Source organism: Corvus moneduloides, chromosome Z (assembly GCF_009650955.1).
Source record: "Corvus moneduloides isolate bCorMon1 chromosome Z, bCorMon1.pri, whole genome shotgun sequence".
NCBI classification, from domain to species: domain Eukaryota; kingdom Metazoa; phylum Chordata; class Aves; order Passeriformes; family Corvidae; genus Corvus; species Corvus moneduloides.
Genome location: NC_045511.1, coordinates 53,162,007 through 53,385,641, shown reverse-complemented (window position 1 = coordinate 53,385,641; position 223,635 = coordinate 53,162,007). Strand labels below are relative to the sequence as shown.

The window sequence follows — 223,635 nt, the reverse complement described above, 5'->3', positions numbered from 1 at the left end:
GATGACCCTACAGCAGTTATTTAGCCCGCAAGTTGATCTCAAACGACCTTCCTGAGAAGTGATGGTGACCTCCAGTGATCACAGGCCAGTTAATTGATTCTCATTTAACCTCTAGTGACCCCAAGCAGTTACTTGGATCTCATGTTCATCTCAAATGATATTTAGAGCCTCTAACTGTATTACAAGTTCATTTCAAGTGGCCTCTTTGGTGGAAATGGGGGCTGATAATTGGCCTAAGTGACCTCCTGTTGGACATTAAAGAGCAGAGTTACCTGCCTCAAACATTATTAAGGCCACAGAAAGGAGGAATTCGTGTCAGGAAGGTGCTAATTCCAGGCCTGGCAGAGGCAAAATCTGGTTAACACATGCTGGTTAATGCATTCGGACAAATTTTCCTCACAGTGACTGTGTGAAAAAAAGCAACTGCTCATACCTGATCATATCACTGATCAAACAAAGATCATCCCAAGTTACGGGACAGATGGCATCGGCAACCACCAACAAAGCTCCCCAAAAATGCCTCTGTGGATACTGGAACTTGGGCTGTGTAAAGACAGTGTTGTTGTCTGGGTGTTGGGACTGAAGGAGAGGTCAACAATGCTTGAGAAGGATGTATCACTGATAGTGGATACAAAAACCCCAGAATTAACGTCACAAGGACATTCGGCACAACTCCCAAGATAAGGGAGAAACTAAGAAAGCCAACTCAGCAACTGTGCTGAATCACTCTGGCTGGGTGAAAGGCAATTCCTGCAGGGGGATCTGCAACCACCAATTCACAGAACACCAATTCACAGAACACCAACCCAAGAAACCCACTGACTCAAAGAAGAGAAAGAAGAGAAAGACCAAGCATGTAGACTAATTAGCATAAGAAGCAAGGGAATAATTTAATCAACAGAAGATAGAATACTAATTAATATGAGAACTGTGTAGCTTGCCATCAATAAGGACTAATTCCTTTGTTTGCTAAAATATATAAATAGTGAAAAGATTTGATAACCGTTGGCAGACCTTGTATACTCAGCACCCCTTCCTGCACAGAACTTACGAACAGAAGAACAAACCGGATCCCCTGCACCACTGTGGAGATACTTACAGCATTTTACCGGCTACGCTCGTAGTTCAATGCCTTAGAAAGCCTCGGGCAGCCTAGAGAGGCAGCAATAGTAGCTGCAAATATGATACCACCAGCAGAAGCAAAGAGGGAGAAATATAGCTTTCAGCTTGCCTAATTTCTGCAATTAGAAGCTTTCAAACAGAAACAGAAGCAGATGTTCGCAGAAAGGGTTGCAAAGCCAAAGAGGGTGGGCCCCCTCTTGTGCCCTTCTTTTATTCAGAGAAGGGGAAAGGGGAGGACTGGGGGCAGACCCGGGGTGATTGGCCAATCAGACACTGCTGAAGAGTCTGAGTTACATTTGGGTTTGCCCTTGCTTGGAATAAAGGAGTCCAGAGCACAAAGCAGAGGCAAGTGTCTTGGGGAGGGGGAAGGGGAGGGGAAGCTCAGAACAGGCAGCAACACACCACCACTGAGAAGCTGAGGGTGAAGGTGGACCACTGGTTGCTGCTGTATCCACAGGAGGTGACTATATTCTGCTTGCACTATCTTGTTTCCTTTCCTCTCCCTCCCTTTCACTCTTTCTCCTATTCACTTAATATTACAAAATAAAGTTGGTATTGCTAAAACAGTGTTTGGTCTAGTTTGCACCTTAATTTGAGCAGTCATCTCTCGCTAATCAGATCATAACACCTCCAGATAGGTACTTGGCTCTCATGTTGATGTCAATTGACCTCAGGTTGCAAAAGCCTGAAATTACCTCTGGTGATCTAAATGGATCTCAGGCTCACTTCAATTGACTCCTATGCACCACACAAGGACTGTGTTAATTTCAAATAATCCTCTTGTCAACTGTTTGTATATCAAACTAATGTCAGATGACCCTGGAGAAAATATGTGGGATACTTTCATGTTGAACTGATACTCAGGTGGACCTCAAACTACCCCAGTGAAATTGACTGGATTGACTAGACCCTTAGATGTCAGGCAAAAAATAAGGATTGTGATTGACCTTACATGACTTCTTGTATAGATTTCCATCTCTGAGTTTGACCTAACTCCTGGTCAGGCAATGGGAATGTACTGACCTTCAATGACCTTTGTGCTGCTAATTACATTTCTCACTGACCTCAGATGATCCTTGTAGAGTAAATAACACCCAGGGCTATTCTTGGTTCATATAAACATAGATTACTTCAGTTTGTAAGTGTCTTTTGAAGTTCATCTAGTCCAACTCTCTGCACAAAGCATTTACAATTAGATGTCATTCATACCCTTTCCGAGGTAAATTTTGCTTTTTTCCAACAAAGGAGATTTCACAACTTTTCTCAGCAACCAGTTCCAGTATTTGATCACTTTGGTTTTTAATATATCTAACTGTAATTTCCTTTGTTTCAACCTGTGTCCGCTGCACCTCTTGCCCCTACAAGACTCTGGCTACAATTTGTGCTGGCTTCACTCCTGCCTGTTAATTCATTTCTCGCTGCTGACAGCTCCGATTGCTACATCATGCTGCAGTGAGGAGGCAGGTCTGATATCACACCATGAAACAGAAGCTGTAGGTCAGGGTCTAACAAGGCATGGAGCAGCTGAAGACAAAACAGCAAGCTTGAGGGCCTCATCCCTCAAGATAAGTGACAGGGACCCCAAAAGACCCTTTGTCACATGGTTCTCTTCACAGCAACCTGACCCAAGTTACAGCTGCACTGTGTCAGAGCAGGTGCATCTTCACTGCTACAGGAGAGTGGAAAGAGACCACAGAGGCTGAGGTGCAATGGGGGCCCAGACACCCTATTCACCACAAAGTCACTCTCTTAATTCCTTTAGCTTTTTTTTTGACTTAAAAGTAGAATCACAAATCCTTTTTTTCACTAAAAACATCAGGCCATTTCCTGCAAAGCTGCTTCTAATCCAGCTGGCCTCCAGCCTGTACAGCTGCATGGAGTTAGGTCCATCCATCCCATGTGCAGGACTTCACTTTTGTCTCACCTAGAAACGCTCCTGCTCATCCCTTTGTTTTCCAGACTGTGTCTGTCAAATAGCTGACACATCATCTGCTTATCCCGATTTGTTATCCTACATTAGCTGGTAAGAGCACACTCTGCCCAATCATGATGGTTTGTCTATCTCTAATTTCACCCTATTTCTGACACATTTTGTAACAGCTCTAGATCCCAACTTATGTATTTCCCCAATGATATGAGCTGAGACCATGTGGCTGGGCCTGGGACCTGTGGACCTGAGGCAAACTGGGGCTATGGCTGACTTCAAACAACCCCTGAGTGGCACAGAAGGAGAGTGGTTTTCTGCAAAGGTCTATGGTGTGCCAAACTGAGGACAGCAGTTTACTTTGGGCCAACAAAACATGGACAGCACTTAAACTGAGAGAACTTCTGACTGGTAAATTGGTGTTGTATTCTTTTTGATATTCTATTTAAGAAGAAAGTAGAAAGAGAGCACTCCTGCTGGGCATGTGGGCTGATTTTGGCCATATTTAGCTCAATTTTCTTCAGAGTGGCTAGTATGAGGTTTTGTTTTGGATATGTGCTGAACACTGTGTTAATAATATGGAGGTGTTTTTGTCATTGCTAAGCAGGGTTTATACAGAGCCTTTTCTGCCTCTTGTACTGCCATACTGACTAGTAAGCTGGGGGTGCATGGGAAACTGGGATGAGACACAGCTGGGACAGGTGACCCCAACTGGCCACAGGGATGTTCCATTCCATAAGACATTACGCTCAGTATGTAAAGTGGAATGGGAAAAAGGAAAAAGGGAGGAACGCTTAGAGCTATGACATTTGTCTTCCCAAGTCACTGTTACCTGTGATGGAGCCCTGCATTCTTGATTGTGACCTGCCTGCCCAGGGGAAGTAGCAGATTAATTCCTCCTTTTGCTTTGCTTAAATGTTTGGCTTTTGCTTTCCCTATTAAACGGTCTCTATCTCAAGCCATGAGTTTTCTAACTCACTCTTCCAATTCTCTCCCTCATTCCACTGGTGTGGGAATGAGCGAGTAATTCTGTGTTGCTCGGTTGCTGGTTTAAACCATGACAGCATGAATCTTGTCACCAAAACCCACAAAATAAACTCTGTCACCAGTTTGTTAGGTTAGGCAGTTGACATTATTCAATGTTGGGGTACATGGGAATTGTTCCACAAAACACGTACATCAGTTATCAAAACATTTAACTATTTATACATTTTAGCAAACAAAGGAATTGGTATTCATTGGCTTACAGGTTAAGTAGTTCTCTTCATTAATTAGTATTCTATCTTCTGTTGCTCATTGATTTCACATTTCTCATGATAATTAGTCCACATCTTCAGTCATCTTATTATCTCTTTATTGGATAGGGAGAGTCTCAGTAATTGTTGGTTTCTTCTTCATCTCTGGTTTCTGTAATGTGTCTTTGTAGTTTATAAATTCTGCATTCTAGGTGTCCAGGTCTCAACAGAAGCAGGCAGCATAACTTCCTCTGTCTCTCTTGAGCGCTCCCTTGAAATTTCTTCCAGCTGTTTCACTGGGATTGCTATCTTCCAGTCAATACCTGCTGTGAGTGCTGTAACTCCCATTAGAACAAGATCGTTTTCTTGACCAAACTAAACCTAAACTCTCTCTCAGGGGCAGTGACAGGATGACCCAATTGCTCTGGTAAAACAGAGAATCATCTACTATAGAAAAGAAAGTCCCTCTATTCAATGTTCCAAGTGTGACCAAAATACTAAACTACACATGAATGAATGCTTTACTTTGGCAAATATCAAAACATTCTCTCTGTCCTTTATGGAATGGTGTATTTCAAACAGAATCCTTACCCCTGGTAGGTCTGCCTATGTGACCTTCTTTTTGTCAAACCCTGTCCTGGTTACAGACAAAAGGGGTGAATCTTTTAGCACTGTCTGTTCAATACCACCCAGGTCACTGCTGGTGGTGTGGTTTTGGCAGGACAAAGACGGGGCCAGAAGCTGAAGTTTGCCATTTTGCGTGGCTCACTCTGGAGAATGTGTGGGACCAGGGTCAGAATCACATGGCTGCTCAGCACCAGGAGACCTGCAGTGGGAGCGTGTCCTGTGCCAGCCTGGAGAGCCCCAGGCATTGCTGCTCCAAACTGCAGAGACCTGCTGGGAGAACTCTGACTGCCCTCAGCAGTGGGAGAGAGCCACCACACCAGGAGAGCCACAGTGCAGCCCAAAAACCCCAGCTGGAGCAGAAGCAGCTGAGTAACACTGCTGAACACAGCTGAGCAGTGTCTGGAGAAAACAGCGGGCAGCATGGCACAGATGACCTAAGCTCCCAAGGGGGTAGTTTTGTCCTAGTTCTTTGTTGGTTTTCTTTTTTTTTGGAAATGGGGAGATGAGGGGCAAAGTTTGGTGGCGCATACTCTTTTGTGAATAAAACACCCTCTCTCTTTTGTATACTGTTGGGTTTTTTTGCTAGTAGTACTGCTATGGATATTGTGATTTTCAGTAAATTGTTTTTCCAATTTATAATCTCTCCTAGTGTTCCTCCTTCATCAGAAGGGGCAGAGGAAAGGGAACAGCTTGAGTGGGGTTTAATCTTCCAGACTGGTTTTCAACCACTACAGACCCCTTAAATCTTAAAGGAGCAGCACATAAACATCCTTCCAGAGCATGAGGGTACCCTTCATTCTCCAGGGAACCTGCTTTAATTAATTAAACAAACATCCCAGCAAAAACAGTGGAGTGCCCATACTTCAATCATTTCAAGAACCTCTCACATGCTTGTTTGCCACATCTCATTCCTTCTTTCTTTTTTTGTCATTTTTCCTATGCTAAAATTGTTGTAAATAAGACTTAAGGATCAGTCTGGGCTCTTTCTCCATGTAAAGCAGGAGTAAAGAATAGTGCCCTTTGTTTGCTGCTGAAAAATACTAAAAATCTGATGTGCTCTTCATCACAGGTTGCATTTCAATGCTGAGGGAGGCAATTCCTGCACTCAGACATTAATGGTAGGACAAAGTGATTAAATTGTCTTCTGTTCTGGAAAGGTAAACAAGCTAAACAGCCACCTCTAAACTGAAATAATACAGAGGGTAAAAAAACGCATTTTCAGTCAGAAAATTATATCGATATTGATAATAATATTAATAGCATCTGGCAAAGCTTAACCTCTTCATTGGACCGCTGTTTATTTGAGAGTTAAGCTTTTTGGTTCTGTTTTTTTAGGATCAGTCACATAACTTGCACAGCAGTTGCAGTTGGTTTCCAAATATGTGAGGCTGGACTTGAATTATGAGAAAACAGGATGACTTTTTTTTGCAAATCTCATATCCTATAGCTTCTTGGCACCACATCCACTCAGCACTGTTTACACAACCAAGTACTCCAGTAACATGAGTTTAGATTCTTTTTTGTTTTCTTACAAATAAGCAGACTCAATGGCACAGAAAAAAGAAAAGAAAAAAGAAACAAAAAACCAGAAAAAAAATTCCTGTTCCAATGGTTTTCGGAGACTCTTATGCCTGTTGTTAATAAATTAGATTATAAACTGCAAATTTGGCACCTATGTTTTGCTACATTTGGGTACAAAGCCCTTCTTCACAGATTAATCCACCCACCTGTCCATGCATAGCAAGAAAGCCCGTGGCTCAAGGGCTTGTGGAAAGAGAAACTGTGGAAAGGAAATAAAAGGTTTCAAAGAGATCCCAACTCTCTTCTCCTCCGAAAATGTAAATCGAGGGTGCAGAAGTGGCATCCAATTACATCATGCAGGATCCATGAAGATGATGATGAAATTATAGACTGAGCAGGTGCCAGCTTTCCAATTAAGATACTGTAAAACCAGCTACCTTTAACAAGCATATGTGTTAATTAAAAAAAAGAGAAAACCAAACAAAACCCCCCAAAATATCACCCATTCCCAAGCCTCAAAACCAGGCCAAAACCAAAAATCCTTATAGATGTTTACTATCCAGTTGAGGAAAAGACCAAAAAAAATTGGAAAGATTAAGAAAGCAAAGTGTGTGGGAAGGAGAAAGGTGAAGATCTTTTATTTCCAACCCTGCAACATTAGGAAGGACAGCCTTGCAGTTAGCTAATTCCCAAACCGTTATCCTGTAAGCCTGCTGTTTCACACAGGGACATGCTAAAGTAAGTCTTCTGATGTGGTGACAAAATTTCTGTAATGGCTTAAGGAATCAAGTATTTGTATTTTCAGATTACTGCAGCAGCTTTCAAAATGGGGCTACAGAGGTGGGGCTTTTTGAACAGCTGAAGCTCATTGCTTGGCTACTGAGCTCTGAAATGTGATGTATAATACACAAAATAAGTAGATTCCCGTTGAGGAGCAGCTGGTAGGTGTGAAGAGTCTATTTTCTTTTCTTTTGCAGAGCTACATCTGTTACTAGAGCATGCCTGAAGCTGAGAATACAGATGCAATAGTTAAGGCAAGTTTAGATGCCCTGTGAGGACATGCCTGTAGTTTGAATCCAGGCTGAGGTCCCAGAAGGACTGAGATTTTGACAGTCTTCTTGATTCTGGTAGTACTCTCCAGGGCCCTATGACTGTCACAGCTTAGCAACTGCCTCTCAGTGATTCTTGATGTTTGGAAATATTACATCCCCTTCCTCTCCTTGGAAGATCAGAACTTCCCTACAGATTGCAAAATGGCTTATAGAACTCCATGAAGCCTGTTCTAAATATTGTCAGTCTCTACAATTTTCCAAGCTCAAGCTTAAGCAAAAATGTTTTCTATGCATGATGCTCTTTGAATCCATCTAATGAGGAGAGAACTCTAGATGATCACTTCTTATTATAAATATTTTTATATATTAAAATTTATTAGATACTGTATTCCTTTTATTTTTCTATTTTGAATTTGCAGTTCCATGCACTCTACTTCATTAGCTAGTGTAAAGTCCAAAAATGCAGACACTAAGTAGTTATTTCTGGCACTGTGCCCTCTGTTCAAATGATAAGGCAAAAGGAAATATATACTTTCACCTCTTTCTGTTCTAGGCCATGTTGAATTGAAACATCCCATGAAAGAGACTCTTTTTTGTTTATCTAAGTTCTGAATTCCAGTTCCCACCTATATGTTGAAGTGAGGTCAGTAAAAGTATTATGGCACCAAGCTCCCATGCTGGCTCTATGATAGCTTTTCTTTGAATTTCTCCATTATTTGAACAGCTCTGTTTACCAAACCTATTATCCTTCCCCCTTGGTTTTCAAGCTGAGAAAGCAAAAGCAGCTTCTTTAATGGCTCACAGATTGATAATTAACAATTTACATGTCCCTTGTAAAAGCAAGGGAGCAAAAGAACTGTTTTGGACAGTAAAAATACTGGAGAGAAGGAAGTGGGAGTCAACTTATGTTATTAAGTTGTACCGCTTCATTAATTACAATCTATCTTTTATCGCATTGCTCAAAGCCAAATCCATTCTATTTCTTGGGAATGAGTTAGATTAAAATCAAGTGCTCGTAATGCATCTTTGACATCTGGCCTAGCAGCTGGCTATCACTAATATTGCTCTTTAGAAATGTCAGGAACCACATTTACTGTGACCATTCTAGCCCTTCTGATTTAAGCTACTGTAGAGGGCAATGAATTACCTTAAAGGAGCTCCTCTGCAAAGTCCTAAGTTTTATGCTGGATCCCCTGCCAGCCTCACCACTTCATGGGTATGAACAATCATACAATTGAACTGATTTGACTTTGCTGCTCCTGGAGTTTCATTGCCTTTAACCTTGGGATGTAATGATGGTAACGCCATGCTAAGTGCCTCTCCTACCTGGGTTTGTCTGCTCAAGTAGGGCACCCATTCTTGTTAGCTGAAAACTGCACTGATTTGCAGTGAGAGGCGGAATAGATTGAGCATGATTAATACCACTATGAATGCACCTATTTTCTTGCAAGACTTTGGAAGGTGGCCGTCATCCAGACATATTTATTTCTTTATTAATTGTAAGCTTATGACTAAAAAAGGCTGGGATTTTTTCCCCCTCAGTAACATCAGCCTAAAGACCCTGCTCCCTCCTGTCTCCAGACAGACTTACTTGAATATGGACTGCATTAAATTTGGAGGCAATTGTTCCCCTCTAATGAAGGTGCAGTGAGAGGGGAGTTTTCTCTTCCTAGCAATGAAAGGTAAAGGAGTTAGGATTGGTCAGTGAAACTGTCCATCCAACAACTGGGAGGACAAATTAAGAGTCCTCGGCTTTCCAGATACTCTGTTGCCTACCTTATTTCCCAGCTGTTTTCCAGCACGTTCTCACGTTATCTGCTTCTGACTGACTGACTTGGAAAGAATCTAGGGACTGGGATGAGTATGAACAGAATGGTAGTTTAAGAGTCTTTATTATGCTTTGGCCATTCTCAGACTGAAGGCTTCTAACAGAGGCATCAACTTCCTCCACAGATGTTGTGGTCAGAAGAGGCCATCGCTTGGAGCCACAGGAACCCATTATTATGCTCTGGTTTTCATCAGAACTGCTGCTCATTGGGGCACCTGCAAGGGCATTATATACTCTAGGAGGGGCCTCCCTTAACACAGTGCAACCTAAAAGCTGGTCTTTCCTAGCAAATCTCAGTGAGAGATGAGGAAGGCTTTGCTTTGTCAGCCTGAGACCCACAGGTTAAGATCCAGGTATTAAAAGTATTACAGAGATGTCTCTACCAAATTAAAGTGCAAATGAGACCATATGCTGAATCAGTAAGATTTATATTTAGCAATAAATGTGAGGCAGAGAGTGAGACATAGAAAGAAAAAGAGAGGGCAGGGGGAGAGAAAGAGCGTGACAGAGACAGAGTAAGATGGAAAACTATCACCACTCTGTGGATCCTGATGGTGTCAGTCTTGATCCCTTGGGGTTGGGGGAAGCCCAAGAAACAGAGAGACCACCAGGTTTATACTTGTTCGCATTTAGGTGAAAAAGTCCAGGTACCTCCTGTGGGGCGGGGAGTTTTACAGTAGATGATGTTAATACTTTGGATCACAGGACACTTCAGGAACCTTTGATGGTTTGTGACATCTTCAAAGACATTACAGCTGCCTCTTCATCAGCAAAGTTCAGTCAATTATGGCTCATTAGCAGGGATGAATACCTTCAGGCTACATGTGAATGTTCTGGTACTTCTCCAGAGGGGAGTTTTCTCAGCTGAGCTACTTGTGGACAAGACTTGATATCAAGCTCTACCCCACCTTACAGGATTTGCCGCTCATCAGCCTCTCCGCTTATCTTGTTCAACACCCAGCTGTAGCCTCCAGTAAAGGGTGTGCACCCTCTCTGCATCTGGGTGGTTGAGTGGTTGATCGTTTAAGCCATTAACCTCTTAACAGTCCAGTCTCTCACACCATGTGTTATAGGGGCCATCACATATTCACCGCCACATTCCCACATTTAATAACACCCAGCAGTAGATGCTGGCAACCCAAGAGATTTGAATGCATACAGCTCCCTATGTCAAAAGGTTATGACCAGAGACAAAATTCTCTCATTGAAGAGAACAATGAAAGACATGTTGATCCAAAAAATGCAAATCCACCCTTCCCCACTGAGAGAGCATGCCATGTTGGAGAACACAAAATCATAGAATCATTAAGGTTAAAAAAGATGTCTAAGATCATTGAGTCCAGCCAATAACCCAGCACTGCTGTGCTCACCACTACACTGTGTCCTCAGGTGCCACATCCACATGCTTTTTAAGCACTTCCAGGGAAAATGACTCCACCACTTGCCTGTGCAGCCAATGTCTGATCACCCTTTCAGTGAAGAACTTTTTCCTAGTGTCAAATCTAAACCTCCTACGGCACAGCTTATCGTCATTTCTTCTCATCACTTCACTTGTTACTTGGGAGAGGAGATTAACTCCCACCTTGCCACAAGTTCCTTTCAGATAGTTATAGAGAATGATAAGGCCCCACGTGAATCTCCTCTTCTCCAGGCTAAACAGCTCCAGCTCCCCAGGCTGCTCCTCAATGAAGTGACAAACATGGGGGAGGAAGAACAGTGTTGTGATTTATTCAGGAATGTTACACAGTGTCTCAGTGGCACTGATGAGTCACTAAGCCTGTAGCTGACTGAACTCCACGACTCTGACAGCAGTGTGTTAATTCTGGAATTTACCCAGATGTTTCTAAGGGGATCCATCCATACGTTCTAACTGGGCTGCAGCATGTGCATGGAGGTATTCAGCCAGATGGGGTCAATTTTTCTTCCAATGTTTCTTTTAGTTTCAGGGGAATGGTGCTACAGAATCCTATCTTTATGGGCTATCAGGGGTGCAGTAGGTGACTATGAAAACTACTTACTGATGTAGTCTAAATTTCTTAAATAGTAAAACTTAATCCAGGGTCAGTGATGGCTGTCTCAAGGCCTTGTATTTACTGCTCCCTTCCAAGGCTAAAAAGCATTGCCATGAGGGCAATAACAAAGGCCAGCACTCCAAAAGGCTTGTGTTTGATCCATGGGCTGGAAATCCCTGCTTAATCCACAGTTCTCAATAGCTAAAATATGTGCAAAGGATCAGCATATGTGATTGCCACTATTTGCTGCAGAAGGAGAGGGTTCTTGTTAATAAACCCCTTGCAGCAAATTAGAGAAAATGACACTGAATGATCAGTTTTTGTAAATATACATGTAGGGCTTGTTGTAGAACAATTCAGTTGCAAATGAAAACAGGTATTTAGCAATTTGGGCTATTATTACCTACAGTAATATAACCACATGGAAGCACTGCAATATCAAAGTGTAATAACATCACCCAAGGTCATGCACATGGGAAAATAAAGAAAGAGAGAAAAAAGGACAAGAGTACAAAGACCTCACTCCCTGTAGGCCCCATGACAAGACTTGGTTGTGCAGCCCTGGTCAAAGTGGTGCTCACAGGCCAAATCTATCAGGTGGTGGGGTAAGTCTCAAAGAAGTGGTGTAGGAATGTCACACATGAAATCCCTATTTGTGCTTGATCTTTGCATATTAAGTGATTTAATTAATTAATTTTGAGTTAAATATTTTTAAACTGAATGTTAAAATTAACCCATCAGCCCAGGTACAAAAATCCAGTTCCATGATCAGTGTTTTCAATTGTTCAAAATAGTTTATTAAGAGAGTTGCACCCTTCCCAATTAAAAATTCCCCAGTTAAAAATCACCAACTTATGCTCCCATTTCAAACTTCAAACCACTTGTACACCATAAGAGTTACCTTTCCTGTGTTTACTGTATACTTTTACAAGTATTTTGAGATGTGTTGGATGTATTTTAATACTTTTTTGTAGGTGGTTTTCCCTGGCATTCTGATTCCAAGGCCAAAAAAAAAAAAAAACAAACCCCACGCAGTCAAATAGCCAGCAGCTATTTTTAGCCACAGCCATTACTCTGCAGGCAAGCTCCAGGGCAACCTGAATACCTGAATTTTAATGAAGGCATTGTAGTTCCCTTATCTCAACCAATACCACCCCCCCCACCCCCGACAATGATGAACCATTGGTGGACGGAGATGATCCATCAAAGGGAAAGCACCAATCGCTTTGGACCAAAGGGGCGGGCTGTGGGGGCGGAGCAAAGACACTATAAAAAGGATGAAACATAGAGGTTGGGTCTCTTTTCCCCTCTTGCTCTCTCCAGACTAGCTGTGGGAGACGTCGGTCCTGGGTGTTAAAAGCCTACTCCTATTAAGGAGCCTTTAGTAATTTTTTTTTGACTTTGGACCAGCTAAAAGTCAGCCCAGCACTGCAAGTTCTTTTTCTCTACCTGAGGTCCAGTGCTGTCTCAGCCAGAAGATCTCAAATCCCTGCGCTCCTGGGGCATACCATCTACTGAGCTATAGGATCCCAAATTTTTATATTTTTCTAATTTCTGTAATTTTTCAATTTTTCTGTTTTCAATAAATTAATCTTTTTAAGAGTTGTCTCATTTCTCACAAGAAACATCCCAGGGAAAATCTGCAGAACACACTATCTATTGGGTTTATATTAACCCAGGTTCAGGTGGGAAGGACCAGGTAGCTCCCCATGGTGGGGAGCTTCACAGTGGATGATGTAATATTGTGGATCATGGGACACCTCGGAAGTCCTTTACACCTTCTAAGACAGCACAGCTGCCGATCACACCAGCTCAGTTAGGTCAATTATGGCCCACTATGGCCCCATTGGCAGAGATGAACACCCTCAGGCCACACATGAAGGTCCCAGCACTTTGAGAGGGGAGGTGGAAAAGCCCCAAAACACAGTGGTTTGTGCAAGGGAGGATAACTTAGCATGACAAGAGGCACCATCCTGTCTCTACAGTATCCATCTTTTATCTCAATCATAGCCCATCTTTCACTTTCTGTCTTATCAGATCAGAGATTAGCCATTAAATACCCAGCAGCTCACCTCCTCCATTTCAACAAAGCACACAGCCTCCAGTAACTGCAAGAATGTTTTGAGTCATTATCCCTCAGCACTTCAGTCTCTCACAGTGATGAGGGAAGATAATGAGGTAAAAAAATTTCCCCCTGCTCTGAATGATTCTTTGGCATCACACCAATCTTCAAGATGTATGGCCAAAGGCAGATGAGTAATAAAATTAATCAAACAACCTTCAAAAGATAGAGATGTTCTTTTGTTCACTCTGTGAGTTCGTGCAACCACTATCTGGAGACTGGACTTCAGTGGGAGGTTTTAGCTTAAAAAATTGAATTTATGCAGAAAATCTTGAATGTTTGGTAGCAGACATAAACACGTTCTAGCCTGCCATTATTTTAATTGACACTTATAAGTCAGTATGCATTTACTTAAGTAAACTTATATTCATGAGGATTTTCTGTCCCCAGTTCCATCACCATCCATTAAATCTGCTGATTTCAGAGTAAATATGGGTTAGTACTCCTGTAGAAGGATAGCTCTTGACTCAAGTATGTCAACCTTTCCTTGTTTTTCTGCCATTTCTATTATTCTGCAGTTTACTTACAAAGGTTTTCTAAGGGAATCCAAGTAAAACTGAATTGTTATTGTTTTTAAAACTCAGTAAACTCCACAGTGATGATGTCTGAGGCTTATTATTGAATGGGTACTTTTTCTACTTAATACTGGAAAACCACAATTTGTCATGGAATAAAATGGGCCTCTTCAATGGGAAGCACTCCTACCTCCATTGCTTTGCTGGACACAGGATGAAATAAACATTTTTACTATGAGTTGAGAGTAACGTGTCAGCATCTTTCTATGTTGCAACACTGCTCTGTATTGAAACAAACATTACAGCAGCTCAGAGATCCCAGTTCAACACAGTACTGGAAACAGGATCTCTTGAAAAACAGCCTAAAAAGATACTGGCGAAAGCTTTTAATGTCCCAAATTCAGTTAACAAGAGACCAGTCTTTAGTTCAAGTATGTAAATTGAAAATAGAATCAGACTTACTATCTGTGCTTTGGAGCAGGCACTTGATGGGCACATTTTGGTTCACGTTTAGTAGTAAATTATGAGTTGTATACAGTCATCAAGTGACTGAAGAAGTTTAAATAGAACCTCTTTTATTTGTCTTCTGTGGTGTGTGCTGATTCCTTCCATAAAAGATACAGTTTTATTTTAAATTTAATTAAATAATGCATAATTTTTGTATAATTTTCTTTTTACTTTCCAATTTCTTTTACTCATAGGAAAACCGTGCCCACAGGAGAATTTTGAATGCTAGATACAATACTAATTGCATTTTTAAAAATCTTTTGACTGTATACACTTTTACTAGCTTCTGTCACAAATGATCTCAGGCACTTTTTGGTGGATAATATCTTGCTTAGGGGGCTTAAGGTTCAGCACCTTCAAAAGGGCAAAGCACATTTTTATTGCACTCACTGAATGTGATCAAATTAAAAGAAAATGAACAAATTTAGATTTCCTATTTCACACAAAGATTTTTACATCTATTGATTTGGTTCACTGGTGTGTAAAAGGCATGATACCTCTGTATTGCTAGTGTTTGGAGAAGGTGTCAATGGTGCATGTTTTAGAACAGCTGGATATCCTTTAGCATGCAGCTTTGAAGGTTAGGAGTGAGGACTTTAAATCCTGATTTGCAAACAGCCATAGCTTCTCAGCATGTTGTTTCAGTGAAATCACAGGATTGAAGGATTTTCCCTTAATGATGTAAAGGTTGTTACTAAGTTCTGACTAACCTGCACAGAATAAGTCACTCTAAGACACTGGAACAATTACTGTCCTCAGAGAGAAGAGTGGATTTCATTAATAACCCAGATGGAACCAAGAGAACGAGGTAGTAATTGCCAAGACAGTATGTGTTTATGAGATGACATCTGAAAACCTTACAATAAAGATGTAATCAGTGCTTATCCCTCAAAGATGACAAGAAATAGCTAAATATATATACAGATGTCAAATTATCTGTTTGCCTGGACATGAGTAATCCATGACTGGAATCAGTATTCCCATAACACAGTGTTTAAACTTGGTGGTGGTATCATTTCCCAGTAGGCTTCTCAATTATCTATATAAAGGTATTTTGATTTAGTTTTTGGACATAAAATATAAATTCCGTAAGGCAGCACTTTTCTGCACAACTTTTGGCTGCTAAAATGTTCTGCGCTTGCCGAAGGTGCATGGATAGCTACACTCCGACAGTTACTTAAGCACAAATCTTTATTTTCATGGAGGAGGTAGTGATTTCTTTTTATGTGGTATGAGCTTAAAAAGCACACACAAGCGAATACCACTGACTTTCGAGGACATCATTTGATGACCTTCCATTTCATGTAACCGTGGTTCTGAATGCATTGCTGCAAGGAAAATTGGGAGAGGGGTGGAAATTACAAGCCCAGTAAACGACAGACCTAACTTCTAAGCCAACAGTAAATTTTTACTGGTAAGAAAGGAATACCAGCATGTATTTGCTAAAACTTTATAGTGTTTGGTCATCAGCTGTCACAAAGCAGCAAAAGATATATTAAGTCTTGCCTGTGTCAATCACTGAGTCATTTAGAGGAACGATGCAAAGCTGATCAACTACAACTGCAATTTTAGTGATGCTGTCTTTATAACTGAATGCATTTTTGAATGCCAAAATGCAAAAACACCAGCAGGATAGAGGAAGCAATTTTTAAAGCCCTGTGATAAGGCTCCTTTTATTAGTCTGAGGAAACTCTCGACTAATTCAACATTTGCTCAAATTTGCTATAGGTTAATTAGTGGAACAATATGTTACAAGACACTTTATTAGCACTGGCCTGAATCTACTGGTCATGGAAGTGCTCTTTTAAGCTCCGTAATGCAGATACTGTTGTGAGGATTCTGAAGGAAAATCACAGCAGTTATTTCTAAATCACTGTTAGTGACCAATCTGTTTATTTTCATTCATGCAAAATTCCAGGCGTTCATATTAAGTATGGATGTTGAGCACCTACACATTCTATGGACATCTGAACACCAGCACACAGCTACACTGGAGCTGCCCTACAATATTAAAAATGTCCATGTACTGGAGAAAGCTATGAGGAGCAGCAGGAGAAGGTCATGCAAGGTGCCCAAGAGTAATGCAAACAGGATCAATGCACCTCTCTGGCCAACTGAATTGAGCCCTTACAGGTAGAATGCTCAGGTGAAAGACTTGCTAAGATTTCTTAAGAATCATAGCACACTTTTAATGCGTATCTGTAGGGGGAGATAATGTTTTTATTAGACAGTTCACTATAATTGGAATAGAACCCTCCTGTGATCAGAGTCCCTTCAGCAGGACTAACCAAAGCTCTTACACCTTCTATAAACTTCACTTTTCTCATATCTGCAGACCATTAAAACCACAATTAAACTCCTGCATGCATAGGAAGGTAAACAAACACTTTCCAGAAACAGAAGCATGGCCTTTAACACCAACATTACAGCTACACTTGCACCAGAACAAGTCAGAGTTTGCCCTCCCAAGGCAATCTGCAGTCCAGTTTTCAAAGGATTTTTTCAAGATTTCTCCTGAGTACGAGGGTGGGAAGTGAGATGAACAATAAAGGATAAAGAATAAAGAGAGGCAGAAAAATTATTTAGCCAGACTTTGACTTATCCTATACAAATTCTGGACTGTTTTTAGAATGTTGATCACATTTCATGAGACAGTTTCTGTTACAAAGATACTGCTTGAAGTGCATGGTAAGTTATGATTGAATACATCTATGATACATCATGATCCAGAAGGCTGCATTTGCATGGGTTTGTAAATAACTGAACACCTGTAAGTACAGAATTTTCTGGGACTGACAACTATCATTATTTCATGTTGTTTTGTGTAATACATTTCAACATTGTCTTTCTAGAAAGCTGTATTCATCCATCTACCTTCAAGAACCTGCAATGAGCAAAATCTACACAATAGTTCATACTTGTAAATCTGTTGTGGGCCTGCACACACTGAAATTTAAAATGACATTTAACCAGTGCAATAGTGTAGTAAGTATGTCCTTCATGTAACTGTGTCTCAAAATAGTATGTTTAAATACAACACTCCATTTATTTCATATGGCTAGCAAACTCTTCAGCTTCATGATACCTGAAATATAAATGGTTATATATAAACTCCCCATTACACTTGTCTGAAATTTTTTCAGATTGATGTGAAACCTCCAAATGAACCTTAAATATCTGGGATTTGAAAATCTAATCGAGCTAAGCTGTACTTGCTGCACTGCATAACCCAAACTAGCTTACCTGTATTGTGACGCTGTCATATGAAAAGGGGAGGTTTACTCAAGCCCTTAGTATGTGATTATCTGTCAGTGCCCCAGGAAAGCCATGACCTTTGTGCCTGACCAGTCTGTCAGCATCCCGTTATGGGCACCCTTCACTGAGCAGCTCACTAGATCGGGGTGGTTCAGGGTCCCAGACCAACAGAGAGACCCCTCCTGGATCTCCACATCTTTGCCCATTGCTGGTGACTGCCACCACCCTTGAAGGATTCACACTCACAGTTTACAGAGTAACACTCATAATTAACAAAATTGTGACAGGTAAGGTTCGAGGATTGCTAGGGATGGTATCTGACTACAAAAATGTATTCAAAGCATTGCACTAATTCAAAGCAATATACTAACAAGCTCTAATTCCCAGTAAAAGCTAGCTGGAGTTAATGATCTGGTGCACCCAGAGCATGAGCTCTTACCCAACAGGCATCCCTATGGGAAAGACAGGTTTAGCTTGTCAGTTGATTCCAGCAGTTACACTGGAGTCTTCCCGAAGTTCTTCCCATTCTTACCTCACTTTTATACTGTTTAAGTTCAGGTGGAGCTTGAGTGACTAAGATACACATCTTACTCAGTGGGGGGTAGTTGTATCCTGAGGGCAGATATCTCAGGATAGCACCAGAGATAACCCTGGCAGGGGAACCTGTGTCAGTGATTTCCTCCACAGCTGCTCATTCAAGAGCAGGACATCTTCCTTTATCTCTCCTGGTTTTAAGCTGCTGTGAGGGTTATCAGCAGGACTGAGTTCCCCTCTCTGCAAGGGTTTTGACAGAGCCTGGCCCTAGTGTCTCCACTCTGCTCCACCATCCATTGAGACCCTCCCAGACTGTGTGTGTCTGGCAGGTCGGGTATGCCGACTGCATTCCACCTGGGAGCAGCAACTGTATTTCCCAAGGTAATTTCTGTACTGTTAGCTTTATACTCTCAGTCATTTTCCCATAGATGTAAAGAACATTTAAACACAGCTGGCTTTAAGTGTAAGCATTGCACTAAACCTGTTGGGGTCAGTACACTAATAAACATGTGCCTAACAGTTTGCAAAATGAGGCCTTTTGATACTGTCTTTTTAAATTTACTTGTGATTTAAATTTAGCATCCTAAAAATGAAAAGTTAGTATCATTGAAAGGTACTGCTTAGAGCTTTGGCAGGTAGACATACAGACTTAAAAAATATTTGACATACGTATGATTTTAAATACAGTATCTTCTTTTAAGTAAGGTAACTTTCTGTTACACTACTGTGCAGTTTGCTGTCAGACAATTGCTTCTATGTTGTTTTGCTTTTCTACTAGCTGAGGCTTTCCCCAAAACGAACAGAGAAATTAATAAGTATAGCAATTGCCATATTCAAAAGTCACAGCTCTAACTTAAGTTGCAAACAGAGACACTGTTATTATCAGTTGATATCACAACATGCTATATACCTAATTCTATTGGTCAAGAAAAAACCTGAAAATAAGTACAGGCACCTGATTACAGAATTTCAGAATGGTTATGGCTGGAAGGAGATCTTGATCTAGTTAAAACTCCCCTGCTGTGGGTAGGGACACATGATGTTAAGGATTATTTTCTCTTCTGAAAATGCACACGCTGTACCGACAGATACAGGGAATTTAAAGGGACAGAAAAAAAAAAAAGCCCAAACCAAAACCCACAACAGAATTTATTTTCTTATAGGTTTTTTTTTTTTTAATTTTGCATTAAAGAAAGGAACTTCATCAACATTGATTGTCATTTACAGAAAACATTCAAAAATCATGTGTGCATTATTATGAAATGCTAACAGTGTTTAACTAATAATTTACAGGTCATAAAATAAGACAAAAATCTATTACATTCTAAAGTAATATAGAACCTCTTCATTTAACAAGGATGCTGGTCCTACAAGATTCATGATAAAAAAATCCTCAGTGGTCACTTTCTAAATGAATCAGGCTGTCTTTTTACTCACATACACATAAATTAGGTCAATTATATTAAACAAGGGAGAAAGATCAGAAGAGAATTACAGATGTAAAAATGCTGGATGAACTCCTGGCACAGTTGAAATCAGTGAAGGGTTTGCTGCTGGTTTCAATGGAGCCAGATTTTTACCCAGTGTGTCATGATTCATTTGCAGTTCTGCTTTTTGCATCTACAAGCCAGTTAAGATACATCACAGTTATTACACAGTTAAGCTTACAAAAAAAGAAATCACTGTTGACTCTATGAGGCATTTGATTTTAGAAAGGAATTTTTATTTCTCTTTTGAGAGTGATTAATTTTGAGTGTTACTCATTATTTTATTAGATTGTTTATTATCATACTTCTTGACAGGCAGTGCAACTCTTGTGTGTTACCAACAGTGGTAAACATGCTTACCAAATAAAAAACAACACACTCTTAAAATTCAAATTAAATTGATTTACAACAATATAACTACAGCCAAGCACCAAATATCTCAGGGCTTGGATCCTGGGTTTTAACATCTCATTTCACTCTAACAAAATGAACTGGAAATAGGATAAAAACATTAGATATTTGAAAGTGGGAAGTATATGAAAAATCATTTCTTCTCATAATCCTAAAAGCATTTTCAGGGATATTTCAAAAATATTAGAAAGCTTCATTTAAATCTAAATATCTATCTTAATTATGTTTTTTTTTTTTTATAAATTGGTAATCACAAAATACTAGCCATTAAAGTCACATTTGGATGCCAGAAAAGCATCTAAATACTTAGCTCATTATTTATGCTCCTGCCTGTATTACATTACAGCTGTTGACAAACTGGACATAGTTTCTTTTTCCCATTATGATCTCTAAAATGTGCATTTGGTGAAGATCAGTTATGGCTTCAGATTACAGCTAATGAGTGACCTGACCTCAAATTTGAAGAAGAAATTAAAGGCATACAAAAATATTTTGCTCATTGGAAAGAGAGAAATGTTTCTATTAATATAAGTCATGTCAGAAGAATTCATAAAAGCCATATGCTTTAAGGAAGCATTAATTGCTTGAACAACTTTTCTTCAAATCATATTAGTCAAATGCAGTCTGCAGGAATTATTATAGTACTCACTGTACAGACTTGTTGGGATCATGTTCCACTGACAATCCCACATTTTTTTTCCCAGTTACGAACAGAAGCATACACTAAATATCAACGGCTGGTCAAAAGGCTTTATCTATTACAATCAGTTTCCATAAAAACTGAAGAGTACATTACCCTTACAGGAAGCAAGTACATAATTTGCTCTTTGATGTTTTTCCTCTTTAAAAAAAAACCATTACAAAGTCTTATGTTTAAACAGAGACATAGAAAAAATCAGTGTATTCACTGTCCCAAGTTATTTACAGCAAAAATTACAGAGACAGCATACATAGTATTGGACCTTCCACAAGCATATATTAAAAGTAATTACATATGAAAAAATATTTTATTTGTCTTCTACATTTCTACAATACATACTCAGGTTTCTTTCTTCTTGTTTTGTTTGTTTAGTTTTTAAGTAACTTCTTTAGTGTTAATCAAATGAGGCAGAGAATGCAGCTGTAAAATAAGGGATTTTGTTGCTATTATGTTTCCTATATTATTTATATCATCCATTCATTACAACTGAAGTAATTAGTTTAACATGGGAATTATCTCATAGCTATTTGTGTAAATCTCAAAATACCCAATGTATTTGATTTAGCTGAGTGTTGATAACAGCCTAGAGTTCAGTTGTGCTTTATTTGTTGCCACAAGTACAATCACAGAGCCGCTCCCCATAGTGTACTAGAGGTCACACAAGAGGCAAAGACTATCATGGCTAGTTCACTGGCTATGCTACTCAGTGGCTTTTTAAAAATAAGTGCACGAATAAATCCCCATATACTGCAAGAGAATGTGTGGTCCACACTCTGTAGGGTTAAATGATTATTAGCTTTTTTTACTAACAACAAAACACCTTTTTTGCCTGATTCTGACATTGAAGTGACACATTAAAAAAACCACAAATGTAGTGCATCTGAATCTGAATCCCCAAAGTCAACAGCCTAATGTAGTTACTTTGACTTATTAAGCTGCGTGTCTAATCAAGACAAGTATAAGTGCTTTTTTTTTTTTTTTTTTTAAAATAAGCTGGTTTTATCTGAAACAGTCGTCAAGGTAAAGCCTGTTCTTTCCTTTTCTTGGTGGCTAACCATCTGCTCCTGCTTGTGTTTCAATGCAGTTGCATTCTTGTTGCCCAAATAAGGGGCCAATGTGTTCCTAATATTGAAAACTAGGAGCCATTTTTTTAAATTCTCTCCAGACAGAGTCTGATAATAAACATACTTTACTGCTGTCAATGTATAGTCATAAACAAGGACCTCAGCATTTTCTTGTAGCACAAAAAATTTTCTCAACAGCAGTATCTTCATTCATGAATTAGCAGCTATATCCAACAAATCAAAAAAATATGCAAAATCACTGTGATATCTACATTAATTGGAACTTTTATGCTGTTGTACAGAAGACCACGTGCAAAGCAAACAATTTCTGCAAGTACAGTTACAAAGAAACACTTATAATTTACTTATTGCTGCTATATCAAATGATGTTTTCTTTCACTTTCCCTATGTGCTGTGCTTGAATTGTGAGGATGATGAAATTATGCAAATGTAGTACATCATGTTACTGAACTCACTGTGAGCAGTATTATCCTCACTGCCTGCAGTAACACCCAGGAATACCTCTCCTTTCCCAGAGCATTTTGTTCATTGCCTTATCCTCTCAACAGAAATGCAATGCAAGAGTCATTTGGAGGACACGGACGCAGCCGCCACCTCATTGGACATTCAGCCTGCCCTTTTAAGAGAGTTACTGATCTATGAGCTACCACAGTAGAAGTTTTAGGCCTCTTCTTTTCACAATGACTTTTGTCTGCAGACTGTATACACAAGTGACTTTTATAGCTGCAAACAACTTCTGGGATGGTAAATTACTGAGGTGTTGGGCTCACTGTCACACAGTCATGCAGGGACAACACATGCAGGGACAATGCATGCAGGGACAACACAGCTAAGTGAGATCATGAAGGAAGAGGAGGAAGGAGCTTGCTTCCTACCATCTGCATGGAGCCTCCCTTGCAGGCCACAAGGACAGATAAAATTTGAGAAAGAATGAAGATGAATCATTTACCACTCCAAGCCTCGTTCACTAGGAGCTAGGAGTAAAAGGAAAAGGAAGGAGAGGCAAGGTCCTCTGACCACAAAACGGAACTTTTTAATCACGCTAACAAGACCTTCAGTCACTTGGACATGGCTCCTAGCAACCTGTAAGATTAAAATAAAAATTGCAACAGAACGGTTGGCAAAGAATATGATTGTGAAAATCTTGATGCATAGAGAGGCTGGCTTCTCCACCTCCTGAAGCTGTCCATCAGTCTTCTAGGTGGAGGGAATTCAGAGAATGGAATTAAAAAATACATATATTCACTGTGACAATAGAAGCAATGATCACATTCAGAGCTGAGGAGAACCTCTTGGTTGAAGACATGGAATTAACTTAATGACTGGCAGTATAACCCACCGCAATTTATCCTTCTGTGTGTGTTTTTGTAATGATAGGAAATATGTGGTGTAAAGCTAGGGATAAGCACACTTCAAAACTCTTGGAAATGGGAGTACTTTTCACTAGCACAGTATAAAATGGGGCAATGTTTTCTTGATGTGAGAAAGGGACTTATCATGCCATGGAGAAGTATTGCTACAGAGTCGTGGGCTAGCTATAATTCTGTGCATCCCTGAGAGAAAACGGTAGCTGTTAGCCACTTGCTCATGTCTACTTGCTCTTCACAGTCACTTCTCCATGCCGTAGCTTGGTGCTCTTGTCACTGCTGACATACTATCGCTTATTCCACGTCTTAACCTTTCCTCTTACATGCCTGCAGCAAGTCTGAATATAAGCTCACATTAATGGTACATAAACTGAGTACTTCCAAACTTTGTCAGTTGTCTAAATTCAGTAATCTGTACAAAGCTCGCTTGCATTTCATTCCCAAAAGGACCTTAACATCATGAACTGATGGGTCAATTGGACTCCACTGACTGTGAAACAACAGGCAAAGTCAGATCAAGCTGAGGAAATGCTGACAGTGAATTCAGTTTATACCAATGTTACTTCTAATCATTGGCTTGAAAGCCTTGTCTGGGTCATGTTCACTTGGGCAGCTCAACCCATGCCCTTCAAAGCCTCTAACATTCTCTTCTGTATTATCACTGTTATATTTATAGAGTTATTTTTATTAATGAAACATCCCTGAGTGGCATAGAGTGCAACATTTGCATCAAGCAGTGATTGTCATTTACGAAGCGTGAAACTTAAAGAGTAAAGAGGAGGACGGGGCCTCCAACACACTGTTCCTAATGGATGTCAGAGATTTAGTTTCTAGAGAGGAGGCAGAAGGTGCTGGGACAGGCTGGTAGGTATAAATACACTACTATTTTATGGCCAGGGAAAAGCAAGCTGTTCTGTCTCAAGGTTCCATTTCATACATCCTTAGACATAATGAACTGGACAAAAAAAAATCTTCCATGTTTCAGTTTGATCTTATGTGCTATATTCCTGGGATGTCCAAAAGACAATGACTGAAAACAGGAACCACCTTCCAGGCTGGACCGTAGCTATTTTGGAAAGAGCACAATCAATGCAGAGTCAGGAGGGAGGAGGAGTGGGGAAGCCTGAATATCTTTAAAATGACCTTTGAAGCACAGCTTCAGAGGGGTAAAAAAGTCAACAGGGAAAGGAGCCATCAGCTGCACATCTGTAACTAAGCTGCCTGACTCATTTGTGAGACTCCTGTGATCTTACAGAAGCTTGAACAGCCTGGAGGTGGGACACAGAGAGGCTAGCATACAGGAGCAGCTTTGCATCCTCTTTGTGTAGAAGCTGTTACATCGGAAGTCCTTGCAAACTGTCCCAAAGGGAACCACACCCGCGTGCAAGCTGCCAATGTGGAACTGAACAAAGAAAATCACACAATAAAGCTCATCTTCATGGGCAGCTCTGGTAGCTGCTCCACCTCAGCACCATAACCTGGCACAGGTATCAAAACAGCTTTGGTGCCCAAGGTGCAACAGGAGAACAAACTGACCCCTGTGAAACTGAGCTGAAAGGAACAACACAAAGCCTGAAGACAAAGCACTTATGAGGATAACATCTGTCTTCTGCTCAACAAAGCTCAAGGGGGACCTCTTAACGCCAAGGGCCTCCAATCTTGTGATGTGTTGAGCACCTTCCATGTGGTGCTGAAATGCCTCAATTTTTAGTGACTCCGGTTAGAACTAAGTGTCTGACAACTTCCACAATCAATTCCTTAATGCTGCCTATTACAAGCTAATCAATAAACATATACTGCTTTTGGAAACAAGTCTGCTCAACTGAGGAGCCTTCTACTACTATGCTTCTTTTCTAGCAATTTCCTTTAGAAGGAAATATGAATCTTGGAATTAAGTCTTTATAAAAAGAGCAGGTAAGAGTGATATTTACAGCAAAATAAAGTCTTTGTGATAGTATAATGAACACTGTACATCTGCTTCCTCAATGCCAAGGGTAATTTAGCATAATATGGTTGAATTATCAGAGAGCAATGCTAGAAGTAGTAGATTCAATATGTGCTTTAAATATATGCTTTAAATATCCTTTTGTTATAGGTCCCAGGTTAATCAATCATTAAAAAAAAAGTGTCTCATTTGAAAAGCTTGTCACTAAAAAAGTCAACAAACATATTATTATTCAGTTATTACAGAAAGATGATGTGACAAATTCTAGTTTTAGAGACTAATTGAAAAGCTTCAGGTTCTACTGTGAACTACTGAAAGCCAAAACAAATTAAAATGAAGAACTAATACTGTGAATTACAAAATTATTTACTAAAATTCATGCTATTTTTTCCTTTAAAGTCTATGGATAACTTGAACATGTGAAATCCAATATCAAGAATTTGAAATTTTGAGTGTAAATGACTATGTGGGTGAAACCAATCACAAAAATTCAGCCTGTAGCATGTGATCATTATGTGTTGCTCTACACACAGTCAATGAAGGGCAAAAGAGGTATTATACCTGTGTGGCCAATTCCAAATGACAGAAAATTAAATAAAATATAATTGCAGTTACCACAGCACAGCTCCATAAATAAATAATGTTTGAAAATGAATTTTCATTTTCCAAATAAACAACAATGCTATTTGCTCAAATTTTGTATGAATTGTAACAAAAATTTGTTTGGCAATATTTGAAATTCTTGGTAGAGGTTATTGCCTATCAATGGCAATGAAGATCTTGTATGCCAGAGTATTAGAAGTTTTAGGACAAAAGGCAAGAATCAATTTTTATTTCTAAACTGGTTATTGCTACCTTTGTGGTCTCTGACAAGTCACTTAACCTTTTTTCTTCCATTTCCACATCTTTAAAATGTGATGGTAATCACTACTGATTGGAAAGGTCATGATATTGTAGTGATATAAGAACAGTGCTTTAAGGATTAAAAGCCCTGCAGATAATGATTAGTGTGTTTTTCACTGGTGATTTCCATTTAGCTATCTTGCCTGAGAAGTACTTCAAAAATCCCAAGGAGCGATTAGCTTATTTGAGAAGAAGCAACATTTTCAAGATGTAACACATAATTGTAAAGGACTATTTATAAACATGATGAACCTCTTTATTATGCAGCACTATGAACAGTAGTATTTATCACTTCATCTGTATTTCTATGAGTTGGCTGAATATATGCTTTTGATATACTGAAAATGGATTTACAAAATATTTCAAACAATATGTGTGTATTCTCGTGTTGGGAAAGACAACGAAAACATGAATCCCCTGCAATTAAAACGGAGCACTTCAAGAGTTCAGTTTGACTCATTTTTTCCCCGATAAATCTGCACAAACAGTATGTAGACATTAAGTTTTTTTGATATAGAAATATTGAAATTTGAGATATTTTTCTTGGATTTGCCATGCAAGAAGGGCTGCAAATAGGTAAATCACCTTATAAAGAAATGTCAGTCTTAGAGTGGTATAAAGAAGCATCAAGAGCAATGCTTTATTATGTTAATTGAAGACATTTTAATGTAATCACTTGAGAAATGTGCTCTGAATTTGGAGCAAAAAAAGGTACTTCAGTAATCGCTGTTCTATAGGATTAAGCAATTTTGAAGAGTATGTTACATTTGCAACAAAATTCTCGGCACAACTAAATTTGATGGGCAGATTTTTTTCTTTTTTCTAAGTTGTAATGTACCTACACAGAAACATTTATTAGCTGAGAGTTTGTAACTACTCTTGTACCTGGTTCTGGCATTGCTAAAACAGAACAAATAAATAGTGATATTCTCTAGACTCAATTCTACCACAAAATATGTATGCAAACTTGCAAACTGACTGATGGAAGTCAAGGGAGAGCTCCAAAAAGTACTTGAAATAGCCCATGAATTATTTGCTCATGCAGAAAAGAGAAGCTTGAGACCAGAGCTGCACAAGGCATTAAGTTATCCACAAGAGACCCAGTTTCTTCACCCACCGTAGGGCCCACCTGTGTCCTTATGGGCTCCCTGTGGCACTGCCTCTCCATGAGCCCGGCAAACAGGCAGGTCCTTTGGCCTCCCTGCCAGCATGCCTCCCCTTGCCTTGCCTCAGACTGCACTGGCTTCTGCATGGTTTGAAATAAAGAAACGGATCTGCTTGTGATCCTGCCTTCACTTCCCTTCTTCTCTACTGCCTGCTTCTTCTTATTTCCACTCTATGCCCTCTGCTGGCATCCCAGGAGGAGACTTCTCTGGAAAAGTTCACAATGGGTAAAAGTGGTGGTAAAGAGAGATGTAGTGGAAACAGAATCCCTCTTTCATAGCTAAAACGTCTGTGTTTTGTAATACTAGCAGAATGCAAATACATTATTAATGACTGCTGATTAAACCTAATCTATAAGATTAAGTCCATGGCAGCCTTCCACTCCCCTCTGTGTTTGCCTTTGGTTTTGCAAACAAATGCACATAGAGTCAATTCAGAGACAGACAAAAAGAAAAGAAAGCTCCAATCCTTTGCTCCACTCCTGAAATGCATCTAAAATAAATCCTATATATGCATATATATATACAGTTATATACATACAGATAAACATACATATATGCATGTGTTTAAAACATACACAGATGTATGTACGTAATGGAAACCAGCAGTCCCATCTAGATGATGACTGTCAGAAACAGTGACAATTATACTGTCCTTTGTAGCCATGGACTTCACTCACTTTTGACTTTCCTCCTCCTTCACTCCTTTCCTTCCTCTTCAGAGATACATTTTAGGCTTGCTATGGTTTTCACTGAGTTTACTGCCTATCTTTCTAATGAGTTCAGCAAAAACAAACCAAGACTTGAAGCTACTTTTCAAGGCAGTGTCTATGTAAAACAAAATCATGTGTGGAATCAGAAAAATGTACATATGGGATTGTCTGCATTTTTACTCCATGTTTCAGATATTTTACTGAGATCAGGTCCTACTATATTCACTTTTATATATGTTCTATCCCTGTAACAGTGAGAAAAAAAAAACCCAAACCCAATTCTATTCCTCTTTTCACTAAAACCATCCAGACAAGGCTTTTGCACCACTGATACATTCCTGATTTTTGATTTACACACAGCACACATGCACTACATTACACGCATCTCAGAAGTGATCCTGTCATTACACACTGACAGCTGACAATTTAACTCCGTCAAAGCAAATCTTGACTGCTTTGCAAATCAAGCAAATCTTAAAGTAATTCTACTACATTACTTGGAGAGTAAGAAATATATGACAGCTGGGTTGAGCATCCGTTAAATGTAGGCATGTGATTTTAAGTTACAGCATGTATGCATATAATACATACATACATATATACATACATACATACATGTATGTATATGTATGTATATATATATGAGTGTGTGTCTTCCATATATGCACCATAATTTCCGAGACAGCTACAAATTTCCACGTGCATTAAACTATCTAAAAACATAGAACTAGGCAGTCTAATAAGTGGAATTTTCTTAAATTATATTTTAACAATAAACAGCAAGAGTAATACTGCAAAGTACTGCTCTATTATCATGTATATCTACAATAAAATTCTAGGAACAGTTGTCTCCCAAAACATACCCCAATAAAAGTAAATTAAAAAAAAAGGTAACACCCAGTGTCCTATATCTGTATGTTCATTGTCAGTTCAAAAATGAGAAAAAAAAAAAGTAAACAAAAGAGAAAAAAGACATCCCCACTCAGAGTTGCATATTTACATTCTTCAAACTGTAGCGGTGAAAAATAATTCTATTAAGTGCAGGACATTCCTAGTGTTGCAGTAGTGACATTTTTAATAATTTCTTCATGAAAACATTTCTTTTTGTCTTACTAGTGATGCATTCCATGACTACGTGAAAATTCTATTATCCCCTTCACTTGCAGCCAGTGGTTGAGTCTGGATTGAAAAGCTCCTTGTATAATGGAGGAAACAGTGTGTTCACTATGTCTGGATGAGACTGCTTAAATACCTGCAGTTTCTCTCCGTGCAAGTTGCAAAGTGCAGTAATTGTTGGTATCTTGGCTATTAACTGTAAGACATTGAAACAAAAAAAAAAAAGGAAATAGGTGGAAGCAAATTTTTGTATAAATTACACTTTCCAACTATGTTAGTATCTTGCTGAGTAACTGAAAATTATACTCTAAGCTTCATCAAAACCCATCCAAAGGACCAGACATTGTTCTTACCATAAGAGCCTAAAAAGACAGCTGCCCCCAAAGTTTTAGCCAAGGGCCAAAAATGCATTTAACAAAGAACAGCCTTAATGAGTACTTTTTTAAGGCAGTTTCATTCTTTACAGGGTATAAATTAAAATTATTGGGTATACTGAACGAAAAATGGAGTAAAAGGAAACAGGGACAAGAGTCAAACAAGCTTATTTTCTACACACGGCAAGCACATAGTGTGTTACTTTTAGCTTACATTAATGTGGCAATACATAGGGAAACTCCTGCAGGAAGAGAACAGTCATGCTTGAGGGAGTGCTTGGCATTTAGTTTTAAGAACTTACTTTTGTCAACGTCTCCTCGTCGAGGTGGTTCTTCTGGATAACATGTTGAAGTGCAAAGTAAATCTTCTCCTGAAGCTTCTGGACCTTCCTTGGCTCTATTAACCAGGCTCGATCTGAGAAAAAGGAAAACAAAAGGTAGAGAATGCACAGATGTGGGGCGTGCTCATGGTGCACACAGGGTACTGTGCTGGCAAGTATTCACAGGAATCATACTTCTCATGAGGAAAGACTGCATGGTAATTAAAGACATGGTTCAGAGGCAAAGTGTCTTAACCCATTAAAGGATCACCTGAGCACTTCATTAACACATACAAAACATACAGGAACACAGTGTTGGCCCTGCATCTCTTTGTTTAAAACAGGATGTTAGGCATAAAGATGGAAATAGAAGTGAAACATGGCTCAACCATTTTATTATTCTCTGTTGGTACAATCAGTGTTCTTCTAATTTCAAACTGGCTACGTGATAAACATGTCATGTTATCTGTGTGTTAATACATAAATAAACTTACTGAGCAAAATAGTTCTTTGAAAATAAGAATATAATTAAACATCAAAATATATCTCATTATTTATTAGGCTAACATTTTGAGACAAAATGTATTCTAAATAAAAAGAAATGGCTTTCTTCAAAAGAATTTCTTTAATAATTCAAAATAATTGCAAAGTGCAAATTTATCATTATTTAAAAATGTTCTCTTTTTAAACAACACAAAATGTAAGATTATCTGGAAGAATAACAGCAACAGACACAGCTGTTTTAAAGCCTATATGGCTTCTACTGGACTCAAACCCCAGGTGCAGGAGGTTGTCCTTAAGATCTATATTCTCACAAGTCATAGCTCTGGAGACACACACACAGAGAGGTAGCAGAGCCCAAGACAATCCAAACCCACGTGTGCTTGCAGCACCATTGAACCTTCTGTTTTCCCAAGCTGCAAACTGTTTTTTCCCTCCTTCAATTTTCTCCTTCAATTTCCTCCTCAGACCAATTCTTGGGTATAGATTTGAGCTTTCATATGGGAAATAAGGAAATTTATTTTATCACAGGCATGAATTTTCATGTACAAATTGAGAAGTTCGGGAAAATACCCTTTCACTTTTTTTTCACCCATCACTAAAATAAGCATAGAAATTATTTAAGTTAACCGCTTCAGTGAGCACATGCTACACAGGCTGGAACTGAACAACATTTCATCACAGGAGTAGCAGAATTCTGGCATTTATCTCACTGTCTCTGGGGAGGGGTGTATGAAAAAAGAGTCAAGTACTGTGGAAAGAGACACAAACAAACCTCAACTACTTAACAGATGATCAGGAAAAGAAAATATATTTTGCAAATATTAGAGAATCGTGTTCCCAGAAGGTAAGCCAAAGGATCCTGTGCCATCAGTGGCCGTAGAAACTGAATTAGCTGAGAACACATGCACTTTCCACACAACAAGCACACAGTAATGTTTAGACTTCACAGGTTAGGTGCCAAACTTTATGTTATTGTAAAACCTGGTCTTTCAATAGTGTTAAATTAATGCCTATTGGGGTAGACTTGGGCTAGAAGGATTTCATCCTAGAGACCAGTCCCTAAAGGTTTACCTTTCTGTCACAAGAATAAGCTTAAAAATAGACTGAGGCAGTTGAAGGACAGGTTTATCACTCACCTGTCATGAAGCATGCTGTATATTACACAAGAGTTCTTAAATTCATGACAAGAGCTAGGTAAAACTTTTGTAATGGATGCTGAGTTTGTCTCCCAAAGTGTGGTTTCTACCACCTGAACACTGTCTGTAAATTTGGCTAGGATTTCACAGGTAAGTCTAGCTATATACACAGAAGTGCAGGGAAAAGTCAATAGATCAGTTACTACCTATAAAGGATATAAGAAGCAGTGATTCAATACTGTACTTTTCCTCTTGGGTTTTGAACTTGTATATCTTCAAAGAGTACAGTCCACTAGGCTAGAGAATAGTGTAGGAAAGAAGATGAGAGACATCCCAGAAACAGACAAGATCTGCTTCTGCAAAAAGGAAGATGGAAAGAAGAACCATGGTAAGTCAGACTTTCAGGAGACAGACTGGCACATGTGGGAAGCCATGTTCCTGTCTTGCCACATGGCTCTTTTGCATGTTTGCAGGCGGAGATGGCTCTGCAACCTTTACAGGATTTGTACAACGTTTCAGCTTTTGAAAGCAGAAATCAAGTTAGAGAATCACCTTCAAGCAGTGGGGTTATGTCCACCATTAAATGGAAAATCTGGATTTGTCCTCTGAATTAGATGGAAAATGGAGGTGACACCGGCCGTTGCAACCTTTGCAAAACTACTGATGGATGTTACTCATGGATATTCTTAGGTGCCTCTACTCCCAGTGGACTGCTCTGGTTTGTGTAAGCTGCCTAAACAGAGCAAGGCTGCATGAATCACCTTTCAGGTGGTGACTTCTGCAGAAAAGAAACCGGAATATGAGTACTTCCTAGTGGAATCTCTGTAAGCTTGTATTAATCGATGAAAGGACTGGTGCAGGCACTTCTGTGAAGCAGTGCTTTATTTTTAAATTTTTACATTCGTTGCCATGATGAAACTCTTTATTGTGAAGGAACCAGAACATCAAGTGTGGAAGAAAATATTTCTTTCTCTATTGTTTACTGTTATTGTTTTTGTAAGAAAATAAATGGCACATTTCAATATCAGTTCATTCTGAACTATTTTCTCTGTCTCAACGTAGCAGCTCAGCTGAAATAGGAGTTATTTACACAATCCAAATGTAGAGGTTTTTTATGGAAGAAAGATTGCTTTCACTCATGCACATGCTGCTGCAGCCCATCATTTCTTTCTTGTTGTGTCTTATGACTAGTTACACATGCTCACAGACTACAGAAATAAGCAGCTTGTGTGCACCAAAACCTTTTGTTCCTTTTAAAAATTTTTTTTTAATGGAACAGGAGACACTGCATGTATCCTCTTGCTTGCAAACTAAAGGGACATATGCAGAACTGCAGAAATTAATCAGTGTTTTGATTCCATCTAATTTTTTCCAGGAGCTAGCACCCTCTGCCACCCTCCCATCTTTGGTCTTTTCAGATTGAGGGAGGAATGATGCGCAGAGACCCATTGGGACATTCCAAATCCCCTGTCCCAGAGAAAGTCAGGACATCTGGGGGGTAGTGCAGAGGCAGCTCTCACCCCTGTACACAGTTGAGACACCTCTGAGGTGGAAACTGATGATGTTTGGAGGGTTGTAGTTGCAGTATTTGGCCTAACACCATGAAGAGTCACTGGCTCAACTATTTCACCTCTGAGCAGATGATGGCAAGAACTGCTCAAAGTCAAAATAAAAGTAGTAGAGTCCTTTCCATAGGTGTTATTAATGATGAGAATGAATATTGACACCATCTGTGACAGTCTAATTCTGACTAACATAATCTCTACCACAGATGTGCAAAAGTGTAAAGTGACCTAGAAGTCTTCAGCATAAAAAGATGGAAAAATAATTCATAGTGGATTTTTTTGTACGGCTTTTCAAGAGGTTACCCTTAGATGAAACTGTGTGTCTACATTCTCTGAGGCATATTTAAAAATCCCACACTAAACTGTGAGTTTGTATACTAGCTCCACCTTCTCAGTCAACCTAATCATGGAAGTCTCCTCTGGGGTCAGCCAGGCATCACTCACTTAAATGCATGCTTGCCTGTGCAGAGTTATGATATATGAATACATGAAAAAGAGCATGTTGCACTTCCAATCACTACCTCTCACCTGGAACTAAGTTCAGACAGGACTGCATACTAGTTTTTACTGCTTATGTTCTCATTCCCAAGAAAAAGCGCATCATAGTTATGGACTATATAACCTACTCAGGGTGGTGAATTTTGTGCTCCCTGAAAAACCTAGGAGGAACATGCACCTGTTGAGTAACATGCTTCTCTTCATGTGGTCTGGAGAAAGGCCAGCCTGCACTCCTTGTCCACACAAACCCGATCCATGTCTGTTACACTTTGAATCTACTTCCAGTATATGTAATTCCTGATGGTATACTTGGGTAATTCAGGTATTCTTCCACTGCTTAATACATGCTTAACGTTATTTGATACAGCTTAAACAGCTATTTAAGTATGTAGAACTAGAGGTGGATAAAGAGGAAGAAAAAATCAGTGTGGTGTTTGGAATGAAAAATTACCTGGTGAAATCAGAACAGCAGATGAAAACAAGGCAATCTCCTCCTCAGTCAGCTGTAAGGAACATAAATTCTTTGCAAAGTCAAATGCTTCATTTACCAGATCATCAGAACCTGCAGACAGAAGGGGACAAAACCAATGCTAGAAATCAGCTCTTAAACGTGCAGGGATTGTTTTGGTGTCAGAAAAAGTTGTGACTGAATTTCTGTACTGCCAAAGCAAGTGCTTTTCATAAACTATTAAAATTCCACCTAACCTGAAAATGGCACTAAAATGTACATTGAAGTCAAAAATCATCAAGAGTTAGGGTCAAATACAAAAAGTGCACCGACATCTTAGACGAGCGTACTCTTTTCTCAATGAGGAAAGAATTGCTATCTCTAAACAGATATTAAATCTAAGGAGGAGGAAGAACCAGCCCTAAAAACCCTTTATATGTAATTTTACCAATTAACAGAATAAATATTTAATAAAATTTGAAAAAACATCATAAAGATAAATATAAATCAACCAATATGCATTCATAAATGGTTTAAACTTGCCAAGAAGTATTATATTTATGATGCACACTAGCAAAAATATGTATCTATATGATAAATATATACATTTGAAGGAAATATCTCTCTTTGACTTTGGTCCTGAATCAATTTCTGATAATATCAGTCTGATGGATGTGCAAAACACAAACATTTCACTACTAACACTTCAGATTGCACTCAACAACATGTTGAGAAACAAAGTAATTTTTTCAATAAATGATTCTAAATGCACTTACTTAAAAGTTTTAGGCAAAACCGTATTTTAAGCAAGTCCTTATCTATATTTCATACCAGTTCATTATTTTAGTCTCCTCATTGCTGGGGCTAAAATTGCCTTCTTCGGGACAACATTAGTGGGAGGGATTTGATACATCAAGTATAACTGAACAGTAAACAGCTTGGCTCCTGCCATAAACTCATGGTTTATCAAAACCATGGCAAGATGGCAAGAAATCTATTTGAAAAAACCTCTTGCTGGTTTTTTTATTACAGAAAAACACCGATCACTGCTAGCACCTAATGGAGTCACCATTTTTTTATTTTTCTGTTCCAGCCTAGACATTTGGAGACTTGAGGATTCTGCATTTACTGGAGATTTCCATTGTGAATCACAATTCACTCAATGACAAATCTATTGCTATGTGGCTCGATGCAATTCATTGAAAAAAAGAAGTGCAACATACCCAAAGCTTTAAACATTTGCATCCCTCCATACTTTCCTTCAAACAGAACAGTATTGTTAAGTGGGTTGAAGGCACGGCACATTCTCACCAAAACCACTTCCAAGCAGCCTATGAGACAAAAAAAAGAGCAAAGGTACCAGATATTACTGCCTAACATCAGAGTACAGGAAATCTCAAGAAGATATTTAGGAAGCCATCAGTCATTAAAAACATCAGAAGGGACAGACACTCTTTGAAGACATCTAGATTACACATCTATGAATGAGAGAAAAAAAGTCTTTCTCTCTGCTTTGAGTATAGAAAGGATCATTTCTGGTCCAGTCTAACCACCTTTTCTTTAGATTGACTTTTTCACCCTTTGCAGAAAATTGGCACCCTGGACTGACTCTGAATTTAGATCCTGGGCCAATAATTCTAGTTTGAAATACTTTATCCTGAAAAATACTCATTTATTGAAACTCCTTTTTAATAATTAAACTTTTTTTTTTTAAATAACAACAAACAGCTTTGTTTAAGACATATGAAAATCCCAGCTTATTTCAGCTGGAGAGGGAGACATCACAAAGCATTTTTAGAGAGAAAATAAAAATTAAAGTGCTGTCAACAGCACCCCTAAAATAGGTTTTACTTCTTGTTTTTCTCTTTTTTATTGGTTGTTGAATAGAGAAAGGAATGCTTCTTTTTTACTCCTTATCTTTGCATATTATTTCCTAACCGCAAAAATAAGCAGTTGGAAAAACGGAAGGAAAAATTTTAAGATCCCTTAACTAAATCCAGATCTCCTGTAAGATAAACTCTGAATCTGAGGATTCTTCTGCAGACATGCTTTTGAGAGAAAAGTCCTAATTTTCTAACTCCTGGTCAGCATTGACAGCAAGAGAAAATAAAACCTGACATATTTTTACATGCTACAGCTTAACAGTGTTTTCCAACAGCAGAGTGAAATAAATATTTTCCTGATGGTGCAGTTGTGTTGTTAGCTTTGCCAGTCACACAAAGTTTCCTAGGGATGCACTGGCATCTACCAGTTTTTGTGCTATAACCCCCTTTTCGCAGGAAACTGTCGGTGTGCTCCCCTGCCTCTCTGTATCACTTCTCTTTGCACCTGTGCCCATCATCAGAGCCCAGTCACAGACTGAGACACAGTCATGGTGCTTGTAACACCAAGGTTGTGGCTTTGGTTCCCCTATGGGCCATTCACTGAAAAGCTGGACTCGATGATCCTTGTGGATCCCTTCCAACTCAGAATATTCTGTGATTTCTGTGTATGGAGTGCTGGATCACACAGGCTTTCAGCCTTAGTGAAGAGATCTCTCTTCAAATAGAAGCAGTTCTTAAGTTTTAACAAGCTGCCTCACACAGCATCCTACCTTTTACACATGGAGGGAGCAAGAAACTGATATGACAGGGTAAATGTAGTTAATTACCAGTTGTGGTTCTTGTGGTACACTCAGTCATACTATTTTGTCCTCCTGGCCTTGGCAGTGTTACTGCATAGTCATGATAAATCTTGTAATGATTCTTTTGGAGGACAGAAATTACTGAGTCTCTTGATAAGAAGCGAAAGCCTTTTTCCCCTGCCTTTATGCACACACATGCAAACCTGGCATGCACGGACAGCATGGCTGGAGCACATTGCTGTAATCCACTCTCATTTATTCTGAAACCAACTGGCCACCAGCAGGAACTTTCCCTCCTGTGCATTGGCTGTAGAGTATTTCTGCAGTCTCATTAAAAAGATTAAAGATGACCACAGAGACAGGCCCCACTGAGCCTGCGTTTGTTTCATTAACGACAAGTGAGGATTTTACAGGGTGGCAGATGACTGATTTTACCAGCTCAATTTGCAGGCTCCTTCCACCACATGTCAGGTTGGAGACTGCAGTTTCTGCAATGGCTATGTGTGTGTGTGTACTTAATAACCACAACTGACTGTAGAGGGAAGGGGATCAGAAGGCAGTAACATGATTAATGTGGAAAAATACAGAAAGGTTAATGTACCTAACGAAACAGACTGAAATTAGGGCTCCTTCAAAATTAAAATGATTTGCAGGAAAAGACAGGAGAGCACATTTCTAGGGTGCTGGGTGCTAAACCAGTCTCAAGCCTCTGGTATTTACCCACCTGACTTAAGAAGAAGAATTTGGTCATTCTGGCAGAGCTCCATGAAGCCTGTTATGCGCTTTGCAAACTCCACCACATACTGGATAGCATGGGTGATCTGAATGGCACACTGCTGCCACAGAGCTTCTCTCGTCTTCCGGGAAAACACACATGGAAAAGCAAAGCGGTCAGCAAGCAGGTACATGAGTGTTTTAAGTTCTTCAGGTGGCCTTGCATAGAGGAGGACTCCCCACACTCCATCCCCACACCCAGGCAGAGCTAGCAGCATCTCTTCTTCTCTAGGTACCCAACATTCTCATTAGAAGGCTGTTTTCACAAGCCATTGCCCCAGTCATTTGAGCCCTGGCATTGCCTCTGCAAAGGAGCAGAATGCACTGCCCAGTGTTAAGATGTGGTTCTAATGTTAGCTTTTGTGCAGGATGGATTAATAGTGGCACAAGGAATGTACACATTCCATAGCATTCTTAGGCAAGAAGTGGCACGATGCTATTACTTTATTCAATAGAATACTTTTCCTAGTTTGAAATTTAAAATATTATGTAATTAAAGTATCTGAACACAGATTACATAAAAATTTTGACTTCTTGATAATCATTTTCCTTGCACACACATGTGTGTAAATGTAAATGGATGTTCTTCATTTCATGGCTCTGCAAGCTGCGGTGTGTTTTTGTTCCTGCTGATACTGCATAGCCCCTCAGATTTCAAAGAACAAGCTGGACTCTCTCCTGTCTCTTACATGACCAGCTAATGTGCCAACTGAAGTCTGACCGAAGACTCATCGCTAATGAAGCCAGTGCAAGAGGCACACAGATTCCTGTTGACTGGACTACATCTGAAGAGGTGCCAGTGGAAAACAGACTGAACTTGACCTGAGAATCGCAGAAGCAGAACAAAAATGTAGTGTAATGAGATCATTCTTCCACCCAATACTGAACAGCTTCAATTTAAGGAGTACTTTCTGTTTGTTATTATCTATTGTCCATTGTAAGTGACAGGTATTTGTTATTCACATAAAAAGCAGATGTGGTTTTAAAATTATAAGGAAACAAAAGTTATGTTGTCCTATATTCTTAAAATCCTTGCAACAGAGGATTTTATCATAATCACATGGAAGTTAACTGAATTTCTGCATGAGGTTTAAACCTGTGATAAGAAGCACAGAAAACTGGATTCCATGACCATATCTAAGCTTTAACATTAGCAAACATCCCAATATGCTGGAATGCTGCTGCTTCTTTTTATGAAGTGTCACTGCTTTGCTTTCAGCAACCAGTTCCTCAAAGATATTTAGAAGTGTATTTTGGCTTATATGAAACTCATCAGTATATTCTTGTCAAATAAATTACTCTGTTAACAATTTCAAGCAGAAGAAAAAGCGTATTATAGGATTGTACCTTGCTCTGGTAAACCTTTATTTCTTCATATGTGTGGGTCTGCCATGCTAGCTGATGTAATTCCTCCATTGTATACTGACATGTCTCCAAATGAGATTTAATGATATTCTGTGCAATTCGATCTGCAAAAAGGAGAATAAAAAGTAGCATGCATGAAACAGTGAACAGTGATCTTCAACAACAAAATGCTGAAAACACTGAAGTTGTTGGAAAACACATATTTAAGAAAATTAATCTTTTCTTTTTGATGCTACCTTTCTCATGTTTTTATTTCTGAAGATGATTGTTGCAAAATATTTCAGTATTCAACCCAAAACCAAATGATCTTGATAAAACAGTGGATCGGTAGATGAAAATAACAATGATTTTTGTGAAACTACACAGAATCTTCGTTCTGAAAGTGATTTAATATGTTTAAATAAATTTCATTTGGAGAACCTGTTTACCCAATTGCTTTTGTCTTCTCCAAGTCTGCGCAGTTAACTGGTAGACTCTTCTAGCCTGGAGAAGGGGAGGAACACTGCCGCTGATTATCACCCCAGCAGGGTACCTCTTCAGGCTTTAAGCCACAACCTCTGCATGAAGGCAGTATCTCTCCTCCTGCTGTGTGTAGGTGTTTGCTTGCTTTCCTCATTGTCCACTTCCGCCTAGTTCTACTAAAATAATTGATCTGCTGAACTCAGTGGTCAGCATGTTTCAGAGCTGCCAGGTCTCTCAGAAATTGACTGACTGCTTGAACTTGACATCAACATTTGCATTACCTTGGTGTGACTCATAAAAGAAGCGGAAACAGGTCTTTTTTCGCAAGTGAGTTTTAAGGTGGATCAATTTCTGATTGAATGTGATGAGCAAGAACACGGAGACCGGTTTTAGCAGAGGGCAAAAGCTAAAATTAGTATCCTAGGTTTAGGAGGAGTGATGGAGGACACAGATCTTACATACAGCACTAAGCCTCCCTTGAAGTTATGCTGAAATTGCAGCCTTAGAAACTACTTCACAACATGGAATGCAGGATGCAAGCAGAAAGAGAAGCATTCAATGTTGCCCTGGAAACACACTGAAATTATGAGTAAACTTCTTAGACTTCTTTGCCCTTAAGGCCACTTGAGTGAATTAAAAAAAATTTTTACAAGAACTTTTAACATGAATTCATTAGCATTAGGAGTTGAAATGTTGTGATAAAATATGTTAAAGAAAACTGATTATTTCCTATTTTGTGACTTTGGGACCTACACATCTAATGAAGCTCAGTGCTTCAGCCTGAAAACTTTGCTTAAGCCAAGAAACTTTCAAACAAAGGAACAAAGTTGAAGCCACAGAAGTGAACTGAAGCACTTGTGGCAGAATGGGCATTGCACAGAAAACGTTTGTCAAAAAAGGGAAAAGGACATTGACAATGCATTAGCCAAACCCAAGCATGGGGAGTAGAAAGAACTAGGTATGCCATCATTTACTTGTTCAGATCAACAGTTTGCACAGAGTGTAAGGATCTGGAGCCTGGAGTTCCAAAATCAGACTGCTTCTTTGGCCAAATACTGACTGAACTTAGAAAGCCAGCAAGAAGGAAAGCTGAAAAAAGAACATAGAAGCATATGTTCCCTGTAAACACTGCTAGAGGAGTGCTGTTTGAAAGACAGATGCCTGTGCTACTCTCACAGTTAATAAACTGAGACTCAGTGGAAAGGCGCTGAAGATAAAAAAGTTGCAGGTCTGTATAGGAAAAATAAAACCTGCTTAATTGAATTCGTACAGGTATCTCTTTATAGGTCAACACTATCTTTAGGCTTCCTGATGGAAGAATTGACTCCGGCCTAACGATAACTAAGAATGTATATTAGTACAGTGATCTACTCACTGTTCTTTCATGGAAGGTTAGATGCAAGTCTTCACCTCTGATGGTAAGGTGTTGCATTTTGTAACAAAAATCTTGAGGATAAATGGGCATCTCGCTTACAATGAATGTCTCATGTAATTTTATATGACTGCATAGACAGATTTCTAACCTGATATCAACAATCTGAAAACAAGACCTTTTGATTTCACTCACTTCAAAATATATTTGATTAGCAGTTCTACATTACTGTGAAGCTCCTCAGCTCCCCACCTCTTCCTAGCATTTATGTATTTACCTTAGGAAAGAAAAGCTGAGAAACTCTCCAGGGCTTTCTAGGGATGGTATCCTGTGTTTTACCCCATGCACCTATTCCTTACGTACTTATGCTTATGTTGAGATGACATTAAAACCAATTTAGATGTGCAAAGGCCTGGGGCAATCGCAGCAAGCAGCAGCTCTGAATGCCAACATCCAAAGAGGAATCAGGTGCAGGACAAACTTGAAACTCTTGTGCTGCAGGCTAGGCAAGGCTGAGTGTGTGATGGAAAGGGTACGCCGGGTCTCTGATGAGAAGGGAACTGCTCTTTCAGCAGAGGAGGCTGCTTACTTATATTCCATGCTGGAGTCCCTGGAAGAAGCTTTATACAAATATAGCATACACTGGGTGGCAGAGCTGACATGATGCAAAAGGAAAAAGAAGTATACACTTGTCTTGGCTTCTCAGATGGTCCAGCAACAGAAGTTCCAACACAGGCAGAGCAAACAATGTCACTCTTAAAGGGTTTCACAGCCCATGGCCTTTTTTTTACCCCTGAATTTCCCCCTAAATTTTCAGATTTTATCATAATTTTGCTAATGAAGTTGGAGTTCAGTAGACATCTTGGCAAATCCCAAGCAGAATGACATTCCTAAACCACTGGGAACAATATACTGCCATCTGATGTAAACCTCCCCTATCACACGTACTGTGCTGTACCTAAAATATATGAGTTTCTGTGAGACCTGGCAGCTCTGAAATATGCTGACCACCAAGTTCAACAGATTAGTTCTTTTAAGAGAACTAGAAAGAAATTGACAACAAGGAGAGCAAGCGACACAACAGGAAAAGAGATACCACCTTGATGCAAAGGCCTAAAGCCTGTGGAGGTACCCTGCAAGGGTGATCATCTAATAGCTATGTTTGTCCTCTTCTCCAGGCTTAGAGGAGTCCACTACAATTACTTCACGTATCAAGTCTTGACTTTTAGTTGATTTTGTTTTCAAAAATCTTGGACCATAGATTTCAAGGGTCCCCTTTCACTGGGTAATTGCATGTACACAACTAGAAATCCTGACTGGATGGACTCTAAGGACTACAAAAGACAACTGTGTTCTTGTGACTTCAATGTGAACTGCATTCCTATTTGAATTCTTGTCAGCTTCCATTTCACATAAATTACAGCAGGCTTGCTGTATGAAAAGGAAAACAAAAGAGATGATTCTGGCCACATCGGTGTGAGAATCAAAGTCTGCAACATTTTATTTTCTAAGCATCAACTGCTCCAACTGTTGAGTGAAAATTAATAATTCTAATGGAAAGAATTCCTGAGCCGGCATGACAGTACACCACCAGCCTGTAAACTGCAGGATTTGTAAAGCTTATCCATCTGCCACAGTATGTAAACACAAATGCAGGTGCTTTACTCCTCCCCTTTTGCCTACATACTGGGTTTTAGTACATTAGGGCTAAATCTCCTACCATGATCACTTGATATTACATGATACCTGAAAATCACAGCACATCCTGGCAGATGACTCTGTCTGGGAAAAATGGTCCACAGAAAATAATGTTCCCAGTTTCCAAACTCTGGTGTACACTGGGATATATTTGCATTAGACAGCTTGATTCTAAATTTGATGATTTCTTAGTATTGGTACCTTGAAATTTTTTCTTGAAAAGCAGACACTTTTTCTACAAATGCTCTGCTTCATTAAAAAAAAAAAAATCTAGAAGAAAGTATTGCTTCCATAGAGATAAACCAGAAACAACATACTCAATCAAGGAAACTGTCAATAATTGTAAGGAATAGGAGGGTTTCAAAAACCAGAAAGGCTCAAACAAAATACATCATGGAATGTCCACTTAACGTTTCATTATTGTCCTGCATGTCTCTGACTGGCTTTCTCTAACGGCCCACTATTCTAGCTGTAGAGACTCATCTGTTCTTAGAGGACAAGGAAATCCAGATGGTGTTTGTTGGCATGGCTGGAGAGCAGAAACCTGAGAGGTCAGGCTGGCCCCGGCTCTGTGCAGTACAGGGCGTGCTGCCCATCCTGGTGAGGCCTTGACAGGTGCCAGACCGATGGGTAGATAATTTAATTGGGGTTTGGCAATGCAGCAGTTAAAAAAAAAAAGTCTAATGCATAGTAGGGGATGTCCAGAAGAAGCTGAAAATTGTACATCAGGAAGCTAAAGAGGACCATGAGAGATCAATGTTGTTTCAGGAAAAGAAATGGCTTTTACATTTGGCCTGGCCTACCTAAAACAGAACACAGAACCAAGAGCTTTGAGGGCTGCCCAGTGAAGTACACTATACAGTGAAGTTAGTGCAGCAAACCTGGATCCCTACAGATGCATCGAGTATCACTTGCCACTTCCCCTCTGACCTTCCACCCCCAGAGTCTGGGTGGGTAACTGGCATCATGTATGTGCATGAGCGACCGGTCTGCTCAGTTTGACTGGTCATCAGCCACTGCCTTCGGGGGTGAACATGGGACTGGGCTGTGGCTTCTGCCTTTCCCTAAAGCTGTCTGTCTCCTTTGCCTACTGAGTAGTCTCTTCTCCGAAACTTGTAGGAACTCAAGTGTCTGAGACTGCTGCTTCATTTCACTGGAGCTGGAGAGTAGCTTAGAGAATGACTGTACAGCCCTGACAGAACAACTGGGGAGACAGAAAGACTGCAAAAGCCCTATTTCATCAGTAAAACAGGCCAAAAGCATGTGTTGCAAGAGAAGAGAAGCTGCGCATAAACCTGGGACTACAGCTCACCACTTCCAGAACAGTAAATAGCCTTTTCTGTTTCTAGTTTTGCTTGCTCTGGCAGGCTCTTTTTTTCTCTCCCTCGTTTTTTTTTTTTTTCCTCCTACTGTACTTTCTTATTTTAGATTTCAAGAGTTACCTCACAAAAGGCACTCTCTCCAAAGACTACAATTGCTCAAACATTTATTGCATCAGTGGAGTAGAAATTGCTTAAATACCAGTACATACAGAAAACTGAACACAGCAACCTAGATAGTAGCAATCAAAATCAGCATACCACAGACCCACAAGGACCTACCATCAGCTGATAAATCAGTCCTGCTTTTTTCAGGCATTTCCTTGCAATAATTCAGAGATCTCCAACTAAAATACTGAGGAAAAACTCCATCTTGAGGTCAAATACAATGCTGGTGGGGAATGGATGTAATCCATGGAGTGCACACAGCATTCACCAGCTATGAATTTGGCCTGCTAAGTGGAAATTATCCACAGCAGCATTTGTTTCCTACAGGCTCCTTAGTTCTTTCATTTGTCTCTCTTTTCTCAGGAGAGACTCTAGTTTTTCTCAGCATTCCCTTCTTTTGCACAGGGAACTGAAAAACTTTGAAGTGTGCCTCCTAAAACACTGATAATCTACTTCAATTAAAATGAATAATGAATCTTTAATTTGCCACTTACCCTTAGGATCCAGTTGGGTAGCTAAGAGCTTATCTCAGCCTATATCCTAAGTTGAGCTCTTGCAGGGATCCACTTTGAATTAATGCTGCAGTAACATCACAGCTTTGGCTGGCTGCTGTAAGCATACATATCAATTCGTACACCTACTAAAACTCCAGCCAGGCATTCTAAATAAAATCTCCGTTCTAGAACCTGTTCAAAAACTTGGCAAGACAGCATTGGATCAACACGTTTTTTTTGTATGCTAATTCAAGGGTACGCTATTTTTGTACACTAATTATGACTACAAAATGAAAATTTTTGAAAACTGAATCATTGAAAGATTATTCTCAAGAAATTCTTTGACAGTTGTAGAGACATTGACACAGGTAATAAGGTAAAAATACCTCTGTGGTTGCTGTTAAACATGAATAATAAGTCTCAATTTTTCAAAATGAACTGGATATAAAGCCTGATACCTTTTTTTTCAGAAGAACAGGAACATTTTTTCCTTAGTGGCTGCAAAAAGCTCATTCCATTTCTCATCTGTCTGTGGCATTCTCAATGCCATAATGCAAAAAGTATTTCCCTTTAAAAAACAAGCAAGTTTCATAACCCCTATTTATTTAATAAATTTGTAACATTATACAATATGCATCCTAGAAAGATAGTAAAAAACATAAAACCACTCATATGAGACTAGAAGTGCTAGAATTTAGTTCAGGAATAACCCTTCCTTATGTTTAAGTTATTGAATGATCAATGTCACTAACAGATTGCACAAAGAGTAAACGTTACATGTGTGAATTCTCTATTTCCTCCCTCTCCTTCAAAATAAATCAGTGCTTCATTTGCCTTTCAAAAAAATGCTAATAAATTAGTAGAAATGACAATACAATGGAATGAAGTCCTTATCTTAAGGAACCTAGAGGATGGACCCAGAATTCTGTTAGATCCTAGAGGTTTTTTATAAATGCTTCATGGTCTCTACTTAGTAATATTTCTCCCGGGACTCAGCCAATTTAGCAAAAATTAGAAATCATTTAACTGGCAGCAAAAGCACTAACCAAGGAAATAATTAGAGTTCAAATGGACTCTAAAGGCACCGTATAATTATCACAAATTTATTGAGATGAGCTGTTTCTTAGCTTCTTCCAGCACAGGTTGCACAGAGATCTCTTTATATTAAAATGAAACTGTTCTGAAACAAGAAAGTGGTTCCATTTCTTATAGTTAAGCAAACATTACTTGGACATTGTTCTCTATTAAACTGAGAAATATGTATGGAATAATTAGAATATTACTAGTTTCAAACCAGGTTTGTAAGTTTGCCCTGTCATAGCCTGCAAAACCTGGGAGAGGTTAACATATCTTTTAGCACTTGTTTCACTGCCACAGTCTTCAAATTAACTTTTTACAAAGATTTTAAGCAATCTATCTATTGAAACATGTTAAAAAGTAATGACAAACATTCTACAACAGTTCTATTTTCCTGTAGTGTGGCAAATGAGTTGGATGAAAGTGATGCTAGTGTATAGTGTCAGAAAGTGGAATAATTTAGTTATCATAAGCAATGCCAGAGTCTTCACTGATCAAAAGATAAACATCCATGCAGTCAAAAAGGAACACAAGACAGGTCTCCATGCCTTAATATCTTGTATTAATTATTCCCATTTACATGTGACTTTCATTCCTCAAAGACTACTGCACTATAAAATCTGTGTTCTGATAATCAGTTTCAGCATTTGTCTCTAAGCCCTATGTCTTGTCACCTTGAATTTTTTCCTATGCACATCTATGTTACTCTCTCAAGCATTTCACTTGAATTCTTTCTCATATCTTTCCACTCTTGTATAAAAGAATTGTTGCTGTTCTGTGAAATAAAATATCAAAAGCTGAATGGACTGATGAAAGACATCATTACCTATGAAGCTAGAAACAGCATCACAAAATGCAAAACAAGCAGAATTACCTTGTTCTCAGGAATAAAGTGGGAAATAGTGAAATGCATGAAGTGAGTGATGAAATCTACCAGACAGAAAGCACACAGTGTGAAAAACTGGACTGTAGCCTTGGAAAGGCAAACTTAGGATGTTGCACGTGTACTGGGAAAGAAAAAAAATTGTAACCGCAAACTTCTGACCTTGCGCCTTAGGATTACAGAACGATCAATCAGTGTTGTCGAGGACGACAAAGAAATACAACATGGACCCCAGGTTAAGCTCTCAGAAAGTACAATTACCTTGTAATTGTTGGTGCTGACCGCCCAGAAACACCAGACAAAAACATTGACAGGAAAGTTGACACTAAATCCATAAAGGAACTTTAGATGAGGAAGAAAGCAACAACTAACCACTAATTCAAACCATAGCAATTTTGGCAGATAGTATTCCACTTCCATACACTACAGTGATTCCTAAACCATCACTGGCTTGACCTCTTGATTCTCATCCGCAGTTTGACTCTTTGTGGGTTGTGTGTGAGCCACAACCCTGGAAGACAACATACTTCTTTCACACATCCCAGGCCCTCTGTGCTCTGGCACCTGCTCCAGTCCTCCTTTTTTGACCGTTTCTTGCAGAAAGATGTTTCTTCTGCAATTGACATTGCTGCTCCAAAGCATACACATGGAACCAGCCAAAAGTCTATTCTTAAAACTGGCAGCAACAGCAAGTCTCAGTACTCATCACACCATAAGATTTACATTGATCTTTCTGTGTGATTTCTAATCTGACAATATTCACAGCACAATGTTACTCCTGAAAAGATTGCCATGATATATGGTAATATATGGGTGTTCCGGTTTGGCCAAATTTAGAAATATATATATACTCTGAGAGAAGGCACAACCACCCCTCCCCCCCACCAGGTTCGGGAAAAAAATAAATTTTCCTCGAAGGAAAGTGAAGAAGATAAAACTATTTATTTAACAAGCACACGGGAAAGGAAAATAATGTTAAATGGTAAAATCTTTCGCTGTAGAGGAAAAACCTGAGAAAGTGTTCGAGTCCTCCCTTTGGTCTCCTCGGAGCTGGGGCTTGGGCCGGGGCCAGGCCCTCCGCGCCCGGTGAAAAGTCCTCCCGATGTGCTCTGATGTTACAGCAATCAGGCAGTCCAGTAGAAAAGGGAGAAAATCCGAAATTCCAGAGAAGGAAAAGTTCAGCTCTCAGCCTCTCTCCAGAGAACAAGGAACTGCAAAAAAACTGGCCAAAAGCTGACTGGAAAAGCTGCCAGCCGGGTGCTTCCTCGCTCCCCCCTGCCCCAGCTGAAAAAAAAAACCTGCTATCTTTATGTGACCTTGAACAAGTTTCAAACTGCTTTGAGAAAGTTTTGCTCAGTTTTTTCTTCCCCCTCTCAGGCTCAGTTCAGAGGCATAGAAAGGCCAATAATTAATTTCTGGGCATAGGCAGCGATATGGGATACACATCATAAGGTCACCCCAAGACATTCCACCCCTTATCCCATATTGTTGGCTCAATGTCCAAACTAAGATATTCTAATTCTCCACACACATTAATACATATGTAAATATATATATGCAGCTATGTATAAACAGTGACAGTGACAATCAGCAAGCAGGGGTATACTGGCATTTCACACTACAGGTGGTTTTCACACAACAATCAGATCTCCCTGTGGTACACAACGTGTTGTTCCATCTTTCTGCATTACCCACCATGTGCAACCAGGTCCCTGAGCAAAGACAACCCCACGGATGGGTTTGTCTGTACTCGAGGCAGAATTTATCCACACAGTCTTTCCTAACAGACCTCTGACATGCACTACTGGGACCTTATCTCCATCTACTGTATGCAGGGATTCAGACTGGGCTGGACCAGCTCTATTGGTGGAACCTCGGGTGTTAACTAACCAGGTGGCCTTTGCTAGATTCTGTTCCCAATTTTTGAAAGTTCCCCCACCCAGTGCCTTCAAAGTGGTTTTCAACAATCCATTGCACCGTTCCACTTTGCCTGCAGCTGGTGCATGGTAAGGGATGTGGTACACCCACTCAATGCCATGTTCTCTAGCCCAGGTATTAATAAGGCTATTCTTAAAATGAGTCCCATTGTCAGACTCAATTCTCTCAGGGGTGCCATGCCTCCAAAGGACTTGCTTTTCAAGGCCCAGGATGGTGTTCCGGGCAGTAGCGTGAGGCACAGGGTAGGTCTCCAGCCATCCTGTGGTGGCTTCTACCATTGTGAGCACATAGCGCTTGCCTTGGCGGGTTTGAGGCAGTGTGATGTAATCAATCTGCCAGGCCTCCCCATACTTGTATTTGGACCATCGCCCACCATACCACAGGGGCTTCACCCGCTTGGCCTGCTTGATCGCAGCGCATGTCTCACAATCATGGATAACCTGGGAGATACTGTCCATGGTTAGATCCACCCCTCGATCTCGTGCCCACTTATAGGTGGCATCTCTGCCCTGATGGCCTGAGGCATCATGGGCCCATCGAGCTAGGAACAACTCTCCCTTGTGTTTCCAGTCCAAGTCTACCTGTGACACTTCTATCTTTGCAGCCTGATCTACCTGCTTGTTGTTTTGGTGTTCCTCATTAGCCCTACTCTTGGGGACGTGAGCATCTACATGGCGGACTCTCACAACCAGCTTTCTTACTCGGGCAGCGATGTTTTTCCACTCTGCAGCAGCCCAGATTGGTTTTCCCCTACGCTGCCAATTAGCTTTTTCCCACTTTTCCAGCCATCCCCACAGAGCATTGGCTACCATCCATGAATCAGTGTAGAGGTAGAGCTTTGGCCACTTCTCCCTTTCAGCAATGTCCAGGGCTAGTTGAACAGCTTTGAGTTCAGCGAGTTGGCTTGATCCACCTTCTCCTTCAGTAGCTTCTGCAACCCGTCGTGTGGGGCTCCATACGGCTGCTTTCCACTTTCGTTTCATCCCTACGATGCGACAAGAACCATCGGTGAAAAGAGCGTAGCGTGTGTCTTCTGATGGCAGTTGGTTGTACGGTGGAGCTTCTTCAGCGCGTGTCACTTGTTCTTCATCAGCAAGACCAAAGTTTTCACCTTCAGGCCAGTTGGTAATTATTTCCAAAATCCCAGGGCGATTCAGTTTTCCGATTCGGGCGCGCTGTGTGATGAGAGCAATCCATTTGCTCCATGTGGCATTGGTGGCATGGTGGGTAGAGGGAACCTCTGCTTTGAACATCCACCCCAGCACCGGTAGTCGGGGTGCCAGGAGGAGTTGTGCCTCAGTGCCAATTACCTCTGAGACAGCTTGGATTCCTTCATAGGCTGCCAAGATCTCCTTTTCTGTTGGGGTGTAGTTGGCCTCAGACCCTCTGTAGCTTCGGCTCCAGAATCCCAGTGGTCGACCTCGAGTCTCACCAGGCACCTTCTGCCAGAGGCTCCAGGACAGGCCATGGCTTCCGGCTGCAGAATAGAGCACGTTCTTCACTTCGGGTCCTGTCCTAACTGGGCCAAGGGCTACCGCATGAGCGATTTCCTGCTTGATTTGGGCAAAAGCTTGTTGCTGTTCAGGGCCCCAGTGGAAATCGTTCTTCTTGCGGGTAACCAGGTAAAGAGGACTCACAATCTGGCTGTACTCGGGAATGTGCATCCTCCAGAAACCTATAGCGCCTAGGAAAGCTTGTGTTTCCTTCTTGTTGGTTGGCGGAGACATTGCTGTGATCTTATTGATGACCTCAGTGGGAATCTGACGCCGTCCATCTTGCCATTTCACTCCTAGGAACTGGATCTCTCGGGCAGGTCCCTTGACTTTGCTCTTCTTAATGGCGAAACCAGCTTCCAGGAGAATCCGGATAACTTCCTCTCCTTTCTCAAACACTTCTGTTGCAGTGTTCCCCCACACAATGATGTCATCAATGTACTGCAAATGTTCTGGAGCCTCACCCTTTTCTAGTGCAGTCTGGATCAGTCCATGGCAGATGGTGGGACTGTGCTTCCACCCCTGAGGCAGTCGGTTCCAGGTGTACTGCACGCCCCTCCAGGTGAAGGCAAACTGAGGCCTGCACTCTGCTGCCAGAGGAATGGAGAAAAATGCATTGGCAATGTCAATAGTGGCATACCACTTCGCTGCTTTGGACTCCAGCTCGTACTGGAGCTCCAACATGTCCGGCACAGCAGCGCTCAGCGGTGGAGTCACTTCATTCAGGGCACGATAGTCCACAGTCAATCTCCATTCTCCTTCCGATTTGCGCACAGGCCAGATGGGGCTGTTGAAGGGTGAGTGGGTCTTGCTGACCACCCCTTGGCTCTCCAGCTCACGGATCATCTTGTGGATGGGAATCACAGCATCTCGAGTTGTCCGGTACTGTCGGCGATGCACTGTCGAGGTAGCAATTGGTACTCTTTGTTCTTCCACCTTCAGAAGGCCGACTGCAGACGGGTTCTCTGATAGCCCAGGCAAAGTGTTCAATTGCTTAATGCCCTCTGTCTCCACAGCAGCTATTCCAAAAGCCCACCTGAGTCCCTTTGGGTCTCTAAAATACCCGTTCCGGAGGAAGTCTATGCCCAAAATGCACGGGGCCTCTGGGCCAGTCACAATGAGATGTCTCTTCCACTCATTTCCAGTCAGGCTCACCTCAGCTTCCACCAAGGTCAAATTTTGTGATCCACCTGTTACACCAGAAATAGAAACAGATTCTACCCCCACATGCTGCGATGGAATTATTGTACACTGCGCACCAGTGTCAACCAAGGCATCATATTTTTGTGGTTCTGATGTACCAGGCCAACGAATCCACACAGTCCAAAAAACACGGTTTTCCCTGACCTCTACCTGGCTAGAGGCAGGGCCCCTCTATGCCTGGTTATCCTTCTTTCCCTGGGCCTGTATCTTAGAAGTTCCTTCATGGGAATTGGACATGCCGTCGTCTTTTCCATCATTTCCGGCAATTTGGCTACAGGCAACTGGAGCTACTTCCTTTTTGGTAGATCCTCCTTTCTGAGACTTGCGCTCCTTCAATTCACTCACTCGTGCTGCCAGAGCAGAAGTGGGTTGTCCACCCCACTTCCTCATGTTTTCCCCACTGTCACACAGGAAATTCCACAGCTCACTTCGTGGGATGTACCTTTTCTCTGGGGAACGTCCGCGGAGAAGGCACTCTTTAATCTCCTGGTGATTCCTTTCCATCTTATCTTCCAATTTCTGCATACGTGTTTCCACAGCTGCAATTCTTGCATGTGTTGGGCCATGCACAGAGTCTGCATATGCTCGGAGCTTCACTGCCATATCTTTCACAGTCTCATTTGCACCGTAGTCTGGTTTCATTATTGCTAAAGCAGAAGCGTATTCTGGTGGCCCAAGCTGTATGAGTTTTCGCCACATGTATGGAATAACTCTGGCCCTGTCTGGACTCCTCAATCCTGGGTCATGTGTGAAGACAACCTCTACCACCCCTAGTTCTCTCAGGCGCTGGATCCCTTGTTCTATGGTCTTCCACGGGGTTTGCTGCATGTAGAGATCATCTCCACACATATATCTTTCCATCACGCCTGTCAAAACTCGCCTCCAGAGACTGGTAGAGTTAGCCTCCCTTTTCATCTCTTGGTCGATCACTGGATCTTGTGACAGGGATCCCAAATGCCTCGCTTCAGCACCGTCCAGCATCACATCATCACCTGCCGCATCCCAAATACGGACCATCCAACTTATTATGGATTCATCGGACCGTCGGGTGTAATCCTTTCTTAGGCTGTGAAGGTCCTTTATGGACATGGACTCAGTAATGGTTTCTGTGCCTGAGTCCGCTGGTGGTTTTGAGGTTCCTTCCCCTGTATCTTTTGAGGTTCCTTCCCCTGCATCATCATCATCTTTCACTGGGCGATCAGTTTTGGTTGTGTGCTTTTTCCTCGTGACAGGAGCCACTGTCAGTGGCTTAGACTCTCCATCTGTTTTGGGCTGGCTGTCTGGTTTATCTGCAGCCTGAGTGACTGGGGTGTCTGCAGGCTTTGCTGATTGATCTTCTTGCCTCTCTACCTTTACTTGCTGCTGCAGTGTGCGATAGGCATATGCCAAAGCCCAACATATTGCAAGGAGCTTGTTCTCATTAGAATTGTCATTGTATCTCTCTTTCAGATATTTTCCCACCTCAGCTGGTTTCTGAATTTGTTCAGATGGGAAATCCCAAACTATCGGGTCAGAGAATTTCTTTAGGGTTTGGCCGATGTCCTCCCATTCCCCACACCACTCAGGATTTTCCACCTCTGGGTCAGGTGTCTCAGCAGTCACCCTGGAAATCTGAGCTCTTATTCTAGACAAGCTGCGAGACATACAGAGCACATAGAGGAAGCTTACCAGATTAAATACCAGGAGGGTGGTCTCTTTAACATCCAGGGGATACTGAACATTCTCAAAAGATAACCTATCAAATTTAAAGGCAAGGGAAACCCCATCTCCTCCTCCTCTAACAATCTGGGTGCAATTACTAATAAATTCCCAAAACAGGCTACTGAAGCTAGGACTGGGGTTAGGACGGAGAAACCACTTATCATACACACGTCGAACAGTTGCCTGTACCTCTATCAACTTCTTATAAATCATTATCACTGAGCACAGCAAAATAGAAATCCTGATTCGTCTCCCTTCTCTGTAAAATTTACATATCAAGGACAAGATTGGAGCAAGTTGTGGATAGGCAAACAACCCTAGGGACCAAAAAAGCACTAGTACCTCAATGAAGCCTAAGGACCAGAAAGACATGAGTACATCGAGCCAGAGTGACATTATGAACTCAGCCAGCATGGTGACTACTTTACTCCAACACAGAATAAGTAAATTCAACCCAAAATGTAATTAGCACAAGTTTTTTCACTGTCCTTCGAGCCACACAGTTGGGCGCCACTAAATTTGTTCCGGTTTGGCCAAATTTAGAAATATATATATACTCTGAGAGAAGGCACAACCACCCCTCCCCCCCACCAGGTTCGGGAAAAAAATAAATTTTCCTCGAAGGAAAGTGAAGAAGATAAAACTATTTATTTAACAAGCACACGGGAAAGGAAAATAATGTTAAATGGTAAAATCTTTCGCTGTAGAGGAAAAACCTGAGAAAGTGTTCGAGTCCTCCCTTTGGTCTCCTCGGAGCTGGGGCTTGGGCCGGGGCCAGGCCCTCCGCGCCCGGTGAAAAGTCCTCCCGATGTGCTCTGATGTTACAGCAATCAGGCAGTCCAGTAGAAAAGGGAGAAAATCCGAAATTCCAGAGAAGGAAAAGTTCGGCTCTCAGCCTCTCTCCAGAGAACAAGGAACTGCAAAAAAACTGGCCAAAAGCTGACTGGAAAAGCTGCCAGCCGGGTGCTTCCTCGCTCCCCCCTGCCCCAGCTGAAAAAAAAAACCTGCTATCTTTATGTGACCTTGAACAAGTTTCAAACTGCTTTGAGAAAGTTTTGCTCAGTTTTTTCTTCCCCCTCTCAGGCTCAGTTCAGAGGCATAGAAAGGCCAATAATTAATTTCTGGGCATAGGCAGCGATATGGGATACACATCATAAGGTCACCCCAAGACAATGGGATATATGATATGGTATTTTACATATTTTGACTGCTACAAATGGTTGATTTCTAACTGCTTTTTTGTGATTCTCAGTAGAATGAACATATTTTGTCAAGTTTGTTCATGCAAAAACACATTCTCATCTTTGCAGAAAAGGAGCCATTTTATACACTTTTAAGGATTAGAAATTCTCTTACTTTAAAGAACTATATTATGATGCTTTCAAAATGTAGGCTACAGATACGGTTGTTTTTAATACCGTTCTATGCATATTTTTAGTTCATTTGTAAAACAAGCTGAAGTTCTAAGTTTTGTCACGTGAACTGAGCACAGAATTGAAATTTGAATGTATTCTGATTGTCATTTTTAAGCAGGTAATGATGGTAAGATACAGTGTCCCGATGGTATGTGCACAGAAATGCACATGTTGCATATTTTAAATGCTCACTAGATGGCAACATTGCTTCTCTTAAATACAGCTGCCAAGGTGTAGACAGCAGCCCCATAAATTTTGACTGTCACGTTTGTAGAAGGAATATTAAACCATGGCCTAGAAAAAAAAGTGAAAGAATGTTACAGACGACTACAAAAACGTAGTTTCTGTTTCACTGCGGGGTGGGTGGTGGCTTTGTAAAGGGAACATAAACACACACGCTATTGTCACCTTAGGGTATGGGCTTTAATTAGCAAGCTCATTGCATTTTGAATGTGATTTGGAGTGTACCTTTAAATAGCATCTAATTGACCAATACATGTTCAGTAAGCTGTCTGTTAACACTTGATCTGGCACAGGGAACAAACCCTGGAGATAAATAGAAGGGTGTTAAAGAATAAGAAATGCTTATCACATTGGCAAAATGCTTTTGAAGTGCTCATCACATGGAGAAGTGGTTTCCATACCAAAGCACAGAGGACTTTTAAAGACATCAGTCTGATACTGATACATATTTATATATTGCATATCCAATACTAAGTGTTGTGGACATCCATGAAGAGTATAGACATGGAGGAATAAACTAAGTTCTTCTAAAATTAGTAAAAATATTTTTGCTGAAAGAAGAAGGGTGTGGGACTGGCTTTTGTACAGATCTTCAGCAGAGGACTTTAGAATGTTTACAGGTGAAGATTTCCCTTCAAGGAGAGAGAGTGAAATAACTCCTGCTTGTACGATATTGAAGGAATGGAAATTAAGTAACTTCACAGAATATAAAGATGAACCCAGCTAAATTATAACTAAATTACAAATGCACAGAATGTCATTTGTGGTCACTAAGAGGACTTTTCTTTTACATACCTATCCTGAATCAGTCTTTAAAAAAATGTTAAGGTTTTCCTTTACTGTCATTTTTCAGGCTATGTGCCCAGGTCAGAAGAGCTGTGCCTTACAATATAAGACTGGTGATGCCTCCTCCAAACCACATTTGGCGTCTGTCCTAGAGAGTTATTGCCCACCCTAAGATATACAGAGCAGACAGGGCTTAGAAGGACTGGGGAAAGGGAAGATCAAACCGGAGCTCACCAACCTTACTTTAATTTTGGTAGAAATGTAAGCTCTCCAATGGGGTACCTTCATACAGGCCTGATGGTGAAGAAATGTAAATATATGTAAACAATACTTCCATCTGTAACTATAGAGGCTGGGCTATGTGACCTCCTGTACACCCTAGAGGTATCTTAAGGACTACCTACATATACACAGCTACAGGGCACCCTTCAGTTTGACTTGCAGTGACAGTGAACCCTTAACCAATCTGTTTTCTCCACAACAGCGTTTGCTTAATAATTTTATCTTGTCCCTAAGAAATCATAGCTGATAATCTCAACTGCAGTTAAGGCAGGGAAGCGTTTCCATTAACTTTTACAGACCAAGATTGGAGCCACATATTTAGTGAGGAAAATGCAATGTTCAGCTCAGTGACAGATAATATTATGCACATATATTTAAACAAGGTAGTCTTTTAATTTCACCAAGTCTAAAAATAAGCCTTTGATGCCTCCCAGTTTAAAACCACACTTGGGAGCAAGCACTGCCATCAGGAACTGGAGCTTCCTTCTCACTTCAGAATTTCCCACCCACCAGCTGACCTCCGTGGTTTGCTGTGTCACGAGAAAGCCATTCTGCAAATCACCAAATTCTTGCTTTTGACATGACAAGCAGATTTCACCCTATAGTTTGAGCTCCCACGGCACAATGAGAAATTTCTGTCTTCCCAGATGTGTAGATGGCACAATGGTCATGGAAAAACAGGAGCATGCTGCCCAGTCCCTGGCACATGTGTCCTCGGGACATGGGTGTTTCCCATGCTAACAGCATCACTGGTTGACAGAACACACCTGGATTATGCCACCCATGGACAGCAGGACAGGCAGTGACAGAGCCTGCCGAACCCATCTGCTCACTGCACCTCACCTATTTTGTGTTCTGCCCACCCAAATGTATATCGTGTCCAACAAGATGCCTTGTGTTAAGGACAAAAATACCTTCCTTTAAAGAAAAGAGATCTGGACTGGAAATGCAGTTGATGCCAAGTTGAGGTTCTGCCCCTGTAAGTGTATTTATGAGCTTTGGAGTGATTTCTTTATGCTTTGCTTTTTTTTTTTTTTTTGGTAACAGGAACTGGAATACTGACAAGGGCTGTGCCTAATGGGGCACTACCTGATTTTGTACAACTTTTCTCCATCATAAGCTCTGACAGCTACATGAGGAATTTGTGACTGTATCTGAAAATGCTCTTTGTTATACTTAACCCTCTTGTCCACAGGAGACATTGCCTATCCTGTTTCTCATAGTGATCAGATAATGTGCAGCTGTATCTTGGTCTATTCAACTCATTTGGAGAAATATAATAATCCTAAGTATGTGCAACAGAGCCCTATATAACTTTAATTGGTCAGCATGTCTTTCTCCCACACCTATTTGCTTGCGCAGTATATAGATACCAGTAAATATGCAATACAAGATAAGCTATATTTTGCTTGCTGTTCCATTCTAATACTGTGTGTCAAAACAGTTGCTGTGTAAAAAATTTTGCATTTCAAAACTGTTAAGCTGAACAATTTCCATTTCCACTACAAAGTCTTCTGTAGATGAATGTACGTTCATGAAAAAGAACACTTTCACATTCAAATTAAAGCACAGAACTGTAACAGATCAAAGTAGCTCTAACCATTTAGATTACTTTTTGGTGGAACTAGAAAATTACCATGTGAAGAAAAGCATGTCAATGATGTGTAAATTATGTCATAGAGTTATCTTAGAAAATATTATTGTTATAACTGAATCAAACTGACAGGGAAAGGAAGACTTGTTACTTGGATTTTAAAGAGAACTTACTGTTGGATAGCAAGCCAAATGTAAATACTAAAGTAATATATGCAATTGCAGCAAGTATTTTAGTCAGGTGCAGCAGGGACCATTGTTAGGACTTGTTTTACAAGCATTTAACATTTTCATAATAATCTGAAAGAGAAGGTTCATAGCATGCTAATTAAGAGACAATTCTAAACTGAAACAAGTCACAAAGCATCAATGAAGACTGAGGCATAATGCGACAGGATTGAAAAGATTAGAAAAATAAGAAAGAGAAAATGAGATTCAAACTTGGAAATGTGCAGTCAACTATATCTTAATAAAAAAATGCCCTACACAGGAGAGAAGTGAGTTTGAAACAAGCAAAGCATTAACACCAAAGGAGTAAGTGAACTGGATTTTGGTTGACATGTAATGCAGAAGCTGCACAGACTACTTTCGTTCTGAGTGCCTGTGAAGAAGTCTGCTCCTTGGAGAGCTTACAGCAACTTCTAGGAAGTCAAGGATGAAAGGAACTCCCACACATTCATTCACGAGGAAAAAAATAAGATGGTTGCACTCAAGATCACGCAAGTGGCAGGTGAGGTTGTGCTTAAATACATATATTTATTTGAAGAATATAAAGGCCAGAAGAAAGCTAAGACTGGAAATTTCTATCTGGTAGAAAATAATCAGTGCAGAAAAGAACTATCATGATCTGGCATACTTAGTGGTTCACTAGATCACTAGACATGTTGGTACAAAGAAACTTCTATCAGCCACAAGGATCAATGCAGTACAGCTTTTCTATCTCCTACATATTCTGTATGATTTCATCTAACAGTTAAAAGCAGCAGCTTCTATTTAACATGAGTTGAGTTTATTCCTAAATGTCACTGGAGTGAGATACAATTCTGCAGTGAAATTCAAGCACACTGTAATATGAAATCAGTACATCTCAGTGCTTAGAGTTTTCCTACTTTGACTGCAAGACTGCAGCTCTACAGATGGTCCAACAATACGCTTCAGCATCAAGAGGCATTTTCTATTTCTTTTTAAACATTGAAAATATCATTTGCCTGTGCACTAATCCAAATATTTTATCGTGCATCTCTTCCAGTTGTGTCAGCTGATTTGTTACACTACATTATCTCTCATCATCACCCTTACCCCTCTGCTGCAGGTGCCACAAATGACAGAGCACAGTACTTGTGTAAAATCATAGCAATTTAGGAGGCCTAGTTTTGATTTCAAAAGGAAGAGAGGTAAATCCCAGAGCCTCTGAATTTTGCTGCCAGCCCAGAGATAGGCCCTTTGCTATGCTGTGCTCCCTCTGCTCTGGGGTTTTTCCTGCTTTGTGTGGTTGGGAAGAGGAATATTGGCTGGATGACATAGAGGATGAAAAACTGGGAAATGTGAAGTGAATTTAGGGCTGGAGGGTTTACAGCTAGGAGAGAAAAAAAAAAACGGGTGAAAAATTAAGAATGATGCATTATTCCTAAGTGAACCAGCAAGAGATAAAATTTAAATGATTCTCTAAAGTCAAAAGGTCCCTTTGACTTCAGGGGGACTCTTTGGCCACTAAGGATATAGTCCCATGGCCATAATCTCTCTTTGCACTCATTTCCATAACTGAGCACAAACCCTAATTCATGGACTATCACAACTCCTGCATTTCTGGACCTCCTCTGCGTCTCTCTGGAAACATTTCCCTGCGGTACTGGCTCTGGTCTGCATGGAAACAGCTTTTAAGGACTGTTTAAATTGTCTCTCAGCTGGTTTGCAGTATGGTGATCCCCTGTTGCAGGACTGAGGTATGCACAAGCCACATGTGAGTAATATTCATGTGGCCACGAGAGCTGAGAGGGAAGCTGGAGCAAATGTTCCTCTCTAATCCTACACTGCAGGTGTATAGTTTTACTGGACAGTGGCCAAGGCCAAAGGTGGTAATAAAACATGTCCTAATAAACAGTGCCAGAAGTTTAACTTTCTCCTGCATAATTTGCAACTAAAGCTTACCATGTGTTATAGAGCCTCCTGCAAATGAGCACCCATGGGCAGAAAACATGCTACCAATTTTAGCCACTACTTCATTTTTTCACCAGACAGTAACTACTATAGATACCATTACTGCGATCTATATAGAGCGAAGGCCACACCTCCAGGGTCCTCAGTCAGTTTGAGTACACACACAAATTTACAGATCTCAGGGTACATCCATGTACATGAGGGAGCAAAGTCAGGCCACAACTGCAGAGGATTTTTCACAATTTGAAATTTATTAATTTGCTAGGAGTGCTCTCGAAGACAACTCTTTTTCCTTCTTCTTTCTTTTTAATTAAATTCCACTGAGAATTACCTTTGATTACATTCTCAGCCACAACCAATCCAGCATATTTCACTTCTTGACGTACCTAATTAGGATGCCAATCTTTTTTCATATAATACCTTTGTAACAGAAGTAGTACTTCTAGTGGCTTTGCTGAAATACAACTAGAAGCATTAGATGAACAGAAATCCTCCTTAGACAAAAATCACCATTAGTCATTGTGTTTATAACAGTCTCACCTCACAGAGAGGTCTCTGTCACTTGTCAAAGATGAAAGCAAGGGACAAGTTCTCCAAGGCCTTCAGGCAGAGAAGTGGGGATATCCACACAAATGCTTTCAGAGTTTGTGCACTTTAATGAATTTAGTGAGCTTGCTCTGCATCGACATCCTTGCAGCCAAAGTATGACTGGTACTTTTTCACAATAAGTACCCTAGAATTAGCTGCTATGGGGATTCTGGGTGTTGACAAGAATACGGATGGATGGCTGAAAAGATCATTTAACCCTGCTAGTAATGAGCTCATTTGAAACAAGCCCCTTCCTAATTATCACTTGGTTATGATTGATTCATCACCTGCTTTGATGCTCCTATTTAATAAACAGAACATGAACTGCTGGGTTTAAGAACTGCATAATTTGCAGATTTTGGTAAAAACAGAGCTGCCTTAATATTATGTCAATTAGTTCCAGACTGATTTTCTTTCCTTTACTTTCTGTATGTGTGTGCACACACGTGTGAACATGCAACTATTGCGTATCTGTGTATGGAATGCAGGTATGACATTTTAATAAAGACAGAACCGGAGCTTAGCTTATATATACACATTTCACTACAGGATAGGAGTTTTCCTTACCTATTTCACTCATGGATATCCCTGGAGCTAATTGCCCGTTGTTGAAAGAGCTATAGGTAAACAAGTTTGGTACAGAGGCGAGGTCATAGATAGGTTCCTGCTTTATCTGTTTGATTCCAGTCATGTCTAACCCAGACTGGTCTGGGGAGGGCTGGGCAGAATCCACGTTATAATAACCCTCAGACTTCGGCAGATCGATGACGTGCCCGTTTGAGTAGGTGCTGCCAGTTTCGTTATTCAGATTGTTCAAGCCATTGCTGATGCTGCTGCTGTAAACCCTGGCGAGGGCTTCTGCCTCACCACTCTGCTGCTGCTGCTGTTCCTGCAGTCGCTGCTGGTGCTTCTGCACTTCAGCATACAAGCTATCCCTCTGCTTTTTGGACATTCTTCCAAATTTCACAGCTGAAAAGCAAAGCACAATGAGAACCATCGTCTTTAAATTTCTCTTGATTCTCCTCAACCCCACCCTCTTTTGGTATTTACTTCCAGGGTTAATTTTGCTGTGGAAACATCTTTTTCTGTGGAAACAGAGAAAGAACACAAAGCTTTACATCATATACATCTCATGAAAGAAAAAATATTGTGTACTTGAATTTACCAGGTGACAACGACTCCTATTTGACAGGAGGGCCTCAGTCAAGAAATTCACTTCCCACTCTGAATGTTAAAAAGACCATGCATCTGTTTATATCTCTGTGTTCACTGAACAACAACCCAGAGCTGTATGAAATGTACAGTCTTGTAAATTCACATCCATTTACTAACTTTCCACAAACCTTTACAAAGTACACTAACAAGATTAATATTCTGGGTGAAAACAAGCCCTAAAGCCTTATTATCACATACTTTCAATGGGGTGTTATCTTCCCACTTAAAAAAAATAATCTTACAGGTTAGAACCTAGAGGAAAAGAACAGATTTGAAGGTAAACAGCACAAATGAATGTCATCTTTCCACTAAGCAAAGTCTTAGGGATTTATGCAATCTCCATTTTAACAATCTCCCTGCACAAATCCATGCACTCCTCCTGATGAGAAAGGGAGAAAAATATAGGAGGGCAAACCATTTTCCCCGGAAAGAGGGTTCACTACACCAAGATTGACATTTTCAAAGGTGAGATGCTGATTGCTGCGGAACTAGGAGGAGTAAATTCACAGCCTGCATATACAGTAGATCAGAGCTGATTATCACTCTCCACCCCCATCTCTCTATAAATTCTGGTCTTCTATTGGGCTAGATCTTGGGATCTTAGAGCAGAGAGGCAGTTGTTGATTGTGCTCTAAAACAAATCAGAGACACATTCAGCAGAATTCGTCAGAACAGGTAAGAGGACATTGCTCCAGAAATACAAACTTCTACGTATTATGAGGTGTATTTTCTATACTGTGTATTTCCAGTCCATCTGAAATTTGGATCAATTCAGAATCACATTTATTAGCACAGGGCTCTCATGTAGCCCTTGAGAACAGTTTGAACCCGTATGTGGATAAATGTGAAATTCTTCAATCAGGAAAAAGAACTGAAAAAGCAGAGCATAATATGAAAATACAGTGCCAGAACAAGGTGACAGCCACTTTGATTTGTTTTCCTTTTTTTTTACACCAAGAGAGTTTTTTTCTTATTGTCAACCTCAGTTTATTTGCAGTCCTACACTCAGGCTGCAAGCTACCTCACACAAACTCAGCCTGTCCCTGGAATCAGTTCACGGTATGCTGCATACCCTTATGGACAATATACAATGACTGTACTTTAAATAATTTTCTTCAAATTTTGGGCCTCAGTAGTATAACCAAACATCCACTGTTTATCCTCATTATATATTCATTAATTGGATTCTCCAGCTGCTGTCAATTAGCATCCTGGCTGTGTATGATAAAAATGAATTTATTACATGGCTGGGAGGTAAAAATCATATTAAAGTTTTCTGTCAAAAAATTCACACAGCCAATTTTAAATTTGTGAGAGCTCTTAATATTCTTAATCATAAACAATCATAAAGACCCTTACATAAACCATGAGAGAACAAAGTAGTGCTGTTGGAAGAATCACTCATTTTGTCTGTCTGCAGTGGTCTCTGAATTACTGGTTGGGAAGACAGGGCTGTGAGCCACATTAAAATGCCCCTGTGATACCTTAAATCATTGGAAGATACTACTTTCAGGAGGAAAGCATGTGCTGTTAAATTGCTGAAATGTTACTATTTTAATCACCAGGAAGAATTAGGAACTAAGGTGTCAAGTATACTGGATCCTAGGACCAAAAAGAATTCACGGATTAAAGGCCAGATTGCAAGGCTCCTCCCAGATTGGTGAGACTGGCAAACAAGGCATTTCAGTGAGACAAAAGACACGCTGAGATAGAAGAAGACCTATTATGGTCCAAAATTCAAAAAAGTTTATAGCCTGTGGACTGTCTAAATAAATAGCTCTTTGAGGAACTTCTCCATCAGTAACTTAATTTCAAAAGACACATTTTGTGTAAACCTTTTAAGACAGAAAACTGCTTCCAGGAAAATAAAATTAATATAAACTGCTTTTAAAAAGCAGAACATTTTCTTCTAATACTTTCTCACTACATAAAACATGTTTGTGAGCTGGAAATCCCCTGCACGAGGAGTGGTGCCTACGGCATGTGAGCTGTGGACAACCTTGCCCAAGCCTCCCATTGTCTGCAGTTTTGGTGTGATGTATGTTCTCAGCCTGCTGACCTTGGCTGATCACACCACAATTTGGAAGATCAGAGCTCTACAAAGACCAAAGGATCCTGAGATGGCATAGACTGTGGAGCTTTCTTCTGGCATAGGATCCATTTTCAGCGCTAAATTAGGAAATGTTCTTCTACAGACCCAGACAGGGACAGGAGGCAATATGCAAGTAAAAGAAATGGGGTTTCTTCCAGAGCAAAATACTTGGTCAAGTGATCAGAATAAAACAAACAGAAAGCCCTAATGCTAGAAAGGCGTAAATTTGTGTAGGTGCGCCTCCTCACTACCACAGACCTTTAGAGATCTCAGGGAAATGGATGCTTTCACATATCAGTATTTAATATTAAGATAAATGCTAATGTTTAATATAATGCTTAATATAAACCCATCTCTCCAGAGGTGACCTTTTTGTGCTCTGTGCTTTTGATTAGAATAACATATTTCACTTCTGACTCTTTCTGTTCTAAACTAATACTGCTCTCCATTTTGTGATTTTCCCCACCCCTCTCCATGAAAATAGCCTTCTTTGTTAACCGGATGGCAAAGATCGTCTCACAGTGCATGCATTACAAAGCCTGGAGCTTCTCCTCTCTCTTTTTGCAGAAATCTACAGGGAGTTTAAGTAAGTTAGCAGTGAAGAAAAGTTTCAAAGGGCTTAGATGTGAAGTACGAATTTGACTCCTTACCATCTCGAGACATTCCCAGGGCAAGACATTTCTGCAGTCGGCAGTGCTGGCAACGATTTCTGTTGGTTCTGTCAATTAAACAGTTTCTCTGTCTTGGACAGGAGTAGGATGCATTGTTCTGCTGACTCCTCCGAAAGAATCCCTTGGGGCAAGAGAGCAGGGAAGACCAAGCATTACCATGAGAATACACATGTACATACGCATGCGTGGACACACACACACAAAAAAAAGCATGCAAACAACTATAGCAAACTCTTACTTAGTGCACTGCTACTTATGCTGTGGCTCTGCAGATAGGTAGTATTGTATTAAAGAACATTTATTTATAATAAGGAGAACTGTGCATTATTCTGTAAAGAATATAATTCTACTTTGTTAAAACCTAAATGATGTCACAGAATGCATTTTTATTGTGCAATAATGACCCTGTATCATCTAACACTTGTTCCTAATAGAGGAAAAACTTGTCAGCATTTTTAAGAGATGACATAAAAGTACTTGTTTTGAGTAATTTCTTCCTTTAATGAAGAGACTGGTAATAACTGTTACTGGTACGCATAGCATGAGAAGCTGAAGTCTGCTGTTCACTTTAACTTGGCAAATGTTGATCTGGTCTGGAGTGGCATACGATTCAGGAGTGAAGTAATTCAAATTCAAGCTTCACAAAAGCACTAGGATATAATGACTGTATCAAGTAAAGCCAACACACAAAGGAGAAAGCAACACCTTTAGATACTACCATGAGAATGTAATGGCATTTTCCATGGGCTGTTTGTCTAGAGACCTGAGGGCTGGAGGGGAAGTATACATACACACACCTAAATCCTTACGAGCTTCCAGCTGCTACGAGGTGGTGCCAAGAGTGGCACCAAAAGGTACGGTTATGGTAGAAGTGACATGAAGTATCTGAATGACAAGAAGAATGAAACCACAGGGTGAAGAGAAACAAAAATAAATAGATCTATACCAAATAAATAAATAAATAAATAAAGGTCAGGAGGATCTGCAAGTCCAGAGAGAAAAGAATGAAGCAGAGAAGTTCCTTAACCAATCTGGCAACTTTAAATGCAAGCAGCTGCAGGTTGTGTGGTGGGAAAGCTGAAGGATACCTGGCCACTGCAGGAGGCTGTGAATAGTGAAACAGCAGAAATATCATTACTGCAGTTAGACCAGTCACCAGAAGTGATACCAAAGTGCTTGTGCCTTTCTGGGCCAGCTTGCAAGCTTGCAAACACCCTGGAATGAAGCCAGAAAGCAACAGCTGATTTCATTTCTCAGGAAGAAATAGTGTATCTCTGCATAGGTTGATGGATGTTAATACTGAGCAATGGAAAAAGTCACAAAGTGACAGTGCTACAGGGCTCAATTCACTTTCTACAGGTTATCCATGAATTCTCACTTAAGTCCTGGAGAATTGCATGAGGGTGTTGTGGTGTGTCGGTGACAGGCATGGTGTTCCACCAAGGACACTGGCAGTGCTAGTTCTGAAGTCAAGCATAAAGAGACCCACTTGAATTGGCTAAAGCTTGTTCAGTGTATCAGTGATTATAGTGTATCTAAAATATAAATTAAATTCTATGATTTGTACTTTTCAGAAAACAGATGTCCTTTGGGGAAATCTCAGAAAAATTCTGGTGGAAACTTAACTGATTTCAGCTGACCAGAACTTTCCTGAAATGGTAGAAGTGTGTTTAATTTAAGACTAAATGGATGCTAATTGCAGATCACTTTGCTGAACTTTATAGCCAATCTTGGTTTTGACTTGTGAAGAGTTTTCTGTTTTCAGGTTTAGATTTTAGCAGCATCTATGTTGATATGGATTTCAGAGAACAAATTAATTAAATAATGTTAAAAAACCACATGCAACCATTAGCATTGACAGTGCTTTCTCCTGCAGTACTTTTTGTTCCCATTAAGGCTGATCTCATCTCAGAAGAATTTGTTTTGTCTTTGCCATCCTTAGGAAAAAAGGACCATATTATGTATCAAGGGTTACATAACAAAATTAATTTACAGCAGGTAGTTAATTTTTCTGAGGAGAATTTAATGCTCTCATTCTCCTGCATAAGATGTCTTATAAAGTAGCAATAATCCTTTCATTTCATTTTTATGGTATCTTTATATAGATTTGGCTATATTTGCTCAGAATAGTTCCATTTTGCATGAAGGAAGATGTATTTCATTACTGAAGAGCTAAAGAGTTAAAGACAGATTTCCCAGTACCTCCAACATGGACAACAAATCTTTCTGCACCTTGAACAAATCACTTGACCCACCACCCACAGCCAGTCCGAGAGAGGAAATGGTTAAATGAACTACTTTCTAATTTATGACAAAACAGTGGTAGAAAGTACTTTGCTTTTGGTGTAGGCAGTAGAAAAGATAAAAGGCTTCTTAGCAAAGAAGGAGCCGCAGAGACAGATGTGGTCCAAACTCATCTTCAGGTTTCACCCTTTCCGTAGGAATAGTGTCAAAGCTGCAAGTTCACTCAGTGGGTCCAGCAGGTCCACTGCCTATGCACATTCAGCCTAGGCAGGCATGCATACAAACCAACAGCAATATTTAAGACGACCCTTAAGCACTTACAATATGGATTTTCAGCAGTATAACTAATGTAGGGACATTGAGTTAAAGGATTTCCTGTTCCTTGAAGTCTGTAGCATCGCCACTGCACTGTAATTCTTGGATGCCGTGTTCTGAAATGCTGCAGCTGCATGGTGCCTGGCTCAACACATGTGCATGCTTGTGGGGTGATTCTACCCTGTTTCTTCCACACATGGCCTCCATTCTTAATTATTTCAGGTTTGAGACACATTGAGACAAAAAGAGCCAGAAATGACCAGTATGCAGGCTGAGTGAATAGCTATTTAAATGCTTAAACGGAGAGGGCATTTAAATGGAGAGCAGAGCTGCACTGTCACAAACAGTGCTTACCTTAACAGGGAGCTCTGACAGGCTGAGATGCCTTCCAGTGGAACTGATGTGAAAAACTGACACGTTTTTTTCACACAGGCTCACAAAACAAGATTAGACTAATTGATCTGATACAGCAGAACTGGCACAAACCCAGTAGGGTTAAAACTATTATAAGTGGAAGAGAATCTCTTTATCTCAATAAGCAGTCTACTCACAGAGCACAGGGGTATCATCTCCTCTTGAGGCACACACAAGGGTGCATTAACCCTAATTACTTCTACGGGAGACTATACCCCTAGACACTCTGTGGGCTCTGAGTACTGAGAGAAGATGCTCTTTTTCTGCTTAAAGTAATTTTCTTCTGTAGCTTTTGTGCCAATTTTGAAGCATCAGATCAATTAGTTTAATCCTGTTTCATGTGATCGTCATAAGAAGATGCTTATTTCTAGTCCAGTGCCACAGTAAGACAAAGACACACTGCAAATTGTTCTGCTTACAATTGCTAACGTTCCTGAAAAAACTCCTGATCTTTACCAGTATATTGGCTCTCAATGTGTTGGCATTAAAATATTTCTTTTGCAAATGGGGTGCACCCAAATTTTCAGATTTTTCAGCTGTTCTAATACTTTGTAAAGCATTAAGTATAGACTTGTGATTTCACTCTGCAAAGGGGCACGCATTTTCAAATGTCCCAGTTTGTGTGTTTCCAGCTAGAAGAAATCAGAGATGCTGCCTCTCCACCTTTGCAATTTCCCATTTACAATTAAAACTGAAGTACCAGCATGTAGTATGGAATTCTGGTTTGTCACGAGTAATAATGTAATTCCTTAGATAATAAAATCGCAGACAATTTTAAAATTGAAAATTGAAGTCTTTCTTCTCTTTGCATGGGGTCTGATTTGTGTTATTTGAACTAATGCTTGAGATAATATGTTAATATGTCTAAGCAGCATGGAAGAGCTACATGCATCTCCCCCCTCTGCCCTTTTTTATTAGCCTCCAATTCCCAGCAATTGCCCTACACTGAAGCCTATGCGGAAGAAGACAAAGGATCCTTTTATACTGCTCATAATGTAAGGCATTCTTTCTTTTGGAGATTACCATTTGCCCTGCAGATTATGCAAAAGAGATAAAAAAGGACCAAACTCACACCTGTAAGTGCTTAAAAAAGACCAGAAGTAACATGCTAACTGTAATGCTACATGGGTTGTATACGAAACAAGAAATCCACCTCTCTCAAAGCTGATTTAAAGTAGAACAGGTGTGACTTACAATTGCCAGCCTCTGTTGGTGTCAGCACTTACACTGCATCAGATGTAATTAATTCATGTTTCAAACAAGGAGGTAGCTCTAAAGACTATTTGACAAAATAGAAAGCAACTAGGAAAACTAGGCATGAAATGCATCTTTATCAGCAGTAGGCTTTACAGCCTGTAGCACCACTTGTTTGAAAGCTTCTAAGAGTGTATCATTGTACACAGGTGCCTGAGGCTAATGCGAATGATGATGACTATGCTGTATTAAAATCCCATACCTTGCAGCCTTCACATGTGATGACTCCATAGTGTATTCCAGAGGATTTATCACCACAAATTTTGCATGGTATCACTTCAATTTGTGCTGAAAAAGAAAACAAGACAGATATTTTGGGTATATAATTGTATTCAATTTCTTTTTTTCTCGAAAGGAGATCTTTCAAACTGGAGAGCAGATAACCAGCTGACCCCCAACAATACAAAACTGCTTTGTATTGTATGTCTGGTTTTGAATGCTTTGGTTTGGCAAATTTTAAATGCTTCACATTATGTAGTTTCTGCCACACCCCATAAAACTCTTCAACATTTTAAGATGTCTCTCAATTATTAAGTTTTTCCTCATATTACCTTTTTTAAGGTATTTTTTTTACCAGTTTACTTTATAATCATTATTGCTAATGACAGTCATTAGGGATCCTAAACAACAATCTGGATTGTTCCTTCCTACATACTTCAAATATTTGTGACTTTCCATTTTTCTGAGGTAGAAATACACGGTGTATTTTGATGCCTTTTTTAAAGCAGAGTAGAGGTGATGAGTTTTCACTTTCTTCAAATTATGTCTTCAAGACACAAAGATAGTAATACCACTGTCAGAGACAGGCTGGTAAAAGCTTGCTTAACCTCCCTGTCTCCTCAAACTTTTTAACACTGGGTCATTGGCAGGCAAGGCGTACAGATGGGGTTTAGGTAGCCAGTGGCTGTGTACTAGGAGAGTCAGGTATGATCTGAAAATGTTTAAATACGGACATGCTTTAGATCCTTTTTTAAACATAGTGGTCTTTTAATTCTGAGAAGGAAAACATATTTCACTATCTTCCTTTTTTTTCCACTAACACAGCTGTTTGATTCTCTCAATTATTTCAAATCGTGTGTCTCTCCTCTTATGACACTGTAAGAGCACATACTTAGACATGTAAGGAAGAATTGTGCCTGTATTTTAGTCAGATAAACTGAGAAGAAATGTTAAACTTATTTTCTTTCCCTTTCATTTGTTCTTCTACATAGGATGTGTGCCGCCCTGCTATTCTCCTGCTTGGAAGTAGAATCATGTTTGGAAAGTAATCCTGGCAGATGTTGTTTCTCCATACCCAGGGCAGGAACAGCAGCAGCTCTCTGCAACTCAAGTCACTCATCGAATTCTTGGGCAGAAAAGCTTTTTTAGTAGAGCTACCCAAAGCACAAGGATAGATAACTGTTAGTACTTTAACAAGACACGTTTAACTCTAAAATGGATTGAGACAGGGAAACAAGATTATTGTCCAGAAGCTAATCCTAAGAAGAGCATCCCATTTCAAACTTTTAGGCAGTTGAAAAAATTAAAAAAACTGGAAAAAAACCATACTTAAAAATGACTGCACATTGTAAACTAAGCACTAAACATGCTTGCACAGTGGATGCTGTGAAAATATAATCATATAGACTGGATTTTGCCCCATTTCTACTTACGATTATCATTTGTCTCTTTTAGCAGAAGTTGGAAGTTTCCTTCCTACCACTTCCTTTTTCCTACCACCTTGTAGTTAAACAACCAAAACTCAGTACTGTGTCCCAGCAAGTCACCACCACATTTCCCACTGAAAGGCACATTGCACACCCTACTCCCTTATCCTCCTATTCAGTGTAGAGGCTCGTGGGGTAAACTGCACATGATGAACACTAGCAGGCCCCACACTTTGGAAAGTCAAATAACTCTTCCCTTGGGACAGTATATCGAAAGGCAACCATGCAAGAGGAACTTACATGGACAGCTGAAGACACTTTAGCTCACCATTGTGAACTCATTTTCCTGATACAGTGTTTCTGATCTAGCATAATTTTAGGCATTGGTCAGGCAACCAAATCAGTTTTAAAAGTGCTCCTAATCTGTGTTGTATAGAGGGAATTCCTTAACAGAGAAGCACCTGCAGTTGGAAATTTTTCCAGGTTGATCCTGCTCAAGAATTCCTATGCCTCAAACCCCCTGAGCTAATAAAAACATTTAAACATGAGCCTCCAGGCACTGCTGTTTGTGAGGTTAGTTTGAGCAACTGCTCACAGGTCTCTGCTTGAGAATCATGTGGCTGGAGAAAGACTCAGCTCTGGGACCATGTGCTGCTCTATGCTTCAAAGACGTATGTCAATGTCAGAGGCAGGAACTACAATGAGAATGTAAAGAGATCTGCAGAAAAAGACAAGACAGAGAAAAAAACCACAACAAGAATATGAAGGTACTTTTAATGTGACTTGCATCTACCATTTGTAACTCTGATAGGAACAGATAGAATAATTGATCCTGTGACACTAATTGCATTTAGCACAGTACTTTTCACTGTAAGCAAATAAAAATTTCATGCATGAGTTTCAATTATGAGCTCTACATTCATGGTATTTGTGGGTCAAGTCCGTAAATGCTAAGGCTCTGGGTTTCAATTAATATGTAAAAAGTATTTTAGACTTTCGACTCTTCAGTTAATCCAAACCTTTATTCAAAAATAACCATTCTATAAATTAGTAAGTACAGGTTCTCTAGGAAATTGCTACCACTTCTCCTTAGAGAACTCACAGAAAAGATGTCCTTAGGACACAGAAGGCATTTGAATAAGTTTGGAAGGGTGTATTTTGCTACTGTTCCCCAGATATTTCTTTTTTTCATAAAACAGCAGAGCAATTTTAGGAGTCGTAACAGAAATCTTGATTGTATAGGCCAGATAAAAAAGAAACCACTGTATTGTCAGAAGGGTCTTGAGATACTGTTACGAACCTAGAGTGTACTATGTTTCTCTTGCAGATATAATCACAGGTCACAGACTGCAGAATATTCTGAGTCGAGAAGGACTCCCAAGAATCATCAAGTTAAACTCCTAAGTAAGTGGCCCATATGGGGATTGAACACACAACCTTGATATTTTTAGTTGACACAGGATGCTACACTTTTTGCACATTCCATTTTTGTTTGTCCACCTACGATCTTATGTTGTTTTTCTTATTCCTTTCACCTATTAGACAAACAAACAGTTCAAGGACCTGTATATCAGAATCTCTTTACAGCTATTATAAAATAAGCAGTTTTCTTCTGAACTCCTTAAAAATAAAAAATTCATTGACAAAGTACCACTTCCTAAATATTGATGCAAAAATTGAATGAACAAACAGTAATGGGGTTGCCACAATGATAACTTTCAGCAGCACAGGAACAGAACTTATTTTCTCCCAATGTAGGAAACATGAGGAAGGAATAAGAGCAAAACTACTTAGCACCACTTTGAAAGTCTTTCCACTTGCCTTCTCACTCACTCTGATACCATGAGCAGGAAAAATGGCTCCTGCCTCTTTTCAAGCAAGCCTCTACCTGAGCTCACTTGCCTGATTTTTCAGTAAGCACATTGAGATACAAAAGCCTGCAAACCCACCATCACCCTGATGTCTAAGAAAACATAATGGTTGGATACATGCTGCATGATGATTGATCCCTACTACCAGCAGTAGCTTCTTTCCTCAGTACCACAGGGTCATGCATGTCTCTACAGTATTTATCTCTTATTTTATACTTAGGTTAAAGTTCTTTAGGACGGGGAATTGCCTCCAGTTTTACAGGGCACTCTACAAATTGTAATGCCACAATGGAAATTAATTAATACTACATGACCAGTAATTATAATCCACAGATGATGGGATAACCAGCTGGAATCTAATTCATTTTCTCACGACTACAGAAAGTAGGGTGGAATTCTATCAAGGAAGCAAGTCCAGAATTGTCTCACATATTTGAAATGAGCACTTAAATATAAACAAATAGGTAATTATAAACATCTTCAAAGAAAACATTAGCTCAAATGCTGCCCTAAGAAAAATCTGAGCACAAAATTCATTATTCTAAAAGTAGGAAAATAATCAGGTTTCAAAAGTTGCTATATGGGTGAAATTAGGAATGAATCTCTAATGGGAGGCACAGCTAATTCTCTGAATTCCTCTTGAAAGAAAGGTAAGAGTCAACACGGCAGCTAATGTGTCTGATGTGTATTTGTGTGGACAGTCACATGCACATGATGTCTAGTAGAGAAAAACAAAGCTCACATTTTATATAATTTCAGTTTAATATCTAAAGAACTTCACTTGGGAAAGACAGGATTATAATCTCACAGAATTGTAGCTTTGGTTCAAGGGGGAAAAAAGACTCGAGCTTTCAGTATTTAGTTCTTGATCAAAAGATGATAATAAAGCATGCCAGGCATAAACTTTCAAGAGGAAGTCCTCTCTTTAATTTGTTGATCCAGGAGGGATTGCACTTGGAAGCATCATGGCTAATTAGAGAACTGATAGTGAAAAAACCGGTTGCTTCACCTTTCAAGAATTCCCATCATCCTTTGTTGCATTTCCTTGAAAAATGCTGGTACACTGGCCTAGTTCACTTTCATGTTTCTATCCCTAAGTGATTTCAAATTAAGTACATTCAGCACTTTTATCTACTTGCCAATTATACCTTTTTTATCCTGACCTCTGGGAGAAGGAAATGCTTTTTTTCCTTGCATGTTACTGTCAGTAGAAGTTTCCATGGAAAGTTAGGCTACCAACTACATCCCCTTTGCTACTGGAATAGATGTTCTCTGGTTTCACAGCAAGACTTCAGGTGCTCTGCATTTGTATTTAATAATCTGAAAATATACAGCTGAAGGTACTAGTTATGTTTACAGCCTCTGTCACACCTCATGCAGTGAGACCTATATAGTTAGTAATATCTCAGCAAGTTAATTAATTCCAGATAATGTTAATTAATGTCTGTAGACACATTAGCTGTCAATCATACCCCAAATGAGCCATTAGACTAAAGGAATATGGTGCAATTCACCCAGGAAAGTAATGTTTTCATAAAATCTTAGCACTTTCAGACAGTGATACCCACACCAGACTGTGGGTCTGGCCCCTGGACTTTGTTACAGCAACAAAGACTCTCTGCAAAGCTGATGGTTCTCAAATAAGCCAGTCCTGCATCTCATGAGCACAGATAACCGAACCCCAAAAAGCAGAAGTTCTTGTGTATCTCCATGTTTCACTGGGCACACATATTAGATGTCATCTGCACATGAGATGTAAAAACATGTTATGAATATCAAGGTAAGTGATAGTCCTGGAACCTGGATATTGAGAAATCTGGTAGATCATTGCTCAAAACAGAAATGGGGTACATTTGTGCAAAAAAGATTTTTCCCATAAATGCATGCAATTTTCATGTCTGATTTCTTTCATCATCTCACACTCTTAGCAGAAGTTCTTTTAGTTTATAACCAATGTCACTTGGAAGGTTATTTGGTAACATGTTTTCTTTTTCCCTTCCTCTTTCATGACATTCCTGTCGGGAAAAAATGAACAAAAAACCCCCCAAAACCCAACCCAAAACATGCTGAATTGCACACCAACTCTTCTTACAGATCAACTCTGCCTTTTATTGCATGGAGAGTCTAAAGACTATTGGAAAAGAGTATTTTAAAACCTCAAGTTTTTTTCATTGCAAGTTTTTATTTAGTTACCCTGTGCATCCTTACTGTGTACATTTAAAATCTATTAAAACAAAAGATCAAACCTTAGAAGTATGTGTGATAATGTCTGTAGAGTGATGAAAAGTTTTAAACTTTTTTTTTATGTGCTGTATATTAGCCCTTTTGCATGTGAAGAAATATGCTTATACCTGCCATGTAAATACATACTTTGGAAGATGTCTTCATGAGTTCCATGGCCATAGGAATGTTTACTGACCATTGTCAAACGGTTTGAAATAGATGAAGTAATATGAGTTCAAATGATTATGGCTGTTCCACAGCCAAAGGTAATTTAAAATTCTTCATGTTATCTCATCTTTTTGTATCTTATTGTTACATAGAAATTTTGGAACAAGTCTGGAAAGAATGATATACACAGATTACCTGCCTTTACATTCAGCAGAGAAGGTGAAATTACAAGGAGAAAAAATGTGTACAGTATAGCAACCTTTTCCCTAAGTGCTAAGAAGCACTGAAGTAAGAAAAAATGTTTTGTTCAAATACTGTTTCTTTCATTTCCTAGGTGTAACTACACTGGACCTAGCACTATTATTTAACAATTTATGTATAGTAAAAAGTTGTTACATTTATGATGGTCCTGGGATACAGATGAGACAAGATTTTCACACAGATTTAACATTGTCTATTAGACCAAGAAATACATTCTTTTAAAAAGAAATGCTTTTGGACCCCCAGCTTTGTATCTTACCTTAGACAGGAGCAAAGGACTTCAAGCTTAAAACAGGTTAAGAATAACTGCTCCAAGCTGAATTTCATTGTAGTGGTCAACTAGAAAAGCTGCAAGATGTGCAAGGCTGTATGCTTCTCTGTGAAGCAAAAGTAGTTGTGAGCAAATAAAAGTAACAATTTTAAGAGCAGTGATATAATGTTGTGAGATGATGCTAGATTTTGGATCACAAGTCTTTTTTATTTTTGGCAGACCTGATTATTTCAATTAATTAAAATAATTCGTAAATTGACAGAAAATCTGGATTTTCATTGGGTCATTACAAGATAGCAGTGGTGATGCAATTTCCTGGACTCCAGAAAATTCTGCAGCATTGTTGCCAAGGATGTTAGCCCAGCACTCAGTGAAACACTGAGATTAGGAATCTGACAAAGGTACACAAATTGCTACCTAGAAGCTTGTTTGTTTCTTTAATTTGGACAAAATGGAGTGGCTGAAGTGTATAACAAGCACAAGTGTTCAGGGCTTTTCCAGACTTTTTTGAATGGTTCACAAGCAAGGAAGACAGCAGAAGAGAAGAACTGCCTGTATCCTCTGATGACTAACACAAAGTAGAGCCCATTGTCCAGATCCCAAAAGACAGAACTCATGTCCCTCGCCAGAAGCTATGGCTCAAAATTTGATCCCTAAAAGTCTCTGCTCATAGAGGTCAGAAAGTGCCAAAGGATCAGTAAACTCTGATAGCTCACCTAGCACTCTGTAAATCTGTATGGAAGCACTTTCATTGCCTCTCAATGTGGACTTCTCTGTATTCATCTATGAACTTTTTCCCGTAGCAACTCAAATTCATGGAAATTATGTGTGTAACTTCAAAGGATGGTGCTACAGTAATATAAGTTGTTACACAACAAAAACACGTTGCCACACTGATGATTTGGGCTCCAGGTGTGAGTTAAATCAGAGTTATTTAACTAAATGATCAAGGCCTTATCCTGGGCCCCATAAATGAGCTCAGAAACTTGCCCTATTCACAGGGAAAGATTTAAGTATATAATATATGCTGAATTATTACTGTACAGTTTCTGCTTCCCTCAAAGACTCAAGCAGTGGTTCTGCTGATACTGCACACTTTCCCTAAAGAGATTATTATGGTAATCCCAAATATTATACTACCCAAGCTATCTTACATTTGAGCTCATCAGATCCAATGTTCTGCAAATAATCTCTAGCAGCTTTAGCTAAGTGTTTATATAAGCTGGTCAGGATGACTGAGTAGTGGTGACCATGTTTTCTGTGCAAGTCTCTAAAACAGTGAAAGTGCACTCAGTCAAAAAATAGCAACCCATACAAAAAATACGTTGCTTATGCAAAGTTCTTTCCTATGAGAACTGTACTCAGTATTTACTCTGCCAAACTGTCACAATTTTCGAATGTTTAACTTAAAATGTTTTATAATACATCAGGTATTTAACAAGACAAAATATTTTCTGTCCTTACTTCTCCTTACTCAAAAAGCTACTTAGAATGTGCCAAGTATTTCTGACCTATTGTTTCCTGAAGACAAAAATCCACGGCTGTATTTTTTTCCCTTCTTGATAAATAGAGTAATGAACTTTGCAAAGGAAGAGTTCAGATACTATGATAAATATTTACAGTCCATCCTGCTTGTCGAAGCTGGCTGATATGGTCATACAATAGTCAGGACCTTAAGTTAATTCTTTGTGTTAGATATGGCACAGATGTCTGCCATATAGTTACAAAGCTGAGCAACACAGAGAGAGATGCTGCAGGAACATGCTGCGAAGACCTGGCTGTGGGATCACACACAACCTTATCTTTCCTCATGCCCAACCGTTACTGTTTGCTGGAGTTGCATGGAAATGAACTTAAAACTTAATTTATCTTGTAGTAGAAGGAGGGTGTAGTGGTTATTCTTAACTCTGTCTGTGGCAGTACCCTCTTCTCCAGCTCTTTACTACTGGACTGCAGCTGCAGCACACCGACAACCTTTGTACCCCTCCTCTCCTCCCCCCTTTACCTGCACAGATTCATTTGAATGTCCACAAATTCCTATACTTTCAGTAACACTCAAACCCAGAATTCTATGCCATGCAAAATCTTCAAGGGAAATGAGGGCTGTTGCACTGTTAGATTTCAGCAGTGCAGCAAAATGAAGATCTAACTTGCATTATCTGGGACTTTGTGTGACTACCATCAAAGTCAAGGGAACAATTTCCAATCCACTTTCCCGGACTACTTTTCTTGCAATACCTGACTTTAGACACAATGTAACTCCTACAAGGCAAAATTATAAGAGACGAAGGCAATAACAAACAAATATTAATAGTGATTTCAACCTGAAATGACTCTGAAATCACTCTGATATTGCCTTCTTAAAACTTTTTGAATTTCTTCATATTTCTCCGTATTTTTGATAATCACTATGGATTTTCACTTTTGCACATTCCTATTTAAATCTTTGCTCCATCTTTTGAAAAGTATTTAAATCAGCTGGAGATATTCTTGGATTTGCATCTGTTGCTGTTTGAAAAAATGTTATACTTACCAGCTGTCTACTTACCAATTTAATTTGCCATCTTTTAAACACAGTAGGAAAAATTATCTTTAGTAAAACTCCAAATGCAGTTGTCTCAAGGGTAGACTTGTACAACATGTTTAATATTTCCCTCTTTATTATTCCCTATTTATTATTTTTCACTGTAATGTCCCATATTGTTAAGGAAGTGAAGAATAAAAATATTTCAACTCACCAGTTGCATCAGGTTTTATTTCGGTTTGAATATCACACATTTCGTAAATAAATAAGACTTCCAGGAGCAGAACAGTAGCCTTCCTACAAGCCTACTTATTCACAGTTACACCTGTGCTGTTGCAAAAGTGGAGTCTTAACAGACTGCATTAACAAGATTAAATGGAAGAAGTAATAAGGCACAGACGGTTCCATTTCATTAAAGAAGGGAAGAAGAGCGCTGGAGGCACTAAGTAATGAAACAATATTTTCTTTTGATACCGTATTAATGTATGCATTTCCTATTTCAGTCCAATGATTTAAATTTTTTTTTCTGGAAATTCTGAAAATAAATCTCAGCTTTCCTATGTCATCAGTTTTTGTTTCAGACATATGTAACACATGGAGAATTAGAGTGGCAGATGTAAGATGCCAAATTATTACAGATAAAATCTCCATGTTGTGAAATGACACCTATGTCCTGCCTAATTTCAGCCAGAGCTAAAAAGTAAATTTTCTTCCAGTGTCTTTAGATGTCATGTGACAGACCTGTCTGAATTGCCCCTGCTGAACATCCATTACATTAAAGGAATATTAATTGAATCCCAGTTGCCCCGAGGCTGTACAGAAAAGAGGAACTTAGGGGCAAGCTCACAGTATCAATTTCTAACAGAACTGCTCAGAGCCTGGAACTGCTATGTTTCTCCCCCCCCCCCCCCCCCCCCCCAGGCTTCTATACTGGCTAGAATTGCATCCTGGTTCATAGGTTACACTTGCAAAGGCATACAGTAGCTGTTATGCACCAAATGTGGTGCAGCTGAACACGAAGCAAGATTCACACGGGCTTTCTGTCAAAAATAAAACAAATCAAAACAGTACCCAAAGTACATAAGAAGAGCATTTCTGCAAGCCAGCTAATACATTACATGTATTGCCTCTCACTCACTCACTTTTCCCTTTTGAGTCTTTGTGGATTTCCTGTGCTTTGAAAGAATTCCTCCCACCTCTCTGTTACACATCCCCAGGCTTCTCTGCTGCATCGTTACTGCACTTCCAGGTAACATTTCCCTTTTAATCTATTTTCTCATGCCCTAACCTTTTGCATAAAGAAGTTGTTGGAGTAAGGGATGATTCAGATTCTAACAGTTCTGTCTTGCTAACCCTGCATATTAATTTCCTTGGAATTTGTGCCAAAGTTAAAACAGAGAGGACTTAACTTTCAAGATTCAGTTAGCCTGATACATACAGGAGACTGTTAATTCTACATGCTACTGGGAAAAACAAACATTCAGAATTGCCATCTCAGCCACTTTGCTTTGAATGCTAGCTTGGTTTAGATAAAAACAGTTCAGAAATTTTCAAATAAGAGACCACTGCAAGAGGAAATATTAGGGGAGAGTTCTGAAGTTTATGAAAATAAGCAGAATTATTGGAGATTGGGGAAAGTACAGAAAACAAACAAATACATGAGCTGGGAATAGTCAGGCTGAAAAAATATTTTTCCCAATAATACGGAAAACATTATTTGAAGGACAATAAGGAACAGGATGAGTTAATTACCTCCAACAACTCATTTAAATCTGCATAAGCATTACACAGTTATTTTTTTCATGCCTGTTCCTAGAACCAGTCACATATAGACAACATGTGTTGCTCTGGGTTTACAATCTTAAATAGAGTCTCAAACTCTTGGCCTGTGGCATTTTGATGAGTAAGTATTTCCTGGCTTGGTAAAAAGTAGTTTGCTCTCTATTATTTCATTAATCGAAGCCCTTTGATGTTATGGAGCATAATTTTTCTTGACTGGGTAAATAACTGGTGTATAATTTTCCTTCTGTTGCGACAGCATTTCATTCTGCTGAAGTACTGATTGCCTAACAAGACTTTAAGTCTCACTGTTTCACAAAATATAAGAGTTTCCCATTAGACACACTGCTTTCCTTTCAGATAAAAAACCTGGACCAAAGAAACGGCCAAAAGAAATGAACAATATTCAAGGGGTTTTCCCCCCCTCTTTTCCCTCTCTAATTTGTGTAACTGACAATTAGTTCTGCATGAGTCAGAAAGAAATCAATAGATTGTTGCCAAATACTGCATACCCTTCTGATGCATGATTTAGTACCAAACTAGTACTTAGCAATGATTCCAGACACACTGGCTTTCAAATCAAGAACTATCATTGACTAGCAGCCTAATAAATCCCACTGTATGTCCTGTTGTATGTGCTCTGTCTCTACAGGCATTAGGGTGTAAGGACTTAAAGAGCACAATGAACTGCCTCAAACACTGTCAAAGAATGAAGTTCTCGTAAGATAAGCCACCACAACAGGAACTTAGGAAAAGCACAGATGGAAAATAGGGAGGCATTAATACCAGACCTAAATGGAGGTGAAGGTTTGGAATTAGCACATCACACAAATTCCACTGTGCAGACTGTGGGAAAAATGCAGATGGCAACAACAGGGAGATGCCAGGCCTGGTGAGGCAGATCTGGATAATCCATCCAGATAAAAATTCCCACCATGGCAAACTGTGAGAAAGGAAACAGCTGCTTGCACACATGCCATTCCAAGTTATGGGAACAGCATCTATGCCTCATGGATACTGGGGATGTGGACCTGGAAAAGAGTGGTACCTCCAGAAGAACACTTAGGGACTCCCAGCACCAAGCAAACCAGCAAGAAGAACGACGAGCAGGATGCCAGAGGAATGAATCCATGTGGTGGTGATAACTTTTGCCGAATCTTGCATTCTGTCTTCTCCTTCCTTCCTCCTATTTCTATCTCTGCCTCTACCCCACATTTATGATTAAATAAAATCCGTACTATTGATTTTGATGTATGGCCTTGTCCGCACCTTAATTCAGGCAGAGGCATCTCTTAACAATCGGATCCTAACATAGGGCAAGCAGAATTTGGATGCAGAAGTATATGCAATATTTATGTTTGAAATGAGACCTCAGTTCCAGAAGAAAATGGAAGTTCTTTAACTCTTACAGAAATGTAATGATAAAACATCATTTTCAGTTTGTGTTTCTAGAAATCTACCCCACTGATTCTCAGCTGAAAAAAACCGTATATTGAAAAGTAATTTCAAGAGCCAAACAAATACAAAGTGAAAACTTCATTCATCTACAGCCCAGGTTAAAGTAAGCTCTGAAATCCAGGTATTATAAGCTTCCTTTTGACCACGAAGCTGTCCTATGAGCTGGCTTAATAGCCTGAACCAACAGACAATCTCAATAAAAGGCATCATCATACACCTAGCTTTCTTTTTAACTGTTTGAAGACAGAGATCATAGAAACATAGAAGAGTTTGGGTTGGAAGGGACCTTCAGAGGTCATCTAGTTTCAGCCTTCCTGCAATGAGCATAGAAAGTCATATTTTCACATTAATAACAAAATATTGCCCAATTGTGTTCAACAGGAAAGAGATGTTTTTTTAGTTGATAAATATTTTTGAGGTAAGTGGTTATAAAGAAACAGGGCAGAGTTTCTAGCACTGTTTAATTCTGTACCACCCATATCATGGTGCGGTTAAGTTTTCAGGAGGGAGCCAGGTCCAGCAGTGGCAGCACTGCCATCCTTTTGTGGGCTTGAAAGAGGAGGTGTGCAAGTTTTTGGGTCAGCCTGGCACAGCCAGCCCCTCTCTGTCACTGGCAGCCTTTTCCCTGTTCCTCTGAGGAGAGCCTTTTCTGGGTTGGTGGTAGAAGACACAAAATGAAGAGAGCAGCAGCACTGAGAAGTGGAGCCCCGCCGAGCTGCTTGGGGCCTAAGTGCAGCCACAGCAACTGCTACAGCAACCACAGCTGCAGCCAGAACTGCCGAGTGCTCCACTCCTGCTCCCACAGAGCCAGCCCAGCAGAAGGGTCCCCTGACCTGCTTCAGAGCCCACTCAGGTCCCACCAGATCTTGTCTTGTCCCCGTTTTTCCAGTGTTTTTGTGATGGGGGAGGGAAGTCAAGCTGTGACTCTCCCTGACATATACTGCATTTGTTTTCCCAAAAACCACATGGCCCAGCATGCGACCACTCACCATTTTTGCCTTTGTCTGGGAAAACCACATTGAGCACTGTCTTTGGGAAGTGTTTTTGTTTGTTCAGTGATGAACACCCTTTTTTGTGCAAAACACTCTCTCTTTTGTATGCTCTTTTATTAATTTTTTTTGGTTATTGTGATTTTTCACTTAAGTGTGATTACAGTTTATAATCTTCTCTAGTATTTCCTCCACTATCACAAGAGGGTGGAGGAAAGGGGGTAGCTTGAGTGGGTTTAATTTTCCTACTGTGTTTTAAACTAGTACATTAAGAAAGGAAAGAATTTGACACTGAACACTTTGGAATATAGCCCTATTCCTAAATGAGTTAATTCTCTCATCAGTCCAATTTGCTGAGCAGTTAATAGTATGTTATAACACCCACAATCACAGAATGAACTACGGAAATGAAGAATGCAAACAATTTATCCCGCAACTACCATGGACAGGGAGTATAGACTGCTCCAGATACACCAGTCATGAGCTTGTGATGAAGCTTGCAACCACCTGACAGCACAGCAGCCCTCCTGCCCTGGAAGACATCTAGGATAAGCAGAACCCGCAGTCATGGACTCAATGAACTCGACAGAAATCTAGGAGGGACAGGTATTAACTAGGGAAATTGTGCTTGTGCATATATCTCTGTATATATGTATACAGTTTGAAGATGTAGGAGCAAGGTCTGATGTTGATGGCATAGGATAAGGGCTGGATAATGTCTTAGTTACGGTCAGGACAGCTTTAATTATTTGCAACAGTCAGCAGGGGCCATGGCTAGGATCCAGAAGTTATTCTATACCACCTCAAGCCATTGCCAGGGGCAGGAGTAAGGAAGTCTCTTCTGCGGAGAATGAGTTCCTTCCAGTCAAGTAAATAGGGCAGAGGGAGTGGTCCTGTAACTCTGGTTCGGAGGCTGAGAGTAGTTGGGAAACATGCATTCTGAGCAATCACATGTGAACTGTTTGCCAGTCTTTTACACTTCATTATACTGTTGCTATTTCTGTTCATTTTCTTATCACATTGCTGTTTCCAGTAAATTTTTCTTATCTCAACCTGTGATCTTTACTTTTTGTACCTCCCATTCTTCTCTCCATCTTGCAACAGGAGAGCGGGGAGAGTGAGAGGCACATGCTTTGGAGAGTCTCAGTGGAAGCACTAAACTGGGAAGCACTATTCCTAAACCATGCCACACCTATAGATAGAACTATTTTTCTTTTGCTGCTCTTGGTAGTTGTATCAAAAAGTATCCAGCTGTCTGGATAGATCTCTGACTAAGAGAAATGAAAAAACAATGTGTATCTGTGCACAGGCAAGACTACTGGTTCAGAACCTCATTTGCTATGGACTGATGAAGTGTTGCCAAAGCCAATGAAGCTGTGTAATTATACTGACTGTGGGTCAGCTCCTCTTTTCATTTATTCCGATGTTACACAACAGTTGAAAAATAAAAGAGAGTGTTAGAAAAAGGCTGTAATTGTATTATTCTCTTTCTGAAGGCTGCATATGATATATCCCCCAGTCTTAACTGCCAGAACTGCAGAAAATTGAGCAGCAGCTTCTAGGTTGTGGCCCTGCACAATTACGAAGAAGGTGCTTCTGTTCATTTATTTTAGGAAGTAGGTATTGTCCTTGGAGAATATGATCAGATGAACCTTGCTCTCTCTTTTGCTTTGTATATTCTTCAGCCATGCAAGCTCTGATCAACCTTGCAAGTGCCCTTTCAGATGCTGGCCTTTCTCCTTTGCAGATATAGAACAGAAAGAAAAGTCTTACTGTATCCTGAAATCCTTGTGATCTGTAAATCTAAGTCTCTGCAGCCCTAGGGACATTTCAACAATGTGAATTAAGTTCTATTCCACTTGCAAGCTAAAGATAAAAAAATGGTGATGGCTACTTTCTAGATTGAAGAAGCATGAACAGAAACATATCAAGAATCCTGGCGTTTTAATCAGAGCTGCTATATATGATAATATATGGATAGCATAATATATATGCGTTTACCCCAATCACAGCAAAAGGATCAGCACAAGAAGTTGGTAGCAGGATTTTCTGTCAGCTCATTTTTTACTCTGTTTTACGTTTTCTGGTGAAAAGTGATCCCAGCAGACTGCATGAAGGGGAGCCATGAATGAGACAGAGCATGCTCTAAAGGTCTATTATTCCACTGTGCAGTACATTTTATGTTAAAAGACTTCAGAAATTATAAGATAGGCCATACCTCTATGTACAGAAAATAAGTATCTTTGGACAACCTTGTTATGTTGAGGTGACGAGCTTCCTCTGTTGATATGAACTCTTTAGGTCCTTGCAAAACACTGAATGAGTATTAAGAACTAGGGACCAGAGTATCATCCATGGAAAAACTGGAAAAGAAATTATGGATATGTACGAAATAGTATCTTTGAACCATACTGGAAGTGGTGAGCTAATAATAGAGTGGTCTATTACTACACTTCCCCATTTAAACTTGCAGGATCTATGTGACTTCTTTTGACTGACTCTTTTGTCTCACCGCTTACTTATTGTTTTACCTTCCAAGGAGTGACTGACCTCTTGATAAAAAAAAGTCTCTTCCCTAAAAGGGATGATACGTGTCCCAGACACATCTAAAGAGAAATTCACAGCTAAATACACTCAGGAGCAAGTCAGGTATTTTAAACTCCTACAGTCCAGATGTTCACACACCACCTAATCAGGCTACCAAACTTTGACTGTAGGAAACCACTGACTTTCCAGAGAAATTATTGCTGTTTTCATTATTTCAAACCCTGTGTGTCACACATCGTGTGTGTCAAAATCTTGCTACTGGATGATAGTACTGGACAAAATTGTTTGTAATGGGCTATTGCCTGTGAAACTATCAATTATTTCTGTAGGTCAACTTAGTTTTTCTAGTGGCCAACATGCTTTGCTCCAATCTTCACTGGTTGCCCAATTTATTGGTATTTTTACTAAGATTTAAAAAGCCAGTAAATATCTAAATTGCGAGTCACCTTCTGAGAAGGAATACTTTGATAGCTGCTTTCAAGTTGAAGGCACTGATCTCTATTACACACTTTCTGCTTTATATTCTGAATATGAATGCCATAGTTTGGACATTTAAAAGTAAATTTATTTGCCTGCAGAGGATAAATAGCTACAACCCCCACAATTTTGAACATTAAGGGAAATTATTTTGATATAGCTCTTTTCTTTTTTTTGTGTGTCAACAATAAATTTCAGTTTTCTGCAGCAACAGAACCATGGTTTCCTGAGCACTTGGCCTGACTTAAGAAAGCTGTGCTTTACACAGACTTATCTCTCACAAGAGAAGCAGAGATAAATCTAAGGTGGCATTGTTTTTTTTCTTTAAGCAAGATGAAATTGCGTTCTATAGTTTTTTATAAACCAGAAAAATCAGCAACCCAAGTATTTTGCTATACTTACTGAAGTGATCTGTCAAGAAGAGTAGTGACTACACATTGAAAATAAAAAACCAAGCCAGAAGGATTTATGCAAGTTATATAATTAAATAAATTAAAAGAAAGCTTTTTCAAGAGTTTTCTGGTATCTAAATGTAAGCCTTGCTCTTTTATACTTTAACCAAAATGTGAAATGAAACCTCTTGGTTTTATTCCTATAAACTGCTGTAACCACACTCTGCTTCCGATGTGTTCCAATTTAAGCTCTAGACTCCCTATAACCATAATGTCTTGTTGGAAACCTAATAAAGTGGGACAATTTATCTGTCAATGACCACAACCACTATGCATAATTCAGTGTGAGACTTCTGTATTTCCACTTTACTGTAAGGAAACAATAAATTCTCCCTGAGACCTCTTCATTATATGCATTAGCAAATGGTATTTGACTAGCAGCAATGCTGCTTCTGAACTGTGCTTGTATCATGTCCCTTCAGTCTGCCAAACCCAAACACCCAAAATGGAGAGGTGAAACAACAAACACATCAGAAATATTCCAGTGAGCATCCTGAACCTAGTGAATTTGTGCTCCATCTAGCTGGGAGGAGAATGGGGATCTTGTGTCTAACATAAAACTCACGCAGTTTTCACAAACAAAAACACTGTCTGCCACATTATAAGGTCAGTCACAAAGAAAGCATCACTGCTGGGCTCCTAATCATGAATCTCAAGCTCATTAATAATACACAAAAGAACATCAAACCTTTCTAAAACAACAAGCCCAGAGCTTTGCTGTAATACCTCTGCTAGCACTTCTGCTCTGCACTCCTGAAGACACATATTGTGCTTTTGACAGAAAGAGTGAGTGCTTTTAAGTCACTCTTCTAAATACTACCACGGGCTTGTTTCCAAGCACAGCATGTGAATAATAGATGCAGAATTCAACTGATTTAAAAATAGTGAAAAAATTATTAACTGAAGATCATGGTTGCAGGCAGAACACAGGTCATAGAGTGAGCGTGAGCCACTCAATGTTCTGTGCTGCTATTTTAGTTATTGTGTTCAACAGAATCTTCAAGCACATGACAAAGCCTGTGGCATTGTCCTTCGATGTCCTCCATGGAGGCACGAAATGGAGAGAAACTCCAACCAGTATGACAGCTTTATTCACACTGGTGACATGAAAAAGATACTCATCCACACTGAGATACATTAGCAAAAAACAAACAAAAAAACTCTGAAGAACAGAGACCCCTAAGACTTCAGTACTTGGACACCTGCCTCTTGAGACACTTAAAGTGGGACTAGTAAACCTGTATGTACTAAAATGTTTCTGGCAGAGTATAGGCAGTCCAGTGATTTGCCATTGGGTCTGGGTTTGTGAACTGCTAACACACAAAAGCTGGAGAAGAGAAGACAATATCTTAGGTGCCTTGGGAAACACATATAGGGATGTTTTTCATTTTGAAAATTTGCCTAATTCTCTTCTCAACAGCAACTAACTAATAAAACTGTACTAGTGACATCAGAATATAGGGGAAGTAGCGAATGAGCTATTCTTATACAATCATTAGATACACCAAATGCAAGCATTTGCTTACAGTGATGTTTTTATCCCTTTGCCCAAAGTACCTGACATTTTTTTCTGACAAAACTTTAATGAACATAGTTGCAACTTCATTAAAGCTAAATGGAACACAGCTTTGTCATCCTAGCTGTATAAAACATACTGGGTGGGTTTTTGTTGATTTGTTTTGTTATAGCTACAGAGCAAAGAATAACCTGTCTGTAAGCCCATGCCTAGCAGCCTTTAGGATGTTGCCACATCTGAGGCAAAGCACTACGGCTTCTAAGTCCCAAACAGCCGTGCAGAAGTGCAAAATGGTTGCGCCACATAGAACTTCAGGGACATTTAGGTAATTAGGCAAATGTGTACTGGTGTGCTAGAAGCAATGTATCAAAACACTTTCACAAGACATGGTGAGAGGCCTCAGTAAGAGCCTTCCTTTCATCAACTGATAAAGCCTATCACTAGCTGTGGAACAAAGGGAAAGAGTAGTATCAAACTAACCACAAGTACAGCTTCCTGCCACGCAAGTGAAATAATACATTATTGTCAGAAGCCTTTCATCCAGCCATTTTATAAGAAATGAGAGCAAGCTGTAAGAAGAGAAGAGACCACTAGGAGAACAGTGGTGTTATTGTAACTTTTTATCGCTGTCACACTACTTTGTCATTATGTTGGGTATACTTTTCTAGTTTCCCCTTCCGGGAGCTGCCAATGAATTTAGAGAAGTGGAATATAAACTTTTATCATCTACCTCTTAAATTCAAAAAACCTGTCCAAATAACCAAAGCTAAGGACAAAAAACAGCTGACTAGCAGCATTTGTCATCTTCATAAAACATAAAAGTGTACAGCAAAAGGATTCTGGTTTCCAAGGCCATGCAATATAACTCCTCTTCACTGGTTTATGCTGATTGTTCTTGAAGACAATACAAGATATAACTTCCTAATGAGATAGAATAGCTGATGAAATCTAAGAACCTAGTAAAAAAAAAAGTACAATAAAAATATTTTATTGGTATTTTTTGTTCTGATATGTATCTAGACAAGACATATCTACTTGAAAGTGAAAGACTTCCCACTCTGTGCTGAGACTGAGAACTTAATTTGCTTTAAAAAGTTAAGTAAGTGGTACAGCACAACAACCATAGTTATCAATGTTACATACTACAATACTGTCTGTTGCATTCTTAAAAATGGAAGTACAGTTGTGTTAAAGATGCCAAAAATGGAATTGCTATTAAAAATGTCTTAATGGTACAGTATGCTCAGGTCTGTCTATTATCACCTTTCTACCCATTTTTCTTCTCCCCACAAACGCTATTTATAAAGAGAGAAAAGTGTGTATCATCTATCCTTTGCACAAGTGCCATGCATAATGTTAATTACTATGATTTTCTGCACCTCAGAAGTGCAACCATTTCCCATAACTACACAGAGGAAGAAAATAACCCTAACTCAAATTACTGTACAAGAGACAGTCCTGACTAATATAGCTCTTATTACCTAAGATGACATTGAATAGCTATGGATAGCACTAGTATTTTCAATTCAGGTGGTTCTACACTCAATTATTAACCAACCCTACCTCATTTTCCCTTGGACACTAATTACTTCTGATCATGTGGCTCAGGAAATCTGAGCAAAACTGTAATAATGGTCCCACTGAGAACTACCTACCTAGGTTAGGGGAAACAATAAGCCAAGGGATTTATGCCATAAGTGCAGCCCACGCTAACATCCTACTCACTGTAGCTTTAGTTGTTAGAGCCAAGAAGTCAAAATAAACAAAATTCTGCAGTATTTGGATGTTTTTCTCATACTGTCTTAGCAAGTATTACTAAGCAAATCTGGCATTCAAACTAAAATGTTTTGCTTTGCAGAAAAATGCCGAAAAAACATTATTAAAAATCGCATGAAAATTGTTTTATCTGGTAAAAATTTTAAGTATTAAAAAAAAAAAAGGTAAGAAAAGCAATTCAAACCAGATGTTTTCATTATGTCTACATGAAACATGTGGTAACAAATTTCTCTCTCTATAGGTATAAAGCTTTAATTGGCAGACAGTAAAGTCTGATGGGAAAATAACTGTCTTTTAAATAACTAGGAATGAAAAGCAAATTGAGTTAGCACAGTGTAAGATGCAAGTAATTACATAGTGTCAATCCTGTTTTATACAGTTCAGTCTTTAAACAACATGTCTAGGAGAAAATATGAATCTCCTTTCTTCAAGTGACTCAAGCTCTTTTCCCAAAAAGTACTCAGGGCTATTACACGTAACAGCAGGCTCTTTGCTTAAGGGTTTCTCAAATGTGGATGATACTCACCGTTAGTATGCAACAACGCACAATTTCCTCTTCCGCTTGTCAAACCTAAATATCAGTAACTAGCTATGAGAGAACAAGTCTTCATTGGGCAACTTCCAAAATTATCTTTTCTGCAGAAAGAATTTCCACTATCTCCGAGAAAATGACCCCACAAGGAAACATAAAAGACTTACTGAAGTCTCAACAATATGTACTATGCAACTGTATATTCTCATTGATACATTTAAAATTCTGCTCAAATGCATCTAATTCACTGAAAAGAAACAAAAAAAGGATTTTTAGATGGCTCGTGTCACAGTCCTGACTGATGTCACTTCTCAATTTCCCACGTGCTGTTTTTGTACCATCACTTGTCCCTATGGCATGTACACTGCTTCAGCTGTATTTCACCTAACAGAATCAACAGCAGAGAAGGCTTCTATAGAAGGGGGCAAGACAGGAAGCCAGAACTTGGCTCTCTACAACTACCTGGCAGGAGACTGTAGCCAGGTAAGTGTCAGCCTCTTCCCCAGGGAACCACCAAAAGGATGAGAGGACCAGGTGTAACTATGGAAGACTCAGGCTGGACATCTGGAGGAATTTCTTTATGAAAAGGGCTGTTAAACATTAGAGTAGACTCTCCTGGGAGGGGGTGGAGTCACCATCCCTGGAAATGTTCAAGAAATGGCTGTATGTGGCACTTACTGCTGTGGTCTAGTTGACTAGGTGGTGATCATTTAAAGGCTGGACTCAATGACCTCAGAGGTCTTTTAAAACCGAAGTGATTCTGTAGCTCAGTGTCAGATAACAGCTAATTTTTTTAAGCAAGACGGTCATGTGATACTGTAAGGATTCTAGGAAACATAACCAATTCATTTAACTTTGACTAATTTGCACTTATAAAGTTTTATCTTAGATCATCCCAGGTGTAAAAATTATCCAACAGCAAACACTCATCTCCATTCTGTGTAGGAAAGACAGATGATCCTGGTCCACAGTGGTACATTTACACAAGCAAACTCTGATCGTCTGCAAAGACATGGCATCTGAATCCTTTGTGTAAGTAATGCACCTAAGTATATTCTCAGTAGGATCACAGACACTGAGCTGATAAAAAAATTATTTAAGAACAGCTATTATGATCATTATTATCTTTTATTATAGGCCTCCACTCTTACTCCTAGCAGGGTGCATGCATTAAATTACAATGTGTTGGGTATCATGAAAGATGATAATCTTTGACCACTTAACCTCTCCAAAAAGGGATGGATTACGTGTTTCTCCAATTTAGGCTGATGGTGGATTTGAGTCTTTTCTTCTGTCAGGGTATCTACAAGCATCTGGAGAACAGTATTTGGGGCTTCTTTTGCTTTTTCCTTTCTCCTCTTCCTTACTGATTTCAGAAGAAGTGAACTCAGCCCTGTTGCTTGCTACTCAGTCTCCTTTCCCAAAAACTGCGTTAAGATGTCTCCCTGTTAGCTTCCCAACACTTCAACTACCCATCTTATTCTCAAATCCTACTTGTTAACTTCTTTCCTGAAAGTACTAACGGATTTTATACAGCAATATTTATTTGTTCACAGCAAATAACTGCAGCATCAGGGCTCAGATCTTGCCACGTGGAGCTGGCACAGAGAGAGTCCTTGGTAAATACTTTCAAATGAAAATTACCTGGCCACACCCAGTTAGAAGAAAAACAACAGGCTACTGGAAGATATCAGAATTGCAAAATCATTAGCATCCACCCATGGTGCTTTGTAGCCAAAATGTACATACAAAATGTAAATATAGAGAGACTTGTAATAGAACCTTCTATAACAGAATTGCTTCAGACTTAAAACACAATTTATTTTGAAGCAAAATTAATAATAAAAATCACATGAAGTGCAATAAAGGCATAAATGTCACGTTGTGAAAGACAATTTTCACCCATCCCTTAGAAGAGAGCATCTGTTACACCGACTTAAATGAAGAGTTAACTAGGGATTTTGAAGTAACAATTATGTTACATTTGGTAATTATGGTTTTGTTAACAGAAAGCACCTAAAAGGATTTCTTTTCCAAAGCTAATACACTAGTTATAGCTTTTCTTTATAGAAACTTCAAAACAATTCAAATCAATCAACTGAATAACCCTTCTAGAGCAGAACTATGTTTATGTGGTATTTAATAAGAAGTTACTGACATATTCAAGAAAAATATCCTGACTCACGAGTACCTGAAACTGCCATGTAATCACTGTAAGTATTTCAACTCTGTATGTCTCCAGAGTTTCTGAAGTGTGTTGATGCAACATAAGACACGCATGTTTCTTCTGATAAAGACATTTGGACTGTAGAAAAGCAGACCTATTACAGACAGAACAGTATTGAGGTCTAAGGAGTTTGCAATTTAGACTACTTTCCCTGGTACATAATCAAAACCATATTATTAATAGTACTAGCCCTTCCCGAAAATGAACAAACTGTGATCTCTTCTACTTCAGGGTTCTTGTTTACTAGGTGTTTGTTTACAATAAGAAACCTGTTCTGGAACCATAAACAATTATTTCTTCTTAGGAAAAAGTGTTTATGGATCTGAATGCAGAATCAGCAAGGAAACAGAGATGCTGACACTTCCTTTTACCCAATAGATCAGTTAATGACTGTGGCAGGTTAAGTATTTCTTGTTGCCTAAGGGATTTGAAGGCACATCTCTTTGTAAACTACTTAACATGCCTCAGCAAAGTCTAAAATGGGATTTCTATCTCACTCAGAACTGAACTGTATAAATTCTGGAGCTGAAAAACCTTTCTGCTATTCCAGGACATGGGAATTTTACAGTATATGAGAGGTTTCACATGACCAAAACCACTAGGTGCAAGAACAGTAATTTACTTGTATTTTCCGTAAGGAAATTTCAGTTTAGAAGACACAAGTACAGAATGTAGTATGACAGACTGCCCTTGTGTGCAGAATGCCTTTAATAAGCCAGTCAGTGTGGGTGCAGAGGAATCACGTGCCTGAGTCACTCCTATCTGCACTCCATACACTAAAAGTTGCAATGCTTCAGTTTTGAACATTTAGGGGAAAAAACCTTTTTTTCTGAAAAGGACATTACTAAGTCTAGCCATTTTGAGGGTAACAAAGAACTGGCTCATTCAGAGATTTTAGCAAATCAGTAAAAATTGTTACTGTTGTCATTAAAACAGGGAGTTAGAAAAAGCTAATGAGACTCTGAGCTCTTTCTGACATGAGTATTCAGAATAAAGTTAAGAGAGAGAAGGTAATTGGAGAGCAGAAAGGCAGTAGTTGGTAGAGGAAGGACCAGTTTTTATTTCAGGGATGATGCTGATACACAAGAAAAAACACTTCTCCTGAGAAAACATCTTATTCGAGCATATTTTTCTATTCAGCCCCTCTGGATTACATTGCCATTCATCGCCACATGAAGCCATAGGTCCAGTTTTTCTTAAACATGCACTGCATTAACAGAGGCTTCTATGAGCTTTCTGATTTCCAGGCAAGCTTATCAGGTGCTATAGCTCTATGTGAGCTCTGTATCAGCCACTCCTCCCCGTTTTGTATCATCACACTGCATGCATTTTTCATCCATTGAGGAGATCCAAATACAAAATTCACTGCTCCAATGCTGGTTTGTGAGTGTCCAAAGTTCTCTGGACCCATAAACAAATGAATGCCATATGACTATCTGTAAGCAGTTTATCATCCTTGACATACACACATGGGCAACTTTAAAGAGGTAATTCAGCTAGTGTCTGATGTAGGTAACTTACGTAAATTAGACACATTACACATGGAAAATTTCAGCTCCTGATGCAGATTTATTCTGCATTGACAGGTACACTTTTTGTCTCTGGACATCCTAAGTGTAAAACTCTCAATTAGACAAAATGTCAAGCTTGCACACTGTAAATTTTGAGTACTGAACTCCGAAAGAACACAAGCAATGCAGGTAAAGCAAGTATTATATAGTTTGAAGGTTGTGGTGTCACACTAAAATAATGTATTTCTATGTCAATTACCTATTCGCTTTATCAGCCCTGTATTATAGGATGAACTAACATAACATGGGGACAGCTAAAGGTCTGTTCGCACAAGCTAACAATGAAGAATAATTTTATTCATAGGACAATCACACATCTCTGTATACCAGAACAGTTAGGGTTTTTTCCCAAGTATTTTTAAACAAACGCTTAGTGCATTTAGACAATCACTTGTACTGTGTTTAGAAATGGTGTTCTCCAGTTTAGTACACCCACAAAAACCACTCTTGCTTCCCTTCTCCACTCCCCTCCACCCCAAGTGCACCAGAGTAGGGAATGGGAGGCACAAAAGGTAAGGTTGAGGTAAGAACAATTTACTGGAAAGAGCAATGAGATAAGAAAACAAACAGAGCTGCAACAATACCATGACAGAGGGTACAAGAAAAGTAACTATTCACAAGCATCCCTCCACCCAACAACAGACAATACTGGACAGTTTTCCGCCTTGTTTATTTGTCTGGAACAAGCCCCTTCTACCTGGGAGACTGTCCTTTTCCCCAGCCCCTGGCAATGTTTGAAGCGGTTCAGAATAACCTCCATGTCCAAGGCACGCCCTCTCCTGGCTACTGCTAAAATGAATCCTGTCCTGGCCAGAACCAGGGTAACTTTTCATTGATATTGTTAGTGGATGAGGCAGATTCATCACACAACATGGTATACTGTATGATAAGCATATGCATCCCAAGCAAAGAAATAACTATGACCCAGGTAATTCACTTTTTTCTTTAAGCAAAGATTGTGATGTAAGTTTGCTGGGGAGTAGCGACCAAGACCAAAAACTGTGTAGAAGTTGCAGCTGGTTTCTTAGACAAAACAACACAGCAAAGGGAAATATTAATGGCAATTGTAAAAAAAAAATTGAGCTGGAGCGGTCTGCTCAGCACCAGGGTACTTAGATGGAGTGTAAATGAACAGCATTTTCATAAGGAATACGTGCCCAATGTTTACCATGGAAACCTGGCACTGGCCCAGTATGGAAAATTGACCCTGAGGGAACAAGTCCACAGAGATACTCTTCCATTATCTGAGAAAGCACTGTGTGCCTGGGATTGGTGTTACACTAAGCTGGCAAGGGAAGGTTTTAGAAATATCCATGCGTAGCTACCAATAAAATATACCTAGCATGAATTTTTCTGCAATATCATGAAGAGTCATCTACTTAACTCGTCTTGCACGGCTTATTTCAATCTCCACCCTTAAAGACAGTCTTTACAAATAAACTATCTTCCCAAAGAACGAGTGACTAATGACAAAACTTGATTTGCAGGGAATATGGATAAAGTAACAGGTTATCCAGCTTGAATAAGATACCTCAATAGAACCCATATGAGTGGGTACATTTTGTCTTTTCCCCTCTGGTATTCAAAATTAATCTTCTTTACTTCGCAATGCCATTTTGTTCCAAAAATGGCAAAAGCAACAATGGTTTCCTCCATGATAAAAACCAAACCAAACTAAGCCAAAAAATCCCACAGTTTATTTATACAGAGTAGTAACAGTAACTGCACAGATTCCAAAATATGCATCCACAGAACCTGGCCCAAAGGGAAATAGATTGATCTGGAAGAGCAAAAGAGAAAAAATGGTAATTAAAATCATCACTGCATAAAATCAGCCTGTCAGGGAGAGATTGACAAGTTCATGCTAATGACGACCTGAAAATTGACCACAGTTTATTGATTTTGTGTTAAAAAAGGCTCAAGTGAAATATCTTATAAATTATACTAATTATATATATAAATTTTCACATATATAGCTAAATGAATGGCAAGAAAAGCCACCCCTGGTGGTATTTAGCCACTCTATTTAGAAACTTTGAAAGAATCAGAAAGTTCAACACAGCTGAACAGCAGAGGAAAAATGTCAAATGTCTTTTTGAACTATCTTTTTCAAAGAACCTCTTACAAAGCTTCACTGACAGTGGATGCTTCTCCCAGCATAAGCAGTCTATTTTAAGTTGCTTTGAAATGGTATCTAAATAATCAAATAATAATTTAGTTTTCTGCGATTTTGTATCAAATCTTATTTTGAGTAAAACCGGTATTTTATAGAGAAATAGTCTTGTGAAAAGAATGTTTTCAAGTTTTTGAATTTTGAATTTTGAAGAATAATCTAGTAGATGAGGAAGAAATGCTACAAAATCCACAGCAGGGGATAAATACAGTGAAGAACAATCTTGAAAAAAATTATGACCCATAATTCACACAAAAATGAACTGAAGAGACCCTAACATTTTAAAAACACACGACCTGTGGTCTGTGAGATTTCAGTCGTAGGGGAATGTGTTATAATTACCAGAGACTTTGAATGAAACAGAAAGGACCAAGAAAAGATTAAAGAAAAGGCTCAAACAATTTATGCTGGTAAACGATTTATTCTAGTTTGATATAATCTACAAATACATTTATGTTGTTTATTCCAAAGGACTTCTGAGAAAAATGGGACCTTTGCAAAACTTGCAAGTTGCTATTAAAATACTATTTAGGAGCAAATGCAGCTATTCATATTCAATGCTATCATAACAACAAAATTCTGTCACAATTGCTTTCTCAAAGAGCTAGAGCAGACATATTTCTGTAGTAAGCAGACAAAAATATGTATTTCAATATAGATATTGAAACATTACATTATAGTATGTATGTATGACATGAGAATTATGTACTACCAGTGCCTACTAAAAGAAGTTGCTGAGTGCAGTTGTGGATGCCCCATCCCTGGAAGTGTTCAAGGCCAGGTTGGATGGGGTGTTGAGACTCCTGGTCTGGTGAAAGGTGTCCCTGCCCGTGATGGTGGGGAGTTGGAACTAGATGATCTTTAGGGTCCCTTCCAACTCAAAGCACGCTGGGATTCCATGAATTCACCCGAGACACAATGCAGTCATTAGTCATAGTCAGCATGGGTTTAAAAGGGTAAGTTCTGCTCAACTAACCTTATTTCCTTCCAGCTTTAAAATTCAGAGTCAAAGCTGTGCTCCTATTGTTTAAATGTAATAAAAATGCATAGATATCTTCAAAAGTATATAGCAAAGAAAAATCTAGTCCACTGACAACAAGACATGGAAACATGTAATTCGCCCATGGTATTTATTTACCCCAGTGTAAAACCAAAGGGGTGATGGAAGTCAAACACAGGTCACAAGAGAGCTTGGCTGACCAACCTTATGCATTTTAAAATTTTCTTCCAAGTGTCAAAACTCCAGGGAGAGAAATATAGCAAACATGAATAAAATGATAATGACAACAAAATATATTCTTGACTAGCCTTATACTTTGACAGTTTTAGATAACCTTACAGGATTGCACTGATCAAATGTTCTCTGTTAAAGTACAAAGGACCTCCTTCATTTATGTTCAGTGTTTGATAATGTCTATTCGCTCACTGCTGTAGTCACATTCAAGGTGATCTTTATGAGGTCCTTTCAGACAGCATATTGATGTAATTCCCTACAATGTTTTAGGCAACCGTAAGCACTAGGCAAAAATAAACACAAATCCTAGTCACATCAAGGCCTTTTAGAAAGTAATTTCAAGTCCATCCCCAGAGGCACACACTTCACATAAATAACTCAAGCAACCTACGAATTTAGAGGCCTGATCTAGGTAATTTTTGGTGCCTTGTTTTCACTTTCTGAGTTTTAAGCTAGCAGACGGGAGAAGTAGAGCCTGAGAACAAGATGATGGCTCACACAATTCCTGCCCATAGCATTTATCTGGGTTTTCTTGAGGCTGTCTCCCAGCACTTCCCAACTCTCACATGTAAGCAGTGGGCAAAGACACAGAGATCCGAGAAACGTTTCATGCCTCACTGTTGGACAACGGAATACTCACAGGGGCAAATGAACTTTATTTAACAAATTACATTCTTTGTCTGAAAACCATTATTAGCATCCTGCAAAAGGAAGAGCTGCAGTTTCCAAAAAATCAATTTCAACAGGTTATATGAAAAAAGTGCAAATGACCTAAAGGTGTATCTAAATATCTGATCATATAAATACCCACATATGGATATATATAAAAAATACACATAGTTTACAAAGCGTTCTCAGTCTTTTGACTCAGTAATATCAAGACGGCTTCCTGAGGGTAACTATGATAAAGAATGTTCTACCACTCATCTTTCTGGGGATAGGGAGCAAGATATTTCTTCAGCGTTTCCTTTTGTAGAAAAGGATAAATACAGATTTCTGGCTTTCTGACTTAACAAGAATATTACCAAACCCAGTTTCAACCTAGGATAAATTTTTTCTTTCTTTTCTCTTCATGAAGTACAAAATGTTTTTTAAATACCAAAACACATTGTTTCATGCCATGTACTTGTGGAGTTACTTAGAAAACCCCAAAAGAGAAATATTTTTTCTAGCTGTGGACTGAAATCCTTCCTTTGCTTGACAAGGAATTGTAATTTGTTCTTGTAAAAACTGTGCTCTCCTCTCTTATATCTGTCAGTATGATTCTTTTTTTCACTTTTCTCCTGACTGAAAAGTATTTTTTTTCCTCTCTGCTCTGCATGACATATCTGCCTACACTGTTTTCCTGTAAGGAACTTGGCTTTCAGCTATGATATTCATTCATGGATAAATGTCATCCCCATATATTTTAAGTAATATTTTCTCCTTTATATTTTCTTCCAATGAAAATAATCACTGCTTCTTCACAGGATGTAAATATTTTCTTTAGAACTACGGTGTGAAACCAAAGTTGGTTTTAATCATTGTGTCAGTGAAATTCTGCGTAGCAATGACAGAGATCTTGTTTCCTCAGTGCAGGAACTGATCATTGCCTTCAGACTGGGTAGCAAAGGAGCAGTTCTGATTGTGTAGATATAAGTGTCTACAAGACGCCCATATTGTACGTCACTGTTTTTACGCGACACTCAGCTTAAGAGACCTGAACCTTGCTGGAATAACTAAAATAGCTTATTAAAGAATTTTAAAGGACTAGCTTAGACTGCACAACAGTGGATACACAAATCACTTGGGAGAGCAAAATGAACCATCTTTATTGTCTCTTATTTAGCTATTTCATGACAGGTGGATGGAATCAGAGAATTTGGTTCTAAGAAACATTAATGGTGAGCTGCCTTATCCTCCCTTCCACTCATAAGCCTGTGCCGTAATAAGAAGCAATCTGTAGATACTCTGCTATTTAGCATGCCTTCCTTTGCTACTGGGTAGCTCTCGCCAGCCTTCATCTTCTGTACACAACAAACCTTGGTAGCATTGGCTACACTTGCCAGCGTTAATATATAAAACATCCTGAGGTTCAGCTTTTCTCTGCAAAAGCTCACTAAAGATAGCACTGTGAAGCTCCACATGCACTTTTTCTCTCAGAAATTACCATTCTTGACATGCTCAGTTTAAAGTAAAAGAAGTGAGTTAGTTTGTCACTTTTAGCTTTGTAAACACAAAACTCCTATGGTGTCCCAATGGGTCCTTTTTTAATTGTATACTATCACCTGGGTAGTGCCTATAAAACAGGAGCTTTTAAAACCCTGGTGACATCTTCTATTACAGTCATGTCATGTGTCCCTCTTCTCATCATGTCCAGCCCTTGGTATGAAGTTCTCAATACTTATGTAGGTGACATACAGATCAAGACACCATCCTTTAGTTAAGAGAATTAGCCATATAATATCTAGCTCTCACATTTTTCTTGATAGCAACTGCAGGCTTGACTGGCAGTGCTGTTTTTAACAAAATAATTTTAAGTATCAGTTGCAGAATGTGACACACTGTTCACCCAGGCAGGTGAAATGTGGCTAAAGCTATGTAAGCAATTCTGCTCTTATCTCTGGGAAGAGGTAATTTTTTTTTCCCTTAAAAATCGTAGCTGTAGCATTTGTTAACAAAGTGTCTTACATTTGAGCAGTGACAAAAATCAACTCTGGAATTCTGAAATTTAGCAACAGCAGTGACAACTAGAATAGCCTTTTCTACATCTCCTCAGTACTCACTAGATGGTTGCTTTTTTACCAGTTTGTCCCTAGGTCTACAATGAGCAGAGACCTCATTAACGCTCACAGAGCATAACAGAAGACTCCAGCTTAGTGGGTGTAATCTGATTTTTGTAAAAAATACATGACAATGAGTACTGAAAGCACTAAAAGGTAAAATTTGGATTTTTTTCATGCAGTGTTATGTCCTACGGAGAATTTAAAAAAAAGACGTTCGTAGACTCAGCTTTTCAAAGATAGATCATTTTTTATTTACTTCCTTCTGAAATGAGGCCAAATCACATATCTAAAAAACAAACAAAAAAATGTTATCTTATGCCCATTAAAGAAAACCAGCTAATTAGATGTTAAAAGCAGAAGTCATTCAACTAAATGGTAGAGTGCCGACTGTACAAGGACACATGTATTTTTATTTCTTGTAACCAGTTAGATGTACTGTAAAACTGTAAAAGATTATAATATATTACAAAATCTGCAAGCCATGACAACTAATCAGACACTTGTTGGGTGTGTAAGTAAGTATCAGATGTCATGAGTTGTATATTGAACCCCAATGATGCAGAAGCCATCTCCAAGGACACAAGAGTTGGATTTCCACTTGTACCCATGTTCCCTCCCTTACACATTACCCTTACAGGGTACATCTGTACATATAAAAGTGTAACTACACAGTGATTTGTCTATATCCCTGTGACCACAAATTCAATTCTAGCATCCAATGATTATTGGTCAATAATCCAATGATTATTTCTTAGCATGGTTGTTACTTTTGCTGCCATGCAGGCAGAATGAATATGCACAATGAAATTAAGTGGCAGGCTTGATTCTTTAAAGTTACATATTAGGTATACTCTTGTAGATTCATTACATGTATATTGGCTAAGTTCTGCGAAGTTTTCATTAAAATATCATGAAGAAGAGGCCTGTTAGATCAAATGAAAGGGTAGTGGGATGCAAAAACGATCCTTATCTGCCTGACCTATGGTCCCTCAGGTACACATTTCACTTTCTGAACAACAGTTTCACATGTAGAACAGATCCTCACATGTTTTATTTTAGAAATTCGCTAAGGTACTATCAGGTAATACAAACAAAATAAAATATCCAAGCATTGTACCACCTGGACTTATCCCTAGCTCTAGGAGCATTCCCAATCTCTTTTGGCAATTTTTTGGCTAAGTGTCCAGGAATCTGGTGTATGATGTTTCAAGATCCAGAAGCGGCACTGGAGTCATAGTGGTCTTCCCAATGCCAACTAAACAAGTGGATGATGAAAAAACTGTATAACGTAGCACCTAAAATCTCTCTTGGCATTCCAGTATTGATTTTGAATACAGAATTACACCTGGAGTGCCTAAGCACATGGCAGAGCTTGATAACGGAGAGGAAAGGTCTAATCTGGTCCACCCCAGAGGCCTAGCACAATTGTCATGGAATATGGAGCCTGGGAGACATGCTGTTGCATCTTTCCTCTAACAACCGTGATTCAATCCTAATTCACCAACCTATTTTTACTACACCTAAGTACATTGCTTTAGCTTCAACTGCCTGGAGAGAGTCTCCTGCCCTATCTTCCCTCCAGATCCCATGCCATATTGGTATTCAGGCTTGCAATCTCAGTGGGAAGTGGAAAGTATCCCCTTTCTATTTGCAGTCTTGTGTGGATTCAACCATAAAAAAGCAAAATTCAAGTGCCTGTCATCAGCAGTACTAATAAAACAAATCTATTGAACCCATGAATTTTAAATAATTCCACAGCTCCCCATTCACAGTGTTCACATACCAAAGCCTTTATTTAGAGATGCAGCCTTTCTTCTGTAGAAGAGCAGGTCAGGCAGCTAATAGCAACAGATTAACATCTGAAAATATTTAACAGTGAAGTCAACAAGTTAAAATTCTGTTCTGGAATATGGACCAAGTCTGATTCAGTGATTTTCCTCGGGGACTGATCATAATAAAAACTTCAGAAACATTTTCACTTAAGCAAGAAATTACACTCTCTCAGATAGTTTATCAACTCCACCTGATTATGAACAAACCTGCTCCTTTGAATTTGTTTCACAATAGGTGTCTACTTTTTAGTAGCATTTTAGGTAGAGAGAAGCAAAGCAGATAAGGAAAAAGGATTACTTGGCTTATATGAAACCCCAGTCCCACTTTAGTTCTGGGTAATGAAAGAAAAATTGCGTTATTACTGGTATTCACACTGCTGCCTACCTAAGACCAGGTTAACTATTACTACTTACTTAAACCTTCAATGTAAGAGGATTTAACACAGAGAAAAATTCTCTGTAATTCTCTTACCTCTATAAATGGCTCCAAGGTGCTTACCGAAGGAGCTGCTTCCACCCCTTAACCATGGGTATGATTGCAATCACATTAATTGCTCCACCTTTTTTTGTCTTCTTTCACATTTACAGCTTTAGACTCACTTAAAGTCTTTTTACTGCAATTCAAACTTGCTGCAGAACCATCCACTTTGTATGTACCTGTTACTGTTCTAAAAAGAGGGCTAAAAAAGGCTCATAATTAAGGATTTAATTAATCTATTCTCTGGATCTTTTATCTCCACTGGGCTAGAGAAGTAGCTAGATCTGAAAACAGAAAGCCAAAACATGGAATGCTCTGCCGCTTGAATGGCTATGTCATTTTAAGTGTTAACTATCAACGAGATGTATTTTACTCCTTCAGGACAACTGTGGGACTTTACTTGTGTTGGAGCCCTTGCATAGATGGAAGGCTCTACCATATGCAAAGCATAACTCCAGGCTACAATTCAACTTTCCACGAAGTCTAAAGGAAAACCCTGAAGTAATCACTACATGAAAACAGAACGCAGAACTTCAGCTCCAACGCAGCATGTTCAAGGACGGCAGGATGCTATGATGTAATTGTTTCCAATACAGCAATTCCACATACTGCAAACAATTCTCTCCATGGAACAGAAGGTATTTGAAAGAGCATCTTAACTTTGAAATACTGTTGCAACAGGAAGGAAAACACTCCCTTCTCCTCCAAAACTGTTAGTTTTGCCATCTTGTAGAAGGGGTGGGAAATAAATAAATGTTAAAACCTAAAAATAATTAGAGAAATTGTGTGAGGACAGTAAAAAACTGGTATTTTCAAAAAAACAATAAATAATATTTATATCTCCTCTAGCTCTTACACTGCACTTTCAGAGATAGATTTTGGTCTGTTGTGGTCATACAAATTGAATTCAACTCCTTTGTTTAGGACTGAATTACTTTGGGATTACCAGCATAACCAAGATCAGAGGCTGATGAAGTAACTTGCCCAAAGGCCATCACGAATACAAAATTCCAGAGAAGAAATCACAGCTCTGCAGGTCCAGATTCCTCTTACATTAGTCTTTGTTAATGGAAAAGGCAGATTCACCGATGAAGCAAAATACTGTATTTTCTAAGAGCTCCTTACTGAATATTTGGACCATATTGAACCATGTCGTGGTCTGATAATATCATCATTCATGCTCCAAAATGTGCACAGCACACAAGAAGGTGGTTCAAGCTATCTGAACATAGTAAATACTTGAACCAATTTTCTCCCCTGGTGTGTATGCATTATGATACAGCTGTGAATTACAAGGCTCAATTATTGTTCTCCACAGAACTCTTACCTCACATAACACACAGGGTGGATGATGTTCACTGAAAAACAAAGAGTCAATAGCTTGTTTTCTGCTAGTTGTTCAATGTTTGGCCTGGGGTCTTATTTACTGTACATGCTACACGATACTGCTCTACAAAGAGAATTATTAATTTTCTCATTAGATTTTTTTTTTTTTTAAATATTCACTGGTATTCCAGTATTTAAAATTATGAATATACTTATTTTTACAGTATATTAATCAGATAAGCATCAGCCAATTTTAGAAAGCAGCAGCTGAGGAACAGGGAGACTAAATTAAAAGAAGTAAACTTCAGAAGCTTCCTTAACTAGACGGTTTACTTTCTAAGATGCTTATTTGTCAGTTGATTAAGGAAACAATTTTGATGAAACCTAAAGGATCTGTTAATTTTAAGATGTTCGCCATTTCCTGACCATCAAAAAGCTACAGAAAGGCTAGCTACCAGATAAGAATGACCCTCAGCTACAACAAAAGTGAATGTTTCAAGTCTCTCACAGACCTCAGGCAAGCAACACCAACTGGTGAACAAAAATTCCAAGCAACTAGCCATGTACTAGCCAACAAGCAGTTGTCTCTACAGCACACGTGCAAAAGATACTGCCCTTGGGGTGAATCTCCATGATAATGAAAGGATATGTACGTCTGAGAATCAGGGAACTCTAATCAAACCATCAGTGTTTGACAGAATATCTCAAGTTGGAAGGGACCCATAAGGATCATCAAGTCCAACAGCATGCTTCTGGAATGACTATATAAAACTAAACCACACAGCTAAGAGACTTGTTCAGAGACTCCATGAACTCTGGCAGTCTTGGTTTCTCATTCCATGTGATTGACCATGGTCTCAGCGAAGAATCTTTCATTCACATTGAATCTGAACTTCCCCTAACTCAGTTTCATTCCTTTGCCTTGTGTCCTGTTGCTGGTCCTCAGAGAGGTAAGACCAGCGACTGCCTTTCACCTGCCCTAAGAAGATGTAGATGGTGATGGGGTCAGCCCTCAGCATTCTCCAATGGGAACAAAACAAGTTACCTCAGCTGCTCCTCATGTGTCTGGCCCTTGAAGCCTTTTACTGTCTCGGTAACTCTCCTCTGGACATGCTCTAGGAGTCTGATGTCCTTCTAGGAATGAGGCACCCTTACATAGTACTTAAGGTAAGGCTGCACCAGTGCAGAGCAGTTTGCTACAAAACATGATACTAAGGGTTAAAGGGCATTTCCTCCCTCTTGTCCCTATTATGTTAATATGTCTGATGATTTGGACAATTTGGTGTACAGCACAATTCTTACAAAGCAAAGTCAGGATATGGTGAATTGTAGCATGGGGGCATGAGTGTCCTGATCAGCTCTGATGTATAAGATGTCAGCTGAGAAGACTGAAATTGTAAATGACTGGATTTGGTTACAGGTTTACTTTGGAGCCCCTTTTATGCTGCTACAAACAATGTGTTACATGCACTTGCTAACACAACAGCCATATTTACGCTCAGGGGCAAACCAGAGCAAATATGAAGAGCTTGGTTACACAGTAACACGGCTTAGTTTTGGTCACGACTTCAGGTTGGACAATACGATGTACTATTCTCAAACCTTCATTCTGGAAGCCAAATTCTTCACTAAAATTTTCCGGGAGCACTTATTGATTAGGAAATCGTGAGTTTTGGGGAAAAACTTTGGTCCAGATTATTTAAGTTTTACAAAGCTATCATCAGTTGAAATTGGAGTCCTATGATATCAGGATGTAACACTGATTTTATATATGCACATTAATGTGAAGTGTGTTTGTGCAAACAAATGAGTGGTGTCACATCTACTAGGAATACAAATATTTAAGAACATTAAATTATCACTGTAAGTTAATACTGATATGTTGGTAGAGGACTATAAGGAAACAATTCAGTTTGAATGACACAACTATAATTTGGTGAAGAATTACTGCTGGACTTGTCAGCAGACCTTAAAGAGGAAATTATTACTGTCATTGTTATTCTGTAATTTAAATGGGGTCCACCTCAATCATGCGTTATGAAGTAGATTTTAACACGCTCTTTCCCCAAAAGACCTCACCTACACAGACAGGTTTACAGAGTGACCAGTAAATGGAACACAGGTGAAGGCAGCTGAGGCAGACAGCACACACTTTCCACCTTGCCTTGGTGGGTGCTTCACCAGAAAAGCTGCTGTGTTTAACTGCTCACTTGATAGAGCCCAGCCCTAGCAGAGGCTGAGTGCTGCAGCCTTGGCGAAGGCTCCTGGCCCCTGAGGCTCCACGGCCCATGTCCTCAGCCTTCAGGCTACCCCAGTACTCTGCTCGTGTGGCCAGCCATGCACTCACTGCCAGACCAGGCACATAGGCAGCTGCCAACTGCATACTCCTGGGATGTGCAACACCCACCAGCTCAGCACGAGGGCCAGTGCCATTAGGTCTGGGGGCTCACAGGACAGATTTCCCAACATGATACTTCATTCAGTACGTTGTCATCTGCTGCTGCAGTTTCCACTGCTCGCTATGCTGCAGAGTGGTTTTATAAATCACTTCAAGAGCACTTGAGGACAAAAGAGCTGCTTGTACTTTCTCTCCCGTCACCCCCCCTTCCAGTAATACACAACACATTTGTTCAGGGATTCATTAGCAAAGCACTCTTTAACATTAATCTGGAGAAAAAATCCAGCAGTGGTTCCTTAAGCTATTGCTCCATTAACATTGGGAGTAACTAGTCCGCAGGCTTTGCAAAATGCAAAATGCTTTGTCCTTCCTACTTTGCAAAGCATTATAACTCATTAACAAGCTCTTGCTAATTGAATTTGATTTAGTGTCAACACTGTCACAATCACACAGGAGCACACAACTAAAATTTCAATCCTACTTGCTGTGATCATTAAGTCCAATTGTCAAACAGAAGCTCTGCCTTTGTGGTGAAGGTTGTCAGATCAGACTCACAGGGGCTCTGCATTTCGGTTGCTATGTGAAATACATAGAAAGTGAGAAAAGCTACCACCTAAAATGTAAGATTAATAGAGAAGTTCATTAGTTAGAATTATATGAATAAATGCTGCTGTTGGCTGCTTCTTCTGTTTCTGATCTCAGTTATCCTCTTCAAAACACAAAACCCTTTAGACCAATAGAGATTTGAAAGAATGAGCGTGCTAGGAAAATGACTGGATTTTTTTTTTCCATATAAATCCCCTTTCAAATAAACAGAACAAAAATATAGAAGGAAAAGGTGGATTCAAAGTACATCGCTGATAACTACAGATTTTTTTAGATACTGAGCTTGCTGGTAGATTCAGGCTAGATTTTTCTTCTTTTGGCTCTCTGTCCAAATCAAATAGATAAGCACCAAAAAATTGTTTCAAATACTCTCTTTAGGGGCTTTTGGTAAACAATAATACCATTACTAGTAATAAAATGAAACAAAAGAAAATTAAATCCTAAGAACAAATATTGTTTAGATTGCAACCCTTAACGAAACCAGATGGAAAATAATCGAAGTCTGAAGGCTCTATTCAGAGTTGTACAGAATCATTCATGCTACTGACCATCCAAGCTGATTTTCCACTTTGGCCCATCACTGGCCTAAGGAAATACACTCTTCCTTTTTAAGATTACTGATTATTTTATCACTTATATAAAGTGGAATTTCTTCTCTCTCCCGAGGGAGTTGTTCATGAACCACTGGAGTTCACATCACATCTTTTTGTTTTGGTATTTTACATACAGGCACAAATCTACCCCTCGCCAATGTGTGTATGAGGCCTCTCTACCTCAGCAGCAGGGCCATTAAACTTCTATCTCAAAGATCACAGGAAAGTGACATAAATACTGAAATGCTAGAAAACTATGAAGTCGTAGTCCTGCAGCTGGGGGATGCTGGCCTGACTGGCACCAGTCAATACCGTGAATCTATTTTAAAACTACTTTGGAACCTCACCTGAAAACAACAACAAAAAAACCCCCAAACAAACAAAATAAACAATTAAAAGACTCCCCAAACCCACAGCGGAAATACTGAGATCTGACGATTCACCACTTTATGTTGATCCTTCTCTTTGTCATTTTCCACAGCTAAGTTCCTGCATTACAGAAATTCAGTCATTATATCCTCAATTATACACTATAAAATTTGTATTACAGAATTTCATCCCATTTTAGTTCCAATTATGGCCATGTGTGTTTTCCCTATAGTAGATCCCAAACAGTCTCCAGATTAATAAAGCTTCTCAATTTTGCTATGTCAGTACATCCCTAATAATCATGCCACAATCATCAATGGAAATACTCAATAAGGTCAGCACATAAACTGATGCCTGAGGAAATCCCCTAGAAAAATTATTCTGTTCAGTCCATTGCTGTATGTCCCTGTCAGCAATATATGTTACTTTCTCTTACAAGGAATCCCAAAACCCTGAGATGAAATAAACCCAAGTTCATGTTCTAGATTAATCCATCTTTTCCACTGATAACTGCTTGTTTATTGTCTACTTGTGTTTTGAATGATGCTCATTAAACACTTACAATTAATTTTAAAAATCCCAAATGATTTCAGGGAAACATTTCTCTCACAAGAATACACTCTCAAGAGTTATTGAGAGCTTTCTGTCAAGAGGTGGAGGCAAAACAGTTCCCCCCACAGATGCCTGCCACACCCATATGTACAATTTTGGCCTCAAGCTGAGCTCTTGTGGAGCTCTAATGCAGCGCTGTTCTGTGCAGCATGGACATACCCTAAATTGTCTCGACTATGCAAAGGTAATGACTGATTTCTGGAAGTTTCCTTTCTAAGATCACTGCTCATTGGTGCCACACACTGAGTAATTTTCAATTGTGTAGAATTTCCTCTGGCAAGTTACAGACTCATATTTTCAAAAGCTTTGGTCATAAAAATAGTGCAGTAAACTATCAAGGAATATTTTGATATTCAGAGGACAGTCCATTCAAAAGCAGCTTTGCATAAGTGTGTCTGAAAACACTTACTGCTGGTCCAACACACATAGTTCATCTCGCAGAAAAATAAAGCAAAACAATACCTGAGTGATCTGCATGCTCTTCTGTCTTGCAATTTAAAATCAATGGGGTTATCTCAATTTTTTTTTCCATTTGTTGATGCTAAAATGCTATTGTATGTTTTTTAAATGCAAAACTGCTCCCCACATCCTAGGAACTTGCTAGTCTTCTTCAGTCTAAAACACATGCTCTGATGATCCAGCAGTCTGTCCTTTACAGATAGGCAATGTGTACAATAACTTGTCTGTTGGACAGTTCTTTGTCTGGTCTATAAGATTCCAAATTTCTTTCTTCCCTGCTGAGCTGGAAATGATTCAGCTTTGATAAGAGGCAATACTGTGCTACTTACAGATTGCTTTCACCCAGGCTGGCCATTTCCTTCCTCTTTTCATGAATTCTATGGACCCTTATTCTGTGTCTATGAGAACATCCTTCCCTATGAGGGTTTTAACAACAAATTGCTGTCACTTCTCCAGAACTGGCTTGTAGAACCTTAACAACCAGCTCTCTCTGTGTTCCCTTTTCCCTCTGATCCACCTTGAGTCTACAGAAATGTGCTCTTAATATCCAAGGTCAGAATAATGTGAATGATCACTTGCTATCTTCTGTCCCTATCCTACCTTGTGCATAGAGAGACTCAAGATGCTTCTGAATTTTTTCTCTTTTCCATATCAAAATCTCTGGGTGGGAGAAGAACTCAGAAACCTGTTTAAGCATTTGCTCCCCCAAACTGCGTGTGGGCTGCTGCCTCACTTCATTCTTGCCACCGTCTAGACTATTCCGTGAAAAAATCTAGTCCTTATGTAAAAGAAACAGACCAGACGTCTCAGTTGTCTAGTATCTATTTTTAAATTGTGCAACTTTGTGTCATTTCAGTTAGCAACAACTAAATGAAGTATAAAAAGATGTCCATTTTTAAGCTGCTGAAATCCAACCACTTACATAAGACATGACTAATTACCAAGAGGAAACCAAACTTCCACAGTACAATTTTGCTGTTTTAAGTTCTGCACCATTCTCCCCATCGTGGCCAGAGGACCTAATTGCCAATTGCCTGACCGGCAATGCAGGGATACAAAGACTTGGGTTAAGATGAACAAAGCCATCAGAAAAAAGGCTGCTGTTTGTCCTTATTTTGGTTTGATGTTTTCTGATGTTTCTAAGATTTTTACACTTAATGATTGAATTATCTTTACACTGGGGGATCACAGCTGCTGGTATGGCACTACAGTTTATAAGCAGAAAGTACTTTCAGTTACATTTACAGATAAAAAGTAGTACACAGCCCAGATTTTTTCACTAGAAATGGCTTTCAAAGAATTGTGAGGGAAAATAAATGTTCTTTTCTTCTGTTCCTCCTAAACATGCATACCCTGATATTCTCTAAAAGGCCAGAAAAGATCACAGAACATTCTGAGCCAAAAGGGGCCCACAAGGATCAAGCCCAGCTTTTAAGTGAATGGCCCATATGGGGCCTGAATCCACCACCAATGTTACGAACACCATGCTCTAACCGGCTGAGTAAGTTCTCCCTATTTTCAGAAGGAAGATGATGAAAAGACCATATTGGGACTATTTAATATACCTCTCTGATCTGAGAAGATTTTGCATTAAATGTTTATTGCACCAAAACCTTTTTCACAAGTAAAGAAGGTCAGGAATTTCCACATACATTTTAGTTATTGTCTCAGTAAGACCTTGGTATTTCAACATGACAAAAATTCAAGACAAAGTCAGAAGTGCAGAAAGTCACAATGATATTATGCCCTTAACACTGAAACGGATGTTTCTAAAGTAATTCCTATAAAACCATATGTCACTTTAGCAACTAGAACAGCAATTCTTAACAAAGAGTAAGCAATTTCAGACTTGCAATCTTTTGGTCATGGTATTAATGTTCATGAAACATGTTAATGAACTGTACTGCACAGTCAATGTATCATACAAAACAATGAAGACGTATTTTTGCATTCAGGTCTAAGGATCAATAGCACCATGGAAAACACTTATGTCTAGAGTTAAAATAGTGCAGAAATTTCAAGAGAACTGCAATATGAAGTTTTACATGGTTGCATCTCAAGTTACATATTTTTAAGCAATGTGGCCATTTTTGAACTTTACATGTCAACAATTTTGGCACTGCCATAGGGAACTTCATACTAAAAATACTCCTGAAACTGTTTACATTTTGAACTGTTGACAACATAGTTCTCAGGTAGCTACCACTTCAGTTCAGCATGACAAACTTTTCAACACAGCTGGAATTTGTGGTATACAGCTTGTGAAGTTTGAAGAAAGTGAAAAGAGCCAGGAATGACATATTGATTTACAGGAATACCTGCTTAAGATCGAAAAATTCCCAAAAACGCAAATAAAAACATATGGCTTCATCTCTCTAGATCCGGGAAACATCATATAAATATATCTGTTCTAAAGTGGGGAACAGACACCCAAACCCATGTACAAAATCTTGAAACTGCCAATGGAACTCAAGTCACAGAAGATGATGATCTAAATCATGCCTGGCCAGGTACCTGGCTTCATTTACTGCAATCCACTGACTGCAAAGGATTGCTGAAGTTGTTTTAGATGTGGTGGGAAGGTACTTTTCTACCCTGTGAAAATTTTGGGCATTTCACAGGCCTTCTCATTCTGTAATAGAAAATTACCTCACAGAATCTTCTGAGCTGGAAGGGACACACAGGGATCATCAAGTCCAGCTCTTCAGTGAACAGCCCACGCAGGGATCAAACGTGCAACTTTGGTGTTAAATAGCACCATGCTCCAACCGAGCTAACCTCTGTGGCTTAAATTCAAGGTCCCTTTAGAAGTAGTCTATGAAAAATATGACAGATATATCAGCTTTAGAATAGCTCAGGACTTGGGTAAATCACTTAACACGAATACAACAAAATTTAATTCTCTGTCCTGCTTCTTCCAAGTAAAGGTAAAATCTGCCTTCTTCTGATGAAGATGATCTCCTCACTACTCATCCATTCGCTGTTCTGTCCCACTTACGGTTATGGTACCATGAACTAATATTGAAATACTTCTTGGAGTAGAGACTCTACTTTACACCGAGGTCCATCTGGCTAATTTACTCTCCAGCAAAGACTGTTTGCCACAGGAGAAGGTTTTGCTAGTTCTCACTTTCTGTCTTCAAGGTATTTTTTCTGATCCAAATATTCTGTCCTTGTAAATGTGGCATGCTTGTTCCCATAGGCAGTTTTTATTTTGAATATTAAATATTTTCAAATTGAAAAAAACCCTAAAAATCACAGGATATGTTTCATCAACTCAAAAACTTGGGAATCCCGACCTAACCAAAATCAATTGCTTTTCAAAATAATCGTTGTCAAACTTACTTCACCAATATTGTCACAGGTGCAGGGAAAGTAATTTCAGTACAGTCTATCTCACTGAAATGCTACTTATTTCATAGTGTCATGTCCCAGACTTGATTATGAAGTACGACAAAACTGAGGACCTAGAGGTGCAATTAATTAATGTAGAGGAACATAACACAAAGGTTCTTTTACTCCCTCAGACTTTAAAGTGATTTTTTTTTACTTGGGTTTAATATCACTTCAATAATAACACTTAATAGTACTGCAACTATATCTGCCCACTGAGACAAACAGTTTTCGCTCCCAATTCAGTGTTTATCAGCACAGTTTCTAATCACTGCCTGCCGGTTCTGTCTGAGCTCCAAAAGTTACTAGGTGACTTACACTGTAGAAAACACAGTTTACAGTTTTCTATTTTCTCTGATTTTCTGCTTTAAAACTAAGATGCTCTCTGAGTGACAAAAAAGGTTTTGTGGTGGGTCCAAGCTTAATTCCAGCACTGACACTATCCGTCTTTCCTTGGGCACTCTCAGAGTTTGAAGACAAGCCCAGGCATATCCAGTCACTTAATTAATAATACATCACAGTTATTTCAGAAAACGTCTCTGATTTCTCTAGGCTATAATGTTTCTGTTAATTGTCTAATAAACTACCATGAACTACAAGCCTTAAGAAAAGTATGGATCATTCACATGTTCTATCTTAATATTACAACACAACAATCCGCTCCATGTCTCTCTCCTGATGTTATGTGCAACAAAAACTCTGGGGCAGACACTGTTTTTAAAAAAATAATTTAGAAGAGAGAAAAATCAGGCTCTAATTAGAAATTTACAATGGTAAAGCTCAGTCAGAATTATCTTTTCACCGACTGGGTATCAAGTAGAATAGAATGTGCCCATTTTAACGTACTCATGAATTTATTACACCAGCTGGATGAAGCTGTATGAGTCACTATCAGCTGTATGATGTCATGGGTATTTACACAACCCTAAATGTGAAATTGACAAAGTAGCATGCAAAAAAATAACCAGGATATAATTTCTTTATTTACAGTCTAATTCATCGGAAATAGGTCAATTTGAGTTATAACAAAGTTGAGCTTGGTCCAAAGTTCATGTCTTCCCATATACAAAGGCATTATATTTGTTGATTCTTGTTGACTTTTGATGGTGGAAAAGGATTTTTTTGTTTGTTTGGGTTTTTTTTTTTGTTTGTTTTGGAGTCTTTCTGACCTGAAATTTTGGAATGCTCTTTCTTTTATACTTTAGCACACAGAAATCACCAAGATGCTTGCAGCTATTGTCACACAAAACATATACTAGCCATTGAATCTACCCAATGGGAAGACTGTCTCCATCCAAGTAATAACACAAGTACCTGTGTACTAGCCAACAAAACCTTGGCTGATCTAAGACTACAGTGTAATGTGATTATTGATTTGCTGATTCTACCACATATTATACTCCATTTATTAATCTGTCTGGCTGCAACTTGAAACTAATTAAACTAACTTAAAATTTATTTTCCACAATTACTCTTGCAGAAGGCTAAAACCATGGAGGGAGAGGTCATCTATTATTAATGAATAGCTTTATAAATGTCCAACAAGGTTCACTTGACATGGTTTACTACAGTAGCTTAAATGCCTTATATTGATACAGAACCATGCAGGAGCCAATCTGGTTCCATCTAGTGGAAGTTACTTGACTCACTTGTAATTTAGATGCTATAAATTACACTAATTTACATATCCGACCAGAACCGAATAAATCATTAAGAACTGGTTAAATGCATCTGAATATAAGCTAAATAATGCATGACAACGTATGAGAAAGCAGAAAATTATTTAGGATCTCTGCAGATCAAGCCTAGATCCACAATAAGTAGTTCTTGCAGAATTGGGTTCCCTATCCCACTCTAGTGACAGGTTGAGACTAATTAATACTTCTCAAATGACAAGCACACCATTGGCAGGAAACAACAGGAACATCTTCCTAAAGGTCCCTTTTTTGACTTGTGCTTGCATTGCAATATTAAAAGACTATGGTAATTAAAAAATAAAAGACCATATTAATTAGATAAGGCAAATCTCTGTGTTTACATCAGGTAAAACGTGCGTATATGTCTGTGTACACTCTTACACAAGCATCCTTCACTGCTCAGATATGAATCACTGCCTTGGGTGAGAGGGGTGAGGTGTTGGTCTTGGCCTTCTCAAGCATACACTGTACTACCTGTAAGCATTCCCTACATGTGGAGTGCCTTCCAATACTTGCCTGTGACAGAGAGTGAGGCCTGTCACCACCCAGCTGTGTGTACCCCACTACAGGTACCTGACCTGCAAATCCCACGCCAAGTAAAACTCCACACTTCAGATTCGTAGTTGTAGTACATTAATGTTACACAGACATGGAGTAATGGAGCTACTAACTTGCCCCACCTGAGAGCCTGGCCAAGTTTGCTTCCATCATCTCACATTTGAGAATTACAAGACTAAAAATGTAATTTATATATTTTTTTAAACTGGCATAGAACATATTAACAAAATGTTGAGTAATTTGTTAAACCAGTTACTTGTGAGTTCCACTTTATATAGGTTATTTGTCATTACAGTCACACTTGAACAGCATACCAGCTGTACAAGGATAAATTTTAAAATATCTCTGATGACCACCTCACCTTGCTTGCAAACATTCACTGTAAAGCACCTTCACAGGGTTCAGAATGTCATGGTGACACCTTGCATGTATAGAGTAACATTTGCTTTTTTTCTGAATTTTTTCAGTTGTGAATCCACAATGTTGAGACTAATGAATTTCATTGTTTGGATCCACAGTATGAATTCCAGAACATTGGAGTTTTAGAAATGCTTGCAATATATTTATTTTTATTGATGACTCGGAGTAGTATTTTGTATTTAAAATGTCCCAGAATGTTAAACAGCAGAACATTCCTAATTTGCCTTTTTCTGGTTTCACTTTAAATTATGAACAGAAGATTGAAAGCTACAGGTTACTTATTATGAAAAGAAATCTGTTGTGTTCTAATTGGATCTTCTGGGGAGAACAAGTGATAGTTCTGTTTATAGACACATTCATTTTGTCACTTTCTTTATCACTAGATAAAATAAGAAATATTATCATCATCATCATCATCATCATCACATTGACTTTTATTTCTGTAAAATTAATGTAAATGAATGTTGCAGCCACACATAGAAATGAAGCAGTTTTTATCTGGTTCATCCGTTTTTCAAAAATGCTGTCTGTGCTGAATTGTATTTAATTTTGCATTCTACCATGTTATACATATTCAATATCATAACTGCAGACTGAATTCTGATATGTGTTTCTAGAGGCAGAGATGGGAGGACAAGGGAGCCTACTGACATACATCAAAAAGCATTAGTGGGTTTTGCTACTGAAACATCGTAAGTTGTTTCCCAATTCACCACCTATGGTGAAGCTACAGAAGTTTTAATAGCCAAAATGCTATTAAAAATATTATATAATTATATAAATTAAATATTATATTAAATTAAATATTAAAAATATTATTTGCTAGTTCAAAAACTTCTGAAAGCCTTTTATCAGCAGACACCTAACCAGGTATCCTCTACAGCAGATCAGCCAAAAAAGTGCTTTCTGGCACTTTCAGTCCTCGCACACAAAATATGGTCTTATTGTACAAGAAATACCAATGACCTGCAGTTCCCTAGCTTTCAGGGTATTTTAAGAGGTAGCTGAAATGTTAGATGATCTGGTCAAAATGGGTGACTGGAAAAAAAAAACCCGAAAGAGCAATCCAGATAATCAAACACATCAGATTGCAGTGGGAGGAAGAGTTGTTGGCTGATACTAATCTGGCGACCTTAACCATGATAACAGACTTTCATAAAAGAAACAAGCATGCCACTAGGGATTTGAGGGCTGTTGTACAAGATACCTTTTTAATTTTTACATTCCATGAACTGCAAAAATTGTTCCTGCATTATAAAAAAAAAAATTGGACATAGATCTGCTAGGAGTTCAGAGCCTGCTACCAAATGCAACACTTCCTCTGAATACCTTTTACTCTCACACCAGGAAGTAATACCAATTTCTGCATTCCGGTAAGCAAGAGTGATTTGGGCATTATATAAAATTGTGTGCCCGCTCCACTGCGCATGACTTCAGCAGCAACTATCAAGGTCTTTAAGGTCTTCAAATGGCTTGATTTGGTTAAAACTAGGATACCAGGTATTTCTCAAGGCTTGTTCCCAGACAAAATTTTGGGGGGGGGGGGGGGGGGGGAAGTTTTTGCACTTTGTAGTTCTCCAAAATCCATAGAAGAATCAAGATGCAGCTTTGAAATTAAGTTGTATTTTTGCCTGCCCTTCTTTTTGGTGTTGGGATGGGGTTTTTTTCTTGATAATCATAAAATCTGAAACTGCTTAACATTACAGCTAAATATAAAAATGTACGAGTGTAACTTAAAGTCTCTATCAAAGCACTCCTTTAAAATATCATTCCTAATCTTCTAACTGCTCTAATTAAATTCAGCAAATTTTACATGGCCCTAACACTACTGGGATTATACATTTTGACCCCAGTTATATGACAACTATTTGATTACATAATCAACACAAAAGTAGCTGAAATTATAGACCTGCAGGAATGTTTAGTAACTTAAAATTATCACAGATTCCATTAGACATTTTAGAGGATTAGAAACAAGGTGCTGGGCAGAAGGTAAATTCAAGGCGAAGTACTACTTCTAAAGAAAAAAAAAGGAAGGAGAAAAAAAGCATTTCAGTTTAAAAAACCCCTAAGTATTAAGAAGTTTTGCTGGACTTTTTTTTTTATTATTGATTGTTTTTACTGTTTGTTCTTACTTCAAAAGAAATTAATATTTTTCTGCTTATTACAGTAGGTAATTTTGCCAAGATTCTAAGTTAATGTACAAGCCAGCTAACCCTGATCATTATCTCTGTGCCACCAGGAAAACAGTTGAGTAAAGCAGATACCTTGGCTTCTTCTGTATTAATGTATATGCACACACACACATATACATTACACAGGAATGTGGGTCAGTGTTCAGTCTTTATCCAGTGATTTATACTGAAAAGTACAGACAGGTAAGAAATTTCAGTTTCTGTAGGGAAAACTGAAACATGCAAGTTTAGGTAAGGTATTAATTATGCTGACACTATCTAGCAGGCTTTATTTAATATGACACACCTTAATAAAATCATGCAACTTTTTTTTTTCTTGCTCCCACCTTCTTGGGCAACATTATATTCAATACTGCAATGCAAACATCTCATTCCTTTGTGGTGCCTTCCACCAATGGAGTAATTTCTACTGCTTGATGGAGACACTGTCTAGTCACAAACAGATGAACAATAAGTTCCTTGAGTGAAAAGAAGTCACCCTAAAGCTTGTAAATTATAATTAAGCACTTGAACTCTTAGTTGGACATGCATTTTTAAGGCTAAACTTAGAAAACCCCAAACACTTAGTGTCAACGTGAGTTAACACCAGTAACAAAAATATCCAGTATACAACACAATTACGCACTGTAATAAATTCTTTTCTGTGAAAAATTTATACCGTCATCCCAGTATGAGTGTAATTCCTATCTTTGCATGAAGCCCACATAAACAACAAGATGAGTAGGCAGGGGAGAGCTGAATGTTTTTACAAATTCAAGCACTATAGAGGGATAATCTGAAATTCACTTCAGATGATTATGTAAAGAAATGAACTCTAAAATGTGGTAAGAATTTCAACATTTGCCAAATGCTGCATTCTAGTGTGTAATTTCATTTAAGCTTGTGCAAATGTTATTCACCAATTTATAAAACAGCACGTATTTTAACCCAACTGTTGAGCAAACGACATTGATTTCAATAATCCCGTAATTTTTCTGTTTTCACAGCCTCTCACGCACTAACTACAGTTTTCCCACCATTTTTCCCTTGTATTATTTGTAATAGAAAAAAAAAACCCAGACCTTTGCTTTGCATAAAAATATGAAAGTATACAGAAAACACACTGCCCTGCATTTTCACACCTTCACAGAATAATTAATAAACAACCAAGAGAAAACTCTTCATTCACAGTTGTTTCATCACATTCATTTGCATTTTCTGCTTATTGAAGCATCATGTTTAGAGTACTAACGGGTTTGTCTTAGTCCCTATGCCTTCTTTGAACATGCTTTTGAACCATTCCGAGGCTTTTTTTCTTTTCACTGTGCAAATGAACAAAACATTTCTTTCATTAATATTTGTAATTAAATCCATATTCAGACCGTTTGAATGTAAATGGGAGCTTTGCTGGACTGCATGTTTAGCTGCAGAACGGCTGACTGACCTGTGCATGTTATGGATCAATAGCAACATCAGCAGTTTCTTGACCATTTATATTTGCAACTTACATACTGTAAGGAGGAACAAATGTTCCACTAGCCAGCTAAGCCTTATCAGTCTGCAGAGATCAGGAAACCTATCCTGTGCTTCCAAGGAAGTGCTGGCAGTAAGAATGGTAAAGACCTTTGCACAATGTTTTCAAACTAATCTATATGAAGCTTCTTAACAGCTCAGAAATTCAGTGTAGAACTGGTTAACTCCATGGTTTAATTCTTCCAAAATGCTCTTCTCAGAAATCTAGGTTAAAATAACATATAGGCAGAAGATAGATGACACTTAGTAGCAATACAATACATGATGTTACTGGAGTCTAGCAAAATCTTGACAACACAAAGACAGTAACTGACAGGACTTTCAGGCTTAAATATACATTTTTAAGTGCCTAAACTGTGTATTCAGCACTGTTGGTTTGATTTATGTCTTCTACAAAGACTTCTGGTAGGCTTACAGATACTAATTCCTTCTTTCTTTCTGACTCAGGGAAGCTGCCATGTCAAATCCACATTCAGAAGCAGCTAAAGATGGCATTACTGGCTCCTGTTTACAGTTAATTTAAAAATAATTAGTCCAAGCCCTGGTTTGATTTTGTAGTAAACAGTAAAAACTTTCAGGAACTAAAAAGCATAGCTAGTGAACAAAATACTGACTTCTTGACCACAATGACTTTCATAGTTATGTCTCCAGTTATTAGCTCCAGATCTGTAATTTTGTAAGCAACATCTGCTCAGAATTTTTGCAGTAATCATGAAATAAGTAAAACTTGTGATCTGTTTTTATTTCTTCATGGGTTTTGTTTGTTTGTATGGGGTGTTGTTTTTTGTTGTCACTATTCTTTGGTTTTTTTGTTAAGTAACAGTTTTACCTTCTTTCTGCACTCTCCCTGGGCTAGTTAAGTTCCTCCTGAAACAGCTCCTGAACATGAGTCCTTTTACAGCTGAATAAAACCTGGTAAATCACAAGGGACAAAGGTCTCTATTGCAGTATATGTAAAAAGAAGACAGCCAGTCATATGCTGTATTGAGCAGCATTGTTGAACAGAATATAGCATACTGCCTCTTTGATGGTCTAAAAGAAACCACATGCCAGCTCTGATTTCAGACTTGCACAGGAGGCAGACCATGTTCTATCTTCAGCACATCAGGAAATCAAACAGTCAAATAAATAGGAAAAAGGGGAACTGGGAAAAAAAGAAAGGTTGTTGTCCTACATACTATTCCCAGCTTCAGCTTTTCTCAATTTTTGTGTTCCCCAGAGTATTATATGGCATTTTTTCACTTTTAACATGGTAACATAACGAGAAACTACAAATAAGATTTTGTTTAACACCATTTAACCCAAACTGTCTGGGGAAAATGTCACCCAATATCTTGTTGCTTAAGTACTTTTGGATCATCAGAACAGGTAGGTTAGTTTTTCAACTACTTTCTGTTTCTTCTGGAACTATCTGCTTTAATTAATTCTTTAACAAAAAGGGAACTTATCTACAAGTTTCAATCAGATAAGGATTCTGTGAAAGGAATAATGGCCAGACATTTATTTCTTAAAGATATTCAAAGACAATTTTCAAAGAAATTAAATCTCAGGTAGCAGCGTGTTTTGTCCTCACATTTATTAAGGACTGCTGGAGAGGAAGGATTCAAAATTACACCACCTAGGTGAAGCTGTGACTACAAACCTGAACATTCGAGAAAAAGATGACAAACAGTTGAAGAAATATTAAAATGTTTAGAAGCATACAGGACACAGCAAAACAAGAAAACCAAACAGAATATAGCCTGACCCATACAGTCTTTTATGTACAAGCATAATTAGTGAGCATGATGGAGAGAATGTATGGACTGTTCTTAAGAACACATTATGATTTCTCAAAAGAAATGTTACTAAGTTTTACAAATCTTGCATGAATCTACCTTGTATAAATGACTTCTAGAGTGAAGCTGATAACTGATATATCACTGTACTGTCACAGTACCATATAGCCAAAATGGCACTTGGAGGTCTTAATTTACCTCCTAAAATGGTGATATTTAAAAAGTTAATGTCAACTTTTTAGTAGTTTGAGTTGTTTGTGCTTACTCCAGGCATGACCACATTTGACCTATCTAGCATAAAAATTAGCTCGGGTTGTTTACAGAAGTAGTTTGTTTCTGGCCCCCATATAAAATGATAGTATTTGTTCAAATGTATTTTTATTAAAGTTGAACCACACTGAATTCCAGTTTCAAAAAGACCTAGACTTCGGCAAAGGATTTGGGAAGCTGAACACAGATTTTGACTAAAATACTATCCAAAGTCCTTATTCTCTCTCTCTTCTCACTAGAACAATACATGACCTTTTGATGTACATCTGGATGCACAAACCATCTTCATTACAGGCATTTACTGGTGCAGAAGGAAAATTTTTAAAGAGATAACCATTCACCTGCAAATGACACTGTACTCACATCTTTTCATAGTACATAATTTCCTCTGATCACATCCAAACCTCCTTTCCTATGCCTGCATTATGCACGATGACAAAAAAGGACTTCATCTTTTGAAGCCACATTTCATTGGCTGAATTACAGTGAATTGTTTAAAAAAATGAAGTTACGCAGGCAGCAACTAAACTGCATTATACTTAGGAAAGTAGGATATGTCATTCAGGATCAGAGAAGAGAGTCCAACATGCTTGATATCCTCCTTCCATACAGGACAGTCCTATTTCTTTAGAGCAATGCAAAAGCATCCAGAATTTCACAAAACTCAGCCTTAGTTACAGAAGAATCAGAGAACCATTCAAGTCGAAAGGGAGCTCTGGAGTCATCTTGTCTGATCTGCTTTAACAGCAAACTGAACAATGCCTTCCTGACTCAGAGCATCATTTAGTTGATAAAAGAAAATGGAACTTTTCTGACGGCCTCCTGTAATGCATACATACGAGCTATTGATATTTCTGGACACCAAATGGCCCAGTATCACGCAGTACTATCTTAATAGGGATTTAGGCTGACCTCTTTTTTATTCTATGAACGATGGACAGTTTATCTCCATCAGCATACGCCAGCTCCTGGCACGATATAATGTACTTAAAGACAAGAACAGATCAGTTCATTGGTTGGGTATGACTGTGTGAATTTTATTATTTCATCTTGGAAAGCATTTCAGCTCTATGTGATTCCCTCAAGTTGTAGACCTGCTACTTTTCCCCCAAATTATTGTTACTTATCTGCAAGACAGAAAGGAGCTAAAGAGAGGTCCTATCTCATTAAAGGTCATCAAAACTTAATTTAACAAGTGCATGACTACAAAAGAATAAAGACAGGAGACCTGATTCCCTTGTACCTAATGCTAGTATAAACTGATTTCCTTAATGCAGAAAAAGAAATTTGGGATAATTTCCTAATTTATGTTTTTAAGAGCACATATATAAATCAGACTTTCAGTTGCATCTGTTTAAAAATCCAATTCCATCTATGGTTTCAGTGGAATCAGTATGAAATTAAAAAGAAGAATGTAGCACCTTGACTTCTCCCCCCTTCTCCAATACAAACCATAAAGCATTTCTAAGCACACTAGTAACTTGATTTCTTTTTTTTACTTAGGGGTTTATATTACCAAGTATTCACTGACTTAGTCAAATGAAAGGGAACTAAAGATATTCTCCGAAGTAAAGCTTTCTGTTCCCTGAAAAAGCTTAACAAGAAATGGATACTTCAGCAAGGGATCAAGGACAAGAGGTGTTTCACATTGCATGGAAAAAGAAATCTTTTATAAACAGTTTACATTCTGCCTAGCTCATATCCAATGACTGTTTGATTGTCTACCTGCTATTACAGAGGGTAGTCACTAGTTTTAACTAAATCTTTGTAGAAAGTTCTCACAGATTTGTACAATGACTTACAAGATCACAGGAAACAGGAACACTGCCTCTTCCCCCCAGATTTCATGCTTTTCAAGACTCAGATCTTGCCCAGACATCTCCCCGGGAAGGTGGTTTCTTGGACAGTTCTGGAGCAACTACTCAATTTTTAGATCCTGACCAGAATGCTACTGTGGACTCTAGCATTTGTTATCATACCTTGCTTTCTTTGGCACAGCTGACCCTATATGCCAGGCAGAACTGGTGCTCTTCCCTGTACACTGGTTGGGTGGTCATGAGTCACAAACACAGCACATGGTAAATAATCCATCTGCCACAGACATCTTGGAAGTGCTGAAGCACCTCTGTGTTTCTCAGTCTTTGTACTGCCTTCAGTGCAACAGAGAGCACTGTGATAGCACTTTCCCTCCCCCTAAAGTAAATAATAGATGCGGAAGTTGCAAATATAAATACAAGAAGCAGCAGAAATCCCAGTGAATCAAAAAGCCCATTGTGTGAAATGTAGGAGCTTAAAATACCTTAGAATATCCTTCAGCAATTAAAGGTGAAGCAGTTAAAGAAGGGGTTTTAACTACCTGAACACCTGAAGAACACTTTGAATACATGCTTACCTTCTGAAACTAATGACTAATTAGAAGAAAAATTATCTCATGGGTTACCTCCATATTTTGGAAGGAAACACTTGCAGGCTAAGAAATTACAATTTTGTCTACCTTAATATTGTGATATGAAAGAACAAGATGTACTTTTGACTCAGCTTTATGATTCTGAATGTTGCTTTTGCTGAATTGTGTCTACTTTGCCCCACAAAATGTGAAAAGAGCAGGGCATGTTGGTATCTTTCATACAAAGCTACACAGTATTAATCCACAACAGCTTTTTCAAGTCTTTCATTATAGCATGCCTGTAGGAAGGGCAAGTAAAACTGATCTTGGACAGGGAAGCTTGCTGAGTAACAGATAGTTAAGATTAAAATGGAGGTCCTGAGAATCTGCTATGGCAGGTTCTCAAGAAATTATGCTTATGTCATTAAATAAATGTTAATGAAAAATAGCTTCACTGTGAATTACATCAGAAATATCATGGCACCTTTGAAAGGAAGAAACTATGTAGTCATTAGGAGTCCCTCCATTCCCTGACATGCTGGCCCATGTTTCCTGAAAGCACTGGCATGCAATGAACATCCATCTCTAGGTCTCTCCTCAAAAGATAGTTTCATTGCCTTATGTAGAAATATTAAAAGTCTTATACCTATTCCCTCACTTTGGATTCATTTGTTCCTCCACCTGCACAAAGCAGGTCATTCTCATGAACTGGGGAGAACAGGATGCATAAATCTATATTCACATACCCTGTAACACCTCTGGAGGCTGTAACTTGCTTATTTACTTTTAACTGCTACCCTCACCAGTGGCTGAATTGCATGTCCCTTGGGTTCTCCAAGTCCAATAAAACATAACTGACCGATGCCTTGCCAACCCAACTTAAAAAAAAAAAAAAAAAAATTTAAAGTTATGTATTAAAACTGTCATGGAGGGAAGATGAATCGCAGACAGCCTGCATTCAGGAAACTCTACTGTTTCAAACTGACTGCCTTCAGAATTACCCCTTGTGAGCTGCCTCTTCGAACCAGTGGCATGTGGACATTTTGAACACAGCCATGTAACTTCAGAATTCACAGTGCTGCAAAAGCATATTATTTCTTACAACAGAAAGATCAACAATAATTTCTGAGTTTAGGTTCTATTTAATATCAAATAAAGATATTTCATTTCCATCAAGAATTAGTTATATATTGAAGTATGTTGATGAACTAGGTATTTCCATCTGTTATGTTCATTAAAAAGATGAAAGATTTGAGGCTTTACCCTGTCTTGAGGGAAGTAAGCCGTTGCAAGCTTACGTTGTCCTTGCTTCACTGATAGCCCAAACCATCATTACAACCAATGCCATTTCAGGCCTAGCAAACCAGGGATCCAGAACAATACACCCCACATAATTAATACATTGGATCGTTTCAAAGTTGCTATTATTCTGATACCTGAATTTTCTAACACCAAAAGACTGCCCAGCTTCCCTGCCAGTCTCAGTGACCAAGACTGTGATGTGCTCTTTTATTAGTCACTCTCACTGCACAGGCTGCTACAGCGGAGTGCCATTTTCTGGAATCCTGCACACTGGCACTTCAGAAAGCAGCAACCGCCTCTTGAACAGAGAGAAATGTTTCATGTCCAACTTGGAGCCTGTGATTTTCACCAACAATGAAACAGGGTTTTCAGACAGTGGATGACAGGAAACTAGCTAAGCCCAGATAATTATATACAAACTGTAAAAATAATAAAAAAAAATCTTCAGATAAGCCCATCAAGTGCAGTTTCAAGACTGACATCTCCAGGTTAGTGGGTGGTCTGTAAGTTCATGCTCAGCAGCTTTCCGCTGCTCCAAAGCAGTTACCACTTTATTTTCATTTAAATACAGCTTTAAATTAAAAGTTTAATGCTAGGGCTGAATAGTTACCCATAAAAAACCCTGAATACCATTTAGGTACAGTGATCAGAAAAAGTCTGAGAACTATCATATGAAATGCAATGTCATTAATAGTCTTTACTTGATAGTCCCATGCTGCAATGCCAGGGGGAGATCTCCCGTGATTAGATTCACATCACACAACAGAAAACAGAACAAGACTAGCATGGAAGTTAAACTTCTAAGTTTTATAACCTTATTTATTAATTTGTCTTTTTATACATCTCCTCTCAGATTTCTGACATATAATTTGTTTTAACTAACATTTTCAGAAGAGACCATAAAACTGACACAACTATTTTTCGTATTTTCAATAGTCTCATGTTAGAGAGTATAAGCACATTTTGTTTGTGCCTCATAGCTTTTGTCAACAATAAAAATGCTTGCTAGTCCACTTAATTCTTATACTTATTTAACTGAAGTTTTATACATTTCAACGCCATACCCCTACTTCTATGGTTACTAATGGCTTCATTCAACATGAAAACATACAAAATTCATATGTTCTTCAACAGCTCTTTGAATTATCTTGTTTCTAACTGCCTCTAAACGAGAGCCACTGCCTTTAACTGGGATGGGTTTTCTGGCATGTCCAAACATTTTAATAATTCAAATTCTACAGACGAGCAATGTAACCTATAAAACTACTTTAAAAATATCTTTTATCCATGTCACTAGCTTCTAACTAAGCTGTGTATTTCCATGTGAAAGACAAATGATGGTACTTATATCTATACAAGTCTTCTCATGACTATCTACCAATTCACATACCTAAATCTTTATTTCAAGACTGTGGTTTTCAGCTTTGTGTACTGAAGTTAATATAGTAAGGAAGGATTTATTTTTTATTCAGTCCTGAGTTGAGAGAACAAAAATATGCTACAGAAAAATAAACATTACAGAAAATTCATATTGAAAAGATTGTTTTCATTATTTCCTTGTTTTGCTTCTTTTTTTATCTACTGGGAGATACAGAAGTACATGATGTCTTCTTGAGAAAGAATGTTTTGGAGGAATTAAGGGGGTTAAGTAAAAAGTATCAGAATGGAAAAGGTTGCTGTTTCCACATAAAAAACCTGAATGTTTTACCTTGTAGTCTGGCCTTCCAAATTGCCAAGCTTGTGATGTGCTGTCACAACTCATGTGTAACTGACTGGTTGCAGAGCTTGCTGATCTATATGGAGAGGTGGAAATTTGTCACTGCATAAGCAGAGATCAGTCAGATATAGTGATAGATCTGTTCTTTTCCTAGGTTCATATGCTGCTATATTATGGTAGCTCAGTGGCTGCCGAATCAAATTCTGAGCCTAGTTTTGTGGTTGAAAAAACAGGAAAAAGAGATAGGGATGTCCTGACACAAACACTTTTGGAAGAAAAAACTTCTTAGAACCTTTGTATCGCTGTGATTTTATCTTCTAGGGCAGCCACAGTGATCCTGGAGTTACTTCATAATCTCCTCCTGTCCCTGTAGTACACTCACTCCACAGTCCAGCACAGCACAATGTAGAAGCAGGTATCTACCTCTCCTGGGGCTGTCAGTAATGAAGGTACTTTGTACAGCTAAATGTGTCACACACCAAAACATACAAAACACTGGAAAGGAGAACCTGGAGATGGATAGCCTTCATGCTGTGTTTGAAATAGTGAACAACGGTCTACTTCATTTTTTAAGGCTTGTCTTAAAACTGCAGAGCCATTGCTGCAAGAAAGCAAGCCCTGAGCGGGATAATTTTCAGACAAAAACACCCCTGTCTAGAAGCACTATCAGTGGGGCATTCAACCTGCAATGACATTTCTGGATGACACTGACTTTTTAAGTGCCATATACCAGCATAACTCAGCGGACTGAGATAGTTTATGCCTATCCCAGTAGACAGTTCACATAGCAGTCAGAACGAAAGAAAATCACAGTCTCTATTCAAATCTGACTCCCCAGGCAGGACCTCATGTGACCTGCAAGAAGAGCCCTTCTTGTCTCTCCAAATCTACCCTCCCCTGAGGAGATACTGTGATGCCTCTACTAAGGATGAGGGTTACAGCTTACAGAAAACCACATGTGCATCCACTCAAAGTCAAAAATAACACACAGGAGTGGAAGAAGGGATGAACAGGATGAAGAGAGATATGCTGGGTACCTGCATATTTAACGCTCTATTCCTGCCTGCGTATGCTCCTATCTGTTCTCTCTTTTGCAGCTGGTCCTGCGACTCTCTCCACTGCAGTCTCTCAAACATGTTGTGCTTTGTCAGTACTCTTGACCATAGGCCACTTAGACCTAAAAGCTGAAAAGTAAACTTAAATACTGTAACAAAAAAGCACATCAAAATCACAATTATCTTGCAGCTAGAGATATTTCAATAGAACTATTGTGGCAACAAAGTGAGGTATCAGGCCTATAAGACTTACAGAAGCCTTTTCCCAGCTCTTCTCTGTGCTTCTTCCAGAAGACACATGTGACACCACTGGCCTAATGTAGGTCAGTGTCTGGCCCTCTTCAGGGCTTTTAGACAATGTTGTCCATGCCTCTTTGTGCAATGTGGCTGCTGGTCTCCTATTTGTGGTGACACTTTATATTCTCAATTATTATTTTTTAAACTAAAAATATAGGAATATCTTTAGAAAGATAGTATCCACTCTGTCAAGTGTATTTAATCATACTGCTTAAAGGCTGTTGTTTTGCTGAGGAACAGTACACTCCATTCAGAGTATCATATTCCTTTCCACTTATTGAATGTATTTTACCTTTTTTCATTTTACCACAGTAGAATGTATTTTACCTTTTTTCCCACTGTGCAATAGCAGCTGTATTAATTTTCATTTCTATGGATTAATGTAACTTGTATGTAGCAGTTTGTAATGATGGGACAAAGAACCACTGTTCCTCAGTGGTATTTCCAGACTTGACTCTGACTTGCGGCTTGATCTTGCACAAGGTATTTACCACATCATCCATGTGGACAACTGTGCTAGGGCTCCGGGAGCAAATTCAGCACAGCTGGGATACTTCCCATTGCCTAAATGTCCCTGCTAGTCTTCAGAGGAGACACCCTGCTGCAAACGTAGTGCACAAACTTGGTCATCGGTTTGCTAGATGGTTTGTATGTTACTGGGAGACAATGAAATGGGCCAGACACTCACCACTACGGTATAGCTGAAAAGCAATATAACTCTCTGTTGCCACAGAGTGAAATATCAACTGCTTGTTCAGCACTGCCTTCACACCTGAAGCACAATAGAGTTACAAACACTGTATTGTTCACAAGTCTTTTTATTTGGAGTTCCAGTGGAAGTAAGGAGAACACTGGTTTGTAGTAAAATGAGCACAAACCCCCAAACAAACAATAAACAGAGCTCTTCCAGTACTGCACCAAATTCTGAAAGAAAAAGTATTGCATATTTTCAGTTTCCCTGAAAGCAGCAGCAGCAACAAACAGTAAACTTGTGAACAATTATTGTTATGCTGTTCCTTACAGGACTGTTTGCTTGTCACTGGTGTCTATTTAATCATGCCTGTTATGCTGTGTTTTAAAGCTTAGTAAATACTTTACAAATCCACTCTGGTTTTAGTGAGGCTTGTTCTTTGTGAAAGCTGAAATGACTGGATTCATCAAGGGCAAACCCCATACACAGTGCAGGCCTAATCTTTTTGTGTACTCCAGTATGATGAGGAACCACGGTGACAGGAAATGAGTACATCAAGGAGACCGAGTTACCCTGTTGGTGCTGTTGCAGTACTTTCTTACTTTTCTTTCATATAGAACTGAACACTGTGCTTGTCATGTAAAATAGCTGTCACAGAAACTTATTCTTCCTGAATGTTACAACTGACATGCAGTGCCACATTTAACCAGAGCTTATTGAGTTAACACAGAAAAACAGGTTCAGCAAAAGGATTTGTGTATAAACATATATATGCACCTTAAGGGAACACGATGCAGTTTTCCACAAACACTGTGCATGTATGATCACACAACTTAAAAAGAACACCAAGGTCAAAGTCTATAGTATTTTTGATTAATGCAGAACTTCCATTATTTTGGTTTTGATATAACAGAATGAATCACTAATCAACTGTTCAAACAGAGAGAAAGGCAAGGGAACGTGGCCAAAACATGACCTGAGATGTGGCTATATAAACACGTGTACCTCTCTGTGTATACATACATATTTAAATATGTATTATATATATTATTTATAACTGTAGATATATAGATAGATACACATACACACAAAAAAGTTACTGATAATTTCAAGTAGGCCTTTCTAGTATGGTGACAGATTTTTTCTGAACCTGTAATTTACCAGTGATTTGATGTTAGCAATAGAGAATGTTCCCAATTCACTTATTATCACTTGCACAAATTAACACCAGTAGATGCATTATTATCTACTGCACTGTATGAGTTTTTTTAAGACTTGACTAAGGATTGGGAGAGCTGCTTAAGGAAAAGTAGCCTTGACAGAATGCACAGCCTAGAATCTGGATTCAGCACACTGGATCAGTTTATTTTCAGCTAGAGAAACATGTCAGCTTGGCTAAGAAAGATCACAGGGATTTCTTCACGCAGTGCTAGCTTCAGAGAAGTTTAAGAGTTACCAAAATCTCTAAACTCATGAATTCCAACATGAGCTGAGCCAGTATTCTCAAGGTAGAATACTTTAACAGAAATTTTACACAGGTGGCTCCCTCTATCCATGTGACTTACAGATTGAGTCTCAAGGATTGTATGTATGAGGGGAGCGGGACATCCTCAAACCACTGAATGAAATTGCCGCTTTTCAAGGTCAAATGGTGTAAAACTTTTGATGTGAAAAGTCTGTAATTTCTAACAGTTCCTTTTTCCGGAGAAATAGCAGACAGCCATAGATAATCAGGCCATTCCCTAAAATGTCAATTTGTTAAAAAAATCCCCAAACCAAAGACAGAAAAAACCCCTGTATTTCAAAATAATTCACATCATGCACACTTGGAGAGATTTCCCTTCAAAATGCTGGCAGGATTGACACCTAACTATAGGAAAAGTACTATTCTACTGAAATATTATACTGAAAAGTACTATTACACTGAAAGTATTACATACATACACACACACTCTCTCTCTGTATTTATTCATATACCTGGGTGTTTGGCCTAATTTCCAAATGACTCAGTATCTTCCATTGAAAATATTTGTTTAGATTAAATACAGGAGTATCTGAAAGCAGGAACAACTGGGGCTGACCGTACAGTTGTTATTCTTTGAAGATTAGTAAACCAATCTGCATTCAAGAAGTATGCTATATTCCACACCTATACTTTATATTCTATATGCTATATATGGTGAGAAAGAAAACTCCTAAAATCCCAAAGCAGGTACTGAAATCAACCAGTGCAACCACTATACAGGCAGTTCAGTTTGATTAGTTGTCATCAGCTTGGTAAAATAATTAGAAAAAATGCCAGTGTGCTGCTTGTCAGTTTACAGCTTTAAAGAGGTGTTAGCTCATACTGATAGACAGAACTGCTCTTTCCCAGTACAGCAAACTCAAGAGTACACTATAGCAAACCCATAAATATTAATATGTATCATCAGGTTTACCACTTCAGAGTGTCACCTTGTGATTAATGGGCTGAGAGCCTGTGAGCTGTAAAGCAAAGCTGAGCTGAACAAGATGTGCCTGCAGACTGAAATATAATTCCCATTGCCCATTTCAGCACATTGGCAATTTAAAAAAATAAAATAAAAAAATTAGTAACTATTAATCATCATATACAGAATGATTAACTGTTTTGTACTAGCATACGGAAGACTCCTGTTCCATTTCAGACAGTTCACTACAAAAAAATCTTTTACACACAGGCTAAATTCTTACTTGCTCTGTGCAGATACTAAAGCTGCACTGATATTTTTGGCAAAAAGCAGTATTTGCCAAATTTTCCAACAAGCAGGCTCCTCTTTCCTTATTGACTGCTTCTTCAGCTGCACTAGGAGGTTTGATCAGTGCATATGTGCTTATAAAACGTCACATGTTTACATGCACAGGCAGACTCAAACATGGTGACATATCCAAATTTCGGGAGGTTTCCAGAACTTTCTTTAGTCCTGACTGTATGCCATTGGGTGAAGAGCTACTTTATATAATATGCTTTATGTAAGACAACCCTTATGAGTCAGAGTTCTCACAATATAGCCACTGTGTGTAGCAAGAACCTGCAGAGGGTTCAGCTTCATGTCTGATCTATTTCATGTTAAGGTTTATCTATTTAAATGGTGGGATCTTAGAGCATTTATGGACTATTATAAGAGGGCTTGAGATTACTGACTTTACCACCACAAAGTGCCAAATGCCATACAAAATAAACAATTTGCTGCAACACTATAATGTCTTTTTAATAAGGATATATTTGCTATTGGAAAACTTAATTCTGTGTTCCTTAAAAAAAAAAGCATATTACTTGATATCTAATAGTCTTGTTTACTACCAAGTGTCCTATAAAACAAGAGTCACAACTTATTCCTGCAATCCCTTCCATCATATTTTCTGAAAAGAAAGGTTAAAAACCTTCTCTAAAGAAGGACAATGTGTAAAAATGAAATAATGATGCCAAAGGACCCAACTGGAAAAACTTGCTCTTTCTACTTATTCCATGCCATACTCATTGGCCATTATAAAAAAAAGCAGCCAAACAAACCAACCACAAAAAATAACACATATTTCAGTATTAGCTAGCAACAGCCGTATCACATTCACAAAAGCTCATGTGCTACGTGAAACAATCCAATTATTTACAACAATAATGTGAGTCGTGTATCAACTAAAACTTCTTTTCTAATACATCCCTGTATCAATTAAAACCTTGAAATTTCCCCTAGTTTATATATGACTCTAAGAAACATAGAGAAGAAATGTGCCAAAATCCCTTCTCATAGATTTTTCCACCAAGGAGTGTTTCAGCCTCTGGCTAATGCACTACCTTGATCCTAGCAGAAAAAAAGAATGCGATAGCACACTTGTTTTAAAACAGGGTTGAAAATAATTACTACCATAAGCTTCTGTGATAATTCTGTGATACTATTCTGCCATGTGGAAGTCTGATTTTGAAGCAAACATTGGTTTCTCTAGTTCAGCCCGCATGATACACACCACGCATCTGTGTCTGTGCATGAACAAGATGGAGAGCTAGGATCTGGATTTACACACCCAGACACTGAAATTCAATGGCTCATCCCTGTCTATATAAAAGTGACAGATCTATGTAGCTACACATGCCTACACATTCTGTCAGGCGTGCATCTGAAACCTAAAGTCCTAATATTTCACTATTAGCCATCTGGAAACAAGAGGATACTCATATTTAGGAACGAGTGCCCACAACAATCTATTAAATGAGGAACAGCCGATGTTTGGTTTACTTTCAAGACAATCGGTATCTCGGTTTTGCAGATAAAACTTCAGGAGGAAATACTCCGGAATGAGTGTCTCCTCCGAAGGGAAGAAGGGCCTCCCCTTTTCCTCCACCAATAAGACAAGTAGGTCACAGCAAGTGAAAGTGGAAAAAAACCCAGTTTATTAATACCAAACAAAACAGGGTAGAACAGGGGAAAAAAGCCCTCAAAATACAACAAATTCCCAGAGAAGGAACAGACACCCGGGCTCGGACCAGCTGGGGCCATCCCGCAGGCCCCCGGGACCGGCGAAGACGGAAGGGAGGCAGTGAGGCAAAAGGAAGGAAAAAAAGGACAAGGGAAACCAACAGAACCTTTTTTCCCAGCTAGCTGGAACACAGAAGAAACCCAAAGAGCAGCACAGCGCTCCCGGCGCGCTCCCTCCCCAGCCCTGCTGAGCCCCTGGAGCCGCAGGGCCCCGTTAAACCGCCCCGCACTCGGCCCGTGGCCCCGGCCCTGGGTCCATCTTAGAGAAACAGCGTCCCTGGGCATTGAGCGGACGGGTAAGGAATAAAGCGGCTCCATAACGTCACCCCAGGACAATCAGTAAGGAGGTTTAAGATTTTCCTTTTAATATTGTAAAAACTTCTCCCAGTTTTGCATATATGCAAATCTGTTTCCTTCCCTTTCTTGCTTCTCAGGGCCACCTAATCTAGGTGCTGTTGATGATCATTGGGGTGAATCAGCCATCTTGCTTTTCTACCAAGTTATTCATGGCTCCTCTGTAGCCAGGCTCTTCGTTAGTGCTTAGAAGCACTATCCTGATACAAAAGCACTGTGCAGACATTTTATTAAGAATTCACTTTAAATGCAGCCTGAAAAGTTGCAGAACTTTGGGTACATATCTATAAATGCAAGCACAGACCTTACAGACAACTTCTAGGTTACCACCTTAAAATAGATGACTTCTATTACATCTAGATCTCCCCAGTTTTCTTTCGTTCAATGAATTAATAATTATTAATTTCTCACGAAAGTATTTCCTTTTATCAATCAAATACTATCAGTCTAGCAAAGGCACGAACTGTATTCAAGAGATGTATTTGTATTCAAGAGGTGATTATAGGGCTTATTTAAGCCTCTCATACAGCGTTACTATCATGAGTAATTTCAAGCAGCAAGTTTTCAGATTTCTTAATCTCTCTCCTCTCCCTCGAGCACTTATTTTGTTGTTGTTCTGGTTTTTTTCTCCTTCTTTCAGCAACTTCTATCTTTTGAACTAATTTTAACATGAACAGTTTCCTATTAATTCTCCTCCCACTGTTTTGAGTTCTAATCCTGCCTGGAGTAGTCTTGCTGTCAAAATACTGACAAGCTGTCAAAATACTTCTTTTAGACTTCTCCCCTCCCTACTGGAGCATTATCCTGGATCCTTTGCATTCAAAGTCTACTTGTATGGGAACACTAAACTACATTAATCTGGACCACAGTATTAAGCACCAAGAGCTGTATTTTTAGTCATTTAGTTATTCAGCACAAAACGTGCATTATAATGACAAAAACGGTATAGTCTTACTGACTAATAATGTCAGAGGTAATTATACAGCATAATTTAAATTATTCCATATTTTTCCTCTAGCAAGAGTAGGGAAGCGATGATAATATTGAAACAATTCAGATAATTTATCTAGTTGCAAATTGGCAAGTCTTTGAGCATGGCCAGTATTAAAATATTGTCACATATAGCATTACAATAGTGCATTCAGTATTACAAATATTTAATGTTGTAATAGTCACTTTGGAAAATGGCTATGTTCTGCATTTTAAAGTAACTTTTTAATGTGGCTATAATAACTTTTCACCCTAGCATTACATATGTAGACCCCACAGATTCATGGCAGAACATAATCTTTATTGTGATTCTTTAAATACTCATTGCACATGGTCTGTGCATATGACAGAGATTGTATTCTACACTACATTTTTGAGGTCACTGACAATACTTTTGAAGGGTAAAATACAACACTTAACAGGGGATAGAGAAAACCAAACTGTCCTTTAGCATTGTCCAAGTTACATTGATCAGTTATAGAACTAGATTCTACAAGGTAAAAAGAACCTCAGTAACCTGAAGAATAACAGTTGTCTGACAACAGGAATAGTTGAGAATTAACAAGCATACTCCCAGTGTAAAATCTCCCTTACGAAAGGTCAAAAACAAAATTTAGTGGGCAGTGTCTAAATGGGAAACCGTATCTAAACACAAACAGAGGTCAGCAAGGTCACTCGAGTTTAGGATTTTGGTTTTGATGTTTTTTGCCCCTTCAGCTTCTTAGCAAAATTTATCTGACAATCAATGCCTCAGCAGCTCAACACAACTCAAGAGCAATCTTCACCTGAAGGAGAAAAAGACACATGGCTGTCTGATCGACACCTAATTTTTCCCTCATCCCATGGGTTTGGACTCAAAAAGGAGCAAGTCAGGCTCTGTATCTCACCCGAGAGGACCAGTACAGCAGAGGTGCTAAATGACACACCACACCCCATACAGTTTCAGGCCCACAGCTGGCAGAACCCGGTGCCATGTAGATTAGAAGTCTTCTGTATATGAATAAGCTACCCAAGGAAAACCTTTCTGCACAAAATTTAATGCCTGCCTCTCATGATAAGGAAGTTGAGGATCTGCAACAGTAAGTTCAAGAATAGATGTGTACAGCCTTGTTCTACGTGGGAGGTCTGGACACCCAGACAGTGTGCATCTAACCTACTGGCAGAAGGCTTTTTTGTGTCTTCATTTGCCCCTGCACACTCTAAATAAATCAAAAGTATTTGTGGGCTTTCATTTTGGTTTTCGTTGTTGTTTTCTTTGTTTGTTTGTTTGTTTCTCATAACTGACAGATTTCCTGTTATTTGAAATACAATGCCTGGAGTAAAGTTTAGTAACTGTCTCAAGAGAGCTGTTCTCTTATTCAAAGGGAAGCCAAACAATGTTTGTTCAATTTTTAATAATAATCTCATTTAGATAATAAAGCTACCAGAAAAAATGCTCTTAAGAATATGCAAGTGTCAGAAATGACTTACAAACTGGCAAAAACAACACACAGTCCCAATGTTCTGAAAAGAGAACACTGGGAATCAATGAACCCTAAGACGTTCAAGATACAGGTTCATATGATGTTTCATGGGGTTTAATTACCATCCACAGCAGTGGCTTTGTAACCTGTGAGGCTGAAAGCTGCACAGCTAAATTAATGGAAATTCCCAGGCAAGCTTGGCAACTGTCATTTTTTTTCTAAAAAATTAGGCATCTGTATGGCCTAGGAAGTTTTCTAGACACAAATATGCATGAAGAAGCACAGTGGGTGCTTATGTCCTTTGTGAATTCTGTGGGTACACCTCCATGGAAATAAGCCCACACTCTGATCACTTAGAGTAAGACTATACAGCAACACAGATGGTTCTGCAAAATTCACACTAAATTGTAAATGACTGGAACAGGTATTTGGGCACCAAATAATCTTTGCCAGTGAAACAAACAAGATTTGAAGCAGCTTCCTATCCTACTACCGTCCTCAAGTTCTCTAGAACAGCTATTTTGTACGTGCTTACGAAGAGCATGAAGTCTGTGCATCAAGATAAGAACAGTTTTATTTTGTTTGTTTATTATTTTATTTCTGTTATAAAATCGGCAACTCAACAACCACTGCTGGTGCCAGAAATAGTCTGATACAGCCACTTTGATCACAACTGAAAAATTAAGTAAACAAGTGTTTAATGAAGCAAAAGGTTACTAGTCCAGAATTAAAATTATGGGGTCTAATACTGAAAGGTGCTGATCAATCCCCTTAGAGGCATTGAGCAAGCTCACGTACAACAGTAGCAGGTCACAGAAACAACTCATAACCACGATGGTACAAGATTGGGATATTGTACTTAGTACTTGAATTTTTTTTTTTTCTTTTTTTTTGTGTATTATCTGTGTGCAGCTTTGAGAGAGAGTTTTATAAAGATACAATATGGACAAATACCTAGAAATATTTTCAGAAATTATTTTGGAAAAAAGATGTATTTAAGTTTCTTTGTGTACTTTCCACACTCACTTTCCAAAAATATTTTAGGGAAAAAACCCCTACTAACGTCCACTAAAAAACTGACTTTAAATAAACACAAAAGAATGTTAAGGAATTTTGAATTTATGAATACTTACACCAGGAAGTCACTTGTTAGAATAACCTTCATTAGCTAAAAAACGTCACAGATTTTTGAAAGAGAATTATCCCACCTGGAATTTTAAATATCAAATATTTGAAAAAAACCCTTTATGCACACTCTAGAGACTTTAGATTATTTATGGAGGAAATTCAGCAACTAAACGTGAATAATTGAAGGAAACTGCAGTCCCATTTTGCATGCTTGAGATACAGAAGAAGTTTCTTTAAAAAGGATAGCTTGACTGGATTCTGTAGACTTAATTACAAACATACACCAAACCAACAAAACATACACCAAACATTTCCCACCCATGTCCTTAACATCAGAAATTAGAAAGTCTTTCATCACTATCTGTACACACCACACAAACCAGAGAATGAAGGCAGATAGGTGTTCCTGCTTCTGTTGTTTTCCACAAAAGGATTTCACAGCCATTACTATTCACTTCCAGTTTTTCAGCGGTAAGCAAATCTTTATGCAATAATGAGAAATCAGTAAGCCACTCAATTTTTATAACGTTTGTCTTCCATTTTCACTGAGTTTTTAACAATACATGTAATGCAGGAATTTATTTGCAGTTTTTTTCATTCTTTTTTTCAGCTATGTGAACTACGTGATGATGTGTCTGTAATTACAACAGACTGATCATTCTCATTTAAGTTACACACAATTTTTTTTAAAATTACAGAATTATAAAAAAGAAACCCTCTGCTTGTTTAACATTCATAGCTACTTAGGCATTAAAAACTGCATTGCCTGCCTTAGCTTCAGAATGTCTAGTTTAGAGTCTGTCAAGGCTCACTCACATTGTCTCTAAATTAAGAGACAACACAAGTAAGCTTTGACAGACTCTAAACTCCCATCTTAACTATGTTACATATTCTACATACTACGTGCATTCATAGAATCTGGAAACCTATGTTTTCAAATATCAACCAACTTTCTAATTTGAGACAAATCAATTTATGAGTTATTTCTAGTATTGCAGCTGAAATGGAAAAGGGAAAATTCCAGCTTGATGGTACAAAAAAGTGTCTCTGCTGGAAAGTTAACATAAATGGTTTTACATAAATAAAAACAGTATTAAGTCAGAATGAGAGGCAACTAAGAGCATAACCTTTCCATATTCCCACATCCTGAGTTGAACAAACAACTCGATCTCTTTACACCACGGTGTCTAAAGCTTTATTTTGGCCCAACAAAATCACTGCAATGGAAACTCTTATGTACAAGCAGATGATACAGTGGTAGATACACAGATGATACAGGTATACATATATGAATTACCGGCCTGAACATATTCCTCCATAAAATAGTTTCTGAAGTCAAACAAGACATGTAAGAAACATAAAAGGCATCTGCATAGCTCTCTCGATGATAGTAACAATTATCACGATGAAGATTTTTCTGTGCCAGAGTAAATACTCCAAAACTATTAGCCAAAACCCACAGATTTCAATGAAAATTCTGAGGATTCCCAAAGACATTGTGACCAGTTAAGGAAAGCCATGAGAGACTGAATATCTGTGCAACTGAACTCTAAAGATTTTAGTATTAAAACTCTAATAATTGGTTAAAATTAAAAAACCAACATTTAAAAAACTCCACCAATGTACTGTGGTGAAAACACAAACATTTTGATAGCTTTTCTACGTGGTTCTCTTTCAAAATATTAATGGCCTGCAAAAAGGTCTTATTCTGTGCTGCACTGAACGCAAAAAGAGTAAATGTGCCAAAAATGCAGGGAAAGACTCCAGAACCTTTTGATGTCTAATGAGCCAAATGTTTTAGACATGATTCTGGGAAAAGTCCCAACAGTTTATTTAGGGCAGTACACTAACATCAAGTAAAGGCAATCAGATATCAGATGACTTCATTGTGTGGTTTGTTTCAGAAATATTACAACAACTTTTTAATTTGGCAAATCCTTATTGCCGCCCTGCCTATTTCAGTAGGAACCTTCTCTCTTTCCCACAACTTGTCTTCTTTTTTGTAATCACTTCATTTGTATCAGAGGGTAGTATGGTGTGGGAGAAAAGTGGTGACTACATTTAATTTCAACCATTGATGTTAAAATGCCCCAAGGGAAAACCTCCTATCTAGTAAAACAAACTTAAAAAAACCCTGACATTGATATAACCATGTGCAGATCTCAGCAAGTTAACAACCAAATGTCTCAGGAGTACAGGGATTGTTGCTCCTACTTTACAAAGGAATAAAGCTGAAATGTAGCAGGGAACATAAGGAAGTTGACTCCTGTGCATCTTCTGAACATACTGCCCATCACCTCCAATTTAATGGGAAAATTTGAAGCAGAGCTGGTAACTCAAATACATGTGTGAGCCAAAACACAGGAAAAGGCTCACATTTTACCAGCTGAACTCAGTTACCAATGCTCAGTTACCCGTCACTCACTGATGTATAACAGGAATTGGCAAAGTGACCATGAAATGATCCAGCAATCTTAAATAACACAATATAAAAAATATCACAGGGGCTGATGTACATTGAAAGGTATTGGGAAATTGACTTTTCTTTGTGGAGAACTAGCAGCGAAGATAGCTTTCTTACCAAGTGCAGTTCAGGCATACAAGTGAATAGAGGACATTTAAGTAGTGTAAAGTATTCATTGAAACAAAACACCAACAGAAAGTTTAGAAATAAAAGCAAGGACAAAGAGGCAGCAGATGGATTAATAAACTATTATTACAAAACCCTACAGAAAATTTGCATTTTCTGGACTGGACGTTCTTACAAAGGCTAATGAACAGAAACTTTTACTATCCAAATACTTCAGGCTACTAGAGACAACATGATGCTAATATTTCATGTAGTGACACCAGAATTTGGGACATTTAATACTTCTCTGGTTCAGTCAAAGTCTGTATTTTTACCGTTATATGTCTGACTGTGTTTTGATTGTCTAGCTGTATTTCCCCAAGAGGAAACCAGCATTACAGAATATCTTTCGAAAAGTAACAAAGAGCAGAGCGAGTTGGGTATGCAGTTAATTAAATTTCTTGTGATTTATCTAGTTAATGTTGCCAACATACAGAAAGAGATGTTATCTGTTAGACCATGTATCATCATAGCTGGAGAGAGACAACTAGGATACAGCTTCCAATACGTCCATGTGCAAAAGCACATCTGGGATAAGAGAAGAAACAGAGGTAACTGCTGCTAATGTAAAGAAAAGATCAAAAGAAACAGGCTAAAGGCCAAGCAGGATACATTCCATAAAAGGTTTACACACAGCAAAGTAATTACTACATGGTTAAGAACAGACTATTGCCTGAAATGGTAGGTGAAGTGTGCTGACGGAAGAGAAATTAGAGAATAGTTACACGCTTGCACTGCCAGTGCTGTACTGAAGGAGTGGGGGCAACACAAAATACAGGCCCAGGTTTGCATATATTACCTCAGTGTTATCACAGCTATGCATACTCTGAACAACAATCTTAAGCAAGGGAAAGCAGACTTTTCCCCCAAATATTACCTAAGTAACAGCAGAGAAGTGATGTCTAAACACAGGCTTTGTTGCACACACTGCAAATGCTTAGTAGGAAAGAGGTATCACTGGCAGAGAAAAAATGCTTGGGTTCAAGTTTATTTCAAACCTCAAGGAAGTACAACATCAGAAACAACTGGAAACACCCAAATAACAGCAGAAAAGACAAGAAGATTGCTGAAGGGAAAGGACCTAAAATAGTGAGACTCACTGAAACAACTTGGTAATGTAAGGAAATGTGTTTGTAGAGATATTCAGAGCTAAGTAAGAGAAAACATAAGGAATATGCAAGCAGAATTCTATACTGTATCTCTCACTCCTGCATGCAGACATTGTTCTGAGTATTAAAAAAAAGGGGAGGCAAACAACAACAACAAGAAGAATACAAATTAATTTCTAGGAGACAGACCTTATTATTTCCAGAGGCAGAATTTTAAACAAAAAAAACCATCTTCAGCTATCTGTGTTGAAGTCAGCTATACAGCTTGAATGATCAGTGTTACCTTTCAATACTCTCTTGTCTTCCAGTTAGCAAAAGAAAAAAAGATTGAGTGAATTTACTCAGAAGTCAGACAGGAGGATCAAGTTTAGTTTACACAAAAGAATAAATTATTCAATTGGCTACCTAATATTTTAAGAGAAATCACAATAAACCCCCTTGAAATTCTTTGAAATATCTTTATTGTACACATGTGACAAACTGAGGGACAGAAATAACAGATACTTTGAGATGAAAATAAGCCTCATTCAGTAATACTTGCTCTACTGTCTCCAGCAAAATCAAGGGGGACAGTTTGAAGAACAATCTGCTACACAGGATGGCCCACAGATTAAGGTGCATTGACTTGATTATGTTCAACAGTGATCAACCCTGGTGATGTGGTAGGATAAAAAGTAACAGAGATCCTAACCCTGCTGCTCTTCTGCTGAATCACTGCCCACAGCTAGGCCTGCTACTAGTGACAGAACTGTTCCACACTGCAGAAGCTACTGCTGATCCATGCTGCTTAGCACAACACTCGTAACAAGCCTGAGTTTGTGAACTTGTGATCACTGGGGATACATACACCGTACATAACTGGGAACTAAGATGCTTTGCCTCATTACAGAGCGTGGAAAAAAGAGTCGTGGTAACAAAACACTCCAAACCAAACAAGCCATCCTTATCTAGCTTCAGTTTTTGGGACTTAAATAATCCTTTAACAACCTGGTTTAATTTTTGGCATTTGAAGCTGTGTATTTCGAAGACACCCTGATCATTACATTAAAAGTGAATTATGACTTTTTATTTTGACACAGATGTCTTAATTATTATTTTACAAAACATTAATACAACTCACCCATTTATGCAAATTATCAGCTGGAGAAAATTATCACAACTTCAGCATTTTCAAAAGAATAGTGATGATTAATACAAGTCGAAATGGCAGACAATTGTTTTTACTGCTGCATGGCATGGCAACGAAGGCCTATACATGTTGAGGAATAAAGACATCGTAATACTCACCCTTACGAACTCACAGAGGTTTCAAAGACATTATGAGGGGTCATTAATATTCTTAGTTTTTCCTCATGTCACTGTTCAATTTTGGACTACCCATTATTTAGTAAAAAGGGGAAGGTGAAGATCAAGGGACAATGAGAGAGAGCATGGCTCTTTAGCACTGTCACCAAGTCTCTTAAGGAGGAAGATCCTGCTTCAGTTCCAGACTCAACAGCTATTTTACCCAGTTAGTTTCCAACCTGGAAAATAGATCCAAGATTTGAGTATGGAATTTGGATGTTCAGTCTTGCTCTCTGGGGCTAAAGGATCATGCTTGTCCTATTTCTGACCCAGTGAATCTTTAAAAGTATTATAAATGAGGAGCATCAACAAGTAAGATGGAAACCTAATATCTCCACTCCCTTCTTGCTACAAATTGCCCTCAGTTCAGTACTCTTCTGAGGGGGAACATGAACACAGTTACTAAGGTCCTGTGGAAACATTCTTAACTCTGCCCTAATGTATAAATGTCCATTCATCTTCCTCTCCACTTGCGGTCAGTATACAGCTTGCTCTGTTAGGTATATCTTTATGGATTTGATCCTCAAAAGAGCACAGTGCAGGGGAACTCTCTGTACTGCATGGACTACGCTGAGGGATACAAAGAAAGACAGGAGAAAACAGGAACTTTTAATTTCTGCAGAAGCTAAATGTGAAAAGCAAATGGGCTCGCAGAGCTTAGGGATTCTGCAGCCAAAAAGAGGCTTTTAGAGTCGTAATTTTGCAGTTGACCACCTATCATAGGTGCCAAACTGAATTTATAACGACTTGGTAGATAATAATCTAAGCTTTTATGGCATCAGAAAAATATTGGTGTACCTGCACCAGCACAAACTTACCTTCAAAATCAGTAAGGCATTACAGTGAAATCAGTAATTTCTTTTAATATATTTAACCTTTATGGAGACAATATGAACTGTGTAAACCCACCAAAGAGCTATGTATGTCCAGGATAAGCACCGAGTAATTTTGCAGACACATCCTCAATGATGAAAACATTAAAGAAACTAACTTAATCTCATTAGAAAGCCTGAACTGCATGCATGACCTTTGGAGACTCAGGTGTTCAGGGAACATGACCATAAAAGCTGTGACTAGTGAAAAGTCGTATTTTTAAAGGCTAGAGCTATAGATGAGGAATAATCCACGTACAAGGAGAAAAGTTGACATCTGGAGATTGAAGAGTAAAAAGTAACTGAAAACGGAGAAGAACATAGAAACATCAGATGAAAGCAAGAGACTAATAAGAAATACAGGTAAAAGTAGAAGAAAACTGGAACAGACGGCTGCTTTATTAGAGGTTGGCAAGAAAACATTTTGGCCCTAATTTATCCTTTTCACCTTTCTCCCAGTAAGTTAGGGTTGGGAAGGAATCCTCAGACATGCAAGGTAATGACTGCCGGAACAGTATTATTCTCAGAACAATCACAGAAGAGAGTGAAAATGGGGAACAAACACCTCCTGCTCAACTTCAGGCTATGTCTTCCTAGTGTACACTTCAGAAACTTTTAACATATCTTTTCCTTGTAACTTTTTCTGGTTAGAGTAGGTATCATAAAATCATTATGAAATGGTAGGTAATAAGCCTACTAATGACACCTATTCATTGTTACCAGAGTGACCCTGTCTTGAATTTGAAGTTCTGCAAAACATTAAGTGAATATTTCTTACAGACACTGGATTCACAGAATTACCTCCCTATCTTCTAGCTTGCTCTGTGTGTTTTATTGAGCAGGTGAATATGATGTTTCTCAGTGCAGTTGCCTTCTGTATGAACCCTAATTTTGCTACTTTAACTTGAGAAATGCTTGACGGATCTACTCACTTGAAAAAGCAGGAGCAGAATCTGTACCATACAGCTACATGAAGGTCAGCATTAAAATAATACCTACATCTTTTAGTGAGGGTTCTGACATACACTGTTTTCACATCCCCTGTTTGGCTTTAGTTGGTCAATCTGTCTGTCAATCACAGTTTATTCTACAAGTGTTCCATGACTCTCCTACCAAGTCCTACCCAGTTTGCAAATTTAAGAGAATCTAAGATATGATACAGCAGTGTGATCACCAATAATATTTCTAAACTGTGTCTACACTGTCCTGAAAGAACACAAACACAGCTGGGAAACTTCCTCTGGGCAAAATTTGCTGTGCATACTATCTTTGCCTTGGGCCACACCTGAAAGCGTCACTTCCTCAGCATCCTTAAACCCGTCAAAATGCTTACCACAGACTGCAGCTCGATAGATACATCCCAGAGTGATGCCCAGAAACATGTCTGTTTCTACCAGTCAGTCTTTCCTGGCCTATCTACAGCTGGCTTCTTGCAAAGCTAAGCCCAGCTTCCAAATGAGGATCATTCAGATAGACTTCAGCTAGGGTCTAAAAACATGTCATGAGGAAAAGGCTGAAAGCTGGGCAAGGGTGAGCATAACAGTGACTTAATATGATTTCCCCCCTCCAAGATAATTACAGTAGGCCAAAAAATCTTGTCAGCAGTATCCACTTGATCATTTTCACATCACAATTGCCATGAGACATACCCCGTAAGATATCAAGCCATTTCTACAAAGAATACAGCAAAAACTTTTTAGGGAAGTTTATAACCTAAGAGATGGAAAGACACTGGATACCCTCAAAAAAGTTACTGACTGTTCAGAGATAGAGATGATACGGAGTATTTAACTTAAAAGATAAGGAGAGAAAGTGACTTCAAAATGCATTTTGAAGCCTTGTTCCACTCAGGTTCTCTCAGAGCACCTCAGAGAATATGAATGACAGGCTGAACAGATACATTAAAAAATTCTGTGAGTCATTTGTAGCTACTGCACCTGATCTGACCCCACTCCTGACCTTCTCTACCCTGCTCTCTTCTCCTGTTTCCCTCCATCTTTTCTGAATAAGAAAACAGCCAAACCACAAGACTTCATGGGTCTGACCATTATATAAGCCACTCACTGCCTAGTACATGTTAAGTTCTTCATAATTTGGCCTGTCACAATAGAAGAAAAAAGATGTCTATCCTTTCCTCCTGTCTGTGTATAAACAGAAGAAAGATGGTATTTGGCATGGTTCTATTCCAGACAAGGATCTTCCTACGATACGATCAACACAACCTCTAAAAATACTTCCCTAGTACAACTAGTCTGGTGTTGAGCTGGACAATAAACATGCAGGCTGGGAACACTGCAATAACCCTTAAGTCATTAGAAGAGTTAGCATGTAATGCTTTTTTTGCAGAGAACCATCCTGGTGATTTTTTTCACCTGTTCAGTGTTTTTTTCATCCAGACAGTGTCTGGAGAAGAAACCATTACTTTTAAACCAGAGTGAGATACATCCTTCTTTGATGATAATGGGGTTTTTTCAGTATTAACTGTTACAGAGACAGAGGTACAATTAATTAGACAGTCTTCTTGAAGAAGACCATAGTGGAAGATGTTTATTTTGCTGCTGTCCATTTTTTGCTACTGTCCATTTTTCACGTTATGCTCTTAGTGGCTTCAGTCTCATTTCTCAGGTGCTGAATATCATAGCATTACACAATGTGCCACAAATCCCTTATCCAATACTTCAACAGCTTTCAGAAAAAAAACCCCAAACCTTAAACAGCAAAAATAAAACAGACATTTAAGGAAAAGCACTTTTTTTTAGCTTTTTCTTTTTTGAGGATGAGAGGAGTTGTAGTGATTCTTTATCTACAGCCTGAACAAGGAGAAGCAAAGCTTGACTGTTGTCAATAATAAGCTTTATTGGCCCTTGTGGAGTGTTAAGTGAATATATTATACTAGAATCCCTCTCCCTTGATTTAATGTCCTGATAATTTGTCTTAATACCCCATATTGCTCTATGTCAAGCCCCTTTGGTTCTACTGAGTTATGCTGACATCCAAAGGGTTATGTGAAGTTCACATGGTGGGGGGCAAGAAGACAATGGAGGAACCTCCTAATGAATGGACAATGGCATTAAATGAGACAGCAAAGACACAATATGGAATAGATCACAGGGGTTTGTATGGAGCACCAGCTTTGGGTAGCACTGTGATCATCTCAACGGAGATGCTTGGAAAGCTCGTGAACTAAGTATCCAGGCTAATGGTGCCCCAGTGACCATCTCTAGCAACTAGAAAGAGTGGAAGAGAGAACAAACCTCAGGAATTCTTTATTTAGACATAGCCAAATGGTTACTTAAAAATGGACACACGGCATCTTTTTCTTTGCAGAGCATAGGAACATTCTTTGCATTTGGACAGAACTTGGTGAGAAAGCAAGCCCTTGGATACATTTATAATAAAACAAAATACTCTGCAGAAGATCGCTACAGTAACATTGGCAAATTAAGGGAAACTACAGAATTGCATTCTGGCAACAGAGATCAGAATACAAATTGCAGTAAATCTTACTGCATTGCTGTGGAAAACCTTTTAAGATGTACTGCTCTCTATGGTCTCTCTATGTACTCTATTACCTTACTGCTTCTTTCTTCAGTAATGTTTCCCCATAGAAAGAGTAAGTAATAGGTTAGGCCTATCCATTATCAGGATTTGGATGAAAACACTAGTGCAGCGTTATTCTGAGAAGCAAATTCTATACCACCTTTGGTAGAAAAATGTATCTTAAGAGAGTGTTGACAAGAGAAGAAGAGACATATTTCTGAACATGAAGTAAATGGGTAAATTCTGCCCACAAACATAATGTGCAATAGTAAAATATATACATTTTGGTAGTGCAAGATAGCTGCATGTTGGAAAAAGTGCTCCTTCAATCTCTGCTTTAGATTGTGTAACTAATTTAACTTGGTTAAGCTAGCAGAACTAAAGCAGACACCATACTAAAACCTGCTTTTGTCACTTCTGTTTTTCCAGCCATGACACAGCGCACATAGTTCTAATATAATTTCCTTTCCATAGATTTTGAGTTCCCAGCTGACTCCTAAACACAAAAAAATAGACTTTAAAAAAATTATTTTAGAATGGCAAGGTAATATGTTAATCCCAAAGCTTCTCCATTATTCACCATTTTTGCTTAAGATGTAATACTTCCAATCATATCCCAAAATGTTTTTGAAAATGTCTAATACGCTTCCTTCTTTGGCAGAAGGGAACATTGGCACAGCATCTTTGAGGGATTCCTTAATCACACCGTAGATTAAGATGCTATTTTCTGTTGGTTCATGTTCAGTTGTTTTTCTCCTCAACCCACCACAGAAGGGATAAAATCTATTTTGAAAATGAAGGGGGGGGGGGGGGGAAATCAATGCAAACAGTAGCTTCTCCTGCACATCGATGTATACAAGAGAAAACAGAAACAGCTTAATTATTTGTTTAAATATTTTTCTAAGATACCCAGAGGGAATTTACTACAGAAAACCCTAAGGAATCAAGATGTTGCACAGCACAGCTCAGGAAGCCTTTGCTCTTACTATTGGAGATGACCAGCCAAAGAAACCAGCTGTATGTCCAGATCTTTAATTGAAATGTGCTGCTGAGGGGACTTGCTCTGCACTCTCAGCTGGTTCAAATGGGGCTGCCTAGCAACTGCAGAAACTAGTTTCAGCAAGGTGAGGTGACACAAGCCAGCAGGCACAAGTTTGTTGAAGTAGTAGTGTATTTACCACTCATCAGATGAGGAAAAAGAAGCAAGTCAAAATCAGATGATAAATAAAGTATAAATATGACTTTATTAGTAGTATGCATTTTTAAATGCCTGTTTTTGAGCTGACTGAAATCAGCTTTCCATATGTTGTTGACAAGCCTATGTTTTATTTATCAAATACACTTTGACAGAAATGTTAATATAAGACATGAACCTGCAGGACAAGTGGATCAGCCATAGAAGTACCAATAAAACCTCAAGTTAAATCAACTAATGGGAGATTCATCTAATCTCATCTAATTGTAACCAAAAACGTATTACTGCATCTGTCTGCAACCCTGAATATCAAAGCAGTATTTCTGTGCTGATAGCAGAATGCTACCTTACTCCAAAACAAACTTCCCCACACTGACTTTTTCATATTCTGTTTCTGAAATAGCCACAAGGCACATTTGTAACGTGGTAAAATCAAGAGCTGATGGCAATACTCAAGGGGTAAAGGGCTCTACTGGGCAAGATTAATGGGGGTACATAAACACACAATGCAACTTCATTCATGATGAAAACATACTTGCAAACTACAGGAAAAACCTACGCAAAAACATCACAATAGCCCTAAATCCAGAGGGCCAAAGATGAACTTTGCAAAATTACGTGCTAAATGAAGGCAAAACCATTCTGAACTCTCAAGCACAGAGAAGTTGCTCAAATAAAGGAATAAGAAATGTCATACTCCGAAATTTTTAGACTCCTGAGAATGAAATTTTGCAGTGTTCAAAGAATTAGATCCAATATATGCTTCTAACAGTATGACTTAATAAAAAATTATATTTTCAGAAGCAAAATTATTCTGAAACACTTGTCCTTGTCTTTAATGGTTTTGTGCTTCTTATTTAAGAACAACAAAGGCACTGCTGCCCTACAATACACATTTATACCATCTCCTCATTATCACAGCTGGATAATGAAACAATATACATCTCTAAAGTTCAGTCTTGCTTTAGCAGGAAGTCCAAGTCAGGAGAATTTCTTTTAAAGAATTTACAGAAGCAACTACAGTACCAATATTTGTGGTGCACACTTCCATCTTTGTTCTGTTCTCTCTTGCTCACTCTTTTTGAATTTGCTCTAAAAGCTAAATTAGATCTCAGGGGCACTGCACTACTAAACAAAGACCTCTTCTAGCCCATTGTGATGGAAGTAGATGTACTCAGGAGGCATATGTACTGAGAGGCTGAAGTGTCGTCTTCCCCAAATTCTCTCATTTTTACACAGAACTCTGTACCCCACTTCACAATATCACTCACACAGAGTCATATACTTGCTCCTCCTGCTTCTAGTCTTATCTCCTTCTCAGAAATGTAGCCACATTAATGTACTGAACTGGAGCAAATCTTTTTTTCTTTGGTAGACTTTGCTAAGCTATTTCACCATCTACATGATTCTTTTTATATATGTATTGAAAATATCTCTTTTCTAATACTTACTCTTTTCAAGACACCAAGACAGCTATTTGAAGAGGATATATCCACAGTCCAGTCTACAGCCCTATTATGATCTAATAACAACCCAGTTCTGCTCTCCCTGTGCTTTCCTGACTGCTACTGTTGGTAATAACAAAGTTGTAATACTTCTCAACTCAAGCTTCATTACCACGGGACTTTAAATTGCAGACATGCTTATAATACACATCACTATAAAGGACCACAGCTTTCACTGGGTGGGAGAAGAAAAACAAAACAAAACCCAACCAAAACCTGAACTGTAAAATCTATTTCCTCCTCAGTTATGAAAACTAACAAATAATTTAAAATTTTAAAATATCAAAAATACTGCAGAAGCAAAAAGTCAAGACTGTTGCATTGAGCTGACAAGTCTAGCACACACCCTCATATACATCACTTGAAATTTGGCATTACAGATTTTAATAAAAGCTAACTACCACTTCTACTGGACGCTAAGAAAAACTTGTTCATGCGTATCTAAAAGAAGAAATAAAAAGTAAAGTAACTTTTCATCTGACAGAAAAATAAAAAATAATGTTTCAGAATGACTGATTTAATCCTGGGCTCCACAGGAGAACTTCATTTTTCAGCTCAGTTTTCTATCTCTGAAACCTTAGAAGTTGTGGTATGTCTGAGTTTGTTTAAATACTTTTGACAGAAAGGTCCTGGTAAACCAAAGATTTCCTAAGATCACTTAGGAGATGTATGGAACAGAACAGAGGCTCTTATGTTTCTATATTAGATTGCAAAGCTGTATAACACACAATTCTCTTTATTTTATGCAAAATTGGAATGCTCCTGTCATTCCTGCTGTTCCCTTTTTGTATGTCTGGTTAACTCTTCAGAATTTTCATAAAATTTGTGAACTTTGTAAGAGCAGAGTCAAATTCAGCATCTAACCACAAGAAGCAGCTTGAGGTATTTTACATATTTGTTACATAATACTATGCTTTACTCACATACCTTACTTCAGAAGCAAACCTCTTCTACCAAGTACAATTTAAAATTAATGGTAGACACAGAGACTGTATACAGATTACACACAAAGGTTCAACACCAGGTCAGCAGTGACTGAGCAAAATAAAAATGCCATGGCACTTGGTGGCCTGCATGAAGTAAGCTGGTGGTGTCAATCCAATCCTCAACGGACTTTGTTCATTAGAAAGGAAAAACAAACCCCACCACACAGCACTAATTGGCACCCCTGTTGTCACTGTCAGCAGCTAGGCCAAGGTTATAATAGCCACAGGAAAAGGGTCTTTCAAGGTCACTCTCAAGGCACAATAGGGAAGCGGCATGGGACAGAGCAAGCTCCAGTGCCATGGGCAGTTCAGCTCCTCAGACCTCCATCAGGTCTGCACCAAAAAAGATCAGCCTGACAAGGATTTTGGACATCAGACGCCCCACCCATGCAAATATCTGCATGTCAAAAATCCCTTCAGGAACAGATCCTAAACCTCTGCAGGGTACAGAAGAGGCATCAATCTGGCACCTTTTTCAATTAAAGAATATAACATGTGTGAAGGCACTTGAGAGCAGAACGCCTAGGAAAGCTCCAATTTAACTGATTTGACAAAATTTCATTGTACAAAAGGTTTCTACTTCTTTTCCTTAATGTACAAGATGCTGACCATATCTGCAACAGAAGGGGAACTATTATCTGTCACACGGTTAGAAACCATCATGCAGAACAAAGTAAATTAAACAACATAACTCAGCAGGCTTTCTTGTATATGAATAGTTGCTAAACGCCACTACAGAAAGCATTAATGTGTGTGTAGCTATGGATTTGTCTGGTATGGAGACTCTTCTTCAATCTGCATTTCTAATGACTCTAATGATGAGTGTAGAAGGATCATGTTCCAAGTTCACCCTCAACACCTCAACAGCTCAACACCTTTTCTTCTATTGAGTCTGCCAGCATGCCTGTTACAGAACCAGCTCACAAAATTAATAACCACAAAGACCAGAAGAATATGAATGTACTGAGAGGCAGTCAGCAATCAGAGAGCAGTGGAGATGGGAGTTTAAATGAATGCAGCACAAAAAAAAGTCTAAAAGGTGAACTGCGATAAAACCCAAACCCAATAAACATACATCATAACAAGTGGTTACCTCTAAGAGAAATACAAAACAGGATTGCAACATGGCATTTTATTTTCACTTTTCAATCTTCATTATAAACAACAAAAATACATAGCTATTTAAGGAAAGTTTGTATGCTTGGATGTGCATACATCTCCTACTGTAAATTTTTTTTGAATTCACATCATGGGAAAATAATTTTTAAGGGGCTGTTCAACAATTCTACACATAAATGTATCAAAATACCACCTATCCCCTCATAAAATACGAAACATTTCTATAAGCACATCTAAAATCCAAAGCCTTTTCAGTTAACTTCTTGAGCAGCATGTAAAATATTGTTTAGTGCTCCTTAAAATATCAACAGTTGGGCTCCAAGCACACACAAAAATAGCCTTATTCCTTAAGTGAAATATAACTCCTAAACAACTCATATTGTTCCTGCCAGTAAACTAAGAGATCATCCTCTGTCTTGGTTTCACAATGAAACATGTATCAAAAATGCTATTTTGGAGATTATGAAAAATCACAACATGCATTTAATAGCATTCATTTCCTCAAATTATTTTATCCTGCTGCTCATTTGTGCCCTAATATATAATGCACAAATAGATAATGCAGGTTAAAATTATGTAAAAATCAGATGCATTCCTAAATATTTCAGTAATAGGATAAAGAGTCTGATACATATACATTCCCCTAGCTCAACTGATCCTGAGAAAGGATGAAATAGATGTTAACGGATGACAGCTTGGCTCTTTGCCTGTTTTATGCTTAGGACTTACAGAAAATTCCAGGAGGGATGTGGGAAATCAAGAGATTTCATATAAATGTACCTCCTACACTTCCAGTGTAGTTTTCTGAAAAATGAGATATTTTTCTTTTTGGTCGTGGAGAGTTCTGCAATTGTTTGGTCCTGTAATAAGTTCTGTGGGGATGCTACAGAAAGAAAAGTTAGTCAAGGGAATATACTTAAAAATCACCCTGGTCTTGGAGAAATGGAGAGCATCGTAAGAGCATTCTCTATTTCTCTTTTTCTTCTGAGCATGGAGAAAAGACTTAAAGATGTTTTTCCTGTCTTACAAAAATCAGATAGGACTCTATCCCTTTATTGCTATGTATTTCCACCATCTCCAAAGGCTAAAATCTACATAACAAATACGGGTTTTTTTAAAACAAAAACAACCCCCCAAAAAACATCAAAACCCCACAAAACAAACAAAAAACCAAACACCCCCCCCCCAAACAAACAACAACAAACAACCACAAAAACCACAACACGCCACCCCCCAAAACAACAAAAAAACCTAAACCCACAAACAAATGAAAGTTACTGGCATATTCTTTTATCGGACAGGAAAAAGAGCAGGTGCTGCCAACCAAGAAGCAATAGGGAAGGAGATATTCAGCTCTCAAGCACCTCATCTATTTCCAAGGCTACAGGCATACAAATGCAATAGAGGTACCTCATGGAGACGTAACCCGGCCAAGGTTTAACAAACTGCTTATGTCCTCCTTGCAGCACATCCCAAGCAAAGCAAACCAAAAGAAACAAAAGGTTGAAAAGAACAAAATAACTTTCTGTAATACACAGGGATGCATGGTTTAGGGAACCAATTATATGTTTTCTAACAAGTGAATGAATTTCAGTGTCAAGTACTTTTCTGAGTGCACTGCTTTTCAACAAAAGTGACTGAAAAAAATTCAGAAAAAGAAAGAGGAACAGAAAAAAATAATTGAAAGATAGGAAAAAAATCCAACCAAACCTAATTTGATTTGATCCAGAGTTTGAAAAGATCAGGTTTGGATGTATTTTGCAAATGACATCTCAATTTCACAAATATTGGTTGAAGTGCAGTGAATGCCAAGCTTGCACAGCCAGCTTACGTAACTGTATATGTGATGTCCCAACCTGCAGCATTCCTGAGTAGTGGAGCTCTGGATATACACAGTAAATGAATGGATGTCTTATGTTAGCATTTAGCTGAATACCAAATAGTCTGAAGCCCCATTACAACAAATCTACATGCAACAACAAGTAATACAAAGCAGCACAGTGAATACATTCATATCATATATTTGTTCTCTTCCTTATTTTTCTTCTCTTTTTCTGTTACACTTTTCTCTTTCTTTCTCATTTCCAATAGCAGGGCCACTGTAGTTAACTCCACCTGCAATGAGTGGAAATTGAACAGTCCAGCACTTTATAGCACAGGACTGTTCACATCAAAATCCCTTCCATTCCCTCACTCTTCTGTTTTAATATTCTGTTCTTTTCCTTCACATTTCCACTTACTTCTTGCACGTAACTCTCCTTCAAAACAGCACCCTTTCTATTCAGTTTGTTGTTTATACTAATCTTTTCCTCCCCGTTTTCTCTTGCTCCTGATTAAATTCCCTCTTGAAAGCATACATTTCTCTCCTTCAGTTTTATGATGCAGCTGGTACAATCTTTTTCTCCCCAATCCTGTTGAAGCCTGAAAATAGCTTGCTGCAAAAGGTCTTACTTAGTGTTCTCTTTTCATGGCACTTCCACTAGAGTTTGTAGGAATTGCTGATTAGAATACATCTTTGCAAATAATTTTCAAAAATGAATACTGGAATTTTGGTAAACGCAAACCAGTCATGAACAAAGGAATTGACTTTTGCATAGGCACCTGAATTAGGACAGTACAAGTTCTCTCCCCTCTTATCCACCGAACCCAAAACTGATCAGCTCTCCCATTTTCTAAAAATCAGTGGGCTGTAAACAACCAATGAGAACATATTGTACCATGATTTTTACATAAAACATTCTAGCAAAGTCTATAGAAATTCTGTTTCAAAATTAAAGAGACAGCTCTGCAGACAGATTTCACTCGATGTAATTTACTGTAGTATACATTTGCTTGAAAAACTATCACATATAAACAGTTTCTCAAAAAAAATCTTTGTGTCATTATTGTTGCTTCTCTAAATGTTAGAGCAGATACTATATGCAATACCTTTTTTTCTGATCTTTTAATAATATATTAATTTTGAGTTAAATTATGCAGATTACTAGATACTTTTGAAGTCTCATCTTTAATACTGTAACAGCTGCTACAGCACTGGTAATGCCTTTTTTCTCAACCAGGTCTGAATAAGGAATTTATTTTCATAAGTACATAGAATTGCTTTACAAATTGTAGTGGAACATGATGTTGACATTCTTCAAGCCATGGAGTAATTTGTAGTTTAAATTACTCTCAGTGGATGTTAATCAACCATATTTTGCCTCCACTGACATCGTTGTTTTAATCTTCCTCCTTACTGCAACTAATCATGTGAGAGATTAATATAAACTGAATTTTCCAAAATTGGCTATGGCTAGGAGGAAACTAGTATTCTGAATAAAATATGGAGATTTTTGAATGGGAAAATTGGAAGTGTTGCTAATTTTTACTGTCTTCAATGCAACATTAATTTTTAGTGCTAATCTCCCAGTATTCTAATAGGTATATCTAAAAAAAGATTTTTGGTGCAGTAGTGCATATATATTATAGATTTACATACATTAAACAAAACAGTTAAGCTGGTATTCCTTGTATCACCTTTCCATTTCCATATATATTTCTACAGAGAGAGTGATTTGTGTCATTAAAAGAAGTCTGGCTTGTTGACAGACACTTCCAATGACCAGTACTTGTCAGCTTGCATAATGCACTGAAAGAAAACAATGACAGGTTTAATATAACTTCCTAAACAAACTAAATTAATTTCTCCTTGATCATCAGTGACACTGTTTCCAAAAGAAAAGTTTCTTTTCCTCATGAAGATGAAATCAACTCATGGCACTGTGCCTTATTAATACATGTCTTCTCTAATGCCATTATTTCTCTGTGCCACTAGACTGAGCTGCATTTGTTCATACTTGTGCTGCCGCTGCATTTGAATATCTGGCCTCAGTTCTTGTACATGGTCTCCTCTTTCAGTTCATTCCAATTAATCACCGAATACAGTTCATTGTACAAATATTGTACAAAATCCCCCAAACAATGTTCACTGAAGTAAACAATGCTTTTCATAGCCAGCTGCTGCTTCGTTCTTCTTCCAGACAGACAAATAAGAAAAGAAACAACAGAGCACCTGTTTCACTACTCAGCCAGGACCTGAAATGTAATATTTATTTTCATTTTTCCATCTTATTTAGAAAAGCAAAATCAGTTGGTGCACTGCTAACATGCACAAATGACCAAGGAAGAATGTGCTAGCAGGGAAGTCTTAGGACTTCCAAAACACACTTCTGTGGCAGGTTCTCAAATCAAAAAGTTAACTGGTAGAAATTTATCATCACCTAGTAAAACCAGACGTATTTTTCATAAGGAAAGAGAAGACAATACACATCAATGTCTCTAAACAGCATTTGTAATGAAAATATGGTCCTTAATTTTGTTAAACTCAGTTTTATACAGTTCACATACAGTAAAATCACTAAACTGTCCTTCTCCAAAAGATCCTTATTTCCAATAAACCTCTCGGAAAGTTATTTGCTGCACAGTTCTCAGTCTACTAGCTAACAGATAACCCGCCATCAACTTCTGGACTGAGTCTATAGCTTCCAAGTATCTCTGAAACAAGTGTAAACTTTTAATGTGTAATGCACACTAAATAATCTTAAGCTCTGCAAACTATTCAAGCACATGAAGTCTATCACTCTTTACCTCCTGTTGTAATGGGAATAATAATTGAAGACTTCCTTATTTATAAGCAGCTTTGTCTTTACTTTTTACATTTGAAGTTTATTTTAGGAGAACCACAATTTCACCTGAGACCAACAAAACATAATATGCTACCCTCTTGACAGCTCATTATTTTGACAGTAGACCGAACTGCAATTTAATTTCTTTTTGCCTTCTTTTGATCTAAGTACTTTTCCCCCATGAATGTCTTCATTCAAAAAAACAACAAAAAACCACACAAAACAAATTAAAAACAAAACCAAAAAACCACCAGAAATTGAAACTTGTAACAAATGCATTGCTTGTAAGAGTAGAGACATTTTTCCTCTAAAGGATTGATTCAGAGAGGGAAAAAAATTAAATGCAATGGGAATGCATGTGTTGTTTAGAAGTGTTACTCTGAAGGATAACCTCACTTATGAATACCACGGATTGATGAAATAGAAATATGACTCTAAAAAAGAGTAATTTTGTTATGGAAGGAGTTTGCTTGTTCAGGAAACCTAAGTGACCACAGGTAACTAAAACAAATCAGTTAAATGTGAAACCATCTCAAGAACATCTGTAAGTAGACAGACTGCTTTATAGACTGACTTTGCAATAATCATTGAAATTGCCCTTAAAATTATATTGCTTTTTAGCCATACTAAAATATTTATTACTCTGTGTAGCATATTCATGCATAAACGTATTACAAATGTACGTATTTTCCTAATCTTTACTTAAAGATTGATTTGGCCACTATTTACTAGCAATAAGCATAAGCCTAACAATTAAACAAAGTAGTTTATTGGCAGCTGGCAGAAGAAAAATGTTTTTTAATGTTTTTTTATGTGTCAGCCTTAGCAGAGAACACATGGAGCATATTTACAAACATTTCTTTCCATTTATATAAATATTTATATAGTCAACAGCTGTATTCAAGCACTAAAGAGTAGCAGACAGTAAGGAGTAGAAGGTGATTTTATTGAAATCTCAGAGCAAGAAGATTTTTTTTAATTTGGCATGCTTCTTATAATGTTGATTCCCTGTGGCCTTTATATCACTCATGTTGCTTACAATATCAAATTATTGGGTTTCCAAGGGACACAGAACAAGTAGCCTTAAATTCAGCTTGCCTTATTTCTGTGAATAGTCCCATAAAATCTAACTGAACTACTCACATTAAAAAGGCCCATGATAACTCTTTATAAATTAGTTTTTCTGTCAAGAAAACGTAATTACTTGATGTTTACTCTTTAGTAAGTATGTGGTTTTAAAATGGCCATGATCCAGATAAACATAAGATTTTAAAAAATTATTGCATTTTTGTGCAGCAGTAAAAGCATAGATCCTCCACAAAAATTGTGTACATCCATTTTAATTGGCAATTCATCAAAATAATTCACAATTAACAGCAAAGTAACAACATTTATGTCAAACTAAATTAGCATATATACTTGTAGCAGAGGCAGAAACAGCTGTTATTCTGTTTGCATAAACTTCCAGCAGAATGTGTCTGGCAAAGTTAAGCACAAACATTTCTGCTTTACAAAAAATAGTTCCAAGACTGCAAAGATGCAGAGGGCCAAATGTCTCATTAATAGGACCACTCAAGTGAGTAAGCATTGTTCAGTCAAACAAGGACCAGGCCATCATAGCTGTACTGTATTCTCAATCCTGTGCATAAATTAAGAGTTTTTAACATGCTCATGAAACCAATATTAGAAACAAACAGGGAAATAGCACAATCCAAAAGGCACCTTCTGTCTGCCACCCCCAGTGACACTGTGTGATGTCTTATTCTCCAAGCTGCACTGCAGACTTTGCCAGACTGCATACAGAATCGGAAGAAAAAACAACATTGAACTTTTTTAAACACGGAGCACAAAGAACAACATTTTGACATCTAAAGCTAGTCTATGAAAGTCATTACGGAAAGCCCCAACTGTGCTAAATGTACAAAGCTGTTAAAATTGCTCTTTAAAGAAACTGATTTTAAATTCAAATGTATCAGTTTTTTTTAAATTTACACTTTGATTTAAGTTGATATAACAGGTTTATTACTAAGCTCAACAGCAACTGATCTAAGACAGCATCTTAGAATTGTTAAGCAATGTAACCACTAACACACTCCTGTTATCTTGTGATTGTGAAGCAATGCTCAGATTTTCTTCTCTTTTAATATCTTTTTAATTGTTTCCATTTTGTTCTATGGAACAACTATTATATTTAGCCAAATTTACCATAAATGCTATAGTAACACCTGTGATTTCCCTCATTAAAAGCAAAATGGACAGGGTCATGGGTTGAAAGGGCAGGGTATGGACTACAAAAGGGCTAGTTAACATAAGCCATTATACTGTTGTACTGATAAAGCTCATTTCTATTCAACAGATGATTAGTTCAATCAATATTTACTCCTGTGTGCATCTTCATCTACAAAGCATACATTCTTCAATTTCACAGCGCAGATCTTGATTTCTGTGAATTCACTTCACTGTTTGAGAGGTAGGAATTTCTTGCTAACTTGGGAACCTTTCACCCCTTTGCATTGCTTTCCTGTATCGGGGAACCAGTGCCCACACTGTGGGTCCTGGAACTGTTTAACAACACTCAGTACCACTGAAGGTAAACCTTACCCATACACTTCCGAGTAGGCAAACGTCACTATGATATACAGCAATGCCTTCAACAGCACCCTAAAGCCTTTCCACAAATTATCACAAGTACATTTTAAACAGGAATGATCACTTCCAGAATTCTTGTTTACTCAGAACATATTTTTTTTTTCTTCTGATAGATTTACTCCTCAAATTCCAAAAATAATTTTTAACCATAGAACACAATTTAAATGACCTCTACTACTGTACTGCCAAATTAGAAAACCATACCAACCAACTGCTTGTCATTGTATTTGTAAAAGTCCAACAACGGAAGTCAGACATTTTCTATACCACAAAGGAGAAATTATTTCCAGCCAATGCACATGGTATTTTCACAGTTTTTAAATTAACTGCCACCAGACTTCCATCTATGAACAACAAATGTAACTTAAAAAAAATTATATGATGAAAAAAATCTTATATAATATTTACATTACATTAAACCATACAGTTATCTATTGATGAACTTTCATTATGTACTCTCCTCTGACCCCCAGTACCATACCATATTACAATTAAAGATAAATGGAAGATACCACATGGAATATAAATATGATCCAATGCAAAGTAAAACTACTGCTGAGGTACAAATGGGCTCTCATGCTTTCCCTTTTACTTTTGTTCATTCTAGAGAGGTGTCACTGTATTGACTATACACATTTGCATTTTTTATTATGTGATACTGTTTATTACTGACTCATGATTTTCTAAGCATGCACTCTCATTTATTACATTTTACCTGCAAAGACTCAACACCAGTAACTTGTGTTTTATCACCTATCAAGGAGTCCCAGTGAAGTCAAATAACATTATCCAGTTAAGGAATAGCTAGATGCACTACACTGTTGAGGACAAATTGGCTTTACACTGGTGGGGTAAGGTCCTAAGTCCTTCCTTTAAATAGTCAGTGTTCATTGACATATTTTAGGATATTAATGTTACATATTTCAAATAGAGACATATTTACTTTTCCTGAAATAAACTGCAAAATCATTTTCCTTTAAGTTAATGAGTCTCCAAAGATCCCCTGCATTAATCTACTCAATTCAGGAGAACTTCTTAGTTAGCCAGTCTACTAGTATATGTTACTTAATATCTTGCTTCAAAATACTGCCAACAGCATTTGTTTGATCACAACCTTCTAATTTCTTACAAATATTTCAGTCATGCTAAGAAAATGGAGTAACTACATAACATCATATAACATGCACTACTGCTCAGTCCTGACACCAACAAGAAAAAACTACACAGAAAACTCCCTTAAATAACTTGGCTTCAGGGGTTTGCGGTGCTCCTTTTCTTCAAAATGTATCAGAAAAAGCTTTTTAGTAAGAGTTTCAACTACAAGTTTAAATATTACTTTTGTAGTAAGTGGAGTACTTGGATACTAATGTCACTTTCACAACTCAAATAGTTAAGATCACAAACTTGGCTTTTTTAAGTGTACGAGTAGCAAGTTCCCAGAGTAAAAGTAGATATTTTGACATCTTTTTTTGCCACAGCCAACCTTACAAGTTTGCATAGCAGCTGCATTATAGGCAGAATTGTAATAGCTTTAAGCTTAACAAATCATTTCAGTAAGAATTAAATTACAAGAAAAAAATGTAAGTCTTCTTTTTCAGTTAAACAGCACAATCATTTTAGTGCATCTTCTGTTCTCTTTTTCTAAAAAATATACTGAAGTACACATTCTATGTTCTTAACTCCCTCACAGGATGTTGCCAGGAGTGGGACAGATGGAAGGAAGACTAGTGAACACTCACTGTAAATTTCTTTTATATCTATGTTTGGCTCTATAAAATACTGGTATAAAAGTCATTAACTTCACAAAATTCCATTTTCCGTTCAGAGGGAAATATTTGCACCTACCATAACAACAAGAGTACCAAATCAACAAATTCCCAGTCTCCTGCACATTGTTCTGCTGTATGTCAGTATGGCTACATATGCAGAACGGGATTTAAATCAAGATTTAAAGTGCAGAAGATTATTATTTTGGATAGTATATGACCAGTGACTGTAACATACTGGCACAATAGCAGAAAATTTTAGCTTGGCTTCCACAGGATGGGATGACTGACTGTCTATGTGACTGTCCAGTATGTTGGGATTCAGTAGGCAGTAATACAGGTTGGGTATTTGCTCTCCTTGGCTTCCATCTTCAATGTGAAGCAGTAATGAACCACAGCAGTCTCTGCACATCCCAGGCAGGCTGTGCTAACTGCATCAACTGCAGCTTGGAAGGATCACAGCTCAGCTGGGAAAGTTTGCAGGAACAGCTCACATACTCAAGACTGAGATTTTCTTCTTTGAAACCAACTGCAAATATAATTGAAAACAACTACACCTTCAAAAGAAGGCTTACAGTTCTCTAAAAGCATGAATTCATGGGAGCTCACAACCTGTGAATTGTGACACTCATTTATTTCTGTTATTTGGAAAGTCACAAAGACAGATGTTCAATTAATATATAATGTTCCTTTTTATTTGAGAGGGTGTGAAGCACTGCTCTTGCCTCCGACACACCTGTTGTAAAACTTCACTTTACTAACCTCTTGCACATGAGTTTTGAACACGGATGAAAGTTGCCCGTTTGTTGTTTTTCTCCTCCATCCATCCCAGCCCTTTTTTCCCTACCTGTAAATTCCCCATTGAGTAAGCATAAATACAGTGCAAATATTAATTTGCATATTAGGGGCAGAGCTGCACCTCTTCACAGTAGCTGACAGCACAGCTAAAGGGGTGGCAAAAATGACTACAGAGCTAGGGTAGATCCTGCAAGAGATGCCGCCAGATGCCCAGCAAGATCTGCCTCCCTCTCCCTGAGTGTCTAAGAGGGAGGACATTTCACTTCACCCTTGCACAGACCACCCCAAGTCATGGGAGGAGAGGCATAGGTGCCATGGCTTGCATGGATGAAGTGCCCAGAAAAAGGGGAGATGGGGTTCCTGACCAGGGGTCACAGGATGCGCACACTTTGAAAACAACCCCTGAGACAATGACTGGCTTTACTCAAATTGGAGGCGCTCCTGTGCGAAGAAAAAAAAAGAACGAAAAACTCAAACAAAAAACACAAACAAAACCAAAACCCGCAAAAACCCACACTCAAATAAACAGAAAACCCCCAACCCAAGCAGCAAAGCTGCAACAGGGGCCACTTTACAGAACTGAGTGTTTTCTCTCTGTTTCCTGTTGCTCTTAAGAAAAACAAACACTGTTTAGCAAGTTCTTGCCAGATGCCCCACAGCCAGCACCCTAACAAAGAACGCTGGGGGAAAACAAGGTCTTTTTATGTTGATTTGCACAAATGTCATAGTTACAATTCCTTTAAAGTGAATTACACACGTGTGATTTGTTAGTGCTGTTAAGACACGCTGTTACAGGAGCTGACATCGAACAAGACGTAATTCTAGCTAAAAGTTCTTTCTAGCGTGTGCGTCCCCCGTCCTTTAATGGAAGATCCAAGAAATCTGCATGCAATGTCGCTGTCAACCCCGAGCGCGTCCCACTCCACATTAGCCCTTCTCCTCCGTTACAGCACTCTGGTAGAGACTACTTTTTGTCCCTTTTACCAAGCCGTGGCTGAGGCAAGCAACCGGTCTGACAAACTGGGTGATAAAGGGCAATGTGGAACATGAGGGCGGAGGAGCTGTATAAGCCCCGCGGACGCCCGAGGCTGGCAGGAGCTGTTCTTGCCTTGCTGCCGGTGTTCGCCTGGCCCGGAGATGGGGCCCGGGGGAGTCCGGCCCTGGGAGACACGGAAACAACGCATTCCCACATCTTCCACAGCCCTCCACACCCACTTGGATGACCGGCGTGCCAGCTGCAGCCTCTCTCCAGCCCCACCGGACAAGCACCCCAGCAGTTCTCCATGCCTGAGGGTGTCCCATCGGTGACCACACTCTGCTCCCCTGCGGGACCCTCACGGGAGGGGCTGCAAGCCCTGGAGGAGGCTCTCACCGCCACCCACGACAGGGATGCGCAGCACAGGCTCGGGGGCCCGAAGGGACCTGCGGGCACGGGGATCCCGGGCAGCACAACCCTTCCCACCCAGTTAGCAACCCATGGGAAATGAGGGCCTCCAGGCGACGTGCCAGTTCGGGAACGAAGTCCAGATAACTTTTGGGGAGCCCTTCTCCGTGCTGGCAGCGACCCGGGACCAAGCAGCAGCGGGTTCTGCCGTACGGGACACCTGCCGCGCCCCACGGGCAGCTGCAGGTGGGGACTGCACGGCACAGACACTGCCAAGCACCTGAGCCTCCCTTCTGCCTGCCCGCCACGGGCCAGGGCGGCGCTGGGCTTCCCAGGACAGGTGCGTGAGGGGTGCCCGCCCACCATCTACGCGGAAGGTTCCTCGGGATGGGTCGCGGCCCCCGCCGGTGCAGGAATCACACCGTCAGTAGCCACGCCGGCGGGCGGGCACGACTCATCAACTTTCTCCCCCGGACCCTCTCCCCTAGTACGAAACCTCTTCCCCAGCCCCTTCCCCAGTACCTTTCCCAAAAGAGAGATGTCCCCCGGCCCGCTTACCTCGCATGGTGTTGGTTGCCCGCTCCGCGCAGTCATGAAGCTAGGAGCCCAGGAACCGCACCGCACAAATCCCGTCTCAACACCCGCGAAGGTGGCAGCCGCCGCAGCTCTGCTCCGCCGGGAAAACCATGCCTCCGGGGCGGCTCCGCGGGGCGCGGCTCCGCCGGCTCCCCGCCGCCGGGCGCGCTGCTCCGGGGCGGCCGCCCCGCGACTGCCCGCCGCGGAGCCTCTGGGGGGGGCGCCTGGGCGGCCGAGAGGCGGCGAGGGGCTGAGCAGGGGAGCAGGAGGAAAGGAGTTACGTTAGGAAAAAACAGGAAAAACACGCGGAGGCAGAAGAGAGGGGGGTGCCGCGTGGATGGCAGAGCATGTGCGCTTTCACATGACAACGGCGCCCCTCAGCAGCTCCCCGGTGCCGATTTCCACTGCGCAAACACAGCAGCGCACGGAGCGAAAATGAGATCCAGTGAGAAAGCGGCAAAGAGGCTTATAGCGGGGGGTGGGCGGTGCCGCCGCCGCCGCCCCGCCCGCTGTCAGCGCCGCCGCCAATCGCCGCGGCCCGCCCGGCTCCGCCGCCGCGGGTGGCCCCGTGTGCCGCCGCCGGGCCTGGCCGCGCGGGGTGCGCGGACTCTGCGGGGCTCCGCGACCGCCGCGCCCGCCACTTCTGCTCGCCCTGGGAGAGCCCGGCCGCCGGTGGGTCCTGCCCGGCAGCCGAGGCTGGGCGTGATGGTGCAGGAACGGAACTGGCGTGCAGAGCTCTGGAGCTGGTGGAGAAAGGCAGCGGGCGCAGAAGATCACCTCGTGTGGCGTTGTTAGTGAGGAGGCGGTGTCTCCGGGGAGAAAGGCGAAAGCGTTCGGTCACCACAGTGTGACAGTCATCGGTAAAACTGCATTTTCCGACGGGAATGGGAAAGTTTGGTGGTGAGTCATTTTCTCATTAAAGAGTGAATCTGAACGTCGAAAGCAGTTTGTTTTCCGGTGTAAGACTAGCAGAAGGTTTTGCAGAAACCCGTGTGTTCTGCGGCCAGCAGGATTTTCACGACTCACAACTCTCCCTCTGATTAACTGGTGATTGTCCCCGAAAAAAACCAAAATACAAAAACCAACCAAACACTGCCCCCCATCCCCACCCAAGCAAACAAAAAAGGCAACAAAAACACCCAAACAAAAAGAGCTCGGGATCCTTTCAATTATTGTCTTGTTTTGGTTTTTTCTTTTATGATAGATCATGGAACACAACCACAATACATCTCAATGAGTTATCTTAAAAACAAGTCCCTGTTATCATGGTTTACAGTTCCTAACTCCAAACTTAAAATGAAAAAGAAAACCCCTGATTTAACTAAAATGTATCCATACAAAAGTTATTATATCCACCTCATAAACCAAAATGGGGATATATATTTGATACTGTTAAATTATGCATAGACATGCCAAAATAGATGTATTTGTTACTACATGAATTATCAGACTAAGTTCTATTAGGTCTGTTTTGCAAGAGATCATAGGTATGATTTCTTTTGTGCTCTTAAGATTTATTATAGGAAAGATACAAAATGAGGTGTCCACTGTTACTGCAAACTGACAAAGCTTTATTCTTGGGGAGCAAGGTTACAGGTTTAGAGGAAGCAGTTCTTGTGGTTAGCCTCTTTCAAAACACCAGTTTGAACTGAAACTGAGCAAGATGTGAAAGAATCAGCTCTGCCAGTATTGAAAATGTCTAGATTTACCTGACCATGGTGAATTTTGACTGCATTCACTGTAGTGAAGGCAGAGTCAGTTGCAAAAAAACCCCAAAAAACAACAAAACTTCATTCCTAGGATAGTAGATGGGATTTGTATTCTTGACCATAGTATTTATGCAATTTATACACTGCATGTGAAGTTGCTGATACTCATGTGGGATATATTAGGATCTCATCCAGAAACTTTCACCAATTACTTGGCTTTACTTATATCAGCACACCTTTCAGTAACAATCACCTGCTCTCCATCTTTTCACAAGACCTGGAATTTACAGTGGCATATTTTCTATTTAATTGGGATTTTAGCAGATGTGGTTGGCGGCAGTCAGGCTTGCCTCCAGGATTCTCTTCTATGAATTTTCCCACCAACCATCTCTTCAATCTGTTCCTCCTGTTCAAAGGTTTCTGAAGTAATTGCAATAAAACACTCTTACACATCACTTTGCAGAGCATGTTAGGAAGTCTCATCTCATAACAGGTATAATTTACCCGCTATCTAATATGGAATTTAGTGAACAGTGCTTATAGCTTTTACAAAAGCAACTGGGAGAGAGAGCAGAGATTCCATCTACTGGTTGTATTTGAAGCAGAACATTTTTTTCCCCTACTGCATATTCACCTAGCAGCTGGAACAAAAGACAGATGAATTTCAAGAGGAGGCACACACTCTTTTTCATATTGTCAAGTCATCTTGTTCTTTTTTATGCCAACATGATTTTTAGATTTAATTGTTTTAAAGCTGCATCTTAACATCAATCAAAACTTTATTAGGTAGATAGCAAGCTATCTACTTCCTGTGCTGTGCATTCAAAATACCTTACACTATGATGGTGAGTTCTGGTTCATCTTTATGTGGGATTTGTATGGTGCTTTTGACAATGGAGAAAAAAAATCTCATTATTCTTTCTTAGCTTCATTTTGATGAAAAGGGGTTTTTTTCTTTCCCCCCCCCAATTTGGCCCCTGGAATTCATTTGCATTTCTCACTACCCTATGGAATGGCAATTTTTATTTATCTGTTTTCAGAAGTCCTGGTAGACTTCTAGTTTATTCATCTTTCTTGTTCCAATATAGTCTATGTATAATGATGTCTGAGCTAACTTCTTCACTAGCTAAAGCAAGTTGTTAAATTTGAATTTTTTTTAATATTTAGGGTGCAATATTGTCTGCTAAGTACTAGTAAGGGTGGCGAAAGAATTAGACATATTATAAACATGTGTGAACTTCACTGAGGGCCAGACAAATTATAAATACTTTATTTAAAAATACAGGGCTACTTGAAACTGTTATGTGTTGAAGCAGGTAAACAACACACAAGAAAGCCACATGATCTGAGGTCATACAGAAATTTATAGAATATTTAAAAACTGAACACATATCTTCAGTAGTTAGATAAACTGAGTAGTACAATTTAGCCCGCTATTTTTTTAAGATGTTAGTTACCCTAGGTTTCAAAGAGAGCCTTTTCAGATTTTTCTCGTTTCAGATGAGTGCTTCAGAGAAGACGTTTAGAAAACACCAGACAAGTAGAGTTAAAATACAGCAAATAATTTGTTTTGTTTCAAAATATAAACAAGTATTTTATGGCCAAAGAAGGATATTATTGCTATTATATTTTCATGGCAAAATAACAATGAGAAGTTGCTTTTCAGAATATTCACTTGCATTAGCAGCTTTCCAAGGCTCTTTGGATGACAATCTTCTAAGACAGTATTTAAAGCCACATAGTTTTATAATTTTAATAATTTGCAATATGTTCATTAGAGCTGTAGCAAGTTATGCCTAATTTAGTTACTTCATTAAAAAGTACTGAATAGAACATAGTCAAAACAAACTGTGTCAGGCAGGTCCCATTTCATTCCCCTGGATATCAGTGGCTAATTTCTGTTGGCATGAAAGGAAGCCAGATGCACCCCATAGCCAGAATTTATTTCTTAGATTCAATAGGAGTAGCACTGGTAACAATTTTCTTCATCTCACCTGTCTCCAGCTTCATTGCCAGACATTCCTAACTTCATGTAAGTAGTAATAAAGATTTTCTCATTTTTCATTTTATGACTTTTGCACAAATTTACTGACAGACTCGATAATCTGGGCTTCTCTCATAGGTTCTTCACTTTAGATTAACTTTCTAAAATTCTTCTTATCTCTTTATGCTGCCTGCAATCTGAAAACATGCACGTGCACTATATTATCTTTGTCTCCTATAAAGCCGTATAACCATTATGCATTTTCAAACTCTTTCCACAGAATATTATTTAATTCAAAAACTGTGCATTTTCTTCCAAAATAGTAAAATTACTTTAAAAGCAGCCCTAGAAAATCCTGAAACAATCAGAAACAGCATTTAACAATCGAAAAATCTTTAATTATGCCAATTTAGTTTTAGAAGCTAAGAATGTAATGTATTATGCATGACAGGATAACCAGAAACTTGAAAAAAATAAAAACCAATGCTTGACTTTTTCCTCTGTCTTGTGAGATGAAAAGCAATCCCTAGCTGCAAACAAGGAATCTCAACTCCTGTAAATACTTCATGACATCTATTTCATTCTGTATGTTCTTCCCCGCCTCAGTGGTAGAAATTGTATTGTGACTTCCCCTGCTTTATATGCAGTGTCAATCACTGGATCATTGGATAGAATGTCCCACTTAAACATATCCTGGAACAGGAATGGATGCTAGCTGAGATACTAGATGCCATCACCACCTCACCTCCCCACAAAATGTTCAGCACCTGAAAAAACTGTAAGGATATAATTGCTGCATTAAACCTAATTAAAACTTTGAAATTATACTTTGGATTCTAAAACCTAGACAAGGAAGGAGCTAAATTTGACAGTAGTGCTTAAGCCCAAGTAACCTGGAGTTTGCTCTGGAGAAACTGCAACATATTCAAATACTGATGAGAGAGGAGGTACAGTGGAAGACTGTCTTCCTGCAGCAAAAAGCCTGCCAAGAGGCAATGACCTTGCAAGATTTGTGTCCATGTTCTCTGTCCTTGGCAAGTGCAAGGGTTCCTAAGTTGTTTTGAGGCAATCCAAGACCAAGAATGGGCTTCAAAGGAGGAGAGAGAAAGTTGGAAGGAATAAGTGGGCAAAATAAAGTGCTCTAGGAAAGAACTGTGAGGCAGAAGACCTACCTTCAGATCAGTGCTTCACATCTTCCTCCTGGCAGCCTCTGAGGCACTAGACACTATAGCTTGGGAAAGAGACTCTGAGTATCTTTGAATGTATATTGCTCTCATGAAGTAGTTTAAAGTTTAAATGCAAGCATGTATTACAAGCAAAGTTTTTTCCCTTTAAATGGATACTGACCTTCCAGCTAAACATTCATTTGGCCTCATGGAAACAATCTGATTTTTCAGATTTTTTGTATTGTTTCACTGGAAAAATGCGAACCTAGAATACAGTTATTTTATTAATCAGGAAATTAATTTTGTGGTGGAATCCCAGTTTTCCTATTCTTACTTATGCACTAAAGTTTTACATTTTAAAATCAAAGAAGTTCAAAATCTTTATTCTAAATTCTTTTTCATTGTATGCAAAATAGATCGCTATTGTTTCTGATCTAATATCTACTTAGAAAATCATAGTATTTAGTATATAACAGCTGTTTACACAGTTTTAAAAAATTGATCCTTTGCTATGAGTAGCATGTAGAAGAACATGCGTGTTAGTAATTCTCTTCTAAAAGAGGTAAAATAAAGGCAAACAGAAATATTGTTTATTCATTTCTACATGGAGTATTACTGCAACTGGAATCTTGGATATAAAGGATGACAGGAAAATGAAACAGAAAAATTTAGAGCGTCTAACATTTTGGACTTTACAGGAACTATGAAACATACTGACGGTGAGTAATCCATAACCTTCTCTTGGTCATTCAGTTATTTGTTATTATGTCACAATAAGTTAGTAGTACCTGCAGAACAAAGATAGGCTGGTGGTAAAAGGTTAATTTGGACTAAGCAGTTTTAAAGTGGCTGTATTCTGTGGTTTTGAACTGAAAAATATGTATTTATTTCAAATTTTCACTCAACTGAGAAATATTTAGGTTTCAGTATGTTGCCCTTCTTTCAGCTTTTGAGGCATTCATATCTGGTGTTCTGTTTTAGGCTTATCTCCTGTGCACATCGAGTCTACTGCTACACACCACAGCTTTAGCTGTAGCTCATAGCAACAGCTACAGTTGAGGATGCTTAAGGGCTTCTCTTCCAAAGTGCCTTTTCAGTTTCCTTCCTTCCCTTCCCTTCCCTTCCCTTCCCTTCCCTTCCCTTCCCTTCCCTTCCCTTCCCTTCCCTTCCCTTCCCTTCCCTTCCCTTCCCTTCCCTTCCCTTCCCTTCCCTTCCCTTCCCTTCCCTTCCCTTCCCTTCCCTTCCCTTCCCTTCCCTTCCCTTCCCTTCCCTTCCCTTCCCTTCCCTTCCCTTCCCTTCCCTTCCCTTCCCTTCCCTTCCCTTCCCTTCCCTTCCCTTCCCTTCCCTTCCCTTCCTGCACCTTCCCTTCCTGCACCTTCCCGCACCTTCCCGCACCTTCCCTTCCCCTGCTATGTTTGTAAAGAATAACTGAAGGAAATCAATATAAAAACCACAGGGATATATTTAAATAGAGTAAGTATATTTAAAGAGAATAAAAGAACGTACAGGTTGCTTATCCCTGTTTTTGGCATGATACATTTACAGGCCAATGCAAAGCAAAGAAGATAGTTACCTCAGATAACAAAAACAAACTCCAAAAGCAGAAAGTACTATCCATGCGCCCCTTTCATTTAAAAGAGCTCTTTCTCTTACAAAGGTATTAGCACCACTTTAATTTATGCAGTTAATTTTTCCATCCAGTTCATAGGCCAATCCCAAGAGGGAAAAAATGGCCTCAACTCTACCCCTTATACAAGGCAGGCAGATTTAGCAAGTCTTGATCTGAGAAAGTAGTAATGCAAATGCTTAGGATTAAACATGTGGTTATGTACTTTTCTGAATTAGAATCTGTGTCAGAATGCTTATTTAGCTACAATTCTAATATTAAGAAAATCTTCTTGTGTTGGCTGACCTAATGAGCTTACTCCATGCAAGAAGTTTATTCTGCTGCATGGGCATGCTTAGCAGCCTGTTCTGCACTTCATGATATTGTGAGATGGCTCCTATGCAATATTTTCCATAATACCTGCCATGCAAAATGTATCCAATAGAGCAGAGGCACGTGGCAAAAAACACTTAACTGGGCTAGAACTACACTGCACAAGAATATATATAATACACATTAAACATGTAATAAGGTATATTATACACTCTAAAACTATATATGCAGAGTTTATTCTAATAACTTTTGCCTATTCATTTTACCACTTTCCCTTTGCTCAGAACTTTTCTGTGTAAAATGTGGCTGGTCTTGAGATGCATGCTCTCTTTGTCAAGAAAGAAAACATACTGATGACATGAAAAAAATTTCTGAAGGAACACTACTTATAGTGGGACGTGTGCAAATGAAGAGTAAATTTCCAAACACCTACAGTTATTGCAAGATTCTCAGATGAAATGAACAACTTCAAGACTGCTGCTGCTAATAGGACACAGTAAAAACTCAGCAAATGTTGCTCTCTTTGCTTTTAATGCCGGTGACAACAACAAGATCCTGGGTCTCCCAGGCCCATGGTAGGTTGCCACTGCATTGCAGGGAGATAGCTGATGTGTCAGAACACATTAACTTTCTTGGCAGGTGGGCAAGGGACAACTGTACAAAGAGGTATTAGGTGATTAAGGAGTATGAAAACACGATAGTAATTTCAATTAACAGACAATGTAGAAATACTTGGAAAATGTTCATGGAAGAACAGCAGGGACACAATTTTCAATATAGTAAAAATAAGAAATAAAGGATAGGTTAAAACCCCTGTATTTACAAATTAGGAATGATAAACAAAGATTAGCGTTACATAGGGAAACAGAAAAGTACAAAAATAATTGTCTTGTAAACCACAACAAATTGAAATTAATGTAATGTTTATTCTCCTGTTATTTTTCCAAATGTCTACTGATTTGTAAATGCTGCCATTTTAGCTACACAAAATAAGTGATTTACCTTATGTGGGATAGGGAATCATATTGCTATCTATTATGCATAGTATTTCAGCATTTTAATTAAAATCACTTATTTACAAGAGCAGTGATAGAGAATAATGGGAAAGATAAGTACTAACAGACACAGGAACAGAAATTAAAAACAAATGAAATTAAGAAATATCCTTAAAAGCACTATATGATACCTTGGAGCCTTACTTGGTACTGCATTACATCATGTTCTGTAACATGTTTTTTGTAACTCTGCCCAGGACACTGCACACATTACTGTTGTAAGACCAGAGAGAGGGAATACTGAAGGGGTAGGAGGCTACATAATACTTCTTGTAAATCTTCTGGGTTTTAGAAGAACCTGCAAATGGTACACAAGTTCCTTATACTCTGTGTGATGACAGCAGTCTGACCAGACTGAAAATGCTTGGAATCCACAGAAGTAGTGATTTTTTGAAGGCTGATAAGTGCTATATTTTGGAAATGATCTTGAAACTTTTTCTTTCAGTTCTTGAAAAAGTCTGTAAGACGTTGAGATTTTTATTTATTTGCAAATAAAAAGAACAGTGCTTGCCATTTTTGGAGAATAAGTATTGTCTTCGATCATTGTATGATAAAGTATGATAATTCCTATACTTCTAAAGGCTCAATAGAATGCACAAGTACTATGCTTGTATGACTTTGTATATGTCAAAATAATTTTAAAATGCTTTAGGAGAAAAAGTGTTCTGTTATAAAACTTCAGTAGTATATTGTCAAAATCAATTAGGTAATTGTTATACATTTCAGACATTTTTAGACTGCCATATTCAATGTTTCTTTTTGATTGGGAAGATATTAAAACAAGAGAGTCCACTATGAAGAAATAAAAGAAAATAGTATCAAGCACTTCCAAACCGCTTCAAAATTATAGAAAGTGTCAAAAGAATGATGAAAACAATATTCAAATGACAACTGTGGAAACATTATTCAAATGACAATCATGTCAGGTTGTTCCTTGCGAGCTCTCAAAGTCATAGTAGGTTTATGTTTCTTTTTCTTTCGTTCAAAACAAACAAACAAATATAAAAAAATCCACACCAAAACCAACCAAACAAATATACACACCAAAATTCCAAAATTAAAAACCCATTTTCATTGCTTCCTTGGTGTATGAACTATGTTAGTGAAACAGACATCTTTAAAGAAGCAGCCACTTTCCCAAATACAGAGAATCAAACACCAAACAAAGAAATAAATCACTCCTCTGTGCAAATCCCCCTGGCCAGCCAGATTGCATGTCACACATTTGGAACAGCTCCTATGCCAAATCAAACCTCTCATTCCCAAATATACTGGTGCGGAGAAAGCATCAGATTTCAGTTTCAGTCTGCAACTGTTTTATTTCAGAGCAGATCAGAAGTCAACATTGATAAATACTGTTTTGCCCATGGACATTATCCTCTTGCTCCACTAAGTCTCTTCTCAATCTGTAAGGTCTTTCTGCAGCATTTTACAGCTATTCATTCATGCCTTTGTCTTGCCTGTGAAATGCATCTCTGTTAGTTGATGCCTGACCTATAAACTTACCCCGCACAAGGATCAGTTTTACTTCCCTTCAGCTTCCTCCATAATTTATGTAAACCAGCAGAGGAGTACCTAAGTGCTGGCAGCAGATAATGTGATGTTCAACTCTAGCTGTCCTACATCTTATTATGACCTCCAGCCTGGCTAGGAAGGAATGAACTGGTCAAAACCAGTCAAAGCACAGTCCTATCTGGAAATAGCAGGGAAAATTGTATCTTATGGGCAGTTCTGCCACAGTGTTCTGAAAATGAATATTGGGTTGTGTGCAGTGTATGGCTGTTCCCAGGTTCTTGCTGATGCTAAACTTGGACCAAAAAGTATCAGTTAAAATAGTTGTCAATAATGTTGTTATATCCCGGAAATTCCTTCCAGTTCTTCCAGAAGAACAACTTCCTGTGACTGAGCTACAGTCTAAAACAGGGCTGGATGTGAAGCCACTGATGATTAGGGAGCCCCAACTTACCCAGCTGTGATATTTCCTTAATGGCACAGCTACCACAAACAGAGGGACCTTCAACTGGTTTCATAATGAATTTTTAATCTGATTCAATGACTCTTTCCTTATATTTGCAGGTCATCCCAGATACCTAGGAGACTGCTTAAACCTGTGGAATGATGCTTGTGTTCTTTTACACTGCAGGACTCTATATGATAAGCATAAATAAGTGGAAGATGAAGACTTCTTATGGACTGGTCTTGTACTTGAAATTCATTTCGCTAGCAATGAAAACCATAAAAATTTTTTTCCAGTGAAAACTGTATTTTCTGAATTTTCAATTTTTCTTTGCCTGTAGCCATATTTTATTAATGTCACTTCTCCTCCCCCTTCCCCTTCCCCAGTTCTGTACACTTTAAAGGATAGTGTTTTGGTTAAATATTTCCACCAAATGTCTCATTCTATAGGATTGAAAAATACAGTTTTCTAAATACACAGTAAATACTGTGAAATTGTGCATTTCAGGAAGTGTAATTTTCTTTGTACATGCTATAGAAATATGTTGGGGTCCCTCCCCTGCCATGGAGCCCTGGGAGATGGGCCCTGGGGGACAGACACGGGGTTTCCCTGCCCCTGGTCAGCCTCATTCCCCATTGGTTGGTTTGTGTTCCCTGGTGTGGGCAAGGACCCTCGGGTCCTGTGGCTGCGGAGTTCCTGAGCTGAGCCCCGGCCATGCGGCTGGAGAAATAAACATCTCTGAAACATCTACCACGAATCTGTCCATATATACTTTGTTTCCACGGGACTCCTGGTTTGAAATATGCTTGTTGCAGTAATCCCCGCTGCAACAAACTGGTGGAGGAATGCGGCCACGACACTGATCCCTGAGGAAGATTCGTGAGTAAAATAACCACTCTAGACTTCTCTCTTCTCATCTTGGTTTGGATATTCTCTCTGGACTATGGAAGAATCGTGGGAAATGGGGCTCTCTGAGCAACAGAAAAAAAAGTATCTAGAAGTAAAAGGAATCCTTGAACAACAAAACAAAAAAGTAATGCAACCGGGAGATCTAGAACATTTTTTCATCTGGCTTTTCAAAAGGTTCTCCTATATTTCTCGAGACTTACTTTTTGATATCAAACCTCCTGAATCTTGTGAGGGGTGTTTCTAGGACGAGATCTGGGATAAAGTAAGGGATCAAAGAGAAGCTTTCCATGCATCCCTTATAATCAGTGAAGCTCTTGAGGAGCATTTGTATGGTCCCATTACCCCTAAAGCAGAAGATCATACTTATCCCATGGGCGAGGCCGCACGGCCGCCATCCCGGGAGCACATGACTGCAGCTGTGCCAGCGGGGGTGCCTGCGCTGGATGCGCCCGGCCCCCTCGGGAGCGCGCACCTTATCGCGGAGCCCATCCCTGTCTCGGGGTCCCCGGCCACGCGACCGCGAGTGAGGGAGCGATGCCGCAGGCGCCGTGGGTGCCGTGGGCCACGAGCAGCCAGGAACCGGGCATCGGCGTGGCAGGCCGCTCTGAGCACACGGCTCGGAGAGCCCTGCGGAGGGAGAAGCGGCGGTTTCCACAGCGACACGAGAAGCCGCGCAGCGCAGTGCTGAGCCGGAACGGGGCCGCACCCAAAGCAGCGTGGAGTTTGCGGAGCGGAACCGCTCACGGGGCACGGAGCCAGCGGCGATGGCAACGCGGGGCTGCGCAGAGCCCAGACATGTGCCGGAGCAGCGCTGCTCGGAGAGCGCGGAGCAGCCGCAACACGGGGGCCCAGCTGAGACGTCGGAGTCTGCGAGGCGGCGGCCACGCGGGACCAGCAGCCACAACGAACACGCAAGCACGTGATAGGAGAAGTTGTAGCCATGAAAATCACAGGAACTGTGAAATGGTACAATGTAAAAACCAACTATGGATTTATAACATGAGATGATACAGGGGAAGATCTATTCATCCATAGAACTGCCATTAAAAGGAATAACCCTAAAAATTACCTGCAAAGTGTAAGAGATGGGGAAGTTGTACAATTTGATATAGTGCAAGGAAAGAAGGGTTTTCAAGCAGCGAATGTTACTGGGCCTGGAGGTATTCCCGTCAAAGGCAGCCGTTATGCACAAAATTATAAACAATATCCATCCCAGCAATTTCCCTACCCACAGCCTACTTCCCCCTTTTACCCTATACCCAATATGAACCCCTTCCTAAGTTTACCCTATCCCCAGTTTATTCCTAATTTGTTTTTCACCCCATGGCTTCCCGATACAATTCCCTTTCCCTACAATTCCTCTCCGATACCGAGGGGGGATGAAAAGGGGAAGGGAAGAAATTAAACCCTCTCCTGCCTCAGTTTCCCCACAAAGCATGCCCAGAGAGTCCTGTCTCCCTTCTGTCAGCCCTAAGATGTTCCACAGAATCTGTTTGGACGTTTAAAGACTCAGGAGGGTGGCTTGTTTTGTCTTGAAACTGTTCTTGTTATGTTTATCCAGTTGTTTTCATTCTCCTTTTATTAAAATAAAACGGGTGAGATGTTGGGGTCCCTCCCCTGCCATGGAGCCTTGGGAAGGAGCCCTGGGGGGAGACACGGGGTTTCCCTGCCCCTGGTCAGTCTCATTCCCCATTGGTTGGTTTGAGTTCCCTGGTGTGGGCAAGGACCCTCGGGTCCCGTGATTGTAAGAGTTCCTGAGCTGAGCCCCGGCCATGCGGCTGGAGAAATAAACATCTCTGAAACATCTACCACGAATCTGTCCATATATACTTCTTTTCCACGGGACTCCTGGTTTGATATATGCGTGTTACAGTAATCCCCGCTGTAACAGAAATACAATTTTGTGTTAATATGGTCTGTTTGCAGAGTCAGACTGTGATGTCACTGAGAAATATCTGCATATAGCAGTGGTTCTTTGACAAAATCAAAGGGAATGACAGAATGACAGGAAAGGAAAGGATGAAAGGAAGTAACAGAATTAAATTCTGTTTGTGATCTGGTCAAACCATGTAGGCACTGGCAAAGCTAAACACTCATTTAAGTGACGTGTGTAGTAAACCTGTACTGATACTTGGCAGAGAAAAACAGTGAGTTTCTAGTATTGGAGAAAAGTGTAATTTTTGTTACCCTAGTGCGATTTGAGAGTTTATGCAGTTGTCACCCCAGATTTTTTTCTGATGGCACTTTAAATTAAGGTCCCAGAGAAACAAATATTAATTGGTGAAACTTAGAATTAATAATTAAAATGTATTGTCTTAGGAAGAAAAGCTGTAAAAGACCTAAACTGGTAAATGAAATAAAGTGCAATGCCTAGAGGAAAAAATATTGTGTGCAATATAGAAATAAGACCTCCCTTTTCTATGAAATTCTTTCTTGTGTAATTTTTCTGTAATTCTTCTGCACCACCCATACATTATATTGTCTTGTAAGTGTGTGTTGGGGTTTTAGTTTAGTCCTAGTTTTTTTCCTGTCAAAGGAATTTTTTCCCATATGCATATTGCTAGGGGACAAACGGCCGTACTTAAGAAAGACAAAAGAGGGGGATGGGGCAGGCCTGGCTACTTTTTTGTTTTCACCTGGGTGTGGGGGCAGTTCGCTCTCGGCGTTCTCAGGGAGAGGAGCCTGGTTCTTTTCGGCCGTTTTTTTTTCTTTCTGAGGAGAAAGATCCCAGGACCCCCAGCCCACCTTCCCTGTACCACTGGAGGCCGGGCTGTGGCGGTCCTGCCCCCGCCGCTGATTCAAGCCTTCGCTGCGTTGTAGCCGTGCTCGCCCTGCCTGCCTGGACCTCTGGGGGGTTCCCCGCTTGGATACATCTCGTCTGTCCTCTGGGATCTGTGCTTGTCTCTGCCGCTCCAGCCCGCCGTTCCAGCCTGCTGTTCCCGAGAGTCCGGCCGGACACCGAAGCCAGCCGTGTGGGGTTTGCGAAGCCTTTGTTCCATCCCTTCCTGGGATCCCAGGCCACCAGGGCCGCGTGCTCCCCGAGCTCGCTCCGGAGCGCCCCCTGCAGCCGCGGGGGAACCATCGCACCTGCCCTGCTCACCGGGAGCCGCCAGCGCCCCTGCCGGCTGCGAGCGGAACTGCACCCGAGGGGAAAGGGCCTGACAGCCGAGAAGGCTGGGACTGGGTTTGTGTTTGCTGTTACTGCCATAGTTGTTGTTTTGTTGGACTGGTTACATATATATATATATATAGTAAAGAACTGTTATTCCTATTTCCCACATCTTTGCCTAAAAGCCCCTTGATTTCAAAATTATAATAACTCGGAGGAAAAGGGGTTATATCTGCCACTTCAAGGGAGGCTTCTGCCTTCCTTAACAGACACCTGTCTTTCAAAACCAAGACAGTGTGATCAAATAAAAATTAGAGAACAGAAAATGTAGGGGGTTGGTGTACTTGGTAAGGTTTATTTTACATATCAAACCTGAATTGAAGCAATGCTGCGTACTGGTTATATTGAACTGCCTAGTGTATATTAAATAAAAATGAATGAATTCTGAAAACAGAAACTGTTATACCATGGAATTTTGGATTTGCTGTTCTTAATGTTAAGATTTTTTTTGAAAAAGAAGAAAATCTGATCCTAACAATCAACTTTTGAATGTAATATAGATCCTCAAGTGTTACAGCGGGGATTACTGTAACATGCATATATCAAACCAGGAGTCCTGTGGAAAGGAAATATATATGGGCAGATTCGTGGTAGATGTTTCAGAGATGTTTATTTCTCCAGCCGCACGGCCGGGGCTCAGCTCAGGAACTCCTCCAGTCATGGGACCCGAGAGTCCTTGCCCACACCAGGGAACACAAACCAACCAATCGGGAATGAGACTGACCAGGGGCAGGGAAACCCTGTGTCTCCCCCCAGGGCCCATCTCCCAGGGCTCCATGGCAGGGGAGGAGACCCCAACATCTCACCCGTTTTATTTTAATAAAAGGAGAATGAAAACAACTGGGTAAACATAACAAGAACAGTTTCGAGACAAAACAAGCCACCCTCCTGAGTCTTTAAACGTCCAAACAGATTCTGTGGAACATCTTAGGGCTGAGAGAAGGGAGACAGGACTCTCTGGGCATGCTTTGTGGGGAAACTGAGGCAGGAGAGGGTTTAATTTCTTCCCTCCCCCTTTTCATCCCCCCCTCGGTATCGGAGAGGAATTGTAGGGGAATGGAATTGTATCGGGAAGCCATGGGGTGAAAAACGGATTAGGGTAAACTTAGGATAGGGTAAACTTAGGAAGGGGTTCATATTGGGTATAGGGTAAAAGGGGGAAGTAGGCTGTGGGTAGGGAAGCTGCTGGGATGGATATTGTTTATAATTTTGTGCATAACGGCTGCCTTTGACGGGAATACCTCCAGGCCCAGTAACATTCGCTGCTTGTAAACCCTTCTTTCCTTGCACTATGTCAAATTGTACAACTTCCCCATCTCTTACACTTTGCAGGTAATTTTTAGGGTTATTCCTTTTAATGGCAGTTCTATGGCTGAATAAATCTTCCCCTGTATCATCTCATGTTATAAATCCATAGTTGGTTTTTACATTGTACCATTTCACAGTTCCTATGATTTTCGTGGCTAAACTTCTCCTATCACGTGCTTGCATGTTCGTTGTGGCTGCTGGTCCCGCGTGGCCGCCGCCTTGCCGACTCCGACGTCTCAGCTGGGCCCCCGCGTTGCGGCTCCTCCGCGCTCTCCGAGTGGCGCTGCTCCAGTGCGTGTCTGGGCTCTGCGCAGCCCCGCGTTGCCATCGCCGCTGGCTCCATGCCCTGTGAGCGGTTCTGCTCCACAAACTCCACGCTGCTTTGAGTGCGGCCCCGTTCCAGCTCGGCGCTGCGCTGCGCGGCTTCTCGTGTCGCTGTGGAAACTGCCGCTTCTCCCTCCGCAGGGCTCTCCGAGCCGTGTGCTCAGAGCGGCCTGCCACGCCGATGCCCGGTTCCTGGCTGCTCGTGGCCCACGGCACCTGCGGCGCCTGCAGCATCGCTCCCTCACTCGCGGTCGTGTGGCCGGGGACCCCGAGACAGGGATGGGCTCCACGATAAGGCGTGCGCTCCCGAGGGGGCCGGGCGCATCCAGCGCAGACACCTCCACCGGCACGGCTGCAGTCATATGCTCCCGGGATGGTAGCCGCGTGGCCTCGCCCATGGGATAAGTATGATCTTCTGCTTTAGGGGTAATGGGACCATACAAATGCTCCTCAAGAGCTTCACTGATTATAAGGGATGCACGGAGAGCTTCTATCGCTAATCCATGTTCTGTTTGATCCCTTACCTTATCCCAGATCTCTTCCCAAAAACACCCCTGGCAAGATCCAGGGGGTTCAATATCAAAAAGTAAGTCTCGAGAAATATAGAAGAAATGTTTGAAAAGCCAGTTAAAAAAATGTTCTAGATCTCCCGGTTCCAATACTTTTTTGTTTTGTTGTTCAAGGATTCCTTTAACGTCTAGATACATTCTTTTCTGTGGCTCAGAGAGCCCCATTTCCCAGGATTCTTCCATAGTCCAGAGAGAATATGCAAACCAAGATGAGAAGAGAGAGGTCTAGATTGGGTTTTACTCACGAATTTTCTGTCCTCAGGGATCGATGTTGTGGCCGCATTCCTCCACCAGTTTGTTACAGCGGGGATTACTGTAACATGCATATATCAAACCAGGAGTCCCATGGAAAGGAAATATATATGGGCAGATTCTTGGTAGATGTTTCAGAGATGTTTATTTCTCCAGCCGCATGGCCGGGGCTCTGCTGAAGAACTCCTCCAGTCACGGGACCCAAGGGTCCTTGGCCACCCCGGGGAACACAAACCAACCAATGGGGAATGAGGCTGACCAGGGGCAGGGAAACCCCGTGCCTGCCCCCCAGGGCCCCTCTCCCAGGGCTCCATGGCAGGGGGGGAGACCCCAACACTCAAGACGCATGATATCACCTTAAACATTAACAAAAGCTATTTATTGAAATAAGAGCACTAATGAAAATATTACTGGCTCAGCCACATTTGACTAGCTGACAGCAAAAATAAAGTGAAAGACATAAAAATTTTTCTCTTCAAAAATTAGGAACAAAAGAATGGAATCAGCATTGAGTAGATGTGATAAAAAAATCTGCAGAAAAACATATTTATGAAGTATACAGAAAGAAAGGATCATTAGGCTTACTTATGATGAAATCCATAGGGTTTCCACAGGGACTTGTTTGAATTAAGGCATAATTTTTAGACAAAGCAAGACTAATTTGAAATTTGCCAGCAGTGAATAATTTACTTTGTCCTCTTCTAAAGCAGCAGTAGCAACAGATTTTGCTTGTTAGAAATCTAAGCTAGTGTCTCCAAACTAAACTCACACCATGTGAACTTACCAGGGCTTTGTGTTTAAAACTTTCGCTTTTCACTGCTGTCTTACTTTCTTAGTGTGACTTGCTGAATATCTTGCTCTATAGAACAGGTTACAGACCTGGAAATGGTCTAGAGCATGGAGGTTAGTCCTGAAGTCCTCACTTGGCGAAATACAGGTTTTGTACAAGTAGCTTTGTCCGTGAATCCATGAGTCTTTGGAGCAAAGGTGGTGCAACAGCTCCAGCCCTGGCTCAGTTGGCGCATCCTGGTTGCAGCAGCTCTTTTGATTCATAGACTACTCATAGCAAGTATAGCCCCAGCCAAGCCCACAAAGCCAAGCTCTTTTCTTGGTTACACTGATACAATTCTCAATGGATGATGGCCTGTTTTATTCATTCATGGCTCACGCTGGTGTTAATGTCTTTGGATATGAAATTGATGTTTATTCAGGCAACTTCCCACTCACATAATGTTACTGTCCCCACTGAAATTAAGGAAAGATTTGACTAAGAGAAGGCTTCAGAACTTTGTAAATATTCAGTTGGAGTATAATTTGCTACCAAATTGAAACTTGACACTGAAGTAGAAGCAACTGTACTGAATTTATTGGAACTGCATCTTGTTTCAAACTGCCTCATAGTTTTATTTAAAGCTCTGCATGCTTCAGGGAGGAATTTGGAATAATAAATGTCTCAAGCCAAGCTGTATAAAAAGTGTTAGTAGGTATTTCCTTTCACTGTAGCATAAGTTTGGGAGAATCAGCTTTTACTCTCATAGATACTTGATGCAAGACTGCTAAGAAACATGCTGAGATTTTTTTCCGGTTTTTGCTTTCCATATCTGAAAATAAGAAGTGATGGCAGAGTTTCTGTACTAGCAGTAAATAAATATTCCACCTTAAGTGTATTCTGAAATTTAGATATGTGTCAATTCATTATTTAGGAATAATAAAAAAATTAAAAATTCATCTTTATTAAAAAGTTATGGAGTTTGACATAATATCCTAGGGTGAAGCCAAGGACAGATAACACTCTAGAAAACTGGCTGTTAACTTCATTAATGACTAATTTCCTCAGGATTATTGCTATTAGAAACTAAATTTAGTGATTTAGAACAGAAATTATATAATTTCATTTGCTCTGCCCACCTTTAAATTAGCTATGGCATGATTTGAGGCATATTTGGGAGAGCAGCTGGTTTTAATTTAGACTTTCAGTCTTTATCTTTAGCCTAACTACCTTGGACTATGTATTTTCAGTAAAAATCCTAACCTAGTAAAATGGCAGCATATAATTCAGCTAAAAATCTAAACATTTAAATTAGGCAGAGAGGGCACAAAGATCTGAAATGACGTATACTCCAGCTTCATTATGGGTGGAACTGATGGCAATTAAAATTCATCTCCAACCTGCCCAGGAGTATTTTCCGTGCATCTGTTAGGAACTTTTTTCTTCATGCTTTTCTTTCACCACTATTACAAAAGAGAAATGCAGTCAAATGGAAACTAGTGTAAACTCCATGCAAACAATCCATACAGCTTCAGTATTGCACTGTTTTACTGAAGCAATGCAAAGGATTGTACTATCAGCACAATGCTTAAGAAACAGCAGCAGATTTTGAATAGAGAGCTCTGCATTCCACTGGCAGCTGAGGAGATCAAACAGAAAATATGCCAGCAGTATAGACCAATGCATTATCACCCCCTCCCTCTTGCTGCATAACTGTGCTTCATAATGTGCCATAACATTGGCAAGCGCAGCTCAGAGCTTTTTAAGAACACAAGGAAGTTCATGAATAATGGTTGAATCAGGAAAGTGATAATTAAATGAGACAACTGAATGCTGGTGGAGTCCCCAGTGGAAAATACTGTTCAGTGAAGATCATCTTCATTTTCCTGGGTTTTTTAGCACTACAACACTAAAGGTATTTTTCAAACCAACATTTTAATGAAAATATTTAAGTTCCCAAAACCATGAGGTATTTTCTTGTATGTAAGCTCTGTTTCAAAATGGAACGTATATGATGTGCTTTAAAGAGGAAAAAAATAAATAAGAGCTTTCATTCTTGATTTGGTGGGATAAAATAATTTGCTGGTTTACCAAACTAGTTGACACTATTAAATGTATATTATAAAATGCAACAACCAGTGATGGCTAAATTGTAAGCATCTTGGCTTAAATGTTTTCTTCATGTTTCTGCTTTTATTGGAGGTATAGTTAGTTTTGTTCCACCTCCTGCTTTGTGGCCTTAGAGCAAACATGGTTAGCTGCTATTTGTCAGTGGCCAGTCTCAAGGAAGACAGTTTTTGTACAATAAGCATGTCTCCCGTCTCCCTGCCCTGTCACTGCACCACGCTCCTCCTGAACTTGTGCTGCAAGGAGAGGCTGCCATGCTCCTTGCGCATTAATCAACATGCAGTGGGTCTTAGAGCCAGAAGCTATAAGCCTTTGGGCTTTGTACTTGCCAAAGAAGTGCTCTCCCACAGTTAACCCCTCGAAACAGAAATGAGAAATTAATCTTGTTATGGAACAAAAAATTGCTTTTTGTAAAAGCACTAAAAGTCGAAGTGATTCAATGGCTTGACATTCATGTGGACATGACAGCAAAATTAGACTGTGACTTCACACAATAGTTTTTGACTTACAGTGTATGTAATATACATTCAATCATCCGTTTTTATTTGAAATAAAGTCTTGTTCTTTTATCACCTGACTTGTCAGTCTTACAAAAAAAAATAGCCAAAACTGACTGACAATGGATCTCAAGGCTGCATTTCAAACAAATTCAGAGCTTTTTTTTAATTGGCAGTTTTTATATATCTTCTTGAAAGTATATTTTTAGCATCTGAACTGCCTGGATTAAAAAATCCGTGAAAAATTATTTGGAGTATGTTTGTTGTTTTTGTTAAAACATCATACAGACTATTAGCATTTATTGTATTTATGTGATTTTTTTCAGTAAAAATGTCAGTTTCAGCCTTTGTTATGCTGGAATGCAATGGAAGTTCGAAGAATTCTTATACTACAAAAGCTCAAAAGCTTTATCACACCTAAATCAAGGTGGCAGAAACAGATTTCTCTCACTTTTAGAGGGAGAATGTAAAAGCCTGTGAAGATTATTTATTCACAGATCATTGTACTTCACAGAACCTTAATCCATTGTAGTCACGGTTCTGGGTTGGGTATATATAAAAGCATAAACTGCTCTTAACCCACACATGAAGAACTAATAATTCTTTTTTCTGGTGAGGAAACTTACAGTTGCTCTCTTGCTTTGCCGGGTGCCTCAGATAACTTGGCCAATGGAGATTTAGCATATAACAGGTACTCACATATATTTTTAGACTCTCTTAGTTGTTTCAGATCCACTTTGTGGTGCAGAAATACAGTATTTTTCTACCAGAGGAAATGAATGTGACGGTATCCTGGTTGCAGGGATGGGGCTGGAGGTTTTTAGCGCTGTGTGGGTGTGACCGTGGTGTTTATTCAATACCACCAACATCTTCGCTGCTTTCAGCAGGACAGGCTGGGCACCAGAAACCAGAAGTTCTTCATCTTACCAGGCTTGCTGGAGCAGAGTGGACTATTGCCTTAAAACCCCGGTGCACTTGGTTCCTTCTGCTGCCCACCATGTCCCCACTGTCCCATCTTTCCTCCGAAGCATGGTGCTGAAAGGGACAGCTCTGAGGCATGTCTGAGCCCACGGGGCCAGGAGGCATGGGGTCAGCACCCTGGCAGAGGTGTTTCACACGATCCCTCTTTGCATGAACTGACCTCCAGGGTTTGTTTGTCCCTGCTTTCCACTGTTTTGGGGCTGGGAGCTAGAGGGAGAATGTTAAGCTGTGGGAGCTCTCCTCACCACATAACCTTTGTTTCCCAAATACCTGGTGTTGTGAGCACCATCTTCAGGAAGATTTTTTTTGTTGTTGTTCCTGGTGGTGAATACTATTTTGTGGGTAAGTCATCTTCCCATTTTTATACTTTTGTTATTAATACTGCTGCTGGTACTGTGGTTTTAGTAAATTGTTATTTCAACTCGTAATTTTTCATTTTTGTCCCTTCCTTACCAAATGGGACTGGCGAAGGGGAGTAGCTTACTTGGAATTTAATTGCCCTGATGGGATTAAAATCAGCACAGATAGTATAGCTTCATAGGATAGGACACCCTTCTGAAAGTTGGAAAACTGAGTCACCTCTGTCCTCAGGAAAACAGAATGATGTGCAGTAATGATTTAAATGGTTGTTTTCCAGCTGTATTGGTGCCCTGATCCAGTTCATTGTGCTGGCACACGAGCAAGGTGGTGGTGGAACAGCAACTGAAGGTTCTTGCTTAGGTTGGCATAACTACTAAAATGTAGTTCTACACTGGCTTGGTTTCCCTCCCACATACTAGAAACTAAGCAGTCAAATTAAAAACTTCCTAGTTTTTTGTTTAGTTTTAAGGATATTTTAGTTATATTGGGGGGGCAGGAAGTGAAAATCACTGGGAAACAATAAACCTAAGCTGATCACTTCCATAACATTTAGCTGTTAAACCAAAGAAGAAACAGCAAATAGGGTCTAGTCTAAGAGGACACCCTAAATCATGTGTCACAGTTTTTCAGACAGTGCCTATGATACTGGCATTATGGAAAAATAGATAGAGATGAAGTTATGCAGAGTGATGTTGCCAACTGCACATTAGAGATGGGTCAGATTATTTATATGTTACTTCAGAAGAGTAGTGTAGAAAGCTCCTTATAGCTCCCCATATGCTAACCTGTTTAATATAAAAATGTTGGGAAAATGTCTTGAAATGCAATATAAAAGAGAAATTTAAATTTTGGTCTTGTTAATAAAGTTAGAGATGTCAACAAAAAAATACAAAAATTCCTTGCCTTCTAAAAAAGTAAAGTATCTTTGTTGGCATGGGGTACCAGAATTGATTTCAGCCTTGGTGTTTGTCTCTGTAGTCTTTAAGGGGAATTTTTTTTTGGTGAATAGACTATTGTTATCCTCTCAAAAAGATTAGATTATTGCCCACATTTTGTCCCAGGTTTAGCTAAAGAATATTTGCTTTAGCTCAGGATGTCAATGAGAAGGAGAAAAAATTATGGGAAAAAAAGCAAATACCATAAATGAATAAGCATCTTAAATAATCTTTGAAAGTTCATTGTTCATTTTGAGTGCATCTTTAAAGCTCTATGGTAGTGTGTTGGTTTAATTTAGATCACATGTAAAAATTTTTACAATATCCTTCCTAATGCTGAGACAGATGAAGAAATCTGGAAGGTCTCATAATCTCATAATCTAGTGAATTAGGAAAAATCTGAAAACCATGAAGCTTTGAATTACTACCTTTTCTTTGCCACTGCCTTTCAGGTTAGCTTAAACAGCTCTCTTAAATGGCTTCAGTATTCACAGCTGTAGGAAAGACATGACAATTTTTAAATAATTCACAAGTTCATCAGAAGAAAAGATAAATTTCAGTTGGGAAAGAAATGTATAGTTGAAAACCATCAAATTACTTTTTGTCCAGTTTTGGCCTGCATTGAGACTGTGAGCAACAAGGCACTTTAATTCTGACAAAAAATAGATAATAGGGCCCCAAATTTATTATCTTGTCTCTGATTAGCCAAATGTTTGGGAGGTTTCGTATTCTTCAGTTGTCCTAGAATAAATTTTATGAAGGGACCAATCTTTTCTTTCTTTCAGGTACAGAGAAACACCAGAGTTAGGAAAAGTCAGAATTTTATGTATTGAGCCCTTTACTCCCAACGGTTAACATTTGCCATCTTCATAAAAATTCATCTTAGTTGGTGAAGTTATGAATCTTTCCGAAACCAAAGTTATCACCTGGCTAAGTAAATATTTACGAGTTTAGTAAATAAAATCTCCAAAACCTGGCTCCCTCAGGATGTGGCTTGATCAGTCTTTGCTACACTTCACATCTGCTACCTCCAGAAAAGGTATTTTATTGATCCCCCTTTTTAATTACGGAGACCTATGTTTATCCACACTGATTCTAGATTCGTATTACAAAATATGTGGAGGACCTCCTTGTCACAGAGCAGGCTGCTGACTTTCTTAATTAAAACTTTAATTCCTGATGAAGACAAAAGTCTTTAAATTAAATTAATTTTAAAATTATAGCCCTTACTTGTACAAATTAATAATTTTGGGGACCCTGTTTCATGCATTTCACTCTCTAAAAATCAATACAATAATGACCCTTTCACCCTCTGGAACAGACGTGGTGCATGTGAGCTTCTGGGTTCCTGTAAGCATGGAGCACATCCTGCTCTCTCACTGCAGAAACATGGCAGTGCGGAATTGTCAGCATCCCTGTCTAGGGAGCCCTGCTGAGAAGAAAAAGCTGTGCTAAAGGCACAACAAAGGAACGTAAGACCTGTTTACACAATCTAACATTTAATGAGAACCAGTAAACCCAGAATTTCCACTAATCAAAATATACTTTGACTTCTGTTTTGAGAGGTAAATGCAAAAGAAATAGTTAAGAAAATAGAACAGAAGAGAATGGAATAGAACAGATGTCAAACAACTAAGAAACCTACAAAGACCAGATGAGGGATGATAGGCAAAAAAGTAGGACTTATAGTCCAGAAGTATAAACCAGAATCTTGAATTAAGTACCTTTCTTCCTCATAGCAGATGCGGGAGTCTTTACATGCTTATAAATACTGACCCAAGTGGCACATGCAAGATTAGCCAAGGAGGCCTGTGAGCCAGAGAAAAACTTCTAGCTCATTGTTCTTGAATTCCAGTGCAATAATTTTATTTCTTGATTACACTGAGAATCTGTTTGGGCAAAATTCCTAGGCATTTAGACACAGTTCAGTTTCCCAATTTGTGTGACAACTTTTATTTGTTACTTGTGTTGTATAAGTCACAACTGGAGTATAAAAGCACTCATATCAGTTGTTTTTTCATATGTACCTCAGCTGTAAAGAAGAGTGGCTAAGAAAGAGCACTAGATACGGGCTTATGTGATGATTCTCCTGATACCATATAGCCTTCTTAGATGATGAAAATCTGATGTAATTAGGCAGTCTAATAGTCCTATTATTATGAATTTTAGAAGTCCTTTCTTTTTGTGGTATTCCATGGACCATTTTCAACACCACAGTATCCGAGTGCAATGTATGTGACTTTTCTCCAACTTAAAAAACAATCATGGTCTTTACCTAGTGACTCAGCACAAAACATTTTTGCCCAGCTGGTGGATTTTTCATGACTCTTAGTCCATTTTATGAAACATGGATCCTTTGAAACTATTCTACAGCCTTGAATAAGCCATGTAACTTAATGCTTCAGTAATTATATTGTGTAATATTAGAGAGTTGATTTCATGATGCCTTAATTAAGGAATCATGTTATCAGCATGTACTTTCAGGGGCTGAACACTTTAATTATTTTGTCCAATTTGGTAAAAAGCTGTCAGTTGTTTGTGAAATGAAAGTAGAAAATATTTTCTCCTCCCCTCTGAAGACACCTGTTGTATAACAGAGAACATGATTTTAGTAAGCCTGAAGGTCCTTTTCTCTTTTTGGTGCATGTCCCTGTCTCCCATTAATTTTGCGTAACAAATGAAAAGTTGCAAGCACTTCTCTGAGACCTGGAGATTGTATTTTACCAACTTGTTTCTTGTGATGAGTTGATCTGGCTTGTAAGGTCAAAAGTCTTTCTTTTCTTTTCTTTTCTTTTCTTTTCTTTTCTTTTCTTTTCTTTTCTTTTCTTTTCTTTTCTTTTCTTTTCTTTTCTTTTCTTTTCTTTTCTCTTTTCTTTTCTTTTCTTTTCTTTTCTTTTCTTTTCTTTTCTTTTCTTTTCTTTTCTTTTCTTTTCTTTTCTTTTCTTTTCTTTTCTTTTCTTTTCTTTTCTTTTCTTTTCTTTTCTTTTCTTTTCTTTTCTTTTCTTTTCTTTTCTTTTCTTTTCTTTTCTTTTCTTTTCTTTTTCCTCTCCTCTCCTCTCCTCTCCTCTCCTCTCCTCTCCTCTCCTCTCCTCTCCTCTCCTCTCCTCTCCTCTCCTCTCCTCTCCTCTCCTCTCCTCTCCTCTCCTCTCCTCTCCTCTCCTCTCCTCTCCTCTCCTCTCCTCTCCTCTCCTCTCCTCTCCTCTCCTCTCCTCTCCTCTCCTCTCCTCTCCTCTCCTCTCCTCTCCTCTCCTCTCCTCTCCTCTCCTCTCCTCTCCTCTCCTCTCCTCTCTCCCCTCCCCTCCCCTCCCCTCCCCTCCCCTCCCCTCCCCTCCCCTTCCCGCACCTTCCCTTCCCGCACCTTCCCGCACCTTCCCTTCCCTTCTCTTTTCTCTTCTCTTCTTTTCTCTTCTCTTCCCTCTTCCCTCTTCCCTCTTCCCTCTTCCCTCTTCCCTCTTCCCTTTTCTTCTTTATGACCTACTTGCCCTGTAGACCTCTTCCTCAGTTGGGCCTCATACTCTGCTTTGCCCATTCATCTACCAACTTTAATCATCATCACTTTCAAGTACTATCTGCCAAGTCAGATTGATACTATCAGTAGATTTTAAAATTGTTGTGGTTGAGAAGACACGCTCATTCCAAGTGCCAACTAAGCTCAAAGAAGGCCACTTATTTTACATGTGTGCAATTAAATGAAAACTATGTACATTCAAGAATGTCTTTGAAGTTTCTCATTTGTTACTGTAGCAAAAAAAGTAATTTGATCTGAAGTAGTTCACACAATCCGATAATTACCTTTGTAAGCTCTTCCTCAGTTACACTGAAGTTACATAAACACATGCTATGACTTTTGTAACACCAAAGAGTCGAACAGTGTCAAAATCATATTTTGTAGACTGAATTCTACCCCCTAAAAGGACCGATTTCTTTTTTGAAAAGGAATATAAGCCCTAAACACTATCTTTTTTCTTATTTATTTATTTATATAAATTTATTCCCTTCCCAGCAATATTTATTGATCATTATCAGGTAATTTTCTTTTTAAGGGGAGAGGCAAAAGGATGAAGTTTCCTTCATAAAGAAGGCAACTGTGAGGGGTCTTCAGGCATTTCAGTCCTTTGGCAGATCTTGCTCAATACAGAAAAATTAGAATATATGGCCAGATCATGGGTATTCACATTGCCACTGCTACTCCACCAGCAGCTGGTTAAAAGCCTGCTTTAAGCTCCTTCTATAAACTTGTAATTCCCAAAATGTTGTCTTTCTTTTGCAGTTGTTTTTTCACCATTGTTGGTCTATGTCCACAGCTCACTGAAGAAATAAATGACACCAGCTTTAAAACATCTGATTAGTTTGCCTTTTCAGATGATCATTTAGTCAAAGATGAATGTTCTCCTAACACATGGCCAGAAAGTTACAAGCAATGGAAGCAGAAGATTAAAGCTTTTCTCCTGTTGACCCTCTACTTTGCAAGCAGCATGTGTACATAAAAACAAGTCCTGTCCCAAGCCTTCATTCCCTTGTAGCCAACAACAGATTTACTGAAGGCCAAAAGTGAGCAAAGGAGTGGAGAAGAGAGCTGAATGAAGCATATGTGTCACAAAATGCGATCATTCATACATGATTTTATCTATTATTTTATTCTGATTCATACAATCATAGAATATTAAAGGTTGGAAGGACTTTAAAGGCCATCTAGTGCCAACCTCCCCTGCTATGAGCAGGCACCTCCCACTAGCCCAGGCTTGCCCAAGGCCTTATCCAGCTTGGCCTTGAATACTGTCAGGGTTGGGCCATCCCCAGCCTTCCTGGGCGACCTCTTCCAGTGTCTCACGACCCTCAAAATAAAAAATTACTTCCTATTATTGTTGCAATCCGCCCCTGAATAATCCACCCCTGGAGGATTATTCAGGGGTGGATTGTAACACCCTGAAGTTCTGGTTGATTGATTACTTGGGGCAGATTCATGTGAAGTGATACTGAATGATCAGCATTTATATGTACATATATATGTATGTATATGTATCTATAGATATATATCACAGAATATTCGGAGTTGGAAGGGACCCACAAGGATCATTGAGTCCAACTCCTGACCCTGCACAGGACACCCCAAGAGTCACACCATATGCCTGAGAGCACTGTCCAAACATTTCTTGAACTCTGTCAGACTTTGAGCTGTGACCACTTCCCTGGGGAGCCTGTTCCAGTGTCCAGCCACAGTCTGGGTGCCTCCATTGTAATGGAGAGGGAAGATACCACCACTCATGGATCCAGCAACATGACTTGATTGTTGCAATTTAGGTATCTGTTGATCGAAGTGATGGTTGCAGTTTTGATCCATGGGGGTGGGGGAAGCTTGTAAACCATAGACCTCGATGGGTTAATATAGGTTCAGGTTTAGGTGAGAACACTCAGGTACCTCCCCTGAGGGGGGAATTTTTGCAGTGTCTGTTCCAACACTGGGTCATGCACAGTCCTGTGGTGGAAGGCCCCAGAAGTCAGTTGAGGGTGGTCTAGATAGTTTGTGGTCCCTTCTAAGACATGACTGCTGTTTCTCACATCAGTGTAGTTAAGCCACTTATGCCCTGTCAAGAGGGCATGAATACCTTCAAGCCTACATGTGAATGTCCCAATACCTCTCTCAAGAGAGAGGTTTACACCTGAGACAGCTCTGTAAGGGAGGAAATTGGCTACTGCCTGTAGCAATGTCCACTGTCCCTGTGCTCCCTTTTATCTTGACCCACAATCTCTCAGTTGGCTCCTCATCCTTCCACAGGCAGAGTTCCATATATTGCAGCTGGTTGGTGACATAGAGCCTATGCCCCCTCTTTGTCTCCCTAGTCTGTCTTTCCGAAAAACTGTAAAACCTTCCATTGCAATGCTCCAGTCATGGGAGCCATCCCGCCATGTCTCTGTGATGCCAATGATATCATACTGATGCAGGCATGCATGTCTCTAGCTCCTCTTGCTTGTTCCCCATATTATGTGCTTTTCTGTATAGGCATCTGAACCAGGTAAAGGCCCCAGATAAAACCAGCTCACAGGCTGGAGTGTCTGGAATGCCTTTGCACTCTTCCAGGCACTCATTACAGGTATTTGCAGACAACTGGCAGGATTGGGATGGACAGGTGCCCCTCATCCCTTAACAAATGTGGTTTAAATGTGGTTAATGTTGCCCTTCTGGCAAATCCCTGACCAAAGATACTTTTCCCCTTCTTTGTCAGATGGACTCCAGGCTTCCCAAAGCAAGTCACATGGTCTGAGTCACCTGACTATGGTACCATTGTTCTAACCATTTATTGACCTGCCAAAATCAACTGGCCATTTCAAGCACCTCTCCTTTGACCTGGAGAACTGATGAAAAAAACAGGTGACCTCCAGAGCCCTTTACCACCTATCCCAGGGCTCTCTAGTCCATCTTAATGCTTCCCAGCCTGCTGTTGGCTATGTGCCCACGTGGAACACTTAACAGTGGGTAATAATCATTGGGATTAGCTAGGCTTGGCAGCTTCTCAGTTCTGATCCAGTTCTCATCTCTGATTCAGGCTTGAAAATGGGTCAGGCTGACAGATGAGTGCCTCTCTGTCTCTTAAATGGAGTCACCTACTACTATCACCCACCACCTTTTCTTGGGTGAACTGGTTGTTAATTTCTTGATTTGTGGAGAAGACTGGGATGTTCCAGTTATCTCTGGCTGTTCTTCCAGAGTGCCGGGTGTGGCCCTATTAGCCTGCAGAACTACAAAGTGGTTCTGGGCGATGATGTTCAGCTGGGTCAGAGTATCTGGTTTTGAAGAAAGCCCCTTCCTTTTATTAGTTCCTTGTCTCTTCCTTTTATTTTTGGTTTTTTTGAGTCTTTTTCCTCAACCCCCAATCCCAACCCCCTGTGTCAATGCCCTCCCTCCCTTCCTTAAGTGCCAGTGGATGAATTTTTGGCCTCAGTGGGCTCTGTCTTCCCCCACCATCAGGGCTTGGAACAACTGTCCAGCTCCCTCTGAGCTTCCCTGATATCCCTCAGTCTTTCAATTGCCTCCAGCAGCTTGACCACCTGTTGCTGGAAGTCCTCCACCAGGGCATACGTTTTAGAATTCAGTGACGTATCCCCCTCGCACTCCCTGATAATTCCTGACCTCTTCACTTCCTCTTTCTGCACTGCCAGTAGGTAGCTCATCCATCTGTTCATACCACGGAGAGGTGTCATCTCCACTGCCCTCCAGCATCAGTGGCAAGCTCAGGCACTCATTACAGCTGGAGATCTGGACAACTGCATGCTGATGTGTGAGGTCCATCTGGATCACCACGTTCTGACAGTGGCTTTTAACTGAGTGGAAACCACAGCTAATCCCCTTCTAGTTGGTTGGGTGATGACTCACTCCTAAATTCTCCTCAGGTACAGCCTGGGGGGTCATGGCCCACCCTTGTGAACTGCTGTGCAAACTGCCCTGTCACATCCTGGCTGAGGTGCCACACCGTGTTCACGCACTCCCTGGAGAGTTTAAATCTCCCACATGCTCCTGGCAACTCCCCCTCCATGTCCGATTGGGTCCCTAGAGCTTCCAGACCTGCATGGGGCTGGGAGCTGCTGATGGGTGTCCCTGAGCCAGGAACCCCCCTGTACAGCGTGATCCCACAGTCACCTCCGGGCTTGCCTCAGTCACTGCTGCCGCCACTGCTGCCCTCACTGACTGACGGTAAGTTCTCTGCAGATATTAACCTGGAAAGAATGAAATATCAAAAAGACTGTATTTTGGTAATCCCACATTCTTTTTTTCAGCATCCTTGAGTAGCAGGCATGGGAGTACTTTGTTCTTACAACCTTTATTATTTGAGGTTATCACATTCGACTTTCAAGGAGATGCTGCATATCCCATTTAGGTAACTATTTGCTTTGTTCAGCAAGTTGCTTATTAGTACAAAAAACCACCGATTTAATAAACATGAAAGGCTTATCTGTGGATGTGAAGCATTCCTCAGCCCTGCAGGGAAAGAACAAGCTACTTCCTTTTGGGCTAGGAAGCTGCTCTGGGTTTTTACTAAGCAGCGCTCACTTTCTCAGCAGATTGGATGGTCCATGTCCCCAAAACCAAATGAAGTATCAAAGAAAGTTGATAGTCCGTGATATCCTGACAGGAAAAGTTCATCAGTTAAAAAAAAAATCCTTGTAGGGATAGAAGAACAAAAGTTCTCCAAAGCTAGTAGCGTAAAAGGTGGAGATTAGCATATTTTGTAATTATGTTAAACTATTTCCATTCCATTTGTTTTCCCTGTGCTTTGTTTTCATGAATAAATTAATTTTACCATGAGCAGTGAAAGGTAGCGTCAAGGAATTTCCTTGTTTGGGACCTGAGTTTGTGTGAAAGAAACTGATTGCTTTCTGATGGTCCAGGTTAGAGAGGAAAATTCCTAATCAGTCAGGGATATTGGGTTGGGAACGGTACCTGAATCTGGAATACTGGAGTGCAATAGACAGCTGTCACAGTTTCACTGTTTACACCATCTTATTTAACAAGGGCTCACAGAGGTAAGCTACAAAAAACTCAAGTTAATCCTTCCTTACTTTTTTGTCTGTTTTTTTAAAAAATTACAAGGGCTTTTTTTCCTTTATTAATTTTAAAAATACTACAGCATTTGGGTTGTGGAAAGCAAAGTAAAATTTATTTAATAAAAAAGCTGTTTCTACTTGATTTTTTGTTGGAAAGACAACTTTCCAGAATTATTCATCTAGACTCAACTTATACTTCCCTTTTGAATGCTATGCTTTGAATGAAAGCATCCAGTTAGTGTTACAATAAATCTCGGACAGAGAGGTTTTATTAATTTCTTATCATATATATTACAAGGCCTGTTGCTATTCTTTTTCCTCTAATTTTTTGCTTCATAACATTTTATCAAGCCCAATTCCATGACCCATTGCTTTTAATAACTACATTCACATTACATGTTTTTCCAACCATTGCTTTTCTGTCTTTTCTCCATATTCTCCTTGACCACTTTTCTTCTACTAAAAGGACTAAAGAATTTAGAGTTAAATCTTTTTCCCCACTCCCTTAGGCTGTGAGGCTGAATTAAATAAGCCCTACTAAAAGTAACAAACCAGTCCTAGCTGTGCCATAGTGATATCAGTTGTCAGAATGTCAAAGGGAATGTGAGGACTGAATTCACTGTCACTGCTATTGAAGGAAAAAATCCAAAAGACCAGAAAACCATCAACATCAGAAGTCCTGTGACTCAGACCTGAGAGGAGCTGATACACAAATAGCAGTCTTCCTAAGGAGAATATATATTTGCACTAGCCTAATGGAAATTATTGCTGTCAGGGTCAGTAGCTGAGTACATGTTCACAAAGTGAGCGTGGCATTACTGAGGCAAACATACTGGACATTGCAAGAAAGATGATAACCTCCCCCCAGACAAAACTCCAAAACAAAGAGAGGGAATCGCCTCTTCCAAGCTCTCTGGGATACTGCAAGTGAGCACTGTAACATGGCAGAATTTATGAGTGTGACTAATACAAGGTGACAGCTCAGTTCAGATCTCTCTGCCCGTCTTTAGTGAGACCATTTTAATGAAATGTTTGTTTACTCTTCAAAAGCTGAACTCAGCTTGCAGGGAATGCCTATTTTGTATTTATCTGAGTCTGGTTTGGAAGAGCTAGATATTTAAGTGACTAACAAACCATAGCGTTGGTGAGTTGGCCTCTTATGGGAACAACAACAGCTCAGAAAATAACTGCCACCTCTTCACTACAGGCAGCAGATTCTTGCCTTCAGGATAGCTATAGCTATAGGAATTCCCAGGGGAATGAACGCAGTAAAGGATCAAAAAACATACTTTAACAGGGATTATTTGCAAACAGTGGTGGATGGGCTATTTTCAGCAATTATTTTAACAAATTGACACAATATTCCCACCATTTCCTAAATAATATAACTATTGCAAAATGCTCATAACAAGTAATGGTAGAGTACAGTTAAAAAAAAAAAAAGAGAGTTTTAAGAGAATAAGAATAATAATGGTGTTAGGTAGCTGCACACAACAGCAAATATGTTTTTTATTGTCTTTAATAACAAAAAGAAAGAAAGGTTCCAAATAGGATAAGCACATTTCAATACTGGGATGCTAGAAATCGAGGTGGATTTTCTCTCTTTTTTTTCCCCCTTGGATTTTGTTCCAAGACAAACGAGGGGCAAAATATAAGTGAAGTGAAGATGTGCTGTGCCCTGCTTATAAATCCACAGGATCATAAATCAAGGGTCCCAACTAAGAATAAGAGTTAAAAGAAGGGAAAGAAAAAAATCACAGGCTTTAAAAGCACATCTTTTTCCCAAAAGACTGAAAAGATGTTAGTCAGCATGGCATCTGAATTTTTTGTGTGCTTTTGCATGGGAGAAGAGAAAGACACACAAAGATTAACTATAGAAAATAGCACCGCATGGGGTACAACTGAATGCCCGATGGCTTTCCACTACGTTCACAGCATCACAAACCTTTGCAGGCAAGACCATCATTCTCTGGTGCAGCCACAACAACTTTCCAACCACTCTATCTGAGATCTGCAACCCTGCACCAAGCTTTCCTCTTCACTCAGCTGTACCATCATGTGTCTGTTCCCTCTGGGATTCAGAAAACTAGTCAACATGAGCTTGTCCCATGAGCTCCAGCTGTCCACAGTAATGTGGAGGTGGTTGGCTTGGTCTCACCTTCCTGTCATCACATGCAGGTTTGTCATTTGTCCCTTGCAACACACTATTCCAGCAACCAGACTAGGCCTCTGAAATGTTCCCCCTTAAAATTCTATGATTCAATGAACATAATTACAAAAGAATATAATATTTTGCTGAATTTTCAGCATTCCAAAAGCCATTACTAATGAGGACAGATCAAATTCTGCTACTTTCATTAGGAAATAGACAAATATGTCGATATGAACTGGCATACAGACCTAGTAAAAAAAGGGTGTAAAGACACTGTGATGTTCATTTAATCATTGATGAGTACTCATATAACATTTATGGCAGTCAGTATCAGCCAAGGTGAATGTAGACAAATATGTTTCATTTTATTAGATTGCTAGGATATAGCAATCTAATAAGAATATACATAGAGTTTAAGACATGGTGTTACAGACTTTGTATTAAGTATTCTGCATGAGAGTTACACATTTGATTGTTGTCTCATTAATTTTATCACTATCATTATATATTACTATGAGCTACAAAATTGAGGAAGCATATTTTGTAAATATTTCCTAGTTAAACAGTCTGCTAACTGGCAACATGAATTTTTCAACCTCTTGTGAGATGGGGTCCTATATTGGCATTTATTTCAACAGTGGTAAAACATAATCTTTCATTCCCTGGCCTATGCTTTTTGTCATTTTTCCCTCCTCTCTGAAGAACACTTTTTAAAAATTGCTTTTACACAGTCCTTTTTAATGGATTTTCTTTGCAAGGCTTCTTCTGTTGAAATATACCAAATATACAAGTAGAGATTTATAGATTATAGACTTATAATTTATAGATTTATAACTTATATACTTTATAACTTATAGATGTATAGATTATGCACAGAAGATCCTCCATAAAGAATAACCCTACGTGCTTTTCTGCATTTACGTCACCAGAAGCACGTGGACAGATAATCACACTTTAGATTTTAGATAGTCAGAAAAAAGAGGTTTTTTTCTTATTTCTTTTTCCTCTCTGTGTTTCTGAATAAAAATTTTGTGTAAAGTGTAGTATTCATGATTGGGATATTTTGTCCTTATCCCTTGGATACTGTTTTAAAGCAGTTTTCCTAGCACCAGCTACATCTTCACCATATTCTAGCTCAAAAAAATGCACCTATACTTGGATGACAACATTATTCCTATTTCACTGTGAAAGATAACAAGACTTTTATATACAAAACCTGAATTTCACTCAGATAGTGAAATTTTTTGTCAGGCAAATATAGTATCAGTATTCATATTGAAGTAAGTAAGTCTTAAATTTCTGGTACACTGATTTCCAACTCTGAGTGGTTTTTTTAATATATTTCCATGAATACTTAAAATATCACAATGATTTTGAGCCCAGAAGATCTTAACAGACAGAGAACTGGAAAAAAATTCTGTTTGATTTTCACTTTTGTTTGGCAGTTTCACTGGTGCTTTCTCCTAACAGAAGAGCATCCTACATTTTGCAATTGCAGCATGCAGCATTAGATGTATTTCCAGGCAAATATCCAGGCCTGCACTGTATGCTTAACATTATGTTACGTATTTTGTATTAAAAGGCACAATTGATAGCCAAAGGCTGTTGAATTTCAACATTACTGTGTGAGTTATTTAATTCCATCCTTTAATTGTTCTGATAGCTGCTAGGCCTATATTTTTACTTTTCAGGTAACCATTTAAAACCAAAATATTCTGGAGTACCAGTTCAATGGAGAAGATGACATGCTAATGAAAGGACACTAGTAATTCAGCCAGCAGGTATCTACCAATCATGATAGATGTAATCTATTTTTGATTTTCAAAAATGTTTTAACTACAGCAGCTTTTTGACTTGAACTTAAATCTGATCCCCCTCCAAGCTTTTCTTATTCATTGCAAACCAGTTTGTTATAATTGAAAAATTCTGTGTGACAGAGAAAAAAATATAGGCTTGTTTTTCGCATTTCATTCCATAACCTTCAAAGGTAGCATCTTTTGCTGGACTTAGGTACTATTTCTCTATAGTAGTATAGAGATTTCTAACAGAACCTGGATAAACACAATGTTATTTACTTATGAAGGCATTTAAAGCCTTCATCTTCTTTCATCCAGTTAAAGTAAACGTGATAAATGTGTCACTTTTATCACTCACCATAACACCCATCATAACACCAATCAGCAAGAGGTGCTAAAAAGCAAAATTAGCTTAATCAGAACCTTTGTTCTTTTTATCCAGTCCTAATTTCCTGTCCAAAGGTGGGTTTTGAAACACGTCTAAAAATCACTGTTTTCCCCAAGGAAGAGAGGAAGTAAATTTAAAAATTATTACTTCTGAAGAACTATTTCCTATCACATAACCAAAATAATTGCTCACACTATCAACAACACATATAGAAGGGAAAAACGTGAAATGAGGGGTGGCTAGGGCTACATCAGGCCTTGTGTACCAGAGCCGAATTTAATTGTGCACCTTTAAACTCTCCTACAATATCCTTGTTTTGTTCATCCAGCTGTGGTAGCTATGTGGGTTTTGAAAAATCGTGATCTTAAACATAAAGAGATTGATTCACAACAGGTGTAAATCAGAGATTCTCTAGATAATGAAGACCGTAAATTCTGAAAACAGACCATTGTGCCAGCCTGAGGTTTCCAAACATTGCAAAGTTTTGGAATAATTTCTTACAGTCAGAATGTGATTAAACTATGCACACTTAATGCTGAATACTTTCATGTGCCATTGAAATTTATCCTGAACAATTCCAAGCTGGAGGGGATAGTATTTAACAGACTAGATGTGATAGGAAATATTCTTCTGTCGCATACATACTTTTGGGTTAATTTCACAGACTTTACAGAAATGATTCTGGGTTTAGATCAGCATAACTGACAACTGAACATACTCTAAAATCCCTGTGATGTTTAAGGTTGTGGTAAATATATGCTCCAGGCAGATGATTAACAATTTAAAACCTTTGAATACTATTTTGTGAACTGTGATGACACAAATGGCAGGGTGTGCACAAATGTTGTAAAGGGACCAGCTTCCTGATGTGAGTGAAAGCAGAAGATGCACCATAATCTCCAAGGTCGTAGAGCCTCTCTGCTGTCTTTAGCTGTTACACAGCCAGACCTGGGACTTCACTATACTTTCAAAACTTGACTTCTCTAAGTATCATCTGTAAAGAGTTGTACCTTTAAACACTGAACTCCAGCACAGAAAAAAAATATTCTGAATACACAGATATCAGAAGGAGTTTAATAGAATTTGAGCCATATGACCAATATGACCATTTTTGAGAATATTATTCCGGAAAATTTGAATGCATGTTCCTCCAGTTATTCTCTTTAAAGGAAAAACTTCCTTAAGATATTAATTTGATTGGTTATAATAAGTCTCTGGAGAGACTTGCAAAGCTAATTCTCTTGCTGACATGAGTAAGGAGGCTCTTAAAATCACTGGTACAAATTCCCTACTGGCTTAGATTAGTATAACTCTGCAAGATTCAGTAGAGATACACCACCATCAACAAAATTAGTAGGTGAGGAATGAGTTGAAATGGACTTCTGTTATTCTGAAATCCATGTGATTCTCCTTTCTTGCATAGGCTACATTCCAAAACCAGGCTCCAATTTTGCACCAGATCGATAGAGTTATGTCTGGTTTTGTCTGGTTCTCATTGGAGCTTTCCATATTCCACACACACAATGACAGATTTATTGCCTGTCACAGAGTAAAATGAAATACAGCAAGAAGGAAATGTAGTCCATTTTGACTTTAGAAGCAAAAGCTTAATTAAATCAAAGTACTGGCACATTCAGTTCTCACACAGACCTGGATAAATTGTCAAATAACTCCAGTCACTTCGATAATGATTCCTTAAATATACATCCAAAAGGAAACAGCTTCTATTGGCACATTTTTCTTTTTATTCTTATTATTTCTTATTATTATACAGTACTCTTATAACACCAGATACTATCTGAGAAACTATCTGATATGCTTGTATATGCTGATATGCAAGTAATCTGCTTTTGAGCAATCATATTACACAAGAGTTCTGCTGTATGTATTTTCAGCACAATAAATAAACTACATATAAATTGAAAAAGCACCATACTCATAACATGTCAAAAAAAATAGAATGAGAAGAAAAGGTGAAATGAAAAAATGTGTAGAAGAGAAGACTGCTAAATAAGTGAGCCATACTTAAGTAAGAGGTGATAATATGTATCTTTCATTCTAAGTAATGCCTTTTTCTTCACTTTTTATAGATGAATGGGCTGGAAATATCACACCTAGGTCAGTTAAGAGTAAGATGTCCCTTTGCTTTGTTCAACCTGAATCAAAGCTTCTAAGCAAGTATTGTATGGTGAGTACAGGGGTCAGTGAGGAAGGCATCAAGTCTTTTCAACAGAGAAAAATGATGTTATAAAGCTTAAGCTCCTTCAAAGGCTCCCAGGTAAGAAAAAATATATTCTCCTAAAGGTAGAACAGAAAGAAAACCCAGACAACCTCCCTCTCATTATTCATCACAATTAAATAATCAGAGAGATACACATTCTTGACTGGCTACAGCATATTTTCTGGTTTGTTTTGGTTTTGGAAGAGCTAGTTAATCAGAGCTCTTTCCAGTTTCAAAGGATTAGACTCCCACTGGCCATGTGAATCCATGATGGAATATGATTTAAACTCACAGTTAGAGATAATATTGATTATTTTAGCTAATGTGAGAATATGATGTCTTATATCTAAATTTCCTTGGTCTAAAAACGGACAGGACTCTTCTTAATATAACTTCCACAAGCTGTGAGAGAAAGTGCTTGGGTTTTAGGGTAATGGAAGAAAAAATATTAAAATAATGTCATTAGATTTTTTGGGCAAGGGGAGTGGTGCTTGCTAGTCATATTGTTATAGAGACCAGATAGTGGGTCAGACCACACACCTTTTCTTACATTCTGTTGTTGCACCAAAATTATTCACCTTCAGTATCTCAGAGATGCTCCTGCATCTATATCACCTTCCAGATGTGTCTGATATTCACAGATGGTGGAGGTCTCATAAACTGGAAATACCTTCCCCCCCATTGTTCTGGCTACATGCTACTTAAAAAAAAAAAGTAATTATGGAGAGGAAAGGCCATTCTTTTCTGCACCTTCTCCTGCTACTGGGAACACAATAATAGTCTGTAGCTGTGCTAGCTGGAGATGGGAAAAAATAATAAATCTAACTAAATGTCTTTTTCTGTCCACTGATCTCAACAGCTGCTCGTGGAAAGGATGAGACAGAGTTCAGGTGTTTGGCCACCACTAGCATCTCTGACAGGTTCATGTCAATTCAAATTCAAGACTAACTTTCCCAGAAAAATTTTTCATTCCAGTTTTCCTACCAAAATCTCTGTGTTTATGAAGTCATTTTCCATGAAAAATATTATACTTCATTATATTTGAAATTTGGAAGATATTCTTTCAAATGGCGTTGTTTTTCAAAGTGGCATTTCTTTTCTGTAGCATCTCCTGGGTACAGGAATGGTCCTCTCCTCTCTCCACAGCTCTGGAGATTTTCAAACAGTCAGGCTTCTGGCTCTTATTTGCTCCAGTATCTTATTTTTCATTAAAGTCTTTCTGAAGCTACGAAATGAAATAGTACAGGTTCTTTATTCTCTTTTTACACAGTAGCTGTTACAGTTCTCCAGTCTTCTGTTTCTAGACTGTTACTAGGACTCTTTTATCCACTTCACAGAGACCCAGCCCACTTGCTGTGTGTAGTACAATAAGTGACAGTGTTATATTTAAAACATAATACAAATATTAAATTATTAAATTATGAAGATCATAATTGCAGTATGTCAGTGAGATTAAACTGTGCACATTCTTCACAATAAAATTGAATATTTTTACCTCACAGGCTTTTCATAATCAGCATATTCAAATAGAATCTCTGCACTAGCTAATCTTTAAAAATCAAATTTTGTGTGTGTTATATTTAAAACCCACAAGTGAAGTGTCTCTGAAAGATAATCTCTCTGTTATTTTCCAGCTTTAAATTTGAAGGTGAAGAACTTTGTTGTTTCTATTCTTATTTATGCTGCGACTTCAAGTGGGAACTGCTTCAAATGGGAGTCTCATAAAAGAATAAGAAGCTTCTATTTTTTAGAGAAGAGGGTGGGGTTTTTTTTTTCCCCTTTGCAGCTCTGGAAAAGGGCTATCAGAGCCTGAAAGAACATTTACAGAAGTCATTCTTAAGTGTCTGTCTATCTCTTAAGATAAAAACCCCACAGATACTGAACTTGCCTCCAGTTGCTACACAGCATACAACAAATAGCTGTTTATTTGAGATAGGCCCAAATACTGTTTATTGGGTGCTCAGGTGCTGTCTATTGGCTTCAGTGTATGTAGAGAATGAGCCAGCTAGTCATGCAGCTATTGACTTTAATTTAGCTAACCTATATAAACCAGCAGGCTGATCTGTACCTGTGTTCAGTGGAAAAGTTGGTTTAAATGATCCCTGGTGCTGCAAGCTCAGCATATCTTCATGAAAATTTTCAGTCTTAATTGAATTTGTATAAATGAACATATATGTATGTGTCTGTGTGTGTTAATTTGCCTTTAGAGAGTAATATGATTTTATGATTTAATAATTTCTTTATTATACAATTTCCTGTGTAATTTTAACTTCTCAAACTAAGAATTATTATTTTCCTATAATTTTGGCATTATTTTGTCCATTAAAGACAACTCTTCATTACAGAGTTCTTTGGAGTAATTTCCTCTGAAAAAAAGTGCTTTGTAAATAATGGACTTTTTGGCTTAGTGCCTAACCAATATCTTCTGTTGTTGCTGTTATTTTGGCAATTAAAATATTTTTATAGTTGAATTGGAATTATTTCCATGAGTGTAAAGGAAAAAGCATTTCATAAGTGAAGATGTTTCCACCATTATTACTGTCATCTAACTCACCACACGTTAACTCTGCAGCCCTAACAAAAAAATATGTCCAGAACTTAAATTTTAGTCCTTCTGTCAAGGCAAAGATTTGAGCCTGATTTGTTATAACTCTAACAATAAATAACTCTCTAAAATTTTAATTTTTATAAAAAGTTTAGCGTTTTGTTGGACTAGAAGGAAAGAGAATAATTTAAAAATCTCATTGCTGAAAATTCCTCTCCTTAGGTGACTGAACCCAATATTCCATACCTTCTCCAATGAACACCTATTAGGTGTTAAGCAATGTATACATGGCTATGCACAGCATGCAAGCTTTCTCCATAGAATATAAGTTTTCAACATAAATCCTTTTCTAAAATGAGTCAATAAGAGCTTAGAGTCCAAGTCTTCCTTCAGCTGTGTGCCTTCAGCCGCAAGCTGCTTAAGGACCACACAGCTGCGCACTCAGTTAACTCTGTCCCTAGTGGCATGTGGAGAGAGTCCAGAGGGCAAAAATGAGACTACTTGTGGGTTGGGGTAAAGCCACTTAAGTAAGAAAAAAAAGAGGAAAACTGCTTTCAAATGTTGCAAAACCCCAATCCCTCACCACCAGAATATCAGTGCCCAGCCATTACCCAAGCAAAAGAGACTTTCAAAGAATTTTCACCCCTCTCCATTCTTTATTGCTGGACATGACTTTGTAGGGCATGGCATAGCTCTCTGATTAAGGCAGTTCAGCTGTCTTGGCTGTGTCCTCTTCCAGCCAGTCTTCTCGCTGAGAGGATAAAGAGGTAAATAGAGATGGTCATGATGCTGTGCAAGTACTGTTTAGCAATAAATAAAACATCAGTGAGTATCAACACAGTTTCACATGGGATGCTGTGAAGAAAATTAACTCCATGCTATTATGATTTATACCTTATTCCATGCCATTTGTACTGTGCTCAGGTACTACATTATTTAATCTATTTTCATAAGACACCACCATTCTCTTCCCTACCTTTTGACATATTTACAGATAATTCCCTTCATGGATCACCCCCATTCAAATATCCATTCAAACATCCATTCAGTTAATTTAGTCCTTGAGTTGGTTCCACAAGTTTTGATGGTCATTCAGGACGGGAGAGATGGTGTGTTAGGTTATTGCTGCATTTGTCCCGTTCCTTACAAGGTTCTTCCTCCATTTGTTTGTGTGACTCTTGCTTTGGTACTTCTGTCATAGAACTATGACATCACACAGCAATGGCAATATACAATTGAGTCCATAGATTATTTTCACCCAAAGTTAAACCTCTTCGAGGTGCACACTGGATTTCCCCATCATTTTGCGTTCTCCACCGAGGTCCTTGAGAAAAAGGAATCTTGTTTGCCTTTTCCTAAGCCATACTTTCTCAGAGTCATTAATGTGCACCATAGCAACTGTATGTCCTTCTACAGTACATAGGGATTTTGTTTAGGCAGAACCAGGTTGTTTAGCAGACCATCTAGTGTTAATCAGCCAAGTGACCTCTGCTGGGCTTGTATCTCAAATGATTAAAGGTCCCAACACCCATCACTCTAAGTGTAGTTTTTAACTGTTCAGTTAAAAGTTGGTGTGTGATAGATCAAGGTATCTATGAGTACAGTAGTCTGATTTGATTTATACTTGTTACCTGGGAGAAGAAATTGATCCCCACACCGCTACAATCTCCTTTCAGCTGGATGTAGAGCGTGATAACATTCTCGTGAGCCTCCTTTTCTCAAGGCTAAACCATAAGGCCCAGCTCCATCAGCCAATCCTCATAAGACTCTAGATCCTTCCCCTGCTGCATTTCCCTTCTCTGGACATGCTCCAGCACCTCAGTTCTTGTAGTGATTGTCTATCATACCAAGTAAGCAGCAAGCCAACCCTGTACCTGATATTAATACAGGCTAGGGGATTAACAGATCATGAGCAGCCCTGCCTAGGGCTCGTGTTGAGGGTGTTGGTGTACGAGAACCTCAACGTGAGCTTTCACACTTGCAGCCTGAAAAGCTAACCGCATCCTTGGCTGCATCCAAAGCAGCATGGCAAACAGGTTAAAGGAAGTGATTCTGCCGCTCTACTCTGCTCTTGAGAGACCCCACCTGCACTGCTGCATCCAGCCCTGGCGGCCTCAGTACCGGAAGGACATGGATCTGTTGGAGCAAAGGAGGCCCATCAAGATGATTAGAGGGATGGAGCACCTTTCTCATATGAAGACAGTGCTGAGAGCATTGGGATTTTTCAGCCTGGAGAAGAGAAGGCTTTGCGGTTGACCAAATTGTGGCTTTCCAGTACTTCAAGGGAGCCTTCAAGAAAGCTGGAGGCAATTTCCGAGGTGTCCTGGGTTGCAGTGTATTCTATCACCATCCTCATGAGCTGTTGAAATCAGGTGGGGCAGTGTTTCCTTGCCTCTTGCCCCCGGACTATCTTCCTGTTAATGGCCCATCAATGCCATGCCGCATGACTCAGAGATAACTCCCTCTGGACTATCTCCTGTTAATGGTCCATCAATGCCTGGCCTCATGACTCATTACCCCATTGTGAGATGCTCCACCCAGAGGGAGGAACCAAGCATTCCATCCTGGATAAAATCTGAGATTCTGAACACCAGAGACAACCTTTCCACTGGATTTCCAGAGGACAGGAGCTACATAGCCACCACTGGACCTTCTGAGGAAGAGCAGACCCTTTCTATAGGATCACCACCTCAGGACAACTGCAGCCACCATTCTACCAGACTGCTACCGCCACCCTGACTAACGGTGTCAGGTTGTATCCTGACTCTGTCAGTTTGAACCAGTGTTTTCTTTTATTTTTTTCCTTCTCTTTAATTTCCCCGTTAAACTGTTATTCTGACTTGGTGCCTACCACTGGTTTGTTTTCAAGCTAGTACACAAGGTCATGCAGTTGCTGGACAAGGGAAAAGAGATTAAAACAGAAAGAGAGTAGGTTTAGATATTTTCTGTGAGAATGGTGAGGCACCAGAACAGGTTCCTCAGAGGTGTTGTGGATGCCGCATCCCTGGAAGGGTTTAAGGCCAGCTTGGACAGGCTTTGGGCAACCTTGCTAACTGAAAGATGTCCCAGCTTGTGACAGGGAATGATTGGCACCAGATGATCTTTAAGACCCCTTCTAACGCAAGCCATTCCATGAGATGTGAAGGGTAATCATTAGTTTTTGGTTTTGTTTTGATTTCAAGAACCTGTCAGTTAGTTTTCAAAGATGGCTAAATCAAATAAAATGAAATTAAGACAGTAGAATATTTAATGTAATTTTAAATTTGGTTCAGCTTTGCATCTGCTGATGTAACTGCCGGATGAAAATGCAGCTTTTTAGAATAGCAAAACAAAAGATTAAGCATTAGACTTTTGGTGGATATTACTCAGAAAATAATGTGAAAGGAAAAATGTAGCTATGTTATGTTTATTCTGTAACTTGGGACTGAGTGTTTCACTTCAATTTGATTGCAAGTGCAAGATCTAGCATTAATCAGTTTAAGCCATTTGATATGAGGACTTAAGTTACATAAGTATAAAAACAGAGTCCATATAAAGCAGGGAGAAAAATGAGTACTTACTGGTGAAAGGAAAAAGACTTTTTTAAAACTGATGGCTTTCATGTTTTTGTCTCTTTTTTTTCCCCTGGCTATAATAAAAAGGGGCTATTCTGGATTCAGAGATCCATAATGTCTTTTATAATTACTCATGAATGATTTTTCTTCTTTAATGAAAAAAAGTGTATTTTCTTCTTAACTACTCATTCCTCATTGCCTCAGGGAACATATATTTTACTCCACAAAAACTGAGCAGTTAGTATCATTTAAAAGAACCATCAAAATGGTCTTTTCAATTTCCTTTGATAACTTCATGAACATTAACTTTATCAGCATTTATACATTACAGGAGGAAATTCCCTAGCAAAATACTCAAAATATCTGAAAAGACATTTTAAAATTTCTTTTTACATGACCCAAACTCTTGCTTGCTCTGTTGACATTTAGTGATAATTCTATCATGATTGATAATTTTATTTTTTTGAAAAGTTGGCAGGGTTGGAACAGTTTGGATGCTAGAGAAATAGATTCAAACAGAAATCATTAATAATAATGTGTGAACATGGGCAGATCAGAGCTGCATGCAGAGGCACACAAAGATGTAATAACAGACACTTCCTTTTTCTCTTGTAATTTTCCAGCATATACTTACTGGACAAGTGAAAAACACAAGAAACAATAGATATCTAACATGAGAAGAGCTATGAAAACTCCTTACTGTGACTTGCATCTGGGTTTCAAATCTGACGTTATTGTTATCAGCTGACAGTGAGGCCAATCCTCAAAGTGTCTCTAAAGTTGAATTTTACACCCATAAAGAAACTAAACCTAAATCATTATGGGTCTGTGAGAGAGCATGGGTTCAAACCTGTCTCATATGCTATAAATGCATGTCTCCATTTCTTCCTGTAACTTCAAATTGTTATCATTAACTATTATTAATAATAGGAACAGTGAAGTGGGTTTCTTTTAAAAATCCAAGACTCACAAAGTCCTAAAATTTGCAGCCACACGGCATATTCATCCTAAACACACATGGGATTTTTACTTACCTCATCTTGAAGTCTTAGCTCCAAGATTTTTTTAGTTTATTAAAATTGAATGATTACATAACAGGCAAGATTTCCTCCTGGAATCTTGTTGTTTGAGCATTATGTTTCAACATAATTAGCTATTAGCTAATGGATTGAGAAATACATAATTAAATGTGAAAAGCCAAATGTGAGTGAACAGTAGTCCTAAATGGAAGAAACAGAGAGAATTGATTTATCTCCCAGTAACAGACTATTTTTAATAATTTCTGCAAAAGGAAAAACATGTGCACTGTCTATTCTGTCATGCACCCTTTACTAAGAAATAAATACTTGTGTAGTAGAGGTAAAGCTCTAATGGGGGTTCTAACTACAAGCAGGCTAGAAGGTCTTATCTTAAAAATGAAAATTATCAGCTTCCAATATCTGACACCTTTTCAACAGAAAACCTTCTTTGAATTTAAGTCAAATGAATAACTCTGGTGGCATTTTATTCATTATTTTATAGTCCCTGGGGTATTATAGGATTGAACCTACTGAAAATACTAATTGCATTCCTATTTGTGGATGATCTTATAGATCACATTTCTAGTTCTGTTTCATAACATGTGTATAACATTTCTACCTCTCTGGTTATAACAGTTTTTCATTGCTTGTAAAATTTCTCCTTTGAGTGTTGGAGTGACTAGCTTTGGAAAAACATCCAATTTGTTCCATTTTGACCAAATATTCAAAACAAGAATATAATATTTTTTTGCATGCATTTCTGTGTGTTTAAGTGTCTGTGCACCTGTGTGTAAACAGACCATTATTCTGTACACATATATTATTAATAAATTTTTTCTTATTCCTGTCCTCAGACTTCTGATGTTTTCTTCTCTCACAGCTGACTCTGTGATAGAAGACAACACAAAAAATTCATTTGCTGGTTGAGAAGACTGAAGTTAATTTGCCACTTCTTGACATGGCCAAAACAAATAGATGTCATTCCTTAGACTTTCCTGGTTATAATAAATTCTGGTCACATTATATGTCTGCTTGGCAGTCTTGTGATCTGAGACTGAGCAGTTCAGTAAGACTGAGAACCTGCTGAGATGTTACTTCTAGGATTTTGCACTCTTTTAGAGAATTTCTGGGGTCCGTCTACAAGTATTAGGCAGTAACCATTCTAGGAACACACCTTTCTGAGATCCATAGGACTTTGCTTTCCCTTACTGTAAAAATGACATGATTAATACTGTATGCATCAAGTGCAGAGAATCAGAGACTTGTCAAAACCCCCAAGTTACTGATACGTCTACATGTAAAATTCCACCAATTAGAAGCTCAGCTAAGTGCACTGTGTTTAGAAGTGGTATAAAATTTTGCAGCTAAATCACCTTCCTTGCAGACTTGGGGACTACATTCAACTCTTTCACCAAGCATCATCATCTCAACTAGAAAATATCTTCGCATCACAGAAATGTGTCGTGGTTTAGCAATGGTTCTCCCCACTTCAGTGCCCCCACTGAGACTTTTCAAACCATGTGCTGCTCTCTCTCCCTCTCTCTCTCTCACTTCCCTGCTTTCTCGTCCTTCTTCCCCCATGGTGGGCTGGAGAGGAGAACTGGAGGCACAAAAGGTAAACATCAGAGATAAGAACAAGTGTTGGGTTAAGAACAGTTTACTGGAAGCAGCAATGAGATAAGAAAACAAACAGTAACAACAACAATACTAATGACACAGGGTACAAGAAAGAAATTATTCACACGGAACTTGTCAACAGACAATACTGGAATCCCTTCTTCCCAGAAAAGAGTCCCTTTCCTGTACCCCCAGCAATGATGTGAGCTGGTATAGAATAACCTCTGGATTCTAGCCATGGCCCCTCCTGCCTACTGCAAGAATTAACCCTGTCCTGTCTAGAAACAAGACAAAATGCATCATGGAACTGACTATACATGGCATGTGAAAGAACAGGTGTAGTTGACATATCAGCAATCACACAATGCAAGTAATGATTATTTGTATTACTGAATGAAAAAGAAGACATACTAAAGAAAAAAAACAGAAAAGCACAAATAAGAGAGGAAGAACTACCTGCTAAGAAAATTATTAAGAAGTTTTAATTTTTTTGCCACATTGAACAAATATGTTCCCATCTGAAGCTATATACAAACTGCAGCTTAGGAATATTGTGGCAGAATCAGCAAAATTTGAAATCACCATAGACAGCAGGCTTCAAAAGAGCTCATTTGTATCAGCTGTCAACATGGTCTGTTGAGCTTTCTTCCCTAACTCAGCTTCAAACAGCATAATTTTAAGTTTGAAGTGAAATACAGTTCCCTAGTGCTGAGCGATGCCAGCTTAATTCCTCTGACACTGTTGGTATGTGTTACATGTCAAAATTAAAAATGATAAACATTAATTGCTAAAAAGATATTTAATTTCATGTAATCTAAACTTATTTTGTCTCCTTTGATCTTAGTTCTCTGTGTGCTTTATTTTATACTGCAATAGCAGTATGAAAATTCTTCTAAGAGAAATACTTGTCCTGCCTTCCTAAAACAACATGAAGATAGTTATTTAGAGGTAATATTTACAAGCAGCTGATTCTCATTTGATTTGGGGCTTTTCAGTGTGGCGTTGCCAGATCCTGGAATACAGAAATGCAGACAATGGGAGAGGAGAAAGTTAAGAAACCTCGTCACCCTCTGGAGGACAGATATGAGATTCATTGCTTTCATGCGAAGGGCCAGTGAACCTATATAGAGTAATTGTAGCAGAAATCTTTTCTGTTCAGCTGGAGTAAGACAGCAAGCAGTTTCCATTTCTCTGTCCAAATTCACTCCAGGACAAAATCATCCAGTTTAAGGTTTGATTTAAGCAAACCATCTCAATTTACGTTAATGGAGACATAGAGCCCACGCAGCCAATGTGCATGTGACCTCGTCAGTATTGCAACATCTACCTCTACACACTCAGAGAACAAGAGCATCCACCACATTAATTGTTTCTTAAGTGATTGTGCGTTTGGCTCATAAATGAGGATTTCAGGGATATCAGTCCTGCTTGTTGCATCTCTTATACTACACTGCAAACCTAGCTGCTTAATATTTAGAGAGAAAAAGATGTGCTTCAGCTCTAAATGAAGAAGTATTTCTGACCAAACTGAAAGCTGAAGGAATTCAAATTCTGAAATTTGCCACTAAAAGCCATAGCCACAGCAGTTCACAAAGCCATTTACAATATCCTGCAGCCTATATTTTTAAAATTTCAATCATTGTCTTTTATAATTTTATGTATATCCCACCTGATTTTGTACCTGTTTTCTGGGTAGAGAGACAAAGGGGTGGAGCTTTTAGTGCTGGTTTTTTTCAATACCACTCACATCATAGGAAGGAGGAGGGGTGTGTGGTTTCAGCAGGAAAAAAGCTGGGGCTGGAAACAAAAAGTTTGCCTTTTTTGGCTCTCTTCAGGAAGAAGGCACTCGGTTAGCCTGGTGGAGCTAGTCCTGCCGCATTTTTGTTTGTTCGGTGATGATGCTTTTTTGTGAGTAAAACACTCTCTCTCTTTTGTACACTTGTTGGGGTTTTAGGAGCTCTCCTGGTATTTTTTTCCTGTTAAAGGAATTTTCCCCATACATGTTGCTAGGGGGACAAATTGCTGTGTACTTCCGAAAAACAAAAGACCTAGCCACTCGAGCAAGGGCGCATCTGGCTACTCTTTTGTTTCACCTGGGTGTGCGAACAGTCGGTCCCTGGTGTTTGGACGGAGAGGGAGGCTGTTTCGTTGGCTACTTTTCCTTCTGCCAGAGAAACCCCGGGATCCCAAGCCTGCCTTCCCTGCCCGGCTGGGAGCCGGACCGTGGCCGCCCTGCTCCCACCATTGCTTCGAGCCTTCACTATCTTGTAGCTGTGCTTGCCCTGCCTGCCCAGGGGGGTTCCCACCACAGCTCCACAGTTTGGATACATCTCGTCTGCTACCCGGGATTTGTGCTTGTCCCTGCCGTTCCAGCCTGCCACTCCAGCCTGCTGTTCCCCAGGGTCCGGCCGGACACCGGGATCGGCTGCCCAGGGCTTTGCGAAGCCTTTGTTCCAGCCCTTCCCAGGATCCCAGGCCACCAGGGCCGCGTGCTCCCCGAGCTCGCTCCGGAGCGCCCCCTGCAGCCGCGGGGGAACCATCGCACCTGCCCTGCTCACCGGGAGCCGCCAGCGCCCCTGCCGGCTGCGACCGGAACTGCACCCGAGGGGAAAGGGCCCGACAGCCGAGAAGGCTGGCACTGGGTTTGTGTTTGCTGTTACTGCCATAGTTGTTGTTTTGTTGGACTGGTTACATATATATATATATATATAGTAAAGAACTGTTGTTCCTATTTCCCACATCTTTGCCTAAAAGCCCCTTGATTTCAAAATTATAATAACTCGGAGGGAAGGCTCCTGCCTTCCTTAGCAGACACCTGTCTTTCAAACCAAGACAACACTCTTCATCATTAATATTATGATTGTTGCGATTTTCAGTAAACTGTTATTCCAATTTATAATCTCTCCCAGTATTCCTCCATTTTCAGAAGGGGCAGGGGGAGAAGGGAGCAGCTTGAGTGGGTTTAATTTTCTAGATAGGATTTAAAACCAGCACACCCTCATATTATTTTGGGAAACATTTTGGTGTATTTTATTTCATTGCTTATTTCCAGCCATAAAATAACTTAATTTTCTACAACATTCTTTCTCTGAATAACAAAATCAGCAATTATAGCTGTAACATTCAAAGTGCTTACCTTTAGGGAATACATTTTTGCACAAGTTCTTTTGTATGCTGAACACTGCAAAAGCATTCTGAATATTCACAAAAAATTATTATGCTTGCATCGAAAGTATCTGAACAACCATTACAAAAAGGATGACTTGTGATTGAAGGTTTATGATTTTGAAATGGAGAAAATGTATTTTTCTTCAGCAGGGTATTATAAGTAGACTTGAAATTCAGCCTTTACTAAAGTGCTTTTTAAAATTCATACCTTGTTTCCTGCCTGCTTTTCTACCAAAGTTTTAATTTAATTGCTTACATTTGTCTGTCTAACTTAGAAAAGGCTTGTGTTTAAGATGAACAGTGTAGACTTCTCAGGGACCTGTACCTGCTATCTACTTTATACCAAAATTTTTTCTTGAATATAAGTGGTCCTTCAAATAAGTGTTTGCTGCTGTTTCATATGAATGTTGCTGTATGATTCTTTTATATAAATTTTCTATTTTTGCTGTCATCCACTTCCTAATCTTCATTTTCAGTATTTGTTCTTATTTGTTTGACGCTTTTATTTTTCTTTACTGAATTACAGATCTACTAGTCATCTTCTTATTCTAGACTTCTAGTTAATTGTTTTCTTTCTACAGTTCTAGAGCTTCCCATTCAACATACATTATTCTACCAAACTTCACTATCTTTCATCATCACTGTATGGGTGATTTAAAACAAAGTTAAATGTTCAATTTCAAAGAATTTGAAGAATGTTAGTGTTGAAGAAGAATCCTGTGGTTAATTGGAGGAGATCATTCTAAATAAAAGGAATACCACAAGAGGAGGATTTTATTTTCCTTTAATAAAAATTTTCTAGAGTTATCCTTGTCAATGCCAGCTGTCTACAAGATATTTATAATGCAAAGCATTTCACAGAATCATACTATCATAGAATAGGTAAGGTTGAAAGGGACCACAGTGGGTCATCTACTCCAACGTCCCTGTTCAAGCTGGGTCATCCTAGAGCACATTGCATGGAATTGTGTACAGCGCATTCTTGAATATCTCCAGTGAGGAAGACTCCACACCCTCTCTGGACAATCTGTTCCAATGCACAGTCACATGCACAGTAAAAATGTTTGTCCTCATATTCAGATGCAACTTCCTCTGCATCAGTTTCTGCCCATTGCTTCTTGTCCGATTGCTTGGCACCATCAAGCAGAGCCTGGCTCTATCCTCTTGGCATCCTCCCTTCAGATGCTTACTTTGATGAGATTCCCTCTCAGTTGTCTCTTGTTGAGGCTGAACAGGCCCGACTTTCTCAGGCTTTCCTCATAAGAGAGATGCTCCAGTCCCTTAATCATCTTTATACCCGTCCTTTAGACCTGCTCAAGGAGCTCCATGTCTCTCTTGTACTGTGGAACCCTGAACTGGACACATCATTCCAGATGTGGCCTCTGGAGCAACCCTTCTACTAGGCTGACTAGAGGGGCAGGATCACCTCCCTTGACCTGCTGGCAATACTCTTCCTAGTGCACCTCAGGATACCATTGGCCTTCTTGGCCACAGGGGCCCATTGCTGGCTCACAGACAGTTTGTTGTCCACCAGAACCCGCATGTCCTACTCTGCTCTCCAGCATGTCAGTTCCCAGGTGATACTGGTGCCTGTGGTTATCCTCCCCTAGTTGTAGGACCCTGCATTTGCCTTTGTAGAATTTCAGAGAGTTCTTCTCTGCCCACTTCTCCAACCTGTCAAGGTCCTTCTGAAGGGCTGCACAATACACTTTGGATTGGCCACTCTTTCCAGCTTTGTATCACCAGTGAACTTGCTGAGAAGGCATCTTCCCCTTCATTGAAATAAATAACAAATAAGTTAAACAAGACTGCGCCCATTACTGAACCTTGAGGGACAGCTCAAGTGACAGGCCTCCAAATAGACCCCGAGACAATGATTTGGACACTCTAGAATCTGATGTCCAGCCAGTTCTCCATCCACTGCCCACTCATCCAATCCACACTCCCTGAATTTGTCTATGAGGATTTTGTGAGAGACAGTGCTGAAAGCCTTTCTAAAGGTAGACAACGTCCACTGCTCTCTCCTTGTCCATCCAGGTGGTTGTTTCATTGTAGAAGGCTATCAGGTTGGTTGAATGTGATTTACCTTTAGTGAATCCATTCTGATTGCTCCTGATCACCTCCTGTCCACATGGATAGTGATGGCCTCTAGAATGAGGTGCTCCATCCCCTTTCCAGGAATTGAGATGATTGGTCATCCCTGAGCCCTCCTTCTTCTCCTTGTTGAAGACCAGTGACATTTGCTTTCTTCCAGTCCTCAGGCACCTCTCCCAAACTCTATGACCTTTCAAAGATGATGGGGAGCAGCCTCTCTGTGATTTCCACCAGCTCTCTCAGCACTCAAGGATGCATCCTGTCAGGGCCCATGGACTTGTGGATGTCAAATTTGCCGAGATGATTCTAACCTGAGTCTCCTTGACCAGGAGTCAAGGAGAGTTGGGTTAGAGTCTGTCTGTCTTCCAAGTTTCCTTTACCCTTGTCTCCTGGGTTAGAGTTTTCTGAGGGATGATCTTGTCAGTGAAGATTGATGCAAAGAAAGCTTTCAGTAAGTCTGCCTTCTCGACCCCATTTTTGAGTAAGTGCAATATCAGTGTTTTGCATAACTTCTGCTTTGTCATAGCAGAGCTGATCTGGCATCCTGCCTGTGTTTTGCTTGACTTCTGTTTGCCTCAGTTACATCCTTTATCTATTTCTTCAAGTCTGTGCTGTTCTGTCCTACTGTCCTTATCGGTGTCAGCCCCACTTCCTTTCAGCAACCTTGGTGGGGGGGTGTGTGTGTGTGTGTGTGTGTGGTCAGTGCTGCCACTTGCTGCCTCCTCCTTCCACCCACTGGACTCAGTTGGTGTCAGTGCAGCCTTGGGTCACTGCCCTGATGGTGAGGGGGTGGGTGGGAAGAAAATGGACTTGCTGGTCACCAAAGAACAGCTCCCCTTGCCCGGCTGGTCCCAACTGCAGTTCTGGAGCTGCCACTTCAGCACCATTTGGCTTGGGAATGACCCTGCTGCCTCTCCTCGCCGCCTTGTCCTGCAGAAATGTCCTGGAAAGGCTCAGAAATGGGAAAGGACCTGCTGGTTATGCAGTGCCAGGGTCTGCCCTTCACTTCAGTGAGCCAGAAAAAATGGACCCCTTTCTGGTTGTGGCCATGGCTTTTTCCCTGCCAAAACCACACCAATGGCTGTGATGTGAGCGGTCCTTAAATAGACAACAACAAAACCTCAATGGTTGAAAGGTTGAAACCCTCAACACCCTAGTTTCTGCACCCAAGACACATAGTAAAGAACATTAGTGAATTAAATTTTCACTTATTTTGTACCCTTTTACCCTTATATCCCTTATTCTATCATCGTTTTTCAGTCCTTTGCAATCTCCCATCTTTTCTGATAGCCCAATGACCAAGGGTATCTTGCCATGCTGGGTGAATTGCCAGTGCTGTATTTGTCTTGCCTGGCTAACCAGAAAGTAAGGTGGAAATTCAGAATGCAATAGCTGATTTTCACCCAACTTATCCTCAACTAGGGGTGTTACTGTCTAACCAATCAGTGATTTTCACTGTATTCAGAGAAAATTGTCTTTGAGACCTGTTGAGTTTGACTGAAATTACCTAGTACAGCAAAAAACGCATGGGGGTAGGAGAACTGATGGATGTGCAGAAACCTGATAAGCACTGAACATCTCATGTCTTACACGGGTTAAGAAAAGGCATGAAAATGATATGACCTATTTTATTTACCATTTTCATAGCATAAATTAGGAACCATCTGTAACTGCTTTTGGTCTAATACAGTTCCAAATATCAATGAAACAACAATTGGCTTTTTAACCTAAGTACTTGACTCTCTGTCTGAAATTCCCTATTTGATGTTTACATGCTTCAGTTCTTAAGAAATCATCATCACATCTTTACTTCTGATGTATAGTAAAGGAGGTAAAAACTTTGCTTCTCCCCCATGCATGGGTCAAATCTGTTTGGTCACATAGCTGAAGTCAGTGAGTCAATGGTTTTAGGAAGAAAAAAAGAAACCTTGCTCTTCAATTGAATTTCAAGCCTATTCTATCTCTTAGCTGATGAATAAACATGGCCTGACATGTCATAAGTGTTTGTTTAAAGAAATAGCAGGAGGCATGCCCATAACCATCTTCTTACCTCATCATGCTATTCACCCACTCTTTAAAACACTAATTTTCATGGAACATACTGTTGCATGTCTTTTGGGCTATTTGACAGCACTAAATTACCAGGCTGAAAAAGCAAATCTGATGCACTCTCTTCCCTATGACAAAAGTACATGTAGATATATACATTTACTGTACTAATCACGTCATCAAATCAAATACCAATATTCAATACTGTTTTAATCCAGTGAGGATTTTTTTGGAGTTTCTATTGAAGCAACAAAGTTTTCAAACTGTTAGCAGCCTGCATTTTTTTACCAGTTTACCTTAGCAGAGGGATTTCTTTTTCCTGGAGATCTGAGATCAGAAAATAACCACATGTTTAGGCACCAAAACTCAGCAAGTAACTCTGAACTTATTCTGTCACACTTTCAATAAATCCTGTCAGTTCCTGATAGACTCATAGATAGTGATATATCGTGATGATAGCTTCATCAAGCATTTGATTTATGGCTAAATACTGACTTAAAACCTTGCATAAGAAAAACAGGTTAAATGAGGAAAAATAAGTCCCCAAAGCCCTTTGAGAATAGTCACCCCAGTATTTGCCTGGTTTGTTGGCTTTACAGCTCAAATCCATTAAAATGATAAAGCCCAGTCTGTACATGAAAAGCACAATTAGAAAATTGAAACTGGACTATTTGGGAAAGTATTTCAAAAAGGGGTTGAAACCATAAACTGAAAATCCCTCAACTCTCAGATGAGAAACATCTCAGGCGGAGATGGAGCTGTTGACATGGCTTGCTTAGTATTTTCCAGGTGTCAGGAACATTTTAGGATGAAATCAATTACTCATCAGCTAGGTAAAAATCCTGCTTGAAAGCATCTATGAAATTCAATGCTTCTTGTATTCTGAAGGGATCTTTTCTCTGAAGGGATCCTTTCTTTACAGAAGTTACAGTTTTAATTTCTGCTTTCATCTCACCAATCTTTCAGATCGTGTCTTTGATCACATTTATAACAATAAATATTTTCCCTGTTTATTTACTATTTCTTTTATATAAAACTACCTCACTTAGTCTTGTCTTAGAGGCAAATCTTTTGAAGTTTTAAGGACAGTTAAGACCAACATGGACCTACAAGTGGCAATTTTCCTCCTCTTTCTCTTCCACTCAGTTGGAGGTACAAAAGACTTCCTCCAGGGAAACTACCTGCAGTGCCCAGGCTAGTCCCCTACTTTGAAGTGTCCCTTAAAGAAGGAGTACTCTGTAAGAGAGTTTAGTTTTGTTTAAAGACATTAATATCTCTGAAAAAATAGACTTTGTATTAGATTAATGTTTAAGGATGAGTCTTTTGTTGGTGATGTCTGTGTATTTACTACAATGCTTTCCTCAAAACACCCTTTTATTGATGACATATTGAATAGGCAGTATATTTGTAAGATAAGAGATCATCATTGTCTTTTGTACATTTGTTGTAAATGTCCTTAGTAAATGTAAGATGCTTTTATGTACTAGACTCTCCAGGAATATGTGGATGTGGCTGGACAAAACATTGTAAAAAAAGTAAATACAATTATATTTATTGATGTTTAAATGCTCATTAAGTAGCACAACTGTTTAATTCTGGATATGATTCTTAAATTATTTAATATTTCATGGTGCTCAGATATATTCAACATATTAAGCAGTAACTTCAGTTTGCTTTCTGTTATCATACTTGTTGCATAAGTTTTTCTGCTTTGTAACAAATACGGAGAGCACTTTAGCCAAAGCTTTGAACTTTGTACTTTGCACTTTGCAGGTGACATCCAGCTACAGAACACTAAGACTGTTTGTCTAAAAGATTGGTATAAACTGATACATTGTCATCAATGAAATAACTGGCTGACATGCAAACTAATCAAATATATAGCCTCACTTTAAAACAACAGAATATTTTCTTTGCCTAATAGCCAGATATACCAATGCGCATTTCTATGCAAGATTTCTTATGCAGCCAAGAACCAGGCAGAGAATCAGTTGCAACTACCTCCAATCAAGCCTAGGAGACAAAAATAACCAGTTGTCATGGTTTAAACCCAGCTGGAAATTAAGCCCCATGGAGCTACTTAACTACCCCACCCAGTCCAGCTGAAGAGACTAAAGGCAGAGATCCAGAGTGGGATAAGGAGCATTTACTGCAAATAGCAGTAAGATAAAAAACCAAAGTAACAGCATCAATATTAACTACAAAAGTAAAAAAGAGGGTGATTTACATACAAAAAAATGCTAGCTGACCTGGTCTGTTGCCATGTGTCCCCCTGAGACAAAGAACAAAATGGCCCCAGACATTCCACATGCATGTTGTTCCCTCCCAATCTCAGACAATGAAAAACAATATTGGACAAACTGCTCCATTTGCCACTCTCTCCCGCAGAAAAGGGCAAAATGGCCACAGATTCCCCATACGCCCGTTTTTCCTCCACTCTAAGTCATACCTTCTTCTTCTCGAAAGTAAGAATCCCTTACTTCTGCCCCCCAGTGATGATGTGGGTGATACAGAACAAGAACCTAGACATGCTGAAAGGTTCTGCCCCCTCACATTCTTGGCCAAAACACTTGTATGTATAGGACAAAAAGCTCTGATCCCCACAGGAAATTAACAAGTTAAAAGGTTCATTGTCTCTTACTTAGTTGAGTCATTTTGCCATGCCTCCTCATTCTGAATGAAATGGCAAGTACTGCAATGTAGAAAGCTGAAGCACATCTCCTCTTACTTATAGGCCTTCTGTTTCTAAAAAGTTTGACTTTATTAAGAACACAAATGTAGCTGGATTGCTATCACCAATTCCTGTAAACATTACATGCTGTGGCCCTTGACTTCAATGAAGACCTCCTTTTGCTGTACTAGTGACAAAAGTCACCAGAGCTAGCAGAAAAACAAGCATAATTGAAGTGTGACTGTCAGCCCAGTTGTGTGAACCTGCTTAGCTGAATTAAATGACATATAATCCAGTGACCTAGAAGCAGAAAGAGCAGGGGAAGCTTTGATTTCCTCATATTTCTCTTAAAAATATATCAGCATTCTGCTACTATTTTGAACACCCACTATGCCCATTTTAGTCACAATTATGTCACTTACAATTTTACTGGTATTTGTTGGAGGTCTCATTATGAACCTTTGCACACAGCCTCTCACGAGAACCTGCCCTGATAAGGCACTCAGGGGCTTAGGCACAAAAGGGTGAGCACAGTGTAACCTGCTGCTGTATTAGTAAAAAGGTGTACCACTTATGTCAAGAGGTATGAAACCATGAGGGCACCACAAAACCACAAGAATTTATGTCCAGTTGAAAAGAGTGAATTCTGCTATAGAGAACAGAGCTGTGTATTCAACACTTTGCACACCAGTTTTTGGCCTAATGTTGTGTTTTCTTGTTACTAAGATGCAAGTACTTGGAGAGGTGTGCTACAATACAGAAGCTTGAGTCATTGCTAAAAAGAAAAGAGTCCTCCACAATGGTAAAAATCCTGATAAAAGGGAAAAAACCACTACAGTAAACTTCTGATTTAGCAAGCTAGATATCTAGAGCCACATATTAGCAAATGACAGGAAAAAGACCTGCGCGGGCCGGGCCCGGCCCCAAGTAGTATCAGCGCAGGAGCAGTGGCTGCGCCGGGGAAAAGCCCCGGCCCTGGACCGGACCCACGGGGTGGGCCTGGCCTGGCCCAGGGACCATGCGACCTGGCCTGTCCTGAGTGGTACCGGTGTGTGGCGCAGGAGCGGCAGCGTAGCCTGTTCGCCATGCTGCATGGACCAGAGGCGAAACAACCAGCAACCAAAAAGATGCCATCCTAGCAGACCCAGCAGAAGAAAGAACGCAATAAGCTACAAAAGCAGCTGCTCTGTGAGAACTCAACCAGCAGCGATCTCCAAAGCCAACACTAACCAGCTGCCTCATCATTTTAAATTGAACTATTTTGCATTGTTTTACCATTTTTTCTGTTGTATAAAAATTATGCCCTTCGCTTTTCAATTTAATATGGAAGTCCCGCTGAGCTCTCTGGGAAAGCTGCAGCTTGCTAAACCAAACCTAGCACAGCAATAAAGACCTGTCTTTTCAGTCACAGTTTACTGACAAAGGCTTGTCACAGTTTACTAGAGATCAAATATATACCCATATAAATTACATGATACCACTATAAATTTACTATCTTTCTCTGTTCCCTACTTTCTCTACAGGGATTTTATTGTCACAATAGGAATGAATTATTGTCACAAAATTTAGAAATCGCTTATGGTTGTCTACACTGTCACTTGACATTGTCAGGGTGTCTGCATTAGGCAAACAAGGGATCAGAGAAAAATGCTCATGAAAATGGCATGAAACAGGTCCATGGGTAACACAGCTAATTTTGACTGAAAATTTGCTTTTTTAATTTTCCAGAGGAAACACAGAAAAGCCCTAAAGGAGGCATTTTTTTTTTTATGTAATGGAAAAGAAATCTGTTAAAAACATTAAAAAAAGAGAAGAAAAAGGGGAAATTAGAATCCTTATCTGACTACAAATTGCCATTTGTAAATTTGCAGTGAGATCAATATTTACTATACCTAAACTTTGGAGTGCAGCCAAAGAGCCAGGGAGAGACCACAAGTGAGACTGAATGTAAAGCAGTGATATCACTGTCTTTTGCTTTCATTGGTAAACTTTCCATTGCTGTTAAATGCACTCTGGAGCACTACAGAAGACTTTGGGGTTTTTTTTCAGTGTACGGAGCAGGACACACTGATCACTTTGAGCAGTTGTATCCTCTTACTTCTTAATTGTTGAGCTGCAGGTTAGATATAAGAAAATGGTGTTTATTGCTTGTTTACTCTTCTTATCAAAGGAATTTTGTGAAATGATAGTAAAAATCTATGGTTGTCTCCATGAATAATGTTATGATCCAAATATTAAAATTATTAGAGAGATGCATCTGCCCGAAATGAGGTGCGAATGAGACCATATGCTCAACTCAATGGATTTTATTCAACAGTAAATGTGAGGTAGAGGGAGATAGAAAGAAATAGGGAATAGAAAGAGAAGGAATATAAGTAGAAAGGTATATAGTCATTGTGTTTTGGATCCCGCAACAAGGCTTGGTGGTTGCAATTTCAGTGTCTGGTGGTCACTGTCTTGATCTGTCAGGGGTGGGGGAAGCCCTGTCAAAGTCGTGGGGGAAATCCACAGAACAGAGAGTTCAAGTTCAGGTGGGAATATCCAGGTACTGCCCCTGAGGGCTGAGGAGTTTCACACTGAATGAGGTAATGTTGTGTTCAGGACAGTTCAAGAGTCTTTGACAGCTTCTAAGGCTGGGTGCCCATTACATCGGTGCAGTTGAATCCATTGTGGCCCATTGTGGCCCATCATGGCCCACCAGCAGAGTTGAAGACCTTCAGGCTATGTGTGAGCTCTGGTCCTGTACTTTCCTGGCAGGGAAGTTATCACAGCTGAGTTCACTTAGATAAGGACAAAGAGACAGTACCCGGCTTCCAGAGTTCTTTCCTCATCTTGCTCAACACTGAGCTTGTAGCCTGAGGTGCCAGGTGTGCTCTGCCCTCTACACCTGGGTGGTTACTTTGCACATCAGCAGCTTGACTCCTGATTGTTTTAGCCATAAGCATTCCAGGAAGTGTGCAAGCCACTTTCCCAAGACTAGGAGGTGTGTGGTGGGAAGTACTTGTGTAAGGGACAGGATGTTTCTCTTATTTCTGTATGAAGTCATGAGCTCTTGAAGACAAGAGACATTTTTCATGACCTTGGACTACACATTTTTACATTAAGCAAGAGAACTCAATGACTTCCTTCATTTGGGAGAATGTCCAAATTAAAATAACTGTCAGTGATGTCCCTCTAACCTTGTTAGATGTTCTTTATTTTCTGGTCAGTCTGTCCTCCCTGTTGGGTATTTTTGGTCCTTTCCCCATGTCTGTCCCATAGCTACCCAACAGCAGCATATTATCTTCAGGGAGGTAACGACTTTTTCTGGACATGGCCAAAAGCTTTTGCAAAGCATGAGCAAAAGCTTGCTTTTAAAAAGTTTCTCTGTATAAAAAAGATTTATAGGCTATGCTATATAGAGTTGCTATGAAAAATGCTACTGTTTTATCCTCTTGAAAAGTGATTCCCTTGTCTGTGATGAAGATAACCTGTATTTACACTGATGGATGTCAACTGTCCTGTTCTCAGTGTACAAGTCAACATTCAAAAGCATACAAATCTTATTCATGACTTATTACACAGAGACATTATATTAAGAGTTATGGCAAAATGCCTATTCAGATATTTTGATACCTAAATTTCCTGCATAGTTTCAGCTGAGTATTGTGTACTTCCTTATTTTCAGTCTTGGGCTTTCTCTGACAAGAACTGGCATGCTAACAAGGGCGATGGATAGGGTGTAAGATTGTGGTTTGCCTGCATAATGTCTCTAGGAACATGAACAGGTCCAAAAGATTTCTAAAAGATTCCTAAACACCTGGATGATAGGCTCATGGTACAGGTACAAAAGGAACCAACTAGGAAAGGTACTGTTAGAGAGCATCTAAATAAGGATGGTGAAAAGTCTGGAGGGGAAGCCATATGAGGAGCAGCTGAGATCTTGGTTTGTCCAGGCTGGAGAAGAGGGGACTGGGGAGATACCTCATCACAGTCTTCAAATTTCTCATGAGGGGAAGTGAAGTGGCAGGCACCAATCCCTTCTCTCAGGTCACCAGTGATAGGTCCTGAGGGAATGGCATGAAGCTGTGTCAAGGGCATTTGGTTGGATATTAGGAAAAGGTTCTTCACCCAGAGGGTGGTTGAGCACTAAACAGGCTCCCCAGAGAAGTGGTCACAGCACTAAGCCTGACAGAGTTCAGAAACTCTGAACTTGGCACAGGGTATGATTTTTGGGGTTATCCTGTTCTAGGCCAGGATTTGGACTTTGATGATCCTTGTGGGTCCTTTTCAAATCTGGATGTTCTATGATACTAAGATTCTGTGATTCTTTCGACTTTTTCTTTTTTTTTTTTTTTTAATACCAAAATGTCACTGTCTCACAAAAGAGAAGTACTTAGATAAATGTCAAAACGGATCACTTTCATTTCCCCCTTTGGGTCAGACATACCTCCTTCTCCTCACAGGAGCTCTTTAGCACAGAAAAACAAATCCAAAAACCTCAAGCATCCAGTAAGAATCTTGTCTAGTCCTTAACTAGTGGCATTGCTTCTGTGTTCTGTAATAAATCAATGCTACATCGTGACTTGACTGAAATGCACTGTATTTTTCTGACATGTCCATTATATATTACATATATGTGACTTGAAGTTAGATACCAATCACAGATCATAGGGTTATTGTACTGCCAGTCACATTAGTAAAGCCCATGGTGGATGTTTCTGATAGAACTTTCTGTTGATCTGTGTCCATCAGCAGGGAAATATTGATGAATCTTAAATGGCTACAAACGGGTTGGTTTTGTAACAGTCTCATGTTGTTAATCTGCTCTTGACCAAATGTATTAAGTTTTAGCCTTGAAATGTATTGTGTTTCAATCTGTCTTCTTGTAAAGACGGCGTATTTTGCATGTGATTTTTTTCCTTATATTTTTAATGGGACTGGTAACACTGTAAGTTCACCTGTTGGCTGGACCTTGCTGGGGCACACAAGCTACAGGATTATGCAGATTGCATCAGGAAGGAAAGATAAATGCAGTGCACATCACCTTTACAACAAACTAGCAACAGAATATGGAATCAGTGTTCTCACCATGGAATTACTGCACAATTTCATACTGTAGGATACCTCAACATCGTTTTTGTGGGTTAGATTCTAGCTATCTCTGGTCAACAGCACCAAATAGGTAAATACTAATAAATTTCTAGGAAAAACATTTACTAATTAATTTAAACTTATGCTGGCTGTTGATTCTTTGAATCGATATTTGCAGAAAGTTTTGTGTAGTAACTAAATAATAATAAAAAACCAACATCTTTTAGTACTTCTAGGAGGAGAAATGTTGTAAACTCCAATTTAATTTAACAGTTAAGGAACAGTTAAGGAGACCAAGGATCTAATTTATTTTCTTCTAGCACCACCAATATGGGTTGCATTTACCTCTGTGCAACAGTACACTACAAAGCCTTAGCAAGTGCTTTTTTAAAAGGAATTTACGTGTGTCTTACATGTAGCTTGGCAAGAGTTAGTTCTGTCATTTTATATGGCAGGCTTGTTTAGATGGATAACAAGCCAAGTAATTTTCAGTGCCCAGGGCAAGCCCTAATATGTCCCTCATCTAGCAACACACAAAACCTATACTGAATTATATAGCAAATGACTTACGCAGCTTCTGCTAAAGCCTGCCATAGATTTCTGTGTCTTTGAGCTTTGAACATACTGCATAAAACAGCAATTACTTATGACAGTCCTTTAGCTTTTGCAGTAGATCCTCAAAAGGGAAATCATTAATTCTTCTTAAACTTGTTCAAAACCCTTGGTTTGCATTTTCATTAGTGCAGCTTGTGGTAAGCTCATCACTGTTAAACAGTAGAAAAAACTAAATGATATTTAAAACTGTTCAGAGAGAAGGTTTTTTTCCTTCAAAAAGATGTGTTCCTGATCATCATAGCATTTTCAGCCAGCGCAAAGGAAAAACAATTTATTGGGCAGATCTTTGTGGAAAATAAATACAGGCAAAAATGCTACCTAAAACCTAATTACCTATTACCACTGTAAGCCTTGGGGAAGATACACTTGGATGTATCTTTTAATGGAAATTTTACTTCAAAAAAGAGAGAACACTTTACCCAGTCAAACCCTAACATCTGTCACTATTGCTAGTGACTGATCTCTTAATCACAAACTATTTGTTTCAGAATGGCTACAGGGTTTAAGCCAACACAAATCTTCTCAGAAGTCCCTTTACAATGCAACTTTATTCAGACTAAAAAAAAATCCCTTTTTTTTTGTCCAGGTAAATTACAGAGAACAGGCACAAGATAACTAGGCTGTGCCATACAACCAATAGCACATGGCACCAAGAGTAGGTGGTGGCATGGTCTTTTCTGCTACTCTTTCTCTGTAGGAGTTCTGACATCTTTTCATATCTTTGTCTTCCAGTAGGGATTTACTGTGTCATTTGGATTATTTTTTCTTTTCTTCCTTTTTTTGCAGTGTGACTCAAGGCTTGAGCTCCAGATGTTTTATTATTTTCATCTCAGATTGCTGGCACTTACTTTCTGCCCACAGTTGTAAAGCTGTACATTTCTGGCTTCTTGGTTCCCTCTTTGGAGGCTGGATTATCATTTGCTTGGCAGGGGTGGCTGTAGGCATGTGGGATAGGTGCTGCTGCATGGGGATCTGCAGTTTTGGAAGCTGTTTGTCAGTAATGCTTGGCAGCTCTTGCTTGCTTCAGTAATGTGCTAGGACCCCACAGGCATCTCTGAAGATGAAATGAAAGAGCTTAACAGTTGTCCTAATTGCCAAATCCTGCTTGCATCCCAGGTCAAACTGCTTTGCTTCTTCATTCCTTCAGTGGAGACTGGAGTCCTGAGTATCAAGTTGTCCCTAACTAAACCCTTTCCCTTTCTCATTTTGGAGCCACCCAGCTGTCCCACTATCCCTACATTTTCTGTGTGGTTACAGAGGTTCATCTCAAGTATAGCACACCTGACCCTGCAAAGTATTGCAGGGCCATGGACACTGTAAAGATAC

The 223,635-nt window shown here is 39.3% G+C and overlaps 1 protein-coding gene and 1 long non-coding RNA gene across 3 annotated transcripts; one reads left to right on the top strand and one right to left on the bottom strand.

Annotated features, from left to right (window-relative positions):
• Positions 1-20,368: 20,368 nt before the first annotated feature.
• RORB (RAR related orphan receptor B) lies at positions 20,369-161,240 on the bottom strand. Of its 2 annotated transcripts, none has more exons than XM_032096401.1 (10): positions 160,779-161,240; positions 68,031-68,116; positions 63,581-63,722; positions 60,191-60,592; positions 38,734-38,855; positions 37,337-37,469; positions 35,213-35,320; positions 33,993-34,103; positions 29,821-29,933; positions 20,369-29,340 (listed from the first exon to the last, which is right to left on the bottom strand). In XM_032096401.1, the coding sequence occupies exons 1-10, from the start codon at positions 160,783-160,785 to the stop codon at positions 29,185-29,187; spliced, it is 1,380 nt and encodes a 459-aa protein (XP_031952292.1). In that variant the 5' UTR covers positions 160,786-161,240; the 3' UTR covers positions 20,369-29,184. The 2 variants fall into 2 exon arrangements, with proteins under 2 accessions (XP_031952292.1, XP_031952291.1); XM_032096400.1 differs by lacking the exon at positions 160,779-161,240 and adding an exon at positions 77,007-77,132.
• Positions 161,241-161,355: 115 nt separating this feature from the next.
• Positions 161,356-171,112, top strand: LOC116438233. The gene is made up of 2 exons (XR_004237636.1): positions 161,356-161,696; positions 170,726-171,112. It is a non-coding gene; the product is annotated as an uncharacterized LOC116438233 (long non-coding RNA).
• Positions 171,113-223,635: the final 52,523 nt, after the last annotated feature.

Excerpts from the sequence above, each read along its gene's own strand:
- RORB (XM_032096400.1), bottom strand. The coding sequence starts at position 77,046 with ATGTGTGATATTCAAACCGAAATAAAACCTGATGCAACTG. Across the intron at positions 38,856-60,190 it reads GATATCCATGAGTGAAATAG|ATCGAATTGCACAGAATATC; the intron begins GTAAGGAAAACT and ends TCCTTTTTGCAG. Across the intron at positions 37,470-38,733 it reads TAAAGGTTTACCAGAGCAAG|ACGAGAGAAGCTCTGTGGCA; the intron begins GTACAATCCTAT and ends TTTTCCCGGAAG.